The 211,959-nt window shown below is 37.7% G+C and overlaps 6 protein-coding genes across 15 annotated transcripts; 3 read left to right on the plus strand and 3 right to left on the minus strand.

Moving 5' to 3' along the window:
• The first annotated feature begins 2,184 nt into the window (after nucleotides 1-2,184).
• Nucleotides 2,185-60,482, plus strand: gli1 (GLI family zinc finger 1). 4 transcript variants are annotated; one of them, XM_023325364.1, is made up of 13 exons: nucleotides 2,185-2,539; nucleotides 46,918-47,027; nucleotides 49,124-49,362; nucleotides 50,523-50,624; nucleotides 50,720-50,918; nucleotides 51,259-51,427; nucleotides 51,574-51,684; nucleotides 51,879-52,022; nucleotides 52,836-52,985; nucleotides 53,362-53,526; nucleotides 53,656-53,898; nucleotides 54,022-54,328; nucleotides 55,047-60,482. In XM_023325364.1, the coding sequence occupies exons 2-13, from the start codon at nucleotides 46,957-46,959 to the stop codon at nucleotides 57,608-57,610; spliced, it is 4,464 nt and encodes a 1,487-aa protein (XP_023181132.1). In that variant the 5' UTR covers nucleotides 2,185-2,539; nucleotides 46,918-46,956; the 3' UTR covers nucleotides 57,611-60,482. The 4 variants fall into 4 exon arrangements, with proteins under 4 accessions (XP_023181132.1, XP_023181134.1, XP_023181133.1 ...); XM_023325366.1 differs by having other exon boundaries at nucleotides 51,882-52,022; XM_023325365.1 differs by having other exon boundaries at nucleotides 51,577-51,684.
• Nucleotides 60,483-67,419: 6,937 nt separating this feature from the next.
• LOC102230624 (zinc finger E-box-binding homeobox 1-like) lies at nucleotides 67,420-106,479 on the plus strand. The gene is made up of 8 exons (XM_005797045.2): nucleotides 67,420-68,020; nucleotides 94,865-95,149; nucleotides 97,145-97,354; nucleotides 100,458-100,651; nucleotides 100,817-100,928; nucleotides 101,166-102,649; nucleotides 102,777-102,960; nucleotides 104,359-106,479. Exons 1-8 carry the CDS (start codon nucleotides 67,963-67,965, stop codon nucleotides 104,970-104,972), a joined length of 3,141 nt encoding a protein of 1,046 aa, XP_005797102.1. The 5' UTR covers nucleotides 67,420-67,962; the 3' UTR covers nucleotides 104,973-106,479.
• Nucleotides 106,480-108,987: 2,508 nt separating this feature from the next.
• Nucleotides 108,988-168,008, minus strand: arhgap9 (Rho GTPase activating protein 9). 3 transcript variants are annotated; one of them, XM_014475939.2, is made up of 21 exons: nucleotides 167,759-168,008; nucleotides 152,828-153,159; nucleotides 151,600-151,798; nucleotides 151,110-151,507; nucleotides 145,363-145,629; nucleotides 143,693-143,782; nucleotides 136,303-136,368; nucleotides 132,609-132,755; nucleotides 132,327-132,416; nucleotides 131,550-131,611; nucleotides 130,853-130,940; nucleotides 128,539-128,634; nucleotides 128,122-128,220; nucleotides 125,684-125,789; nucleotides 125,204-125,323; nucleotides 122,687-122,785; nucleotides 120,836-120,913; nucleotides 120,305-120,358; nucleotides 119,408-119,542; nucleotides 113,307-113,412; nucleotides 108,988-110,926 (listed from the first exon to the last, which is right to left on the minus strand). In XM_014475939.2, the coding sequence occupies exons 2-21, from the start codon at nucleotides 153,047-153,049 to the stop codon at nucleotides 110,740-110,742; spliced, it is 2,709 nt and encodes a 902-aa protein (XP_014331425.1). In that variant the 5' UTR covers nucleotides 153,050-153,159; nucleotides 167,759-168,008; the 3' UTR covers nucleotides 108,988-110,739. The 3 variants fall into 3 exon arrangements, with proteins under 3 accessions (XP_014331425.1, XP_023180963.1, XP_023180964.1); XM_023325195.1 differs by lacking the exon at nucleotides 167,759-168,008 and adding an exon at nucleotides 155,828-155,848; XM_023325196.1 differs by lacking the exon at nucleotides 120,305-120,358.
• Nucleotides 168,009-168,357: 349 nt separating this feature from the next.
• Nucleotides 168,358-184,381, plus strand: mars (methionyl-tRNA synthetase). 2 transcript variants are annotated; one of them, XM_023325167.1, is made up of 22 exons: nucleotides 168,358-168,590; nucleotides 169,817-169,907; nucleotides 170,482-170,560; nucleotides 170,644-170,775; nucleotides 171,901-171,976; nucleotides 172,080-172,255; nucleotides 172,720-172,829; nucleotides 172,998-173,114; nucleotides 173,193-173,396; nucleotides 175,144-175,345; nucleotides 176,245-176,319; nucleotides 176,530-176,700; nucleotides 177,013-177,108; nucleotides 177,817-177,934; nucleotides 178,125-178,338; nucleotides 180,238-180,369; nucleotides 180,495-180,599; nucleotides 181,553-181,748; nucleotides 182,279-182,350; nucleotides 182,626-182,652; nucleotides 182,906-183,025; nucleotides 183,384-184,381. In XM_023325167.1, exons 1-22 carry the CDS (start codon nucleotides 168,488-168,490, stop codon nucleotides 183,531-183,533), a joined length of 2,766 nt encoding a protein of 921 aa, XP_023180935.1. In that variant the 5' UTR covers nucleotides 168,358-168,487; the 3' UTR covers nucleotides 183,534-184,381. The 2 variants fall into 2 exon arrangements, with proteins under 2 accessions (XP_023180935.1, XP_023180936.1); XM_023325168.1 differs by lacking the exon at nucleotides 182,626-182,652.
• ddit3 (DNA damage inducible transcript 3) lies at nucleotides 184,134-187,923 on the minus strand. Its single transcript, XM_005796992.3, has 4 exons — nucleotides 187,781-187,923; nucleotides 186,463-186,524; nucleotides 185,874-186,082; nucleotides 184,134-185,760 (listed from the first exon to the last, which is right to left on the minus strand). Exons 3-4 carry the CDS (start codon nucleotides 186,027-186,029, stop codon nucleotides 184,981-184,983), a joined length of 936 nt encoding a protein of 311 aa, XP_005797049.1. The 5' UTR covers nucleotides 186,030-186,082; nucleotides 186,463-186,524; nucleotides 187,781-187,923; the 3' UTR covers nucleotides 184,134-184,980.
• A 5,710-nt stretch (nucleotides 187,924-193,633) lies between these two features.
• On the minus strand, nucleotides 193,634-210,211 carry dctn2 (dynactin subunit 2). 4 transcript variants are annotated; one of them, XM_023325433.1, is made up of 16 exons: nucleotides 210,007-210,211; nucleotides 209,651-209,719; nucleotides 208,855-208,863; nucleotides 206,774-206,779; nucleotides 206,030-206,126; nucleotides 205,587-205,648; nucleotides 205,270-205,368; nucleotides 204,342-204,502; nucleotides 202,695-202,845; nucleotides 202,415-202,480; nucleotides 202,165-202,203; nucleotides 201,918-201,995; nucleotides 201,323-201,394; nucleotides 199,315-199,417; nucleotides 198,549-198,640; nucleotides 193,634-194,401 (listed from the first exon to the last, which is right to left on the minus strand). In XM_023325433.1, exons 1-16 carry the CDS (start codon nucleotides 210,040-210,042, stop codon nucleotides 194,315-194,317), a joined length of 1,227 nt encoding a protein of 408 aa, XP_023181201.1. In that variant the 5' UTR covers nucleotides 210,043-210,211; the 3' UTR covers nucleotides 193,634-194,314. The 4 variants fall into 4 exon arrangements, with proteins under 4 accessions (XP_023181201.1, XP_005797046.1, XP_023181202.1 ...); XM_005796989.2 differs by lacking the exon at nucleotides 208,855-208,863; XM_023325434.1 differs by lacking the exon at nucleotides 206,774-206,779.
• Nucleotides 210,212-211,959: the final 1,748 nt, after the last annotated feature.

The raw sequence follows: 211,959 nt of genomic DNA on the forward strand, positions 1-211,959 counted from the left end.
CACCTTTAATCCCACTCATTGATAATCTGAAGTGAAGCTGGTGTGAGATTCTCCCGTCTGTCAGATGAAACATATGGTTGCAGCATCTGTGGGAGGGTTTACAGCCAAGGCTTCACTGCTTGGCTGCTGCAGCTATATTGGGCTCAAAGCCCACCACAACTCTCATTGACAAAATCTGATTTAACCACTGGCCGTATGCTGTGAATGGACTCCAGCCTTGGCTCGGGTCACCAACTGTTCAGGCTTTGACTCAGCTTTCCCGGCTGCTTTGAAAATAAAACCGCCTCATGAATGTAGTTATTCACTGATGTGCAGCTAATAAACACTCTTGGTCCTGTGGTGATGAGTTTGGATTCTGCTAAACATTTGAATACAAAACACTTAACACATACATTTTTTTTTGTTAGCACCGTTAAATCTTTACAGATGTATTCAATAGCAAGCACTGTAAAAAGCACATTATTATTTTATGGGTTATTATGCAATTAAATCAAACAAACAAAAAATACTATAAGAAGTCAGCGAACTCATAAACACTTCACAAACTGATGTAGTAACATTTCAGCCTTTTGTGGTGTGTAGTTTTTGTATTATATCAGTCTCTGACATGCTGGTTTTATATATATATATAAATACTGTTTCAATGTCTTGGATATATCATTGTCTTACCTCTTTCAATATCACATTGAAACTGCTTGCATTCTTAAATGTTTAAATTTGTTATTTAATTCTCAAGTGCAGGGTTGCTGTTTTTGTCCTTGTTGAAATTAAAATAATTTAATAATCATCAGCATATATATATATATATATATATAAACAAACAACTAGATAATATCTATCCATCCATCCATCCATTTTCTGTTCACCCTTGTCCCTAATGGGGTCGGGAGGGTTGCTGGTGCCCATCTCCAGCTACGTTCCGGGCGAGAGGCGGGGTACACCCTGGACAGGTCGCCAGTCTGTCGCAGGGCAACACAGAGACATACAGGACAAACAACCATGCACACACACACTCACACCTAGGGAGAATTTAGAGAAACCATTTGACCTGACAGTCATGTTTTTGGACTGTGGGAGGAAGCCGGAGTACCCGGAGAGAACCCACACATGCATAGGGAGAACATGCAAACTCCATGCAGAAAGACCCCGGCCGGGAATCGAACCCAGGACCTTCTTGCTGCAAGGCAACAGTGCTACCAACTGCGCCACTGTGCAGCCTAGATAATATCTAGATAGAATAAATTCATTAGCTATGTTATACCATTTTAAGATTTATGTTTTCAGAAATAAATCAATAAATAGTTAAGATGAAAAAAATTAATGTATATATTTTTTGCCGTTGATATTTACTGTGGTTCTTCTCTTTTTCTGAAACATTGTTATTCTCTGTGTAAATAAATACATAAATAAACAAATAAATAAATATTTCAAAAATATGTACATATTTATAAAAATATAAAAATATAATTACAAATTTTATTTTATTACTCTTACATGTTTACTAAATGCATATGTGTTCATGTACACTTCCTGAAATAATAAGGTCTGGTTTTAGGTTAAGTGTCGGCGCACGTCTTTCTTCTTTAATAACCCAATAACTTTGTGGTCGAGTCGGCGCTGGTCCGGCTCCAGGGCAGCGGATTGGACTCCAGTCCAGGTTTTGTGGTGGATTTGACTGGTTGAGGCTCAGCAATCTGCAGCATCCCCACAAGAAGCCAACCAGGCAGCCACACACGCTGTCCGATGGGCTGCTATGAAGTTACACTGTTAAAGTAAACACAAACATTTATAGATAGGTTTTCACAATTACTAGATAAGAACCTACTTAATATAGACGCAGCCGTGTACGTACAAGCATTTGATAAACACTTGGAGGCTGTAATGCCTTTATATAGCTGATTATATTACTTTAAAGGAATGTTCTTTTATTTACTGAGAAGATGGGGGTAAACTAACCGACCATCAGTTTGGTTGTGTTTCTGGGCTGCATGTTAAGTTTGAGGAGAAAACCGAGGCAGTGTGGTTCTTTTTTTTTCTCTCTTTCTTTTTTTAAGAAAAACAAAAAGTGAACTTCCTGTTTCGGGGTGGTCCACGGGCTGTGGAGAAAGGGAGGGAGGACAGGGAAGGAGGGGGAAGAGAGAGGGAGAAGGGGGTGCGCATTCCCGCATTGGCTGTGCAGCCAACTCCAAGGCGCTTTGCGGGACTCCAGAGCCGAACATGGGGTGCAGTTTTGTCAACGTCTGCCTAAAGACACTTTGAAGAATTCGAAAGTATGCAAGATCCCTGCTGAAGAAGGAACAATGTGTCGGTTTCTGTGAAGATTTCACTCATCTCCATCCGCCTGCTTACCAGAAAAGTTGAGAGAGAGAGAGAGAAAGAAAGAAATAAAGAAAGAAAGGGGAAAGAGAGAGAGAGAGAGAGAGAGAGAGAGAGAGACGGGAGGCTTTACTGGAAACTTTCTCAGTCCCTGGATCCTCTGAGCTCTTCCAAGGACTCCAGTCAGGGAGTTTCATGCTGAATATTTCTCCTCTACCCTGAGGTAAGCAGAGCTGATGATTTATGGTCGCTCTTTAAATTACAGTCGATTATTAATTGACTAGATTATGCTTGTTCTTGGTTTGAAAGTAACTTTTTGCGCAGCCTTATAATCACCCTTGTAGCCTGGATCTCTTTAAATCAGATGGAAACTTTAAACTGTGTGTTACAGTAAGTTTGTTTCATGTCTTTGTTTATGTGACGTTTTGTTTTAAGTCTTCCATTTAACTGATAAGATATTGTGTTCGGTTTTTCTGGGCTTGGTGGTTTCTTGGGGCAGAGTATATTTTACTTTGGGTTTAAAAGAGACCTGGGAAGATATTGAAATTGTTTTCTGTTTAGACATGAGAGGATAAGCTGACGTTTTGCTGAATTTCCTGGCTCAATTGCAGACCCCCCTAAAACTGCTTCCTTTGGGGTGGGGAGTCTGCAGGTTTGCCCGAGGACAGTAGCAGGGCCACCCGAGAACAGCTGTTTCTTGTAATTCACAACACTTTTGGTGTCAGTATTTGTCCTACATGCTTACCTCTTGCTGCAGTTTGTCAAAACCTTTAATGCATAAACTTTGATGGTTTTCTGACATCTGCACTTTTGGTGCTTCTTATGAATTGAACCCTGCTATCATCCATCTCTAATCTGGGATAGATGATGGATTCTAATCTAATTATCTATGTAAGAGTGGACTGTAGCTGCTAATGTGGGAAGATTAGGCCACTGCTAATAGTGGCCCTGCACTGAAGAGCGTCAACATCGGCCTCAATGGGGAGGCCAAACACTTATTTATTTCCAAAGTGACAGTGAGAAGTGCTGAGCACACACAGTCTGAACCTTCCCCACTCACACATATACCTTTGTAGACTGCATTAAGAGGAAGATCCTTGAAAGGATTTATGAGATATTAAATTATTTAACTGCTTTGCAACTGGACAAGGTGGAATTAGCTACTGTTATCAGGTTTTTATGCTGAAAGAAGCTGAATAAAAAGCTCAGGGTCATTTTCCATCGTGACCAATCACTCCTTTAGAGGTTTACAAGGGGAGCATTCGATGGACGAGACTGCACTTGTCCTTTGGCCACATGAGAAAAGCTCTGCAGGGGAGCTTCCTCACCCTCTCTGGTCTTTATCAAGTGTACTGAGCTCGAAAGGCTCCTTAATGGGGATGGCCTTAAACAAATACACTGTGCAGGAAGCAGCTGACCTCAATTTTGCAGTCACAGGTCAGATCTGACGTGATTTACCACAGTCATCTCAGGGGACTGATGGGTTTTTCTTTGACCTCGTACAATATTTATTTGGGTGAATTTGCATCTACTGTAGTAAAAATGAGTAAAACTTTGGGCAAAGCTCTCTCTGGTATCAATCATGATGATAAAGTCACTTTTTTGAGGAGTTTTGGGTAGGCAGTGGGGGCGGAGGGTTTGGCCCCTGATTATGTGACACAGGTGTAACAAGAAGCAGGCAGCAACAAGTGGTGTCTTTTTGTCAAGATTCCATTTTAGTCCGCACAGCAAGAAACTCGTCACGTGACGCCTGCAACCCATCACCCCCCTTTCCCTACACGGTCCTTCTCCCACCTTCCACACAGAGAGAGAGAGGGGAGGTAAGGGGGAGAAGGACCACCCTCACTGGGATCACAGCCCTTCAATCAGACCCTTTCACACCCTGTGAACCTGAAACAATCAGGGTTTAATAGCAGCTGTCTGTCTGTCTGAGCCAGGCCTGGCTCAAACCGCACGGACGATCAGCTTCGGCCCGGGACGCTCCAAAGGACACAGCTTCGGCCCGGGACGCTCCAAAGGACACAGAACTCGCTCCTTTTTCTTCTATCTCCACATTGTCCTGTTTACCACTTCCAGGCACATGAACATATCAGAGGAAAGGCATTCAGAGATGATTGTTGCCTCATCAGATTTGAGTTTGCGTTCTTTCTGATCTGCTGCACATCTTCAGTTTACTCCATGTCCATTTTTGGCTGAGAGTGAAGAAATTGTTTTGGAGGCAAAACTTGCTTCCTAGCCCATCTGAAAGCGCAAGAATTAGCTGCTGATTTCACAGAGATTTGTACAGAGATTAGTAAAAAGACTAAATGATGCTGGAGTGAGACACAGCATTGAGGAGGGGAGCTACTAAGTAAAGAGCTGACACCAGAGGGCAAAAGCATTAAACATTTAGCAAGCTTGAATCGCATTAGTCAAAGGGCACATATAATAGCGAGGGGAAATGTTGCAACCATGGGAAATATTCTGAAAATCATTGTCCGTGGTCACTCTGAGATTTCCCACCCATTAGAGGGCGTATCGGACAAATCACAGCGGACGGGATTAGATGAATGATCTTCACAGCCGATCAGTTCAGAGGGATAGAAAAATGAGACAGAGGTCAGCCGGGTTTGATGCAATTAGTCCAGTGGAGGTTTTTATTCTTCTTGTTTTGTTTTGATGTTAAAAGACTTATGAAATCAATTCAGTGCTGAAGATAATTAACTATTAGCAGTGCTAAACTAATTCTAGGATCACACATGTTTTAATCTTGTTGTGACTCATCAGTTATTTTTTCAGGAAACAAAATATTCTGGTGAGGAAGTATTGAGGTGTACCGCATATCACTTCAATGTCTTCATATCTTGTCTTGTTAAAAACAAAATGTGTTTTATTTTGGGTTTTTACTGGTCTTGAAATACACTAGTGGGAAGCAAAATGATACTTAGATTTTAACACATTTATGTGCAAAATTTTGAAAAGTGCGGCATGTATTTGTAGACAGCCTTCTGTATTCTGATACCTCCTAATTAGCAAAGTCCATATGTTAAATTTAATCTAGAAGAACATAACAATGAAGACTAGGAAACAAAGCACAAGTCAGGCATAAGACTGTGGAGAAATTTCAAACAAGATTAGGATAAAAAAACTATTTCCCAAGCTTTGAACATCCCACAGATCTCTGTCTAATCCAAAAATTGGAAAATGGAAAGAGTATGGCAAAACCCACAAAGACGTGGCCAAGATGAGACGGCCAGTTGAGACCTACTTCCAAGATGCTATGTGTCTAATAAAAAACCCAACAGCACCATGTTTCTTGGTGGGAAGATGTTGAGTTCAAGCTGAAAATAATATGAGGACAGTGAGGTATGGTAGTGGCAGCATCTGACTCTGTGAATGTCCTGCTTCAATAGTGATAGGGAAGTGTGTCAGAACTGATAGGGAAGTACAAGGTGATTCTAAACATCCAGTCAAGATGTGCTTATTTCTCCAAGCATATCTATGAGTTGGAATGGTCCAGTCAAAGTGCAGAGTTCAACTGAGAGTATGTAGCAAAGCTTGAAAGTGGGGCTTTGTCCAATTTGATTGAGCTTGGACAATTTTGCTCAGAAAAACAAGCAAAAACTTAAGTTTCATGAGTAAAGCTAGACAAACTTCAAATAAACTGTAGCTGTAATTGCAGCAAAAATTACAGCTACAATCTTTTGTTGTTCTCTCAGCTCTGAAGCCACTCAGAACTGATTCCTCGTGTGTTTAGCTGTGAGGGAGGAAGGGTAGTTTTGGGGGCTTGGAGCATAATGGCAGAGTGTATATTTATGAGTTTTCTGCTGCGATCTCTTTTTAATGTAAGTCTATATTCTGAGTGTTTAGAACCTACGTGTGTTCAATATTCAGCCTATTGATTGAAGGAGGCTGAATATAAATCCATGCCACACTTTTCAGATATTGATTTATTAAAAAACCATGTATCCTTTTCGTTCTGTTTCCATTGTTCAGATTTTGTACTGTGTTGTGTGTCACATAAAGTCCCTGTAAAATACAGTGAGGGCTGCGTTTGTGATGTGGGAAAATCTGAAGAATATGAAGTGATGTGAATACTTTTGCCAGGTAGTACAGATGAAAAAGTTAAAAATTTACTGCCTGCAGCGCTGTATATGCATGCCTGTGATGTAGATTTTCTGCCGACAGTAAGAGGAGTTGACGCTTTTCCCGGTCGTTCAAGGCCTCTGCTTTGAATTGGGGCGGTTGGTTTCTTTGCCTCCATGTGTCGGTGTGCGTGTGTGGGTTTGTGCACAAGTAAGCCTAACTATCACCTCATGTGGTTGATATTAGAAATCAAACGACAGATAATAGCATCCAGGTGAAAATGCTGGGTTGTTTTTGTGTGCACAAACAGCCCACGCTGATGCTCATTACTCGCCATTAAATCCGCTCAGTTTGTGGCTCTGACTGAAAGAAGCAGGAACAGCCTGGTCTTGTAGTATTTCTTATGTTGTTCCTGCAGGTTCATTCAGACTATTTTTTACTCTAACTTGTTTGCCTGTGCATGTGTGTTTTTTTTTTTTTTGGGGTTGTCTGTGTGTTTCAATGTGTGTGTTCTCGACTGCTGATGACTCATCTTGTGCTTTACTGTCGGCAGGCAGAAAGTGAAGAAGAGGCGGTGTTTATTATTTCACTAGGTTGCCATAGCCACAATGCTTTTAGGTGTTGACATAATTAGTGAAGTTACAATACAGAGTCTGACATCTGGCTGTAGTATTCATCAATTAGAAGAAAAAAAATGACATGTCTGCATTTCCCTTTTGCTGTTGTAGAGAAGGAGAGGCAATATGACAGATCATCATGGGTTTTGCGTCATATTTATTTTCCAAACATTTATACCTTTTGTTTTATAACAAGTAAGGTAATGATAGAGTTCCTTAACTGCATCATGGATGCTTTGATTTTATTATTCAGAAACGAAGGGACTGAGGAAAAAGTACAGCGGGATATTCATGTTGCGTGTGTTTATGATGGCTCTTCTGGACAACAACTCTGTTATCTGAGATGAGATAACTTCCTAAGAATGTTGGCTTGCCATATGTTTTTGAGAAACATGCAGTTCCACATTAAACACACTCCCGTCAGTGTCTGTGTTCTGCAAGTTTCTACATTTAGCATTTTCTTGTTTTTGTTTAATTCATAAGTATAGTTGGATATTTTAAATAAAGAAATGTTCAGGACTTGAACATTTCTTTATTTTTTTATTTCAGTGTCTGTTTAATTAGCCGTTTGATGGCTGTAATGAAACAGACGCCAATTTCCTAAAGAAATTGGCCTCTGGTTCTTTAACAACCTTCTATTCTTTCCAGCACATCATCACAGCAATGCTTCTTTATGCCATTTATTGGTGCTGTTTACAACCATTATTAGGGGCATTGTAGTTTGTATGATAAACACAGCACATACGCAGTTCCATCAGGTGTTTGCTAATTGCTGCTGCTAGTCTGGAGGAGCTGAGAGAGGAAGGCACATGGGAGGGGTTGGAACTCAGTTTGGGGACTAAAGCTTCTAGGCTTAGCTTTGGGTAAATAGGCAGCACAGTGTATGAGCAGGTGTTTAGGAACCTCTGAATGGCTGCCACGTGAGATTCAAGGATTTCTCAAACATGCTTGAATGAGTCAAAGCAACACTCCAGGTATGTGTTTGATGAGGAATAACATTATAACATTATATAAGTTTGCAGAATACTTCCCCTTTAAAAACAGCAGCTCTGTTGATGTAAGAAATGCCTTTATACCTATGCTTTACAGGTTAACAACATTGATAATTTAAAGGATGTCATTAGCAATAATTATGTTGTGGATAGTAAAAAGATGTATAATTTTTATAGAAAAGTCTAGAAATCACCAAAGTGGTGGAGGGCTAACAGGCAGTTATAAGGTCACCTAATTAGCTAATTTTAACCTTTTAAAACAGCTCAATCTGAAGACGTTAATAACGGAAGACGGAAACAACAAAATGCAGCTACTAAATGTTTACACTTTTGCATGAGACCATTTTAAACCTGTTGCTGTTTTCCCAGTCGAACAACTTCAGCTTCAATGAGTTGTGGACTTGTCTATCTGCTCCCAGTCTGGTAAGACTGAGAAAACCTTGGAATTTTGGGTCAGGCAGTAGTTTGTGAAAATGTTGTACGTTCCTTTGCTTTTTTAGCTCTCTTCATAGTTTGGAAATTATCCCACCAAACTGACAATCAGCTAACCAGCAGTCTCCACCAAAATAATATTGCACATTAACACAAACATTATCTAAATTAGATGACAGCAACAACCTTCCTTTTGATAAGGTTATTGTGATCTTTTCTCTCTGTAAATATCAAGTTAATCTTTCAGAGAGACTTAACTTCATTTCAGATTCACCACATATAAGCGATGGCAAGTGTGAACTTTACATACTCTATAATCTCAATAAAGTATTACTTTAAGGGTGTACACACTTGAACAAACAGGTTATAGAGCTTTTTAACTTTTCAAATGTTTTTCCTTTTACAGATTTATTTTTATTTGGATATTGTATATGTCACGGTAAAGGTGGAAAAGGTTTTTGTCATACATCAAAAAAGCACAGCCTTTTAACAGGGGTTATGCAAGTTTTAGATTTGCTGTGAGTATATTTTTATCTGCCTGCTTTTATTTAAAAGCAAAAATGCATCCATGTCAGCTGACTGACAGCAGCAGGTGATGAAGGAGGAACGTTACACTTTGTTTCGTTCGATCACGTCTTCAGGGGTTGTGTACAGGACAGTTTGTGTTTGTGTGGTGCTTCTTGTACCTTCCTCCTCCACAGGGTGTGACTGGCAGGTGTGGCTTCCAGCTGATCCTCATCAGGAGTAATCAGGAGGAGTTTAAAAGAGGAGCGGTTTCCTGAGGTAGATGCCAGATGGTTAACTCAAACTGTGTGTCCAGTGGCCTCTGGATACTCAGTACTTGCTCACAGCCTTTCCCTGCTCCATGCATTATCTGTTAGTTCACCTATGCCAGTCTCTCTGCTGACTGCCCTCCTAGGAAACTTTCCTGCAAGATGTATCGAACGATCACTTGAATGTCCACCCTCAGACCTCCACTTGTTCACGCTTCCACCCTGGAACCGTAGAAGAGTCAGTTACCAGCTGCACTGCCCACCTTCTCCCTGCCAACCACATCCTCTGAAGACCTACTTACCTCTCCGTGGGGCTCCGCCACTCACCAGAATTATGAAACTGCATTATCACGTCAATCTCCTCAGTTTCAATATCAAACATCTCACACCAGCAATTGATAAACAGGTTGATCAACCTGAACCTGACCCCACAATCTCTGGCTGACCCCTTTTTCTGAGTCTGTAATTGATCTAAGAGTTTTAATCCAGCATTATGACTATTGGAGGAAACTCTTCTTAGGCAGTACAAAAAGTTTCAAACTTACAAATAATTTTTTTTTTATGTTTTGAAAACTTTAGTAATCCTTTAAAACTGGAAATTGACCTTCTAATGCACTGGATGGCTTTAACCAGATTAGTGCTGTAGCCAATGCTAAAGAACCACAAAGAAAATAATTCTTCCTGTTTCTTTTTGTTACGTCTCTTCCAAATATCCCACTTCAGAATAAATAAATTGTCCTCCATCTCTTTTTTTCCAAAATGTTCCCATTCCTGTCTTTTCTGTTAGACTAAGTGCTTCTGTTTCTATTCCCTTTTCAATGATAGTTGTGACAAGCTACAGCGGCTAGGTTGTTGCCATGTTAGCCAGATCAGATGCCATAACAGGAAGTCAGTATACATTCACAGCACAGTGACACGCGCGTATATGACTTACGACTGCTGCGAGCCAAATGCAGGCCCGAGTCGTCACTGATACGCCAAGAGGAATCTGTTGTGGGTCAAAGGTAACCGCTCTCATCGTCAAACAGCTTCACGTCTACGACAACATCTCAGACATGATGTTCTAGCTGAAGAGCAAAAATTTCTGTAGCTTCATTTTGATTTACAAGGAACATGTGTCGATGAGGCAGAAACTGAGCAAAAGGACAAAGCCTCCTTCAAAAAGGCTTATCTGCAACTAAACAGTCAGGCTACAACACACTGAAGCATGCAGTGAGCAGAGGTGATTCAGAGCTTTGGCAGTTTTGTAATTGTGCAAACTGAAGCTGGGTGTTTATTCTTTTTAGTGTAAAAAAAAAAAAGTTTAATTAAATGCATTTATTTTGCTCCGTAGCTTTAAAACTTACATTTTGTGTCCAGAGAAATATCTAATTTCAGGGAGAAAGAAACTACAGAGGGGTTCAGTTTTGATAGATGTAATTAACCTTATTTCAACAAAGCTTTCTGTGGCCTCCTTTAAGTAGATAGAAGTCTAATTCTTTATTGTTGCTTGGATGGATACACAAAAATACATATCCTGTACATTTTCAATATATTTTGCTAACTTAATTAAGCCTGTAAGAAAATAATTTTGTTGGCACAGTCTGAGAAAGAGCTTTCTAGTCTCATTAAAAGTGGAATTTGCTGGAAAGGAAAGAAGGGCAAAAGACAGTGCAGGGGGGAAAAAGAGTGAAACATTTCATAGTGTAGGAGTTAGAGGGAGAGAGATGCAGATTGTTTTAAATCCGCAGCGAGTCAGCCTCTCAAATTTATGCCCATGGGCTGCTTCTTGGGTGGGCTGCTAGGAGGGCGGTGCACTAGCTGGATCAGGGGAAAGTTGCAGACTCCAGACTGCTTGCCTTGCTCCAAAGCTTTTCCTGCTGCAACACATTTAAAACTTAGCCATCCTGACTGGCTGACTGGGTGCTTGGCCCTGCCCTAACTGACTGAGCTCCAGTGGTTGGCTCTTTCTTATTTGGCAACCGCGACTTTTCAGCGCTTTTCATGGCGTCTGGGGCTTTGAAGGCAGGTTTTATGTAGGGAACTCTGGACGGTTTCTGGTAAAAAGTGTAGCACAACTGTTTTTATTAACAAATTATTTCATGGGTTTGGAAATTGGTGCTTTCTTTTTCCAAAATAACCACTTGGTTCATGTTTAAAAACTGATTTCCCCTGAGATCGAGTTTGTCCTCGAGAAAGAACAGAAACAATCTGCATCTCAGTTCATGAACCGGGATCAGATAAGATGTAATTCTGCCTCCTCTGTATTTCATGCCAGGACTGACTGTTTTACTCAGCAGAAGAATCATCTGGACCCACATGTAGCCAGCAGAATGATTTCAGGATGTGGGGATGAGGGAGAATAACTTCAAGTGATTCACGATTACAAGAACCCCACAGATGCATTAAAAATCAAAGAAAGTGATAATTTTACAAACAAAAGCACACAGTTTAAATTGGCCAAGTTTTGTCCTTCTTCTAAACAACTTCTGAAATACTTTCTGAAATGCTTTCCTTATAGTGCCCTACAAAATGATGACATCAGCAGCATCTGAATCAGCTCAAATGATCTAAGATCCAGCACAGAGGGTGGTTTGGTTGGTTTCTTGATTCACTAATGCGCTGGTTGTACTGTTTGGGCATACAAACAGAACAACCAGAAAGACCAGTTGGGAGTAAACACTAGAAATCCCTGGTTTTTGCACAACTTTTATTTCCTGATGGTAATCTCAACTGATTCCGGTTTTCATTTAAGAACTATAATTAACTGCTTTCAGCAAGGAGGTCCAGGTTTTGAATTATGACCTGTGTCTGCAAGGAGTTTGCATGTTCTCCAGTGCATATATAGGTGCATATGTTCTCTCTAGTTACTTTCTCAACAGTCCAAAAACATGACTGTTAAATGTTTCTCTATATTAAGCTTAGTTATGAGTGTGTGTGTGTGTGCATGATTGTTTGTCCAGTGATCTGTCCAGGGTGTACCCCGCCTTTCACCCAATGACCATTGGAGTTAGGCAACAACCCCACCCCACCTCCAGGTTTGAGACATTTCGGTTTCAAACCTGGAGTTGATCTACCTCCGAGCTGACGCTGGCCTTTCATAAGTCACAAGTGCATAAGATAACTTCTGGCAAAGCTATACAAGCTTTCAAAAATGAAGCCAGTAGGAGAAGTGGTGCAACATTAAAGTTACACAAAAAATCTGTTTCGGAGATCCCCCACATAGCATTCTTTTCAAAAGAATAACAGCAGATTAACTTAATAATCTTGTGGAAGGCTTAGCAAATGGCTCAAATTTAAATTATATATTTTGACTTTCTACTTTACTGGTTGGAAATGATTTCTGAGTCTTCCGGAGCTGCCTGTTCCCTATCCATCACCCTCTTGTAAAGCCAGCTTCATTATACTTGAGACATCTGATGCGTGGCTTTGACTACATTACTTAGCAAGTCAGGAGCATAAAACTGATGGGATGACTTTAACCCCCCTTGCCTCATCAGGCCTTTCACAAAATATGGGATGATAATTTGCTGAATTACAAAATGTTACTCATGCACATTTAGAATTTCTTAACATTTAATATATTTTTAAAGTTAATTATATACCAGCTTCCCTTTAAAGTTTCTTGTATCTTAAAAAAAGACATGCACAGATTATGGAGATCAAAACATATAAATTCTCAATTTCACATAGTAATTCCTTATTATTGAGCAATTTGTGAACTTTGATTCATTTCTGCCTGTGTGTCTCCCTGCTTTGCAAGCTAATTCACTCTGAAGGTATTATGGTTATTGGAAGGCTTGTAAACCATTAAAGCTCGATTTACAAGAGAAAGAAAATAGGGTCCGGGTGTCTGGGGAGTGGGGAGTGACCTCAGGCTTGGTACTGGTGGTGACCCCATCATAGGTGATCACCAGAATTGAATTCCTCTCAAACAACAGGCCAGCAGTACATCTGGAGCTGTTTGCAACAAACTGCAGACCACTCCTCGATTACATAATTGTGCCCATTAATTACACAGGGAGGGCTCTCATTTCCTGGTAGCCAATAAATAACAAAAAGAGAGCCAGTAAAGACAAACTCTAAGACACATATGATTGTAGGGAGTAAAACATTAAAAATATATATTTTTTTATTCATAAAAGCAGCCCAAAACTATGTATTTTTTACTAGATTCTATTTTTACTGCTGCTGTATGTTTATTTTCATGAATTTTATGTAAATCTCCATCATATATTGGAGTAGAGTTTCAAAATAAAGAATAAATAGAAGCAGCTGTTGGTTTAATAGCATCCAAGATATTAAAATCTACAGTGCCGTTTGTTTTTTGTATGCTCTGTGTGTTTTTGGCCACACACAAAGCTCCATGCAGGTCATTTTGCCTGCAGAGGTTTTTTTAAGGTAAATTGCTTAACTACATGTTGTGACTGGATTGATGCAGGTGTGATTTCTGAGGAGGGTTTTCACACCAGGACTCCAGATGACGGCTCGCATCAAGCTGGAATGCAAGTTTTATTTTGCAAGGAGTAATGATAATACCAAATACAATTTTTAAAATATAATAATCAAGAATTAGGTGCAAAAGTTTGAATATATTGCAGATTTTTTTTTCCATAACAAAAGGTTTAAAATATCTTTGCAGGCTCTTTGTTAAAAATCCTTTAGGAAGTTGCTTGTTGTAGCCATCATCCAAATCCTGGTGCAATTGTAGCAGATGGTTGACCACCTTTCCTGTCATAAATTGTTAGGTTCCTTGTAAAATGGTTGGTTTCTCCTCAAGTTGAGTTCTCAGTTCTCAGTCCACAGTCAGATTAAGTCCAGTTGTGTCAAAGTTTTAACCATTTGGCCATTGATTTGAGGTGAAGGTGTTGAATTTGAAGGTAATCCACCATTGTTATTCCACCTTCTTTGGGAAGTTACAAGCTTCACGTGTAGTAATACTAAGGTTAATCTTGACTCCAAACACTGCTTTTGCCTTTCTCCATCAGGAATGTTGCCTGGAACCTGGAACTTCTTGTTGCTACACCACTGAGCTGCCCACAATCTTCACTTAATATTACTTATCATAATTTAATAATCAAAAGAAAAAAAGGAGGTTGGAGAATATCAGCACTAGACGTGTTTCTCTAACAAAACTATCCCTCCTAAGAACTGATCATCACAGTCATTAAACATTGAGAGATTAATTGTAGTTGAGGACAGAGAGCCATGCCACTAAGGATGCCTAGAGGTGCAGATCCTGCTGTGAACTGACCTGCTGCTGCACTCAGCATGAAACAAATGTTAAATGACAATATGTTTGTTGCAGCTGTTATTTTTTCAGGTTCACTCTGTTGTTCCTTCTGCACCATTTTTTTTTTTACCAATGCTGTTCTTGCTTTCAACCAGGTTGGCTTTATTTTGGGGGAGGGCAGGTGCAGAATCGGTTTGAGTTCAGAGTAATGCACCTGCTAGCAAAACTTTGAGGAGAGCGTGAAAGAATGGAAAGAATGGCTGTAGGGAGGGTGGGAAGCTTGGTGTTTTTTCTGAGTGTACAGGAGGTAAAAACTGGGAACATGGGGGGAGTAGAATGGAAGATCCTGTTTGATGGAGCTTCTTGGTCAGTGGGCTGCAGGGAGGATTGCAATGCCATGCTGGGCGTTTATGCTCGGTTGTGGGACCACACTCTGCTGAATACAGAGTGTGGTTACAGGGATGCCCACTCAATTTTCCTTTCTCTCACACAATGCTGAGAATGCTTGCTGTGATAGATCTGGAGAAATGTGCAGAAACCCCTGTTTTCACCAAATGCATGCTGGGAACAGCGCCTCCTCAGGACCCTGAAGACGTGCAATGAAATAATAATTATTCTCATAATGTCACAAACTTTTTTTTTTATTAGATGCCTTGTTTACATGATAAATCATTAAAAGTCATGCTGCCATAATCCTCCAAATACTTTCAGTTCTCTTCTTCTACATGGTTTGTGCTAGTGGCAACAACTGGTTGTTGATCATGTGAGTTGTGTGATGCGAAAAAGTGTTTCCATTGCAGTTTTGCAAAATAAACCAATTTTGATACAGCTAACAAACCACCTCATCCTAGCGACAAAACATTTTATCAAAAAATGAGTTTTTTTGAAATTGCTGTGTTTTTTTTATTAATCAAATTTATTTTAAAAATGTCAAATTGAGAAAATATATGGTCAAAGGAAGCGCAGCTACTGAATGCCACTGTTATAGGTTTGACAAAGCTGACCAACCAGTCGGTCAGGATTTTCTAACTAAGTTTCTGCTAACAATCTTGACTCTGAAACTAACTTTTTAAAAAATATATATAAAATTCTAGATAAATAGTAAATAAATGTTTATTTAATGCAGAATCCAAAAGACTAATGCCATGCAGGATTAGAAAGTAGTAAAGTATTTGCAGTATTTGAACTGCTGAGCTCATACTTTAAAAGAAGTCAGTATTGACTGAGTTACTGGGCATCTAATAAAATCTTGTGACTCCTGAGTGACACAGTGTCAGATTGTCAGCTGTCTGAGACTTTTTGTCCAATTTGACTTGCATCTGAAAAATTGCCATTGTGCAGACCCGCTGACGCTGCAACAGGTTATAACTTCTCTGAATGCTTTTTGAATACAGTCAGTTGTTCTGTGATGGATCATACTTCATCATACATACCTTCTTTAGCTCCGTAAAGCATTCTGGTGTGCTGACAGATAGATTCTGGCTTTGAGTTATGGGTGTTTAAGATTTGAGATATGACTGGAAATAGATGTTCAGAGTTTCAACCAGTAAAAACCACATGATCTCACGCAAAGGCATTATTTATTCACACTTGTCTTATTGTGCAGCTGTGGAGCAGAGACACGAAGAGCACTTTGTATGTCGTCTGCAGATGTTTAAGCGAACATCGGGCAAACAGTTCCAGATGTAGATATTCTGCAATCTTTTGATGGTTATTGAACTTTAGGCTGTTCCACATAGCTTCAGTATGGTACTAATCCATTTTATTATATTATTGTATTATACATCTATTTTTGTAAACTGTCAAGGGACTGCAGATGTGAATTAGCTTATGCCGTAACTTTAATCAAATAGTGACATCTGTGCTAGATATGGACATTGTCCCTTTGTAAATAAAGTTTATTATGAAATTTGTGTAAATTATTCTTACTTAGCAAGCTTTATATTGTGCTTTATATTATATGCTGAACAGAGGCTGACCACGACATATCTTTTTGGAAAACGTCCTCATTGACAGTAGACCCTGATTACACTATATAACTTTAGCAAATAAAGAAAGCACATTGGAGTTTCTGAGAATTTTCTTTCCGCGTGTCAATTAATTATGTTGTCATTTAAATTGTGCAACATTTGTATGTAAAATGCATCTGTGGGTCGAGTTATAGTGTTGAATATGAGGAGTTCACCCACAAAAGACAATGTCCCTCTTATTTTTTCAAAGCAACAAACATCAACAACATCAAACTCTGTTTTTTTAAGTTCAACACTTCAGATTTTAAAGGTTTTCCAGGCTGTAATTTTTACATACTTGGCTTTGTAAATAATCTTGGCAATGTGGTGTTTATAGTTGTTAAGTTGTAAGGCCGTGATTTAATCATGTGATGCTGTCATCGTCACAGACTTACTGTCACTGCTTGTAACTCTAGATGAAAGCAGTGGCACAGTGAGATATGATGTCTCCAGAAACTATTTACTGCCGTAGCCTTTAAAGTTTCTAACTGCTGAAACATCAGCCCTCCCCCTGTTTCAGTTGGGTTGAAAACTGAAACAATCCCAAATAACTGTTTTTATTTTCTTTGTAGTTGAAATTAGTCTACACTTAAAGAGAATGAAAAATGTGTTTTTTCTTCTGCTCATCCTCGCTGCCGGGAAATAGGCTATTTGCCTTAAAATCAGCATTGGGTAACTGAAATTCTCACCTACAGTACATATTATCCATGCATTGACACATTTGTTGCAATAATATGAAAATGTTCAAGCGGTATGAATATGTTTGCAAGACATTTTAAAGGCATTCAAGTTTTCAGGAATGGAAATACAGGTTTTTCCTGAAGCCACCCATAACTTCTATATGCAAAGCAGCCGTATTGATTTTTTTAGGTCTGTGTTTTTGACAAAACTCGAAAGTTTTAAAAATAGAAAGTCATAAAATATGTTTTCTTTAAATATTTGGCCTCTGACCACTGCTCCATATTTAAGTCTGCTCACTGGCTTATTACTTAGAGCACAGGTGTCAAACTCCAGTCCTCGAGGGCCGCAGTCTTGCAGTTTTTAGATGTGCCACAGCTACAAAACACTGAAATGAAATGTCTTAATTACCTCCTCCTTGTGTAGATCAGTTCTCCCAGCCTTGCTAATGACCTAATTATTGTATTCAGGTGTGGTGCAGCAGAGGCACATCTAAAAGTTGCAGGACTGCGGCCCTCGAGGACTGGAGTTTGACACCCCTGACTTAGAGCATGTCTATCCATTTGCACTTGTGTCTTGTAATCATACTTTAAAAATCATTAAATGGAAAAGAACGGACAGCGGTTTTTCCAGTTAGTGGTGATTATTGTTCTGGCTGGTGCTGTGCGTCCTCGTCCCCTCCCTCATCTTGTGTGTCCCAGCTCACACTCCAGCTTCCTGTCGGAGAGAGCTGAGCCTCGGGGCAGAGAGACTCTTTTCCAACCAGTCAGCTCCATCACACATGCTGGAGCTTGTCAGGCTGGGTTTGTGCGAGGGCGATGGGATGTCAGCATGCAAGCTTGTGTGTCTTTGGACGTCGGTGTGTGCAAGTGTGCGTTTCAGTGTGTTCTGATTTGAAGAGATATGGGTGCTCTCTCTCTCTGTGGGTGGAGGTGGCTGTCTAGGATATGATGGAAATTTCAATTAGTCTGAGTTCTTTTAAGTCCAAATGCAGCTTAGGTTACCTAAAAACATTTGATTTTTGTCAGGTTGTGATAGCAAGTACACAAAAATGTATGTAGGTTATACAGTACTTTGAAATATTCTTGTACACAATTAATGAATCCAAGGACACAGAGGTAGGACATGAAAATATTCACATGCATGCTTTTTAATATCACGAAAAGCAGCAATTGGGCACAAGAAAGGGGCACTGAAGTTTTAAAATGACCTGAAACTAAGTCAAAGTCTTCAGAAATAGTTATTTTAGCTTTAATGTAGATTGTATTGGCTGTTTTATGAAAGCAACCATGGAAATAATAATCAGTCTTTTTAAATGAAAGGATATTTTGATATTAACAAGTTGTCAGTTGCATTTTATACACCCACAAATTTGGAGTTTAGTTGTTTTTTCTTGCTTCCACATTAAGCTTGAATACATCTTGCAAGTTTGGGGACACTTTGGTATCTGTTGGATATGTGTGTTTACTGAATTGAATGTTGTTGATTCATCTTTATAGACAGAGAGACACAGCGCCAGGCTTTCCTTCAGAGGTAGTTGCCCATCAGAGCACCCTGTTGGTTTGTCAGAGATGTGTGGTTTACCATCTAGATGACTCTTTTCTGACCTTTACCCACACAGAGACACACGGGGCGAGTTAGCCATCGGGATGTTCAGGAGGCTTCCTGAATGGCTGGTCTGTTCCAGCTTTTCTTGGTTTTTATATCGTATATGTCTTCTAACTCTATTCTTTGCAAAAGTACTATAAAGTTTATCATTGTTGCTGTTAAGTTGCAGACAAGGACAGTGTCATCTGTCGTCGTGTAGTTCTAAAAGAGAGGCAGGATAATACCAGTCCGAGTAGGAGTGAGGAGGAGGAGGAGAAAGATATGGATGTGGTGAGACATGAGAAGGAGGAGGAGTAGCAGGAGAGTGGAGCAGGAGCCACAAGAAAGGTGACAGGTGCTGTGTGTGAGATTGGATTGGCAATAATTCTTTCCTTAGAATTGCATTAACCTCTTTAATCAAAAGATTGTGCTTTTTGACATCTTAATTTTAACTCCAGCCCACCCTTGGAGAGGATCACCAATGCTCTGTTCGTTCATTTATTTAAAAAAGCATTTACAGTTATGAAGATATGTGCATGCAAATTATTGAAACCAAACTTTTCATCGTATTTATAGGAAAAAGGAACACAATTAAGCCTTTGTAAACATTGTAGCTGTGCTGGTAAATGATACTACAACCAACCCGTCTCCTCAGTATGTCCATTTAAAAAATGAGTTTAATTTTTTTTGGGATGTTTATCCAATCTAAATCTCTTTCATCTGTTTGTTTTGACAAAAACATCTCACTTTTAATCACCTTTCTGATTACAATTTGCAATTGCCATTTTTAAATTCTCCACACTTTCTGCCATGCAGCCAAATTAATGTGAATGTTGTACAGTGGTAGGAGCTACAAGTCAGCTTGCCTGTTGCTGCATCTGTAACAAAGATGTAATTTAATTTTGTTCTGTAAAGTGAAAAATATATCTAACTTTTGGAAACTGACGGCAACTTAAAATTACAAGCTTGGAAAGAAAATGGCTGAAACTACATATTTAAAAAGAACAAGTCGTTCCACACATGGAGGGTGGAGACTCCAAACACTTGCTGTGTTCCATCTGCCTTCGAAGATAAAAGTTACTCAAACACTAAAGCACATCTAGGTGTACAGGGCCATTGGCAACATGAGTAATGGATTTAATGAGCTGCAAAATGACAAAAATACAAATTCATTCATTTAGCTGCACAGCAGCCATATTGGATTTTAATGCTGGAGTGGTGAGAAAGAGCTAAAAAAATTGTTTTAAAGAAGGGATGCTCAGATCAGGTTCTTGTTGCTGCAGTTCTTCCTGCTGTTTTCTTGACAGTGACAACACTTTTGCCACTGTTGGAATTTTTGCTTATCAGCCCTTAATAATGACACTTCACTGAATTAGATTTTTTTTTGTGAGGAATTTATTATAAACATATTCCATTTATCTCAAAGAAATAAAGAATTTAATTGTGCTTATAATATTGCCCTCATCATTTAACAAAATATATCAGCAAGAATTTGTTTTCTAGTTGAGGACAAAAGTTTAAAAAGTTAGAAAATACCCCAATAACTGTTTTTCTTGTGTCTTATTTCATCCTTCCTCACCAGGATTTGCATGTTATTATATGCTTTACAATGTTTCCACCAGTCTTTATTGTTTATGTAGATTTCTTGAACCCCTTATTACTGTCTAAATTTATAAAAAAGTATCCATATGCACAAATATGTAAAGAAAATCTCACGCAAGAGATTATAGAATATCCTATTTTTCACATGACTGAATCTGAGAAGTAGAACAGGTCACATGACACACAGACAGAAAACTGCAGCAGCCAGTACAGTCTTTCTCATGTATTTTTTGTTTGCATTTAGTTTTAATCGAGTTGAGGTAATGTTTTTTTTTTTAACATTTTTAATCTAACTTATACTTATGATTCTTATTTTCCTCTACATTGTGTTATTGTCTCCCAAAAAACGTGTGCGAACCTGAATGAGAGAATGGGAGCCACATAAAAGATGATCAGCTTCCCCTTCCATCTCTTCAAAAACACGGGAGAGCAAACGTTTCCAGCTTGGAGTGTTAGGACCAGAGCTCTCCTGCTAACTGACCCGGGGATCTGAAGAGCGGCACATAACAGGCACCCACATTGGCTTTTGTGTGCAGGAGGGTCTTTACATAACCCACATAACCAAGCACATTGTCTAGCAACCAGCTGACTACTGAAGTGCCTTGTAAATGGAGGAGGGGGTCTGCTTGAGTGGTGACCAGTAGCAGAGCTGAGAGGCTAGAGGACCAAAGCTAAGCCATGAGTAGTCTAGTTTTCCATGGGGCATTATAGGCCCCACGGAAACTGATGCGATAAGTAGGATTCGTTTCAGGAAATATAATGAAAAACAATCTAGTTTAACAAAAAACTTAACCCCTAACCCTAGCTTTGATACAGAAATTCTTAAGAACCTAATGTAGATCTCTACAAACAGCCCAGAATAAATGTCTCCCTGTTACCTTTCTTTACGTCTTGGTCACAATTCTCTTTTTTTTCATGTTTTGCAGAGACATATTTTTTATGCTGCATTACAAAAATATTTATCAGTGGTTAGCAGATCAATTTGATGTAATTTCCTTGCATTTGTCATGAAGACGTAGTCATCATTTCAATAGCAGCACAAGTCCTTGCAGCTCTGATTTTAACGCAAAGCCTCATTATCAGCACCATACTCCACCTTTTATCAGATGATAATGATCCATTTATCGTTGACACTTGATGCTATTAACTATTATTAACTATTAAATATTAACTATTAACAGCTTCCTGCTAAGACAGGGGAAGCTTTTGCTGCCGATCCTGAGATGTAACTATTGTCTTACAATACACAAAGACAAGGTATCCTGAAGGTCCCTGTGTGGGGCCCCGGACGGCCCCCAGTTACACTAGTAGAAGTTTCTCACTATTGTCAGCTTGCTGCAATCAGGGGGCACAACCAGAGTACAGAGGTGGAGGCGGGGGGGATGGATGGATGTGAGCTGCATGATTGCTTTGAGAAGATGTGTGAAATGGGAGCATGGGTATTAAGGGTCTTGGCTCAGTTGGGGGTCTATTGTGCAGAAGGCTGAGCACCCTACTGGCATCCATGATCTCCCCCATTGACATTGAAGCTCTGCTTAGCTCCCTGTGTGTTTTTGTCAGCCTCCTTCTTTCTTTCAATCGCTTGTGCTGCGGTTTACCTCCTTCCTACGCTTTCTTTTTGCTTTGAGTCATTGCCAAGGAATCTGAAGAGTTCTTTTCTATCCTGTTTGAGTTAGCTGTATTCATACTGATGATGACATGGCGATCATCAGTCACTGTGGTTTTGTTTTAGCGCAGTGCCAACTGCTGCTTTATGCATATGATTTAGGGCATTTGTTTATTGATTCATTGGTTATATATCGCTTTATTTTGACACTGAGCAGATAAGCCCAGCATATTTAAAAGGTACATTTGTCAGCATTGCAAATATTGAAGTTGATTTTGTCCCTTTATTGTTTCATTTTCTTACGTCATGCCTGCTGTTTTTTGTCTTTTATCTATGTACTGTATTAAAAAAACCCAACTAGAAATGAATATATATTTACTGGTGTTAACCTATCAACTTTTTCCCACAGTCTCTCCTCTCCCTTACAATCTCCCAAAAATATGACTTTTTATGTCTTATAAAATCAATACAATACAAAGTGTTTTGGTTAAACAGCAATATTTTTTATTTTTTGTTCTTAGTTAATTAAGGATAATATTTCTTCAGATCTGGTCATGCTGACATGAAAAAAACAAAACAACAACAACAAAGAAACAGCTTATTTGATTTTATCAAAAGATACATGGACAAGATGCATTTTGAAAACTAAAAATTTTATTTGAGTTACCTTCATCATATACAAAACGTATTGGTTTATATTTTTGGACCAGTCAATTGCAACTTCATCTTTTTTATTGTTTTTTTTGGCAGAAAAAAACACTAACACAGTAAATGGTAATTGTCATGGGTCTGTTTGTGAATCAGTGGATCAACCTATGACCTGAATCCCATGGTAGGATGTTGGCAATGACTTCAACAGAAGCATAAGGTCTTTACATTATTTTTGGTATTATCTGTCAAGACTCCACTCTAACATTTGCATTTTATTCAAAGTAAATATGCTGTCAGATCCCTCTCCTTAGTTACTGCTAAAGTATATTACAGCTTTAAAATTGACATGTGTGTTTCAATAATAAAGGTGAAAATAAATGCCTGTTTTTATTTGAACTGTAGAGCATGCATACATTTGCAAAAATCTGAATAATATAGGAAAATTACAAAGTGGTAGTGTTTTGACAATAATCCTTACTTCTACTTTTAAATACGGTTGAGAGAAAATTTACTTTTGAGGACACTTGTATTTGTTTGAGGTGAGTAAAACTTGCTGAAGAAAATAAAAATTTGGAGATTTGTTTGCAAGCAGCTCTCTTACCCCTTTGTTTCTGTTTGTTTTTTGTTTTTTGAGTGCATCCTAGTTGCCGTCCAGGTTACCCAAATACATCTAGGAAGTGTTTATTTATGGAGAGCCATTTAATTCTAAATTAAATTAGTAAATACTATTGTTAATAAGTAATTAATAAATAATCTCCATCAAATAAATAAATTAAAAATGTCCATGAAATAAAAACAAAAGAAATATTTAAAAAACGACAGGCCTTGCTGTCTTTTATGCAAATGCACTGAAGTTCACGGTCTCTCAGGTCGCTGCACTCTGACCGGACCAGACCCACAGAGAAAACTCTCCCCCTTCATTTAAATATAGAAACATGATGTAAAAAGAGCCTGAAATAAAACCTGAGCTGAAAAATTTAAGTACCCAAAAATTTGTAAAATAGTCTTACAAAATAAAAGTGCCATTAAATTAAACACCATTATGAATTAAATACGTATTATTTTAAATATTTTTTAGTAATAGCAATATTCATTTATTTAATTCTGATTGACACAACTACCTATTCTGATCTCTTCTAAACCTACTTCACTGTCTAACATTACCAAAATCCAATTTTTGTGTGTTTTCAGGTACTAGCACACACACACACACACGCACGCACGCACGCACGCACGCACGCACGCACGCACGCACGCACGCACGCACGCACGCACACACACACACACACACACACACACACACACACATCAAGTCAATATGATTTAATTCCTCTTGCCAAGGTTAACAAATCCTTATATGTCTTCCTTGAAATACTCTGCTCGAGCACTAACAGCACAGTTTGGGAATCGGTTTGCTAATTTGCTGGTCACAAATTATAAATAACATCAAAGGGTAAGATATTTTTTTCTGCTGAGGAAATGGCTCACTCCTTTTCAGTATGCTATTACAGCAGTATGTTTTCAGTGTTTTGATGAAACATAACGTGTCACGTTCTTTATCTACATCTCCTCACGATGATCTCTGAGTGATTTGGACGGAGGCCTCGAGTGTGTTTTGGATAGACTGTGAATGTGTGTGTACATACACCTATTTGCACAGTGTTATCCAGCTTGTGTGAGGCCAACAGGAGTCACACAATTGTCAACAGTAGAACTCTATAAAAACCCGTCATCGACAAAGAGAGAACAAACAGCTGCAGTTTGTTCAGGATTTCCTAACAAACACTCCACAAGGAGAGCTGCAGATGGAGGAGAGAGAAGGAGAGCAAAGAAATGGGTTGGGATTTTACTCTCCTTGTTCCAACAGTGGAGAAAAGACTGCAATGTTGAGCTCTCAACGCAGAACACACACAAGTATTCAGGAGAGAAACGATGTAGAAAGAGGGGAGACGTTAAATAATTATACACAGCTGTCTCTTTTTACAGTAGAGCATGTCAACTGAATCATGTGAAGTTGCAATCAAAATATAGTAATTTGTTTTGTTCCACTGAAACACTCAAGGTCAAACAAAAAGGAAATACAAATTATTTTAAGTATATATATATATATAATATGGCTGGAATTCTGCTATGAAAGCTATAAACTTATTTATGGATGAAAATAGTTTTAAAATTAAATCTGCTATTTAATTTTAAATAGCAGATTATATATCTGTATAACCCCTGTACATTGTCCAACCCCTGTATATATATATATATATATATATATATATATATATATATATATATATATATATATATATATATAAACGCTCTGATAAATGATAAATAAATAAAAAAGGTTAAGTCCAAAAGTATTCATACTTCTAGCAGATTTAATTTTAAAACTATTTTCATCCATAAAGGACTTTTTTGTTGTTTGTTTTTATTTCCATATTATTTAAAAAACCAGATATAACATTTTTTAAAAATAATATTATCATTGGACAAATCTTTGGCATCGCAGGATTCCAGCTATCCTACATAAATAATTGCTGACCAGCTTTTTGAAGGTTTCCAATGATGCATATTTATTCAATTTATTTGGTATGAGACTCCCAGTCATTCAGGTTGTAAGACCTTCAGAACATCACCTTAATCTTCAGCTTCCTCCACAGGTTGACTGTGAGATTTAAGTCTGGAATATGGGTGGGTCACTTTACAACATTTATATTATGTCTATTCAAATGTTATAATGTATTTTAGGAAAAATAAATATTACTTTAGAATTAAATCTACCAGCTTTTTGAATAATTTTGGGACTCCACTGTAAATAAATAAATTGACTAATGATCTTAATTTACCCTTGATTGACTCTGACACGTGATCATTTTGTTCATAGTATACCTTTTAGACCGGTTTGTTAAATTTACCAAATCTAAAAGTCTTAGCTTTATTTGATGTATAAACAGTTCAACAAACAGCAATTTCCTGTAATGGATTTTTTGTTTTGAGTTTTGTAATTAATAGATGAAGGTTGGAGGCTGATGCTTTGATGTGTAATTGGGGAAAATCTTGTGATCTCTTCATTCTTGGCTGGATTTAAAATTACTACCTCTACTTTGAAAAATGCAGGACATTTTTCTTTTATAGTCAATGTTTGCTGATTTGTAGCAAACATGTGTAGGCTGTTGAAGGAAAATCAGAGCCAGACAAACTTGGTAATGAGCAGCAGCAGAGTTGCATCTAATTAGTGCATTTCTAGTTATAACCCATGACTGTAGTATAACGTATCTTAGATTCAGTAGGTAATTTTTTACTTGCGTTATGCTTAAACATAAAAAGAATTGTAATAAAAGTAATTTAAAAAAGTTATTTCCCACATCAGAGACTTTCCTCAGGTTTTTTTTAAGTATCAATAATATTTCTCAATGATCTTGCAGTCTTCAGAAAATCTTGTATGTTACAAGAGTTGGAGATGACAACCTAACATCGCCATAAAACCTGAGGAGCCATTTGACCTCCTCTGGTCGCCTCGTAAATGCCATCAACTGGTCCAGGCCAGTTAAAAGTAGCTCACTGACTGTGTTCAACCTTACGTTTCATATGCCTTCACATTACCAAATCATTTTCTTGCAACGTAAAGATATGTACATTTGACTAGTTGAGAACTGCAGCTTTTTAGAAAGTGTGTGAAATGTGACCAGAAACACTGTCCCTGCACTGCGCTGTCCCTTGGGATAAGCATCACAATAGGAGCCCGATCTCCTGTGCAAACAAAGTGTCCTCGAATGAAGGAGGCATTTAAAAATGATCACTCTTTACAAACAGAATGCAATCCTCCTTTCTCCTTCTTTCTGTGCCCCTCCACCACAGAATAAACCTCCTTCTTTTTGTCATTCTCATCTTCATCCTCTCTTCCCATTTCCTTACTCTCATCTGCCACAGCACCTCTTAAAAACACAAGGCCTGAGAGGCAAATGCTTATTTATTGAAGAGGTACTTCCTAATTTTACCTTGAATGGGGATAAATCTGTTGCAACAAGGATGAAGATGATGCACTAATGCTGAATATTATTGCTAGAAACAGAAAAAGTGTCCAGATTGAGGAACGAAAGGGGGAAAAAAATAGGACGGTACTGAGATTGGAGGTGGAGAGCAGAGTGATTAAAATTCATCCCACGGCGCAAACAAAAGGAGGAATGAAAATGGGAGAGAAAAGAGGGCTGGGGGTAAGAAAGATTTGGTCTGAAAGGAAGATTGTAAGCCTCAGCAGATCCCTGAACAGCAACCCCCTCCCTCCCTAAATGACGGCCTTTTACCCGCAGCACATTTATACTGCGGGACAACAGAATACAAGTGGGGGAAGATGAGGGGGCAAAGTGAAGAGGAGGAGAAGATGGATATATGAAGAGCAAGAGCGAAAGCAAGGGAGAGAACATTAATTATTCGGCAGGCTTTTCCTCCAAAGATTTGCCGAGGCAGGCTGAACAGGGGGTCAACAATTGACTCAATTACATGACAAACTCACCGAGGGCTCTACACCGGCACTCAGTGCAGACCCTGCAGCTCTCAGGCAAGCTGTTGAGCTTTTTTTCTCCCCCCCCCCTGTTTTCTTTGCTGGTAAATGTTTGCCCCTCTTCAGGTGCCCCTGGCAGACGCAGGATCTCCAACCTGCAGCTACACTTTAACCTTTTCAGCCTCCCACTCTGTTCTTTATGAAGAGCCAGAGGTAGTGAGGGAATGAAGAGGCAGATGAAGGGCAAACCCCCATTCTTTGTCAAGCGTTATAGCTTGTAATGAATAAGGATGTAGTGAAGAGGATGGTTTTTGTCTGTTACACAGGTGGGTTTTTCATTCAGTTTGTCCTCTGACAGAAGCAATTTTATCTGTTTGATGACAACTTCATGGGTAACTTAAAATCTTTGCAGTCCATGCAGTTTTCCTCTAACAGAGGTACTTCTATTGTCTGCTGCATAAAAGGCTGTTGTGTTGTCACCTAATTTAAATGCAGAGCAAGTCTTTTTTAAAAGGAAAACATTAAAATGAAAAACTTGCATTACTTTGTTTGTAGAGTTGCTTAGAAATACTGATTTATGCTTAACCTAATACTTTACAAAAGGGATGCAGCTAGTAATTATTTTAGTAACAAGAAATCTGATGATTAGTTGGAGGAAAAAATTGGTACACGTGGTATATTTTTCATTGAACCATTTCAGCCTTTTGTTTTAAATAATATTAGAAGTACACTTAACGGTACAAATAAATAAATAAATAAATAGTTCAGTTAATGTTTCAAATCAGAAAAGTAACTTTTTCTTTTTGCCTATAATGGATTAACAGCATTCCTTTAGTGTACGTTTGATCACTGTGACAATGGAGGCATCAGCAGCTAAAAAATACTTCTAACATCAACATGTGAAACTCAGTCAATACAGTGTGGAGCTAATTTGCTCGCCAATTAATAATCAGATAGCAAATTCTTTTTTACAGAATTTGAACTGCTTGAAGCTAAAACTATGCCACTTTTGGAGTTGTACTTATTTACAGACAAATGTTTTTTTTTTTTTCATCCTAGCTGCAATATACACTGCTCAAAAAAATAAAGGGAACACTTAAACAGGTGTTTAACACTTAAAGTGTTCCCTTTATTTTTTTGAGCAGTATATATACAGTATATATATATATATATATATATATATATATATATATATATATATATATATATATATCAGATTTGGTTCTCAACTCTGCCCCCCTCATTCTTTTGATTGTCCCCAGCATCATGGACAAACTAGCAGAAAGTGGAGTTGGTTTATCTTGTAATGTGATTGTGTACATTAATATTATTCTGGAAAATATTTTACACAGTTTTTAATAAATAACAACAAAGGATAAAAATTGATTTATGGGTAAAAAAGTCAGAACTGACTTTAAAAAAAGAAAAGAGGCTTTAAATTTTAAAGCCTCTTTTCATCTTTTAAAGTTTAAAAGATGAAAATCATCCTAGATTTCTGCCTGTTAAACCTCAGAGGAAACTTGTAAATGAGAACAACACTACTGAATAATTTCCAATAGGGAAACGAGCTTTATTTACAACATTTCACTGTTCATTGTAAATATATCATACACTTAGATTTATGTGCACTATAAGATTACTTGTTGACCATTATCTGCTGGAGAAAGGCAGCGGTTTATCCTTGGGTATAGGTAACAGTTTGATCAAAACAAGTGAGAATCAGTTAGTTCAGGATTGAGTCACCAAAATATTCATGTTTAAAAATATTTGTCGGCTAAAATAAATCTTAGTGATTGGCAAACAAGGAGGAAGCCAATTCTGTCACAGAATAAAACAGACTTGCTGATTGTTTTTAATTTATAAAAACTTTTTTCCAGTAGAAAAGTGTACATTTAATAGATTGTATTTAATGTAATTCTGAGGTGACGAGTCAAGACCCTTTTCCTGCCTGGCAATTGTTCTAACACTATCTGCCCTACTTTCCCCTTTGTGATTGCTCATCATCTCAATTATTGATATTGTTTCTCTTTCTTCATTCTTTTGTCTTTCAGTCCTCCCTTCTGATTTCTCTCCATTCCCTCTTTGAGACAAAGCAGGCTCTGAGCACCACACACAGACTTTGAGTCGCCAAGCTTCACAGAAACATTACAGCTGCCAGATTTTTTAACATCTAACGTGAATCATGTAAGCTTTTTTTCACTTCATAACAGGAAAAAGAAATGTGTTCACTTCTTCACAAAATCTAAAATGCTCGGGTTTTAGTAAGTTTTAATGATTTTTGTATGAATTTGTTTTCTTAAGCCAGCCTTTACATTTGCTCCCCTTCCCAGCTGTTCACCTCCTCATTTGCTTTATCATGCCCACCTGCATTCATTTACCTACAATTAGCTCTTTTGTCATTTTCATTCCCTCCTCTGTTTATTAAGCTCTCCAGTCTCAATATTCTCCACTGGCTCCTTCTGTTACACTCCATCCATGATAGTTTCTCTACTCGTTCCATTTGTGCCTTTTTATGTTTGGCTTCAGTTTCTTAATTGAATGTAATTTTGCAACTTTCTGCCTCCCCTAGCCTGCATTTCGGAACCTACCAAAAATAACATAATGACAGCATAAGTATGCCAGTTAGTGTTTCCCTATACCCGTTGCTGTGCCAGTAAAGTTTCAGCAGTCTGTTCAAAAAGATGCCTCACTAGTCGTCCAATGAGTGGTGGAAAGAACGGTGAGGGTTTGTTCAACATTCTTCTCTACATGAGCATTTCCAAATTGGCAGGCAGTTATGGAACCATAACTGACCAGGTTCTTCAGTCTCTTGGTGTTGAAAACGTTTAAGACTACAGTAGTCACTTCAGGAACAAAAACATAGCACCCTTTAATGTAAAGATGAATTTCCTGTAGCTACAGAAAAGTATACACTTATTGTTACTTGTGTACTGGCTAATTTGAAAAGTGTCTTGGCAAGTTTTCAAAGCAGGATGCAAAACCAGAACAGCTGTGAAACTTTAGCACTGATCACCATCAGTCTTTCAAAAAATACTTCCGCACTGGTGATTATGTTTGAAATCTGTGTAAACAGAAATAGAGCTATTTGTGTAGGATTGGAGTTTTGTTGGGTTTTTCCATTTAAATTTCAGAATTTTCACTTAATTTTTTTATTGCTCAGTCTGTATAATTAATGAAGTTTTGGATGCAATCTCAAAAAATACTTATGTTTTCTTAACATGGCTGAGATTGTGAAAGCTGTTGTTGTTTTTGGACTTAATCAAATGCTAATACATCACAGCTTCTGAAAAAGCATTCATAAAAACAGAACTTCCTTAAGAATTGTGCTCAGGTTGCTTTCTCACCAGCAGTGTCTTGTTATGTTATTTTAATCTGGGTGCATGTTCATGCTTTTTATACCTATCCTAACCTGTGTGTAAATATTTTTGAGCTGTGGACAGTAAACATACATACAATATGCTAGAATATTTATTATGTAATAGAGGCTTGTACATTTTGTTGGCATGAGTGCATGTGCTCGGTGCTAAGCACTGCAGGAAGACGCAGACTGGAATTCAAGGCAGAACTGTGGTGAAAAGGCGCCCCTTTCTCATGCAAGAGATAAGATCAGTGTTTACAAGAACAAACAGCAGAAAAATTGCAACACTTCTCCCAACATTTTCCTGATGTTAAATTTAACATTTGACAGATGGTGAAAGACGATCTGTCAGACTTCATTCCAGGGTAAATGAAAATATTAAACACAGCTTAACGTTGACTGCTTGTTGACAGATATGCTTTAATGGAAAGTGATTACAACTCAAAAAAGATGTGATCTTTTTAAATGGATACAGACAAGATATGTTGCAGGAGAAAAACTATCTAAGGTGATACTTTTATTGTATTGGTTAGGGGTAGCAAATAAATAATTTTTAAGGTTGGTAAAAGATTGAAGAATAAATTCTGCATTTATGGGGTGTCCAACTGCTAAAACTACAATTTTGCACAAAGTTCTTTTTTAAGGACTGACTTAAGGACTGATTGCACAAATGGAGCATCTTTACTTGAGGCCCATTTTGTCAGAGTAGAGGTGAAATACCTGATACCTGATGTAGCCACACTTCTACATACATGTGTATGCTTAGAGTAGGGAGGAGTGGGGGAGTTGAGCTCCTCATTCCTCCAATTAACAACCACCTGATTAGCTGATTTGTTGTCTTTTAGTTATGCTAATGCCACTTAATTACAGCTTTGGTGGGAACTTGAGACTCTCACACAAACACACACTCTCACTCAGTCACATTGGTCACTGTGCTTGGGCATTCACTTCCATTGATTGTGCAAGACCCAAATGTAACCCAAACCTCAGTTCAAATGCTTGACTATGAGGGCATGGTTGTATTGCTTTATTTGTAATGAGCTTTTGTCTAAATACTGATTCTGGTGTGATAATGTTGGTGTCATCACAACTTCCACAACACACACACATAATAACAGGCCACAGAAAGAGGTCCTTTGTTTCAGCATAACTCGTTGAGGTAAACATTAGTGTTCATGGTTTTAGGAGCTTTCAAACATGCAATGAGATACACTGCCTGAGTAATCTTATGTTTTGAGAACCTTATGGTTTGAGTGGAAAAGTTTGCTGGCATGTGTTTTCTAACATATTTGAACATATTTTTCCTCTAATGTTCCCAATTCTTGGTAAGATGGGGCTCTTACCCCAAAAAAATTTGCTTTTCTTCCATTTCAGCAGCAATGCAGTATTTTCACAAGTTCCTTTCATGCAACACTTTCTAACCCATAGTAAGATGTCCCCTCTTAACATCGGCTGAGACACAAGGGGTTTCAGTTAAGCTGGCTCTAGTGTTAGTCACAGGACCGATTTGGGGAGTTAGTGTGAAGTGGGGGTTCAGAGCAGAGTGGTGATGCCTGTTTTGGGAGTGCAATCACAAACCAATGTAATATTGAGCTCTAGAGTGCAAAAACGAGTTTATTATCTAGTCAAAACATTGTACAGTATATAATATATGTAATTTAAGTGTTGAGAAGGCCCCTTTAGTTTGGTGAAGACAGAAACATTTAAATGTTGTGACATGTTTCACTTAACAAACTGTGTTAGTCCAGATTGCCACCTTGTGGCTTGTTTGATCTTTTCACAAGTTTAGATTTGGTTAACGAGTCAACTCAGACTGACAGTCCCCTGTTGTTGTTGTGCTGTTATGAATAAAAACAGATTCATATGTAATGGTTAATTATTATTAACCATTCCTTTGTTTCTTGTCTGTGTTTCTCTCTCTCAGTCTTTTCCCTCCTTATTTATACCCTCTTGTTACCCAGTTTTCTATCTCTAACTTTTCCCAGTGTGGAGCTTTGTAGTTAACAACAATGTAATCTTAGGCTGAACAATACATCAAAGTAGATCATCTTCGCTATACCAAATGTGTGCAATAATGATATAACAAAGGGTTCTTAGGAAGGCAGTAAATTCCCACTTTGCTGCCATGATAAATTCAGCTTGCTGGATGGAGTCTGATGCCCTCACCTGACATGGATGATGATACCAAATGAAAGAATAAGGGAGGAGCAGAGAAAATGGGGATTTTAACAGAAATATTCTTTGCAATAAGGAACAAAAATATGGCAATAGCACGATTTCCTAATATTGTGTCAGCCCAACGGAATATCAAATAAAAATTTGCTCTGCAGACATGTGTTTCTAGCAGCAGTAAGGCGTCTTGAAGTCCTGGAACCTAAAAGATGTAACTTGATGTGTATGCATGTATTTATGCTTTCTGTTTGTTTAGTTTGTAAGCTCTTATGGTCAGCTGGGACTCATCTCCTTCAGACTGTGAATAAAATTGCCAGTCTGCCAGCATTGGGCCAATCCCTTCACTGGTTCTGAGAAAGAGTGTGTTTACACATGTGTGTCTGGCGGCTGTAGTGTGTGAGTCACTTAGTAAAACCCAAACATCACCTCAGGTATCCCAGACAATTAAAAGTCAGTGAAGGCGCAGATGCCTTTTCTCCCTACCAACATCTGGATATTAAACTAAAGTCATGTAGCACTGTATATTAGTTATGAAGTCAGCAGCTAGGAGGAGGGCCACAGAGGCAATGCACATTTCAGCTTGTAGTCTGTCTTTGTCTTTGCCACTGAGTGAATCGATGAGTTTATTTTAGTAAATGTCAAGCAGAATGAAAGATGAGATTGTCCTCTCTCTTTTGCATAAATAAATGCTTCACCAACCATTAATTCTAGTATTATTTATCTCACACTGTAACTGTGAACAAACACAGAGATTTCTCCTCCATTTTAAAAGCTTCTAACATGCACACATAACACACACCAAATCAAAAAGATTTTTGTTTTGAAAACCCATAGTTATCAAACAAAAGTTTTTCTCTGAGCCTGTATGTTGATGATAAATGAAGAGATTATGCTACATCCTCCATTAAGACTGCATACATACACATGCACAGGTATGAATATTTACTCACTAAACTGTGAATGAATAAAGACAAGTGAAGACTTGTCTTTTAGCTGTTAGGAAAATGCTTATTCTCAAGTTTATAGGCACCAACACTGAGTGATTCACAAGATACAACATAGACAGGTCGGCCGACCCTTACAAGGCATCACAGTGACACCCAGGATAAACGAGATATTTATGCAAATACAACAATCTATATTTCACACAGCAGTTAGAAAGTGCCATAAAAAGGAAAGGTCTTTCTAGGTTGTCACTTTTCATTTTTCATTATTTCTTAAAACCTAAACAGATGCAGTTTAGCCCTGTGTTCGTACAAAAAGAAACCAACATCACAGAACTAATTATTGAAACTGCTGTTGGTTAGTGAAAGGCACTCTTCTGCTTCACATTTGATGCATACATGCTGATTTGTCTCTCTGTTTATTTCTATTTTTAACATAGAAACTTCCTATTTGTAATCTTTGCTTTGACATGAAAAAATTATAGCAACAAACTCACATTAATATTTCCTCAAAAGTAGTTTTAGAGCAAAATCAAGACTAGTTCAAGAGCTCGTTTCTATCTGATTCAACATAAAAATCTCAGCAGTTGGTGAACGTCATGAGTTTTTGATGTTGATAAAAATAATCCAGTATGATTTTATTCTTGTTTTTAATCTTTATCGCTGTCACAGGCTGGTGGAGAAATATTACTTTGCATGTAGTACCACTATTCCACAGGTGACTCCTTCTGCTGCTTCCCTCCCAATGATGGTTGATCACTTAGATACAAAAAGTTACTTTAACTAAAGAAATGTAATTTTCCTCACTATATGTTCTTTAAATATATGAAAGGAGAAATAAATTACTTGCTTGTAGTTCTGTCACTTTTGCAATGATACAAAAGTTGTTTTTGGCAGGGATAGAAATATTCTGCACTGCAGAGTAGGGCTGAAACGATTCCTCTAGTGATTCGAGTACCTCGATTATTAATTATTAGTCTGGGTCTACGTCGTTTTTCGGGGGGCCAATAAGCATCGTTAAAATGACTGGCTCGATGCCTGGAGTACGGTAGGCTTTTCTCCTCCCGGAGCTGCTGCTTGGTGGCGGTTGAGAGCGAACAGCAAGGAAAAGCGCTGCAGGTGTATTTATACAGGTGAGCAGATAGACTGTACACCGCGGGCGGCCGCGCATTAGATAATTAACGTGAGTGTAACTTTATGGACAAACCGGAAAATTTATTTCACATCATCCCGGTCTCAATAAATGGGTGGCGGAGCTCGTCGTGGCGGCACACGACAGATGTGTTTCCGTGTGACGAACGAAGGTGTCAAACCCTGTTGCTAACATAAACTCAAAAGCTATAAATGGCACGGCAAGGTGAGAGTTCATCTATTTAATTGACTGAAGATGAACAAAAAGCTGGAGTATAGACATTTTTTAGTATTTGTGAGCCTGCCTCTTTATTATTAAATTGAATATAATTTCAGATTTTTGTATAACTTTTTTTATTATGAGTTAATTTTCTAAACTAAAGAAAAGTTATTGTTAGGGAAGCTGAACTGTGAAAAATTGGACTGATGTTGATATGCGATTGTAATACTGCTGTTATGTTAGATTTACCAATGTTATACATTATCTTTTTTATCCGATTACTCGATTAATCGTAAGAATAATCGATAGGTTACTCGATTACTAAAATTTTTGTTTACAACAGTCTTCTTGCAGAGAGACCTTTTAAAGTAGCGTATGCATTTTGCCATTTCAATAAATATTGTTAATACTCCCCTTAAAGTTAATGCTTTACTCCAATATCAAATAGTTGTTCCATTTTAAATAAAGATAACTATGAAGAAAAAAAAATACTGTTAGCTTGCATTTAGATATTTTAAAATGGTAATTAGTTAAAATATAGCCTGTTACTCTCATAAAGTACAAAGAAGTTAATTCATGAGCTTTTAATGGCTAGCTACATGAGGAATAAGAAGAAGGTTTGTGCAGTATGATCCTGAATGTGCTGAAATTTCTACCTCTAAACTCAGATGTACCACTTAGACATAACTTTTGAGACCTTCAAAGGTTAAGTTTGCATATGAATCTCCAGACTCCAGCAATATTTCTCCACCAGTACATTCAGTTTGTTGTCGTCTGCAGTCACCTGCACAGGAAAGACCTTTTAGAGCCGAGTGCAGAAAAATTATTCTTGGCCAAGCTCCAAGGAGCTCTCTCATGATTAGTCCTGTCTGTTTGGTTTTTTAAACTGTCTTTCCTGCGTCGTATGTCTTCTTGTTTCCTCTCCTTGAGAGCCTCTCAGCGCTGTGGTCACTGTGTTCGTCTAGTGGCCTGCAGACCTCGATGTCTTCTAGAGGGACTGAGCTGCGGTTTCTCCCACACACCGAATACAAACTCACTGGCACACATAAATACACAAATGCATGCCCATGTCATGTCTCTGTCTTTCTGTCTCTTTCAACTTTTTAGTCACACACATCCACCACCCTCCACCTCCATCTCTTGGAGGCCCTCTGTCTCTTTTTTTTTGTTCTGTCATTTCTCCACCTCTGCTCTCTGTCCTCATTTCCAGCTGTGTTATATGGCAAATGAATATACTGTAAGTACCAGCAGACTTGCTATAAATATGCCTGCCCACCCAAGACTGTTAAGATTATTATTTTTCTTATAATCACTGTGGTTTTTCTTTAAACCAGGCAGATTATTATCTGGTTTTTATTCACTACTCTGGATTCCAGTTTCAGAGTTTAGGTGCAGTCTTAAATGATTTTCTGCATGGAGAGTTTTACTTTTTGGCAGGGTTGGAAAAGATTGAAGAAAGCCTGTATTTGCACCACAATGCTACATTTGTAATGTAAAACTCTATATTTTCTTTCTTAAAACTGATGGTTGGGCTTTAATTTCTTTATAGATGGCAACATTTGTTTTTTCTTCAGCTGCCTTGGCCCACAGCTGGGAGCCAGCTGTGTGAATCAACCTTTCCTCATCTGCTTTATCCATCCATCCTTTCCTCCCTTCTGTTCCACTCCTTATTTCCTCTGTTTCCCGTCTTAAAAGGAGTTCAAAGCAATCCTCATAGTTTGAGCTTTACCTAGTTGACATGCTGACAGGCATGAGTTAAGCAGACGCAATGAAAGAAAGACAAGAACATTTTAAGCTTCGTAGACAGAGAGAAAAGAAACGTGTACATGGTTGCGTGGGTGTGAGTGTGTGTAAGATGGAGGTAAAGAGAGAGAGGAGGGCGGAGACCAGTAAAACCACCGGTATGTGGAGGATGGTGGGTGGGCGCCCTGGAAAGAGGACAGAGGAAAAGTTGGGATTATGAAAGAGTGAAGGAGCAGTGAGTTATGGGGGAGAGTTGTAGGATGAAGGAAACAGGCTCACATGTGTTGGTAGCTGCACATCTGTTGACTTGATAAAGCTGTTGGAGAACATCTGAACTGCCTTAGAGGAGGTGGAGCTACTCCGCGGCTGACGGTACAAATCAGTGCTTGTAGAGGCAAATGGAAACAATGAAAGGTGAACTGAACCTAATCCTAAAACAAACACAATCAGTTCACTGACTAATCAAACCAACAGTGACAAAACAGTAATCAAGACTCAGCAGCTAAGGCAGTTAATTGTACATTTGCACCAAAATTATGGTTTAGTTACAGTGTTCAGACCATAATTTACTGAGATGACGGATTAACCTTACACATATTATACAAAGGCTGTAGTGTAATATCCCTACAAGACAGAATGCATTGTGAAAGAATTTATAACATTTTAACTTTTTAATTTTTAAAGATTTTATCAATCAATCACATTTTAGCACATTTCAGCAGCAAGACATTTTAAAGTGCTTTACATCATAGCAAACACAGAAACACAATGCAACATAGAATCAACAATCAAAACACGACATTAAGTCAGGTTCCAGCAATAAATTTGTAATTGATTAGGTTTCAAATACAATCCTAAACAGGTGGGTTTTTAGTCGAGTTTGCATCCATAAAAGGTTTACCTGTTAAACCTCTACTGTGTTATATGGAACAAAATACCTATTGCTCTTTTTATTCCCACTCACGCTCACAATCACACAGTTTAAAACGATGTAGACAGCATTTTAATGAGCTTCTGGCACAAGGCTCCGTACACCTCCTTCATGGAATTTCGAGCAGGGACTCCGCCGTCCCTCACGGATATTTTTGTGCAATTCTATGGTACCTGTTAGTGTCTAGAATTTACAGGGTTTCCGTTACGCTCAATGACCCTCAGTCACTCGCCGTTTGATTTATGTGATGGAATACAAAGTAGTGCATCATTGTGAAGTGAAAGAAAAATTACATGATGTTTCATCAACATTTTTACATATAAAAATCTCAAATGGGTGGTGTGCATTTGTGTTAGTTAAATAGTTTATTATATTAAAGACATGGATGGGTGAAGAGTAAAAATGAAAAGGAGTAAAGTATGAAACCCAGAATTTCTAAAATTACCATAAAGGTTGAATTGCCGATAATTTATTGCATTATGCTAGCTAAGCTTAATGAAAGCTCTGACAGAGAGACAATTATACTATTTACATTGATTCTGAAAAGTCTCTATACCACTATTAATGAACATTTGTCTTGAACTGTTCTATCTTGGCTCCTTAAGCAAAGATGATTGATTGATTGATTGATTGATTGATTGATTGATTGATTGATCAAACTTTTTGTAAGCTACAGTGAGTTTCTGCAAGCTACTTTTTCCATAGCCTCTCCACAAATAGGTTGTGTACAAAGGATCACAATACGCTTTATAAAGCTGGACTGTCCGTGTGCAAAGATGTTAGAGACATAATCCAAAAGACTTTCAACTATAAAGGCAGAAAATGGTGCTTCCGCAACTGTTTCAGATTTTCATTTGGAAAACGTTTATATTTCTATCTGTGTATCTCCGTACTATTATTATTGGCATTTTGATGATGCATCTTCACTCAATGTACAGGTTTGATCTTCTGTTTCTGCCTGTGTGTCATGTTGAGGTGCTTTTGCTGAATCCCTCCTGAATGTCTGTCATCAGTCACTCTGACTGTGTAGCAATAAGGGATCAACGTTTCATTCTGCTGTTTTAAGATGGTGTGAGCCCCAGCTGTGAGACGGTCACCTCTGCTGCTTTCTCTGCCCAGACTTTCTCTGCAGAGAAATTAGACGGCAGATGCTGTGGTGATTGAAACTGGGATTATGGTGTTGACAAAAAGTAGTGAAGCAGTAGAGGTTTTTGAAGACTGAATCTTACAGCAATTCTGATAAACAGTAACTTTCCGGTTGAATAAAGAGTTTTGAAGTACTGACTCATTTTAGATTGTGACCCACAAACTAAAAGCCCAAGGTAATTTAAAGTACTTTAAAGGAAAACACAAAAAGAAGAGAAATAATGGAATCACAATTAAAAACAGAAAAACAAATTGTGGGTTCACCAAGTCTCCACAACAATCAATAGACTTTATCTACATGCCATAGTGCTTGAGAGAAATACCAGGAAAATATTTTTTTCTTTCCTACAGTCACAAATACAAACATCTGGGGTTTGCTAAGCTTTACTGAGACTTTAACTGGAATCATGGGTTTTAGTCAAATAAGTTCAACATTGAGTTTTCAGCAACAAACTCTCTGGATGAATCTTATATGTAGAAAAGCATCTCATGCCCATTGTTAAGTGTGTTGGAGAATCTGTGATATTGTGGGTCCGTTTCTTATTTAAAGCGCCTGGGGAAATTGATAGAGTACACAATGTCACGTTTTTTAAAAAATGGAATTGTTTTAATTTTTTTAAATTGTCAGGGTAAGATTTTGCTGCTGCAATAATGGAAAAATAATATTTTCAGCCTTTTACAGATTTTTACCAGAATTGTGATGTGTACTGAATGGCCAGCATTTTTTTTTTCAGAATATCTGCCTTACACTTGGTATTAAACCTCATAACTGCTGTTCATAATTGGATATGACATTAATCTTCCTTGCAGCAAGTCAGTGAGTACAGCTTATTGTACAGTACAGTACAGTGATGTCTCCATCCCTGTGGCCTTTCAGTGGTCACACCATTGGCCCCATCACATTACAGCAGCTGTGAGGAATTCACTCAGTCTGGGTAAAAAAGGGGGTAAAAAACACAGGGAAGGGTGAGCAGGGGAGAAAGACAAGAAAAAGAGGCGAGTGGGGGTTACAAAAACAAAGGCAGAACTTAAAAACAAAGTTTACCACTAAAGGAAAACAACAGGGCCAGAAAAGTTTAGTGTGAGAGGAGGGAAAGAAACAGGAGGGAGACTAAAAACGAGGTGGAATCTGAACCACGGTTGGCCGAGGGCCCGAGCCCCGCCTTCTCACCCCCTTCTTCCTCCCTCCAATGCTCTGTCTCCAGCGCTAACACAACAGAATCCCCCACAAACCCGGCCACATCAGGAACGGCTGGCTACATTATAGCTGCCATTATCGTCTCTCAAGTCATAACAGCCCGAGAACACCCACCTCGACTGCTGCTGCTCCTCCAGAAGGGGGAGGGGCGAGCGCGCAGGAATGAGCAGAGAGGGAATGAGGGAGAGGGTGGAGGCAGCGGGGGGAGACGAGGGAGAAGGAGATAGTTCAGAGATACAGAGCAGTGGAAAAGGCAGAACTAGGGGACGAAAAGGGAGGGAGGGGGTAGAAGGAGTAAAATACTTTGGGATGGGTGTTTACAAAGCATGCAGGCAGCTGCAGAGATGTTAGTCCAGATTTATTTCATCTATCTGGTATATGTAAAGGCTGACAAAGTAATATATCATTCACAGGACACACACATTTAGTTCTGAGATTTGAAACGATATGAGGTAAAGAGTAAAGAGCATTTTCACTATATGGTGCTTTTTTATATCAAGGAGAGTGGGAGCCCCAGTTTCGAGTTACACCCAAGAAAAGAGGAGCGTAGAGCCACATCAGACCTTTTGTCTGACACGACCAGTGACCTGTGAAAATGTCTGTCCTCTCTGGAGACTTCCCCAGAGGTAGGAGGACCCGCACTTTATGAGAATGTCACAAATGGTCCAGCAGGGCAAGCCCAAACAAAGTTTCTCTTTGTGTTACACAAACACAAACTATCACCTGAGAACTCAATCTGCTGAGGCACTATCGACCATTTGTGGTAAAGTCTAACAATCAGTTAAATTAAACAGGTACTGCTCTTTATTTTTAAGTTAGTAAACCAAAGGATGCTGATTTGCTTCCAGCTGCCGTAGCATAATAGAGGATGTAGAGATTACATAGAGGAGAAACAGTATTTCTATATATTATTCTTTTTGTTTCTTTTCTTCACTAAAACAATTGTTTCTGATCCAGAAATAATATAATAAAAATTTGCTGTAAATGGGATTCCCTCTCACTAACACTATAAGTTATGATAATTTTATACACATTTATTGAGCCTGTTCATTTCAGACTTCAGCGTTTTCGCCTTTCTGTCCAGAAGTTATCGAATTGGTAAGTAGACTTTAACTGTTTATCATTAATAAGCGCATAAATTCAGCTGAAGAAAACCACTTTTCTGGTTTGTTACAAATATTTCACAGGATGCAGCAAACATGTGGCAGATGAGATATAAACCTAAATTTAACTGTTTAGGCTATAAGAAAAAACACTGTCTGGGGCAAAAATGAATGATACCCTAAACACACCATCCTGACATTAAAACATGGTGGTGGCAGCATCATGAGTTTATTCATAGTTAGATGGAGGAAAATACAGAGCAAAATGAAGGAAAAGCTGTTGGAGTCTGCAAAACAATTCAGACTTCCAGCAGGAAAACAACGCTGCACATTAAGTGAGGGCTACAATGCCATATTTTAGGTCAGAGAATACTAATTTGTTAGAATTTGTTAGTTCTTCATTTCTCTTCCAGTCAAAATGAAGAACTAATTCTAATTGAGAATAATGTGACAAGACCTAAAAATCAATGTTAAAAATCTTACAGATCAGTTATTTTGCAAGGAATTGAAAAAAAAAAAACCCCAAATATTTCTGTTAATGAGTAAAGCTGGCAAAAGAGTATTGATTCAGGCAGGCTGAAGAGAAATGCAATATTTTTTCATTTCACAATTGCACTACTTTGTGTTTTTCTATCCAAATGATATACATTTAAGGCCATGGTTGCATTGGTAAGAAATGTACAAATGAATAGGGTGTGAATACATTGAATCTGAGTGATGAGATCCACTAGCTAACACAAAATCTTCAATTTTCATCCTCTGATTGGCACGACTGACTCACAGATTTGCATGGAGCTCAGTGAGAGATACAGACATAATGATAATAATGCTCTTTATGCCAATTTGTAACTTGGGGTCAGTGGTTGTGTAATGCACATGCAATCATACTAAAAAAAATTCACCTCAAGCAGCACAGTAAGTTTTCAGCTATTTGTCGTTTTTGGGCTGGGTGGTTTGGGGGAAATTCATGCAGTGTTACATCACTGACATGTCTAAGAAGTGAGGTTGGAACAGTGAAACTTCTATTTACAGTTAGTAGTGGAAAAGTTGGTTTTACTGGTTTTAAAGTCAAACTTTTTTTCTGTAAGAGCAGTGGTATATTGCCTGCATTCTAATAAAAGGCTTGGAACAAAGTCTTCTGTTGGTTTGTGTGAATTTTTGGAAAAATGAAAATCTGTGTTGTGTGCGCATTTGGTTTTTGGCATTTGTTGATTAATAGCCAATGTAAGCTGCTGCTGAGATTTATTGGGCAGTACCAAAATCAGGGTTTCTCTATAAGTAACCACCTTCAATTTATTCCACTATAAAATATTTTAAAGGATGAGAGCTGTAATGTGGGAAATTGATAAACTCCTAACACAGAAGAATAGATGCTGAAGTTAAGACAGAATATATTTCAATAAATAATTGGTTTTAAGATGTGCTCATCTAAGGCTTGTTTTTTTTAAATGAATTGCTAGCATAAATGTCACATTATACATTAAAAAAAGTTTTGAAATGATTTAGTCTGTTCCTATTTTATACATTCTGTATCTGTGTGTCCTGCTCTGGTCTGGGATGTTTCAGGGTTAGCGCAGGGTTTGAATGAGGAGGTTTTTGGGTGTAGACGGTGGCTGGACATCCTGTCCTCATCCGCAGCTTCTTGGTTTCTGCCCAGCTTTCTGTGATGCCACAGTAGAGAGAACTTGTTTGGTCAGCTGCCTGATTTATGGGCCTTGTTTTTTTTTTTAATATGCTGCTTCCCAATCTCTCTCAAATGCAGCACCACAGAGAGCCAACTCCCACAGAGTTTCTCACAAAATATGGTAGCGCAGCACTACGACACCTGTGTCAGCATGGTGCGTAAATTCATTCATCGGTGCATACTAAAATATACAAGACTCTTGAGTCATCCATCTTTTCCTTATAGTTTCCAAGGAGTCAGACTTTCTTGTCATCTTTTGTGGTGGTGATCAACCAACCTTTACACTTTCTGTAGTTTATTGCCTTTTTACTCATTTTAACTCTTTGACTTGATCATTTTCAGAAAAATATTGTTTTCAAGCTTAAATAATATTTAAACTCAATGGCTTGATGTGTCACATAAAACATGTTCACAATTCCTTTAAGTGAATCTGGGAAAATAACAAAAAAGGTTTTAAGATGTGAAATGAGATTATTTTGCCAACCAGGTGATTACCCAGTGGCACTAGCTCAGCTTTATTAATTATTTTTAGTCCCAAAACATGTTGCTTGGTTCTCTATTTGTCCATTATGCACAACTAGTGAAGAAGCAGCCAAAATCTACTTAAAAACTGCAGAAGTCCCACAGAAAGTCTACTATAAAATCAAGATTACTTTAAAACACTGCATAGTAAACTTTTACACAACATTATAATTAAATTTTCAGTGAATGCAGATACAAGAAAAAAATATACAATAAAATAAATCTGAAGGTTCTCACAAGGTTCTAAAGTTATGACAGAAACTTTCAATATTTCTGCCAGATCTTTTTCTTCCTCTTTTACTAACAGTACCGAAAAAGTGAGAGCTTCTCAGACTTTGAGCTTTTTCATTTTGCAAACGTTTTCTGCTCAAAAGAACATGTTATGTTAAATTAATTACAGAACAATCTGTTGAGTGTGTGCATGAAGCTGAATAACAGTAACATGTTCACACTTTTTTATACTTCACTCATCAGGGGAAATAGGGTTAGGCATATAAAAATTTCACCTTGCTTCTTTGCAGGTTGGCTCATACACTATGCAGATCTACCACCGTTTATCTACCACACACACTCAGACACACCCCTATATACATTTGCTAATGCTCTCTCTCCTCACACACATTTGCTACTGGGTTTACGCAGAATAAAGTGGTTCACGTCTCTGCCACACACACTCTTTCTTGCACATCCCCTGTAGGCTTGGTGGCCACTGGATCATTATGCAGCCCCCTGTTGAGACGAACAGCTGTGACTGTTGGGGTGTGTGTGAGTGTGTGCACGTTTAGGGCTGGGGGTCTCCCCATCATGGTATTTATTAGTTCTGGACAGCTGAGGTGCTCGGCAAGATCTCTATTTAGCTCTACAGGATAATTATCATGCACCCATCCAAAGGCTGTGCTGAATGTGCTCAATCAGTCTCAGACCGCACATGTGATTAGACACTTGCTAACTTTTGCACCAAATCTCCCCCTTGGTGACTTGTTGGGCGTAAATAGGTCCCTGCTGCCCTTTTAACACTTGTGCTGCCACATAAAGACTCTAACTATACAGCTTTAATCTGCATTAGACAGGAGCTCTCCCATTTTAGGTTGGGACCCATTTCACTAAAACTGAAGCGGTGTAATATTTTGTTTTCACATCCCACGTAAAAGGTGAGACTTCTGATGTGGTACATATAAAAATCAATTTTTTTCCTCCTTTTTTTTGGCTCTCTCCTTTTTTTAATCTTATTTGGTTCTAATTACTTTTTAAACACACACACTGCTGCTATTAGTGGCTACCCTGATGTGGTTGGATGTAATGAGCAGGTCTTTGTTCCAGAGGTCTCATGGCTAGAATTACCTTACACATACAATCCTGCTGAAAGATTCCCTCTCAATATTGGGCTCACACAAAAGCCTGTGTTGTTCTGGTCGCTTCCTCAATTTCTATTGCAAGCATATTCAGTTTTTTGTCCTTTTAAGGTTTTAAATGCTAAACACATGTTTGAAGCTTTGAACTGTATTTAGAAAAGCTAGATATAGTTCAATATTTGTTGTCACAGGCTTTCAAATAATCTTTATAACTGTCTCTGAGCAAACTGGTAACATAATGACACAAGGGTGAAAAATACAGTACATTTATTTAAAATAAAGAATTTTTTTATCATCTTGTTTGCAGTAATGTTCAATTAAATTCAAAACTACTTTATTAATCCCCATGGGATTACATTTTCTTCAGTTTGAGTTGTTGTAGATGCTTATGTCTGCCAGCAGGAAAAATCTAGTGTAGCAGTCGGTGCTACAGCTATTCTGAATAAGTTTCTGACTGAAAACATTCTTTTGATGTATAACAGTCTCATAAAAAGGATGCACAGGGTTGTTTGTAATTTTCTTGATTTTATTAAGAATCTTTATTTGTACAATATTCTGTAGATGTTACAGAATACATCTTATTTATATTAGAATTGGCATGCTGTATGTGAGAGTTACCACATAGCTTCTGTAAAACTGCATTTTTCTTTTATTTTAAGCTAGTCTTAGTTTTAATATTATCATTTAGGCCAATAAACATGAAGAAATCAGTATTTGTGTGTTTGAGTGAATGTAAACATTTTTTAAATGCAAGATTTCTAAGACGTTGCGAATATTTTCTGATTTGCTTAAAGTCTTTCATTCTTTTGCAGTCTGAATGTGTATTAAAAATCTTTGTTCATTTCTGTTGTCTTTCTGACTCTCACTGACACTGAATGAAGTTAGTGTTAACTGTTCCTCAGTGACTGTAATGAAGAGATCTTCATTATTGGGACTATTTGACTCTAATCACTGTATTGCATTTTTTAAAGTATTTTTTGCACTTTATTATCAAGCACTTTATTTAGCACTGCACTTTAAGCATAGATTTGCACATCAATAACAATTTGCACACAAGAAGTTTTAATTGTATTTATTGAGTATTTTTAGAGATTAGCATGTAGCCTTTTGTTCTGGGCTCTGCACAGCTGCTCCTCATTGACGAGTGAGGTGGTTGCCTGTGGAGGGAGGATAATTGTTACTCAGAGCAATGAGCTACTGGTGGGTAAAACTCAGCAAATGTTTGTGCATAATCTGTTAGGTGTGGAGTGCTAATGTAGAGTGACTCACCTGTCTTTTCTGTGTCCTCTCCAGGGTGTTTGGACAAATACTGCACCAGGGGTCCAGACACCATATATAGTCTCTGGGAGAGGCCATTGAAAAGTGTGGGTGTGGGGGGATTGTTTATGGGTTTTGTGGTGTTTCATATGGTGTAATGATAAAACATAAAATATTTATAAAAAGTAAATGGAAATGTTTGTATTTAGTAAAAGGTATTTTAATTAAATAAGTGGATATTGATGAATTGAGATTCCCCTGTGAATTAAAGGTGGTTTGATCCGTCACAGCTGGGACTATTTAAGACTGCAATTTCACCTGTGAAGTGTTGTTGATTCTGTGTGAAGAATAAACCACTGCTGTTTTCCACCTGACTCTGCCTCAAAGCTTCATCCTCACTGTAAAATCCAACTGCGAAAGGCTACCTTGTTACAGTGACAGTGTCTATGCTAGTAACAGCAAACTGATTTGAAAAAGCTACGATTTTTACATGAAAATGAGCTGATTCAAACTACCAGTCAATTTCTTGATAGCAATAGCTTTTGTAAGATGATTTCATATCATTTATTTATTCACCTACACTTTTTGTCAGCTTGTTTATTCAGCAAAAATTAATTATAGTCAATACTTTTATTAATTTTACCAATTGTTCACTTACAAATTGTGTATTATCACCCCTTGGTCATAACAAGGATGTATCAAATGCAGAGAGAACAAACTGCTTAATTTTGCCTCACTCAATTTTCTAAAAGCTGCTAAAGTTTAACTTATTGCTCAAGTTCTGTATGCTTTTGTTTATGATTTATAAGCTTCGAAACCTTTTCCGTCTAAATTTCTCTTTGTGACTTACACATGAGTGATGGGCTTAGTATTTTAAACTAACTGTTTAAAATAAGCATGACTCAAGCTCTGCAGAGTTTATTTTCTCCTTAAACTGTTTTTCTTGGTTTAGTCTAGTCTGTTATTAACATCCTACGTATGTTTTTTTTTTTTTCTCCAACCACAATTGTGTGTATTTGGCCTTTTCTTTCTGGTGGAGTTTAGTTTTGTTTGCTTGGGTTGGGTTTGTTTATGTTTCCTCTCCTCTGTCTAACCTTGTCCTTGTCTCTGCGTTGCAGGTCCAGGCTGTAAGGGGAGCAGTCGGTCTCTGAGCTCCAATGCCAGTGGACATGCAGCCACATCAGGGGCTGTATTACTATGAGACCTCACCCAGCCAGCCCTCCAGAGGGTAAGACAGCAGAACTGCTCACAGAAACTTTGCAAGTCATATTTTTTGTTTTCATGATCATGTATGCAAATCCTCATGTGTTCATGGGTTCATACTCTATTAATTATTATCTAACATACCTCAACATGGCTCAGTTAGCAATGCACACTAGAAAGATGTCTTCATTACAGATGTATGAGCACATCTGTAAGGTGATATGATATGAAGAAAAATATTTAGACCTTCCATGTTTTGATTCACGTAGCAGGTATCAGTAATCTAATGCAATCTTTAGTTGGTTTGTTGCATACAGGCTACTAAATGGTTTTTAACCACGCATCGGAATTAGGTAGAAAGGGGATTTCTACCAAAATTGATATGTTTGTTGGTGTCAGTATTTTGGAAGCTGAGATTTTCACTCAAAATCATCTCTAAGGTGTGAACAGTCTGAATGCATCCTTGTGTCACCCTTTCATCATTTTCAAACCCTCCCATATTCGGCTGAGCACTGGTCCTTCATATGTCCAATAAATCCACTTTACCCCAGTCAAATTGTAGGATGAATGAGCACTTTAACCAGATCTGGAGCTTTGTGCCAATAATTTAGAATAGTCAGTAGTGTAACAGACAGCGCTAGCTCAGCCACTCACTCCCTGCTCTATGTTCCTCTGCTATCCACCCTCGCTCCCTCCCTCACTCATGCCACCCAGGTTGCGGGTGGACTCGGCCTCTCTCTGACAGCTGCTAATTACAGGCTGACCAGGCCCCGCTGCGCTCTGCATGACTGCCTCGCGCCCCACTCAGGTTACCCAGAGAGAGGGAGAAGCAGGGAGAGTTGGAGAGAAAGGTGGCTGGGCAGGAAAGAGAGAGATATAGAGAGAGGGAGGAACAGAGGGGTTAGGGGTAGGGGAAGGGAAGATAGAACAAGACAGAAAGGAATGAGGGGGGGAGATGGAGAAACCGAAAAGTACAACTGAAGGGATGAATGGTGGAAGAGAAAAGAAGGAAAAGACGAGAATTGGGGGGGGGGCACAGTGGATTAGAGAGGACAGATTAAGCTCTTGTGTGGAATACACGTTGAGAAAGAATGGAAGAACTGAAAGGATGGTGGAGGAGCAGAGGACGATCCTGAGGAGTGAAAGAGTCTGAGAGATGGAAGAAAATAGGCAGAGACCGATTTTGAGCGTCACAGCATCCATTGAAATTTATGGGAGCCGCTGGAAAGTTCCAAGGCTTACTCTTTCTTCTTCTGTGGGGGAAAACCCAGATTAGTAAATTTCCATGGTTTAGACCAAGATTAGAGAGATGCAACATCTAGTGGTGGGTGCGAAGCATTGCATCAACTATCAGGACAGCATAATTTAAAAGGCTCTTAGAGGACTTGGATATTGGAGTCCAATTATTTCAGAGGTGATGCATTGCTTTAGACTTCTCTCAAAGCTGTGTTATTGTTTACAGCAATCTGTGAACAGTCAGCTTGTATAGAGATAACATTTAGTAGCTTTTCCTCCTTTGTGATGATGTAGGACAAAATGTGGCGAAAATATAATATTTCTGAATAAAAGCAATTTGTTTATGTAATGATTATGTTGCATTCATTCCCTCTGACGAACTGTGTTATTAAAATATATCTCTCTGTTTTGATGAAACAATATGTGTGTTTGCTTTTTTGAATTAAAATAACCAAATAAAGTAACTTTCCAATGATATTCTAATTGACTAGGATGTGGGTTTGCCACAGTTAAATGTTGAATTAAAGTAGTTTTTTCAGATGGGTTTTGTTGATTTTGTAGATTTAAGTAAGAAAATGGGAAACAAAATTCTGATTCAGCAGATCAGCTCTCAAAACAAACTGGAAGTTGGTATTTGCCACTAAAGTCTTATTGGTGCATGTTCAGTCATAATATACAATTTCCTTTTAGAAATGCAGCTTTATTTTGGTTAATTTTAAATCGGTTTGTTTGTTTTTATTCTATGTATTTTTATTATTCAGTTATTTGTCTCAGTTTGTATCAAATCCTGTTTGTATGAAGGAGAAAAAATATCACCATGGAGCATTTGAAAATTTCTTTCCTCATACATACCGCTCATAATTCTGTCCTTTCTGTTATCCGCAGCATTGTGCCATCGGACCAGTCTCCCTACAGCGATGTGTCTCCCCTCCGAGTCCTGCACCTCGACGGCCCTCCCCAGGACTGCCACACTATGTACAATCCCATGACTCCCAGTATGGCTCATGGATCTGGATCAGGTCCGGTTCAGGGAAACAGCCACTGCTTGGATCAATACATGAGGCCTCCTCAGGCCCTTCCACTGCACAATATGATGGGCCACAGGGGCATGCCTCCTACAGAGGGTGAGCCACAGTATCTTTTTCATCCCCTTAACCTCACAGCTGCTATTGATTAGGACTTAAAGATACCTGAGAGACTGAAACTTAAACTCCACAGATTTCCACAGGAGGAATGATGAAAAGTTTGCAGTTGGACAGCTTTATTACGATGCAGGCCCCTCCTAAAGTATTGGACTTGAAACATCACATTTGATTTATCAGGGAAATTTTTTTTTAAGAAATATTTATTTTTATCATAATCACAAAACAAATGTAACTGAAGCCTTTCTGAATTCATACTTCAGTTTTAAAAGTTGAGCTAGAGATCTTTTAATATGTAATCTATTACTTTCTGGAGCATGATGTGACACAGAGGCCTGTTTCCTCAAAACATATCTTAGAAAATAGCTAAAACAAAATAGCTACTCACTTAACTATTCCTCTTCCATATTCACAGTTAAAACAATATTTTAAAAGTTTATAAGAATTATAACTGTGACCAACAAGAGTGTAGGAGGATTTAAGTTTATCCTGCATAAATACACAGTGATGAGAATTATAAGGCAGATAAACAACTTAAAAGTCTCACTGTTTGATGAAAGACTTTCTTATGAATCTCTCTCTGTACTTTGTATTTAAAGCAACACAATGATGTAGATTGAAGGTTTATTTATGCAAAAATAAACCAGAGATTTAGCAATTCTCTAGATATAATTCAAAAATTGGACATGCAGCACTTAATTTTAGTGATTAAAGGTTCCAATGTGTCTTTTAAATGAACATATGCCATGCACAGTAAATGTCTGGGGTTCAACTTGTCAAATAAACTCCTACAACAAATTCTGATGCACCACTTTAAAGAATGCTATTAAATATCTATCATTTATTTAAATACATTGGCTTGTTTAACAGTTTTTTTGTTTTTATCTAGACTTAGAAACTCACATGAATAAATGAATTCCAGTTTTGGAAACTGCATTTTTAGCGTCAAGAGTACAAACTGGCTAAAATCATCTTAATTGTCACCAGTTGAGCCTTTTTCAGCTTAGTTTTTTAGATAATTAAATTTCAATTCAGTTTACTTTTGTATATTTATCTTACTTAATCTTATTTAATGACTTGATTATGTTTCTTTGAAATTGTTTGCAGGAGAACTTCTAACTTTTCTCTCTCAAATCCTACAGGTAGCAATAGCGCCCCCTACTGCAACCAGAATAACATGATGTCGTCACATCCCAACTTCTGTCAGCTTCAGCCCAGCTCTGAGCAGATCGGCTCTGGTGACGGTGGGAAAAGCAGCTGCTTAAACTGAACGTATTCCTGTCACAAACGTTCTACTTAAGGTGAAGACTGATCCTTTTTTTTCTTCTGTCCCCTCCAGGCTCAAGATTCTCCACACCTCGCTCTATGTTGAAGCTGAGTAAAAAGAGAGCCCTGTCCATCTCACCTCTGTCTGATGCCAGTGTAGACCTGCAGACCGTCATTCGGACCTCGCCCAACTCGCTCGTGGCCTTCGTTAACTCTCGCTGTAACCCCAATGGAGCCAGCTCCTATGGTCATCTGTCTGTGAGCGCCATGAGGTATAATTCAACATTTTTCTGAGTTTACTACCTCAACCATTAATGTTTGTAGCCTGATGAATTATTGATGGAACAAAAACTAACCCAGTTACATAGATATTTTTCAAATATATTGTTTATTAGTGAAATAAAGAATGGGACCATGATAAATCATTTAGAAATGCTTGCCATCGTTGATGTGGCACCTAGATTGTGTTTGTGCTTTATACTTTTACATTCATAAACACTGTTGTTAATTTAAAACTTAGCAACATGTTCTGGGTATGTTCTTTAAATGTTAACAATTTAGTTCTAATTTTGTTTCTCTTTGAGTGGTAATGTGGTATATTTTTCTCCTCAGCCCATCTCTGAATTATTCCAGCAACATTAACTGCCACTCCAGACAGCAAGGGTCGATATACGGAGGAAACAGTGGCACACCTCTGGGTGTTCACACACCAGGTCCGTGCCAAGCTTCCCGTTTACCGCCCCACAATCCCCGACTCCTCGTTCCACCTAAGCATGGACATGTAAGATGGCTTTCAACCCAACATCACAAAGCTTTGACAGTAGATCAGCAGGTTCTGCTTATGATGCAGTGAAAAGCATACATTTCACACAGGAATCTGATGTGTGTAAACGAACTGAAGAAAACAATGTTGTATGTATTGTTTAGCAGCTGAAAACAGAGCCAGGTCTGGTAGGCGTGATGGACGGCATGAATGTAAAGAACCTGGAGGAAAGGTCAGAGGGAGATGTAGCCAGTCCTTCCTCCACCGGCACTCAGGTGAAGTCATGTCCTTTTTGTGATATTTACATCTGATATTTTCCAGGTATGATCATTTCATATTTGACAGAAAACCATATTCCAACTTTTGTTTTATCTGCAGCAGATTAAATCTGAACTGTAAGACAAGACCAGTTTGGCATTTGGAGTAAACCTGAGCTAAATGAGATTTCATTTCTACAAAAATGCTTTAGCAGGATCATCTGATGGGCTTGCTGGATGGCAGAGACGACTTGGACAAGGAGGACGGGAAGCCGGAGCCGGAGGCCATCTATGAGACCAACTGTCGCTGGGAGAGCTGCAACAAGGAGTTTGACACACAAGACCAACTTGTACATGTGAGACATTTTACATGTCATCAATCAGTTGGAGTAAAACCAACTGTAACTTTTTGATACAATTAGAAACTTCACTGGATTTTAGCTGTCACCAAAGTGGTGAATATCATGATGCAGAAACAAATGATACATGGTTTCCAGGATGTTATGTAAATAAAAATCTAGAAGTGTGGAGTGTATTTGGAATAGCTTTTAGATCTAATTACAACTTTTTTTTAAGTGTGTCTCTAACTGCTTTGTACATCTGAAGATGGATATTTTTTTTACATTCTTCACAGAAAAGCTCAGTTTGGATGGATCGCACATGATTTAATTTTGTGATGTTTTCTTTCAGTATTGTCCTGTATTTAGTTCCATCCATGTTCCTATTAACTCTGATCCACTTCCTGGTCCATGCTGAGAAAAGACCCCATCAACAGCATGACGCTTCCACTACCATGTTTCACCATGAGGATGGTCTATTCAGCTTAATGTGCAGTGGTTGCATTTTGCTAAACATAGCATCTTGGTTGTTTGCTAAAAAGTTTTTAAAAATTGTACTCATCCAACCAGAGCACCTTTGTAAAATTGCAAATGCTAAATATATCTTGTGACAAAATGCAAATTGCACTTATTATGAAAAAAAAATAATGGCGGAAACTGTGCTGATAAGTGGTACAGTAAAACATTACAAAATGACTAAAATAAAACTACAAAAGTATAAACTATTAAACAAAATAAACCAAAGCATTTTCTATTGAAACAAGTGAGAAGCTCTTTGGAGCTTCAGTCATTTACACTCATTCTATTTTTTATGTGTTGTCATCCTTTCAGCACATAAACAATGAGCACATCCACGGAGAGAAGAAGGAATTTGTCTGTCATTGGCAGGAGTGTTCTCGAGAGCAGCGGCCTTTTAAAGCTCAGTATATGCTCGTGGTTCACATGCGCAGACACACAGGAGAGAAGCCGCACAAGTGCACTGTAAGGAACTTTGAACTCTTTGTTTTCCATTTCCTGATCTAAAGTTAAAATGCAGCTAAATGAATGTCCTTTTGTAGCTTAGAAGGAAAGCAATTTAATTTCTCACCTTTATAATCTTTAGTCTTACAGTCTTTGCAGACTGTAAGACTGCAAAGACTTACAAGTAATAATACTTGTGGCTGATAATACTTATCAGCCACAAGTATTATTAATATATATTGATGAAAAGCTTTTGAGGGTCACTTTAATTCAACAAGTATATTACTGTGGAGCACCAGATATTTGAATAAAAGCATTAGATATGCATTATTTATTTGACTATTTTTAATGTTCCCCGACTGTCATGATAAACTGTTCTGAATGTTTTTTGTTATAGTTTGAAGGCTGTAATAAAGCCTACTCTCGCCTGGAGAATTTGAAGACCCACTTGCGCTCTCACACCGGGGAGAAACCATATGTATGTGAACATGAAGGGTGCAATAAAGCCTTCTCCAACGCTTCAGACCGGGCCAAGCACCAGAACCGAACTCACTCCAATGAGGTACTAAGACAGACAAGTTTAAAGAGCGAAACTGAATGACTAACTGATGGCTAATCAATTTAGCTTTATTGGTAAAACTCTCCCATTATTTACTGTATAAGAATTTGTATGTTTTTTTGTGTCTTACAGAAACCATATGTTTGTAAGATCCCTGGTTGCACTAAGCGATACACAGATCCAAGCTCTTTGCGTAAGCACGTGAAGACAGTACATGGCCCTGAAGCCCATATCACCAAGAAGCATCGTGGAGACACAGGCCCACGACCCCCTGGCTCAGCTCTGACCTCTGGAGGCCAAACATCGGAGCTGCTCCTCGAAAAGGAGGAGACATGCAGGGAAGACTGCAAATTGTTGGCACCTGAGACTGCCCTGGTCAGTGACAAACATTATTGAAGGCTGCTGTAGAGAACAGCAAGAAAGTAAAATCAAGACATATTTGCTTACTTATTCTTAGAAAATTCAATAAAACTTTCTATCTCTTCATTTGTCTTTCAGAAGTCCCAGCCAAGTCCTGGTGCTCAGTCGTCTTGCAGCAGCGAACGTTCTCCACTGGGGAGCACCAATAACAATGACAGTGGCGTGGAAATGAACCTAAATGCAGCAGGAAGCTTGGATGATCTCACAGCTTTAGAGGATGGAGTTGCAGGTGGAGGAAGTGGTGGAGGAGGGGAGCTAGGAACAATGGGAATGTCTGCGCAGGCTCTGAAGCGGCTGGAGAACCTGAAGATTGACAAGCTAAAGCAAATTCGAAGGCCGACTCCTCCTGGCCGCTGTGCCAGTAACAAGCTTCCTGCCATTTCTGGTACATGCTGGAAAGAAAAATTTTGAGCCTTTTTATTTTTTTGTCACAGAACATACACAGAACTCAATGTATTTTGTCAAGATTTTATGTAATAGGGCAACACAAAATTGTACATAATTGTGAAGTGGAAGGAAAATGGTACAAAGTTTTCAAAAGATTTTACAGATAAAATATCTGAAAATGTGGCATTGAGTTGAATTCACTCGTCTTTATCCCTATATCTCATTTATCCCTAATTCTCAGAGTTGATTGGAAGATGAGCAAAGGTAAATACTGACCAATGCTTCATAAAAATGCTGAAAGCACTGCAAGTGTCTTACAGAAGTAGGTAATCTTTCAGCTGAAAAATTACTCGAAACATGCCCTCATACCTGCAAATTTATTGTTTTCAATCTAGAAATGATCTATTTCAGAATCTGGCGCAAGACAATAGTTTGTGTTTACAGATGATCTCCATCTATTTTGATTGAACGTTGCTATTTGGCAAAAATTAAGTCATCCTCTTAATCTGCAAAGCTGGTAGAGAAATACCTCAAAAGACTCACAGCTGACATTGCAGCAAAAAGCAACAGGTGTATGCCACACTTTCAAGTTTTTTTATTCTGACAAAAATCCCCTACAAGCATGGGTTTATTAAAATGCAAAAATGTTACTTGAATACATTGCCAGGCACAGTGGAAGATGCTTAAGTAATGTTATCCTTAATTTTTCTTTCTAGGTTCAGGGGACAACATGGGAATGTGTGCACCTTCTCCACTTAATCGACGAGTAATGGAGCTGTCCAACCACGAGCTCGGAGCTGGAAATATAGCAAACTCTACTAATGACAGGAGAGGAAGTGGTACAAGCAGCCTGAGCTCAGCATACACAGTGAGCCGTCGCTCCTCTATGGCATCCCCTTACCTATCTAGTAGACGCTCCAGTGATGTCTCACAAATAGGAGGGACAGCAGGGGGCGGCTGTCACCTCCTGAGTCCAGAACAAGCTGGGGGCGACCCTCTTTCACCTGAAACCTATCGTAGAGGAGCTCCATGTCCCGGAGGTGGAGGGTTACCAGGTCTCCCCAACTTAACACCTGCTCAGCACTACAGCCTGAAGGCCAAATATGCTGCAGCCACTGGCGGACCTCCACCCACTCCTTTACCTAACATGGAGCAGTCTGGTACCCCAGTAAGAAGGGGGGGTCCTTTGAGTGAGTACCAAGGGCAGCCTTTACCTCCTTTTCTCCAGCAAGGAGGTCCTCGGCGGCACAGTGCCAACACAGAATACGGTACTGGAGTTATCTACCCTCACCAGGCTCCAGGCAACAACACCAGGCGGGCCAGTGATCCGGTTAGATCAGTAGCAGACCCACAAGCTCTACCCAAACGCTTTAACAGCCTCAATAATGTGGCCATGATGGGCCGCAGAAATGCACTACAACTTCGTAGCTCTGACACAGGTCTTTCCCGCCACATGTACTCCCCACGTCCACCTAGCATCACAGAAAATGTAATGATGGAAGCCATGGGTATGGAGCCCCATCTCAACACTGTTGATCCCAGAGATCGTTCCATGATGATGACCCCTGTAGAGAGAAACTTTATGAGTTTCCAGCAACAGAATCAGACAATGGGAGGTGGAGGTCCACTTCCAAACCAGCTGTCCCCGAGCCATGACTCTCTGGGCTGCCCGGATCCCGCTTACATACAGCGGCATTACCAGGGACACGGAGGAGAAGTCATATCCAGAGCAAGTGGGAATCCATTAAGTCAAGCAAGACCTACACAGCCAGATGGGATGTCAAATACTCTTCTCCAACAGGCTGAGTATGGCATGAGCACCTGCCAGCTGAGTCCTTCCGGTCCACATTACCCAGGCATAGGTCAGGGCAGTGACAGTGGGGGTCCTTGGAATGACAACCACAACCAAATCCAAACTTCAAGCCATGCAATTCAGAACCAGCAATCGGTGCGGTTCTCAGATTCCAGTTTGCAGCCTCAACAAACACAAGCTCACTTCAACAATCAGACAGCCCTCTACAATAATTCTGATGGCACTCACAAACCTTTCATTAAGCCCGAGCAACAGTTTCACCCTGGTATGGGTGGTGGAGATGCCTGTCAGAGTGCGAAGCTCCAACAGCAACGAATCCTCCTGCAGCAAACACAGACTTACCCCCAACAGAGTGGTCAAGTGTTGATGAGAAACTCTGGCCACCCAAGCTGTGATTTTCAAGGGCAGAACCCAGGTTCGTACCCTAGTGGAGGTGGCTTAAGTTTGGGCTGTGCCGGTTCTGCGCTGTCAGAAGGCCAAAGGTCAGAAACCCCAATGATGCAGGTGAAAGAGATGATGGTGAGGAATTATGTACAGTCTCAGCAAGCACTCATGTGGGAGCAACAACAAGAGCAAGAGCAGCAGAGTGGAATAAAACCAACTTCTCTTTCTGACAACATGGGTTTGAATGCTCAAGCAGCAATGATGCAACACAGCCCAGAGCACCAGAATCAGAACCTGTATCCCAGCCAGATGTATTCCTCTTACCCTGAACATAATCTGGTAATGAGCCCTGCTGCCCACAGCCGAGGGTCCACCTCAGTTACACCTAAAGATCAGCACCTGACAGGTCTCCAGGGTACATGCTACAATCAGGAAATGGTTGTGCCCAGGCCGCCTCAGGGACGCAAGCCTCTCAGCCGCCAGAATAGTCTACCACAGGTAGGAGGGGGTTACCTTGGCGGTTCCCCCCACCTGAGCCCTGTACACTCCACTTCCAGCCCCAGACGAGGGGTGCGACTTCCACCTGTCCAGCATCCACAGCACCCTCAAAATGAAATGTTTTCTCCCTCCAACAACAACAACAACAACATGTACTATACAGGTCAGATAAATATGAATATGGAAAAACACAGGGACCCCCAGAATGGACCTTGCCTTAACCAGCCGACCAATATGGGACCACCAAACCTGGACCCAGCAGGTGACACCAAGTCTGCCCCTATGGCTCCCTATCCAGAGTCTGGTCCCATCTCGAATGCCTTAGAAAACCTGGACTTGGAGAATGCTCGCATTGACTTTACTTCCATCATCGATGAAGCTGATTCTTCCTCATTTAGTCCAGTCAACAATCCTCTTCAAGGTCTTCCAGGATCATCCTCCCAGGCTTCTTCACGCCTCACCACCCCACAAACGTCCGTCAGCCTGACTCCAGGCACTGGCCTGTCCAACATGGCTGTGGGTGATATGACATCCATGCTTACCTCACTGGCTGGGGAAAATAAGTACCTGAACACTCTGTCTTAGGGGACTCTAGGGCAGCTTAGCATGCATTACCTATAGAAAAGCAATAAATACTCACCTTGGCCTTGTTTTTGTTTTTCAAAATCAGATTCTGTCACTTTGAGGGATTTTGACTGAAGGTTTAGCCAGACCAGAAAGACTGTAAAGTGGAACTGTTCATAAAATGGATCAATAGTACTAAAACCAGCAATAATAACTTACTGGAGACTCATGTAAAAAGATTTGATAATGTATTCTAATAGGTTTTGGGTGCAAGTTGAGGCAAAACTACTAATACAGTCTAATCACGTTTAAAAAAAATATGCAAACCACCATCAAAAACCTTAAAACCAAAGGTGCCAACTTTTCCCCATTTATAATTTTTCCCCTGCTGCCTTGGTACAGTTTTTCTGTGCCTTAGTGTAAGTCAGAACTGTTTTTTGATTTGATCATAGGATGCTGAACAGTTTTTAGCAATCGAAAAGGGCTTTGGCAACAGTGGAGCAAAGAAGGATTTATGTAAATATGTTTTATAAATATATATATATATATACAAAATGTGTATACGACAATGAGACATTGAAAGGTTGTCTTTTGATAGTTTGCTTGATAGTGTGCTTGAAGCTCAATGTTCAGGGGTTAGTATTTTTTGTTTTTTTGAAGAGACAAGAAAGCTATGCTTTTAGTGATTGAGAAATGTTTCTCTGGCTTTGTAAATCTTCTGTGTTACTCTTGATTTCTTCCTTTTCAGTATCAACACAATCTATACCAGCAACATATCAGTATTCCTACATATGCACCATTGCAAAGCAGTCGCATGCATTGTAACCCTTACACCTATCCCTACACACTGACACTCAGGACTTGTTTTGACTCTTTAATGTTCACACTACATGTATGTTTGACTTGCCTTTCCAGACAGAGTTTGCACTCCACTTGTTTACTTTAAGTGTTTCTAAAGCAGCTACTTTTTTTTATCAGGTGTCTTTATAACAGAATGTGCCTACCACTTCTGAGGTACAGAATGTGAGAAAAGCTCAATTAGTACATTTATGTTTACTGGCATCCTTATTGACGGTCATAAAAGCTTTAAAATGAATGAATCTTTTATTGCAGTGTCTTAATCTCATTGAAATAAATGTCAAAAATGAATTTGAGTACATTTATGCAGGCTTTATTTTTTATTATTTTAAATATATACAATGAAACTGATCGACAACTTTCTCATTATTGCATAAATGCAATGAATAGGAAGAGTAAATAGTAAGATACAAGAGACATAAAGAAAAAATGACATTAGACTGTGTTGCTATGGAAATCAACATTAATACTGCACAGATTAAATTGATTTCTCTAGACTAGATTTAGGTGTCTTACTCATTGTTTATGGATAAAAACTTGTGTTTATGTATCTTCTGACTCAGGTGTGAAACATTTGAGAGGATCTTCCTTGCCCTGCTAAGACAGCAGAAGGTGACAGGTTTTTAGAGAGCAGAGAGGGCAAAACCATGATTTTCTATGCTGTCTTATTGTGGTTTGGAGCCAAGGTTGACTCACAGAAATAGTCACTTTTTGCGTCAAAATTTACTATTGATTGAAATACCAAAAATAGTCTGGCATTTCAATCAGTTCAGGATGTCTTCCACTTAAGGCTTTCTGATACTTTTGAAGTTAAACAGCCTAATTACTGAATAAAAGTTCCTGGCCTCCCAAGTAAACTTTTAATATAAATATATACAAAATAAGGCTCCATTACATTTATTTTAAAGCATGTAAATAATGTATTTTTTCAGGATGACATTTTGCTACTGCAATAAAAGATGCATATATTTTGGAACTTTTGACACATCCTTTTCAGTGTTTCTAGTAAATGTGGCCAGCAATAACAGTGATTTATATATGGCAGCATGTATGTTTAAACAGACTGCATTTTCTGTACAATAATCTAACCACCAGCTCACACAGGACTCAGCTGAGGGTGATAGTAACTGAGGAAATTGAGTTAATGTGTAATTGTTTCCTATATTTTAGAAACTGAGGTACATTCATAGGACAACCTACTGCACTTTGGCTCTAATCCCAAAGAGTTACATTCTACATAACTAATTCACAAAAAGGCTAATCCTGCTATCACTGTAGTAAAGTGTTTATCAGATACAGAGAGGTACTGGTACTTTAATAGTTGAGCTGTATCCCAGGAAGAAAGCAGCAGCTCTTTTTAGTAAAGTGGTTTTGCACTGATTACATCACTGTTTGGAAAATATCCCTGTGTCTTTCAGTGACTCATGCCAACCTCATTTACATGACTATACAGACTTCATACAGTTTATGATTAGGTCAAAGATCTGAGCCTTTTAAGTTTGCAGGGGCCACACTAAAGTATTTCATAAAGCATGACTATTCAGCAGATCACAGTATTGTCACTTCAGCCTTAGCACCAATTAATATTTCCTCAGTTTGGAATAAGTGCACATCGTACCAAAGATTCAAGGTAACAGAGGAAAAGATGCACAAATAGAGTATTAAAGCTCAACACTAACACTACCCCAAAGTACATGAACATTAATTGTTAGTGCTGTCATGTAGAATGTATATGTTTTGTACAAAATCTTTTTATATTAATGAACCTTATGATTGTTGCCCGGCGTGTGTGTGTGTGTGTGTGTGTGTGGGCGTGCGTGCGTGTGGGGGTGATTTGTTTTTTGTTTTCTTTTTTGTAACTGTTCATTCTGACTTATTTTGCTGGCAAAAGATTATCACCTTTAGCAAAACAAAGCTATTTTAGTAGCAAAAACTAATAGAATAAAGTGAAGTGTTTTATTTTCTGTACAATTTTCTACATTTTTATACATATGTGCTATATTTTACCAGTTCATAAATAAACCTGCAGTTTGATATGGGTGCCAATTTTTTTTGTCAAATTCTTAAAATCAAGAAAATTTGATGTGTCTGGTGTGTTGTAATAAAAGTGACAACAACTGATTGCAAAGTGGTTATAGACGGCCAAAGGAAATCACATTATTGACATCATATTATCTTAAATGTGTAAGTAATGACTTCTGATTCTTTAACTTATTGCAGTTCATTACTATAATTTTAACTATATTTGTACACTTAACATAAAGGATTCTAACATCTGATTGGCTACACGGCAAAGAAAGTCCACTTTAGACCAATCACCATCAACTATAGCATAGTCATTTCTGCACAAAGACTGCAATAGGTCATAATGGAAGATAGAATAAATTCACCATATGATAAACAAAACTAGACATAAGTAACTAATCTATATTAAATGAAAGAATTCTAAGATACATGAATATTTATAAGATTAATTAAATATTTTAGCTTTCATTTAGTGGTTCAAAGTATCAAGCAGTAACAGAGGAGGGGGCTACAATTAAAGGTAATTAATCTTTAGTAAAATTGCTGAGCAGTTCAACATGTCAGATGTCCATTTAATGACCCATATTAACAGTTTAGAATATTTAATTGTGCTTTAATAAGCATCTTCTATGGTAATATTCTTATTACTATAGAATAAGTACATTCTATAGTAATAGAATAATATAGGAACTGATATGTAATGGTAACATTTTCATTATTTCCACATTTATTATCTATTTTCTTGATTTTAAATCATTCATTTAAATAACGGAAGTGGCACGGTGCACACTGAACAGGTCACCAGTTCATCACAGTGAAGCACAACCATGCATTCATACTCTTATACCTAAGAATAGTTAGAGTATTTGATTGACATAGTAGTCATGGTTTTTGATTGTGGGAGGCAACCGAAGTTAAACCCACATATACAGGAGAAGAACTTGCAAACTGAAAGACCACAGACCTGCATTTGAACTCAGGACATTCTTTTCCTTTGTGCCACCCAAAAATATTTTATAGTAATATTTATTTGTTTATTTTTTGTTTTAATTTTAATGCGCAATGTTTTATTTCGAATTAAATTTTCTTATTTGATTTTGGCACTTTTGACCCCTTACGCTTGCTGAACAACAAATGTAGGACCTCTTTTTCTCCTGTAGAGGGCAGCACAGCCTGCGAAAAAAACTGCATTCAGTTCCATTCACAGCATCCATAAGAACATTAGTACTACAAGGTATAATGTATACTTTGCTTACATACCCATTCACCCATGTGAGTTGTTAAATTGCACTAATGTTGTATCTTTTCATCACAGTTTTTTTTTTCCTTTTGTAATTCAGATAAGAACTTATGGAAGAATTTATTTTTATCCAGTGGAGAAACTGGAAAACCCCTTGTTATGAATATGAACTACAGCACATAGCAACCTGTGAGGGGCTGCAGTCACGTGCTCCAGCAAGCTGCCAAGATTAAGTGGATCAGCATTAAAAGTGGCTGCTCTTGATTACGTCAGCGCCGGCACCGACTCTGTGGTCAGTAGGGACACTCACTAGTGAGCTGCTGAATGCTGTAGAAAAGAAATCTACACAAACCTGCCTTATAAAATGTTATCAGCCACAGCCTGTGCCTTTAAATGATTTTATATGAGAGGGTGATGGGGAAACTGTCCTAATTAGTGTGTAAATGCAAATATCATAAAGGATCTATAAAAGCAAATCTTTCTGGGTTTGAGATGATGTCAGATTTATTTGTGCCTTTTACATCAGACTGGTTCAAATGGTCATACTTATTTGGGATTACCTTTTGCTCCAACAGTGGGAAGAAAACACTTTACATTGCATATCTGTTTCAGGATGCAACAATATGACACCTGCATTAGGACATAATTATTCAAGTTATCCTATGTTATAACTAATGGAATCTCGTCAAATGAAACCATTGACAAACCAACATAAATAATGTTTAACTATTGTGTGTAAAATGCATCTAATTATTGTGCTATTGCCATGGTAACAGAAACTACAGCCTTCACCTCCAACCACAAGTAAAATTTAACTTTGTTCACTGTGAGCAACGATATTCAAAGGACAACTTTTAGAAGTTAAAGATAAAATAGTCTCTACCTTGACTTTCTCCAGCTTGGCTTGTTTTTTGGTTCAGGGGGCCCCAGTGTGCTCAGACTGTGTTGGCATTGTGGTGTTGCGGCATGGCATAGTGGACCCACGGCAGCCACTACAGCCTGGCAGTGGTGCTAAAAGCTGACTCATTTGCTCCGAGGTAAAGTGGAAGTTTTCCTGACGGACTATTGATTTGCAATCTGGCATATCCACATTCGGATTTGAAACAATAGCAAAGTTTCCACAAAGGAATCTCATTAACTCATGTTTGAAGGAGGGGGGAAGTTGGCAGAGTGCTAAAAATAAAGGACAGTAGGATTCATATTGGGAAAATATCAGATCAAGTAATAACTAAGCTAAGTGCTACCACAGGCTGGTGTCCAACTGAAAGAAGTGATTTTTTTTTTATTGTATAGGCCTGAAGTGTACAAATGAGATGATTTACAAAAATGGAAAGTGCCAACCTTGTGATGAGACACACATAACAGCCATAATAGAAAGAAAGAACATCCTCTTTAAATTCTGTAGCTTGGCATAGTTTGCACTGATTTTTCACAAAGCAAACACAAACATTTTGGCTTTACCTTTGCTTAACAAATAATAAAAAAGGGAGTGGAGTCTGTCCTGTGTGGTTTTGTCTTGATGCTAGATTAAAACATGTTTAGAAAATGGTGAAGCTCTGATCATTTATGTGTTAAAACTTTTGAACGGACAGAAATGTTCTTTTTTACCCACCAAAGCTAAGTTGATTTGCTTTCAGACAAAGTTAAGCACTCTTCCCTTTTATTGTTACCGCTGGTAAATAAAGTATTTAATTAAAGCAATGGGGTTTTTTTATTGGAAAAGCTTAATCTCAGGATGAAAACATTTGGAATCGCTATCCTTGAGATTCAGTGGATTTGCTTAGAACATTAACATGAACTAATTAAGCTAATTATGAGCTTAATATATTTTTGTAGAGTATATATAGCTGAGGAATTTTAAATGTAGAAAATAATATTTAAGTGGATTATTGTGTCAAGGAACTTTAAATATTCAACCATGACTTTCTTGATTCCACAGAATAAAATTAAAACATACATGCCCATATGTGTTACCCACTGTTCAAAATGGGAATGACACATGAACATGCCATTCACAAAAGTCAAATGCATTCATATTCACGAAAAAAAGTAGCTACTCAGCTAAATGAATTTATCTATTGTCTACAACGGCTTATCTTGTCTTGCAACACAGATACACACAAATCAAACAATCACGCATGCACACACTAACCTGAGGAAATTTAGAGACAAAAATAAAACTAACAGTCATGTTTATGGAGTGTAGGAGGAAGCTGGAGTACCTGGAGAGAACCCACACATGCATGGGGGAGAACACGCAAACTCCGCGATGAAAGACCCCAGGAAAAAATTCAAAGTTAGGATCTTCTTGGTGCAAGGCAACAACCAGAACACAATTTAAAACGTTTGAAACAACCAGCCAAGTTAAGTTTATCTTATCACCACACACAGTGAGATAAACTGACTTCAAACCTCACTGTCGTAGAACTGAAGCTACATGCTGCTTTTTTAGTGTAAGATTGTGTTGCTGCAATAAATTGAAATGATCTTATTTTAAGGATTTTCACACGTCTTTATCAGGAGTGGCAGTGGTTCCGGAGGGCGCTGTAGGTATGATCTATTTATGTTTTTGCAACGCAGAGATTTGTGGTGAGGAAGGAAAATAATGGTCGACATGGTTAAGTGGTTGTCCTAAATTTATATGTAACTTTTTCAGTTGTACTTTGCTTTACTTTTTGTCTGCTTTTGACTCCCCTGTTCTATATTTTAATGTCAACAGTGGTGGTTCACAACTTTAACACGTCTAATCTAAACTATTGGCAGCTCAAAAACTGAACGAGGAGTCTCAGTATATTCGTACATATTTTTCATGCAAGTGTAAACATGTCTATAGCCCTAAATATATAATAAAGCTTGTTAGAGTTAACTGATGCAAAGGCACCGTTGTCGCACGCTTTTCATGAGATTCCCACTTTTTCAGAGTTACAAATGGAAATGCCAAAATAAGAACAGAGTTTTTCAAATGCAAAAGAGTGGGCAACATAATGACTTTTCTCTTTTCTTGTCTGGCCATTCAGGGGGAGGCTTTTCTTTCCCTTTGTCACTTAGGTTGGCATATAATTAACTCCTGCTTAATATGCTGTGTAAGGGCTCTTCTCACCATGCAAGAGGCTTTGAACTCATGGACCACAGACTGGGACAAAACCTCAGTAGGTCTACTTCCTCTGTGCTCCTATAAATATGTGTAAGTAAATATGTATAAGAGAGAGTGTGTTGTGTTAAACAAACACTAGAAACATAAAATATGCTGCCACAGCTGTGCTGCATTGCTACAACATCGCATAACTATTAAACATGTCTATAACTAATAAACACGGCTCTTTATTCAGTGCACCAATATGCAGTAGGATCATCAAGAAAAATAAGATCAGTAACTTTGAGATTAAGTTGAAAAAGCCATCAAGCAAAACATATTAATTTATCCAAATGTGTTAAAACTACCAAAATTTCTGCCTTTTAACAGGAGCTCCCAGGACCTTTGCTGCACCTCCGTATAACCCTCAAAGTTTATTACCCACCTCTTCTCCTCCCTCTCTGCTGTCCATCCCACCACAAAGGACTGGGATGACCCCTCTGTCCTCCTGCTCCCTCCCCACCTTTAGGACGCTTTCTCCCCCAGAATCTATTAAAAACACCAACCCCCAGCAAACACATTAGGTGGATGAATAAAATGAGCTATAGTGCCTTGCAAAGGTAATTCATACCCCATTAATTGTTTGTCATTTCGTCATGTTACAAACACAAATTTCAAGGCAATTTATTGAACTTTTATGTAATAAACCAACTCAAATACAACATAATGGTAAAATGGAAAGAAAATGCTATGTGACTTTCATACTTTTTATAAAACAAATATTTTGTGTAGTGTGATATGTATCCAGGCCCCTGTAAAAAAAACAAACAAACCTATGAAACCAATGTATTTCAGAAGCTCCAATTGATAAAAGCCCGTGGGCCTGCCTGTGTGTAATTAATTCTCAGTATAAATGCAGCAGGTGTGTGAATACGTCAGAGGTTTCTTCAAGAGCGTCAGAGAAAAAAAAGCATCATGAAAACCAAGGAACAGCAGGCCAGGAAGAAAGTTGTACTGAAGTTTAGAGTAGAGTTGGGGCAAAGGGAACCTTGGTCAGTCCGTCAAAAGCCAATGGTAATTTGTAATCTGCTGCAGAGACCCACAGAAGAATCTGTTGATAGGATAACTATTAGTTGTACACTCCAGAAAATGATGTTTTCTTGTTTTTTCAAGTTTGTCGCAAGCTGTGTAAGGGAAAATATGTGGAAGAAGGAGGCACATATGTAAAAAGCAATGTGTAGAGGAAAAAAGAAGTCAATCATTTGAATTTCTCTTTTAGACCACAACCCACTTCCTCCATTATTATTATTATTATTATTATTATTATTATTATTATTATTATTATTATTATTATTATTATTATTATTATTATTATTATTATTATTGTTGTTGTTGTTGTTATAGTCACAGTTCTGATTACAGACTGCACAGTAACCTGAATGTGTCATTTTTACAGTGAATCATGGTGCTGCATCATGCTGTGGGGATACTTTTCTTCAGCAGTGACAGAGAAGCTGGGGCAAAGTTTATGAGAAGACTGAAAAAAAGCCTGTCTGCAAAAGATTTAATACTGGAGCAAAAATTTTCCTTCCAACAAAACAGAAATCTATCATTCAACAGAGCTGCAGTGAAGTGTTTTAGATCAAATACTGTTTATGTGTTAGAATGGCCCAGTCAAAGTCCAAACCTGTATCTGATTGTGAATCTGTGGCAAGAATAGAACATTAATATCCAGAGATGCTCTCTGTCCACAGAGTGTACAGCTGGGAACTCAAAAGACTTGTAGTCACAAATGTACACACTTCAGAGGTCGATTTGCAAAAAATGAGAGCACTTCACTATTAAGCATGACTGCACTTTGTTGCATAAAATCCTAACACAGAGGCTTGTGGTTGTAAAGCAACACAACATCACAAGAGGGGCATGAATGCTTATGCAAGATACTCTGTAATGACATACATAGAAATGTAAAGTAACTGTATAACGTGAATTTGGTAATAAATCATGAGTTAGGTTTGGACTTGTGCTGATGATGTGTAGTCAACCAGTCAGTCAGTTTTCTAATTGTTATCTTTTTGGGCTAATATAGGCTTCAGGTATCTAAAGAGCATTTTAGATGTTTAGTCTTTTATTTCGCTGTCTTTAACCTTCCTAATGAGTGTCACAGTGTCACAGATACATGTTTGTTTACTCCCCATTGGCTCCATTATGCACCCTGAAAAGCTGCCCCCGGCCCGCTTCTGAAAGGTAGGGGCCACAAAATAAGTCAAGGTGGGGGTCCTGTATGCTGCGTTAGAGTTTTTTTTTTTCTTTTAGTTCGGATGTTTTTTCAGTTGCAAAACAGATTACATCGCAGGTTGCAACACAAAGCGCGGCCGATGCACCACTTCCTACAGCGATCCAGGGGTGAATGGGGCCGCAGGACGGGGTCCACTCCGGGGTACTCGAGCGCAGGTGCGACTTGCATAACAGGCAGGCTGTAAAATACTGAAGAGTTCATGGAAGGGGTGTGTGGGGCGCGCTGGGAGGCGGGGGGAGAGGGGGGGGCATACCTGTTCTCATTAACCTGCTGTTAGTGTAATCTCCTCTTCGGTGGGAAAAGATGCAGGGAGAGCTGCTGGAGTTAACGGCCTCATTTGCACCTTGTTAATGAGCAGATTGGAGATAGACGGGGAGCTCATAGCGTGCACTCTGTGTTTATATCATAAGATTAAACTTTCTCCCTATGAATATATCAGTTTCTTTTTAGATAAACCGTGAAAAGACGTGCATACGCATGATCTAATTATATTTCATCAATACGTGCAGCAGCAGTTCTGTCGAGATGCACACGCTGGAAATCTAACGCATTATTTAATGTAGTCGTAATATGCAAATGAATGACGGCGTACTTTTCCAAGTCATTGCTCGCGTTGTTACTTTTGAGGAAGGTGCACGTTTTGCGATGCCAAGCCTGACCTCAGGGCCTGCCTCTGCTGCTGACATCACCTCCGCGTCTCGTCGCCGCTGCCTGGAGTCCCATCAAGGTCTGAGGCTCCCGCTGTGACCGAAGGCGATGCCTCTGCGCCATTCATTCTCAGGCAAGGCGCACAGGACGCAACAGCCGCTGCGCTCCACGCAGGACAACTTTTTTTATTTCTTATTTTCCCCCCCCATCGACAGCACTAAAGCTTGGCCATGACAGACGAAAGCCGAGGGAAGCGAAGGAAACAAGCCAACCCGAGGAGAAATCGAGGTAAGAAACACGCTGCGCTAGAAAGTTTGAAGAAGTTGGTGAGTGATGCGGTGGGAGATGTTGTTGCAGCGGACAGATATCATGAAGACATCATGTAAAAGCAGCTGTCTCAAATTGGATTTTTACAAAGAAATTACTTTTAAAAAGCTTCTTTTCTGCAGCAGTTTGTTGCACGGTGCGTGTGTGGTCTAATTCAGACTTTTTATTAATTTCGTAGATGGGGAATGATTAAGACTAACTTTAAAGTCACATTTGGTCAGATTGTAGAGGGTTGCTTTACCTGCTGATACCTGCTTAGGTAGTCGTACAAGAAAACGGTAGGAGTCAATTTTGAAAAAAATCATAACATGAAAATAAATTAAAAAAAATACCCCGAATTATTCTTTTTTTAATTGATGTCATATAGAAGATTCTACCTTATTTACTGCGAAAAAGAGAATTTTGTCCGAAATCTCAGTGGCCCTTTCGTTACGTGCTTTACTAAAGCATAAAAAATTTTCGAGGCTTTTACATGATTGCAGCGGCATGCATGCTGCTGTATGGCGTAATTTTGGACGTTTTACTTAGTAGTCCTAAGAAAAATAATTTCTTTTATATTTTATGGAGAAACAATGGAGAAAAAAAATTATTTATATGTTTGATATATATATATATATATATATATATATATATATATATATATATATATATATATATATATATATATATATATAAACATTACATACCTATATTTCTCTGTTCCTCACATGACTAAATTCATCTTATCTAAAATTACTTGGTGGAGTGAGTCAACAGAAAGGTTTTTAGTTGAAGTCAGTTATCAGCTTGTGTGAATGCACTTCCTATTGAAGCTTCTGAGAGGAACTTCTAGATAGCACTGAGTTTAGAGACTTCACTGAGTTTAGAAACTTCACTGAGTTTAGAAACTTCACTGTGGCTCTGTTCGACATGTTTCAAGCTCCCAAATTTCAAACAGAACACCTGCAAGAAAGAGGCACGTGTAAAGTAATATTTGTTCTTCTTTCCTTCTAATGTGGACTGAGAAAATAAGTTAGAATTAGCTCCTGAACTCTAAAATTATCCAGGGATTGTTTCTCTAGACCTACATTTGACCCAGAGACTTTCTAAATATCAGCTTAGCTAGGGTAAACTTACAGCAAACAATTTATTCTTGATGATTTTCTAAACAAATTGCATGGATGATGAATGCCAGCAGTGTTCTGAAGCTTTTTTCACAGGTAATGCACTGTAGTTTTAAAACTGGAAGTGCACTGATCAGTTTTTGTTGTTTTTAATCTAGTACAGATTTGTTATAGAGGTCTAAGCTACCGGTTGTGATTTGTTTCCCTCCTGCATCACATTTAAAAAGAAATGTTCTGCAGGTTCTTTGATAGTTCTGAATCAGAAGTTGAAGGAATTTCAATAATATTTTTATCTATGTGTCAAAGCATATGAACCTTTATCAGATTTTTTATAAAACATTAAAACCCTAAATCAAAGAGTATGCTGCTGGCAGATGCCTTTTAAAACCAACAGAAGTGAGAATTCTTCATTTTAGTGCATTTAATTACACAAGGAAACATTTTTTAGTACTAGGCTTCCGATCAAAGATAGAGCTAAAGATAAAGCTGATCAACAAAAAAATTGGCCGAGTCTGATCTCAGGTTGACAGATTGGTGTATCCCTAATTAATATCATGGTTTTCATTTCTTTCTTTTTTTTTCAAGAGACTGGTTTCCACAGCACAACATCTAAACACACTCAAAGCTTTTCTGAAAGTTTCTTGAAACCATCCCAGACCTTACTGGTGTCTTTAAACTGACACGCAGATATCTGCTACAAGGAGTCAGTTTATTTGTTTAATAGGTGTCTGGAATGGTTTCCTCATTTAATTTAGAGAGCTGTGAAGGTGAGCTGTGTGTCACAGGGGCCAGATCCTCTCTGGCATGCTTAGCGCTGATGGCAGCTCGTGTGTTCATGTGCGCACACATGCATGCTCTCATCTTTGACAGTTTGTCGACCGGCTGTGCTCCAGTTTCACAAATCAACAGCGGCACTCTGATGTGAAAGTTAAATAGATAGCCATCCTTCAAGGACTATTTATTTCTTGGACAGTTTCTCTAATCCTGCAGCAGCCACCAAGGAGAGATAGTGTCTCTCTTGCAGCTCATTTTAATAGTTAAGCTCAATTTAATAATTAATAATGTGGACTGGGAGAGCATAAAGCATTTAAAAATGTAAGAGGAACTAACTGGCATGAAGTTTTATATATGCAGTTAGTGAATCTTCATGCATTAGGTGCGACCTTATGCAAGAGATATACAGTATGTCACACATGTTTCAGTGCCTGTGAAAAGTCCATACGAGTGGGCGTGTGATGCATGTGCCGTGTTATGCATCCTTGTGTCGGTGTGTATGAAAAGTGCGTGCAGGATTTGGAATGCGGGCAGGGAGTTAAAGGTCCTTGATAAAACCAAACGAATTTGGCAGGCTCCACTCATAAGACAGCAATTTGGGGATCCTTTCCAAACCAGAAGAAAGAAGGAAAATATAGGCTGACTTTTCTTCTCTCTTCGAGGCGCCTATTGATTATGTCTCCGTCTCCCCCAATAAAAATGTCAATGTTTAACGATATAAAGCAATGTGAAGAAATTACAGCGCTTCATTCCTGGCAGATTAGAAACAGAGCAGCGACCAGGAAAGAAAATATATACATTTGAAGAAGATAGCTTGCGATATCTTATTGTAAGTTATCAGCAAGCATGTGAATTATTAAGATTAGCACTGATAGTCCAAAACTTCTGACTTGGTGGTTATTTGATAGCTGAAGTGCCTTATTCGCTAAAATGCTTTATTTGGACAGTGTACCTATAGTCCTCTCTGGTAATGGCTAAAAGTGACCTGCCAAAGCAATCATTCCCCCTCAAACTTTCCCCACTTTTGTCATATAACAACCACAAATAAAAATCGAAAGAGTGTGGCATACATTGGACTATAGATCAAACTCAGTCAGATCAAATTAATAATGTTTATGAGCCTCAGTTTTGAGTCTTGCATAGATTCTCAGTTAGACTTAGGTCTGGACTTTGACTGGGCCAATTTTGACTGCTGGCCTTAGATCTACACCATTTTATTGTAGATCTGGGTCTAATTTGCAGGGTCTTCTCCAGGATAGCCCTGTTTTTAACTCTGACTTCTTTCCCTTGCTGTGCCTGCAAAGGGGAAATATACCCACAGCATGATGATGCTACTGCCATGTTCCAATGTGGAATGATGGATTCAAAGTGAACTTTGGTATTTTTTCCTACATGTATATTGTTTGGCATTGATCTCATCTGACCACAGCACCATCTTCTACACGTTTGCTCTGCACTCTTCATGGCTTGTGGCCAACATTAAGCATGACTTCCTAAGGCTTTCTCTCAGTTATTACTTTTCCTGCCACTCTTCAATAAATATCAAATTAGTGGAGTTCATGACTAATAGTTACCCCATTAAAAATGCCTGGTGTATGGATCTCAGCCGCTCCCCCAGAGTTAGTGTGCTCCTCTTAACTGAGTTTGACAGGCATATGAATACCTTTGACATGAATTTAGCCTCGGTTTGGGCAAGGAATTTTAACTAAAAATAAGAGGGAAATGTGGGATTTATGCATAGCCTCTGTCAATAAATACATCACTCTAGAATCTGCTCTTTTTTTGCAAAGTCAGTGATCTTTTAACTTCTGTTTTTTATGTATTATTTATTTCTTCCTGACATCATGTATATGAATCTTCTCTCACAGACACCCAAAGCCTATCAGACTTCTTAAACTTCTGAATTCAGTCTAGGACTGCATTTTATTTCCACTCTTACAAACTTATCTGTTCTTGCTTTTATGCTCCTTATGTTTTGTTACTTCATTACAAGCCTCACTCTATTGTTTGGTGCATGTGGCTTTTTTTTTTTTGTGCAAAAAAATTACTCTTTGTCTCTGTTTCCATCACTCCCTTTCTCGTTTTTCTTCTTTTTTCAAGTGCCAATTTATTTAAACTCCTTTCCCCTTTTTCTTCTTTCTCCTTCATTGATTTCCAAACCCCAGCCTTTGTATGCAGCTGGAGCCCAGCTGTGTGTCTGTGACTGTGCATGTACATATGCACGCATACATGTGTGTTTGTGTGGGTTTTTTCTGGCACGGCGCTGCCACTGTGAGCACAGCTCACTGTACACAAAGAACTCGAGCAACAACAGAAAAAGAATTGGGGGGAAAAGTGGAGAGAATTGGGGGAAAGTATTCAAACATAAAAAATGGAGGTGCTGAACCCTTTTGGATCAATCTGACCCGCATAGATGAGAGGTGTGGAAACCGAGGCAGCAATGAAGAGCCCAGGCACCACAGTTTTATTACCGGGATTCTTCAAGGGGCTCAGCTCAGGCGTCAGAAGCAGCGGGTGGGTGGGACAGAAGAAGAAAGGAAGATGACAGAGATGGGAACTGATGGGGCTGACAGAGCTGGAGAACATAAAAACACAGTTCTGCAAAGTAAGAAAACAAGAATTGGAGGGGTTCAGAGATACATGAAGGGTAGAGGCAGGGGAACCAGGACGGGTGACAGAATGCAGAATATTCAGAAAGTTTCCTCACTCTCTCCTCAACATTCCCACAGCTTCAGTCGTCACTGGCCTGCATGTGTTTAAAGCCACATCTCCACAGCAGTAATAGGGAGTCCCTTTGACTGAGGCTCTTTTTCAGTCATCGCATGTTTATTTAATTATTCTGATGTTTGAGATGGAGCCAAAGTATTTCTGTTCCCAGCTACATGTTCCTATGCATGGCTGCCACACTGACAATCTACTACAACTGGAAAACTGTTCATCAAAAAGATTTTTAACCGCTTTAGGCATGATCACACATGGTGAATATTGGTTCAAAGAATCACATCATTATTTCTAAGAGGATTATTCAAACAGTGTTATTATACAATGCCTTGCAAATGTGATTATCCTCCGTCAATTCAGTCAAACGTAGTAACACAACAAACTCAAACTTCAATGTAATTAATTGAAAACTGAGGTGACAGAAAAACAAGTAAGAATTGTGAATTTAACGCTACAAATAGAATAATACTGAAAAGTGTGGCATACATTTGTATTCTGCCCTCCTGATTTATTACTTTGAATCTCTTTTCACTGCAGTCACAGCTGCAAACCATTTGAGGTTTGTCTCTACCAGCTTTACATGACTAGACACTGAAACATTCACCATTATTCGTATAAAGCTTAAAGCTTGAATTCAGTCAGATTTGATGGATAGCTTCTGCAAATATCAACTGGATTTAGGTCAGGACTTTAGATGAGACAACCTAAGGCTGGGTGATATAGCTGAAAAATATATAATTGAGATAAACATTTCAAATCAGTCGGTATCAATATCAATTGATTTGTTTTTTTTGTAAGCCTATTTGTACCAGGAGAAAAATGGCTGAAACTAAGTACTTTTATTTTAAGAGTAACCTTTAACCTTTAAAAAGAGGTCAACACAGCTATGAAAAACTGTCAACTAAATAAACATATGGGCCAATGTGCAAACATAGATATTAAATAAATGCTTAATCAAACAAAATGAGCTAATTAAGTTGTAAACAATAAACTAGTATACAAATGAGGTAGAACTAGCATTGTCGACAAGTAACAGTATTTCAGTATGAAATCAGCATGGAATAATTAAAATTATTCTCTGGTGCCACTTGTATGTTGTTGCACTACCAAATGTTGATAGCTGTGGCTTTTTTACTTTGCTGCACTACGACGGACGAGAGGTGGTAAAATAAATCTGTCGTATTGTCAGACTTGGAAAGGACTTTGCAAACAACATCGTATCTGAAATAATCTGCCACGAGACGTCGAGAGGCTATAGCCTTTCCTCTGCCTACATCCCCCAGAATGCAGTGCGGTTCTGGATTCAGTGAAATAATTGAACGTTTTATGGATATCTATTTTCTGTTGATATTGTTTGCATTTTTATTGTGATAAATATTATTATTATTATATCAACCAAGACAACCTTACGAATCTATGTTCTTTGATCTAAAATACCCCGCTGTAGTCGTGCTGCTGGAATGGGAAACCTCTGCTTCAGGGCCAAAACTTTTGAAGCCTTTAACAAGTTTTCTTCCAGTATTGCACTGAATTTAGCAACATTCATCCTCTCATCAACTCTGGTCTCTGCTAAAGAAATGCATCCCTGCAGCATAATTAGTTTTCCATCAGACATAAAGGTTTGCCTTTAGCCTAGAAATGATCATTTTAATAGCTCTGATGTCAACAGACTTTTATATCTTATTTTATTGAGGTGTCTTACAGTAAAGAGGTATGAGCATAAATACGGTGTAGTTTTTGATGTTTTTACTTGTTAAAAATTAAGATAATCAAATTTTTCTCCCAGTGCACTGCGTTGATCTGTTACATGCAATCATAATGAAGTTGTGGTTTTAAGATCAGACTGTAATGACATGTAATGAAAGCCGTCAAAACAATAGTAGTCATAGAAGCTGAACAGAAACTTGAATGTTGCTCTTATATCTAAGGATCTCACCTTGTAACTGCAAGATAACACGCTTAAGCCACAGAGCTCTTGACACGTGCATGTATGCGTGTTTAAAGGTTGTTGGCGAAGTTCTTGTCACACATTTAACACCTTCTATATTTAAAAAAAAAAATCTTTCTGTCAGTAGGAAACTTCTGTTTTCCCATCAACGTTTTTTTTACCTGAGAGAAGTAGCTTGAGACACACAGAGTCTGATTATACAGACTAATCCTTCTTTATCTTTCACTTTTTCCATTTGCAGCCGTATTATTAAGGTCTTCGTCATTGCTTTGGCAGTACCGCTCGGTGTAAAATCTATTTGTGGATCTTCCTTTATTGCCGACAGACCATGGTTGTGCGTTTGATATGCTGCACGTGTTTGAGTTTAAAACCGTCCACACAAGAAAGCTTGCTGCATTCAGTTTATAGATATGTGCAGTTTTATCACACCTCAAATTAAATTTGGAAACCCAGCATCAGCTGTCATGTATTACAAGGGCCAGATGGGTGGCAGAGAAAGGGAGAGTGAGTGAGAGAGAAGAGGAGAGGTAAGGAAGCAGACAGGGAAAGAGCAGCCTGGCAGGCAGCCTGTAGATCCCGTTCAGCTGGCTGAGAAGGAGCCGCGTTCTGCCCATGAAGGGAGTAGTTTTAGCAGGGTTGCAGGTTGAATGAGGAAGTTTGATATGTGGTGTGTATTAGCAGCGGTAGCAGCTTTTAGGTTCTGCCTCGATCACCTCTGAAAGGCAAGGAAACATCACACTTGACATGGGGAAGTCCACGTGCCATCAGCAGTTTAACACTGTATATTTCACCTGATTTGCAGCCTCTGACTGTCACTCTTGCTATTATTGTCTCTGTCTCTGAGTTTACATGAATTTTCTTGCACATATAAATTCCCACTATTGGCACAAACTGTGGCCCTCTGACTATATAACCATATTTAGATAATCACTGTACTGAAGAGGAAGCGCACTTAAATGTAGAATAGTTGTAGAAACCTTTTCAGTGTATTTACATACATGAAGTACAAAAATGTGTAGATTTACATTACACTTACTTGCAAAATGCATACAGAATGTTCTCCATCACTGGATCATTTACTGTAGCTCCTATCATTAAGCATATTTAGAGACATCACATATATTCTTAATTAAATTCATACTTTGGAGGTCTGGAGATGAGAATGTCAGACAAAATGAGAGAATTTTAGTTTTTCATCTGAATCTGATTTTCTTTCTAAGTGATGGAAATCCTCCAAACTGTGCAAACTTTATTTTGATTGACAAAAATTGATCATGGTGCAGCTATTATCACTGTTCCCTTACAACAAAAAGGTTCCGTGTTCCAATCCTGGCCAAGGCCTTTTTGCATGGAGTGTGCATGTTCTCCGTGTTCATGTGTGGATTCTTTCAGAGTACTCAGGCTTTCTTCTACAGTCAAAAAATAAGACTAATTGGTCTCTCAAAATTGTCCGTATTGAACGATCATCTTCATTTATGCATCATATCTTACGTCTGATTTTACACAAAGTGCATTAGAGAACATGTTTGCTAATGCATTTGCAGGCTGACAAAAGTATGAATTTTGCATTCTGAATGGTGACAAGACAGCATTTACTTTTGCATCATCAGATAAAATAGTTTTGTTGTTTTCTTTGGCCAACCTAACCATCCATAAAAATGTTTTGTGGTTGAGCACATGACTCAGCTGGGAACAGTTTCAATTGTTATCAAGCTTTCGACATATGAGAGCTTGATGGGAGAGCAATAGTGTTATGGTGTGTGGCAAATGTCAAAAAACATCTAAATTAAAACGAGTACACAGTTTCCCAGGACTGGCATGGCATAATTAGTTGTTAAGTTTTTTTTTTTATTTTAACAATGTGGCTGAATGGTGTCAGTTAAATAATATTATTCTGTACTGTGGAAAGGACTTAAGCCATCCATCAAACTTTGCTTCTAAAGCCTATTTCATACCTCCTTGTCATCTGCAAAGCCCGTTTGACATAAATTACTTCATCTGCACCCACCCACTAGAGTCCTCTAGAGTCTCTTTGCACATCAGTGTGGAAAAGTTTCTTCTTCTTCTCCTCTGACAAGTAGACAGGCTACAAACCAGTGCATTATCGCCCCAAAGAGACTATTGTGGTAGAAGCATATCCTTGAGTGATACGAAGCTGATCAGCCAAGCTAGAAGTTGCATGAATGGGATCATGTGCTGGCTAGAGACGTCCATGTGGTTTGTATAGATGAACATAGAGAAGTAACCATTTTTTTGTGGAAAAATTAATCAATTTATGTTGACTTGTTTGTGCGATAAGACAGCTAAGAATGATCTACATCTCAGTGAAGTATTAAAACCTTTTAATCTGGTTGAGATATGAACCTAAAGTGACAAAGTCACTGGAGTTTTCTCTGGCTGTGTGGAGCATAAAGTGATGTAGCAAGGAGTGACCCACAGACTGCACTCTGTGAGTCAGCTGGCTACAGAAAAATACTGATCCCTTGCTTACAGATACAAGATACATTTGAGCTTTGAGAAATATTTCTGAACAGAAAGAGTCATGGTGTAAAAGCTTATGCATTGCCACCCATCACTGACCGCGTGCTGGCAGCCTGAGTAGAGACTCAAACTAACTAACCATCAGCTTTTTGTATTTGTGTTGCTCTGTAAAGAGTGGGGGTTTATATTAATGTGTTACTTAGAGCCATCCATCCATCCATCCATTTTTTAACACCCTTGTCCCTAGTGGGGTCTGGAGGGGTGCTGCTGCCTATCTCCAGCTAATGTTCCGGACGAGAGGCAGGGTACACCCTCGACAGGTCGCCAGTCTGTCGCAGTGTTACTTAGATCTACAGTATATGTTAAAATTAAAATAGCTGTAAATAAATGTTCCGCACGACGTTTTGTTTTAAATTGTGGTACTGTGAAACCATGGTATTTTTAGATTATCAGAACTTGAGAATTTCTTTCTGGATCATTCTGTATCACTGGTTTATCATCATCGTCGTTCCCATCACTAACTTTATTTGAAAGGCACATTTCGGCAACAAGGCTATTCAAAATGCATTACATCAACAAGTTACTCGGATTCTGGCAGCCTGACACAGTCGGTTCCTTTTTCTTTATCTGAATCTATGAAAATGGCAAAAGAGTTTATAAACTTTCATTTTGTACCAAAATGATTACCAGGAAAAAGACTGAAAACTTTTAAACAGCAGAGCTTCAACTGAAAGATGATGCATTTCTCAGGTTTTGACTCAGGTCCTTTCTGGATTTTATCCTGTTTCTTAAGTCATAGCTATTAGACACTTTGTGTCTTCTCTAGATATATTTTTAAGTTTGCAACTTCTTCTTTTGTAATCAGTGTGTTCAATTTCCTCAAATGTTTTAAAGACACACTGCACTCTTGCTAAGGATGCTTCAAAATGATTTTAAAAAATCCACAAACATGCCTCTACACAAGCTCATTGACACTGTTGTTTCAGGAATATGTTTTACATTTATTGAATTTGTTATTTTTATTATTGCAATCAATATTATTGCGACATGTTTGTTGATAACAATATCTGATCCTAAATGTTATATTTTTCAGTGTGAAACATGCTGTAAAGTCGGTCAGTTTAATTAATATCTGTCCATTTTAACTCATGATTTTTTATTTATTTATTCTGCTTTTATCATCCCAGAAGATAAATAGTAAAACTGTAAGTAGCAGGAGCTGCACAGGTGCACAATTGGTAGCAAGAAGGTCCTGGGTTCGATTCCCGGCCCGGGGTTTTTCTGCATGGAGTTTGCATGTTCTCTCTGTGCATGATTGGGTTCTCTCCGGGTACTCCGGCTTCCTCCCACAGTCCTAAAGCATGACTGTTAGGTTAATTGGTTTCTCTAAATTCTCCCTAGGTGTGAGTGTGTGTGTGCATGGTTGTTTGTCCTGTCTGTCTCTGTGTTGCCCTGCGACAGTCTGGCAACCTGTCCAGCATGTACCCCGCCTCTCGCCCGGAAAGTTAGCTGAAGATACTAGGCACTAGCACCTCTCCTGACCCCGTTAGGGACAAGGATGTTTGAAAATGGATGGATGGATGTAAGTAGCAGCGTTCCATAAGGATTGGCACCCCCGTGAACTTTGTGAAAATTTACTTCAAATAAATTTTATTATAGGAAAGTATTTCCAAACAGAAAAATCCAATCTTTAAATTTAAGAAAACATATCCAGAGTGGAAAAAAAAACTGTTCTAAATATATTTGGATAAATATATGTTTTCACTAAATAAACACAATTATTATATTGCTCTGCACAACCATATTTTCCAATAAGATAGCACTTAATTTTCATTTGGAATAGTTGAAAGGTTTAGGTCAGAGGATTAAACATGACAAAAAACGATGAGCAATATTTGAGTTGACTTGCCCACATTCCTTGGATTATGAATCTCTTGAAAGACCAAATGATCTCCACCAGATTTTTATTTAAACACTCCTGGCTCTTCAGACTTCTATTGAAAAGGAACTCTGCACACAACGGACCACCATGTACTTAAAAATGGGCATTAACTTCATTTCCACATATTCACACTTTTCCTCATATAAAACTAGCCCAGAGAGTTTATTAAAGCACACAGTTAAACTCTCAGTTGTATTTAGAAAACTCCAAAGGTTTATGTTTGTGATAGTAGGACAATAAAGGCTATATATATAGATAGATAGGTTTGTTTTTTGACTTATTGGCCCCAAGATGCCACTTTTTGTTGCTGATTTCCAGCTTTGGAGACATTTTTGTGAGTTCTTATCTTGACTTGTGTTTCATAGTTTCTGCTATTTTAAAACTTTTATTTATTGCTCTTGTAGATATGGATCAGGATTAGGGGACACTCTCTGACTGATGAAGATCAACACACAGCTGCCTCACTTGATATAATTTTCTCCTGTCATTGCTAATTTAAAGAGTGACTATGTTAAATAAGGCACTTTTTAAAATCACATTTAAATCCTGGGAAATACAGGAAGCCACTGTTTACTAATTAGAACTTCCTCAAAAATCTTGTATTAAAATTAATCTAAAAATAATTAGTTACTTCTTAATTTATTGAATTGCTTTTAGTGCCAGTAATTCCCATATGGAGAAAACGTTTCAGTGTGAGAAAATGCTACTCCAGTGAAAAATTCATTTATTTTAAATCTATTTCCACAGTTTCAGCAGGGGTGCCAATAAATGTGGAGGGCGTTGCAGGTTAGGCAGCAGCTCCCTCCTCCCTTCTCTTCCCTGTACCTGTGATCACCTGGTACCACCTTTATCTGACCTCCAGATTACACCGTCTCTCCCACATACTACCCACACACACACACGCACACACACAGATAATGTATATACTTTGCTGCTCCTTAGGGAGTAAACACATTCCTTCTTAGAGAGAACATCTTTCGTTTCTTCTGGTCCACCTGTAACATTTTAATTTTTATCAGGTAAACTCTTTTTTCTCACCCTGCACTTCTTTAAATAGCAACCTTAAGTTTTGTGACTGTCTGACTTCAGTGAACTGAATCTGAGGTAATATGATATACGGTAAAGATACTTTAAATTGAAATCAAAACTATGAGAAAATATGACTTTTTTGCCTGTTCTTTTTAAGCATTTAGATAAAAATCTTTTCTTTATAAAAAACCTCCTGGTCACTCATCTCTGACTTCTTATAGAGCATCAAGAGATCAACAAAACCAATCAGTGACTCAGGTGTGATAAAGAACAGGATCCAAACATCGGAAACATTTTTTGCTAAAAAGGAAGCAAGGCCGCATTTGCTGGTCCACTCCGTCATTTATCACTTTGCAGCAATCTTAGAGATAGACTTATCGCATCTGCTGTCAAGAATTTCTCATGGTACATGACAGGTTTATGTATTGCAAAATTACAGAACAGGGGAGGGTTTTAACTTGAAAAGCCAACCACTAATAAATGAAAAAAAGAAGAAAAGTTGTACAAATTTAGCTTGTTTTGTTTTCCTTTACAACTTTTTGTTGCATTTTTTCATGTCTTGAGCCTTAAAATAACTACTGTTTATCACAAAAGAATAACCTCATGCTGAATAATACTGAAGAAAAATGTTGAAGTTAATCACAGCCTCTAGGAGGCTTTGTAATTTCCAGAGGTTTAAATATGATGTGAGCCAAATATCAACATATTTAAGAATGACAGATGTGTGTTGATCCTCGTAAGCCAGGAAATGGTGAAAAGAAAATAGCCTACACTTCTTCACATCTACTGTCCAATTAATAATTAAGTCTTTTAAATTTGTTGTGATGTATGTAACAGGTTTCTCTTGTAAATGAGATGAGTCTCAAGAGATGTTACTATATAAATAAAGCTAAAATTAAAAACTTGATTTGTAACAAGCACAGCTAAATGAGAAGTTTATTTTACTATTACGTCTGATGAAGAAAAAAAGAAAAAAAATCTCCAAAACTCACAGCTAGAAAACTCCATTAGATAGTACATTTTTACATTTCACATTTAATAAATAAGCAAAAAAAAATCTCATCTTAAGAAATAATTGTTTAAAATTATATCATGGCACAACTGATGGTGAACCTAGCAATCCTTTTAATTTTTTAAAATTTATTCTAATTCAAATTAATAATTAACTTAATGTTTTTTAAATATATAAATAGGAGGTGACAGAGTCATTCTTCAAAATGGGAATGACGATAAAAGAAGGATAAATTAGTTAGTATCTTGTAATATGGATGCTAATATTTTATGCTTGTTTTTAACATAAAGAAATTTGTGTTTTTTGATATGTGTAAGGTGCTTTATAAAAAAATTTGCATACTTTATGCTGGCCCATAAAGTCATCCAAAACAATAATGAAAGTTTTAACTGCATAATACAGGTTGGATGAGTAAGCATTTGTATTTTGCCACCCAAAATGTTACAACAATAAAATGGAAAAAAAATAAAAAAACCAAAACAAAACAAAAATGGACGGTAAGGGAGATAAAACTATTTCCAATCTCACTATTGCTTAATATTAGAAAAATCAGGACTTTAACCTAATAACATTGGTATAGGGGGAGACAAAATCCCAATGTTAAGGAATAAATAACAAACTGGCTGGTGTTATAATTGTTGGCCTGTCTAACAACCTCTTCTGAGCTTCTTTAGCCAAGAAAATAGATGTAGTAAAAGAATTTGCCTACGCTGTCACATTTTTTTACAATTAGAGCAATAATGAAGAGTTTGAAAACAACTAAAACTATAAAAAACCAAGCCTAAATACAGACCCATGTTGATGTTACAACCATGAACAATGAGGATGATGGCAAAAAAGAGAACCGCAGGAAAAACTGGAAAAATTTAACTGAAACCATTCTTTCATTTAAGGACATTTATTCATTTGCAGGACAAACCCGTAGCTACTTTTTAAAAGTTGATCAAACTTTCAAGGGCCTTTTAATTTGTAATCCATGATTTTCTGTTTTTTGTGAGATACAAACATGGCATGACACAGAGATCCATTTCTTTAAGTCGCTCTCCAAATAGGAGAGACAAGAGAAGATGAAATTCAAACAAGATGTGCGCTGATCCTCATAATCTGTGTGGAGGGTTCTGTTATGTTCATACAGTGAATGTGTCCAACATTACAGCAAGGGTGGAGGTTGAAGTAGGTTGTGAGGCAGCCTGGCAGCATTTCAGAGAGAGGTAACGTCATCTATAAGTTACAAATAATAGGTGTGAACGTGTTCAAGCCTCAGAGAGATCTGGCAGGTTTACGTTCTTGACTTCTCTGACTGTCAGGTTTTCCTCTGGCTCCTCTCACAGATTTTCTGGCCATCGCCTCATTTCCTTTGTTTGAGTCCAGTTTTAGACTGTTTTCCTTTTCTGACTGTGTTGTGTCTTCCTCTTCTTTATCTCTGCTCTTGATAGTCTATTTTTATCCTTCACCTCTCCTATTCTTCTCCTCTCTTTCCATCTATCCGTCCGCTGCTCCTCCCAGCCTGGACTCCCCCGGCCTTGTACAGTCGCCATCATGCACCACCTCCACCCCCCTCCCCGCTTTACTCCACGAGCACCTCCCCTGTCCCACTGACACCACACGCTGCTCCCATCCCCCGAAAACCACTTCAAACAGGCACCACCATCAAAGACCACAGTCAGTCAGCCAGGCAGTCAGCCAGCCAGCCAGTAAGGCAGCATTTCAGCCAGCCTTCTGCTTTGACTTAAAATTACTGTCGTCCCCAGTCGCTGGGCTGCTTTCCTCCTCTGATACACATCAAAGATCCTCTTAAACTCCCCAACTTTGGTTTTTAAAAGATTTTTCTTTTCTTTTAACCTACATTATTTCACTGATTGAGGTTTTACACTTGTTCTTTCTGTCTCTCTTTCTTCTCTCCATCACTTCTACGTCCAACATGGGCGAGGTCAGTAACGGCATGCATGTGCACATTTTTGCAGCTCTGTTGTCTTTGCATCTTTCTTGGTCATTATAAGAAAAGCCATCAATTTGCGCATCACATGCGCTCCCAGATGTACTTGAAGCTTCAACTAATATACGGATGTGGGTAAATAATGTGCAGTTTTATTTATCATTTGAAGGAGATCTTTGTAACCACAAAAAGACCAGTCCGATAGTGTGCATTCTTCCTGTTTTTTTTTTTTTCTTCCTTCTGCATGAATTTATCGGTCTGTTCAAGGGCAGAGAAAGAGACAGGAAGGGAACTGGATGCCAGTCAGAAAAAAGCAGAAATCTGGGCGTGATGGTATCTGAGAAAGAAAAAAAAGCACAGTGACACATATTTTCTATGTTTTAAACTTCTAGAGGTCACTTGTTGCTTCTCAGAAACTTGTGGTGTGTCATCTCTTATGGCAAGGTTGTGATGTCTATGTGAACCAGTGGATGGCGCCACTTCTGTATATTAACTGGAGTGTATCGCTGGTGGGCTGTCAAATAGAGCAAAAATGAGTAAATATATAGCAGATAGTTTGATCAAATTATTGTGTAGTCATTCTGTCTTTTTGCTGAAGCTATGACATTTATAACTACAATTTAATGTCTGTTTGCATTTTCTGACCCTCTGCTTGTTCATACTGGTTCCGCTGATATTTCCAATGTAGTTGCAGAATATTTGGCCTTTGATGCAGTAAACATTGTTGTTTTATAAGCCCTTCATCCCTTAAAACACCTCTTGTTGGCCAAATTTAAAATAGACAAAGCCAGTGGGATACCAGAAATATTTGTCCCAGCCTCAAATCAGATCTTTACTGACAAACCTAAAGCTTCAACTGAACCAGAAAAAAAAAAAGAATCCCACATTTCTTAGCTGTTAAGCTCAAAGAGAAGTTTTACTTAGCTTGTAATTCTCTTAAAAAAAACTCCAGAACCTTTGTACCCTGTAAGAGAATGTTTTAATATTCAAAAGGAGCCTCTATTGTGTGGTTTGTTGCACCAACGTACAAAATAAAGAGCCACATCAGAGGCCTGGAACGGTCCCTGAGCATTTTCATGTGTAAGTAAAAGAAAAAAAAAAGAGGGAAAACAAATTTGGAGGGGGGAGACGGGGGTATTTATAGAGTGGTGTGAGAGTCTTTGCAATGACAGGAGCCTAATGAAGCAGAGTTTGGGTTTTTGATTCACAATGTGGTGAGAGCGTGGGTCCCTCTGTGACCGTTACTGCATTCCGGCACCGATCCCTCGGCACACGGAAACCAGCGCCGGGGCCGCAGGGAGGAGGCGGAGGGCCAGCTCCAAATAACGTGTTCCTCTAACCGAGCTAACCTTTCTCACAAACACTCGTCTCACTTCCACAGCAGCAGATGCACAAAGGGTGTGATGGCACTTACACTGTTCATACCTATAGGAAGAGCATGAGCTCAGTTGCTTGGCTGCTTTTTTCACAGAATGTGAGTCACACACACGGTAACTGACTCAGATGAAGCAGTTCTGCTTGGCCTGATAGGGAAGTCCAAAGTGATGCAGCCAGTGTGTCATATTCTAACTTTGATTTGTATAAAAGTGAAGTGCTTAAAAAGGTTAGTGAGAATGGATACAGTCAGAGGCAGGGTATCATTGTTATTCTGGTGAGTTTTGAATTATTTCATTTCCTGACCAAACTTGATACTGCCATTCATTTAAATTTATTTTAAAAATAATAATCAAGACAAAAATGATGTCTGTTTAAAATTTGGATTACAGTTTTGCTAAAGTATTGGTGTCATGTTTTCACATTTTGTCACATTTAAATAAAAAACACATTTTACATTTTAATGTAATTTTAGTTTAGAGATGATCACAAAGATGTGCATAATTAAAAATATGATATCTGGTTTTCAATGCTTTTCACACTTAAAGAGCAGAAAAGAGCAACTATCTGGGGTATTTCTCCACCAGCTTTGCACAACGAGACAAGAAAATGTTTGCTAATTTTTCTTTGCAAACAGCTCATGCTCCATCTGATTGTATGGAAACCATCTGTGAACCTCCATTTTCAAATCTTGCCACGCACTCCCAATTGAATTTTGGTCTGGACTTTAATTGGGCCATTCTGATAAATATATGGATATTGTTTGAGATGAACCACACTATCTTAGCTCAGGCTCTGTGAGTTGCTGTCCTGCTGTAAGGTGAACATCTGCCTCAGTCTTTATTTAATATTTTCAAAGTTACTTAACATTTATCTCCCCAATAATTCTGACCAGTATTCCTGTCCCTGCTGAAGAATAGTATTCCTAAAACATAAGGCTTCCACCACCGTGTTTCATCATATTTTATTTTCAAGTAGGCGGGAAAAAAAACTACTTTTGTCTAATCGTAGCACAGTCTTACACAAGTTTGCTGTGACCTTGACATTGCTTGTTGTAAACCTTCTTTCTTCTATAAATTCAAGATTCATGGAGGCAGTCTTTCTCACCTAAGCTGATCTCTACAACTCCTCTAGAGTCGATATTGGCCTTTTTGCTGCTTCTTTGATTAATGCTCAGAGTAGCTGGTCTATCAGTTTAGGTTTTCCTTATGGATTGAACGTTGATGTTTGAAATATTCATGGCTTGGGACTTTTTAAATAGTATGATGTATTTGCTAGTGTTTCGTGCTGCTTTTTTGTTTACCGAGTCCACCTTTGAGCCATTTGTTGCACTAATTTTTATTAAGGGGCATCAGGGAAAAGGGGTCTGAATACACACCATACTTTGGAAAACCATGGGTCATTGTACTTGAACTTTAAAACAATATTGTACATCATATTTTACTTAAAATCCATTAAATGTCTTGGAAGCTTGTGACTATACTGTAAAAAGTTGTGAAATTAATTCATGGGGTGTGCATGCTCTTGTATGCCGTGGACAGAAACAGCAGAAGCCTGTGTTTCTTTTAGCCACATAAGTCACAAGCTGTCTCTGAAGTTCAGAAGTGTCATATTTCCAGTAACCAACATGGATGTGCTTTGAAGTTTAGGATCCGTGTCAATCAAGGTACCGTGTTTGTTTTAAATGTCACTGTGGTGGTCGACAGGACAGGTAAACACACGCTGGCAAACATGCAGGCAGCAGCACACAGGAAACCTCTAGAGGAAGAAGAGAGAAAACCACAGGCTTTTTGTACACCTCTCCTCGCACACCTTGTCTCCTTTTTGCAAAGAGAAAATCTGTAATTGTCTCATTCCTGAAGGCAAGTTGGTAGTTATGTGTGTCAAATGGCCAGTTGTCACTGTGTTAGCAAGAGAGAAGTCAGTATTTGTCCTGCCTCAGTAGGTTTTTAGCAGTTTTGTCTCTTAAGAAGAAAACCACATTACAAGACGCATCGTTGTGAAGCAGCACTTGTCAAATTCTTTTTCTTTTTTTTTTCAATATTTAACATCTAAAGTTCAGACACTGTAAGGGTGGAAAAAGTCAATTCAGTGAAGCATTGAATGCTTACCTGATACGCTTCGTATGAAACTACTTTGAGATCATTGTTGGGTTTATGTGTTAACCTTATAAAAAGCAAAAAAAAAAAAAAAAAAGCATGTCTACAGTTGAGTCACCACAACCCAGAAAAAAAGATAGAATGGGTGAGAAATATATTGTGTTGTGTCTCCCAGTGAGTTTCAGTGCTCTTCACCGGTGCACCTTCTTGGTACGATTGCAGGTCTAGACCATGAAGCTCTCAGACATTTCCTGTCTTTGTCCATTTTCAGTATTATCTTTCTTCCTGCCTCCTGTTTATATCAAAAACAATCAATCAATTATTGGATCTATGTGGAAATATAGGAATATTTTAAGTGTATTGAAGTCTGAACTCAAGAGCACTTAAGCCATTTGCTAATTCTGTGCATTATTTATAACCTGGAAAAGATGCTCAGTATGCTTGAGTAACGCGAGTAGGAGGCGATTAGGCTCTTGACATTTTCTAAAGGAAAGATTTTTTACAGACATTAGTTAAAGATGAAGATACTTGCAGACGGGTAGGAAAAGCAGCTGTTGTCGTCTCAACGTCATCATGAGGAAGACTTGCCTCTCCCAGTAGAAGAAGGCTGTACAGTAAGTTGGAACTCCATTCTAACTGTATCTGTGGTGGTTTTTACTGTATGGTCTTTCAGCTTGTTTTGCTGTCAGTTTTTAATCTGTCAGCCTTTTGAAGTCACATCAGGGCAACTTTCCACGAAGCATATGTGTGGTTCACTGTTATGTGCAGTGATGTGACATGGAGATAGAAAGCACCAGATGAGCAGATACCAATTGATTTTTTCAAATGTGTCTGTCCTTCGAGCGCAGCCGTCTTCTCCTGGGGCGGCGTTTGTTAATTGGTGAGCGTCTTCATAAAAAGAATCAGATGTGAAAACTGAAACTAACATCCGCAAAAGCCCCCACTAAAAGCATTACTTGTTGACAAATCAATTTTGTGTGTATCGGTGAGTGGGTTGGTGGCTTTGAAGCTAATAAAATGAGGAAATGGGTTTTAACTGTGTCATAAAGGCCCTAATTGAATAGAACTCTTAAATACGAACTGAACAAAGATGAAATGGTTTCAGTACTACCACTTTGCTTTCACTGTTTAAAGATGACTGCTTAATGTGCAGATTTATTTGCTCTGATGTCATCGCAAAGCTTTAATCAGTATGAGTTTATTTCTTTAGCTGAAAGTGCAGATGTCACTGCGTCTCTGTGGTGTTTGTCGAAATGCTATGACAGGGTGGTGCCTCCTAATGAGAGGGACATCTAAAGGGCTGTGACTTCTACTACTTCTTCTTCGGCTTCTTTTTCTTCTTCTTCTGCTGTGGGAGCAGATTCTCCTAAAGCTTCTTGTGCACACACACATAAAGTTATTCTTGTTGTGCTTGATGGCATTGTGCGTCGACAATACAGGCGTGCTTCTCATTTTGCCAACACATCATGTTTGTTTGTTTTTCTTCACATCTCGGTGTGTATTTGTGTTGAGGGAATTTCCCTCTGCGCCACGCTTTTCACAGTTTGACATCAGCCGGACGACAGTTTGTTACTGTTTCTTTTTGTCTGTTTTCCTTCATTCTTCTGCTGCGCTCTTATCCAATTTTCTTGCAACAAATTTTACTTTGTCTCGCCCTGTGAGTTTCTTCAACCACTTTTTTCCCCCCAACATACACAAGGCTGCAAACTAGAAGCATAGCAAGAATGCAGAATCACAAAATCGCACTGCACATCACATTTCAACGTCTTCCTCCTCTCTGAAATAACCTTGATAGTCTCCATCACAGTGTTACACTTTCAGTCTCAGACTCTCACCAGAAGCTGTCTGCAAAATGTCTGTGTGTTTGTCTGTGGGGGTGCGCTTGTATGTGTGTGCCTCACTGCCACACAGCTTTAAGCCTGCTGTACTTAAACTTTCTCTTTAGTGTATTTGTGCACTTTTGTATAATTTGACAATTATTCAGTTTTTGTCAAGTGGGCATAATGATCATATTTAATGCAAAGAGTGCTGAAGAAAACTGGAAAATAGTGTTCAGAAAGCCCATCATGCTTTTTTTCCGATTTGTAAATTTCCCCTCACCTGATTTCAAGCACAATTTTCATTTTCCCCAGGGAGTCTTCAGAGTATTAGGTGCCCCACCATTGTGCATAGGTCTGACTGGCACTTCTGAATCATCTGCTCTTTCACTATTCCTGTTACAGCAGGTAAAGACCAAAGCAGAGCTGCCCAAAGTGCCAAAATCAAAAGGCGCCATCACCTCGAGCGTCTCTCTGTGTCACTGACTTGACGCTGCTGAGATGAAGATCAGGTGGGAGGTGTTTGCTCTCAGTTGCGGTCCTTCCCTGACTCATATGAAAAGTCACAGAGCAGGTATGAGTAGGGGAGCTGCTGCCACCGCCAGAATTTCTTAAATGACATGTTTGATTTCTGCTGTGCGCTAAAAAGGGAAATGATCGCTGTCAACAGGAATGAATGTGGACATAGCTCATCTCTGAACTGCTCTCATAGGTACTGTAAAAATGATTTTACGCTCATCTTCCTGCACTGTCATTCTGTGTAGCATGTGGGTGTCGGTGACCCCCATGTGGTTATTTATTGAGTTCAAAATAGCATTGTGTCTCTGCTGAAACATGTTAAATCATCACCAGTAAAATCATTTTCTGACTAAAATAGAAAACAGGTTAAAATTCAAAATACTATTCTATTACAATGAATACAAGTAAATAAAAATCTACAATACAATGCAATAAATTTGTATCTATGCTTACAGCTAATCATCTACGTGTTGCAATGTGTGTCACATGTGTTTTCTAGAACAGTAACACAAAATGATAACCACATAGGTTTCTTCTTCCATTGAAGTACATATGTTGTGAAAACATCAGTAATGATTTGATGCAAAAACTCTTAATGTCATTATCAAAGAAATGCATTTAAATCGTTGATCTAACTTGAAGTCTTTTGATATTACGTAACAGAATTCAGAATTAATTTAAACATTTATAAAAGTTTATTATTTTATTGTTAAATAAAAGCAACATATTATTTGATTTTAAATAAAAGAGACACTTTAAGAAGTAGCAGATTTTGATTTGATGTGTTTCTTACCTCTTAAATTCCCAAAACAATTTTTTGCTCTGGATTTATTTGTAATAGTAGACATTGTCCGGCTGGTTTCATCCTGTGTCATGATCATAAATACGTTCACTTCCGTCCTTAGCACTTTATAGTCTGTATTCCGACACTCATGGTGCATATTTTTTTAATTTGTTAAAAAATATGCAGAATGGGATCAATTGCACCATGTGGTAAGCTGGAGCCTAACCTTGTTTGTTGCCTTTTAAAACCAAAAGAAACAAACAAGGTAATTCCAAGGTAATTATTGCCTGCTTTTACCATTTAGCCGCATAATTACTGAGCCAATACTGAATCACATGTGTGCATCGTAAAATAAACTGCAGCCCAGCATGTTGCTGTACAGTCAGATGCCCTCTGGTAGATAAACAAGAGCCAAATTAGGCCAGCACCAATCTGGATTTGCACTTTTAGAAAAAAGGCTTTATTTGCGTCGTTTCTCTCTTTCTTCATATACCTAACTCATTTATGTAATTGGTATTTATGTTTCCCACACATGAACTCCGTTCTGGTTTGGTCACCTCTGTTTTTGGAACTCTGACTCAGATATGTAAATAATTAAAAAAGCACTTTGCTCAACAGATTTTCAGATTAGACTCCAAGCTGATCACACACAGTTACATAACAAGAAAAGACAGTGTTTATTTTCATAAAACTATTTTACTGCTTTAATTGGGCTTGTTTCTGTTGGACATGTTATAATTCTTGAACATGTTTGGTTTCAAACACAAGGGGGGAAAAGAGGAGACAGATCAAAATTTTTGTTGGAGTGTTTAATCTGAAGTCACTGTTGTTGTCAAACGATCAGAAACAACCTCCAGATTCAGAAACAACCTCCAGATCGATCGACATTGTCTAGCATGATGCAGCACACTTCAGTTATTACAGTCTGGCTATGACTCATGAGCTTCCCACACATTACATTGCATGCACAACTCCAGCACGCCGTTTTCTACTGCACTGGATTCCAATAAGTTACACACTCTTCAGACTCTCTCACAGTATGCGGGTCCCTCGCCCAAAACACACTCTGCACTTCTGCAAGCAGCCCTTTGCTTGCAAAAACTCAGATGGGCAAGAAAGAATATGAACATAAGAACTTAAGATTATTGTGCGCGCATTCGCTACTCATCAAAATTTGGGGAAAAAATTTGAAAACATTAAGTGGTTTTACTGCATCATACATCTTATTTTCTGCACATTTTTGTCTTTGTCTTGATGAGGTTTTAAGTCTCAGTGAAGTTATTTTAATAAGTGAAATAAATAAGGAAAACACAAAACATTATGTTTTTAACTGGTGACAGTAATTCCAATTAAACAAACATGATGTTTTCATTGTCGGAAATACTTCAAATGAGTCAATCTACACTCGTAAATGAAATTTAAAAATGATATAATGGCCTAATCTCTGTTTCTGGAGCATTTTGAAGAGTGCAGCCACCAGTGTTTGGGCAAGCAGCAGCTAACAAATTTGACAATTTTTTAGAATCACCCTTTATTGTATATTTTCTAAAGCAAATTGTTGTCTACAGCCAGAACACTGAATGTAGTGAACATTCACACTATTGTGTTTTTAAGAGCAAAGATAATACTGTAAATAATTAAACATAGCAGAATGCAATATAATGTATATACTGCTTATTGTGAAGTCCATTTGCTGTGTTGATGCTGTTGGAAAAATAAAACAACTCGTCAAATTGTTTCAGGCATAAATCGCTGTTTTATTATTAGAGATGACTGAAGCAGTTAGAGTCAAACAATGGCTGTATTTTAAAAGAAAAAATATGCAGCTGTCTAATTTCTCTCTTCAGAGCATTACGCAGAGGGCTTCCAGTAGCGCTTATGCAAGCAGTGGTAAATAAAGTTAATACATTTTTCAATTGTCCTGCGTATAACATGTCAGACAATGAAATGCATTCAGACTGTAGTGTTTTTGCCTTTAAAATGAGTACCATAAATTATTTTAATAAAATTTTATTGTGCCCTTTGTGGGACAATAAAGGCAGTTTCTATTCTATTCTATACTAAAATAGTAAATCACAGTGTATATGCTTCATGTTTTTTACTGTGTGGATTTATAGGTTGTGTCTTGTTTTATTTGTCGTATTGATACACCGGACAAAATACTTTAAAGCCAAAATTATATTTTTTTCTTTGTTTGTTCTGTTGAGTATTTGCAGTCATTTGGTCGCTGTAGCGACAGTCCTGACAAGCAGGTATCAAGTTAAGAAGACAATTCAAGTGCCACTTACATTAATAAAGCGACAGTGTATGATATATTACTAATAACTTGAATAGGAAGCCTGATTTTTAAATTCCTTATGATTAGGCTGCTTGGGTAGTCCGTGATCTTCTGGTACGTCTCAGAGCTGCTGGTTCAGCAGCTTGTCGAGCATGCAGTGGGCAGTGAAAGGTGGTTCTGAATGTAAAACCTCTCTGGGACTAGCAGCCTTTTCTGTAGAAAGGTTCAACTTGTGAAACTGCTTATCAGTAAATGCAAAACTTCCCTGTCACGCCTTATTTTAAGAAGGAGAATCAGGTCTGTGATCATGAATGACTGAGACCTTTTCCAAGTATTGTGTTTAGTGTTTATGGATTAATTATTGCTGAACATGAATATTTGCAGTCTAATCTTCGTATTATAATATTTGCTTTTATGTAGACTAAATAAAGTATTGGGAATTTAATTGGGCCACAAATGTTGAAGTTGTTGCAAAAATACATTTAATAAAGGAATTAAATGTAGACATGCAGCTAAATGTTAACCTACTTAGCGTCAGGTTTTAGGCTGCTTGAGGCAGAAGGGGAATTTGTGTTATGTTCTTTCCCTTGGAGACGCAACCAAACATCCTCATAGCGCAGTTATAAAGTGTAAAGAACAGAAATGTTTACAACTGGGTGGTTGAGATATACCCTGTTTACTTTATTTGCCTTCTGCTTGCATCCGCACTGTGTTTTAGGGGCAATCAAAAAGTCTAAGTGTTTAATAGTCAATTACTGCTTCAAAGTTGATTTCTTTTAAAACATTATTAATAAATGCCATCATTTTTAATAGTTAAACCGGTAACTATTTAATCCTTTGAGTTGAGCTGTCTTGGTCCAACTACAAAAATTTTATTTGAGGAATCCTGCTGGTGTACAAATAAATCAGTGTACCAGATAATGAAAGCCATCCCAGCTGTGTGCTATTTAATGACAACCCATGTGGACTCAGCGTCACTCACTGTCATGAGAGAGAAAATTAAAGCCAATTTGACGCTAATCAGCAACAGATTTTCCTCTTGCTCTGTCCTACTCTCCCAAGAAATTCCCACGGGGGCTCATGGGTTGACCTTTACACCATCACATAACATTGTATAGTCGTCCAGTCACAGTAAAGCACAGCTGATGACCAATTTCAGCCCTGGCAGGAACAAGTCATTCTTTCCTATATAAGCACACTCCGAGGAGTGCACTCTGGCTGAGTGGCCTTGGTTGAATCACAACCTAGCATGAGTGTGGTTCATATGGGTGGTTTAATGAGACTGGGGCAGAGAAGAAGGAGCTGATACAAACTGAAACACATGTAGGAGTTAATTTTTAGATTAGCTAATCAGAGAAAATAATTGCACATGCTGACTTCAGAGTGTTTTTCAGTGTTTGTGATGGTGGGCCGCCCCCTCTGTGGCAGCGGGACCCCTGTTGCTCTTTCAGTATCGGACTGACTGTACATGCTGTGTGTGTGAGTGGGTCTTTCATCTGTAAGTGAAGCTGATGAGAGTGGCTTTGAATTAGGTATCTTGTTGTGCAAGCCGCTTGACTTTTGTAACAACGAGCAGCGAGCTTTACTGGAAAAGTAAAAAGCTAATTTATCATAAAACTTTGTGTCTCCCCATCCACAAAAAAATGTTTTGGAACAGTTTCTGCAAATATATAAACAGTGTAATATTTATTTTATGCTTTTCTTCAAATTTAAGAGAAAAAGGTATAAAGTGGTGTGAAGAGAGAAATAAAAAAATAGGGTAGTATCAAAATAATCATAATTCTTTTGAAAGTGTCCCATTTGTGCTCTTAAATTGTTCTTACTCTGTTGAAATTAGATATCAATAATCAGAGAGAGGAGAAAAAAAGCCTTCTTAAAAGGAAAAAGAAGAAGAAGCATTGGGAATGGAGTCCTAAAGCTGAAATCCCAGCCATATGTTTGTGATTGTCATTTATTGTCTCTGCCGTGGGAAAAACGAATGTGCCTTTTCACTGCCGCTGCAGCCTGAGCGGGGACTGGAGGAGGGAAATTCTTTACCTTACAGCGCTTCATGTTTACTTTTTACTGCACTGTCAAAATGCAAATGCACTATTCCCCGTAATGGTGCAATAAAATGTTATTTAATATTTACAAATAAAGAATATATATATAAAATTTTTATGACAAATCATTTCCATAGAGATCACAGTGAAAAATAAACCACAATAAATAGAGGAATGTCTTTAAAAACAAAATAATTATAACTCTATGGGCAGTGGTATTTAGCACTAGAACCAAAACCTGAACATAATTTATTTGTTTTGTTTGAGAAGGTTGTGAAATGAAAAGAATTTGAATTACGATCATTCAAATTCACCGTAAGACAAACCATAAATCTGACGTTGAAGTTTTCAGATTGGAATCTTGAATTTATTTTTAAAAAACAGCTTATTTTAAGAAACTTATTTTTGTAAACTAAAAATAATTATTTTAATTATATTTATTGTTATTTTGAATATTACACATAATGACCATGAAAGCATATTTAAAATGTGCTAAATTTATGTCCTTTCTATTTATATAACAACACATTTACATGCAAAAATAGGACAAAGATAAGTGAATATAATTTCTACTATTTAAAATATATATATATAAAAAGTTCAAGTTTTGGTGTTCTCCCCGGTTTCAGTTTTTTTGTGTGTGTGTTTGTCTATTTCTTCTCTGACTTGGAAAAACTCTTTCGAAAGTAAACAAATAATATATGTATTTTCTTTAAAGCTGTTTTTAATAAGTCAAACCTACGTGTGCATTCAGTTTTATTTCAAAAAAGGTTGAACACACATGCTCCACTGCAAGTCTTTATTCAAGACAGAACGAAATACTATAACTTATTAATCACACAGAAAGATAAATGAGCATGTTTTCCTTTCGCTACATTCCTAAAAGACTCCTGTGTTCAAAGTTTCTGTCTCATCTTCTCAGGTTTCTAATGATTTCCCTTCACAGTGGACGCTGAGCAGGTCAGCTCTCTGGGTTCGGAGGAAGACGATGAGGTGGGCTTGTGGAGCCTGGAGCCCCAGGACTGCCACGAGAGCCTGGACAAGACGAGCCTGACACCCAGCGAGGTGACGGAGGAGCCCAGCAGCCCTGCCCACTCCACCCAGCCGCTCGGCCTCAGCCCTGGCAGCAGGATCTGCTGGGGCCAGGTGGAGCCAGAGGCCCCGGCTGAGGAGGACGCCACCTACGCATCCGCCGACAGGGAGGGGGACCAAGAACCACTGAGGATGTACTGTAAGTCCTAAGCTGTAGCAAAATGGCTCTACTGTATGTGTAAACAAGTTAGTGTTTTTTCTGATGCAACAAAGGGCCATTCTCACCTTCATATCAACTCCTTTTGAAACCATGCCTTCCCTACGAGTTGTTGCTTTTTCACTTTTCTCTTTGAAAAGGCTTCTTTCTGAAAGCATGACAAAAGAACTCATCCCACACAAAGTCACCATATTTCCATGCATCAAAGAGGTGACGTTACGGTACTGAAATCAGCACTACACAATGTGAGGCTTTCTCTTTTATTTAGCGCAGATCAAAGGCTCTCGCTCGGCTTGCCTACTAACAATCACTTAGCTCCCTCGCCTCGTGTGATTTGGTCCTGCCTGATGAAGGCGAAGCTGAGTTTTTACAACACTCAACCACACAGGCTCTTCCCTTCACCACATAAAAATGGCTCAAAATATGCCAACATCTGCAAACATTTGAAAAATCTTCCTCAAAGTCACCATGGGGAGAGTTGATTGGCTTGAGCCATGATAGGAGGCGCCCTTGCTTCTCCACGAACATCAGTGGCTTTGTGTCTCTGCCCGCCTGTCACTGCACTCAAGGGTACGAGTGAGAAGGAATTCTTTAAATCTAAGTTGATATCTGGCCAACAAGCTTCATGACTTTAATATTTCATCTGTCAATCTTTATGTAAACAATTCAATCCCGGTAGATTCACTTGCACAGTGGCGTTTTTGTGATTTAGCCTCACGCACACTCACAAGATTGCTTTTGCTCATGCATGCATGAACAAAGCGTGGAAACTCACACAAACACTGAGCGAACACTTTAAAGAGTATAACAAATTAATGGAAAACACAACTGCACCCAAAGCTCAGTCATACTTAATCAACAAGAACGCTGACTTCAGAAACCTTTGTAGTTCAGCCACAAGTGAAAATAGTACAGTGGTGTTGCAAAAGTTTTCACAGACCCCTGGAGTTTCTCCCATTTTGTCACAAAGCAGCCAGAAAGTTCAATATTTTTATAGGATTTATGTGACAGATTATCACAAAGTGTCACATTACTGTAGAAAACATAGCTTTCTTACATTTTTTGCAAATAATAAAACAATATGCATTTTTATTCAGCGTTACTCTGAAACCCTTAGATAAAATGCAGCGAGAACTACTGCCTTTAAAAATAAGCTAATTAGTAGAAATAGCCCAGTTCTGTAAAAGCCTCAGCGGTTTGTTGGTGAACAAAGAGCAACATCAATACCAAGAACACAGCAGAACGAGTTCCCAAACCAGGTCTTTATGAAAGAGCATCTAGAATAAAGAATTTTTAAAAGGAAGCCGTACGGAGTTATGTTTAAAGTTTTAAACAACCCATTCAGGGGACAAATGAAATCTGTGTAAGGAACTGCTCTGGTTGGATGAAACCAAAATTGAACTTTTTGGCCTGCAAACAATACAGTCTGTGATTTAAAACAAACACTCCCCACTGTGAACCCTGGGGATGGCAGCATCATGCTGTGGGGATAATTTTCTTTAGTAGGTACAGGGAAGCTGGTCAGACATTATAGGAAAATGCAACACAATTGTGGAAGAAAACAGGTTAGAAGCTACATAAGATGAAGCAGAGGTTCATGGTCCAGCAGGAGAACAAACAAACAGAACTACAATGAAAGTCCAGATCTATATCCATTTGAGAATTTGTGAAAATACTTAATTGCCCGTTTCCAACTTAAGCCACTTTATAAGAAAGAACATTTTAAAAATTCAGTCTTTAGATGTGCAAATCTGACTCATCCTATAGACTTGCAGCTGTAATTACAGTAAAAGTGATTCTGCAGAGTATTGGCACAGGGGGACTACTATAAAAGCAATGCATCCCACAATTAAAATTTTGTTGTAAAATACATTTAAAACCCTTTTGTTAAGAACTTGTACTCCAAGAAACCAAGACCAATAGACCGACTTTCAGCAAAGCAATTGCATTTAGCAAAGTTGTTCCTTTTTCTGACAGGTAAGAACTCTGTCGCCCAGAATGCTCTTGAGGATCTCGCCCATTATGAATTTGTGGCTCAGCTGAGGAAGGCCTCAACCTCAGCCGGTGTGTTGGACCACCTGAACCATAACGGCACGTCGGCTGTTTACCCTCCGAGCAGCAGGCACGATGAGCTCCCGCCTGCCATCTGGTCGCCAGGAGCTCAGCACTGCTCACCTGAAGGAGCAGGTACGCTGACAGAGAAAGCTGCGGCGATGCTAAATTAAACATTTTTAACAGTAGATGTCAGTGGTTTCTTTTAAAAATGTTGTTTTCTAAAAAAAAAAAAAAAAAGCAGTCACAGGCTGATACAAAACTGTTGTGTTAATGCAACTATCTGATCGTAAATGCTTATGCAATTCTGAGAAAACGGAAAAACCAAGCGAGTGTTTTTTTTACATGTTGCGTTGTTTATTGCTTCTCATTTACTAAGGAACTTATCAGGTACTAGAAAATTGACTCATTCAAATGGAAGCCATTACTTAATTTAGCTACTATTTTTTTCTCTTAATTCTATATGAAGCACATCACATTTATATTTGGTATTGTGCCATACCATGCTAACTTATGGTCCAGTATCTTGTCTACAAAGAACACAAAATATATGATTAATGTTCAGTTTCTCCATGAAGAATAGGTGGGAGGTCAGAGATATCTTCACCTACATTACTCTACTCATACCTATAGCACATTAATGAAATATTTATTTTTGATTCACAAACTGTGCTCTGAACACAAAACATAACATGCAAAAGCAAATTGTGTTTAATCGCTTGAAGATTTGAGTTAAAAACAACCCCTGGTGCTAAGAAGAGAAATTTATATCCAGATTAATGTGCTTGGGGGCAATGATGTCATTTAATTTTAGATGTTTAATGATGTATATAAACTGTTCTTTTTACTAAAATGTTTGTGAATTTCAAAGACAATAATTAGGTTCACAAGTTTGAATTTGTAGTGTTTTTTATTTAATCCACGCAGGATTTGAAGATGATTAATTATCATATTGTTTATCATTAACTCTGGAAAACAATATTGTAGTAATAGTGATTTGTGGTTATAACTCTTAATTGGTGATGTTTGCAAACCCCAGGGACTGACAATATGGTTGGAATTAATACTGTTGGTTTCCTGACATCATGAAGAAATATCCGTGTGTTCAGAGAATATAATTATATACAATTATTCTATGCTGTATTGCAGCACAATTGCACTACTCAATAAAACTGTTGTATTTAAGTGAGTTACACAGATTTTCAGATGGATTCATTCTCTCCAGAAGTTGATCCTTAGAAAAAACTGTTTTGGTGTGTTTAAAGTTCATTAATTTGTCTTTCTAATATTTTCCTTATTTTTAAACCATTGAGTTAATTGTGTGTTTCTTTACCTTACCTCAGCTTCACTACTTTTTATACCTTTAACAAAATGGAGTTGGATTGTATATCTGTATCAGAAAATGTTATCTGACATCGATTTAACAGATAAATTGATTACTCTAAAATAATTATTATTAATAATAATTGATTAGTAATTTCTTAAGCAATTGTTGGCTGTTTCAATCACAAACATCCTTTAACTTATTAGTCACACTGAGTTGGATGCTGGCCTCATCATGCTGGTTTTGTGGCTGACAAGTATTACTGTAAAGCTCAGGTGAAATAGGTGGGTGCTGTGAGTAAAGCCCCCACTTACTAGTGAACTAAAACTTCAAACCAAACGTTTCTCACTGGCCAGATCATAGCGGAGCTATGAGCAATCTGTGTTTAATTTTATATCTTTCACAGTGTCATATGTTAGCTGAGTGCAAAGTCATCATTAAAAGCAGAACATATTAATGTTGGTCCAGAAAAATAAATGTTGGTCACAGTGAAGTATTTACAGCCCTAACTGTTTTTTACACTCTGTCACTTCACAACAACAAATTTCATTGTATTTTATTATTGATTGTTATATGAAATTGTGAAGTAGATGAAAAAATAATCTGTTGATTTTTTTAAACACAAAAATCTGAAAAGTTGTTCATTTGTAGAATTCTTACATATAGTTCGAGGAATGTATGTGTCAGATAAAACATACAGAAGAAATGCTCTGGTCAGATAAGACAACAGCTGGAGGTTTATGAGTTACATGCAAAAAGCCCGGTTGCAGAAAAATAACTCTGCACACCACTTTGAATGCACCTCCTTAATAAAATGTGGTGATGGCAGCATCACTCTGCTCATGGTTGAAGGAAGGACAGGTGGAGGTAAGTACAAATCTAAATAAAGAAAACCTGTTAAAGGCAACAAAAGACATGAGACTGGGGTGAGGGTTCATCTTTGAGTCAGACAAACAGCCAGTGCTGCAATAAAATGCTTTAGATCAAAGCATATTGGTCGAGTCGAAGTCAAAACACCTCAGAATTTGTGACAAGACTTGAAAATTACTATTATTTGGAATCTCCATGCTTTCGAGAAGAGGAGCTATTTTACTGAGAAGAATGGTCAGAATTAGTCTCATCCTGTGCAAAGCCAGTAGAGACATACTAGTAGAGGTGTTAAGCTTTGCAGCAGTGGGATGTAATATTTACTCAGAGATGCAATACTTGTTACATTGTTTATTCCTTTTAAATAAATAAAAATCATGTACATACACATAACTTTTACTTCCACTTCACAATTATGCACCACTTTATCTGGATTCACTATATAAAATCCCAATGAAATACATTGAAATTTATGGCTGAAAGGTTTGGACAGATTAAATGGGGACTAATACTTTTGCAAGGGATTGTATATCTAAAATCTGTGACAGCTGTGAGGATATGAAGAAGTTTCTCTGCTGCTCATTTCATCTAACCACAACTTTAACAGCTCTGCATCTTGAAATAATGCTAAAAATGCACATTAAAGCAAAACAAAAAGAAGAGAAGAAAGGAAACAGAGAGAGGAGCCCCGAGACCACAGGACTGTAGCCTAGAGAATATCATTGTTAGACATTTAGGACTTGTTTGAAAGGGCCAGCATTTATGATACCTAGAGTATTAAAAAGAATTGCCATTTTGATATAACATCTTTCATACACATCCTTAGGGTGCCTTGATTTTGAATGATTAAATTGAAATATTGCGTAATGCCTATATTTCATTTTTAGCCCATATTGTGAAAAAAGCCGTTATCAAGGCAAAAAAAAGAAGAAAATAAGTCAGTTGGTGAAAAGGCAATAAAAAACCCCAAAGAACGATAGTTATGTTTAATGCACATGTGAAATGTTAATCTGTGCGCTTAAAATGCCGTCTCTCTCCGGACTGCAGATGAAGACCGGAGCCAGCAGGCCTGTCCGTTCTGCCACAGGATGTATCCGCGAGGAGCCTCTTTGAGAGACCATGTCAAATACTGCCAGGAGAGGGAGGGGGGTCACATGGTCTGTCCGCTCTGTGGATACACTGCCACCCTTAGGTCGCAGATGGAGCGGCACCTCGCACTTCACAACCAAATCCAGGACAAGGTGATACACACACATGCACATGCCTGCACACAAATAATCTTAAAGTCTTGAACACCAGTGAAGCATCTCACAGTTTCCGCATGTTGTAGTGATTTTGTGCATTTTGTTTATATTTTATAAATCCTTACATAGTCTAAAACTGATCACATGTTCCTGTCATCCTAGAGTGCCATCGGTTTGGACCAAAGCATGGAGACGAGGAAGTTCAAATGTCTGGAGTGTGGGAAAGCATTCAAGTACAAACACCACCTCAAAGAGCATCTTCGCATCCACAGTGGTGAGCTACAAAATAAGATCAAAACATCTCCACTCGCCCTTCATTTCGCCATTGTTTCCACTGAACTGCTAACCGTTACTTACTGCCAGAATTATATGGTATGAAATTATAACCAAATGGATGTGTAATAGGAATGAGCTTTACGTGATTCACGGCAGGACAAGATAATTACGGAAAAAAGATTATACCCCACTCTGAAGGTATTTTCAACTCACTCTTTGGCATCTCTGTGTTTAGGTGAGAAGCCGTATGAGTGCTCCAACTGCAAGAAGCGTTTCTCCCACTCTGGCTCCTACAGCTCTCATTTAAGCAGCAAAAAGTGCCTCGGTGTGGGAGGGCATGTCGGGGGAAACATGGGGAGTGGCAGCGTAGCATTTAACGGACACAGTCAAAGCGCCTACCACCACTCACTTCCAGCATCTCCCTCTGCTGGTGGGGGTAGATCCAGTAATGACCACAGCTCACTGTTAGCTTTACAAAACCAGGACAGTATCAGGTCCTTGGGTCACTTACCAGCAGATTCTCACCAGCAATCCCTGCAGGATTTCCATCAGAGCTTCCCTGGCACGTCTGATCCAGGTAGACTGTGGGATCGTTCACCGGAGCTGTCTCTGAGGAGCGGTATCATTAAAGGGACGACCCTGTTGCCTTATCTTCACTCTGGCACCAAGTTTGACCAAATGCTGCAGGAGATGCTTCACAGAGATGTAAAGATAGAGCAAGACAAGGAAGAGGTAGAGGAGAGGAGGGTGGTCTATAATGGAAGAGGGCTTGAGAGGAAGATATCGCCCGACAGGAGAAGAGAAGTGAGATCAGGTGAATCAGAAAGAGGTGCATTTGGGGTGACGTGTCGTTGGTGCTTGCAGCCCTTTCCAAACATGGCCGTTCTTCTACAGCATGAACACAGCCTCTGTAAGATAAACAGAGAAGCAGTGGAAGCTACTGACAGTTTTCAAAGGAAAGACCTCTCCTCGCCACCTTTATTCTTCCCCAGATCGGCTCTCCATGCAGAAAACACCAAACCAAGTGAAGTAACTAATGGATTTTCCGGAAACAAGTCCCCTTCACAGAAGCCAAGCTGCCAATCTGTCCCACAGCAACTTTTAGTGGCAATGCCATCTCCTCCTCGCCATGATGCACTGTCTTCTCGCATGTACCTGTCCAGCCAGGATAAAGGTAGTCCAAGCCATCAGTCCCCAGGAATGTCATCCCCTAGAGGCAGGAAAAGAGTTCCCTCTTCAGGCTTCAATTCTCCTGTCTGCATTGACATCACTAGTGGTCCACCTGAAACCTTGTCTCCTCAAAAAGAAACTAGCAGTCCATGGTCCACCCAGAACGAACCACTGGACCTCTCTCTACCAAAGCAGCTGTCAGAGCAAAATAGAAGAAATAAAACTCTTAATGGGATCTCAGGGAGAGGAGAACGGAGAGAGCTTAGGACCCAACTAAGCAGACCAAGTCCAACTTCACATATGCCCCTTCAGCAGTACCCCATGCTCAGCAGCACTGGTGCTCCAGTGTTTGCAGGCTCAGTATTCAATGGGTTTAACATATTCAGCCAAACTGGAGTAGGTCTTCCACTTCATGAGGGCATGATACCAACTCCGTACAGCAGTCAGGCAACTAACAGTCCTAGGTTTCTCTCTCCTATGGCCTACATGATGGAGGCCAATGCAGAAGCTGTGCTGAAAAATATCTACCAGGAGAGGCAAAGTTTTATGGTGAGAATGTCTTTCTTTTCATTGAAATGTGAAAAATAAGCTCAAAATGCACATTGTATTTTATTCCAAACCAAAAAAGCATATGTATAAATAATATTGTCATGCTGTATAATTGTTATTTATCCAGGGTGAGGTGTTAAACCGTAGTTCTCTGGACTATCTCTCTTTAACTGATGAGGGGTTTGAAGGAGATGGAGGACCAGGCAGGAAGAGGCTAAAGAAAACAGAAGAAGGACTTTATGCTTGTGACATCTGTGAAAAAACCTTCCAGAAGAGCAGTTCTCTTCTCCGACACAAATATGAGCACACAGGTCTGTAGCACAAACTGCATTTGTAAAGTCACTGGTGAAAAGAAAACTTCAATGACTTATCATTCAAGTCATTAGAAAAACGATGTATCCCTTTCCTACTTCCATTTTAATTCAAGTAAGAAAACAGCTGCCAGATGTTGTTATTTAATAAACTTGGTCATCATTAAGCATGTCCTACTCTTTAAAAGCAGGAAATTTGGCACTTTGCTGGTCTGGAGCACCTTGGTTCAAAATTTTATCCCAAATCATGTCATGTTCAGAGAAATTAGAAAAAAACAATATCTCTATTTTAACCTCACATGTTAGATATTAAAATTAGTAGAAGTACAATTACCAAAAAAAAAGAATGAAAAAGTATCTTGTTTGGAGAAGGAATTTTGGAATCTTCAAAAATATATATGACAGTATAAATCAGATATGCAAATTTGCATCTAATTTTACCGTAAGAAATCTTTAAAAAAGTGTTTTGAGCAGACCAGACCTTCTTCCTTCCACAAAAAACCACTGGTATGATTATATGGGCCACTTTTAAAAACACAAAAATTCGTACCAAAGCACATCCACCCATGTTGTACCGCTCAGTGGAAACGCGGCCTAAGTAAACATGTTAAGCAAAAACCAAAGTCATATCAGCACAAACTGTCTATACCAACTATTAAGCATAGTGGTGGATGGGTGATGATTTGGGCTTGTTGCACAATCCTGCAGTCATTGAGTTGATCATGAACTCCGCTGAGATAAAGTTTAAAGCTTCTGTCTAATCTCCAACAGAATGGTTGAAAATCTTTATCTACAGTTATCAGAAGTAAAAATTTTGTTTTAGGGTATAGTTTGTTTTTTTGTGATTGTAGGTAAAATTTCATATCTGCTTTAGATTATTACAATACTTATTTAAAATTGCAGAAAGAACTGTTTTACATTTTCGGAACTTTGCTCTGTTAATTGTTAACAAAGAAGAGAAATACTTGACTAAATCTGCAGCTTCACCAAACAGCTGTTTAGTTTAATAAAACAAAACCAAAATAGAAAAGGCAGCATTGTTTGCAGGTGCTTTTACTTCTAAAGTCCAAGAATAGCCAAGATATATTTAATTTATTTCTAAATAGTTGTATGCATCATAAGCCAGCTCATAACCCATGCATGAAACCACAAGTGGGTAGAGAGCTTAAGTATGTGTTTATGCTTTATGTAACAGCCTGACTGGCAAATAGTCCAAAGTTTGATGTTACACCAATATCAGCAGAGATTTCACAAATTGTTTCAGAAAGTGTTTCTCACTAAAAACTACTTTACTTTACTTTATTCAAAAAAACTAAAGGTTCAGCCCTTTATTTGCTTTGAAAAAGTTAATGCACCCATTCTTTTTTAAACAGAGGCAACTTCTTTGTGTTGTTTCAGGCAAACGTCCTCATGAGTGCAAGATCTGCAACAAGGCCTTCAAACACAAGCACCACCTGATCGAGCACAGCCGGCTGCACTCTGGAGAGAAACCCTACCAATGTGACAAGTGCGGCAAACGCTTCTCCCACTCAGGCTCTTACTCCCAGCACATGAACCACCGCTACGCGTACTGCAGCAAAGACCAGGATCTGGACCAGGATCATGAGGACATGCCTCTCACCCCGGGAGCTGGCAGAAGTCTGGTAGGCAGTCTAGGTGAAGACAAATCTCTGTCTGCAGACGACCCACACATGGCCCACTCCTTCCTCAGCGACTCCAGCCTGGACGGAGCTGCGGACACTCTGAAAGAGGGGGAGGAAGAGGAGGAAAGAGTTAGGAAAATACATGAAGGTCTGTTGGAAGAAGCAGAGGAGCTGGAAAGTAGCCCCAATGAAGGGTCGCCCACCGGGGAGAGTGAATTGCAAAATAAGCTTATTAACTGTGAAACAGGAAATCATATTAACGACACAGAGAACCAAATGTGGGACAGAGACACCGAGGACCAGAATGGAGGCTTGGATAAATGTGAAATGAAAATGGATTTAACAGAATTACCTAGAATATTAATTTAACATGACCTTAACAAGCTTTAAGACTTTTAATTTTATATATTCCTACATAGAGTGTTTTTCTTGTTTTTCATGACAGAATGCACAAAACACCAATGATTTTGTGGCCTTAAATGGATGAAGCCATGCCAGTTATATTTCTGTCAATGCAAATGACAGTATTTTATCATGTTCAATAGACTTCAGTTACTTACAGTGTTATTCCAATTGTGTTTTTTTGTTTGTTTGTTTTTTTTTAACCCAAATGGGTTAACTGAACTAAAGTTACGTCACATATTCGGATGTGGCATTACATAAATCTTCAATGCTTGCTGCTCCCTTTTGCACATTAAGTAATACTCGTACATACTTGTTTTTAACCTTAAAACAAAAGTTTTCTGTCTTTATCAGTTATGTTGGTGTTCATTTAATGTCTGACCAAAGCTTGAAAAAATAATTTCTGCTCTTAATAAGTGCACAAAACATTTTCTATCTTCTGCTATTTTATGAGATCCCACATTTTGTTGTGACATATAGTGTTTGCTTCAATCAAATTGTGTGATTATATATACTGAAGCTGACTACCTTGTTTGCTGTGAAATCCAAAAAAAACATAACTTATTGCCAGGTGAACAACGGTTCTCCGTGGCCTCAGTCAGTCATCTGTTAAATGTTATAAACATGCAGCAAAAAAGAGGAACAACTGGAAGGTAGCTGTTTATTCATGCTTCAAACAAAAAGCAGTGGCCTACACCTTTGTAAGCATTTGCCTTACTGGGAAGACAGTCATTTCTGCATCTTTGCATAAGATGTTAACGGGGGCAAAAGATAAACATAGTGTCCGGGGGTTTTTCCCCTTCAGGCATCAGATACCTTTTGGAACGTTTTACCGTTTGTTTGATTATCACAAATTCATCAGGTCCAAAGACATCTGCAATTTCTTGTAATAATTTGCATGCGCTCCGGCCTATTTTTGCAGTAACAGAGCATTAACCTGTCAAACACTTAAGCTTTTTGACGAGGTGTGGCAAGAGGGTCAAGATTCAGGGCGCATAGATCAGTTTTAAACTTCCTCTTTCAGACTGCGGTGTAGTCAACGTGAAAAGTGCCTCAGATGTACTCAGACAACTGTGAGTAATCCGAAAAAGCCTTCGTACGATGAGACTTTGCAGACAGTGGTGCATGAGGTGTGACTAAGCTTGCAGCGCTCATGCATACTGCGTGCCAAAGATACTTCTTGTTAATATATGTGTGTGCGTACGTATCACCAAAGACATGCATATGTGACACACCAACTGCTATGCTATCCTTGCATAGTTCCTCACCTGTTATCTTGTAGCAAAAGAACAGGCAAATGCAAGTTTCACATTCACTCAGTTGCTGCACACCTTTCTATGGGTTTTTTTGTAAAAGGTATTTTTTTCACATTCATGCAAGTTTTATATAAACTTTTTATATGTATATATTTTCATTTTTGTAACAGAAATATACAGAATTTGTCTTGAAATTCTTGCGTTTCATTTATTTTTTTAATTAAAAATGACAGTTTTTGCACAATTTGTCCTGATTTGTGATTTCAGATCCAGATGTTATAGAGGGAGAAGATCTTAAAAGCATAAATTAGACTTTTACAACTTTTTCCCCTTTAAATTCTATTCAGGAGTGAAGCCCTTGTCTGAAATTGAGGTAACTGTAAAAAAGCAACAGATAATGCAGGTCAAAATCAAAGTCTGCAGCTTAAATTTTATTTTATAAAATGAATATTTATAAGGTGATTTATCCTGTGAGGTGCAGAAAGTCAGGAGAATTGTCTGAGAGGAAGCACCATAGAGTTAACACACTGACATCCTGTCAAGTGATTTAAGAACATTCTTAGGTGTGTTCAGTCTTTTTGTGATTTGCCATAGTGACTGCTCATGACAGAAACTGTAATTTCGGACAGGGCATTGTTACAGTGATGTGCACAGGCATGCATTAGCGTGCTTCTTCCAAAAGCTGTGCCACCAAAATACTTGATGGTTTTACAAAACACACTTTGCACCACATAATCAGTTCATGAATTACTATGATGTTGCTGTCAAAACCTTGCCTGCCCACCAAACCTTGCAGGCTGTGTGTAGTTCATTACATTTAAATACTTTTTTTGTACCTAACAAGTCATCTCTATTTAATGTCATACATATGAGAGATGAAAGTCGAAATGGTGATATACAGTCAAGTTACAGCTGCAGTCAAACATTCTCAAACATTCTCACTAAATAACAGTGTTGCCTGAAGCTACGTATTGTGGCCAAACATGCAGGAGGATTATTTAGAGAGGCTGATGCTTACTGATTAATTGTCTACTGAATTTGCATTAATCTTTTGACAACAGCAGATTTTTTTTGTACTGATGGACACATAAAAAAGTAAAAACTGCTGAAATAGAAATAATTTTCTTACTTGATGGGACTTTATCTGCACCAGATAAATCTGTAGTCTGGTCTTTACCCGTTTACGTCATCTGAAGCAATTGTGATGATAGCATCACTCTTTTTTGGGTTGCCAATAAGCTGCCACATATTCATGAAATATATTCCTATTAAAAAGAAAGTTTTTTAATAAAGGAAACAGTTACTTTAAAAAGCACAATCAAAATTCATAAGACGCTGTTCTGATGACGCATCATATCCCTATATGGCACCCACTTCCTCAAAAGAGTTTTTGTGGTCAAAAAGTTATTATAACATTAATTATCTGATTTGTAAAGTGATAGAACGACTAATTATGATTTATTTATATTTTAACATGGTAGGTTTCATACCTTTCAAATATATTTTCCCTTTAAAAGACAAAGTTGATATAAATTTTGTTTATTTTTAAAGTTACGTCACTGAATAATCTGAAAAATCTATGAAATAGTCCTCAAAACACCAATAAAATCAAATGCTTTTTCAGCTTTCAAAACAACTCTGACATTTGTATGAGACAGGCTGAAGCTGCGCTGTGACCTCAGCCCAGTGAGTTTCCCATCACCGAAAGCAGTAAACCATCAGCGATCACCAGGGAGTTCTTACTTGCATTGTGTTTTGTGGCTCTGTCTATTTGCATGATGATTCAGCAATGGTGACTAAATTTCTCTTGAAAACCTGTGTGTGGTATCTTTTGATATTTGATATGCTGAGTTTTAGGTTAATGACAGGTTAAAGGAGAAAACAAATAAACTGTAGCCTCGTCTTGCTGCAATGGGTGACGTGGATCAGATGCACTTACTTTATGCATCACCAGGGTTTAGTGAACTGTACAAGTACAATCCTTTTATTTGCAGCACTTTTCTGGTGGAAAAATTCCAGTTGTATGAGCAACATGCAGTCTGAATGAGCACAAGTTTAAGTTTCATTTCTCAGCAACATCTGTGAAATACAGGTGAAGATCAGTGGGGTTTGGCAAGCCCTTCCTGACATTTAGTTTATGCTTACTTTACTGGTATGAGTCTTTAAAAGGCATAAAGATAGACTAAAGACATCGATCCATCTCAGTTGTAGTTCAATTCTGTTATGATCATTTTAATCTACTACAGGCCAGTGAGCACCATGTCTTCACTCAGATTTAGTGAAAATTAAATTAGTTTGGAGAGACATTCGGTTAAAAAAACATGTAACATATGTAAACATTTCACAGCCCTCTGATTTACCAGTTCCACAACTTTTCTAAATATTCCAGACCATAAAACATTTTGTTTTAGTGATACAAAAATCAAATTAACTGCCCACAGATGCAAAAAAGAAGGGTTCAAACAAGTGTCTAAATTGGGTAGTAAGCAAATTTCTCCAGATGTCTGCAAAGCGGCTGCTGCTTTATTCGCATGTATTGATCCACAAGACGTATTTTGGTGTTGCATAGTTTTAAAGGTATGACTTTCGGGGATAATATTATAAAAATCTAATTTTACCAAATAAAGTGTTTATTAGAAAGAAACCGTGTTTGGTGTATTTTTAGTGGGTGATTAGTAACTTATTTTCCTCTAAAGTGAAATAAAAAACATGACAGAGCTCATTTTGCAGCGGTTTCATACCACAACGCTTTATTAACAGAAAGGAACCCCCTGTCTGACAGTTTGGAACAAGAACAAAACATACAGCAGAAATCATTCATGAAATATTGAATACATCAGTGTTGTTAGGCGGGCACATTTCTCTTAGACTATAAACTGAATGCAAACCTCTAATATAATGTAAGGAGCCTCTGGTGCAGTGCCGTCAAAATTTATGAAAAAAAAAACCCTAATTGAAGGGCGTGCATATAAACTCTGATATAAACCGTGCACACATCATATGGATAAAATAAACAACAGCGGTTTGTCTGTTTAAGATGAAAATATTTAAGCCAATCAAATTTAAGGACATCTTTGGGAGTTAACAGGCATGAAGCTACGACAACTCTTCATCAGTCAAACGCAGTTTTAGTCTCTTTCAATCAACTCACCAGACTTCAAATGATACAAACACACAAATGAAGAAACACTTTTAATAAAAACTTAACCCACTCCCTCCCCTGCAGTGCCTCCTTTCAGCTCTTTTTTGTCTTCTGCCAAACCCACAGTCAATATAAAATTACCCAAGCCACAGAGCGAGAGGGTTTGAGGGGGAAAATCCACATTTTTAAAACATATGCATTTCCAGTTCCCCTTTTGTTCTGTTATTAAAAGCAGCATTCGCACCAATCACAGGGGACAACTCTGCCTGCCGAGTCTCCAAGGCCCACATACCTCCACACGCCTCCGCTATCTCTGCACGCAAACCAGCCACTTGCAACAAACAACCTTACACGGACATCCTGAGTGAATCTCAGACAACACATCAAATTTGTTCGTTTTTATTGGAAGAGAGCTGATAATTAGGATGGAGAAACATGAACAAAATTCTCTCATTCTTATTAGTTTGTATTCAACTAGTGCAGAAAGTTCAGGTTACACACTCTATATAAAGTGTTTCTAAGGGATAGACAGAAATGTAGCTATTTACATTTAACTTAATACGAGGAGTTTGTACTAATAAAATAGATTTATATTTGTACAAGAAAAGCTCTGAAGGTTCACACTAAAAATACTAAAAAGGAACATTTATGGCCCAATTGGCACATTCATCCATTCACGGAAAATTACACTAATCTTTAGAAACACTTTCAAAACTATTCCAAATTCTCCTTCTAAGCAACACACAGATTAATCTTCATGCAAATGCACTTTTTTCCAGTACGCAGTAAATCCACGCCAGTGCTGTGGGTGGGGTCTTGTCTGTCCGTTCTGCAAGACAAACCGGTGCTTTTCACAGTGAGATGGTTCTGCTAAGTTCTGTTTCAGAGCAACGTTAAGACACGTCCCTCCTTATGTTGCCTGATGATTTTCTTGCTGGAGGAGATTTATCAGCTTTATGGGTTTTTTGTTCACCCCGATCAAGTCTGAAGCATCAACTAGAAGCGACTAGGAGGCGTCTGTTCCAGCTCTGCGCTGCCCTGGGGCTGGGCTCCACATCTGCGCTCAAAGGCACAAGCATTGCAGCTAAAATTGGCTTGTTTTACTATTATTGTTTTAACATGGCTTTTTATGGAGGCCAGATGTCATGATTAGCAGCTTTCTGTCCTGGTTCTTTGTACCCCACAATTATCTTTTGATGTGAAATTCATTTTACACCATATGAGTCTACAGGCCATTGCTGCAATGCTTCTGCTTCAGTCTCATTTAGGAGGTTGGGGAAGGCGTCCGTGGGGGGTGAAGGCGGCTGCACTGCCGCCACCTCCTGGCCTGAAAAGATCAAGAGAGACCTCTTGTTCCGAAGATGTGGTCAAACTCGCTCAGGATTAGCTCCACTGCCTGGTTCTGGTAAATCATGTTCACCGCCATGTTGCCATTATCACACTCTGGGCGCATCAGGGTCGGCCCAAACACAATGCCGATGTTCTGGGTGGTCATTCTGTTGGTGTCGGACTGTTCCAGCACTCTGCAGAAAATATAAAAGTTAAAAATGCGTATACATTTGTTGAATACGTACCACCTTTAGTAATAAACCTGAAAGGAAAATGGTTGAAATTGTTCTGGAAGGAGAATGTAAAATTGATCCACCATGTGAAGAGGCAGTCTAAGACAATTAATCACTTTTACTCAATCTGAAATAAAGAATCAAGCTTAATTTATCCACAACATTTAAACTTTCTTTAAGGTTTATTGGACCTTGGCTGTCAGAAACCTGTTTCAGTAAAATACATTTTCAAATGGAAATGTTTTCTTTATTGAGCAAATCCAGAACGATTAATGATTTGGACAAGAAAAGATTACTAAGCACAAAAGGAAGAATAGTTTAAAGGCATGCTTTTCAGATTATCTACAGCACACAGCATTTTATACCTTCAAATCTGGACTTCCCTAGACTCATTTCTAACACTTGCAGCTTAGTTATTACTTAATTTACATTCAGCTCTGAAATATCTTTTTAGCAAATATTACCTTTAGTAGCCTGCTAATTTTCTATTTATTCCTTGCTCTCCATGTGTCTCATTTTGTTCTCCATTTATGAGGCTAAGGGTATCTTTACCTGACAAACTAACTACCTATCAATTACCACTTATTCACATATCATGTAGTCCTTTTTTTATTACATGTTTACTTTTTACTTAACTACTAATTCTCTTATCACTGATGACATTTGATTTAATTATTTCTGAATAGCTTATTTACTATTTCCCCTTATTCAACTCTTACTTTCTACTTCCAATCCAAACAAACAAAAATCAGCAAGATGTTAAAGCAAGAAGAAAATGACTTAAACATTCAAGCCAGAAGAGACACTATAACATGAGCAGAAGAGACGAGAAATTATGGTGGAGTAAGAAATTAAAAACTATCAACCAGTTTAATAAAAAATTGGTCCAATATGTTCTCTGCAACTACTTAGTTTAGTCACATCCTGCCTGTCTGTAACAGTGACACAGACCAAGTTTTATGAGCAATGAATTCTGAAATTCTGATCATTCCACAGGCTTGAAAGTATCTGTCTTCCAACTGGACTTTTCTTGTTTTGCTGATTCCTGACATTTCAAAGAGGGCCACCATGAAGCTGACATTTGAGGCTTTGAGTCAAATGTCTGAGCTACTCTTGAAAGAAGTGCCACAAAATTGGAATCTCATTTCTGTCCCTTAATGAAGATGAGCTGAAAGGACAGACTAGCTTCTCATTAGCCCTGCATAGAAACAGGGCTAATGTCCAAAAATCTGGTACACAAACAATATTCCAAGCCGGTTCAGATCTATTTCTATTTTTGTTCTGCTAATCAGATGTTACCAAGTTAAGATGGCTCTTAGGGTTGCAAACTAATGACTTTTGCACTTTAGATGTGTTCTTAAAACACCTACGTTAGTGTGTTTGACTGTGTGGTACTAGCAGGGGACTCAGGAATGGGTTAAAGCCACAGCATGAGGCATTCTTCTAAAAATGCCATTCCCACCAAGCCACAGAAGAAGCCAGCAATTGCTCAAAACTTCCACATTAAAAAGAGACGAGGAAAAAAAAGGAGCGCACAGGGAAGAGGGGAAAAAAAAGACATGAGCGAGGAAGAGGGTGAAGAGAGAGAAAAGAGAGCGAGGTTCCAGTGGTGGCGGCGGTGGTGTTGGTATGCCTTCCAGCAGACGAACCACAAGGCTCCCATGGGACCTTCGAGGCAAAAACGAGAGGAAGGGAGAAGAATGAGGGAGAGAAGGAAGAAAACGATGAGGCGAGGGAAGGAAGAATGAAAAGAGTGACAAGGAAAGAAAGGAAGAGGGGAAAAAAAGGAGATAGAGAGACAGAGGTGGGGGGTGATTGAGCAGGGAGATAATAAATGAAAACCAGAGAGAGGAATGACATGAGAGGGAAAATGAGGGAAAGACACAGACAAATTCATGGGGTCCACCACACCCTGGCACAAACATGAGCTTCAGAACACGAACCCCTGAAGTGGAAGAAAAAAAGCCATAGGCGGTAAAAAACACACATTTTATGTAGTGCAAAAGGAACTGGCTCGCAGAACATCATACACCATTCATCTCCCGCCAGCCTTTTCATCTTCACAGTAACCCAAACTTAACAACAGCGCGATCCTGGTACACTTCAGGCACTGCGGCCAAAAGAATTGCTGACAGGGAATATGAAGGGACACGCAGGAAAACTACTCCCTCTTGTGGTCAGATTCAAGGGGAAAAGAGTTGGAGAAATTATATCAGTCAGCTGTCAGGGTGCTTGATGAAATTCCTTTAAAAATTACAACAAACAGAAAAGACTAAAACCCAGAGGTGCACACAAACACATCAGGTTCAATGAATTAAATCTCATTTTAAACCCGTCTTACCGTCTGAGATGCCGACACATAAACTCCAGGGTGTCATGGTTTGGGGGGGGCATGTTAAGCACCAGACACTTCAGCCGATCCACTTTGTCCATGTGGTCCGTCATCTCTGCAACACAGGGCAGAAGATAGATCATGTTAAAATAATTATCACCCATGTGTGTTGCAATTTCTGCACTTTAACAGGATCCAAAACCTAATTTACATATTCACTGATTAACTCTGCAAGAAGCCGCTGTTTCATCTGATACAGCAGTATGCTGTTATCACGTATCACCACAGCGGTGTGACAAACAAAATAGAAAAGTGCTGACTGTAATAGGAACAGATAAAACAGCATGCGTTATGAATATTTATTTTACCTTAATGTGAATTTTTTTTTTGTAGGGCGTGATATTCACACGCGAGATTATCTGCTACAAAAAAAAAAGTCAAGAATAGACTGATATTGAGTCTTATCAGGCAAGTTAGGCAAATCAAATAGATTAAATGAAAAAACATGTTTTTCATTTAAAAAGCATGTTTTGTCTTGTCGGAAAAATGTCATATCTGATTCATAGCAACATGCTAAATAATAAATGAAATGATAGGAATTATTTTACTGCAGAGTTGTCATGCATCACCTTTATGTCGAGAGTTAGAACAGCATTAGAAAATTCCATAAATTCTAATTAATTTAGTCATGCCATTTTATTTTGGGACAGTTTTTGATATGTATCCTGTCTCTGTGCAGAGTAATATGCCAGATGATAATACTTCTTCAGTAACTCTTAATTAAAAAAGCCTTCATAATGAGCAAGAGTCCTGATGTGAGTTAAATGAAATATCTTACTACTCAGATTTTACATTCTCTTCTCTGGTTCCCTGTTTTATCTAGGATGTAGTTTTAAATTTGTCTTTCAATAAATAATCATTTAAAGTTCTGAATCTTGCTTCATCTTATTTTAGAGACCTGGAGGCTTTATATGTTCCCAGCAGAGCAATTTGCTTTCAGACTGAATGTTTGCTAGTAATTCCTACAGTTCCAGCTATCAGGCTGACGGATCTCTAGGAGCCAAACACCCTGTCCACGTTTAAGACCAGCTTAAAGCTTTTCCTCATGGAATATCAATCAATCAATCATCAGTCAATCATCAATCAAGTGTATTTGCATCAGCACTGCAGTTCAAAGTGCTTTACATCATAAAACATAAAAACCCCATAAACACATCAAGATAGTTGAAAGCTGTCAAAACCACAAAACCAATAAGAGACGTTACATTTTGTCAAGTGCCATCATTAAAAATACCAAATATGTTGGTCAAAGTTTAATTCATTATGGTTCAAAAGCAAACAGGTGGGTTTTTAACCTTGATTTAAAGTAACTCAGTGTTTCAGCTGTTTGCAGTTTTCTAGCAGTAATAACTGAAGGTGTGTGCTGACTCTAGATCGTTCCACTTTAGGTTCAAAGATAATAACTTCAGTTTTGTTTCAGTTCAACTGGAGAAAGTTTTAGCACATCCACACATTTATCTGTTCTATGCATCTACAGTATTCAGTGATTGGATGGGTTCAGAGTCACCTAGTGACATCTCAATGTAGAGATTGTGTCAGATTTCTTATGGTAGCTAAACTTATTGCCTGTTATAACCTGAGTGGGAACTGAGTGGGAGCTAGTGGGAACATATACTGTAGATATTGAATAAGTGGGGTCCCAGGATGGAGCCTTTGTGTACCCCACATATGACTTCTGACTGCTTCAATGAGAAGTTACCAATAGAAACAAAGGAATCCCTGTTCTTTATTAGATTTGAACCAATTGGGTTCTGGATCAGAAAATCCTACGTATCTCTAGTTTCAATATGGTCGACAGAGCCCAATGCTGTGCTGAGGTCCAACAGAACCAGCATTGTGGTTCTTCCACAGTCTATATTTATGTGGATATCATTGTGGATGTCATTAAAGGTTATAGTTGGAGTGGTTTAAGTTGCTCTGAGCTATCTCTGCCATTATGGTGTTGCTGGACAACCACTGACCGTTCTTCTTCACTCTGCTCTCCATTAATGCATGTTTTATCATTTCTGTTGCCATTCACTTGGTGTTCTCTTTATTTCTATCTCTCATACAAAGTACTCCTGGCCATATGTTTTGTTTATGTCTCATTTTCCCCTCTAAATGTTCTGATGGATGAGGTAGTTGGCCTTTTGATACTGGCTCTGATTTTACTGGAAGTTTCTTCAAGTTAAAAGGGAGCCATTTCTCTTAACTGTCAACTAATTAATGAGGGATTGCAGTAAAATATCATCTGTTTTTTTTTTGTTTGTTTTAAGATAAACAATGTTTCAAGTGGGATTTTCTCTCTCTGACCAATGCATTTACACATACAGTAGATATGTTGATTGTTGATTGACTTGCTCTGCTTTCTGATTTTCTAAAGCAAAATTAGCTTAATTCTTGAAGAAGGTGTGTTTCAACAGTTTAATAGCTACCTAAAAATGACCACCACTTTGACGTCTTTTCGTCTGGTTTCCATGCTCACCACAGTACTGAGACTGCCCTTGTAAAAGTGTTCAATGACATCCACATAAATACAGAGTGTGGTAGAACCACAGTGCTGCTCTATTGGACCTCAGCAGAGCATTAGACACTGTTGATCATGCCATATGATTGAAGTACATTGAAGATATGCTGTTGTTGTATCAACTTTCCAAATCTCTCAGATGTTCTGGTCTAAGTCTGCTCTGCATTTCCATAACCAGAACCAAATATGTAGAAGCAGCATCAGCTTTTATACTCCACTAATCTGGAACAACCTTCAAGAAATCTGCAGAAATGTTGAAATACCGAGTTCTTTCAAATCAATGCTAACAACCTATTCTTTAAAGCTGCCTTTGATTAATAATAACTGATACAATAATTCATACTTGTCTGGATTGTACATTTTTATTACTTCTCTCTATTTTGAGAATGTGATGAAATGTTTCTTTTTTGTTTGTTTATTTTGTTATGTTTTTATCACACAATAAACACTTTGATCTGCCTTATTGACTAAATGCACCATACAAATAAACTTGACTTGACTAAAAAGACCAAAGTTCCTCCGGAGTTGCTACAAAATTCAATTGCAAGAGAGCTGATGAGGAGCAGAAAGCAAGCTCATATGACTACAATTTTAAAGTCTCTTCAAATTGAAGATTTCATCTCAGTTCATCTTCTTATGGTTAAACTATTTTTACTGTTTTTGTTTCTGTTGCGCTACATCCATCTGCCTCTCCATTCTACCTGTAAACAATTATTGTCTTATTCACTGACAGGCATTTTTTGGTTTGACTGTTTATTGTTTAAATGTCCTTCATTTTTAACTACTGTAAAGCTATTTGTGCTACATTTCATTGTAAGAAAACCGAATCTCACTGTTATTTTTATTATAAGTGGATTTAATTGAACGATACTTAACTAACTTTTATTCGAATTTGGTCAAATTGTTCTGAGACTGTTGATGTGGAATGGTGCTCAATCAATAAGCCAAGCTGAATTATGTAGATTTATGGCTTGTTTTTGTTAAGAATGGAGTCGACTGAGAGGTTCTACAGAAGTGGAAAGGAGGGGCAGATTTAAACAAATGTATTGAATTTCAACCGTATTATGTTGTCTCTAAAAGAGAAAAATGAAACTGCGAACATTTAAAAATAATTAAAAACATTACTGTTTTTAAAGTCCACCCTCTACAAAAGAAACATAGCTCAGTTTTTGACAGTATATAATTATAACTCTCTGGGTCTTGGAATTGATGCAGAAGAACTGTTTTGATCCTGTCCTTTTAGCCTTTAATATATACTTAAAATTAGCTAACTAAAATATATCCCTTTCATTTCTCCATTAATGTCAACAACATCTCCGCATTTCTAAACAAACTCATAAAAATATTTAAGGAGTAAACAAATGCACTGTCTCATATTCAATCAAAGGCAGAACATTCTATGATCAGACTGGCTGATTCTAAGCAGAGGTAACCCTGACAGCTGTTAACTTCTCCAGGAGTCCAGTAACCATCAAAGCTAGCATTGCACGGCAGGGCTGCAAAGACGGAGACTCTTGTTCAAAAAGAACATCACTGTCCCTCTGCAGTGAGAGATAAGATAGACAACTCAGGAGAGTGCAAAAGACAGGTTTGTGGATGAATGAAACTAAAATAGAACAGCAGAGTCTTAAAGCCTGGACTGAAAACTCTTCAAAGCTGATGAAATTTTATTTCTTTATAGGGGAGACTTTCCAACACTGAAATAGTGACCGGTTTTTACAACCAAGACATGGCTTGGCCAAAAACAAAACCTCTTACTGATCCAAATACCATCTTCTACTCTCTGTTTTTCCATCCAATAATACAAACCTCATCACTGATACCAATATAACCAGTACAGGTTGTACTTAAATCATTGACATTCAAGCACACTCTGTACCATATGTTTACTGCATACTCAAACGAGGTCATAAGGAAGAGTTCAGGAGCGGCAGCATGAATATAACATATTTTTAACCTCATAATTTGATGGTGACAAAGTGAGAAAACACCAGAGTGAACTCTGTCCTGGATTTGACTCAGTAAGAGCAGAACCCTAGTGTTTATTCATTATGAAACAAGCCGAGGACAAACACAAAGAGATTAAATCAAAATATTTTCTGTGCAGGTGGTCTGGTGGTCTATATGTTTCCGAAGTTGATTTTAGAAATCAGCCAACACAGATTTAAAATACTAAGAGCAAAAACTAAAACATGTCATACAAAAATGTTGTGAGGTTTAAAACGTTTCAGATCAGTAACAAAGCTAATTATTTTAATATGCTTAGTAAGGCCATTTTTTCCACTCACATCTGCTGTGAGGCAATTTTATAAGGCAAATAAAAATGCACAGTGCAGTGCAAACTTATTTTATTCCCCTGGAACTCAATATTAAATAGAACAAATTGTAAAGTGAAAGTAACCAATAGCTTTCAATTTTTTCATGAGAAAATTTCAAAAATGTGACAAATATCTGCATTCCTCATTCACTTTGATACCCTTAAATAAAATCCAGTGCAGGACTAATTACTTTTCAGTGAATAGTGTCAGCTCTGCATGTAACTTAATCTCAGTACAAGCATAGCTGTTCTGTGAAGACTTCTGAGGTCTGTAGTAAAACATTAGTGAGCAAACAGCCTCATAAAGAACAAGGAGCAGAGCAGACAGGTCAGGGATTAAGGAGAAAAAACTCACGGAGCACTGTCTATCATCTGAAAATAGAAGGATTTGGCAAAACTGAAAACCTGTCAAGACATGGCTGTCCACCTAAACTGACAAACCGGTCAAGTAGAGCATTAATCCGAGAAGCAGTCAAGAGGCTCATGGTAATTCTGGAGGAGCTGCTGAGATCCACATCTATGGTGGGATGATCTGTCGACAGGAAAGTTATAAGCTATGGATTCCATAAATCTAGTATATTTATGGAAGAGTGGCAAGAAGAAATCCACTGTTAAAAGAAAACCATAAGAAATATAAAGTCATAAGCCATGTTGGGGAAACGGAAAACATATGGAAGAAGGCTTCTGATTAGATGAGACCAAAACTGAGCTTTTGGCAAACATGTGAACCCTAAATTTAACACTATGGTGGCAGCATCATGTTGCGGGGATAGGAAAGCTGATACAGTCAAAGCATTTTCTTGTGTTCACTCAAAAAACTTTCAGATATTATTGTAACTGAAGATGGTACTACAATATCAGTGGGGCTGCATACAAATCCACACCACAACTTTTATATGTCATTTTGGAAAAACAAAAGAAATAAACAAAATAAAAAACTATGTGTCACATTTCTTCCAAGACAAAACTGTGCTCCAATTTGTGTTGGTCTGTCACATAAAATCCACAAAAAATACATTGATGTTTGTTTCTATAACATTACAAAATTTGAAAACCTTAAGGGGTATAAATACTGATTCAAAGCACTGTATTTACATTTCTCTTTGACAGACCGATTAAAAATTATTGTCATTTTCCAATGTACTTCTTCTGTGTTCAGTGAAAGACTGAATAAAATGTGCCATATGATATAACCCATGTGAAAGGGCGCAGAAGGCGGTCACTCACTGACTGTCTCCACGATGTCAGTGAAGAAGCCGTAGGGAATGAGCGGTTCAGGAAGCTCACGAAAGAAAAGTTTCAAAGCTCCCGTGACGACATGAACGTCCTCCCACTCGCTCTCGTCCAAATTCAGCTTCTCCTCTGAGACAAGGAAGAAGATTAAAAGGGAAGGGGGAGGAGAAAAGAAAAAAAATCAGACAAATGAAGTCAGAGGAAGAAAATGAAGGAGGAAAAAAGAAAGAGTTCAGTTGAACCACATGACGTAAGCAGCGAGTTAATTCACTTCAGGGCTGAGGTGTAACATGAAGGCTGGTAGCTGCAGGACGAAGATAGGGTGAGAAAAGTAAGAAAAAACACAAAATAAACACCTACGCTTACACAGACACACTCTTCAGACGATGAAGCACACTTCTTTTACAACAAGTCTGACTAATGCTTCTCAAATTGAACCAAACGCTTTGAGGAACAGCAACCTGTACAATTCTGAAGGGAGAAGCATCAGTCAGTAGAACAGCTTCTGACTGATGCTTGTAAAAACTGATGCATGTTAAAAAAAAAAGACAATTCTCTGCTCTGTCCACTTGGTGGTGCCCATGGACTGTGTGATAACTCTGTACAACCTGCTGCATGTTATTACATCAGAAATCTTGAAGCACAGAGGCCTAAAGGGACACACACATCAAGCAAACAGTATCACAACAACGACAAAAGAGGGGGAAAAAATGCTATTCTGCTCCCGTCTGCACAGCAGCTCAGCTCTGCTATAGTCAGCTCTCTGGGTGGGCATTGTGGGGACCTTTTCCTCCCAGTGAGGCATTCACATTATACATTGCACAAAACACAAAGCAGGCTGAGTTAGAAAATAAAGCAGGCCGATTTAATTCTCCTTCTGCCTGAGACTACCTTGTACCAGGTCCGCTGGGAACATGAAACGGCCGTCTGTGGTCAGCGCCCGTTCTGCAAAAACCAACAGTTATTCAGACCGATTTCTGCTGCGTCCGCTTTATCAACAACGAGGATGTGAAGTGTACGTCAGGCAGTAACACATTTCAGTCAGGTTAAAAGTCACTTTTATACTTCGGATATTATCTATAATCAACATTTAAAAAAGATTGTAAACAACCTTTAAATTATAGGGATTAACTTATTTTGTACATATCTAAAACGTTTTTCATGTGACGCTAATTTTGTTTGAAAAGTTATCATTTATTGAAATCATGTTTTTTTACACTTTAGGTTACATTTAAATAGTAAAGACCGAACATTTATGTAATATAACCAGAGTGCACAATTATTGTATTCTTCATAATAACAGCTATATTTTTGAGTAAAAGAGGAAAGTAGAAAACTGAGCATTTAGGCTAAGTATCATTGTCACAGAATTAGCAGGAATTGACACAAGTGCTTTTCCACCCTCCTCTCCATCATCCTCACCGTGGTCCACCAGAAAGCGAAGTTTCTGAATCACAGCCAGGTTTCCCGAGACTCTGTAGATGCCATCAGTGTCCAGTCCTGCAACACATCACACACACACACACACACACACGCGCACGCACACACACACACACACACACACACACACCCACACGCACACACGCACACACACACACACACACACACAAGTTAGACACAAGAGGTAACCTTTTCGTCTGACAATCCTGGCCATGTGAATCAATAAGTAATTGAGCAAATGAAGTGTGCTGTGTCAATCCTTGAATTTGAGAGAGAGTGGAGATGAGAGAAGTTTCACTATGTTTTGCAATCCAAAATAGAAATAAAGACATTTTACATGATTGCATGACATCCTCTGACTACCTTGAGCTTCTTCGTAACATTTCACCACCTGTCGTTTAACAATCGCCCTACAAAGGTTGAGCAAAAATGTCTTTTGTAAATCTATAGCCACTAGACAGATCTAAAAAAGAACAGCAAGCTCACATTTGCTACTTGCTGCTATTATAACTGTAAGCTTTTTGTCTACAATTAATTTTCAGTTTGTCTTGTAATCCAACAACTATTTAAATGTGTGACTATGTCATCTGAAAAACTAATTTTACACTGATTCAAACAAAATAGTCTGGAAGCGCTATTTAAAACAAGTAGGAGTTTATATTCATAAATGTAAAGTCACTTCCATCTAATTATGTACAACAAATGACCATGGTTAAATTTTGAGGAAAAAGTGAAAAAACTAGCGAGCTTGAGAAATCAAACCAGCTGTGAAATATGGGAGAGGCAGCATCATGCTGTGGAGGAGTCTGGCTGAGGGAAGAAGTGATGAACTTCACCAAGCTGGTGGCGTCATAAAAAAAGCAATATCTGTAACACTAAATGAAAGCCTCAAGACATCAGCCATGAATGTAAAACTGGGAACATGGGATCTTCCAAATGGACAATGACCCTATGCTTAAGGTCAAATTGCTGACAAAAGAGCCTAAAAACAACAAAGTTAATGTCACCTAAAGAAATGGCCTACAAATCTGAATTGGCTAAACTAGTTCAGAAGGAATGAGAAAACTCAAGCAAATTATTAGATGCTTGATATGTTCTTTTTTCATATTGATTGATTAACTTGTTTTAATCCAGACAGACTCATAATTAGTAGAGTGTGGAAGGTGTGAAGTACTATACTCAAAGTGAAACTAAGAGTTTTCCTCCTCATCTGTGACAGTAAATTAAATAAATTAAAGCTAAAGAGAATAATCTACTTAAGCTTCTTTAACCTTTTGAAGAGGAACTGTAAATAAGGAACTGTAGTTCCTTGTTTATCCAAGCAAATAAACTTTTTTTATACCTTTAAGAAATCAGAGGGTATCATGCCTTTGTTATGTCTAGTTTTTTCGCAAGATAAAAAAATATATTTATCTCACTTTGTCGAATAGGTTACATCATAGTCTTAAATGCCTTGAACTCATGATGTTATTCCCTTGACATATTTAATTAATCAAAACCAGGTTTTAGAATCCTAATAGCTTTTTTTCCTTCTGAGCATGAAATATTCATCGCTGTATTGTTTCAAAACAAGTCAATTTTCTCTCATTTATCTCTCCCAGTCTGGCAGCTGTCATGAGATCTTCTCTGGATCACAACATTGTTGTTTTTGCTCTCCATTGGGCCATCACTACTATTTCTAGCAGCTACAGTTTAGAGGATTTATGGCACAAATCTGTAAAAGCAGTGGGCTCAGAGTTGCTGTCAGCTGATGCATAAAACAAATTTCAGGACCTTCTCCCCCCGCCCCAATGTCCACAGTCAGCTGTGATCACGTGTTTTCAGTGACTGTACCTCTCTTCTCCACAGCCTCTGTGCAAAGTCTGACGAAGCGTGGGACGGTGGTCCTTTCTCTCTCGCAGAGCATCTCCAGGCGGCAGCCAAACACCTGATCTGAGGGGTGAAGACAGATGGACACAAAAGGGCTGTTTTTTTCCATGTTGGTTTAAAAGGTTGTTTTCATCATGTCAGGGCTACAAGATGCAGTTAATCTTCCGAAAACGACGTTCAGTGGGAGAGAAACCCCCTCTCGTTTGAGTCAGTTCCCAGCAGACGTGTTTGCTCTCACACTAGATGATGCAATTCAACTCATGCACTGTACTCCATAAACTATAGAGTAACTTAAATGTGTGGCAGCAATATCCAGCTACAATGGGAGAGTTAAAAAAAGAAGCATGCAGCTAGTAACAGCCACTAACCTCAAAAGCACATTCTACATTTCTGCCTTCCACTGTAGAAGTCACCCTTCCAATAATCTGAATGTTAATTTTAAATCACTATAAAATTACATTTTCTGACACAAAGAGAGCCTTTGGAATTAAGTCACCATAAAATGAAAAACCAAGACCATATACAGATGATTATGGGTCATCTGGAACTGTAAGAAATGACAGCTTATCAGCTTTGTTGTCAACAAAAATCAGATTATTTTCTTGACAAGAAATATCTTGCCGAGGGGGATATGTTAAACGGATTTGCGACAGCTTACTCGTAGCATAAAACAGGATGAAGTAAGCATGTTTATTGTCCCAAAAGGTTCTCTCTAAAGGAAAAGCGGACAGAAATTGTGAAAGTAAAAAAGTGAAGGAATCAGGTCTGAGCAGAGGTCACAGCACGGCCACGGCAGACGGATCTGGTAATCTGGTAATGAGTCACCAGGCAGCCTATCGGGTCAACCATGGATGCTGGAGGCAGCGTCTTGTTACTCAGTTTATAAAATAACTGTTTTAACAAGTTATTTTCTTATTTTTAGTTGCTCTCTTTCAAGTTCAATCAACTTCCCTTCCAACTTCTAAATGTCTAGGGTCAACTTAAAGCATCTTTGTGGTTAGAACCACAGCAAATATTATCACATCTACCTGAGTCCACAAGTGGACATTCTTTCCTGTGGTGAAATGAAGTCACACTGGGCTTTCCACAGAGTTGGCAGGATGCTAGTTTGTTCAATCTCTAAACTACTGGCCTCAAACATTTCTCTTGACAACGGTTCCACACAGAGCAGACTACTACTGAACTGAATTATGAAACTTTTTGTAATCCAAATTTTAGATTTGGGTTGGATGACCTCTCTATGATATGTCAGAATTTTTCTCAATAACATGCTGTGAAAGAAGCTGCAGTCATTATAACTTTAAACCAGTTTGTTTTTAGCACTGAATGATAACCGATTTGGTTTATTAAAAATGATTTCTGACTATTTATCATCAACTAGTTTTATTATTGTTAGATAAAAAGGACAAGATGTAATCTGTCATGCTTTCCCCCCCCCCAAAAAAAGCACACCTTCTGAAAAGCCGAGTGTTCATATAGTTCAAACTCCTTTTTTTGAAAAGATAAATAAGGAAATAAGGAAAAACTATAAAAGAGGTCTTCGATAGAGCAGAAAAAAGGGTTTTAGAGAAAAATTTGGTGAATAAGTCTGTATTGATTATGATACTTCATGTATTCAAATATGTTTTTTTGGTCTTATTTATTTTTAGTGAATCACTGTGATGTGCTTTTTAACATAATCTATCTCCTTTTGGTAAGGAAAAAATTTTGAAAAAAGTGAGATCAGGATGATGTTTCAAAAATATATACATTTCTTAGTTTTTTAAAACATCTAATAAATATTTCAATGCTTTATATGGCAAAGACGCAGATACATTTTTATGTTATTTAAATATAGTTTAAAATCTATAAGTAGATTTGCTGACAAGTTATTTCCTACTGCATGTTAAAGTCTTCTTTTAGAGAAAACTAAGTTGAAGTTGTTTTGCAGTGTAGCTGGCTCTAATGTTTTCACCAGTAGACCTGATGGGACATGCATGTATATCTGTATTTATAGACCAGGCATTATGATATTTCTCTGAAAATTCAAATGTTACTTATTTCATCCAGCATTTAAAAACAAAGCTTAGATGAGGTGCTGAAGTATTTTCCTCCTAAAGCATTTGAATCATGACTTATTAAACGGCTCATAAAGAACATTTTGAATAACATTACTGCCCACTGCAGCTTAAAGAAGGATGAATAAATTATGTTTTGTTACTAGTGTGAAAAAAGTTACTTACTAAACAGATCAGGAGAATTGCATCACAAAATCACCAGGGAATGTGGCATCACTGCAGGATAAATGCTGACACTTCCTGCCTGCCATCATAACTTTAATCTGTTTCACTTAAATCACACAATCTCTTTACATAACTTTTTTAAAAATCTTGTGATTCAGCTTTAAGAATAATGTATTATAATAATACATCATTTTATGATTCTCCATCTATACTTTTCAATAAACATCTTGGTACTTAGATGTTAAGACAGAAATCTTACCTTTAATGAGCCCTTTCTCCTGCAGAGCCTGCAGAGGAGGTCTCTTCAGGATCAGCTTCTTCAACCGGGTCTTCACTCGTTTCCTCTCCGTGTTTTCCAGGTTAGAAGCAGAACGAGGGACTATACAGGGAGAAGAAGAGGAGGCAGCAGAGAGGGAAGACAAGGTAGAGGAGGTCAGTGCGGGGCGTTCGGCTGCTGGCCAGGAGAACAGAGGAGGAGGGATGGTGGTGAGAATGAAAAGCGGGAGCGCCGGGCGACGGCGGAGGTGAGCAAGGACTGACGGTGGGATTATCTGCCACGGGGGCTGAGCTAAGAAATAGGTGGGCTTGATGGAGGAGATGATGGAAGTCACGATAGAGAGATGCAAGAAGCCTGCATGGAGGTTCAGAGAAAATAGTGATAATGCTGAGAGAGGCTGTGAATCAGAAAGGAGGGGAGGAATGGCAGGAGTGACAGAGGCAACAGGAGGGCACGACTTACGAGAATTTCTCCTGTCATCCTCATCACCGCTGTGGTCCAGCATCTCCACGCTGCCAGCTCGCCTCAGAGAGTACTGGAGGACATTTTCTAACGGATTTTCCCGATCCTGCAGAATGAAGAGGGAGGTTGATATTGAGTAATACTGTACAAGAGTTTTAAACAGATCCCCAATTTATTTATGCATTTCTTTCAAGCTAAAGTAATAAGAGAAGCTTTCAAAGACGTCCAAAAAGCCCGAAGAACGATTGATGAAGAAATGGTTGGAAAATGAAACATTTTTCTTTTGTTTTTCAAGAACATAGATTTTTCTTTTGGCTTTTTATCATATTAGTCCAAGAACTTCAAAGTATTTTTTTTTAGGTTACAGTCCAGCATCCTCTTGTCTAATATCAATGTTCCCCTTGGCAAGGCATTTAACTTCAAGCTCAGTCGATTTAACATTTATTTGCAAATTAAGGCATTGTGAAGAGGAGGCAAAATACATAGTTTGCCAGCTTTTTTACAAGTAAAAATCCAAAAGGGGCATATTTACCGCACCTCCCCTGAATAGATTGATTCAATTCATATCTCCTTTGCACCTCTAGAGTGGGAAATGTCATTCTTCATTGCTATACAACTTAAGTTTAGTCTTATTGGATAGAGTTCCCCAAATCTAACTTAAAAACACACCTGCAATTTGCAAAGTTTAGAGAGGAATGTTAAATATATGTTAAATTAGTTTACAGTCCTGTAAGGAAAGACACAAATCTGATAATGGACACCTGAACTTGTCTGTGGTCTGTTAATAAAAAAGTTGTTTGATCCTCTGGATTTAGAAGATGCTTGGGAGAACAACTAGGCTCATTAGATCTGTCTGCCCAGCTACGAGAGGCATCTTCAGTTCTTTTGAGGAAATAAAATAACCCTGAAGTTAAACATTACTAATAGATGTAGATTTCTTAAAAAAAAAAAAAAAACATTACACCACAAGAGGAAACTTGATGAAACTAAGTCTGAATCATTTGAAGTTGAGATCAGGCACAGATGATGATCTCATTAACATCATCAATCACTTACAGGCTATGACAGACTTGTTTGTAAGAGGTGCTTTCCTGCTAAGTGCAACCAAGAGTGAAACATGAAGTCAGAAAATAATTTTACAGAATGCCCACTATTTCATGCTTCAGATAATCACCTAGAACACTTCATAAACAAAATACACAAATGATACTTGGAGAATTTTGTGAACACGAGTCAAGAATTGAATATGAGAAGTATTAAAATATCACAGCAAAGAGATTTTCTCATCATCACATTAGAACTAAAAAACTTTTCCAAGCAAAATCAAAGTAAGAACCCAATAAAAACAATGTTGACAGAATCCCCCATGGGACATGACAGTTATAATGTTTTCAAGTAGCTTTCTTAGCTGCTTTCCCTGCTGTCTGCCTACAACAAGACAGCCACACATATTATGTTTGTTCTAGCTTGACCGAAATAGTCACAGTCTGCAGATCTGTACCTTAGCTTATCTGCAGCATGAGTATGAGCAGGTGAAGGGATTTTCAGTACAGATGGAGCATAGTATGCTTAAAAATATTTTTTACTATGGAGCAGCTCTACATCTGTAGCCAGAAAATCGCTGTGCCCCCAAATTGTCTCCATTTAACATTAAAAAATGATTGTTTCAGAGCCAGAAAGGTTTATTTGCAATAAAACTGCAGCATGAAAAACTAACTGCAACTTTCAATCTCCCAACAACAAGCACAGCCAAGCCTGGGTACAATTTGGAGGTCTGTGCACTTTTCCACATCAGAGACCCCAGCACATATTACTGCAGTAAATATTGGCATGGAAAGAGTGGGCTGATTAATGCAGCTCCTTGGAAAGATTTTATGGGTGCACAATGTGCATCGCACCAGCAGTACCAAAAGTCAAACCATGACTTCTTTTGAGCTCTGTCAAATGTTATGTTGTACCTTTGGCATTAGGCTAGTCCTATTTTAAATTACATATCTGGATGACATTTCCAAAGCCCCTTAATCAAAAGGAGAAACATTTATGTAACTCGCAGGCTTCTGTCTTTAATTTTAATTCACAAGATACCACAAAACACTGGTATTACCTTGTGGTTGTTCAGAACTAAGTTGCTAAAGGAAACAGAACCTAGTAGATGTTTATGAAACCCAAAAACCTGTAGAAACTGAATAAAGCCTAAAAACAATTAAATGACAATCAAATAAATATGTCAATGTATAAACAGGTCTCTAAATATGATCTTATGCTATGACAAGTGAGCACAACCCCTAAGCTGAAGTAGACCTAGAAGTAAGTCTGGATGTGAATGTTAATGTTCCTATACTGAAGCAACTACATTTGTATAACAGGAAACTGTTATAGCCACCAACAGAGAAATGGTGAGTTGGAACTTCATGTTTCTGTGTCTGTGTTTATCTCACCAGCCTGTCGATGACATTCTTGATGGTGTTGTACCACTCTCTGATCAGAGAGTCTGTCTCTGACTGCAGCAGGAACTCGTTGCCGGTGATGGTCCGTAGCTAAAACAGACACAAACAAAATTCTCTAGAAAACAGTGATTTGATTTAAATGACAGAACAGCAATGACAAAAATCCCAGCCAGATTCAGCTACATTTCTCTGGAAAGGAACATTTAAACTGTTTCTTTTTCCTGATTTTAGGTCATTGAAGAATCATCAAGTCACTCTCATTTCCCTCCTGCACAGGTGACCATTTTCTTCCAGGAATTACATTTTTATCTGCTGTCAGAGTGCACAACTTACATTACTTGTGATTATTTTTGTGATTTTTGAATAAATCACCTGAAAATCTCTATTTTCACATGATTAGTGTGTTACCTTGAAGACATTTTTCTTGCTGGACAGGTCGTTGGCCCAGTTCAGCTTTGCTCCTCTTAAATCCACACTGCTCTCTGGACGGCTGTTTCCTGGTTTCTGAGTTTGATTAACATGTAAAAAGAAAAAAAAAATCTGATCTTAATTTTCTCTTGTCTACATTGCCAGAATCAAGCCAATAATCTCCTAATACATGTATTTTTTCTCTTATATTTAAGGGGAAAACTTTTTCTCTTTATCACATATCTATGCTTTTCTCACAACTCCTGCAGTAGAAGAGTCTATCACAAGTTTTATTAGTCTGGAATGTTGATTCTTAACGTCCTGATAACTGAAGATAACATTAATTAGTTTCATATTCATTACGTGTTGTAAAAAGTAAGAAACTTTGAATTTGTGGTACTTTTAATATTCTAATAATGTTGGTGTGAATGAGCATTTAAAAAGGAAGCAAGTGCAGGCTAATACACAGAGAAGAGGCAAATGCACAAGGTACTATTACAGAGTGGACCCAACATCACCATACATGGAGAGAACTAGTAAATAACAGAACTAAAACAAAGACAAAAAGAAACAAAACCAGAGGAACTCAGTAGCTTTACTATGATCTCAGATGTCAACTCTCATGACACGAGACCCAAAGTTATCAGGTTCTAGTTGCAAAGTGAGAAATCAGAAATTAAGCTTAGTGTGCCGGGGGAAAAACAAATTACTACTACAGCTACAACTATATCTTACACATGCAGGGATCATGTGACATTTTAAGATTAAGGTAAGTGAAACTCAAAGTTTCCAAGGAGGAATTCAGACCTCTGCAGACATTGAAGTTGTTCTTTCAACTTGACACTAGAAGTGTAGCAATTACATTTTTGTGGCCAATTCCAATCAATACAGATTTAAGGCAATTATTATTTTTCCTTAAAAACTGTATGAAAAGCAGAGGTGGGGACACCACGCCTGTCTGAGAGAGAAGTTGATGCACAACAAATTTTTTTTACAGTTTTGAAATGACTGTAATTTCAAAAGAAAAGATAAAATGACATTTTGAACTATTGTAAGCTCTTACATTAGCAATTAGCACTATGCGTGTGGTTAGCATTTCTAAAGCAGGACTCTGTAAATTCTGGAGAGCGTTCAAACGTATCTTAATCCTCTAATTTCTAAAAGGCTACCAACCTGTAAGGATCCAGCATGCCCACTGAGAGATACGAGTTAAAGGCAGTAAAAGGACAAAATAAGCTGTTAGATATGGAGTTTTTATGTCTACTAATGAGAAAAAAATATATATTTTTATATTTCCAGATGGAGTGGTGATATGTTTAGGATGTACCCTGCCAATTACCCCCACCAACTCCACAATGACCCTACAAGAATAAGCAGAATAGCCAGTGGACGGATGGAGGGATGGTTTCCTGCTGACTGGACACAGGTCAGGGTTCTTGACAATTGCTAGAATCCCGTCATCAGTGAATATTTTGGTGAATCACTACTTGGAATGCATAATAAATATGTACTAACTAACTCACTTTCTACAAGTTAGAGGAGTGATTCTGCTCCAACCTAATTCAAATAGATCATCTCCTTGGCCTGTTACCAAGTTTTTCAGCTGCTTGATAATGTCACTATATTCAAATGTGGTGTGTTCAAAAGTGGTGACATTTAAAACCTGCAAGATACTCTCCCTTGGGACTGGAACCACCCTGACACAGAGGAGAGATATGAAACATAGAGGTGTGATAATGAAAGATTGTAATCAGGTGTAAGGAGGCAGAATGCAACACTGACTGAATGTAGAACTGACTTTAAAATGGAAAATGAAGTAAAGTTTACAGTGGATATGAGAACTAACTAAACAGGCCACCATTTTACAATATTTTTGTATCTAGGCAACTCTGAAATATAATGTTGTTGAAGCTATGTTATTAATATCTATCTATGTAGACTTGAACAAAAACAAAAAAAACTCCCACTGAGTGGGATTAGGACAATCAAATATAGTGACGGTCTGTCAGTTTGAAAACTGTAACTTCTTAAAATCATGATGGAAGTACCTGACCAACGAATAATTAAATCAAGGCCAACTGGCTAATTGCTGCAATATGCACCCATGTAGGTGTCCTAACAGTCTCTTCAATGCACAGTCTGACTCTGAATTAAAAACAAATGCAACAAAACTGCTTGTGCAAAATGTTCCCAGCAAACTTTGTCTGTTTGTTATTTTAAAAGCAAGGTTTTTTCCTTGTAGTTTTAGTATTCTTGCTGAAAAGATATAGATAAAAACAAAGACAGCAAAACCATATTTTGTCTGAACTCTCACCCAGCTGGACGGTGTCTGAGATTTTGGATCCTTGAAGAAAACCAGACTGTTTCCAACTAACACCACCCAGGAAGGACTCCAGTTTTTTCTGCAAAAACACATTTTTGTTATTCTATATCAACTCTAGATTTTTATTCTTTTTTGTTCCTCTATTTGTCTAGAAATGTTTTGACATCCCAAATACATTCCATTGTTGCTGTGTTCTCTGATGCCAAAGCAGTAGTGGCCAAGCATAATATAGTATGCTGTGTTATAATTACACCCAAATAGCCATATCTCTGGCAGATATATGATTATTTAGGCAATTTTGTATGTAATTTAGCATGGTGTTTGATGTCATGGTATATAAAAGATTTGACTTTCAAAATGATCTCCAAGACATTTGGCCTCCTTTCTATCAACCTAATTTTTATCTCCATCCACAGATTTACTATCAGATTCTGGCTGGGCTGCTTAACATTACCAATAATTTCAAGTCAGGAGAAATATACTGATAAACATGGTCACTGTAATCCTAAGTCTGACAGGGTTTTTAGTAATTTTGCTTAAGTTTAATAAAAAAAAAAATATATTAACTTTTTAAACTGTTTTTAAAATCCCAATTTTTTTTTATCAAAAATTGTGCAAACAGAGGAGAATGTGTCAGGGTTATATCACATTTATCTCAAATGTAAACTTATCCGTAATGCAGCCTCACCTCAGCTTCCTGCCTCCTTCTGCAATCTTTGTCTTGTTCAGGAGGCCTGCCTTTTCCAGCTCCTAGGAAAACATGTCAGAGTTTAATAGGTATGAAAACCTGTAACGTTCATCCTGAAATCCTGAAACACTAACGATAAAACCTAAAATAGGCGGAGATAGCTGGAATTAAAAGAGTGTCTAAAGACATGTTTAAATGTTATGAGTGAAGTTCCTCAGAGAGTTTTTTTCCCTTTCTGTAATATAGTGGCTCCTGAGTGAAGCCATTTAACTTGGCTGTTGCATCATTCAAAAAATAGCAGTAGGGGAGCTGCTGTGAAATCTCCCACTGCGGTATGGCCCCGTTTAGGATGCGAGAGAGTAAATACTGTCTGTGAAGCTATACTGTAAGTGCTCAGTGCAGTATGGGAAGACTTGTTAGTGAGAGAAGGCAACTTTAAATAGATACCCCCAAAAATAATGGTGTATTTTTTATAGACAATATAAAATATCTGTTGTAGTAGTGGATCTGCTCGCTGGCAAGGCAATTATTACTGATCCCCCCTTACAAAGTCTGCAAATACATTCAAACATTGTTGATTTAGAAAGTTTTCTAAGTGCATTACTCTTATATTATTATTATAATAGACAATCGTTAAGACTGCTAAAACTGACCACATTCAGTCAGGCTTCTAGACTGACCTTAGTGTGAAGAGGAAGTGGTTGTTTTGGGAAATTATTGTAGTGAAAACATTTCCCATGAATTTATATCCACAAGCAACATTTTAGGTTTTCTCACCGGTGTGCATCCGTCACTGTCCGGAGAGCTCTCTGGAGAAGGAGGTTCAACAATGATGTTGGCCACATTAGAGGGGGAATCTCTGTGCAGCTGGACCAGAAACAAAAAGTAAAGAGAGCATTACTAGCACTGTTCACTCATATGTGTTTGTGTGCAGAAGGCATTTGGCTTTGTGTGGTAATTACTTGCTAATTAATCGATAATTATTTCCTCTGTGTTAACATCGCACACACAGCTGATGAGAGTGTGAACATGTTTGAGTGTTTGCATGGAGGGCAATACCTTTCCGTTCTCAGACAGGATCATAGACTGCGCGTGGCAGAACTGCTGCTTGGCATCATGCTGGGATCCAGAGTTACGGCACTGTTCTTCTGTATTTGTTAACGCAGATGTGCTCAGCGTGTCGGAGGAGACGCCTCGCTCAATGTTCTTTACCAGCAAATGGTTAATGCCATGTAAAAGACAGAACGAAAATATGAAAGAACCAACAAAGAAATACAAACAGGTGAGTCAATGCAAGTGGTTTAAAAATATGTTATGGTGCTGTGAAGATTTACTTGGCTCCCTTTTGTTCACATTTAAACATTTCAGATCATCAAAGAAATACTAATATCAGACAAACAAAAATAGAGCACTCTTCTTTGTAGGGCTGGTTTCATCCAGCCACACTGGAGGGTTTTCATTTTTAGGGTCATAAGACAGCATCTCTTTTGGACTTAAGTCCAGACTTAATGTTAAGCAAACACAAAGCCATTATTTGTGTTATCCATCCAGAGGTCAACTTTCTGGTGTGTTTTCAATCACTGTCCTGTTGCAAAATAAAAGTGAGTTTGACATTCCTTTTCAATTTTCTGATGGAGAGCAAAATTCTTGCTTTCATCAATTATGGCAGCAGTTCCTTCAGGTCTGGCATCAGCAAAGCAGCATAAGCTGCACACCACCACCATGTTTGAATATATGAATAAATGAACACTGTGCACACCAGCATATTCCACTTTCTCTTAAGGTACCGAGGATGATGATAATGTATTTTTGCCAAATGTGGGATAGAGCACTTTGTTTCTTTTGATCATCAGTGGATTTGCAATTTTTACAGAATATCTATGCATGCTGTTTATGACATTGTTGTCCTACTGCTAGCATAAAAGGTTCAAGTTTTGTGGTACAACTGTGATCGGGCAATGGGATCAGAAAGAGCTGGTGCAAACTAACCCAGACTGATTGCTTTTGGTAAATAAAAGAAGACAAAAAACTTAATTGTAAAATGGATGCTCTGAGCATTTAACAATAGTTAACTGGTTTTTTTGTTGTTGGTTTTTTTTTTCACTAAAATGCTCAAATAAAATTTTTGGTGAAAAATTTCCCAGTAAAAATAAACTATGGGATGTAAATGGACTGCACTTTATCTGTTCTGAACAGATTGCTACTCCTCTAATTTGTTTTAGAAAACCCTCTCAGTTCTCTGAGTAAAATCTAAAATCTGATCTGAAAATTTCTAAACATATATAAAATGCAATTATTTTAAATGCAGAATAGTCATAGATACAGCCCCGTGTAAGAACATATAACTGTGTGAAAAGCTTCTACTTTTTGTGCATCTAAAGCCTTATTAAAGTTCCCAATCTCCGGAACCCAGTTAGAACAATCAGCCTAAAGATCCCAACTGATGTTTGCATCTCTTCATACAGAGAGGATTAACTCTCAGAGCCAAATCTGCTGCTTTGCAAAGAGCAGGCCTTTAAAAAGGGCTTTAAAGCAAGAGCACCCACACCCCACTGTGACGCAACATGTTGCAGTAGAAACTGCTTGAGTAACAGCCTTTCTTTTAAACCAGGAGTTGCTGTTTCACCACCTTATATGCATAAATGCTGATCACTGAGAATCAAATGAGCATAGCTGGCTTTACATTAATGTTCTCTACAGTAAAACAGCCGAGGTGCAGGTTTTGGAAATCTAAAAGACTTTTTTGATATTCAAGAGAAGAATTTTAGGCTCCTTAAGCATGAACAAGGCAATTAGGACTACTGACAGAGCCAGGCATGCAAACAAAAAAGGAAACAACTTGATGACTTGCCAGCTAAGGTAACCACTATATTCACAAATGTGTGAAGGAGATTGACTCTCTACGCATGGTAGCCACAAATTAATGTGTTCATGAGTGGGGCTTGTATTTTTGAGAACTTTGAACTGAATAATTGTTTTCAAAATGAGGAACACTGAGGGAATTTTTAAGTTATTTTGATGTATCTTAAAAAGCTGCGCTTTTTGGGGTAAACAACACTGCCTCATTTTTTTTTGTCTTTTTCTTTATGGACAGAAAATGAAGCAAAAACACAGAGAGAAGCTGCAGCTTTGGAGTCTTCTCAATAACATGGGTTGTCTGTATATCTTTAGAATTGTCAAGAAAAGGTGCAACGAATGAGTGCTTTTGTCAAAGGCAACTTCAACTTTCAATTATTTTTTGTCATTTTCACTACTACTGTGAGTTTTCAATTGTGCAACAACAGTTTCAAAGCCCAAAATAGAATACAATTTTCTCTCATGGCAAATTCCATCTCTGTTAACTTGAAGGTAATAAGACGATGACCACAGATACCAATGTAGTCCAAATGGATACTTTCAGTCCAAATTTTATTTTCTGTTAGTGAAGATATTTAAATATTTGGGAGCAGCTATTTAGGAAAATCAGCTATTATAAAAATACACGTTGAAGACACCAGATGAGAATAAAATGTATCCGACAATAACAATATGTTTATTTGCTAAATGGCACAAGAAAGAAAGAAATCAGAAGTTTACATACAGTTCTTCAGTATTTGGTAGCACTTCATTTGAACTGTTTTATTTGGGTCAAGTCTTTATGGTTTCCATCAACAAACTAGTTAGCTGGAGTTCTGGACCGTTCCTCCTGACAGAATTGGTGTAACTGAGTCAGGTTTATATGCCTCCTCACTCACACATTCCTTTTCACATCTGCTCACAAACTCTCCATAAGCTTGTGATCAAGGCTTTGTGCTGGCCACTCCAAAAACACTGACTTTGTTGTCCATAAGCTACTTTGTAATCACACTGGCTGTATGCTTAGGGTAATTGTCCATTTGAAAGACCAATCTATGCCTAGGTTTTTACTTCCTACTCTGTCTTTTGATATAGCTTCAATATTTTCACATCAAAACAGCTGCACACCATGATGCTGCCACCCCTATATTTTTCAGTTAGGATGTTACAAGCGTCCCCCTTTTTTCCCCAAAATGTAGCGATGCTCTATTTAATTCAAACATTTTAGTTATCCCCAGAAGGGCAGTTAAAGGACGCACAATAAAATATGGTATTGTGGTAAAACATTTTCTCTTTAGTTTCATAAGACCACTGGACATGTCTCCAAAAATGAAGGTCTCTGTCCATGTGTGTATGTTTTATTCTTTCTTTTGGAGTAATGGGTTCTTCCTCAATGCCAGTACAGGACAGTTTGGATAATGACTCTGTCTTAACAGCTTCAGCAGCAGTTTTTCCTTATTGCTTAAGGAGAAAGTAAGAATTTTGTTGACCACAATAATAGCTAAATCTGTGACATATTTTCTCTCTCGTGATTGAGGAATTTAGCAAATAGAAATAACTTTTGTAATTTTAATTGACTTAAAACAAGAGACGTTTGGCATGATCTAATGTCAGACAGTGAGAAAAAAATCTGTACATGTCTTTTAAATTGAGTACTGAACTGAGTTTAGAAGTAGCTCTTGCTATGGATGAACTAGCACAACACTGATTATCAGGCAGGATTTTATCTAGTGGGAAGCAAAGTCACTGAAGTTATTTTGATGTCTTGCTTTGTTAGGCAAAAGCATCCAGTTGTTCAGGGAAAATATGTAAAACTAGAACAGGGAGCTGTTGTCTTTGACATTTTGTTCCAAGGTTGTAGCCATAACTTTAAATGCCCTCTGATGCTAAAAGTGCAGCAGATAGAGAAAAATCGTACCTGCTTCGTCTGCCAGCTGCTGTCAGTATTCCTCTGGTGGCTGCCAAAGACATAATCAGGCGACAACTGAAAAGAAAGACGGAAAGTCAGAAGGACAAGGACTGAAAACAAAGATTAACAGCTGCTATGTTTACTGTACTTCATTACATTTACTGTAATTCATTTCCTCTGAAACTGACAGCAAGGGAATAAAGTCATCTAATCTTCAGTTCCTTTTTGTCAGTTTCTGTAAAAATTAAAGTTGCAAAGACTTGTGTGTTTTATATTTTTGTGAAAATCAGGATGCTGACAAATTTAAGCTCAGATCAGATATGAGTCTAAACTCATACCACCTCTTAAAACTACCTCTCTGGGCTGCCAACATACTGCCAGTTATGACTAATATAACCCAGCCCAAGAGTTCACACACAGACACCAACTCGTTTGTACTCATCTGAAGTTAATGAGAGGAAGTAACTGAGCTGTGAGAGAGCAAAGCTCTTTTTCTAACTCAAAATTGTTGCTCTCAGGCTTTTCTGTTCAGCTACAGAGGAACGGTGTCAGCAACTATTGCCCCAATCATAAAAACCCAATATGAGAAAACGATATTTCCAAAGCAATCAAGTCAAGCAGATTGAATCCAACTCAGTATGCAGAACACATCATGTGCTGCCAGTAAAACCCAGTAAGCGCGGAGCAAAACCAGCAATAACACAAAGAAGAAAACTCACAGCAAAGGTGCTCATTATGACTGCTCAGCTGCTCGCACAGCTCAGGCCAATTTGAGTTCCCAGTGGCTTGTTATCTGTCGACTTTACCTCCTTGGCCTCCTGTGGTTCATATCATGACAGCCCTTTTGTCCAAGTGCTGAATGTAAAAGACCCATGCACCTCTTCTCTGCGTACCAGTTCAAATCTACTTCCCCATTCAAGAGGGAAGCTGCCTTTATCAGCCCACACAGTCAGTCTCGTGTATAACAGCACATCAGGAAGGTGTGTGCTCAACTGAATCATCACAGCAAGTTAACATTGCCACATTTACCACTGTCCAACTATTTCTGCCTGCATGAGCTATAAAATACAACTCAGATGCTTTACTTTATAGAAAGAGAAAAAAGCTGATTGTAATTTAAGCTTCAACCTTTAACTGATAGGGAAAACCAAAAGAAGTATCTATATGTTGCATTAGTAGTTCTCAGGAATGAATTTAACTTCCTGTTATAGAGCAGATTCAAAAACTGGGTCTTCAACCAGTTCTGTGTTTAATCAGTTTTTCTATTTTCTGAAAAGGCTTTAAGTTTTATGTGTCCTGTTAGTAGGAATAGTTCAGCACAGGCAAAATCACACTAAGTTTGAATGCATCAAACTGACTGACTAAGTGCTGTAACCTTTATCTCTGAGCTGACATTGAAATGTTGAGATACAGGTTTCACACAAAGGAGATTTTAAATGCTATAAGCATTTTACTGTATAGATAGATAGATAGATAGATAGATAGATAGATAGATAGATAGATAGATAGATAGATAGATAGATAGATAGATAGATAGATAGATAGATAGATAGATAGATAGATAGATAGATAGATAGATAGATAGATAGATAGATAGATAGATAGATAGATAGATAGATAGATAGATAGATAGATAGATAGATAGATAGATAGATAGATAGATAGGATAGATAGATAGATAGATAGTAGATAGATAGATAGATAGATAGATAGATAGATAGATAGATAGATAGATAGCTAGATAGATAGATAGATAGATAGATAGATGATAGATAGATAGATAGATAGATAGATAGATAGATAGATAGATAGATAGATAGATAGATAGATAGATAGCTAGATAGATAGATAGATAGATAGATAGATAGATAGATAGATAGATAGATAGATAGATAGATAGATAGATAGATAGATAGATAGATAGATAGATAGATAGATAGATAGATAGATAGATAGATAGATATTTCTGATGCAATGCAGTAGCTTGAAGGATGAAAAAGCTGGACTTTCTGAAACAATTTATTTTCCAGTTCAATGTTTGGAACATCAATAGCTTAAACTAAGGTCATGTAAGTGTGTTTGGCACTTTAATAAAAAACAAACAAAATTAATTAACAGAAAATGCTGATAATTATGGTTACATTAACATAATTAAAAACAAACATTTTACATTATTTTACTGTTTAGATTATGATACATAAATATATAAAATATATATATAACAAACAGATGCCCAGAATATTATGCTTTTTTCTCATTCAACAACACAGATTTGATTGCTGATTGCTTGTTAATTTCCTGTTTGCTCAGTTAGCCAAACTCAGTTAGCTTGCTAAAATAGGTTTTACTATAACTACAGTGATAAGTGGCGCTCCTTTAGTTTCCACACCCCGGATGTTTGGGCTTTTTGTGATTAAAAGTGTTTCTATACATGCCAGATGTGATGCTGCAGATAAGCAGCAACATGTGGAGGAGGGGCACTTATATTTACTACATCTGGAGATAACTTCAGTGACTCCTGTACTTTCTCTGGGACTGCCTTAAAAGGACATTATTTTTTGCAGTTTGAAAACTATTATTTCTAAAATCTTAATGAGTCTTGAAGTAAGTAACTGGACCATGATGACTGGGAGGCAGAAGAGGCAATTAAAAAAAAAAACAGAAAAGAGAAAGTTAATAATGATAAATAATTTTTTGGCTGGTCTATATCATATTTTGTTCAGTAATTCAACAAAAACACTGCCTTATTTTAATACGTAGAATAAAAGGATCCAAATGAGTTTTATTAAAAACACTAAGCAGTTCTGTGCAGTTTATGTGCAAATACCACCTGCTCCCATCTACTCTACCCAGCATGCCTCAAACTAAGCTGACACAGGTGTGCAACCACATTTCAGGGTAAGTGGAAACTAGAAAACAAGCAAGCAGAGCAGTTAAACGTGTGCAGGAGAGGGACGGGTAAATGTCATAAACAGCTTCTAAAGACAGCTTTCCAACAAAATCAACATAACTTCACTGAACAAAAAATAATAGCACTAAATAAAATCTTTAATGTCAGATAAATTAGCATGTTTGAAGAACATCTGAAGTCTGCACCTTTGATTATAGTTCATTAGGATGGATTAATTTTCTAGTTGAACAACTATCCTCATTTCATTTACTTATTTACAGATGGCTTGATGTTCGCCTCCAGAATTATTATGAATTCTTTGTTTTATCCAATGTTTCGTCCACTTTGCTTTACTAAACTGTTTCTTCCACTTCGCTGGAGGCAACAATAGGCCCAAATATAACTGAGCCATCATTATAAAGTCTAGCTAAAGATGTTCCTCTCTTTCTCTCATTCCACAGGACTTATTTCCAACACACATAACCCTTGCCTACAGTATATGATCACTGGGAAACCTCTCTTGGATGGAAAAAATATATTCTACTGATGGTTTTACTATTTAGCAATTATGCTGGAGTTACTTAAAAGATAGAATATATTCCAAACTCTAGAGTTTCTTTAATCATCATAAAGGCTATTTTTCAGTTAGCAGTTCTGTTATTATAATAATACCACATGGATTCTTTGCAGAACCAGACAAAGTGCATATTAATACCAAAAAGGAGTTAAAGGCACAGTTTGACTTCAACAACGTCTTCTAGAAGTAGCTTTCTTTACTCCCCCCCTTTTCCACTGAATCTTAAACTGACCGATTCAATTTAAGAATCGGTCACATAGGGAGATATCAACTAAGGTAGAGAGGTGTTACTTCTGGTTTTACCATGAAAATTTGGGGTGAAGCATCATAAAGGAAAATGCTAAATATTTCAATTGGAACAATTTTGGCATTACTTTATACAATATAACTGTTTAAAGTTTCATTACTGAAAGTCACAGCCTTTAAATTTTATGAGAAAAAGCTGTTTCCTGCTAACAGCATTCTCAAAAAGCTGTGAGCTACCATAGCAACAAGTCACGCAACGCTCAACATCAGCAAACAGAACTGACAGCAGCAGCGGTGAAAATTCACACAACAGCAGACTGAGTTTTAGGGTAGAATATTGGAAACACACTTTTAGAGATGTTAATTAATCTAGCATACGTGCTTTTGGACTGTAGGAGGAAGTCTGAAGTCTAAAATCCCTCATATAGACAAAGAAACATACAAACTTCTCAAACAAAAACCCTGGGTGAGATTTAAACCTACAACTCTTTAGCTATGAGTTTACTTTGTGAGTAAGCAACCAAGTTTCTTCCTAATGTTGAAGGAAAATTTACATTAGATTCTTAACATCATAACAAATGTTGTCACCTTCTCTTTATTAATGACCATATCCAAACGAAACCCATTACATAAATGGTGAATTTCTAAAAACTTAATTAAAAGCTCTAAATCCCTTCAGTATTTAAACTTTTTAATTTGCGCCTTTACGTCAATCAGTTGGTTTGTACAAATCAAACAAAGCAACCCGATCTCGACTGCAGTTGTCAGTGAAGTTTTATGCTCTTTGAAGATCAATTCATCCTCTACTCGGTTCAGCCCAGGATCATCTATAAGTCAAGCTGAAAGCTAGCACAGATGAGCTGATTAAGAAGTCAAAGCAAAAAATGTTGCAAAGATATTTCCATAGATAAAAATCTAGACTTGAGAGCACTCCATGTTGGCACGTTATATGGGTCATTCTGGTTGTAACACCTGGTTCACAAACCCATGAGGTATGCAGTACGTACTACACGTCATGTATCACAGAATAAATAGCGACACATATAGGTCAGCAGAACTGAAGTTGACTTGATGGGGGGAACCACTGCTTTGATCATCTGTGCACTTTTCTTGATGAACAACATTAAATTTGAAACACTGATGCAATGCTGAGGCAAGGCACCATTCAGACGCAAAATGCTTATCTCTGGCAATCTGGATCATGCAGCTTGTGTTGATTTACGTCGCAGACGTCATCACAGATTTGGTGAATGGATCAATTTCCGTCATGGGCTGCCTTCTTCAAGCATTTAAAATTATAGATTAATCAGTACAAACACACATAAGCTTAACTGCGAGATAAAACCCTTTGTTATCAAGATGTTCAGTTTTACAACAATGGGAAGTTTGGGGTAAATGGTTTAAATTTGCTTTGAGGATGTAGTTTTAAAATACTCAACTAGTCTTCCTGTATGTGGCTCTAAAGGCTCTGACTCCTTTTCACCAGTCCAGATCGCATTAGGCTGTTATAATGCATGACGATGATGAGCTCCCCACGCTCTAACCAAAAAACTTAATGTTGAAAAATCTGTCAGCGGGCAGTAAAAGGCCATCTAGAAATTTCTAATTTCTCTTTTTTTTCTCTCTTTGCTTCTGAGCTGGTGTTGAAACACAAACACAAAAGAGTCTATGTGTGTGTGTCAGTGGTTTGTGCTGTTTCGGTTTACAGATGACAGAGCACAGCTACTTGCACTTAAACATGTTGTGCAAGATTATTATTATTATTTTGTAATGTTTGCTCTCTGGGAAGAGTACTAAGTTAGCAAATAAAAAGCCAAGAGACTTTTCCAGAGAGTCAAATTAATTATCATTAAAGATTAATGTATATCTTCACTGTACTGACTCACTTGGTAAACAAATAAACACATTTTCTTATTATAGCAAACATCCTTGTGACGAGTAGCTTTGATTCAACTAATTAAAAGGCATTTTGAGGGCTTATAAAAAGTAAACAGCTGGTGGAAAATGTAACATAATATAAATAGATAACAAAACATCTTACTAAAGCCTATCTCTTGTTAAAAAGAAAAACATAAAAACAATATGAATGCCAAATTAAAATAACCACCATTCGCAATTATACAGTACATACTACTAATAAAGCAAAATTCTTTCGATAAATGAATCTTTTAGTGAAGGTTCTTAATCTCATAAGATCAGGACGTATATACTATATTATTATTGGCACCCCTTGGCACTCCTTTGGCCAATAAGAGCGATTGTGTTCAAATCATCCAGAGTCCTAGCTCTTTTCTTGTATGCTTTTTCTTAAGATTACACAGGTGTTTCATTGGATTTGGGTCTGGTGGGCTGAAGGTAGGGGACAGAGTTATCAACCAGATAAAGAGACTTCAGACATGCATAATTTCCTTTTGATTTGAATACTCAAAGCTGAGGCCATCACAGATCAAATCAACCAGACTTCGACAATTAGTAGCAAAGAAATCTACAGAGGAAGTGCATTCCTAATGCAACTATAAATGAGAGATTTTTCAAGTTTTTGACGTGTCATGTTCACATTCAACTAAGCATTTGTTTGTAAAAATATGAATGCTTTCAGACTACCTTGCAAAAATGTTCGGTCTTAGTCTTGTTTGACGACAGCACACGGTTTCAATAAAAATCCTACAGGCTTTAAGTTAATTTCATATATTTACATATGCAAGGGTAGAACAGAGAAGTTCTTTTTTTATCAATGGTATGTCGAAAAATCTCATGTCCAGACCTTGAAATCTACTTTCCTCCCATGTTTAGATACATCCCTGCTTCTACACAAATGAATCAAATGACTGACTAATCACCAGGCCTCTGCAGAGCTAAAACTTGCTGATATGATTTAGGTACGTTGGAGAAGGAAAGTACCTAAAAGTGGAGGAAAGGAAGCTCTTGAGGACTGGAGTTTGGCATCCTTGGTTTAAAAGTTGTTATGGGAAAGTTACTGAAATGTTGAAAATGCTCCTCTTTGTTCACTAAAGTTTATGAAAATATTTTCATCATTTATTTTTTCTCCATACTGTGCATGGGAAGTAGTAGCTATTTCCTTGCAGCCATTTCCAGATTTATGTATATTAGCAAACGTCCAGGGAATATTATCTTGTCTTTTCCATTTTGAAGAGTAATTGGCATTAGTATAACATCATATATATACCCTCTTTAAATGCTCACATAATGAAAAAAAAACATTAACCAAATTAGTCTAAATACATTTTAGGATTTCTGCAACATCCTTAAGTGGTGCAAATAATTTTGGAGGCTGCTGAGAATATATAACTTTAGTCTGAAACTCTTATAACCATTCACTTAGAGATTCAGTTTAATCTCCAATTGTAAATTCATGTTCTCTCCACAACTCAAATCAACACCTGAGAAAGAAATAGGTTTCTAAACATCGACAGACGAAGAGAATGAGGAAACATTTTTGCCTTTTGTTTAAACTGAAACATGCTTACGTGCGGATAAACCAAATGCAGTCATTCCACAGCACATGTTCTTTCCACTTAAGCCACAGCAGCTGACTCATTAAAACGCAAACAATCCTTACATTTCAAGTATTAAAACTACTGAGCTATTGCAGATAAATCTACTGAATTGCACATAACTGGTTCAGTTACATTTGATCCACTTTTACAAGGTGGTAGAGTATTTACTTTGTGCATAGTTCCATTGCCCGTCTTAGATAGGGGTAGTGACAGATGGCTGGTGTCCCGGGGTAACGTCTGAGCCTGTGCTGGACTGCCCTGCATAAGACAAACACACACAAATCTTAAAACATGGATTATCTTCTTTAAATATAACTGTTGATTTTATTTTTAAATTAATCATTGGCTTGACACCAATAATCTTACTTGCTAAAACTTTTGAATAAACTGAATTTTTTTCTAATTGACTCAAAAGTCTTTTTGGTTCATTTGGAGAACTATTACTTGGTGGACTTTGTTTCCTCCAGGCAGTGACCTGCAAAATGTTTTAAAAGCTAAACAGCCACAAATGCCCCACCTACATCACAGTTTAAATAAATTATTATGATACCACGAAGAAGGAAGTAGTCAAAAAAGGATCCAAGTTTTTAGAGAAATAAAGCACAATGACGTCAAAAAACCTCACTGTATCTGTTTACTCACCTGCATGACCAACACCACGGATGAAGAAAGTTGCGTACTATACATTACCCAGCGAAATAATTTATAGCTCTTTTAAGTTTTTACATTTAGTCTCTAACAACCACAAACCTGAAGAAGTTTCATAGGGATTTTTGCAGTAGACCAACACAAAGTGGTGCAAAGTTACGTTGGGGAAGAAAAAACATAAACTACAAAGCAAAATTATGTACTCCACATTTACATTCAGCACCTTCTACATTTTTTTTTACCCCTTAATAAAATACAGTGAAACATGTTGCCTTTAAAAGTCGGTTCATTAGTAGAGAGTCCACGCGTGTAATTTAATCTCAGAATAGATCCAGATGTTCTGGGAAGGCCTCAGAAGTTTACTTGAGAACATCAGTGAGTAAACAGCATCATCAAGATCACAGAACAAACCAGACATGGAAAAAGTTGTGGAAAAGTTTAAATCGATTTAACACAGCAAGCATGTAAAATAACGTGCTCAGATCACGAGACCAAAATTGCAACTTTAAACCAACATACAAATCTAAATGAAACTATTACCCATGCCAAATGGTAACAATGCTGCTTGCAGCATGATGCTATAGAAATGGGAATTATTCCAGCAGCACAGGGAAGTTTGTCAGAGTTGATAGAAAGATTGGTGTAGCTAAAAACAGAGCAATCCTTAACTTGTTGCAGGCTGCAAAAAAGTTGAGCACACTGCTGTGGTGGAAGTTCAACTTTCAACAAGACAATGCAAATACGCAAAACGTGTTTTTCAGGGGATTTTTTAAAATGGCAAATACATTTTTTAAAAAGTAATTAACTAATATTAAACATTAAAAAGGAAAGCAAGTTTGAAGCCATATGTCAAGCTCAAAGTTATATAGGAGTCTCACCTTAAGAACTAGACCATTTCAATAAAAAAAAACTAGATCTTTAAATCCTGTGCCCTAGTAAAACGAGAAAATACCATAGAGGCTTATACGCGCAGACTTGTGTGACTGAAAATGTCCCCATTTGTGTTGATACAGGCAAGCCATAGAAACCTGGAAATGAGCCTAGCCTTTTATTCCATACCATGACCTCCACTACACTCTCCTTTAAGAGAAGACACTTTCATCTGGCTCAGAACCTGCCAACCTTTTCACACTTTAAGACCCATTCAGCAGCAGAAGGAAAGAAAAGGGTTCAGAGGGAACAGAAAGTACCTGCTGTGTTGGACTCTTATTGGTGCACTGAGAACGAGACCGGCGAGGAGGTTTCCATGACCTCTCCTTGGTAATGCTATTGACATAATAGCATCTACCTGTGCCTGGATCGGAATACTGTTCCCACAGGTCCATGATCTGAAGAGGTTGCTGACTCACAGCCGGGATGGGGGGCTCCTGTTGGGACAGACGCTTCTCCGGCTGCATTTCAGCATAAATAGGGGAGTCCTGCCAGGAGAGCTGGGACATGTAGGCCTCAGTAGGGACCTTGGATGAAAATAAAATACATATAAATTCATTAGATGTTAAGTGGCAACTTTATATTCCAAAAATACCACACTTCTTGTGGACTATTTTCTGCTACAGATAAAAAAGGAGTGATGCTTCTATTAGTTTTTCTCACTGTATCTCCTGTTTACATGTTTTGCCCCATACATCATGTACACAATAACAACTGCACAAACTGAAAAAAAGATTAATGGTTTAAACATAAAAAGTAAATTTAGTACGCAAAACATGAGCAAACAACACAAACCATAAATAACATTGGACAGGACTCGCCCACTTTACATAAATAAATGGACTTTGGATTAACACAGAGCTTACAGAAATACGTGCTCACCAGCAGCAAGCGCTACAAGGGATCAAGATCCATAAATCCAAAAGCTGACAGACTAACTTGCTGATCGGTCCTAGTTATGTAACCCAATCTTTAGATTGTAAATAGTCCATGGGTGTAATAGAAATTATTTTAAACCTTACAGTTAAATGCAAACATATTGATACCTCTTAAACTTTTCATACTTTGTAATTTAATGGCAATTTAGGCAATGATAAATCACATACTAAAATATAAATATAACATCAAAGCAAAAGTAGTCAAAATAACTAGGGGATTTTTCAAGGTAGTTGGTTGCAGTGTATTTATTTAATGCATAATTATAAGCATAACTATATTTCTATGGCAAAAAAGTAGGTTCTCTTTAAAATTACAAACATTCCCATATTATGTATATGCACCCTACATAATATGAGCCATTTTGCTTTCACTAGTACATAATATGAGTATGTTATAAGTTAAAGTAATACCTAATGTCTGTAAGTCAAATTTGTTGTATGTGCACACAACATTGTCAAATAAAGCTGATTCTGATGTTAAGGGAAGTGTAAAGTTCTTTCAAAGCTTTGACATGCAGATCAAAATTTCAGGGTTATATCTTCCACTGAGAAGACCCCACTGATCCACACAAAGATGTCTGTGTGTGTGATGCTTATGTATAAAAGGATCTGAGTGTACTTCACACAAGATGGCAGCACAGCTTTCAGTCACCTGATGCATCTGGACTCACAGCTTTCCTTGGTTTACCTCAGTGGTTGCATCAAAACCAGCTAACTGTCAACAGGGTAAAACAGGTCTGTGTCTGAAAATCCGAAGGATTTAACCACTCAAACTTGAACCAGAAGATTACCCAAATGGTCTGGTTCAAGTTTACTCTCCGTATCCATAATCAAAACCAAACATGGAGAAGCAGAATTCAGTTTTATTTTTCCACTTCTCTGGAACAATTTTCCAGAAAACTGCACAACTGCTGAAACCTTGATTTCCTTTAAATCAAGACTAAATGCCCATTTATTTAGAGCTGCCTTTGATTTGTAATAAGTGAAACATTGATTAATTCTAGACTGAAATACATTTTTATAGTACTTCTCTTTATTTTACCACTGTAATGTAAAGTTGTTATTTAGGTTTATTGTGTTATGTTGTTGTTGAAGTGTGCTACATAAATACACTTGATGTGACTCAATTAGCCTTGTTACACAAAGAATTCTTGTGTAACAAAACCTACCATACTTCAAGCAAAATAAGACGTATTATAACCCATGCAGTTTAGAGTGTTAAATACATCAATTTAAATCATATAAAATTTCTACTTTTACAAATGAGACAACTGGCATTACTGAGTATTTCCCCCATTTTGCAAATTAAAATATATTTCTTTCAGTATTGTACCTCTGTAAATATTTTATTAAACATTTCCAAACAGCACAAAGCATTTAGTTATAAAAAGAAATATATAAACCTTAGTAATATAGTTTATTACTGATTTATATAATAAACTATAAATAATATAAATCTAAAGTGTTTTTTGGTTTTGTAAAAATGTTCCCTAAAGTCTAAATTCATAAATAAATAAAATATTTGCCTAACATAACTTTAAGAATCTTCTAAGAAAACTTTAATGAACTATGAATATTGGATAAAACTAGCCTGAAGTTGCATTGTTGTACTGAGTCCTTTTTCTCTGAGAAACTTGCTTCATTGAAGATTTTTTTCCATCTTTGGGGGCAGACGGACAACTAACTGCTGTAATCGAGCTCAGACTCAGTCTGTTTCTCTGCTTTGTTTTTTTTAACCACTATCAAGGAGAGCTCACATAAATATGTGGGATCAAATGAAAGAAGCTGTCCTAAAGTTTCTCCTTCACACAAACCCAGAAATGAGTCAGTGTTGGTATGAAAATCTTCACCTGAAGGCCCTGGTCAGAGGTCGCTTTCAAAATGTTTTCTTGATGACTGAAGGGCGACTGGCTTCAGGTTTCCACTGACAAGACAAATTGATTTTTCACTCACTCCAGCTGTGCCCATGTCTACTTCTTCACAGAAAAATAGAAACAAAAATCCTGAATCAAGTTGGACGAATCTCCCACTATGACTAACTTAACACCGTTTGATCAAGCAAGTGGATTATTTTCTCTTCAGTAAGTCCTTTTCCACTGCTATACTTTCCTTTCTGAAAATGGTGCTGTTGTATGTTTCCGCTCTTTTCTCAGGCTCATCAAAGGCTGTTTATTTATATGAAAATGCAACATTATATAAAAGGTAAACAATGGAAATTTACTCAAGTTGTTTACTTGGTCTGGCTAATGAAATTAGGTTGAAATAAAACTAATTTTGTTTGAACTTGACGCCTATTTGAATACATTTTAATAGATTGTATTCAGTTAATCATGTAACCTGCAATTAGCATATTCCACAGTTATTAGCACCAATAGAAAATATATGTATAAAGGCTTTTTAAATAAACAGCTTTGGAGTGTCAAAGAACCAAAGAAGCCACTTTTCAGTGAGCTTTGAACATGTCTTTTACTTCCCCTTTATCTTGCTCCTCACTGTACAAGGTAATAGGATAAATTTAGGTTTCCATCCAGCTTTGTTTTTCATAGTACTAGATATTTTAAGCTTTTCTGATAACATGCTGACTGTAGACACATGTTTTAGTCAGAAGAGGTGTTGTTGTAGCCTTTACCTGACTTAGAAGGGCCACATACAGTATATGTAACTTTAATTATATTGTCTTTTCCATTTTCTGAATATGAGATTTTGTTGCACAGCAAATGTAGGAGGTCAATTAAAAAAATTATTTTTCAAAATGTTCATAATGAGATTATGCTGCTGCTTCAACAATAACACATTGTAAGGTTTCAGAATATCAAATTTGTATTTTGACATCTTTTAAACTCAACAACTGAGTCCTCAGTGATGAGGAAAGTTATATCTGTTTTGAAATTCATCATCATAGGCAGGGAAATATCAGAGTTACATTTGGTCAGGGAGAGTTTTCAAAATAGCATGGAGTTATAATCCTGCTTACTAAAGTCTCAAATAAAGAGGGCTTTTAGAGATGAGAGATAGAAGAGACAAAAAGGGTCAGGGAAGAGGAAATGGGAGTGATAAAAAAAAGAGCACAGTCATTTCCACTGAGATCACATCTATCTATAATCTGAGGTCTCAGTTCAGTAGAGATTAAACTCCACAGTTTGGGAGACTCAGCAGTTGTAGTTTCCCTCGGCTGACAGAAGCATAACCTTGGATTTCTTTCACCAGCGGCCATGTGTAATCCCCTCTGATGTAATGTAGGGGAAGCTCTGGCGTCACGACAATGCTAACTTGATTGCTTCTCCAAAAGGATTATTAAGAACAAGCCCAAGTGTAAATCAATTTCAGCCTCTGGTGCTGGTTCTGAGCCCAGGCACTGTGCAGAATTCAGTCATGACGAATTCAATTTTCTTTCCTCTTGCTCTATATTTGTTACTTTTATTTAAATACTCTGCTCAGAACAAACAAGTTACATAAGAAAAATTAAGCAAAAGACTTCTGTAGTCCACATGAGTGATAGCAGAAGAACAAACCCTGCTGTGTTGATTTATCTGGTTTAAGGCAACCTTAAAAAGTTGCTAAATTTGCAAAAATCAATCTCTGTTTTATTATACTTTAAGCTATGCCATGTAAATCCATGAAATTGCTGGTTGCCAGTAAGAGGAAGTCAAAATGAATCTAATCTCACACTTCCCTCTGAGTCAGTTGCATGTGATGGATTTGCTTGACCCATATTCTACAATTTGATGTCACTGATGATGACAATAAAAACTAAGTAAAGAAGGTAAAGTTTAATCAGAAAAAAAACAATAATAAACTAAAGTTTTTACCTGTGGTTGTGTAACTACATATTTTTGTGCACTTTCTTTTTCTATTGTGAGCTCACAACTGACAAATAAATCTTTCACCAAAAACAACTTACAGGAATACTAACATTTTTGAAAAAGGAAGTAAGTTTGTGAACTAGCACTATACAGCACAAATTTAATTCTTGTAGATTTCTTCTTTTAAAATAGCAGTTAGTAATTTTTATATGATTAGGCTTTCTTTCCTTTCTGTTTAACCAAAGACATGTTGAGCTAAATATCAGACATTGTGCTTTTTGAAGTCCAAATTATTCAAATTTCTGTTTTACAACACATAGTGGCTAGTTCTTATTTAAAATTCAGACCGAACCTTTTTTGCCAACTGCACTTATTTGCAAATAGATCAGATGATCTTGGCAGTAATGTTTTCTCTGCTAAATCTAGGTCATGCTTTTATTTTCAACATTATGGTATGCGTCATTTACTTAAAGCATTTTAAAGAAGTCAAAATTAGCTAAGCTTTATATTCTGTTCTTCATTTGATAAGGAGAAGGTCTTTACTTGAAAAACAGAGATCATTCTCTTTACAACTTAAATCTGAAATTTAGGACTGGAGAGTATCACAGTAGAGCTTGATACCCGATTTGTCTGACAAACAAACTTAGTCTTCAAAGAGCTAAAAAATAGAGAAGGTTGCTGATTGGATGGGTAAAAAAGACCAGTTTGTGCTATTTGGATTCCCGTAGCCAGCCATTGTGAGTGTTGTAATAATGACACTAACTACGTGGTAATTCTGCATTCTTTCTCAGTCTCACAACAATCGCTTTGCATAAGAGTCTTGCTCCACCTGGTGTCTCATAAGGCATGAACTGTCAGAAAGGAATCAAATCATCCTTAACAGTCATATTTTAGATGCTATTAATTTGTAACAAAAAAATGTGACAAATATTTTTTTTTAAATCTAATATGTTATTGAAGAATAGATTGAATCAGCTTTAAGTGAAAAATAATCTGGTTAACCTAAAATAAAAATCAGATTTTCTACAATTTGTTTATTTGCATCCCTTAGAGAAAGCCATTGTTTGTAGAGAAGTTACAAAGGCTCAACAATGTCCCAATGTCTCAGCCAAAATGTTTATATTTTCTATGATTTATTCAAATATTTATTCAAATATTTTCACTGTAAATAACAACTGTTCATGCTTTTCATTCAGTCTTGAAACTGTATTACATGAAATTTTGGTAAACTATCTCTATCTCTTCTGAGATTATAACTTCCCTTACCTGCAGACGGTTATTCCTGCCTGAAGCCCCCACCATGTCCCATTGGCTGCAGGACTTCTTAGGGACCTTGTAGTTGATGCGACTGCCAAGGCCTCCCCCAACCTCGTCGTACGGGTTCTCGTTCAGGTTTTCAGGCAGGTTGCTGGAGCTCTGACTCCGGGTGATTGTCGGGACCACCCTGGGATTTGATGAGTTTGCTTGAGTCATGGAAGCTGCAGGAGACCCTGGGACCATGAGGTGACTTGACTGGGAGGTGGAAGAATTGGGCGTAAAGGTGAAACCAGAGAGAGGCAGGGTGGGGAAATGGTTTTCTCCTACCACTGTGTTCCTCTCAGACCTCTGGAAGGCACTACTATAAGTGTTAAGGTTTTCCATGGACCGGTACATGGGTTTGTTCACTGTGGAGGAAAGAAACAACAGCTCCAGTATGTATTTCTTTACAGGTTTTTTTCTGTTATTATTGAATTTGGTATTTACTACCAAACATTACCCTGACTCTGCTCATTCCTGCCAGGTCCTGTGAAGCTGGGAGAGAGTGAAACTCGGGGTAGCATCGGCATGTTGGAGTGCAGCGAGACAGAAGTGACAAGGCGCTGGGGCGAGGGCATCGGTGTGATAGGAACCTCAGTCACATAGGTAGCAGGGACATACAGGGGCTTTGTTTTGCTGGCTGCACCGATTCTGCGCACCTGTTCAAGAACAAAGTTAAGATCAATGCTTTTCCTGTTTTCATTTGAATAAATTCAGCCAAGCCACAACAACACCAACCCTGTTTGTGCCATTTCAGACACAGGATGTTAGGAGAAATGTTTATAGAAGAGAGCTGAATCTAGATATTTACATACACTGCATAAAATACATTTTTATTGTTTTCCTTCACTGTCTGACATTACATTAGACTAAAGCTCTCATATATTAGGCTAGTTGTAATTTTTCAAGTTTTCTAAATGCGGAAATAAAGAGAATTTTTAAAAGTTTGTTTTTATCCATTTTTTTGAAACTCAGAGGTTTAAACTTTTAATAAACTGGATGGTGATGAGGTAATCTTTGTGAAATTATAACAGCCTGTGTTGTCTGCCCCAGATAATTTCAGAGCAAAATATGAGTATCAACTGCAAAATATAAACAGATGATTTGGTGAAGTTGATGAGAGTCATTATCAACAGCTAGCAAGACCTATACTGCTCTGAAGTAAAAGGTCATACAAAGAAGAACTCCGTTACTACAAAAGCAGCAGGCGGATGCATATTGTAGTTCACAAAATGCATTTATGGGCAAAAACTGTAGCTTAAAGACAGTTTATCTGAACTAACTTTACAAAAGCATGAGGGGAGGAGTAGTTTCTCTATAATCAGAGATTCCATAAAAATGTTAGATGTAGCTGTAGGAATGATCTGAAGTGGAAATCTCACTAGCTTTGCCTATTTCAATCATTTGTGTTTCTCAAGTGTTGTGTTGTTGAGCTCTTGGCTAATCACCTAAAAGCAACCTTGGTCTCAATGGAATCTTTACCTGGTTAAATAAAGGTTAATAATTTGCACAGCTTGCTTCAAGAAAAAGTTAGAAAGGCAGCCGTTTATTACTCCTGTGAAATTTTCCCATGGATTTTTCTGTTCTTTCATATTGTAAGCATAGACTTGAATAAACTACAGTAACTCCATTATTTTACTATACATATGGTTTAATTCACACCAGAGAAAAAAACAATGTTTTCTCACCTGCCACCAGTCTGCATTTGTCTTCTTCAGGAGAATAAACCGTTCACCCTCTCTTATGCATACTTGTCGCCCGTCTGACCCTCGGTAGCTGTAGTCATACTGAGCCTCAAGAACTACCGTACCGCTTGGAACCCCGCACACAGTCATCGCGCTGGGGTTCACCACAGGTGCTGCGACAGGTTGTGTCGGCCCCACAGACCGACGCCAGGAGCCAGACAGCATGGTTCTCTACCCGGTCGTGTTCAGCAGTCCCTGCTGGGTTTGCCCTTATGTTTGATTAGGCTTGGGACAGTGCAAGGCAGGTGAGTCTGGAGCCAGAGGAGCTGCATGGTCTGAGACAGAGAGAGAGTAAAAATACACAGGGATAGACAGATTAGCACAGCTGTCTAAGAATGCTACAAATCTCATAGCGATGAGCAAGTTCAAAGGGTGAGTAGCACATAGTATCTAAAATAAAAATCATTGTTTGTAACTACCAGAATAGATAATACACTTTTTATGCATGATCCATTTTTAATCAAAAGATGATGCCCACATTGTATGTGTAGAAATATTTAACATTAGAGAACAGATGAAGGGAGACTTATGCAGGGAGCACTTTCAGCTGTGGGTAGCTGTACTAATCTAAGCCTTTTAACTAATGGCTTGGATTACTGGCAATGAATAAAACCAACAATGAATGCCAGAATATTTGCAGAACAAAGGAATCCAAATATTTTTTCCAGCTACAGTTTTAGCACACCTAGCAGACACTGCATTCAGGAATACAAAATGGGGCAGAACCCCACTTTTCAATTGTCCTTTCATTCCTTCAGAACCAGGAGACTCATGTGAGTGAATAACTCATGCGTTTGGTAGATGTGAGAAGCAAAGCATTCCCAAAATAGCTTCCGTCTCCATCGCTCCACCTGAGCCAGCATCCCTCAAGCTAAACCCTTGCTTTTACCCCGCCAAGACCAGCTTATATAAGAGCAGAGCACATAACTTTCTGCCAGACACACAGCTTCACATGGTACATAAACCATCCAACCTGATGAACACATGTCTCAAAAAACATACCATGAGAGACAAGAATATCCCAAAGTACCAACAGTCCCAGACATACCATGTCAGGAGGAGGGAAATGCTGGGCAGGACAAAACAAGGTGAAAAAAGAGCAAAATGTCTAAATGTGAAGAAGAAAAAAAAGAGACGAAACAGCGACGTATGATGGAGCTGGTGGAAGAGAGGGCGGGGATATCCTTGCTAACCTTAGTAATCCCACCACTATTAAACCATGGGAATGAATGTCTAACCTGCATGGCTTTTGAAAATTACAGTAAACCCCATCTGCACAAGCGTATGAGGAGAGAGGGAGAGGGCACATGTGGATAAATGGAAGGCTAACACAGACATGGTCTCGAAACAATCTGTGTGTCGCAGGACTGCACTCCCTGAGACATGGCATTAAAAATCCCAGGTATAATTTTATAAATCTTACGTTTGTCAGGACCTGCAAGTGATGCACAGTTCTATGGTTTGCAGTGCCCTGCAAGAGAATTCATACACCTTGACTTTTTTCACATCTTGTCACATTGCATCAACCTAACACTATTGATGCTTTTTTTAACTTTAGTTTTAAGTGACAGACCAACACAAATGCATAATAATGAGTTACAAGGAAAAGGTTGTCTTAAGAGTGTGGTGGACATTTATTTACACCCCGTTAATCCGACATCCCTAAATGAAATCAAATGCAATCAACTGCATTCAAAAGACACCCAAGTGATAAATTTCAGATTAAATATAACTGTTCTGAAAAGGCTTCAGAGATTTGCTAAGGAACAGTAATGAACAAAAGCATCATGAAGAAAAAGGAAAATAGCAGACAAATATGCACATATAAATATTCACAGAACACTACATGTACAGGGAAATTAACACTGCACATTGAACAAACCAACCCTAAGAGTTTGTTTAGATGGTAGCAGAATTATGATATGGGAATGCTTTTCTTCAGCAGGGATGGCGCAGCAGCTGATCAGAGGTGATGGGATGAGGGATGGAGCAAAGCAGAGGGTAAATCTTGGAAGCAAACATGTTGGAGGCTGCAGAGGATGTTCACCTACCATCAAGATAACAACCCTAAGCATACAGACAGAGTTACAATGAGAGGATTGAGATCGGTGGATTTTCTTAAGCTAGAATGACCCAGTAAAGACCTAAACCTAGTTAACAGTCTCTGGCAAGACTTGTTCATAGATGCTCTTAATTCAATCTGACTATGCTATGGGTATTTTGGAAAGAAGAAAGGACAAAAATATGCATGGCACATTCTCAGTGTGCCACACTTTTGTAGATCTAAAACAAATGCTGAACATCATTGACAATAATTTGTGCAGGTCTAAATAAATCCAGTTAACTAAAAAAGAGTCGAGAGGTATAAATATTTTTGTAAGGTATTGAATGTAAGATGTGCTTGTAAATCAGGAAATATATACATATATAAAAATAAGTCATTGAAATCGGATCAGTCCCTTTTATATAAGACCACATTGTATTGCTACTGCTCTGAAAGCAGCTTCACTGTCTTCCTGGTTGTAGAGCTCTCGCTCGTTTTAATCATGCAGTTGAGAGCAGAAGGGACAGCAGCAAAAGTTGGAGGAACAAGACGAGCAAGAAAACAGGAAACTGTGAAGACACGTAAAGGTTCAACCACAGTTTGGGTCATATCCTTTCCGTCTTAGAATTTGCTCTTCAAATGTGAGATGTACTGTATGGCTTACTTACAGCTGGTAACTGCTAAAGTCAAATCAAACATGAGATATGTTTTTTATTTATCATTACAGATTAGAAAACTACAATTTCGATTACTCAAAGTGCAGCTTACGGCTGATATTTTTCCCTTACTATTCTCCAGTCTATTTTCAGTGAGATGTAATTTACAGTTAAAATAAAACAGAAATAACTGCATCATATACTTGTTTGAAAAGAAAAAAAATACATAGCATGCTGCAATACCTTCCGATATAATCCGTCCACAAAGAGCTCTTCCCCATGCACAAACAGGAAACACATCAGTGACACTACTACACACCTGTTTGCCTTTTCCTGTCTTTCTTTCTCGATATACGTGTCAAAAAAGGAAGAAAAACTTGCAGACTAAGACTACTACATCTTGTAACTACAAGCTTGCGTCTACATTAACATTTGTAAGGCAACCTTACCAGCAGAGACAAGAGCAGAGGCATATACAATTCTCTCCTGCTGTGTTTAAAAGAAGATAGTCAAATAAGTAAAATCATTTGGTTCTGCATGTTTCTGGGCTTTGATATGATCCTCTCAAAAGGCAGATCTGTCTGCCAAGGGGAGTGAAGATGCGTCTGTAACAGTGCTGGCCTTCGTCATTCTGTGACTCAAGATTTTAATTATAGTAGTTTTCTCTGATTCACCACAGTAATGTTAGTGGACATTTGGCTAAAGGCAAATAAAATCTCAATGCAAATGCACCATTTTATCACTGCAAAAACTAAACTCTTTAATCTTTAAGAAAGAATTAGTGCAAAATAAATAAATAATACTTGTAATGAGGATGCAGAAAAGAGGAAATAGGGTAAGACTATGTTTCTATTTCCAGAAGACTTAGCAGCATAGTGAGCACTGTCGTCACACATCCCCAACATAGAGAGAAGGCCATATGGTGTCAGAGACAGACCTAATGGCTGCTGAGAGGAGGGGGCAGCATAAGCCAGGAAGTGAGGGCATGGGGGCTTATGACATGCCAACAGCACTAAAGGAAAAAATATCAGTGAATGGATAGCCCCTAGTAGGGAGTGCTGTGTGTGGTTTATCCATCATTGCTTTTGTACTTCATTTTGGTGTTTTTGCATGTTAATATTGCATGCTTTTCACAAATAAAAAGATTGCACTTTATGAATGCAGAGATGCAAGATAACCAGAGTGCATACCTCACTGTCTGAGAGTACTTCTATGCCAGCAAGGTCACTGATCCATTTTGTTGTCAAGATAAGACTGAAAAACATGTTACAACCATGGAAAGAATTTCCTCTTTCAGTTTCCTCAGTCAGTTGTTATTGATTTTTTCTATGATGATAATGATGATGATTCTATTAAATAGCCGAACACTGGCTTTGCAAAACATTATCTTTCATTAATGAAAGATGTGATGGCATTGTTGTCATTAATGTCAGGTCTTTTTTCAAATAAATTTGAAAAAGAAAACTACATTAACCCAAAAAATGTTGAGGCTGGCAAAGGCTGGTTAGTGGTTTTTAAAAAGTAAGTTTCTAAACATCAGAAATCTTTCTCCAAACCTTCCCCACAGTTTAAAGAGTTATGTAGACTGATGTAGTTGTTTAAAAAATGCCAGGAAAAGTACCAAAGTTTTTCTGGCTATATGCAGCATGGCAAAACTGGTCCTAATTGGTCACACTGTCAGTCAGCTGGCTGAAATAAGGCTGCCACTTTTTCCTTTGCTTACAAGACAGACAAATTCTGTCTTTTGGGAATATTTTTGGATGGTAAAATTATGTAGAAAATCAATGTGTGTATTACTTTTATTAGGTGACATTGTTTTAAAACAATAGCAAGCTAAAAGTGCACATCTGTTACTCCCAGTTTAATTCTAAGAAGAACAGAACAACGAAATGATAACATTCTACACATGAAGGAAATTTATTTGAATACAGCTAAAGTTGTGTAAGATTTAATAAATTTAGTGACATAGACTTAATTTTTTAATTAAGTCTTTGCATTATTAATACAACTAAAATAATCAACGTAATATTTAAATGATAGAATAAATAGCTGTGGCTTCATTGTTTTAAATAAAACCAAGTTTTACATATTTGTTTAAAAATTACCAGTAAATACCATGAAAGTATGGTAACTTTACTCATGGTAGCCATAACGTAAGAATCTCAAATCGGCCATAGTTTATGCTTCTACATTTCACAATGTAGAAGCATAAACCAAACAAAAATTGCAATCAACAGTTTGTTGCTTCATCAGTCAGTTTTCAAGCTGACAGAAGAGCTTTTTGCAGGATGCAAAATCTCATTTCTGCATGCAGCCTTCTTTAATTGCAGATTCATTTGCATAATTCAACTTGTGAAAGTGTTAGGTAGAAAAATTCATTACAGGACGATTCTTTACCTTTGCTTGATACGCAAAATGCAGTACTAGGCGTTGCAACAGTGTGATCTCATTTCTTTAAAGTATATTTTACAAAACCAGAATACATAACTCTGAAAAAGTTGTGATTTATTATTGTGCTAGAACATGAAACAACTAACTGACCGTACTCCTATAGAAGTAATTCCATACATTTTTACTACCAGATATTTATAAAAGACTAATGATTCAGGAGAGGGTCAGGCATAAAAACTGCAAAATGGACACAAGCTAGCAGCCCTTTCTGCAGAAAGTAAATTGCATTCATTGTTGTTCATGCATGTGCATGCAAGCAATTACATGTGCAGAAAAAAAATATCCAGTTCCTACGCACCCAGTTTGACCCTACATTTGCTGATGTGTCCAGTAGTGTAACAAAAGGTAATATTAATTAAACAAAAAACCTTGACTGCTTAGGATTCACCCATGCAAATATCTGAACTTCATCAACAACATAGTGATCAAGCAATACCAGACCAGTGCAATAACCAAATAAAAGCTGCAAAACATCAAAGGTGACTGATTGACCTATTGACGCAAATGCAGAAGGCTGGTTAACTGCGTCACTGGAGATCAGTGAAAAAATGGATTGACCGTTGATGTTAACAGTGAATTAATTCAAAATATTGCAGGTTTATTATGCTACCTAACTACTTTTAATACCAGGAAAGATTTTACGATATTGTAATATTTGTACACACAGGTTGAGGCCTATTTCCACCATTGTCAAGTCAAGTAAAGCTCTGCAAAGAGGGTTTGTGGTTAACAACTGCTGGCCAAATTAGGCTTTTACTTACAGATCTTGCACACAAAGTGAATGGGTAGCTTACCTTAGCATGCATGATATTTTCAAAATTTTATTAGCTTAATCAGCTACTGAAATAATATAGTTACTGCAGTCATGAGAAAATTAGAGTGCCCAAACAAAGTCTGAGTTTTTTTTTTTTAACATACTGTATTTGGACATATGTATTTTTTTGTAAATATAATATATCGTTCTTGCAACAATATATTCTTAAATATTGAGTACAAAAGATCAAAATGCTATTTCTGTTAAGAAACAGAATTAGATCACACACACAATCTATTCCCATGTGAAAAATTACACATAAACAGATTTTACCTTATGCACATTATTAGAGCATTCGTTAGCACTTTGAAAAAGAGGCCTGCCTTATTACATCTCAGGTATTATAGTTCTGTGTTCTGCTGAAGTAAGCGTGAATACCATAATAAAAATGAGCTGTCTAAAGCTCAGTGGTAAATTTGGGCCCTTAAAGTTAAACAAAAACCAAACATTTTGCTGGTTTGTTAAATTGCACCCAGACAACTGAGGAATATATGTTTTCCTCTGGGAAAGGTCAAAGTTTAAAGTAAAAGCAACTGGTGGCATTTGTGGTCTTTGTCCTGCATGTTTCATGTGAAAACTAGGCAAGGGGAAAACAGCTAAAAAGCAAAAATTCATTCAACACAATAAATTATGAAAGGAAGACTCCAGAAAAAGATGTACACAGCATGTGAGATGACAGAAAGAAAAGCAAAGAATGACAAGACAAATAAGAATAAAATTCCACATCTAATTCTCCCCTGCAGCTTCATGTCATTCTCGATAAGCTACGTAATAACTGCCTAAGCCAGCTCAAAGACAAGCCAGTGAATGACAGGTTTAGTTCCCACAGAGATTGTTTAACGCCGAGCCTATCAACCTTTATTGCATGACAGGAATGGAAATGAAGTACAGACAGGGCATTGGTGAAGGGCCTGGTGTCACATCATATCCATATTCATCCCATATGTTTGAAGTCGAAAGAGAGCAGCTTTAATAATCATGCCTACATGCTGTTCAAAGAGACGAGACATCGGAAGAGAAGGAATATAGAGTGAATGAGTAACTTCAAAGGGCTTGGTGCACACGCTCACATATACACATGGAAAACACTCATGCATGAGCAAGGCGCTTTATTTACATATGAAGCTCTATTACCGAAGGCGTCACAAAGAAATAAGGGGAAACTTGCCAGACATAAGACTTTAACCTTAATTACCGCACCAGTGTCAGACAAACAAGTTGTGCTCATGTTCTTCACAAGAGCAGGATGAATCCTTCTTGTGCATGATTACTGTTAGCAAACCATCGCCTGCTAAATTTGACTTTTAACCCAATCTAGTGGTGCTATGATGCTTGCGATGTGAAGTGTTGCATCACAGGACACATTCTGGATTTACAAAAAAAAAAGGGAGTAAGTCATGAAATAAATGTGAAGCCAGCTTAAAAGCTTTCAGAAATCAATCCTGAAAAAAAAAACAAAACGCGGTACTATCTCTACGCACTTATCAGCTGTAACATTATGACCTCCCACCAAGTACTGAATCTGACAGATGGGTCAGTAAAATAAACAAAAAATGGAAATCACATGTTTAAAAATTTTAAACAATTAATGAAAATATATGAGATATGAGGACAGACACCAGAACACCAGAAAAGCTGAATCAATGGTCCCCTGGCATTTCAGGTTTTGAAAGTAAAAGGTACCATGTCTCAGTTATAGGGGTCTACTTCAAACACCAGAAATACTGGAAGATGATAGTATATTAGGCATTAGTAGATATTACTGGATTACAAGTGCCATGTAATACAAAATACTATCTAGTGGGTGTCTACACTCAGACAATTGTCTCTTAAATATTGATTAAATTTGGAAGAATTATAGCTTTCACATGAAGAAAATGGACCAAACACAAACAACAACTATGTGGGTGAAGGAAAATATGTCCTATAATATAATGGAGAAACTGACCGACATTGTTAAAGACGAGGCACAGGAGTTTGAAAACGTATGTAAACCTCTATTGAATTTCTTAATAATGCATAATTCAATTAAAACTATTAAGGCACAGATGTATTTTTGATAATGGGTCCATGTTTCACAATATTATGCTAATTTCTGACCCTAAATCTTACTGTCACTGCTTAAATCAAGAACAAGCAACGTTTTTTTTTTTTTTCAGTTTGTCATCCAATTTTGGTGAGCCTGTGTGAATTATCACCTCAGTTTCCTATTTTTATCTCCTACGAGTGGCACTGTGTGTGATCTTCTGCTGCTCTTGTCCATCTGCTTCAAAGTTTGACATGTTGTGCATTCAGATGTATTTTATTTAGCATACCTCAAATGTAACCAGTGATTTTTTCAGCCACTGCTACCTTTCTGCTATTCTCCTTTGACATCAGTAAGGTATTTTTTGTGTGATGCACTGCTGCTGATTGGCTTATTATTATTGTTATTATTTGCCAAATCTCTGAGTCAGGATGTGTAACTATCCTAGAACATCAAATGTTTCTGAAAATTTATAACAAGCCCAAACCTCAATTTCACATGTGGTCATTTAAATCCCATTTCCCTCCATTATGCTGCTCAATTTGAACTTCAGCAAATCACCTTTATCATGCCTAGACATGCAGCTACCATGTCATTGGCTGATTTGCATTTGTGTTAACCAGATACTGAACAGGTGTGTCTAATAAAGTGCACTGTAAAGACACAGTATTCAACCTACCTTGAAACCATACAAAACAAACAAAAAATATCCCTTCATGTTAAATATTTGATTACCGTATTTCACTCTTTACCCCCAAAATAAATCCACTTCCAGCCTTAAGTACAGTGCTGCTGATGTGCCATGTGACAAAGCATTCACTTTCTCTGTGGATGTACAGTTATAACTACTGGCCATGATGTCTCTCTCTTCATATGAGACACATGCCTCAAGCCAAAACAGCCTTTCATCCTCCCAAAGCCATGCATTATTAATGGTAGGACCAGAGAGACTCACCGAAACACACATTACGTTTTCCCAGTGAGACATTTGGCCGCCAAATGTGTGTATGAATGCGTGTGTGTGTACACATATGCTACCAAACATGTAGGCTGAATTCTTCCACTGATTAGCTGAGTAAACTGTCAGAGGGCCAATCGAAAGGCAGATGATGACAGTAAGGCAGCCATTGGCTCAGACTCATTATTTCCACTATGACAACAACCTCTGTGACCTGCTGCCATCACTAGTGTCTCCACTGTGTTTTTTTCACCTTGTTGCGCATAATAATATTCCACGTGTGATGCCATCATTTCAAGAGACTGCTGACGCAACACTTGTGTTTACAATAAACCCTGAAGCTTCCATCGACGTGTAGTGAACTTCTTTAAAATTCACTTCAATAATATTCAACTTCCAGGTCCCTCTTTTTCAATATAAACATTAAAAACAACCAGAAAAAATAAATACATCAATAAGAAACAAGGCATTTGCCTTTCATGCAAATTACAAAACACTGCAGAATCGTCCAGAAGGCATTTTGAGCTTTTGAATAAAAATAAATCAAGGATTTCATTTTTAATTCACTTAGGAAAAAGGGAAGGTAAATAGTATAGTTTGTTTAATAAAAGCAAAACATCCTATACACACAGATCAATTTTACTTTAAAACCGCTCATATTCTATACCAGTGGTTCTCAAATGGGGGTACGCGTACCCCTGGGGGTACGTGGAGGTACTGCAGGGGGTACGTGAAGCTTTTCAAAATATCTTTAAAAAATCAGTAGGCTCCTCATAATAAGTCTTGGGAAAAATTATTTTGTAAAAAGTTCGATAAAATATAAATGTGTGTTCATGCACTGAAATTTATATTCAGTACTTAGTTTCAATATCCTTTAAAATACAACGGTTTGACTGGTTTTATACCTTCCTGGTGGTCACCGTCTTCTGTTTTTCTTTTTTGTTTAACCATGCAATGTTTGTAATATGGATGTATTTGTCAGGTTCACTGATATAAGTTGCTTGGCTTTAATAAATCAGACAGTGATTTTACAGCACTGTACCTCTTTTTAATTCCAAAAATGTTTTGCCCATGTCAGGGGGTACTTGACTAAAAATATATTCTTACGGGGGTACATCACTGAAAAAAGTTTGAGAACCACTGTTCTATACAATATCTAGCCAAAAAGTCCTTTGATTTAACTACAAACATGGCAAAACAATCTAAATAAATAATGTGTTTTTGGTTTGAAATGTAAGTAGTAACATTTACAAACGAATCTCTTCTCCTAGGTTTCACTGTTAATCTGTCCATTTATTTTTTCCTTTTACCGTGCTATTTTTTTTGTTGCGTTTTATCTTCTTCACAGCATAAACAATCTGAGAAAAAATACCATTCACCCCACAGAAGAAGCCTTTAAAAATAAAAAGCATACAAACTAAGCTTTTCCTAAAAATGACACCATAACTGAACAAATGACACTTAAAATTTCAATTTGTCTTAAAAAAAACTAAAGAACACATTGTTTTATTACTTTCTTTGACTTAAAAAGTTTAGATATATTTCCTTATAACTTGGATCAAAAGTTTTGAGTATCCTTTCATAAGCTTCTCACAATAGTTTGCTGAACAGCTGCAACAGGTTTGTAGGCAGCTTATCTCGCATATTGTTTAATGTTTCTGTGGGACTGAGATCAGGGCTTTATGTTTAATGTCATTGACTATTTAGCGGAATTATTTTCACCCAAGTTTTATCTTCCTAGCTAGGATTTAGCTCCAAAATCTTCATAGAATGTTTTATTTTTTTGTCTTCTATGTCTTGACACAGAGTCTGTCTCCTTCCTGGACATGGAACAAATGTGGCAACGTTTTTGACTTTCCCATCATGTCACGAATTTGTAGACAGTCATAATCTTTGAGGTGTGCCTTAAAATACATCCACGTATTTATTAATAAAAAAATATAAAATAATTAATTTTCTGTTGTTCTGTGCAGTATAAAAAGTAGTAAAACATTTGTATTCCTAATCAAAATAATCATAATCACAATCATATGTGAATGTTGCTTGAACATTAATGCAGACTACGTTTAAAAAAAAAAGTACCAATGTGAAAAACCAAGCAATTTCTCTGGTTTTCACCTGAAGAAAAAAAAGTACATAAGCCATAAAGCCTGAATGGTTTTTTATAGAATAAAAAAATAAATACATTTTCACTGGCTGAGCTGCTGGGTCGTTGCTGAGCCTGTGGGAATGTGCAGTACATTGATGTTTCTAATGAAGAGTGCTGAGCTCCATTGATCCACCAGGGATGAGAGTGAGCTGTCAAAAGCTATCAAGCAAGTCGAAGACCCACTTTCAGCTGCACACAGCCGAAGTGTGCGTGGAGCTGAGGCACAAAGAAAAGGAACTAGACCTCCGATTTCAATGGCACTAACAACGACAGGCATCACTTTTATCCCCTAGAGGGGTTAAGGGTTTATTTTTTTCAAGTGGGGACAATTTTCCTTGGACTTAAATAAAGATATAAAAAAGTGAGCAAAAGCTAAAACTTTTACTATGCACTACTTCAATAATTAGCGTTTTCGGTCTTCACTTTTAAATTTGTGAAATAACATTTTAAACCATCTCAGTCATTTATTTTTGGAACTTTGAAGACCGTAATAGCACTTACTCTGTCAGCTTGACTATGCTTCTCAACAAAAATAACTGATATTAAACATAAAACAGTTCATCTGGATTAAAGCAGAGCAAAGTAAGTAATACTAAAATGAGATCTTGCATCTTAACTGCCAAAAGCTGAAATAAAAATCAGCTGAGTCTTCAAAATTTTACACACAATAATAATACGAGAAAAACATAATTAATTAAGACTCAAGCACCTGACAGTAACTTAATTTTAACTTTTGAAAAGCAGTTTGTGCATAGTACCTTTGGATTCATTTTCTTAGAATATTGTCAGATCTTTCCCTTTTGGTTTGAAGATCCTTTGAGCTTTAGTTCAGTTTCCTCTGTTAGCCTCCCTCCAAAGGTTTCCTTGTTTCCTCCCTGTCACAGCTGTACCACTTTTCCCCTGATGAGTTCATCTACAGCCTTGTAATTTCTATCCCTGCCTTATATATTTACTCACTGTTAAGTACTGGATTCTTCCATTTCACTGCACATTATGCTACCTGTGCGGCATGTACTGTTCTTCTTGTGCTTCTGCTGTAAGTTTTACTATTATTAAAAATTTTCATGATCCTCCCAAGCTCTTGTCTACATTTTGGAAAAAGTCTGAACTCTTGAGAGTATGTTTTCTCATAACATCCTAATGCCCCAATTTTTTTATTTAATATTATGATGCTTTTCCCAACTAAGAAAAACACAAGTGGTAATATTTAGACCTGGGGATGCCAGTCTATATGAGATGGTGTTCTCTTCTGCTGCTGTGCATGGTCTACACATGCTGCACTGCTCTGGATCTAAAATGCAGTCATCACTGACACGGCGGTTTGTTTCTTCATCTAATTCAGATGAAAATCCCTAAAACCAGAATGCAGGCCTAACTATGATAGTACTTCTCCTGACTTTTTATTTCTGGTGGCATTCACTTTTTGCTTCTGCATGTAGACAACAAAAAAATAATACCTTTTTATCTTGAAGTAGCTTTAGGCCACTAACTGTTAGGCCAGTCCTTGAGTAATTTGACAAATAGACGCCCTTCCTTTAAAATCACTTCCTGCATGACTTCACTGCAATGAAGCTACAGTATATCTCTGACAAAACTTTGGTAAATAACAGATGAATCAACTAAGGTGGAAATCGGTCAGATGTAGTTTCAGTTTTGTGAATATTTTGTTTTGTCTTTTCCTTATGTCACACACACACACACACACACACTAGTGTGCTCACTATCCCTAATTAACACATACTAACAGATGCTGTTAGTAGTGGAAAACTAGCAGCATGTGGGAAACTAACACATGCTAGAAACTAGCACATGCTAGTGCTAGTTTCAAGCACGAGCTAGTTTTTAGCATATGCTAGAAACTAGAATGTGCTAGTTGTCAAGTTACAACCACATCTGCTCTAATGGTTGTAACTTGACAAATAGTGGAAAGATTGAGGTATGACTACTTTTGCATCATCTGGTATCCTTAAAGCATTGATTCATTCCTGAAGTTATGTGTCCTTTAATGCTTTAATGATTCATAGGTCAGGGCTGCACGACTTATTAATGAAACCGTAGAAGAATTACACTTATAAAAGGGTTAACAGGTGAATAAGAATGTCAAAAAGGTGTACTGAAAATGCAGACGTCCAAAAAAAAACTTTAAAAGACCTTCAGAAGGTCTGGAGAATTTGTGCTATAGGCAAAGGATTTAGTTTATACAGAGAAGAAAAGAATTTTGTGGCAGTTCAAAGTTTTTCACCTTTCCGATTATAGTAAAAGAAAAAAAAAATCACAAGCTCTGGCTTAACATACTTGAAAACAGAAAGAATGAAGAAAAGCTGGACAGAGAAAATTTATCAGCCCAAAAAATAAAAGCCATGCAAAGTGACATGTTCAGATGAAGAAACAAAACTGCAGCTGAAATGAGCAGCAAAACAGACAAACCCGTATGCGAAAGGTGACAGTTGCAAAGTTGTTAAAAAGGACAATAATTCACTTAACACAGGTTCAGCAGCACAGTGTTCGGCTTCTCTAACAAAGAGGTTAGAGGAGGTTTTGCTGACCTACATCATCTTAATTTTCCCACACAAGTGACTGTGTGCGAGAAGCTGTATGCTCATCCCACAGACCAAAAAAAACCAAAACAAAACAAAAAACACCAGAGTGATCTGACCAGTAAATGCAACTTAATGTCAGATACAACAGTCTCTCAATACCTGTGTGGCACTAGATCCACAGCAATGTGTGAGGGGCCGTCATGCAATTATGGGGCGTTTGTAACTCTGCTCTTAATACTCGGGGTACAGGGCGCTTTTAATCAGAAAAGTTGCAAATGGCATTAATCTTTCAAGCTCGTGTCGTCATAAGCTGGCAGAAAGAGAGAAAATCTCCAGCTTTGCAAGGACTTAAGAATGATTATGAAACAACAAAAATGCAATGCGTCAGGCGAGCAGTTTCCATCACTCACTGTGGTTAACCTGTCCATACACTGGTATGGGCGAGCTTTGCATGCAGATGCATGCAAATATATCTGCACAAAATAAGGCAGATGTGAAAGGACTCTTATCAGTGTGGGTTTAAAAAAATATGACAAAAACATGAGAGCATTGTTTCTGGAACATTACAGTGAGAGGCAATAGGGCATCAGTGTCTGCAGGACCAATGCATAGCTGTGGTAATAATGATACACCATGTTATATGTAACTGTAAGGAAGGGCTGAAATGGAAACTCTAAAAAGAAGCTCCTCCACAGGAAATGTTTGGAGGCTAAAAATGCATTTGAGGTTTTTCTTTTCAAAGTTCTAAGTATTTGTGAAGCAAAAGACTTTGAGTACATTAATATAATCATGTGGGTAAAGTGTGTTGTGGAAAAAGTACATTTATTTTTTGCAGTAACTATAAGCCTGCGTGCAAGACCTATATGACCTGTGAGACCTAGCTTTTTGGATAATCAATGTGTACCACAGCTCAGGACATTTGAGTATTAATGGAACTTTTTAAATCCAATCTTAAAACAAAACTCAAGTTTTAAATTTCCGACAACTTTAAAAAACACTAACAACTTTATTAAACATGCAGAGTAGTGACGCAGAAAATTCAGTAAATATTACCCTGTAAATATTGGATAAAGTTGTAATTAAACTTCTTTTCAGAGAAACAGTTTGTTAGTTTATATTAAGAATAAAACTGAAGAATATACATTTCAACTGAAGGATGAAAGCTAAATTGCTTTCCGCAAATTAAAAAAATAGCATTTACACAGTACTTGCTGTAAACGACACTCGACAACTCACCTTTGAAGCAGCAGTGACAGCAACGCGGTGACAGCTCTGCTGTGTTTTGGAGTGAACTGCCCAGAAATTTGCGTATGCTTCCTATTAAGTCTGCAGCGCTTTTCTCGTAGATATTAATAACTTCACATAATTGGGCTAATAGAGACGTGGAGGGAGTACGTCGCCGTGCACTTTTGCAAATTAACTGCAACTCATGGGAACTAGTGACATTTCCATCCCACGCTGACAGACAGACCCTTCTTCGCTCTTTAAGAGGATAGAAAATAGCTTACGCCGTGTAAGATTTGCTGGTTTATGATTGGCTGTTGTCGTCGAATATAGTTTTGGTCAAAGCCAATCACATTACAGAAAATTCAAAGCTTGAGGTGAGCGTGTTTATTATCACGGCATCGTCCGGCATTCCGTGTACATGCATGAAAAATCTTACCACCCGGCGGTGCTAACCTTAAAACACAGAACAAGTCAACCTAATAACGTGACAGCCATATTTACAAAAAGGATTATGGGAGATGTAGTCCTTTGACAGAACTAAATCAGCTTCTGTAAAAGGCACAAAGACGGCCTCAAAACTACATTTTCACCATTTTTGGCAAATCTAATAGCGCTTGCATCAGCGTGGACAGCATACGCCGGCAAAGTTAGTTCCAGAGTCACCTGTCTTCTTCTTTCAGAGAGAAATAAAAAGAAAAACAATAATCCAGTGTACAGTTTAGTACTGCCACCGGCCTGATGGAGTTGTTTGTTAGTGAAGGCAACCCGCATTGTCTGAAGGTGTTAGCTGCACTGGAAGTAACAGGAGTTCAGTGCGGCGTTCAGTTCGTCAACCACGAAGGTAAAGCATAGTTAGGATATTTCGTTTTTGTTTATGTGACTATATGTAAGTAATATACTCTATATTTTGTCAAAAATGTGCTTCAAGTGCGACTGAGTGCTGAAACGGACAGCTGTGACTGTGTAAGGAGAACCGAGCTAGCAGCGTAACTAGCCCCCATTAGGTGCTCAGTGTATGTCAGCGTCAGAATGAATGAATGGAGTGAACAGGTCGTGTATTTGTGAAGCAACTAGAAAACTCTCACATCCCTGATGTTTTTGTTTTGTTGTAGTATTCATATTCACGAAGAGTCAAGTTCCCTTTTTGTGTCATTCATAATAGCAGTTAAGTTGTAGCTGAACAGATTCTGAGTTTAAAACGGTAACAAGTTGATTTTGATTTGTTTATTGTAACCTGTGGAACGTTTCTCTACAGATTTGTCTCCATATACTTGCTTGTTGTGGTAGAAAAGAATATATAATTGATATAAAGAAGATGAATGTGTATTTATTAATTATTTTTATTCTAACAGTCTGTCTTTTAATCATGGCTTAAATCAAATAACTATATACAAAGTGAACATTTGTATATGTGATATTTAAAAGAAGGCTTTAATTGGATGTTGCAGAGCTAGAGATGTTGAGGTTCTTTTTGGGTGACAAAGATGGACAGGATCAGGAATGAGTGCATTGGAGGGTTTATGCTAGATTTTGTGAAGATAAAGTCAGAGAGCTCAGACTGAGATGGTTTGGACAAATTCACAGGGAAGACAATGATTGAATCGGTAGAAGAAGCCACATGGGACGTAGCTAAGAGGAAGACATGAAATTTGTTGGTGTGAGGGTTAATGATTCAGTTGAGAGGACAATAAAGAGACGGAGGATTCTCTGTAGCAACCCCTAAGGGAAAAGCTGATAAAGTAACTACATATTTGATGTAGCTAAATGTGTAAAATTAGAAGAAAAAGATTGCAAAGGAAAACTTTAAAATAAAGAAAAATATTGATGTATCAATAATTTAAATACACTTCTTGCACATCTATATTTAGCAGATATGATTTGAATTACTTGTCATACATATGATCTTACCAGTTTGTCTAATCAATGCTTAGATATTTTGGTAAAACTTTCTTTACAGTATTGCTTTGAACAGATGGATCCCCTGAGCCACCATTTCCCCTGTACTGTTTAAAAAATTGCCTGTGACATTTTTAAACACATTTTTGATTTTCTCTTTCTCATTTTCAGGGAAGGTGGTGCCTTTCCTCCCCCGTCCAGCTGTGCCTACTCTTTTTCTACCCAGTGGGCAGCACCTTTTCAGCTCTAACACTATTTGCAGGTGAACTAAATTATGCAAATATCTGAGGTCATTTATCTTTGGAGGACCTTTTTAATTGAATATTTTAAAGTACACAGTAGGAACTCCTTTGGGTTCTGGGTAAATTTTGCAGATTCAGTTGAAACCAGAAATGTTATACAATGTATTTTATTTTCTGGCTGTCTGATGTTTAATCAGACTGAACCTTTTCACCTTTCTCCTGACACAGCTGGTGTAACAGAGTTGGGTTTCTAGGTTGCTTAAGTTGCTGACCTTTTCAGCTCTATCCATAAGTCAGTAGGACTGGGTTGTAGTTTTATGGACATTAGAAAACATTGACTAAAAACCCCTTTCTAAATTTTAGAAAGTAGTTAAGATAAATTTAGCCTTTATCTTCTGAATCATTTTGTGAAGATTTTGCTTCAATACTGACTTCATAATGTTTGTTACTTATGATGCCACCAAGTTTTTTTAAGAGGTCCAATACCTACTGCAGCAATCCCCACCTCTTGTCTAGATGAATTTTATTTTTATGCAATGTGTGCTCTCGGTTGTAATTTTGTTGCTGAATGAGCTCCATGTGTTTGACACACAGGTACCTGTTTGAGTTAAATGGACCAGAATCTAGTGATCAGTGCAATCAGTGGCTTGAGTGGGAAGCCACAATTCTCCAGGTAAATTAATTCTGTTTTTCAGATTCATATTAATGAATCTCAGCATGAAGGTAAAGAAATAATGCTTTACTTTAATTTCACAGCCTGCACTGCTACGGGCTCTTCACTTGGCAGTGCTTCAGGGAAAAGGGTCAGAGGTTCCCAAAGTTCTCCAGGGTCCCCTAAATGTCTTGGACCAAAGCTTGGTCAAGGGCAGCATGGCATATTTAACTGGGGTACAGTATCAATGCCTACTCCCTCTATAAAAAAAACAAACAAAAAAACAGAAAATCTCAGGTTAAATAATGGAAAGCTTCACCTAAGAGGCTCAAAACAACTCTTCAGGAAATGATTCCTGCCTGTTGTCATCAGTCATTGTAACCTTATATTTTTTTACCTGCTCTTCCTTTCTACTTCTCTTGTTCCTTTTTTCCCATTGTAAATTAGTCTGTTAAATCTTTTTAATGCATCTCCAGACATATTTAAAAACATTTTTCATGCTCCTGTCATCTATGATGGGATGGAAGACTGTAGGATTCCTTTATTTAATCAGGTAAACCCCGTTGAGATCTAGATCTCATTTTCAAGAGGGACCTGAAACAAACTTCACTCCGAACCCCGGTCTCCCTCGTGATAGGCGGGGATACTCACCACTGTACTAACGAGGATATATACCTGAATATGCTCTTATAGAGGTTCAGTATGATATTGTTGAGATTACATTACATAATAATTCATTAACAATTAAATAGATGCTTTTTAATCAAAAATTGTTGTGTGTCTTCTAAATTATGCTGCATTCAAGTTGTTTTTGAAGCCCGAGGTGGAAATTATGTCACTTATGAGTAGGAAACATTCTTTGCAAGTTGGAAAATTGAGTTGGTTCTAACTCCCCTTAGCTTCCTCTAGGGGCAACACCACTGTTAAATATGTGAATGTTTACCTACTTTTTTCAGTTTACTTACCTAAAATAAACAAGCTAGATTAAATTTTTGGAACTGCTTTGATTTTGCCCATCAGAGCAAATCTTGTTCCGCACATTTTGCCTGAACAGCATGAAGAGCAGTTTGCTCTACAAAGCCTGAAAGGCATAGATTTATTTTGTGAACTTTTTTATTTTTTTACCAAACAATAGGACGTTATTCTTTTGAACGTATATGCATATAATTTATTTTTCAGATCAAACAATTCTTATATACTGTCATAAGAATTGTTTGATCAATAATACAAATTATTTGTAGAGAAACTTATAATTGTAAAAGATTTCTTGCCCTATATTTAGCTTCTCTGTATCAAAATAATCTGAAATAGTGTTTTCGTATTTGAAATAATGTTAATAGTATTGTTTTTCTTTGTTTCAGGAAGCTGTTTCAGTTGCTGATGTTGTTTTATGGGGTGCCCTGCATCCTGTTTTATCCGTCTCTTCTCTAGAATTGAGTAAGTTCAGTTTGTTTAATTTTAGTACGGTAGTTGCAAAATTTCCCCTTCCTTTCCCAAATCTTATTTCCTCTCTTTCCATTTCTCTGTCTCTCCCTTTCAGGTGATCATAAATCAGCAAAGGCTTGGTTTGACCGTGTTGCTGCGGTGCGTGGCTGTCAGTCTGCAGCTCAGAAAGTGCTGCAGGGAAAAGGCCTGGAGGCCATGAAGAGCTACATGCAGAAGCAGCCTGCACCTCAGAGCAGAGACACACAGCCATGCAACAGCAGCCCTGCTGAGGTATCTGCTACATCATCACTTTTACAAACTTGAGGTGTTTTTACTGAAAAGCATAGATTTGTAGGAACCTCAGAGCTAACAGTAACTGCACATGTGAGTATGCCTCAAGTTAAATTTAAATGTGAGGCTACAAGGATTTTTTTTATCCTTTCCCTTTCAAGCCATAAATGTACCATAAAAATAAAACGACTCTTGTGCATTTACTTGTGGTCTTAAGCTTGCGGCTTGTAGCATTTCTACCTATGTGGATAAAAATTGTATTAATAAAATAGCTGCGCAGATTGATTTCAGCCTCATCTCAAGTGAAACAGACTTATTCTCTTAAACTTCAACAATGAAATAATAATAGCTCTTTATGTTCTTCATACTTAAGAAGAGCACTAACATCTCAGTTTGAAGAAAATGGACTAACCTTAAAGCCTAATGGAAAGTGTAATTTTCTTTTTTTACTGTTTTGGGCTCAGAATGATGAAGGTGAGCGTACCGTTTCAGAAGAGGAGATGGAAGCAGCAGCTCTCACCTGGAGCAAGGATTTAAACGCCTGCTCCTATCCAGCTGAAAAGCAACATCCAGTGTAAGTGATGTAAGCTCAAATATGCTGTTCTGTTTTTTGCTTGTGGCATTGTTTCAAGCTACCTCATTCCTCATGGGAGAGGATGATATAATGTTATCTTGCAATGATCTCGAAGAGCTGGAAAAGCAGCTATCCAGAAACAACTTGTTTTTAAATGTCCCTACACAGTATGCCACAAGAGGGCAACCGGAATGTCCTCATCACCAGCGCCTTGCCATATGTCAACAATGTCCCCCACCTGGGTAACATCATTGGCTGTGTCCTTAGTGCGGATGTTTTTTCCAGGTAAGAATTTAAATACCTTTTTTTTTCAAGTTTTACATTCTCTGTTGCACCACTAAGTGTTACTTCATTTTTCCCCAGATACGGCCAGCTGCGAGGGTGGAATGTGTTGTTTGTCTGTGGCACAGATGAGTACGGCACGGCTACTGAGAACAAGGCCAGAGAGGAAGGCCTGACACCGCAGCAGATCTGTGACAAGTACCATGCTGTTCACTCCAGTATCTACAAATGGTTCCAGATTGACTTTGACTTCTTTGGGAGAACCACCACTGAGAAGCAGACAGAGTAAGTTTTCTTTAGGTGTGCTCTTTAAGGCCCTTGAACAGGGAAAAATGCTGTATTTCAGAAAAGTATGAAAGTTTATTCATGTGAAAAACATTTATTAACATGAAACTCATTAAAACCACATTTTAGTACTCTAATCCTAAAACTGGATGATTGTGATGTGTAGTGGAAGAATCAGCATACTTCCACTTATAATATTACATAACGTACAATAGGATTACTATAATATTGTACATGCTGGTGCAAAAATATATCCTTTCTACTCAAAACTTGCTATTTCCTTGTTCTTTTAGATTTCAGAACATAGAAAAGCTCTGTTTGTCTCTGTTACCTGCTTTTAATGATTTATTTTAAGCTGGAATCAAAAACCTGATGTAATTCAAGGAAGTTGTAAAAAGTCAGAAAATTAGGAGAAGTTGATGGAAAAAATACATGAAGTCTATTGTTTCACATGATTACACCAAAAGCAACATTAATGTGGGATGTTTTCCACACATTTCACATGTCAATAGACTTGATATTTGACAGTTGATAGTTGTGAGAAAATCCTCTACATATAGAAACTGACATTTTTTGAATTCCTTAAAAAAATATCTAGCAGTATAAAAATAGGCTGTTTTAGCAATATCCATATCAAATAACTGCTCCCCTTTTTCTTTTAAAAAAAAAAACCTTTTGTTTTGGGTGACAAATTGTAATTTTTACTCATTTTTGTTGCCAGTCTTGTATTTTTTACACAGTTTCATCAAAGTTCTCCAAAGAAGAATGTCTTGTTCAGGAATCACAGATTCACCTTTGTGGAAATTTCCCATAGGCACCAAAAATCCATGAGTTTTACATGAATGTCATGTGTAGTCCTTGGGTTTCACATGTGTTTTCACATATCTCTCATGTGATTTTTAATGTGAAATTTATTATATTCTTTGTATTCACATGGCCCCTACATTTGATTTTGCACATGGAAAATACATGTTTATTTCCATACGTTAGCTGCCATTTTAGCTTTTGAAATAATGAGTTGTTACTGAGATATTTTAGGAGAAAGTTATTAGGATATTTGTCAGTCTTCATTTAAGAAATTATGATTTTGTTTTATTGTTTTTGTACATACATGTTTCACAAAGATAATCTTTTATGGGAAATTGCATCCATATGAGGCACTTTTCTCTAAAGAATCTTAGACCTAAATCCAAGTGCTTGTACACCAAAAATGATAACGATCGAACTTCTTGTTTTGAGGCCTTTGCTTTGATATAGAGCAGCTTAAAAAGATATCAAACATCAAGCTCCAGCATGATGTTTTTTAAGAAATAAAAACAGCCCCTTAGATTAAAGACTTTTGACCTGATTCAAGAGAAGTGCTGGAGGCTTAACTCTTAGATTTTAGGTTTACCAGCCCAAAACCAAACCATTGCTTTTTTCTTTGTCACTTTAATTTTTAAGTTATTCCCTCCTGCCAATAATTTGACCTCTCCTTTCTTGATGTCCTACTATATAAATGGCTGTATTTATTTTTTTTATAGACTTTGTACATTTACATTTTAATATGCATTTTAATATATTAAAATAAGCTTTGCTAAAATACTGTAAGTTTCAATATGCTAAATATTGAAACTTGTGTGACAAAGGCTCATCCTGACATTAGCCAGTTGTCGCATACTTAATCCACGCTTTACGTTTTCAAGGATCTCTACATTACTGACATTTTTCAAGAAATCATCCAACTGGCCCTTTTCCTCTGTCTCAGGATCGCTCAGGATATATTCTGGCGACTCCACAAGAATGGATTTCTTGTTGAAGACACGGTGGAACAGCTTCGCTGTGAAAACTGTCAGCGCTTCCTGGCTGACCGCTTTGTAGAGGGAATGTGTCCCCACTGCAGCTATCCAGAGGCTCGCGGTGATCAGTGTGACAAGTGTGGGCGCCTCATCAACGCCGTGGAGCTCAGGGTGAGTGGCTGTGGAAGGTTCAGTCCAGTATAACTTTTCCTTGATCTACTTTTAAGAAAACACATTTTTAATAAAACATAAAAAGAAACAACATTTCTTTACATTCACACCCATAACAATAATATATATTTTATGCCAGCTACCTTGTGGCTCTTCTCTTAATCATTAAAACCTAGATAGATTCATAAATTCTGTCTGCATTAAAAATGAAAATAACCAGTAAAAAAAACACACCCATTTTAAATGATAGAAAGGTTTCTGACTATCTTTATAAACATTCAGTGTTGTTACAGAAAAGAGGATTGCAATAGTGATGTTAGAAATTAAGCATATGCATCGTCATAGGCACCGACAGTCAGCATTATGAAAAGTACATGAAATTCCAGTTAAGTACATATTGTGAAATATGTTTATTGAAATTCTATTTGTTTGATTTTGTTTATTTTTGAATAAATTATGTTCATTTTATTTGTGCTCTGTTGGTAATACTAAAAACCTGTAGTTACAAGAAATTAGAACTAACAACAGAATCTTCTTTGTGCTGAAACTCAAATTTCTCCTTTTTCAATTATTAGAATATACTGAAATAACATAAAAAATATTTTAGTTTTACTGTAAAAGTTGTCATCTGCAATATTCACATACAGCCAATGTCAACTTTTTATTTTAATATATTTATAATAAGACAATATTTTTTGTCTTCTGTGGAAAATCAGTATATTTATTTTTTTCATTATGAGATGGAATTATGTTATATGTTGTGCTATTTGTTATTGGAGGCTTGTTTGTGCTCTGGATCTTCTCCAGTAGGATACATAATAAATTTGGAAAACTCAATAAGAAATCTTAAATGCATAAATTATAATATTTATTGATTTTTTTTTTTTTGCTGCTTCCAGGAACCTCAGTGCAAAGTCTGCAGGCAGACTCCAGAAATCCGCTCCTCCAAACATCTCTTCTTGGACCTGCCAAAGGTAAAGTTTTACCATTGCTTTGCAATGCTCCTTCTTGTTTGTTTTTGTAGCTGTACTGCACATTTAGGTGTGATGAATCAAGACAACTAATCCAGTTTTATGTGTTTAAAAACATTTCATAAGTTGAGTATTTCAGGGGAAATATTCTAAACCTTTACCTTAAAGTTAACATGGTTGTTTATGAATTCACTTTTCTTTTTTTTAATGCAGCTAGAAACTCAGTTGGAGAATTGGCTAGAGAGATCAACCAGCTCTGGAGACTGGACAGCAAACGCCAAACAGATCACTCGCTCTTGGCTCAGAGATGGACTCAAGCCTCGCTGCATCACCAGGGACCTGCAGTGGGGAACACCAGTACCTCACCCAGACTTTAAAGAGAAGGTTTGCTCTGATTACTTGCAGAGAAATACAGAAAGAGAAACTCTACTTTTCTTGGCTTTTGCACACTGAGCATTTTTTTTATTGTATTCATGTTTGGTTTACACTTTCTTAAATCCTTTGCTTGATTTGCATACTTGAGATGTGTTTTGAGCATATATTTTTCAAATTTAGAAAACCAAAACCTTCAATTTATGTTTGGGTAATTTACCTTAAACTTCAGATTTTGAATCTTACCTTGTATAATGACTAAAGGATTTAACATTTTATCCACAGTTAATTTCTTTACTGAAACATGACTTTGTTCCTCTGTAGGTGTTCTACGTTTGGTTCGATGCTCCTATTGGTTATCTGTCTATTACTGCCAACTACACCAACGAATGGGAAAAGTGGTGGAAAAATCCTCATCAGGTATCAGACACTGTTGAGCCATACAAAGGACTAACACATAAGCTTGACACAGATTTTTGTCCTCATTTTCACTCAGAGTGGGTCTAATTGTAATTCTCATTTCCCCATGTGGACTTTTTTTTTTGTACCCTTCAGTTGAACAGTGTGTTATTTATCACCCCATTTAAAACTTAAAGTGAAGCAGATATTGAAATCCCAACCATATTAGTGCACACATGACTGTAAAAGCAGTGAGCTGCGGCAGACAACCTTCTCCTGAAATAAGTGTTAACATTAACAATCTATACCAGCTTTTCTTTCTGTCTTTCTTGCGAAGCTGTGCTCTGCTTCATGTTAAAACAGAACCATTTGACATTTTGTGATCAGACCTCAGTTTGATATTGTAAGCTCAGGACTCGCATAGCTTCCCCATATATACCAACAAGTATCTAACTTGAAGAAAGTGACAAGTCTCAAACATGTTAATGTACAAGTAGATTGAACTGACCCAAACTGTAACATGCTCTGTCTCTGTTAAGCCTCATTCATTCATCTCATCCCTCTTCATGTAAAGCCCTGGGATTGAGGCTTTCTTATGAGAGTGTGATGCCCTGTAAGTGCAAGGGGGAGGTGGCTGGGTTGAGCAGATAAGTCCTCTTTGAACTGGATGATCTCACGATGATCTAATATGATGTCATCCTTAAGACGCAGTGTTATCTCTGCCACCAGGTGGAGCTGTACAACTTCATGGCGAAGGACAATGTGCCGTTCCACAGTGTGGTGTTTCCCTGCTCCCTACTGGGAGCCCAGGACAACTACACTCTGGTCAGCCATCTAATTGCTACTGGTAAGCTCCTACTACCACTGATCAGCTTGATCACTTTATTATTTATTTATGTAATGAGATTTATGCGAGTATGTAACTGACTTCGTTGTAGATTCTTGAATAGTTGTTAAACTTAGAATTGTTGTTACAGAATTGATTGCTAAGCTATTGCTGATCATTATCCCTGATGTGTGGGTTCTTGACTCCTCAGAATATCTGAACTACGAGGACACAAAGTTCTCAAAGAGCCGTGGTGTCGGTGTGTTCGGTGACATGGCGAAGGACACTGGCATCCCTTCGGACGTATGGCGGTTCTACCTCCTGTATGTGCGTCCAGAAGGACAAGATTCAGCTTTTTCTTGGGCTGACATGGCCCTAAAGAACAACTCTGAGCTGCTCAACAATTTGGGGAACTTCATCAACAGGTAACGGCGACAGAGCTTAGCTACGATCTCTGTTCTCTTATGAACTTTAGCATTCACCCGAAAGGGAATAACCTCTTTAGAGCTTCAAAATTCAAGTATTTTCAGAAATCCTACTGTGTACATGCATCGCTTTTAGGTCACTCATAGTTATGAGTTATTTTATGTGATATTTTATGTGAAAAGAAAGTAGTGCTTAACCAAAGTGGAAAGAAATAGACATGTTTTCAAATAAAAAAAAAAGTGTGACTAGAATATGTATTCAGCCCCCCATATGTATAATACCCCATTTACCCCATCCAGTTCAAACAGTTGCTTTCAAAAGTTACCTAATTAATAAGTGGAGTCCACCTGTGTGTCATTTTATTTCATTACACCCTGAACACACCATCCCTCCTAAAAAACACCGGGTGGTGGCAGCATCATGCTGTGGGGATGAAGGACAAAACTGAAAAGCTCAAAAACACCCAAAGATTTCAGCCAGAGTTGCATAGAAACATGCCTTTCTCCTGTCATCGGCCAAGGGTACATCTTGGACCGGTCGCCAAGGCAACGCACACGACAGACAACCATGCCTACAGGCAATTTTAGAGAGACCAATTAACCTAACGGTCTTGTTTTTGTACTGTTGGAGAAATAACCCACACACAGGGAGAACATTCAAACTCCATACAGAAAAACTCCAGGCTGACGTTTAAAATCCATGAGCTATTTTTGCTGCATCCAGAAGTGCTACCAACTACACCACCTACAATTCAAATAATTTAAATTTAAGGTTTTGGTTGTAGTGTGTCAAAATGGGGAGAATTTTGATGTACATGAGTGTTTTTGTAAAGCAGTTGTTTTATTCTGCTTTACTTCAATAGTTTTCAATCATTGCCAAGAGAAAAACTGGGGCAATGCATCTCAAGTTGCTCACTCTTCCTACAAGGGTTTCACTTAAAGTAAATATGCAGCAACACTGTCATCAAGTCCAATTAACAACTTGTGTTGTACTCTTTGGGAAAAAAGTCAGTTACATCACTAACTATTACAAGACGCTCACCCTAGTTTTCTAAATTTATTTGGGATGGCGTAATTTAGCCCTAATTACCTCGTCTAAAATGTTTTTTAAAAGATCAGTGTTAAATCCCACTTCAAAGATATTTCTCAGCAGCTTCTTTCCAGAGTACCTTGATCTTCAAAATTGGTCTCGGGCAGCAACATTGATGTCTAATTGGCTGCAAAATATCTTGCAGATTGCATCCTGCCTCAGGTGGAAAGAGTTCTGCTAATTCAGAAAAGAAATTCTGACCTTCCCCAGATCCAGTCCCTGAGTCACATCATTAGTGAAAATGCATCCATCTTATACAGTTAACTTTCAGTCAAGGCTGCACTCTGATTGGTGTTTATTAAAAGCATTTAGGGTACAGTCTGGGAAATAATTAGACAAGCAAATATACAATTTATTCAACAGTTTATACATTTAAAAAATAATAGCTGAAGGATCGACAATTTAACTAAACAAACGATAAAATTAATTTTACCACAGTTAAGTGAATCTGTAAGCGGCTTTTTTCTTTGGTCTAAAATGCCAGATTAGAGATGTAAAATACTGAACACGGTGTTGCATCAGACAAAAAATAAAAAATCTACACATGAAACTTAAGAAGAATTACTTGCTTCAGATGCGATTGCATTCAGGCAGTATGCTGCATAACTGTACGGCAAGGCGGTGTGGTAGATAAGACAGCAAAATGTATAATTTATACAAGATTAGCAAGTCAAGTAGCATGTCCTTCGCTGGTTTCATCCTCGACTCATTTTTTCCCCCCCTCGATGATTTTCTGTTCGTTTCCAACTCAGTTTCTTTTTCTGCCCAGGTCTTAATCTGTTCTGTCTGAATCTTGCTCTCTCTTCCAGAGGAGGGATGTTTGTGACCAAGTTTTTTGGAGGATGCGTGCCTGCGATGGAGCTACAGCAGGAAGACAAGAAGCTCCTGGCTGTGGTGGGCTGGGAGCTGCAGCAGTACATCCAGCTTATGGACAAAGTCAAGTAAGATGTTCAGTTTTACAGAATTCAGTAGTTTAATTGATCGGTTGGGGAGTACAGTTAGATGATGTACATGTTTGAGCGGAGTGCTAATAAGGGTATTTACTCTGTTCGAAATATTTCACCAGGATCCGCGATGCCTTGAAGCACATCTTGAACATTTCTCGTCATGGTAACCAATACATTCAAGTCAATGAGCCCTGGAAGAAAATAAAGGGAGGAGAGTCAGAAAGGTGAGAAGTTTTACACAAGAACATGTAGTGGCTGTGAAAAATCTACACACCCCTGGTAAAACGAGCATTTCGAGGCTTTACGAAGCAAGATAAATGCATAGAATTGCCTAACTTTTTCTACCTTGCATTAGTTGGAATTGATTTAGGGATTTGCCTGGACAGCTGAAAAAAAAAATCTTAGTTTATGTTTTCTAGAAGACTCTTGAATGTTTTGACTGTTATTAGTTCATGGTTTCATTATCCTTGACAAAACACCCAGGTCAAGGAAACGTGACTGTTGCTGCCTGAAGCACTCAGTCATAACGCCCTCTTACTGTTGTTTCTTTGGCAAATCTAAAGTTCAGCATTGTGGCCCAAAACTTCTGGTTTAGACCAAATTCTGGGACATTTTTGCTCAACCTACTTGCTCTAGTTGACAGAAAAACCTTCTATAGTTTGGATACATATTATTATATTGTACAACATAACTATTATATGTTGCAGTTTCTTTATTGTTGCTGTCGGCCTCTTGGCAGCCCCCGTGGACCCTTTCCCATCTCGTTTTAATTTTGGAAATGCATTCGTTTTTGTCGCTGTGATGACCGCCAGTTAGTGTTATTAGGATGAGACTGTTTTTAATTCTTCAGTTGGCAAGCTCAAGTATTACTCTATAAATATCAGAATAACAAGGTGTGTAAATGTGAAGGCTTACATACATTAAGCTTTATCAAATAACCAATATTAAGTATTTTAATTTGCTTTATTTCTCTAATAGTATTTTTTATTTTAAGAACAATTGTTGCATTTCAGTTTTAAATACAAGCAAGTAATTTTTTTCACTTTTAATATATATATTTTTTACAATTTGCATGAAATTGTGTTATTTTTATCCAGAGTCAGAATCTCTCACCGCGTCTATGCCTGTGTTCACATTTCCGACATGTCTGATTAGGTGATGTGTTTGTTCTTTTCAGGCAGCGCGCCGGCACCGTGACGGGCGTTTCTGTGAATATCGCCTGCTTGCTGTCGGTGATGCTCCTGCCTTACATGCCAGCGGTCAGCCAGACCATCAGGGATCAGCTCAACGCTCCTCAGACTTGCATCAATACCATGTTGCAAGGCCCCGGCACCTTCGTGTGCGCCCTGAGAGCGGGCCACCGCATCGGCACCGTGAGTGTGACCTTGACGAAAGAGAAAACACGAGTGGCACCTGCGCAGACGCACGAATCCGCAGCACTGTTGAAGCAGGGTGATACAATGAGAACGCAACAGTCTGTCACGATTTCAGAACTGTTGAAAGCAATGCGGTTTCGTGAAGACACACAATCACACACACACACCTTCCAGCAAACAAGTTTCTCTCAGGCCATTTGACCATCTGGGTCTAATTGTGGTGTCTTGTCTGTTCAGACTGTCATAATTGGTGACTTTGGCCTTTATGTAAAGGATAGGAAACGTCACTGAAGACCATGCAAAGCTTATGTAGACACTCCTTTACTCTAGTGCAGTGTTTCATGAAGTGTGACCAAAACTTTGAAAAATCTCTCAGAAAATTATTTACCATCTTGCATAATCCACTTTATTCAAAGATGAGCTATATGAGCCTTGGGCTGAATCGACTTTTTAAAAATTCCTGCATATCTACTCGTTTTAATTTTTGTCTCTCACTGCCTCGGTTCCCCAACCCGTTTCATTCCCAGGTCAGTCCGTTATTCCAGAAACTGGAGGCGGATCAGATCGAGGCTTTGAAGAAGAGGTTTGGTGGACAGCAGGTAATTTGATGTTTATGATGCGTAATGGTCTGAGAGTGAGCTCAAATCTGGTCATGTATTGATGTAGATTCATCATCATTTATGAAAAGTGAAATAAGAATATATTATGTGTAGCCGTTCACAGACTGTCATCATCTGTTTGAATTTACTCTTAATTGGAGTGACTGGTTTTTTTTTAAGCGTAAGATAGAGAGAAAATGTATTTTAAATGCATAAATTATCAATGGTGCATTCATCATATAGATAAAAATAATCCCTCTAATCCTTGCCTCTAGCCTGAAGACGAACCATCTAATAAGAAGGTATTGAGTGGCGTTTGTTTTTGAGTGGGTCCACAATCTGCTGCTTGTCAGTGTAGATTTATGAATTCCATCACTAACTCTAGCAGCTAATGTCTTGAAATGGATCCTTTTTACTCATCTTGGTTTGATTTGTCGTTTTCTAGTTTTATAACCTACAGAATCTCACCAACGCTTTTGAGTTTTTAGTCAAAGAAATCAGTAGAAACGATCACTGCAACACCTGCTACACGTGTTTATTTGTTTACACCTTCAGATTACTGCTAGCACTCAGCCCGCTGCAGTTCCTGCTCCTCCCGTTGTTGCCGAGATGAAGGTGGTCGACGGATCGGATCCCGAGAAAGCCAAGCAGCTGGCGGAAGCTGTAGCCGAACAGGTTAGATCGCTAGCATGCAGCGAAATATTACCAATCCATCAAATTCAAATAGTATCAACAATCTGTCGTTGGAATAAGATTGAAAGTGCTTTCAGTTTTTTACAGGTATTCTTTATTTTGTTTTTCTATCTTGATTATAAAACTTTTGATTTCTAAAAAAAAAAAAAAGCTTAAACTCAACACAGCGACATTTGATTGTATTTCCAGCTAAAATCATCTTTTGTAGATTTTAAGTTTTTTTCCTAGTTATAAAAATGTTATTTTATTTCCTTTTTTTTTCATTTAAAAATGAATTCTCATGTTGGGTCGTTATTTTAGAATAAAATCTAAAGTAATCTTTTTTTTTTTTTTATTACAGGGCGACAAGGTTCGAGCGCTTAAATCCCAAAAAGCAGAAAAGGCTATAATCACAGCAGAGGTTTCCAAACTTTTAGACCTTAAGAAACAACTGGCTCTTGCTGAAGGGAAGAGCCCTGAGCCTGCACCTCAGAAGGGTAAGAAAAAGTGAGAAAGGAAAATGAAGAAAGGAAAGCCAAATTAAGGTTAGAGGAAGGGGAAGGCAAGAGTGGAGAATGGGAACAAGATGTACATGGAGAGATGAGGGTATTAGCTTAAGGCAAAGCCGTGACAGGATCTAAGACAATGTGGTGTTGACACCGAGGACTAATGAAATGCTGGATTGGCCGACGGGGAAATGAAAACACACAAAGAGACAGTCAAATGAATACAGATACAGAAAGGAAGGATTTCTCCAAATCCCTACACCAAAAGAAACTGATTTTATACCCTCCCTGTGTTAAAGTCAGCATATGATATTAGCATTTGGAAGGTGCGTTTGTACGTCTTAAGATGGTTTTTATATCCTTTGGATTTTTTTCTTTGCTACAAATATCTATTGGGATCTATAAAATAAACAGATTAAGAAAAAAAGATGTACTTTCTTTTTGCCTTGGTTTGTGCTTTTTCTATTTAAAAAAAATGTTGCGCAAAAGAAAACAATTCAAGATCTAAAGTATGTTTAAATTTTTATTGCAAATTTTTAAATACAGTAAAGAAAAAACAATTTTGATGCCATGAGTGATAAAATCCATGCATATTTATGAATTACTTTTTTTTTTTTTTACTACAATGAGAAATAAACGGTATGTTGGAATATACAGTATAAGCCATACGGTACAATTATATTTACGCGTATATTACAGTTATATAAAAATAGTCATCAGGGTAGAAGATCTAACAATTCTGCCACAGATTCCCATAGTAGAAAAGGTCAGCATGAAAAGTATAAGCAGGTTACGTATTTTATCTAAATACTTGAACAAACAAGCCATGGATTATACAAAGTTTAAAAAAAAAGAAAAAAGTATGAATTTCCTTTTTTTTAAAAAAAATCTCTCATACTCACACTGCACTGGGCACTTTCAAAACTTTCCTGAGCTCCAAAACTCTCCAAAAATTGGGGCAAATAATCTCTGTGAGCCAGATCGTAGCCCTTAAAGTTGGGAGTTACAATTTATTGCAATATGGTGGGAATAAGATGACACTGATGTTCTCTCTAGCTAAAACGCCTCTGAGTTATACATACAAATCAGCACCTGTTCCATCCTATATCCTTCCATTTCATGGAACTTATTTTGCATTCCTTAAAATGACATTCATTAAATCTGCTGCATGATTTGCACTTCAAGCTTTCTGTTCTCATTCAGACATGCTGTTTCTTTTGATTTGCCGCAATGCTGCTGCAGCCCATTCTCTCTGTACCCTCTAGTCTTGACTTTCATTACTTTCTTCACTTCTCTCTGTTTTCCAAAAATCATCACTTATAAAAAAAATTCTTTGGTTTCCATTCTTCTTCTGAAAACATTTTCTAACCATCTCCTTACACCTTTCCCCACCATTGCTTTTTCTAATTGTATAGGACCCGTTTTTGTTATTTATTTCTGTCTCTTTTTCCTTCATTTCCTGGTGTTGACCAGCCTCTCAATCAGAGCTCTTCGTGTCCTCTGGACTTCCTCTCCCAGCCTTTCAATCTCTGCTTTCAAACGCTCATTCTGCTCTGTCAGCTCTTGTACCTTCCGTTCATTCTCTTGCTCTCTTTCTTTGCGACTCTTTTTGGTAGACGAGTAAGATGAGCGTTGCATGGAAGAGGAGAAAGAGGACAAGGCACTGTTAACCCTCTCGCTAGAAGTCCTCTTGCGTTTTCCCAAACGGGAGGACGAATAACCTGAGGGTGAGGAGACAGGTGAAGAGGGAGGAGAGCAATTTTGAGATGGAGACTGGGAAGCTGATGAAGAGCAGGATGGAGAATCTGGCACACAGGGCAGTTCCTCTTCGCTGGCTGAAGGAGATGCAGGATGGGTGTTGTTTGCAGGGTGGTGTTGGTGATAATAATAGCCACTGCTGATCACTGCTCCACTCGGATCCACCATTCCCACTCCTCCTTCACTCAGCAATTCGAAGAACTCCGGAGGCAGCAAGTCGCTGCCGCCTCCTGTTGAGCTATCTGCATTTCTCCTGCTCTCAACCTCCACCTGCCGTTCCTCTACAACAGCTGGACTCATGCAGGAGGATGAAGAAGAAGAGGAGGAGGAGGAGGATGATGAGGTGTGATGCAGAGGCTGGGTGGTGTGGATCTCCTCTGTCGTCCTCTGGACACCTTCAGCCCACGTCTGGTTTCCGTCAGTCAGCCACGTCAGAGAACAACTCTCAAGAACATCCAGAAACTCTGGCTCCTTCTACAACCACAAAACACAAATGTCAAACACATCAATTAAAACCATAAATAAGGAGAAGGAGATGTGCAACTATTACTCATCACCAGTAATAGTTTTGTCTCCAAACTACTGACCTCGGTGCATGTGGGGGCACGTGCAAGTTTTGCCCCTCCCGTGTCAGAGCCCAGAATATCCTGCAGGTCCTCATACCACGCCTCCAACTCTGCACCATACAACGGCCCTACTCCAGGGGGGTACGGCGGGAGCAGGTGTAGCCACTCGGCAGTCATCTCGCCAATCAGTCTCAACACACAGACACTCGGCCACACGGTTTACACTGGACCTGGAGGGGGAGAGAGAGGCGACCAGACCCAGGAGGGTTAGAAAACAAAGACGGGGCACAGAGCAGCTGCACAATAGATAACTGACATGTCAGAAAGAAGTCTGCAACTTTCATCAATCAGAATTGTTCTGAAGCAGGTTTAATAACAAATGCTGCTCAGCAGTAAATCTATTTTTGTCCAATGACAAACCAAGCTAGACAAATATACTGTATATTGTGTAATACACTTAAATCTGTGAAATGACAACAATGATTCTAAAGAAAAGACTGTAACAACACACAATTCTGATTCCTTAAATGAACGAAACTGTTCACATTTAAATATAAACAATCCCAAGAACATCTTTACTGTCAAACATGAGTAGGTAAATTTAGTTTACCTTCAGAAAGTCTCTGTTAATCAAGTCTGACAATTTGTTGGAGACAGCTTATCCCAATAATTCTGAAACAAAATACAAGCAAAAGGTTAGATTAAAAATATTTATCCACGTGAAAATTACCATTTGAGCTACAACCTCAGGCTGGAAACAAAAGGTGCCTGAAATTGTTGGAGAAATAATTTAATACTTAATATGTAAGAAAATACACATTACCACTGTACAGTATAAATATTTTTTTAATTAGGCTGGGCAATGTAAAAGGAAAAAACTTGTAATAATTATTTTCACAATTCTTGTAAACAAAGACCAAAAAAAGATCTCCACTGCGCCCCCTGCTTTTCCCTGCTCTCAAAACATTCAGGTAGATAAACAAGTGGTTTCAGAGGACAAGGAAGCGCTGGAATCTGAGCAGGTTTGACCGTCAGCTCTGCCTTCATTTCTATCTCACATCTGTTTTGTTTTCTCCTCGCTATGAATGTTTTAAACCTGCTAAACAAAGCGATGGTATTGAATCAGCTCTCCTAAGTCGGTTATGTCGATGACATTTGATATGTGGGTAAAGAGCTGAAGTTATTTTACGTTAAACATTGGTAGTGATTAGGCTTGATATTATATAATGAAACCCGTTCATATTATTTCTACAACACATTCAGAGTAACTCCAAACAGATTTTATTAATTGAATGTCATCTAAACATATAAATCACAAATTACACTGATTTTCCTCTTTTAGTTGCGATACATGTCAACTGTAATCCAAGACAATTACGTCATGGAAATAAAAGTCCAGCAGGAGAAATGGGCGAAACAAAAGGAAAAGAAAGGATTGGGTTGGGAAAAAGGCAATTTCATCCAAAAATCTGTTGTCACACTTGGAAGCTCGTTTTATAAATGAGGCGCCAGACTAAACAACCCGCAAATTAAAACAAAATCGTTACTTTTACCTTCTTAATTAAAATTATTGCTCGACCTAAATGTGAAAGATGAAAAAATGCTACGTTTAAAGATCCGTAATAAAGCCGTTATAAATGTCCTTCACGTAGCCATTCCAAAATTGATTTTCTTTTTTTTTTCCGCTTTGAACAAGTTATCTTAAAAGTTGGAGCTTGACAACTTGACAAACAAAGACAAAGCATGAACCAGCTACATACTAATAATGACAGATGAAGACAACTGTTATTCTAAAAATGGCACCGGGATATCAGCCAAAAAACATGCACATTCTCTTTTTTTTTCTTTCCACCACACCAAGACGACTTGACTACAAGTTCACAAAACACCGAGAAAAACAACAACCATGAACAACAGCCGCCTCTTACCCTTTTTCTTCTATTCGCTCGCCTTCTCGACTGTCTTGAACTCGACTGTAGAGATTTTAGTAAAAATTGGTGATAGCTCATGTTAACCATTGTTCAGTCTTGACGGCTGAATGTGTTTTACGGAAACTCCCGGTGGTGTTTTTATATAGAGGGAGAAGCCAACCGAACTATGCATGGGGAAGTTAGTTTCATAACAACCTAGCAGGGTGAGGAGGACTGGCATCAGAGCGGACCAATCAGAGGGGCGGAGGTGAGAGCTTTGCCTTGGTGATATCCAATAGACTGAGCGAATTTGGCTGTTTGGGCGGGGCTTATAGTTGAGAGTGCTGGCTGTTAACTCCAGCCCGTATAGTTTGTGCGAGCAGCAGCTGTGATGCAGTCATAAGACGGCCAGGACGAATTTGGGGCGTATGGGAGTCACATGAAAGGAATGATGCAATGCTTGGCAACCAATTTCTAGCTGGGGATAACACCAGCAGAATCAGAACATGTTTTATTAAACACTGTTGGCTCTAACAAAAATCTAAAAATATACATATATGCATGGATATCTAATGTCGAAGAATTGCTTTTTCTTCCGGAACATAAAAGCTGAATCGATTATTTTTAAGGCAAATGTTTGGAACGGTTTTTTTTTGTTGTTTTTTGTTTTTTTTATATATCATCCAGCCAATCAATTTAGCGCTTACTTGCTCGTGACGTGTTTATTAATTACGTTGCCATCTTGAGTTTTCTGATTTGAGTTGTTTTAGTAAAGTTTTTGTCGCTGACGGCCACACCTGCTTTACCACAGTCTGACATTCCGATAGAAACATCACCTGTATACACCTTGTGAACTGTAACTGCAAAATAACGTCTTTCTTGTGTACAGATGCTTAATATTTGTCAAATATAATAATTTACTAAAATATATAATTATTATAATTTAACGGGGGTGGGCGTGAGCCAGCACCAGACTGTCCCTTATTTTTCATGCGTGTTTTTTTCTTCTTCTGTTTTTTTTAGCTGTTGGTGATGAAACTCAGTAGAATTCATTACCCAGTGATAGAAACTTTTATTCAATCTTTCCCTCTGTTGCGTGACCATTACTCTATCAGCGATGATCGATTTGTTTAGCTTTTTTTTTTTTTTTAATTTTCTTTTTACATAAATCACCACAATACAACTTTAGACTTGGAGATGGAAACTTAAAATAATTCAACACTTTGACACTAATAACACAATTTTAAGTCATGTTTGGCCATACCTTTTGCTGAATTCAAAGCAACACAATCCTACTTACCAGTTATTTATTTAAGATACATTTTAAGCTGTCTACTAATAAAATTAGAAGTGCATCTATAGTAAAATAACTAAAATATTACAACATAATTAAAAACATTTAAAATAAAATAGATAAATTGTGTAATAATAATAAAATAAAATATTAAATTGTAATAAAATATTATAAATTGCAAACAACATTGACTTGAAATAAAGTACTTCTAAAATCTTACTAAATGTAATTAGAATATAAGAGATTTATATTTAATGAAATAAATTCTGAAAAATAAAATCAAATATAAAGGGTTTTATGATGTATTAAATATTTCAAAATATGGCAAAATATTTTTTTAAATTAAGTTATAATTTATTTATATATGTCAGACATTAAATTTGAAATAACAGTTAGATATAATTATTAAAACAATAGAAAAAATGCTAGTGATGGAAAGCTAAAATTTAAGGACAGGTGTAAACTTACTCCCTTGCAGGGCTACACAACACAATTATGTATGTTTAAATGATCTTTTCAGGAAGTTCACATAGTTTGGTAATAATAAAAATATTAACTTACACTGACTAAAATACCAAACAGTAAAACCTATACAGAACATGAGGTTAAAGCCACAAAGTTCAACGAGGTCACTACCTCAGAGGCACAATAATCTATTAATATAGTCAGGTAAAAACAGCGGTGACAAAAAAGTGAACCAAATCGAGTTTCATCATGTTTCACTTTTGATTCTCCAGCCCATTTCTGACACTTTCTACCCTCATCCCAAACTCGCCACATACTTACACACACATGCACCCCCCCCCCCCCCCCCCCCCCCCCCACACACACACCCCAGCGCGCGCTCGGACTGTTTTTTCCACGCGCAGTGAAACGCGCACAGCCCCCATAGCAACAGCGTCAAGTAGCGAATAGAAAGCTCAAATACTGTCTCTAGGACCCGGGTTAAAGCGCTGCAGGAAGCACCGTGAACACGTCACGACTTGAGTGGCTGTTGCCGAGTAGTTCAGCATACTTTCTCCGCACCCCTCCCTGCCTGCCTCTCCACGCCTGCCCGTCTGTTTGTTTTTGTCAGTGCCGTTGTCTGCCTTGTGTCATTATGAGACGATGTTATAGAGCCAAACATTTGGATTGAATTAGTTTCAGACAGTTTGTGATCATGGTCTCTTCTTTTTAAAATCAGTTCCAGTCTAACTTGTGTACTTTGTGCTATAAAAACAAAACAACAATTAAAGATGCAGCATATTATAAATAAGATATACAATTCATCTTGTCATGTTCTGCTTTTGTATTTTATTCATGCTCTGAGCCAACTGTCAGTGAGAGTAAACAAACTGTACACTATCTGTTCATGTGTATCAAGGCTTCGATCAGCTTTTTCTTCATTTGTTTTTGGAAAATGTTGATGTAATGTTGCCTAATCTTTTGTTATCGGATATCCCTGTCACATTCACATAATCATCAGACATTAGTGCCTGTAAGTTGTAATTTAAAATATTTAAGGCAATAAGCAGTCCCATAGCGACTGCATAACTTCATCAGACGTGATGAAAATATTTTGCTTTGATATCTCAATTTTCAACAAGCAGAGCAAACTAATTTTTCTTTGAAAAATGAGTCGAAAAGCTAGATGTGGACTTTGCTGTTTTATAGGCAGTGACTCATTTAATTTTTCAGAGAATAAACAAAAAGAGAAGAATTAACGTTGGAAGGAGTTGACATTTTTATTGCTAACTCCTAATCAGATCTTGATCATTGATTTCTTTTGTTTTGCAGGCAGATAAGTGAGCAGTTTGGGGAATTTCCAGCCAAAACACCCCGCTCCTTTCTTTTTCTGTCCCGTGCCCTTGGTCAGAGCTCCACACCCAGTTTCTCTTCACACACACAAACACTCAGCAGCTGTCGGAATCCTTCCCTTCACTGAACTAAGACCAACTGATACAGCTGTTAGTGATACAATCCTTTTTGCTTTACCGCCGCCTGGTTTGTCCTTTCTCTTTGTGTGCTTTTACCCCTTTTGAGAGTGTCCGCTAAACAGCAGCTAAAATTAAAAGAAACACACCGTTATCTGTAGAAGAAATATCACTTTTACAGTCCATTTAGGTTGGCTTAATATGTCAAACTACCGAACAGATTTTAATAACAACCACTTTCATTTAAGTTGTATGTTTGCCTTAGTCTGAGCTAAGGCAGATACTGATTTTCTCTGGCGTGTGTTGGCGCCCTCAGTAAACTTATTGCATTTTATTTCCTCCGTCTTCTTAAGATGTCAAAATCTCATGTAACCTAGAAAACAGAGTAAGAAATGACCTATTAATTTTTTTCCCTCACTTATCCACCTAGTAACATACCGTCCAGATAATACTGCCAAGTTGTTGACCTTCTTGCGGTTGGAGGTCCGTAATGACTTTGCGGACAATCTTGTTAGCCTGTTAAACCCTGTTTACCACTGAGTCGCATGCATCTTTACTTTGTCTTCTCTATCTTGAGTGTTTTCATTCGCTACAAGCTTCATTCTGCCCCACGACTGTGGGCCAGTCACCCTGTTTTACTCCGCTTACGCCTGCTCACCTCTTCTGCCCGTCGTTCTGCCTCACAACAGCCTCCTCACCTGTCTACACCCATACAAGAAAATCTGACAAACTGATGCAGAGTGGCTTTGTGTGATTTCCCTTCCCTGTAGCATCTTTCAGGTTTCTGACATCAGCCAATATTTTTTTATAATTATCTTTTACTTGCAGCGCTGTTCCAAAAAAATTATTTTATTTTATATATTTACCACATCTTAAGTTACTTAATCTTTAATGATTATTCTTTTTAATTTGAAATATAAATCACCTAAAATAATTTTGTCTTATTTAAAAAAAAAAAAATACCAGGTCAAGACAGCATTTATTCTCTGTATGCAAGCCACTCTCAGTTCACTGATTTTTTCATTCTGTTCCCTGTCAGAGGTAAGAAGTCCAAGAAACAGGTGAAAAAAGACAAGACACTGTGGGTCATAAAAGTTTAAATGCCCATCTGAACAGGTGGGTATACTGGCAGTGAAACACACATTCCTGGCTCTTACACCATCTTTTTCTTCCTTTTCAAGTTTTTCCCCATATCAGCACCAGAAGATGGGGGTTTTTTAGAGCGATCTGTGTTCCCAGCAGCCACTGCCATGCTCTCCTGCTCCATGAAGCCAGACAACTTAAATATTTACTTTGTCCAGAGGCGCAATCAGTGGAGGGTTTACTTACACTGATAAATCAAGAATGGGTGGTTAAAAACCACCCATATCTATTAGCTGTGAGTTTGGATCTAAGGCTACTTTTTTTTAAAAGACATTCTTGTTTATTTATTGTCCTAATATTTTAAATACTTGTAAATAATTCAAAATATCAATTCAAATATAGAGGAAGGGTTGACCTAATATAGAAGGACAAATGTAATACAGCTTGATATATGGCATGTGTCTATCTCTGTGTTCATCTGGGGCATTCCCTTCCCAGTTGGAGCTCCGGATCAAATTCCCTCTACGTTACACTCAATGCGCCTTGTTTGAGCTGGTTGATCATCATGTACATGTCTGTTTAAAAACAAGATTTTTCTTTTATTGTAATTTATCTAGTCCCAGATTGGTCCAAATTGAACATTATTGTAAAAGCTACATTTCCAGTCTTCATCTTAAACTGTGCGCCCACTAGCAGCACATACAGGTGCTGATGTGTCTGAGTGACTCACCCGGCGCACCTGATCCTTACCCTGCTGCCGTTATCTGTCAGCCTTTGTCACTAACACCATCACCTGACTTCAGACATGAGCCAGCTTTTTGTTTTAATGCTTTTTATAAGCCTCTTAATGCCAGAGGGATTTGAGCTTGACCTCAGACACCCTAATGGTTTCCCATGAGTTCCTTTGGAAATATGCCACAACAGAGGTGCTCTGCTGTAGTTTAAGCCGAAATGGTTTCTTTACATGAATTCACGCTGGCTTACAATACTGTTTACTTCTAGATGAATTAATGAGGTTACAAGATTTAACTCTGATTCTCTTTAGGAAAATGGGTCAGTTTATGTAACATTCTTTGTGAAAGCACAGTGACACAACGAGAGCTCCAAGAGGGCAGAAATCAGGGGTTACGGTTTCGTCGGGGCAGGTTTTTAAATTATAAAAATACAGGACGCCCAACTCTATTAACATTTTATTTTAGATGCAAACACAAATTGAATTTTAAGATTTAAAGTTAATTTCTAAACAAAAAATTTGCTGTAAATAAATATTTTAAAACGGCACAGGAATCTGGTTTTATGAATAAAGCTGAATTGTTTCTGTAAATACATTTTCTTTGTTGGCTTTATTACATGCTATACTGCCACCTTGTGGCCATATATCAAATAACAATCAATGGGGCAATTAATATTTTTTGAAACAAATTCATTTTAAGTTTTGTTATATACATTTTTAATGGTTATATTGCTTTATCATCTGATCTCAATTATAATTTGTAAGATTATATTTAACCTATAATTGCTTTTGACAAGCTGACAATGATCAAGGTTTTATAAAAAATGAGAACTTGAAATGAACAGAGCCACATGTATGACATTTTGATTTATTGATCAGCTTCAGTGACCACAGATGAACAGAGTTGTAAGCAATGAGAAAGCAGATTAAAAGTTTGTCTGGTGTCCCGGTCATAATAATATAGTTACAAGCAACCAAGTGTAAGGAAACAATAAGGTACACGGGCATATTTACAAGCTTTCCTTCCACATTATACCCACACCAACAAGCTCTTGATACAACAATAAAGGACGATAGGTCGTACTTGCATTAAAGAGCAAATGTTTTTTTGTCATTTAACCAAACTGGGATTCATTTATTTATTCCAAAGTTACAGTACAAATTCTCTTAGTGTAAAGCTGCAGAAGAACCTTCTATGTGAATAAAAATAAAAACAGTCCAGTCTAAAAACTGATAAGCTGAACAGGAGAGACTTCAATCAGTGGGATGTTTGGAATGAAAGACTTTCAAATTACATCAGTTTTATGCAAGGAAGAGGAAATGAGGGTGGACATCTGAAGAACAGTTGGTCTCCTTTTTGTTTTGCCCATTTTGTCAACTTTCTAACATTCCACTTGGTGAAAAAAGGCGGAGGCTGAGCAAGAGAAGAACGTCCAGAAAGCACGCTACACCCCAAACACTTCGGATCTGTGCTCTCTAACCAAATATTTATTGTCCATGTTCTACTCTCTCCTGGACTGATTCAAACTTTATTTGGAAATCTTCTTCATCCTCTGATCCAGGGCTGCAAAGTTCTCCTCGATAGCCAACAGATTTTCCTTCATTGTCTGTTGGACCTAGAGGGTAAAAAGAGGAAGATGAGTTAAAAGTGTAGAAGAAATTCAGAAATGTTCAAGAGAAACAAGATCCAACAGATTTCAAAGTGGCCATAAGGGAGACCATGCAGAGATGTGAGGAAAATTATTTGTTAATGAACAAAGAGAAACATGGATCCAACTTGAGAAATGAGAACTCACTCTTAGTATCCAGAAGTTTAATCCAGTTTACCAACTTGGGCAGATTTGAACACAAATCAGTGAATTCTTTTAAACACTAAAATGAGGGACCAGTTATTTTTGGAAGCATACACTTAAATCTTAATCTCCTCACTGGTAGCATGCTACTTATTAAGTACTAAACCATAGAAATACTAACATTTTTGTGATTACACCTTCAAATTGATCAGATTTCTGTCAAAATTTTAGACATATGATATTTAGCTAAGCCGACCTTCAGCAGACTTGGCACTGCTCCAGTATTTCATTTGATTGCAGATTTAAAAGAAAACGTATGGATTAGAGGTGTGCCGATCGATTGGCCACCGATCATAATCGGCCGATTTCCGTGAAAAAGTGTATGATTGGTGATCGTCAATCACGGTCTCTTTTTGCCGATCACCAAAACGATCACCTGTACCTCACTTCTCAGCCTGCTTGTGCAGCTGATCTCTTTCCTTCGCACTGAGCAAGCGCGCAGCAACAAATCCTGTTGTGTGGAACTATAACGCTCTGAGAGTGAATGGGGAAGTTACATTTTGCGGCAGAAAATTACCTTGGGGGTGAAGCACGTCAAAATGCATCAGCACAACAAATCTATTATGACATTTAAAAAGCAAACATTTGACGGAGTTTGGCTACATCAAGGCTCAACACAGGAGAAAATGACATTTGGAGCGGCCAGATAGCAGGTAAAGGATTAGCATGATGGTCAGAAAGCTAAACAAATAACCCAAAAAATAAGTCAAGTCTTCAAGCTGCCGGTGTAAGACGCTGGTTCTGCTCTCGCTGTTGAACCGCCACTATGTGCTACTGGTAGTAATATTTTACATACGGAGCACCATTTCTGCTCCACCCGGAACGTCTCCTTAAAGCCGCAGCATTTAACGTAAACAACAACAATGATTTCACATATAAAAACTTTCGCTATGTCCAAACATGAGATAATTTATGAAAATAAATAATAATCGATCTCCTCTCCCTCCTCCTGTGTTCTGCAGAATTACTCCACTCAGTCAGAAACAACCAATCAGAACCAGCATTAATCAGCTAGCCATGCTTTTAGCAAGTTTTGATTCAGTAACTTAGGATTGTTTATTTTGATGCAACCTACATTTGACTTTGAATGAATGTTTCCCTCTTTTATTAGACATTATTTGATATAGTCAGTGTTGTGAGACTTATTTGACTGATGTATAATTTAGGGCAGTGGTTCTCAAACTTTTTTCAGTGATGTACCCCCTTAAAAATATATTTTTAGTCAAGTACCCCCCGACACGGGCAAAATATTTTTGGACTAAAAAAGAGGTACAGTGCTGTAAAATCACTGTCTGATTTATTAAAGCCAAACAACTTATATCAGTGAACCTGACAAATACATCCATATTGCAAACATTGCATGGTTAAACAAAAAAGAAAAACAGAAGACGGTGACCACCAGGAAGGTATAAAACCAGTCAAAACTGAAATATGCAAAATGCTGCTAATTTATATTGGTCTCTGTAATGGTACAAAATTAAATATATACATAAATAATAATTCAGTGCATGAACACACATTTATATTTTATCGAACTTTTTACGAACTAATTTTTCCCAAGACTTATTATGAGGAGCCTACTGATTTTTTAAAGATATTTTGAAAAGCTTCACGTACCCCCTGCAGTACCTCCACGTACCCCCAGGGGTACGCGTACCCCCATTTGAGAACCACTGATTTAGGGTACAGAGAACCTTACTGTTAAATGTTGTTTAACTGGTTGCAGGTTTTTCAGTTCTTTTGACTGAGTAGCTGCTGTATTGTGCATGCAAGTATGTTGCATGTTTACGTTAATTAAGTGAATTTATTACCAGATCACTTTTTAATTTTGCCAGATCACATAGTATCATTAGAACTAACGCAAACAAGTCAATCCAGGCGATAGGCAAAGATTGGTTATTGGCAGAGATCGGCCTTATGGGTGATCGGTATCGGAAGCAAAAAACCTGATCAGAGCATCCCTAATATGGATGCAAAACAGATCGAAAAATAAAATCAGTCAGGAACAGAGACGGATCAAAGTTAAACATCTTAAAGTCATGCAACAGCAAACTCTAAATATTGAGAAAATATCCAAAGCAATTTATCAGTGCAACATCTACATACTTTTTAAAAAAAGTTTTAAAAAGAGCCGTTGGCTCTAACGGCCTTTATTAGAAAGTAGTCCGACAGGAAAGAAGGTAATGAGAGAGCGGGAAGACATGCAGCAAATGTTGCCAGGCCGCGAATCGAACCTGTGACTACTTCCACGAGGACTAAGGCTTCCATATGTAGGTCGTGCTTTGTCCCTACGCTACCACAGCACCCCAACATTTACATACTTAAACAAACCAATTTAAATAAAACCAAATGGACAGGATATTTCCAAATGTGTTCTTAATCAGGAGATATAGCTGCTATAACTCCTGATAAGTTTTTATTTTCATCAGATAAAATGAAATCTGTTTTACTTAGTTTGATAAAACAAGTCACTTCCCAAATATAAAATATTGTTCAGATGTGAAGCTTAAACTCCAAGAGACTGACAGGAGAGTTTTATCATCGATTTTACTGATCTGCTGCACTGTGGTAGTTTTCTACAAGTTTTACCTCTTACAATTTTTCAATAAAAAAAGTGACCAACTGGGAATAGTGTTCCAGACCAAGAAGCAAAAACACTTAAATCTGCTCATGTTATTTATATCTTGATCTGATGAAACTGCACTGAAGGTGTCTGAACCGGCAGCTTCAGGAGTAGTGCTTTGCCACAGAAGGACGAGCAGGGGAGCGAGTTATCTCTGCATTGGACAGAAGCTCTGATAACGCCTAAGACGACGCAGTGAAACTACCAAGCCTGTGAACCCAACTGCACCAATGATGGAAAAAAACACAATCGGGTTTATCACTGGTCCTCTGGATGAAGAGCAGCTGGAGCAGAGAAACTGTTGGGTTTGTTAAATGTTATATATTTAATCCAAAGGAGAAAATATTTTGTCAGTGAAAATAGTAAAGCAAAAATAATTTACACTTTGACCTAGTAGACAAGTCGGTTAATCTTATAATTCTCTTCTTCCAGTCATATGACGACAGCACAAAAGGAAGGTAAATTTAAATTAAAAACAGTACAGATAAATTAGGTTTTTCAATGCTTTTTAAAAGTAACCACATAACTGGTGAAACAAGTCAAAGGGAAACTATTCCTCAGCTTTGCAGCCAGACTGAAATGCACCTGTCCCTTTTTGTTTAAGCCTTGAATAAGAAATAACCAACATCTTCTGAACCTGAAACTGAATTACGAGCAGCAACATATCAGGTTTAGGGCTCTGCAAGGGAGCACGAGTTCTTTAAAACAACTTTATCCAATGTAAAAAGTATAAAACTGCTGTAATATTAGTCTGTTAACCTGATTTAGTGAGAAGTCTGGCAGCTGTATTATGAATGGCTGAAAGGGGGAAATTGATTAACTGTCCAGATTGGTAAATAGGGCATTACAGTAATCCAGGCATAATCATCAATATTAGATTATATAGAATGATAAAAATTGACATTTCAGAGCTAGAATATTTATTATGCATTTAAAAACAGAGTGAGCACCAGTCAGTCTTTCTATCCATCCTCCTCCTATACATTTATTTCTGCAGCACTGCAGAAGACGAGTGTGTGTGTATATTGAATATTCGATATTAAAGTAATTTAAAGGAACTCATCATCATCATCAATGTTTATGAAAATAGGTTATCATAAAATATCTTTACCTCATCTAATATTAGATGAACACATTAAGTATCAAATTTTCTATTGCATTATAAAATTTCACATCTTGTACTTTTACTTAAGAGACTAAAACTTTCCAGTGTTCTTGTTTCACATTTCCAGCAAAAGAAAGGATTAATGTTGCAGCGGTGGTTCCAGACGGCAGTAAACTTCCTACCTGTGTTAGCAGGGTGTTGTTGTCTTTCAGAGAGTTGTTGATTGTCTGCTGAGTCGTGTCCAGGTGAGTCAGCAGCTGGCCAAACTGCATGGCTGTCAGACACACAGTTGAGTGAAAAAGTGAAAGTCAAGAAAACTTAGTGTTTTCCTGTTAAACAGAGAAAAACTGAAGAGTTTAGTGCACACATAACAAAACTGACGAGTTCCTCAGTGATTACACACATTCCTGTATTTGATATATTATTAATAAAATAAGTATAAATGGCTGCTTTTAGATGACATTATTTGACTAATGTTTAAAGTAATGCATTGCCTGATGTTACATGTCTCTTTCAAATTGGCAGACCTGATTAAAACCCATTTTCTCTGTCTTTCACACTACATTTTTCAACAAGAACGTGTTAAATTAACTCAATTGCCTGTCTCAATATTAATGTCCTTTAGTTTTAATCATAAATCTGCTTTCTAGATACAATCTTGTGCATCTAAAAATGCTCTAATCCCACCCCTACCAACCAATAAAATTCCTTTCAACTCCCACGGGAATCACAACAAAAAGATTTAACACTATTGCTGTAACTCATGTCAGGTTTGCCAGATATGCAACATTGTTACAATATTTGCAATATAAACCAGTACAGTACTTTAGTTGATTGTTCGGGGGCTTCTTTGCCTCAGGAAGTTGATTCTTGAGTTTGAAGGCCTTGTGTGTGTAAATGAATGAAAACAGTGCTTGTCAAGCTGTCAGTCACTTTCTTAGGTCTTACCTTGCTCATGCAACTCCTTGACAGCAACAAGCCTCTGCACCACCTGAGGAACGGAGGTGGACACGGCATCCCACTTCTGCACCACATCATACAGCTGCGACACCTGACAAGTATAGTGATAGAGATGTAAATAGGAATGGATGCACTGGTGGCTAATACCACAAGTTAGGACAATCTGTTTTTTCTTTCTACAATTTCAAACTCATAAGAAGGTCTGAAATTCAGTTTTCACAGACAACTTTCACACCATCTCAGGTTCCGAAAGGACTAGATGTTCACACCAAGACTGGTTTTTGTTTTATAACCAGAAAACTTGGATCCATTACCTGTAAACCTGCTGATGATCACTGGCTATAGGACTTATCAGACCGCCTGAGCGCATAAAACACTCATGAGGGCAACAATGGAACCAACTTATCAATAAATGGCGTCAATACAAGATAGCCTCAGAATTTGGTGAGTCTACATCTGTTGCACTTCCCCATAAAAATGAAGATGTTATTTGAAATATGTTCACTTTAACTCACAAGTAATAATGATTGGATTAATGTTGACTGCATACTTTGTTATACTCTGTTTGAAAGCTTGGATAATTCTGATATCTGTCAGTTTTCAAATGATAGTCGATGTTGGCTGGAATCTAAAAAATACAATCACATGTTTTATCTGGAACACACAAATAAACAATAACCTAATAATTCTATTACTTTGGTCAGAAATGTTTTGTTCAATATGTGAATTATTTGGTTTAGTTCACCAAATCCGTTCATTATTTACTGCATTCTAGGCTTCAAAATCAAAATATAATTTTTTTTTGTTCGTTATTAGAAAGTTAATAGTTTGTATAATGCCCAGCGCTTTTGATGTTCACAATGTTTTATTTTCAAAAAAACAAAACAAGTCATCCAACAGTCTCTCCAACATTGACTGTCAGTGACGCGTGTTAACAGTTGAGTCAGTTACCATTTCACACTACCAGACTTCGACAGATCCCACTCCAAAAAAAAAAAAAAAAAATCCTTTTGGCAGCGACAGTTTGGTTCTTGCACACAGACTTTATCCCATCTCACATCAACAGATTTTTGTGCAGACTGATCACAACTTGTACAGCCTGGCAGATTTTTCTTGACTGGGAATCAAGGGTTAAATTCAGACCGAAATTTGAGTAGAGCTTCTCCAGCTTTAGTTGCCGATCGTGAATCAGGAAGATGAATGCAACCTGGGTGGGGCAGTACCTTCTGCTCTGTTCTTAATATTTTGATGCTACTTTGAACAATTTCAACATTTGAAATGTGCTTTATGAACAGTTTTGTTAAATTTGATTTTCTCTGTGATGAACATAGATTTTTTGTTTTGAACAGCTGATAAATTTACAGTTCCCTACATAAAAGCATAAAATAATTAATTTATCCCTGGAAAATTTGAAAAGCAACCAGACCTGAAAACATAACTTTACTATGCATTAGTAAAAGTAAAAGAATTACATTAAATAAAACCTGCTGCCACCTACTGGCCTATAACATAAATCACTCTTAACAGTCGATGGCTATGATAATCATGCAGGTCAAACAGATCCGATGAGGAACAGACAGATTGACAATAAAAATGCATGCGGCATCCCACGGCGATGTCATAGGTGGTTTTATTAAACCACACACCAGCATTTTTTTCTGTCAAACAGAAAAAAACATCTGTGCTTCACATTTAATCCTTTAAAAAGGTTTTTAAAAATCACTTTAAGGTCTCCATGTCGTCAGTGAACCCCTTAAAAATAAGGGGTGATACTGCAGTGGTTTTCATGCTTAGCTCTTAGTTTAGCTGTCAGAGCACTGGACTGGTCCAGTTATCTGTCTCATAGATAACGGTTTCTTTAAATAAATGAAAAGTCTTCAGAGAAGAAGAAGAAGCCTGGTATTCTTATGGCTGAATGAAGAAACTGATCCTTTGCTTTGATACAACCCGTCTTTACTCGGCTCAGAGGCATGATACATGTACCGGGATTACTAACCTTGTTTTGTGTTTCTGCATCTTCAATCGCTGCCTTGTTCTTGGCAATCTCATTCATCTTCCCAAGGACACTCTGTAAGATAGATTTAAATAACAAAAAAAAATTATTCACAGAACTCAAGGGGACAATTTTCTTACAAGACAAGCAATGGAGCTTTTTTTTTTTAAGACAGCATATGATGTAAACATTCTTTGTAAGCATTTGAAACCGCCCACTAAAAGAAGTAGCACTATGATCAAAATGCTGCAGCCAGGACATTATTTCCCTGGAGCACAGAGGGTTTTGAAAGTGTAAAAAGCAGAACAACAAAGAGAGAATTCAAACAGAAAACAACAACAAAGTTCTGCCAGCAGTTCACATTCAGCAAATCTCCATAAACATCACTAAACATTATGGAAATGTTATGATGGCAGTTTGCAGAAAGCCACAGTAGGCCAACAAGGCATGTCGGGCTCTCAACTAAATGCAAAATTCTGAACTCCAAAGACATTCCAGAAACTTCACACAATACAAAATTATTACAAACATCCTGATTTTTACTGGGCTGATAAATTTGTACAGAAACTCAGTTGCTCTAGTTTTGCAATGTAGGTACCTGCAGTCTTGCCTCTACTTGATCCAGTGTAGCAGAGTCCAGTGCGCTGACCCTTGCCTGCAGGAGCTCAATGGTGTCCTGAGGTAAAAGATGCACGCAAGTTACAAACACACCTGAGAATAGAACCCGGTGTTTCTCCCATTCTGTTGGCAGGAACTGGTGACCTCTTTAAGTGATCCAGTTTTTCTGCTACATGTCACAGATGGTTATAAACTCTTAACAACTTCTAAATAAAAGGACTTCTTACCATCAAACTGGCTCCTTGTACACCAGCATTAAGAGGTCCCTTCAATAAAAAAACAGAAAATTAGTACTTCTTTCATAAATTATAGTAGAAAATGAATGTGGTTCTATTTCACTTTATGGATAGTGATGCGTTTAGACAGGCATAAATATTTCGTTGTTTGATGATTAAAGAGAAGCAAATGTACAGGCTAAGTATGAATGTGTGACAGAAACATTGAGGCGGATTTGTGTGTAAAATCCGCCGTGTGTACCTGCTTGTCTGATCCGGAGCCAACAGCGATCTCCAGCTGAGCTAGACGCTTCTCCAGTTCCGCCATCTACAGGGATGGAAAACGGGCAACACATGGTTGGAAGCGACATCAGCATGGCACAAAGCACATTGCTGCATTTTTGTCTAATCATCCAGTGTATTGCCAACAAATATTCATATATGTGAATGAAAACACAGCACATCAGGGAACTCGTCTGACTAAAACATTCAGACTGCACTCATAAAGACGCTAGCCCCCACCCCCTTAACCTCGACGTTACCTTGGTGGACTCGTTGAATTTCTCCTGCTCTGGTCTGCTGTGCAACTCGTAGAGCACCACTCCATCTGGACCCTTTGTTGAAGAGGGTTTGCCATCTCCTGCGGAGCTGCTGCGACTGCCCTTCGCCGCCTCCAGCTGGGTGAGCAGACGCCTGCAGGCAGGAGGGAGAGGAAGACGCAGAATGATTATACAGTCTGTTCAAAGCAGTTAACAGCCCCATGTGCTGTCTGTCTCTCTTAATGCGTTTAAATTTCAGTTTGAAGGTGAAAATATGTCCCTTTACATTGTTTCAATCCCAACATGCATCTTGAAGCTTCAGCTTTCCCTGTTTACGCTGGGTTTTGACATATTTCTCAGCATCTCCTGCCTCCCGTCTGGATGCAATTCCTAGTGCAGGGATAGTGGACTGTTGAGCCAACCCACATTAAGTGTCAAAGCCATCAAAACCATTATGCACAATTAACCGGATTAATCATGATGAAATAATCATCAACTGGAGTAACCAGACTCTAAAATATGCCATTTACTTTTATTTCAGTTTAGAACAAGTTGTTGCTCGGCATTATTTTATGCCAGGCACTGATGCATTTATTTTTGCTTTTCTCTTCCTCTGGCTTTATTGTTTGACAAAACTCCAAACAGCTTAGAAGGCTATAATTATTTTTCACTAAACTTTAGGGGAAAAGTTCAAAACGTTTTGCTTGAACTTTTTCACATTGCTACCAACATTTTTCATGCATTTAATTTGGGTTTATGTGACAAATTAGCGTAAATGTGAAGTAGAAAAAATAATAATACATTGTTTAAATGTAGGTAGACATTCTGTTTGGTTTCCACCAGCTGTTCACATCAGTAGACTGACACTTCTCCCCACTCTTTAAAAAAAAAAAGTTCAAGTTTGCCCAGACTGAATGGAGAGAGTCTGAATATCTTAACAGCATTCAGGTCTGGTATTTGATCAAAGTTATCCCAACACATGGATGTATTTTGATCTAAGGCATTCTCAGTCATGTAGCTATGGCTGCATGTTTAGAAGTCCAGTCTCAAGTCGTTTGAAGCCTCTATAAGGTTTTCTTCCAGGATCGCCCTTTAGCTTGACCTGTTTACCTCAATGGCTCCAAACATCTTTAATATGTTTGGAGCTGCTATAAGTTCCAAACATATTAATATGTCTGCTACAAGAAAAGCATTCTTACAGCATGATGCTGTCACCATCATTGTTCCCAGTAACGCTTTAGTCTTCAGGGTTTTGGACAGTTTTGGTTTTTCACTATTTGGTTTTTCAATGTTGGAAAAACGTTATATTTTAATCTCACCTGACGAGAATAACAGAATACATTTCACAGTAATGTATTTAGGTTTCTTACCTAAAATCTCTAAAGTTTGTGATCGTAACAACATTACAACATAAGAAAAGGTTTAAAGACCACTTTAGTAATGCAGAATAAAATGTCTCTTAATCTACTCTTAATAAGCCCCAGACATAAACAAGCTCATAACACCACAACTAAAATTGGCTCTAAACCTTAAATTAAAATGCTCGTCTTTGAAAGATTGTCTTTGCTGAATCCTAACAGTACACTTTGAACATTCATGACAGTTGTATGTAAATAAGGACACCGCCTTGCCAGGCTGCTCTCATCTCACCTTGCAAGCGCTCCATCTGGATCGGCCAGGTTGATGTGCGCCTGCGGTCCCAGCAGCGAATCAAGGTGGGCAGAAACCAGTTGCTGCTTCAGCTGCGCTGCCTGCTGAGCGAGAGCCACCGGGGTGAGGCGCTCCTCTGCATTACTTTCCTTTGCAGTAGCCTAGAAAGTAAAATTGGTGTCAGCGAACATAATTTTTATGACAGGGTGCAATCACATTTCCCCAACTTTGCTAAAGTGGAATTCCTAGTATTTTCTCTCCAGAAAAGTTAATGTTATTTAACTGAGGCAGATCTAGAATTAATACAGTAACATTTTAGCTAAAAATATCTCTCACAACAATTACATGCGTAAGCTTATTTTTTCTCTAAAAACAGTCACCTGTGATCTAATAATTTTGATAATAGGTTAGGTTTATGGACAACTGCAGCTGTATAATGCAATTTGCTCAAAGGGAATTTCTTAATGCTGCATGACTGTCACAGAAAAGCAGCAGGCAGACTGAATACTCTGCCAGAACAACCTGCAGGACTTACAGAATGACAGAAAAAAATAAAACCTAAGCAACCTGAAAACAGCCTAAATTGTTATTTGCCACTGGGAGCAAGGTAGCTTCACTAAACGCATCCACATTAATGAGAAGCAAAGTTAATTAGTGGTTTCTAAAAGGAAACTATGTTAGTCTGAAAAGCAACTCTGCTCGTTCTAAATTCAATTTAGCTTGAAATTGAGGTTACACTCCAAAAGTACTCACTGCATAAACTTCCAAATATGATTAAATGGTCTGGAAATATTGGAAACATATCAAAAAAAAGAACACCATCTGGTTTGCAGTGGTGAAAACCAGATGGTGTGCATTTTTTTGATTCAGTGTTGAAAAAAAGATGGATTTTTTTCCTCCAGATTTTTTCAGGTGCTAGCAGCCCCACCTGGATGGTGTCCACCTCCTGAACGAGTTCCTGGATCTCATTAACCAGGCGCTGGTACTTTTGTTGGGGTGTCTCCTTCACGCCGCTGCCCTCACCGAGCTAAAGCACAAAGAAAGAGAAAAACAAAAAAGTCTGAATATTACTGAAGTTCAACAGTAACTTTTCTGCCTGTCAAACAAGCAGAAAAAAATATCTGCCTGTTTGACTTTATTGGAAAGCACAGTGAGCAGATAAAAAAAAAAAGAAAAAAAAAACAGCTTTGGAAAAGTGATTACCCATTTTTTTAAAAAATACTGATGCATTTCGACGGCACTTACGATTTCAAACTCTCCCGACTCATAACCCACTCTTCTGCTTCTACTGATTCTATCTGAGAAGTCTGTGAAAAAAATGCATTTGTCATAAGATTAAAAACAGTAAACGTTGACTGATTGCTATAGACATCAATGCTCATTTATGGAAAGTGAAAAACATCTTTAATAAGTTTTAAATACTATATTATGGCTCACATTTTTCTTAACAGTCTCTAAGTAGGCCAAAAAATTGCATTGGTATTTTAATGAATGTTAAAATTTGACAAAATTACTATTTTTTGACTTTACTGGAGAAAAAAAGTGTGTAGAGGCCCATTTCCATTCACAGAGAAAAGAGTTTTAAAAACAAAAAACTATTTTAAAGAAGACACTTTATGTATTAGTAAAGTTGAAATGCTCCAGAAACTGAGTAAATTAAACAAGTTATTTGTTGAACACAAACTGACCAAGTCCTTTGGTGCTGACGTGTTTGTCTTTGAACTTGTCATAGGCTGCATTAGGGTTGACCACAATCCTCTCTACGCTGTCACTGCAAAGCTCCTCCTGATTAAAACACAAAAAAAACCCCACTCATTTAATCAAAAACACAATCCAGCAAAGCAGTCTGCTTACAGGTGTAGAGAATACATCAGGTGTTTAAATACATGGACAAGATTGATAAAGAGTAAATGCATACTTCATCAATGCTCAAATACAAATTGAGGGAATTATATCATACAACACCCCTACATGATTATGAATTTAAAGCAATCGTGTCAAAAGATTATTGAAATCTGCAAAGGTTTCCCATAATCTAGAAGATTCTCTGTAGGGGTGTAGCAAATTTAGAGGAGCAGGAAAGAGATCAATGGAAAAAAATGAATGTATCATTAATACACACTTTATGCAACCAACTCTAAAATGATTTTATTTCTGGATTGTCCTACTGTCAAAAAAAAAGTTACATGAACCAAAAAGCCAGAAACACACCTAGAGCTACTTTATTCTCTCTAAATGACAACTGATTAATGATGTAAGGAAATTTAAAAAATAAAAAAAGATGATTGGTTATGGAGACCAAGACTATAAACATAAATGATACACCACTGACACACAAATAAATGCCAATTCACACATAAGAGGACACACAAAACAGTTGGTTCCAGAGATGTTAGGAGGAGTAGGAGGAGGAGAGTGAGTTAGGCTCTTACCAGCTCCTTGGGTTTCCAAAGAGAGTTAAAGAAAATAAAATGGAAGAGCAGAGGGAGAGAGAAAAGTAGGGGGGGAGAGAGAGACAACACAGATTAATGTGGTTATCACATGCCATGCACACAACAGGAACACTTGGCCAGGGTTTCAGGAAGATAAGAAAGAAAGCAGTGTTCTGAGTGCTGCAGCAACAAACCCTGGAGAAAAAGCTTCTCTGGAAAACGTAGGTCTCCAGTTCTTTCCCTCTTCACTCATTCAGGGTGATTAGATGACTTAACTCCAGAATTTCTCTTCTCTCCAATAATATTCTAATTCATCAGAAAGAACTCCACTATTTTCCTGAACAGTAAATAAGAAAACACTGAATACTGTGTAGAAGTTTTTGACAGTCTGGACTGATTATTGCTGACTGTATTGCATATAATGAACTTTGAACTTTAGAATAAAAATGGTATTTATAGTAGGTATGGTCAGTTACCAGTATTGAGGTAAAGGTTTAAAAACTGCTAAAACGTTCTCATCTTGCCATTCCTATATTAAGGTCTATTTTCTGAGGAGCCAAAAGAGTAAGCAGAGTGTTCTTTGGCTGTATTGTCCATATAATCTCTAAGGGGTTCCCTTCACTTACCTGCTGCTGCCCACTGCCAGTCAGCAGGCCGAAATAACTACTGTACTACTGTCCTCATTTGCATAAAAAGACAAATTCAGCTGTTTTAAAATATTTCTGGTAATAAAAACATATGACAGTCATGGTGTTGAAACCTTAACCAGTCAACCTAAAATAAACTAACAGTTTTATAGCTACAGTATTAAAGCTAAGAGTGAAACATCTGTTCGGTAGCTGACTTTAGGCTTGGTGCATGAGCAGATAGCCCAATCAGCTCCAGGTACTTCCAACACTAATCTTTAGAGAGCAAAACAGCAAAATGTTATATCTTTTTGTGCAATAAGTAAATAAAAACAGCTGAAAATACATTTGTTTTTTAAAATTATTTTAACTTAGTATTTCAATCAAACTCAAAATGAATACAGAGTATAGATAAAATTATGACACTTGTAATACTGTTATATTTTAGCAGCAGTAGCAATATTTATGTTGAATTTGTATATTTTATTTTTTTAAATAATAATATTTATTTTACACCATCATGTCAATATCCTCAAGTGTGTTCTGCAGTAATCTGAGAGTGGTCCATGCCCAAATTAAGTTTGAAAACCCAGAAATATTCCTGCCATCCAGTGACAGTGAATTAATCCAACATCTAAAATAAAAAAAAACATACCAATAGCTATAATCCCAGTCACACACCTGATGCATCTAATACCAGATCAAAATAATGATCTTTTGCACCCCTAAATGATGTATAACACACTGGCCAAAAAAAACATTTTGGAGTAACTAATCAGGCATACTCCAGAAAATGACTGGGAAAAAAATAAGCTTGTGGTACTGTGGCAAGGGAGAAAGTCTAGCAGAATGTCAATACCATAACCAAAGCTTATTTTTTGTGATTGTATTTATAAAACATGAAAGGGATGTGGGTAACAAGCAAACATTTTACTTCTGGATTTCCTTCCATTTATAGAATTCATGGACAGTTAAAAAGAGATTATTTGCATTTAATTTCACATTTCAGGTAAGTTTCTACCACATCCAACCTGTTAATTAGGACAGGCAATGACCCAGCAAGCAGAAGAGCTCCTTAGAAAATGTTGTTAGTCAGAACATAAAAGTTAGCAGAGAAGCAAGTTTTAGAGCATGAAGACAGGTTAAACAACAAAATATAAGTCTTTTTCAGATGTCAACACACACATGCATTCCTACACACACGTCAATCAGCACTTCTCAAGACCCTTCAGCATCATTATGGCCTTAAGATTTAAACAAATTTTTAAAAAATCAGGAATCAGCTTCTACTACTTTAAAACGATTATTAAGGAATTACATAGTAGCAGAGGAACAATGCCATTAACCCGGTTCTCATCTCAATCGATGCTTAAAGAAGAATTTGATAGATAATCATTAATGGAGAAAAAAAATGAAGAAAACCCAACATGCATTAAGCTCACAGAGAAATCTTACTTGTACACACTACGGTCCCAGGAGGGATGAAGAGGGATCACAACAGGGACAAGAGAACAAGGAGAATAAATGTGGCAACATGGAACAGGAATATGCCAATTAAGATTTGCTTGGCTGTCCTATCAACATTAGACAATTAAAAAATAAATAAATAAAAGCATAAATATTAAAGCAGCACCAGTCAACTGCATACAGGATGGCAAAACCAGTAACTTTTTTATTAACTCGTAATTGAGATAAAAAAAAATGTCAAAAATAAAACACAGAACACCACAGAACATTTTTCGTAAAGTCACAAGATGATCATCATGGTATGATTATGAACAGCGTATGAGACGTCAGGGGGGAGTTTTTGTCTCTTGGAAATTCATTTCTAACTTCTTTTAGTGCAGATGTGGAGAATGTATTTATTATTTAGAGGGAAAAAATATACCAAATCGGGATTTTTCTCTGAACTTATTACAATAGACTTCTTCAACAGAGGATCGTTGAAGTAGTCTTAACGTTTCAGTTTTTATAAAGTTAGCAACAGTGGCTAAGTTGTGCTTCATGATAAAAATTACAACTGGATAGCGGAGTGCAATCCCACACAAACTAGTTGCTAGCAATTTAACTACAGTTGAAAAATCAAGTAATTGTTAATAGATATGTCGTGTCAAACGGACCATAATGATCCAGATAACAATGAAGGAACCAACTGTCCGTTAGAGGAGGGCTAAACGTTAGTTAGCTTATTAGCGTTAGCAGCAGGCTACTCAGTAATAAGTCCATACATTAGCACAGAAAGACCACCTACCGATTCAAACTGAGCCTGGTCGTCCTCTGGAAGGTCGCCAGTCTCATACACGTCCGGTTCGTTAAAAGCCTACAGAAACAAAATGCGATAAATGCTGTTATTTCGTTGGTTTGTTTTGTATTAGCCTGGCCAACGCCCCGGCTTCACTGAGAACCACCAAAACGCCAAGTCTAACAATGTTGTATGTTTGCATCTTATGGCATTATCTTAGCTGCATGTCTTCTATTGAGACGCAACGCTATCTGGTGTTCAGTGTGGATTGTTTGCAGACAATAAGAAGATAAGACGTTCAGCAGCAGAGCTGTTAGCTAGCAGTTCCACCTTTCAGTCTGAAGATGTGTTTGTTAGCAACTTACAATTCCTGGTAAGTTTGCGTATTTAGGATCAGCCATTGTCAATAGGAACAACAAAAACACAACAAAATGTAATAGCAGCCTCTAAAACCGTTCAGGTAATCGATTCGCTGAGTGGGATTATATTAAAAGCTAGCGATGGATGAGCCAGCAGTATCTCAGCCGGCGGAGCGGTGCAAGCTGATGTGGTCACTTGCTTGATTTGGCAGCGTGTCTGCTCGATTTATTTCACTCAGTCTTACATGGGCGGTGCAGTTAACGCTATATCAGTGGGAAAGCGGTAAGCGTCTTATTAAAAACAGTAAAACAAGCACACCTAAGCCGTCATGCGTCATTCCGCATATATTTCGCCAACCAATACGTTTTAAGGATATTTTTTCCTCGAGTCTGTTTTCTTAAAACGTATCAATAAACAAGGCATATTAATTTATTAGAGTTATGAAATTGAACTATTAATGTGTGGCATCAACTAAATTATTTTAGTTTTTTCACTTCTTGAATATTGTTACTGGATTTAAGACGAACCTATTTATGAGACACATGAGGGCGCCAAAAGTACGAGAAAATAGTGAAAATTGATAGTGAAAATAGTTTACTCTCCAAAACATATTCTTGTTATTAACTTCACAGCGTTGTGGGGCTCTTGTATAACTTTTATGAATGTATTGATGTATTTTTTTTTCTGGTTGAAATTGATTTTGTATGTTTGCAGTATAAACTTTGAGTCAGAGTTTGTAGTTAAAATGTTGACACATCGAATGTGTAAGAAACTTATTTTTTTTAAAGGAAAGACATGGGCAGAATCTATGCACATATATTTGTAACTTGTTAAAATAGCATTGAACACATTTTATTTCCATAAATGCACATTTTAAAACTAAGATTACAATTAATTTTGGAACATAATTTTTTGTGTGTGATAAAACCTAAGCACATTATTTTTAAATGCTCTTTAAATTAACTTATATAAACACATATAACCCCATTTGCCACTGTTACAATTCAGTTATAAGGTATTTTTTTCAGATATGTTTATATGAAATTTGTTACTGATTTACTTAATGCTAATATGTACAAGATCTTAATAAAACATTAAGACAAAACAAGAGGACAAAGATCATGAAAGAAAAAAAGAGGGGCAATTTCTATATAATTCTAAAAATTGTCTTCTTATGCTATTTAAAATGAGACATTTATAAATGGGGTTGTGTATAGATAAACAGTTTCTTTTCACTGCTCTTTTACTTAATTAATAAATTATACATATTCATAATTTAGTTTGTTGCTCCTCAACTTGAATTGTTAGAGGGTTTTTTTCTCAGTGGATTAGGAACATTAGGAACACCAGATAGAGAGAGACCAGCTGGTGAAACTGGGGAAATCCAGCTCCAGTATAATCTGAACAGGTGTTCTCTAGGCGTGTATGCTTTCTCCACTATTCTTATCCCGCAAAACTGATGACTTCATCTTCCCACATGCCTCTCCAGAGCTTCACCAGTTTGCAGATGCCATGAATATGCTACCAGCCTGATATTCAATGGAGATGAATTTGCATCCAGGACAGTTGGCCAAATGGTGTGTTGATAACAGCTTGTAGCTTAAAACAAAAAACACAGTTTCTGAACTTTAGGAGATTGTCAGTTGTGCACTTATTTTGAACAGCACTTTGGATATTAGGGAATCCATAAACGTTCACCATGTATGAAGCGGACAACCCACATAAATTCACTGTACTTCGTCTACCAGCTGAGGATGTTTAACCTGAAGATTCTGATTCAGTTCTTTTCAGCAGTCATTGTGACTACATTTGTACAACTGTCTGGTTTGATTTGGCTACTATATATCTAACAGAGTGCTAGAATGAACACACTGGACTCCTGAAAACTGCTCCCAATTATCCCCATTCATTATTTTTTGCAGACAAGGAAAAGAACAAGAAAACAACTCATCCTTGAC

The sequence above is a fragment of the Xiphophorus maculatus genome, chromosome 20 (genome assembly GCF_002775205.1).
Source record: "Xiphophorus maculatus strain JP 163 A chromosome 20, X_maculatus-5.0-male, whole genome shotgun sequence".
Classification (NCBI taxonomy): Eukaryota; Metazoa; Chordata; class Actinopteri; order Cyprinodontiformes; family Poeciliidae; genus Xiphophorus; species Xiphophorus maculatus.

Coding starts and splice junctions, on each gene's coding strand:
- LOC102230624 (XM_005797045.2), top strand. CDS start 67,963: ATGACAGACGAAAGCCGAGGGAAGCGAAGGAAACAAGCCAACCCGAGG. Junction 95,150..97,144: donor AGAACCACTGAGGATGTACT/GTAAGTCCTAAG, acceptor TTTTTCTGACAG/GTAAGAACTCTGTCGCCCAG. Junction 100,652..100,816: donor ACAACCAAATCCAGGACAAG/GTGATACACACA, acceptor CTGTCATCCTAG/AGTGCCATCGGTTTGGACCA.
- dctn2 (XM_023325433.1), bottom strand. CDS start 210,042: ATGGCTGATCCTAAATACGCAAACTTACCAGGAATT. Junction 205,369..205,586: donor AGTCGGGAGAGTTTGAAATC/GTAAGTGCCGTC, acceptor TTTGTGCTTTAG/CTCGGTGAGGGCAGCGGCGT. Junction 202,481..202,694: donor AATTCAACGAGTCCACCAAG/GTAACGTCGAGG, acceptor CCATCCCTGTAG/ATGGCGGAACTGGAGAAGCG.
- ddit3 (XM_005796992.3), bottom strand. CDS start 186,029: ATGACTGCCGAGTGGCTACACCTGCTCCCGCCGTACCCCCCTGGAGTA. Junction 185,761..185,873: donor GTGCCCCCACATGCACCGAG/GTCAGTAGTTTG, acceptor TTGTGGTTGTAG/AAGGAGCCAGAGTTTCTGGA.
- gli1 (XM_023325364.1), top strand. CDS start 46,957: ATGCCAGTGGACATGCAGCCACATCAGGGGCTGTATTACTATGAGACC. Junction 52,023..52,835: donor CACAAGACCAACTTGTACAT/GTGAGACATTTT, acceptor TCATCCTTTCAG/CACATAAACAATGAGCACAT. Junction 54,329..55,046: donor CAAGCTTCCTGCCATTTCTG/GTACATGCTGGA, acceptor TTTTCTTTCTAG/GTTCAGGGGACAACATGGGA.
- arhgap9 (XM_014475939.2), bottom strand. CDS start 153,049: ATGCTGTCTGGCTCCTGGCGTCGGTCTGTGGGGCCGACACAACCTGTC. Junction 151,508..151,599: donor CAGGAATGAGCAGAGTCAGG/GTAATGTTTGGT, acceptor TTTCCTCCACAG/TGAACAAACCCATGTACCGG. Junction 128,635..130,852: donor CTCAGACACCGTCCAGCTGG/GTGAGAGTTCAG, acceptor AATCAAACTCAG/AAACCAGGAAACAGCCGTCC.
- mars (XM_023325167.1), top strand. CDS start 168,488: ATGGAGTTGTTTGTTAGTGAAGGCAACCCGCATTGTCTGAAGGTGTTA. Junction 168,591..169,816: donor TCAGTTCGTCAACCACGAAG/GTAAAGCATAGT, acceptor TCTCATTTTCAG/GGAAGGTGGTGCCTTTCCTC. Junction 173,115..173,192: donor AGTGCGGATGTTTTTTCCAG/GTAAGAATTTAA, acceptor ATTTTTCCCCAG/ATACGGCCAGCTGCGAGGGT.